At 47.6% G+C, this 281,073-nt stretch overlaps 10 protein-coding genes across 13 annotated transcripts; 7 read left to right on the top strand and 3 right to left on the bottom strand.

Annotated features, from left to right (window-relative positions):
* The first annotated feature begins 9,815 nt into the window (after positions 1–9,815).
* On the top strand, positions 9,816–62,700 carry ATP2A3 (ATPase sarcoplasmic/endoplasmic reticulum Ca2+ transporting 3). 3 transcript variants are annotated; one of them, XM_062507266.1, is made up of 22 exons: positions 9,816–10,009; positions 28,943–28,960; positions 29,387–29,469; positions 30,642–30,746; positions 31,460–31,598; positions 34,316–34,396; positions 34,770–34,855; positions 35,392–35,856; positions 42,361–42,449; positions 45,013–45,115; positions 45,326–45,457; positions 46,262–46,387; positions 47,434–47,652; positions 48,113–48,448; positions 48,537–48,757; positions 49,343–49,545; positions 49,649–49,734; positions 50,367–50,500; positions 50,920–51,037; positions 51,671–51,788; positions 53,738–53,810; positions 57,935–62,700. In XM_062507266.1, exons 1-22 carry the CDS (start codon positions 9,892–9,894, stop codon positions 58,008–58,010), a joined length of 3,129 nt encoding a protein of 1,042 aa, XP_062363250.1. In that variant the 5' UTR covers positions 9,816–9,891; the 3' UTR covers positions 58,011–62,700. The 3 variants fall into 3 exon arrangements, with proteins under 3 accessions (XP_062363250.1, XP_062363251.1, XP_062363252.1); XM_062507267.1 differs by having other exon boundaries at positions 51,671–51,792; positions 53,753–53,810; XM_062507268.1 differs by lacking the exon at positions 53,738–53,810.
* A 5,147-nt stretch (positions 62,701–67,847) lies between these two features.
* On the top strand, positions 67,848–79,622 carry P2RX1 (purinergic receptor P2X 1). The gene is made up of 13 exons (XM_062506942.1): positions 67,848–68,185; positions 71,505–71,652; positions 72,051–72,122; positions 72,574–72,643; positions 73,156–73,252; positions 73,501–73,581; positions 74,812–74,953; positions 76,078–76,208; positions 76,822–76,912; positions 77,580–77,645; positions 78,252–78,344; positions 78,859–78,906; positions 79,223–79,622. Exons 1-12 carry the CDS (start codon positions 68,049–68,051, stop codon positions 78,901–78,903), a joined length of 1,173 nt encoding a protein of 390 aa, XP_062362926.1. The 5' UTR covers positions 67,848–68,048; the 3' UTR covers positions 78,904–78,906; positions 79,223–79,622.
* Positions 79,623–126,127: 46,505 nt separating this feature from the next.
* Positions 126,128–176,650, top strand: CAMKK1 (calcium/calmodulin dependent protein kinase kinase 1). Its single transcript, XM_062506944.1, has 16 exons — positions 126,128–126,568; positions 135,079–135,126; positions 136,705–136,758; positions 143,918–143,969; positions 144,542–144,675; positions 145,250–145,286; positions 147,518–147,539; positions 149,436–149,524; positions 160,938–161,137; positions 161,810–161,863; positions 162,771–162,844; positions 167,033–167,120; positions 168,359–168,487; positions 168,806–168,909; positions 173,565–173,612; positions 176,578–176,650. Exons 1-16 carry the CDS (start codon positions 126,128–126,130, stop codon positions 176,648–176,650), a joined length of 1,647 nt encoding a protein of 548 aa, XP_062362928.1.
* Positions 176,651–187,172: 10,522 nt separating this feature from the next.
* Positions 187,173–188,759, bottom strand: MIS12 (MIS12 kinetochore complex component). Its single transcript, XM_062507160.1, has one exon. It carries the CDS (start codon positions 188,757–188,759, stop codon positions 188,127–188,129), a length of 633 nt encoding a protein of 210 aa, XP_062363144.1. The 3' UTR covers positions 187,173–188,126.
* Positions 188,760–189,257: 498 nt separating this feature from the next.
* On the top strand, positions 189,258–193,510 carry DERL2 (derlin 2). Of its 2 annotated transcripts, none has more exons than XM_062506869.1 (7): positions 189,258–189,347; positions 189,721–189,786; positions 190,048–190,121; positions 190,552–190,645; positions 191,072–191,267; positions 191,810–191,900; positions 192,634–193,510. In XM_062506869.1, the coding sequence occupies exons 1-7, from the start codon at positions 189,258–189,260 to the stop codon at positions 192,737–192,739; spliced, it is 717 nt and encodes a 238-aa protein (XP_062362853.1). In that variant the 3' UTR covers positions 192,740–193,510. The 2 variants fall into 2 exon arrangements, with proteins under 2 accessions (XP_062362853.1, XP_062362852.1); XM_062506868.1 differs by having other exon boundaries at positions 189,258–189,350.
* Positions 193,511–194,176: 666 nt separating this feature from the next.
* On the top strand, positions 194,177–204,546 carry DHX33 (DEAH-box helicase 33). Its single transcript, XM_062506871.1, is given in 13 exon segments — positions 194,177–194,618; positions 194,620–194,828; positions 196,080–196,240; positions 197,404–197,631; positions 198,303–198,473; positions 198,992–199,177; positions 199,861–199,972; positions 200,354–200,513; positions 200,887–200,975; positions 201,279–201,406; positions 201,961–202,164; positions 202,916–203,002; positions 203,688–204,546. Coding segments are annotated over 13 exon segments (2,127 nt in total). The 5' UTR covers positions 194,177–194,535; the 3' UTR covers positions 203,997–204,546.
* A 407-nt stretch (positions 204,547–204,953) lies between these two features.
* On the top strand, positions 204,954–209,359 carry C1QBP (complement C1q binding protein). Its single transcript, XM_062506872.1, has 6 exons — positions 204,954–205,188; positions 205,715–205,865; positions 206,270–206,357; positions 206,948–207,043; positions 207,692–207,814; positions 208,818–209,359. Exons 1-6 carry the CDS (start codon positions 204,954–204,956, stop codon positions 208,965–208,967), a joined length of 843 nt encoding a protein of 280 aa, XP_062362856.1. The 3' UTR covers positions 208,968–209,359.
* Positions 209,360–209,562: 203 nt separating this feature from the next.
* Positions 209,563–212,769, bottom strand: RPAIN (RPA interacting protein). Its single transcript, XM_062507145.1, has 7 exons — positions 212,692–212,769; positions 212,096–212,275; positions 211,511–211,574; positions 210,931–211,045; positions 210,692–210,755; positions 210,455–210,589; positions 209,563–209,734 (listed from the first exon to the last, which is right to left on the bottom strand). Exons 1-7 carry the CDS (start codon positions 212,767–212,769, stop codon positions 209,705–209,707), a joined length of 666 nt encoding a protein of 221 aa, XP_062363129.1. The 3' UTR covers positions 209,563–209,704.
* Positions 212,770–212,884: 115 nt separating this feature from the next.
* NUP88 (nucleoporin 88) lies at positions 212,885–222,677 on the top strand. Its single transcript, XM_062507073.1, has 17 exons — positions 212,885–213,118; positions 213,537–213,706; positions 214,292–214,417; positions 214,650–214,736; positions 215,405–215,581; positions 216,533–216,716; positions 217,134–217,284; positions 217,873–217,971; positions 218,093–218,183; positions 218,519–218,620; positions 219,539–219,697; positions 220,139–220,264; positions 220,810–220,875; positions 221,115–221,195; positions 221,521–221,647; positions 222,014–222,132; positions 222,461–222,677. The coding sequence occupies exons 1-17, from the start codon at positions 212,885–212,887 to the stop codon at positions 222,522–222,524; spliced, it is 2,163 nt and encodes a 720-aa protein (XP_062363057.1). The 3' UTR covers positions 222,525–222,677.
* Positions 222,678–225,181: 2,504 nt separating this feature from the next.
* On the bottom strand, positions 225,182–269,764 carry RABEP1 (rabaptin, RAB GTPase binding effector protein 1). The gene is made up of 18 exons (XM_062506845.1): positions 269,631–269,764; positions 251,776–251,904; positions 249,716–249,919; positions 248,340–248,500; positions 242,882–242,995; positions 241,454–241,589; positions 240,503–240,681; positions 239,459–239,584; positions 236,809–237,276; positions 235,098–235,202; positions 234,255–234,371; positions 232,910–233,008; positions 231,371–231,511; positions 230,503–230,692; positions 230,160–230,215; positions 229,623–229,721; positions 228,698–228,814; positions 225,182–226,718 (listed from the first exon to the last, which is right to left on the bottom strand). The coding sequence occupies exons 1-18, from the start codon at positions 269,662–269,664 to the stop codon at positions 226,617–226,619; spliced, it is 2,577 nt and encodes an 858-aa protein (XP_062362829.1). The 5' UTR covers positions 269,665–269,764; the 3' UTR covers positions 225,182–226,616.
* Between the last annotated feature and the right edge of the window lie 11,309 nt (positions 269,765–281,073).

Raw genomic sequence — 281,073 nt, 5'->3', positions numbered from 1 at the left:
AGACACCCTCTGAAGCTGCAAATACAGCCATTACACTGACTGACAGCCCATTCTCCAAAGTTTTGATGCAAAACAACTTTGTGTTTCCTGGGGAATGGTGCAGGGATGTGGCCCATCTATTTTGGGCTATCAAAGCACCCAGAAGAATAAGGTGTCCTGGAGCTGTAGCAATGTGTTGGATAATTCATGGCAAATTTTCAGATGGTTGAGAAATTTTCTTGGTATGGGTGTCAAATAGGGGTGGTGGTGACTTGGCTTCTCCTTTCAAGATAAAAAATACAGTAAAAATTTTGGTAAAAAGAACTACAATAAATAAAACTTTTTGTTTTGGTCCCTCCAACCCAAACAGCCCTCTGATTTTTATCCCTTGGGATTCCTCCCCTTCTTATATAGAGCTAAATCTTTAGAGAGAAGAATTCCCATTATTTTCCTTAAGAAGTGATGGAACAAGATCCTGTGACTTTTGGAAATAAAAATAATACTGCCTTTTGTTTTTGTCCCTGCTTTTTCCAGCTTGATTTCTCAGTCAAACCAGTCCCTTCTACACCCAGTTGCATTTTTTTGGCTACGAATGCATCCGTACAGTCACTGCTGTGTTTTCCCAGTTCTCTGCCTGAACCATCCATCCTAACATTGCACAGGAATGTGCTGGGTTGGTTTTTTTTGTCTCTCGAGGGCTTCCCTGCCTCGAAGCTGAGGGCTTGTGGAGGTTTATCTGGTTTCCCTTTGTACAGCACTCACTGAGGAGAAAGAGGAAGGAAAGGCACTGTTGCTGCTGCTCCATTAAAAATAGCAGGGCTGGGGCTCCCAGCCTGGCTGAAAGTCACTTCCTTGAGCCCCACTGCTGCAGACATGTCACAAATGACCCTTTTTGGCACATTTCTGATGGTTCAGAGGCAGCGAAGAGCCTGGAGGAGGACAGGATGCTCATTGCCCAGCTCGGCTCCAGGCTGTGTCCAGGAGTTTATTTTCCATCCTAGTGACACATCCAGGGTTCCCTCCTGAATGTCAGGGTGTGACGGCCCTGGTGGGATCTCTGCAGCTGGGGAGATGAAGCTGGAACATCCTGACTCTCTTTCTCCCATGCTGGCTGGTCCACAGGGCCTGACCTTCCCAGTGGCATTTAATTTTGATTTTTAATATAAAAAAAAATAAAATTACTTTTTAATATATTTTAAAGTTTTGTTATTTTTAATGTCTCTTTTAAAATGTTTTAAAGTTTTCTTTTTCAATTAAATATTTTTAAATTTTACATTATTATTACTATTATTATTATTATTATTATTATTATTATTATTATTATTATTGTTGTTGTTGTTGTTGTTGTTGTTGTTGTTGTTGTTGTTGTTATTATGCTGTGCAGGTCAGGCTGAGATCAGGGCAGCCCCAGGTGACCCTGGTGACTTGCAGGGGAACAGGAGATGAGTGCAGGGTAGGGGACAAGCTCCATTCCTGTCCTCAGCATGGCTCAGTGTGGGCAGCCAATCTCCTAGGAAACAGCAGGGAGGATTCATGCAGTCAGAAACCCCCTGTTTCCCCTTTTCCCACTCTTTACGTGGTAAAACCCCAGCTCATTATCCCATGCAGTGTGTGGGGTGCTGATGTCCCTCGGGATTCCAAAGCTCCGTGCTGGGATGAGCACCCACCTGCCAGCCCCAGGGCACCCTCCCTCCATGGGCCAGGGTGAGGAGGGGTGAGGTTGGTCTGCACCCCTGTTTACATCCCCACATCCAGTGGGAATTTTTGGCTTCAAAGGCACTGTGATGTTCATCCCCTGACAATGGACAGGAGCAGACAGAGGGCACCAGTCCCCGGTGCTGTGATATCCTGCAAGGGAGGGGAAAGTGCTGAGGATAGGAAAGAGAGAGGCAAACCCTGGTGATGCTGGTCCAGGGCCAAGCAAGTCTCCAGCCCTCAGCCTCCCCTTGGTGAGCATCACATCTCCATGGAGAGCAGGAATCATTCCTTCTGCCTGCTGAAAAACAGACTTTTTTCCATTTTTGGCTTCTGCTTTTGCTGAAAAGAAACATGGAGTGAAATTTTGCCCACAGGGAGAGGGCTGAATTAACCACCTCAATCATCAACCACAGGTATGTGAGGGACCCTTGGTCGTGCCTGGGACCTTCCTGTTGTGTTATTTGTTTTCTCTGTTTCCTAAACTCCAGCAAATCCCAGAAATGACACACCACAAAGGCACACTTTTTTCCAGGAGGCATTTTGCATCAGGGAAAAACCCACTTGAGTGTCAGAGTGAGTGTTGTGGTGTTTCTCCTTTAATAATGTATTAATGTATTTTCCTACCTTTGAAAGGAATTGGAATACAGTTAAAAAAAAAAAAAAGAGGCCAATACAGGCCTGGATTCATAAACAGAGGCTCCTAAGTGTGCTGCTGGGAGAAAATGCCAGGGAGTTTGGAAACACCACAGGATCCAAGCTCAAATGTAGTTTGGGCAACCATTCCAGCATTGCACTTGGGAAAGTCCCACTTCCAGCTTAACTGTGGACAGGGCTGTGGAAGAAAACCTGAAAACATTTGCTTAAGAGCTGCTGCTGTAAAAGTCTGACACTTTAGTGAATCCTAATTTTCAGATCCCATTTGCAGTGGGATCAGAGCTGGAAAACAGGATGACTGCCCTGTGCAGCCACGGCCTCCCACGGAAAATCCTTGTCCAGACAGACCGTTCCTCTTCATTTTCCCTAGATGTAACATCCTGCTTGCCTCAAAATCCTCTGCTGGCCAGGTGCTCCCAGATGCTGTCTCTGCCATCCGTGACCCAAGGTGGGCTCTGCAGAGCTGGGACTGCTGCAAATCCACACCAAATCCATGCCCTGCATCCTGGTGGGATGCACAGCAGGCCTGGTGCTTCCCTGCCATCTTCAGCAGCTCCAAGGAGCCAAATGCTGCTGGTGACCACGTTCCCACACCACCTTAAGGTGCACGGGATGCACAGCCAAGGGAATATATTTCCAGGAGGGGTGGGAACACCAGAGCTCCAGCCCTGATCAGGCATGGTGGTGGTGAGGATTGATGTTTGAGCCCTCAGGGAGCAGGACTGACCCACAGCTGCTACAAATCCTGACCAGGGGATTAGAAATAAACCCCTAAGCCTGGCTCTGAAAGGTCGGCTGGCGTATAACATTTAGAAAAGCCTCAAACTGTTATTTCAAGGAGTATTATTATTTTTTTTTCCTCCACAAGAAAAGCAAATATCTAAGCTGCCGCGGAAAAAAAAAAAAAAAAAGGCTGTTCCCGACTGTCCCGTGTGGTGGGGATTTGCTGTCTGTGAACTGGGGTACGCAGTGAGAGGAAGCTTGGAGCAGGATGGCAAACGGCAGTGGCACTGTCACCTCCAATTAATTAATACCCCTGAGTGTGACATCCCTGGGGCCGGGGGAGGTGTTGGAGCAGGACATGGGGCAGATGCACATCACCCGGGTTGATTTAGGAGAGTTAGAGCTGTCGACAGGAGCGATTCGCACCTCTTGGTGCCGCATTAGCTGCATTGCTCGGGGCGATGAGCTCTGAATTTGCTCTCCTTGGGCTCTCAGCTCCTCTGCTGGGAGCCACCACTGCGGGATCGCGGCTGTGCTGGGCTCAGTGGGGGCAGCGAGATCCCCGGCAAGGTGAGAAATGCGCATCCAAGGGCTGGCTCCCGCATCCGCCTCCCCCGTCTAACTCCCCTTGGATTTGGGTGAACTTGACCTGAGCGAGGTGTGGCGGTGTGGACGCTAAACCACCTTGACGTAGAAACAAAGAGGATTAAATAAAGCCCGCTAGAAGCCGAGCACTTTCCCCGCAGCCTTTGGAGCCGTAATTGCCGTGGCAGTGCCTGAGCTCCGGTACCGCCTGTGCCCTGCTCCGGTACCGCCTGTGCCCTGCTCCGGTACCGCCTGAGCCCTGCTCCGGTACCGCCTGTGCCCTGCTCCGGTACCGCCTGTGCCCAGCTCCGGTACCGCCTGAGCCCTGCTCCGGTACCGCCTGTGCCCTGCTCCGGTACCGCCTGAGCTCTGCTCCGGTACCACCTGTGCTCTGATCCGGTACCGCCTGTGCCCTGCTCCGGTACCGCCTGAGCCCTGCTCCGGTACCGCCTGTGCCCTGATCCGGTACCGCCTGTGCCCTGCTCCGGTACCGCCTGAGCTCTGATCCGGTACCGCCTGTGCCCTGCTCCGGTACCGCCTGTGCCCTGATCCGGTACCGCCTGAGCCCTGCTCCGGTACCGCCTGTGCTCAGCTCCGGTACCGCCTGTGCCCAGCTCTGGTACCGCCTGTGCCCTGCTCCGGTACCGCCTGAGCCCTGCTCCGGTACCGCCTGTGCCCTGATCCGGTACCGCCTGAGCCCTGCTCCGGTACCGCCTGTGCTCAGCTCCGGTACCGCCTGTGCCCTGCTCCGGTACCGCCTGTGCCCTGCTCCGGTACCGCCTGAGCCCAGCTCCGGTACCGCCTGTGCCCTGCTCCGGTACCGCCTGTGCCCTGCTCCGGTACCGCCTGAGCCCTGCTCCGGTACCACCTGTGCTCTGATCCGGTACCGCCTGTGCCCTGCTCCGGTACCGCCTGTGCCCTGCTCCGGTACCGCCTGTGCCCAGCTCCGGTACCGCCTGAGCCCTGCTCCGGTACCGCCTGTGCCCTGATCCGGTACTGCCTGTGCCCTGCTCCGGTACCGCCTGAGCTCTGCTCCGGTACCGCCTGTGCCCTGCTCCGGTACCGCCTGTGCCCTGATCCGGTACCGCCTGAGCCCTGCTCCGGTACCGCCTGTGCTCAGCTCCGGTACCGCCTGTGCCCTGCTCCGGTACCGCCTGTGCCCTGCTCCGGTACCGCCTGTGCCCAGCTCCGGTACCGCCTGTGCCCTGATCCGGTACCGCCTGTGCCCTGCTCCGGTACCGCCTGAGCTCTGCTCCGGTACCGCCTGTGCCCTGCTCCGGTACCGCCTGAGCCCTGCTCCGGTACCGCCTGTGCTCTGATCCGGTACCGCCTGAGCCCTGCTCCGGTACCGCCTGTGCCCTGCTCCGGTACCGCCTGAGCTCTGATCCGGTACCGCCTGTGCCCTGCTCCGGTACCGCCTGAGCTCTGATCCGGTACCGCCTGTGCCCAGCTCCGGTACCGCCTGAGCCCTGCTCCGGTACCGCCTGAGCTCTGATCCGGTACCGCCTGTGCCCAGCTCCGGTACCGCCTGTGCCCTGCTCCGGTACCGCCTGAGCTCTGATCCGGTACCGCCTGAGCCCTGCTCCGGTACCGCCTGTGCCCTGCTCCGGTACCGCCTGAGCCCTGATCCGGTACCGCCTGAGCTCTGATCCGGTACCGCCTGTGCCCTGCTCCGGTACCGCCTGAGCTCTGCTCCGGTACCGCCTGTGCCCTGCTCCGGTACCGCCTGTGCCCTGCTCCGGTACCGCCTGAGCTCTGCTCCGGTACCGCCTGTGCCCTGCTCCGGTACCGCCTGTGCCCTGCTCCGGTACCGCCTGAGCTCTGCTCCGGTACCGCCTGAGCCCTGCTCCGGTACCGCCTGTGCTCAGCTCCGGTACCACCTGTGCCCTGCTCCGGTACCGCCTGTGCTCTGATCCGGTACCGCCTGAGCCCTGCTCCGGTACCGCCTGTGCTCTGCTCCGGTACCGCCTGTGCCCTGCTCCGGTACCGCCTGTGCTCTGCTCCGGTACCGCCTGAGCCCTGCTCCGGTACCGCCTGAGCTCTGATCCGGTACCGCCTGAGCCCTGCTCCGGTACCGCCTGAGCTCTGATCCGGTACCGCCTGTGCCCTGCTCCGGTACCGCCTGTGCCCTGCTCCGGTACCGCCTGAGCCCTGCTCCGGTACCACGTGCCATCCATCACTTCCTCACACGCGGATCTGAGCCGGAGCCTGGGCCTGGTTTCCAGCACACAGCCCACTCACTCTGCCTTCCCAGAAAACAACATTTTTTCCCCCCATCTCAGAGGAACAAAGTGGACACAAATGATTAATCTTCCAGGGATTGTAAAACCTTGGAGTGAGGAGCGTGGTGTTGGTTCAGTCTCACTGCTGGCTCCAACAGGCTCCGGGTTGGCTCCAGAATCCCACTGCCCTCAGCCCCAGCCAGGGAGTGGAGCAATGCAAATCCACAGCTTCTGGGACAATTACTCCCAATTGCCTTTTGTAGAAGCAAGGCTAAAATCAAAACTGCCTGTAGACTTCCATGTCATGCACCCTGGCTGGGTCCTGCTCTTTGTCCTACACCGAAGCCATGGCAAAGAAAACCCCCAAAAAAACAACAAACAAACCCAAAAAACTCTTCAGTAGCCTGGGAGGTGTTGAATCCATTCCTTTCTTCTTTTTATGGCTCTCTTAAGCGTCTCTACCTCCAAAAGATTTTACCATGGGGGAAGCCAAGATAAATAAGAGGTTAGCCCTTTGTTTCAGGGCTGGCCGGCTGCAGAAGGGAATCCCCCACACTCGGGGGCTGCCAGGGATGGAGCCCAGCTCCTTCCACAGCCCAGGATATCTGTGGACCCTTTGATGGCAATATTGAGTGTGTTTTCAGTTCATTTTCCCTCACTAACTTACAGCTTCCAGTTACTAATGGTTTTCTTAATTATAGGTGGGGGGGATGGTGCTGCCTTGTTACCAGGGCTGCCAGATGTTCCCTTTTAACTGTCACTTCAGTTGCTCCCAACCTTGTCAAACTTTAACCTTTGCAGCTGGGACAGCATCTTTGTGCTCTTTTCCAGTACAAGGAATGGCATAATGCAAGGAAACTGGGAGAAGCAGGAACAGCAGCCTGCACCTGGCCTCGTGTGTGAGGTGGGACTGTGCTGGGCTGGAGGAACTGCTGGTGTGGGGGAACGTGACAAAAGGGTCAGGAGATGCTGGGGAGAGCAATGAGGGTCTCCAGGTGGTACATGCACAGTCACACAGCTTGAGCTTTCTGTGTCTTGCCTCTGTTCTCAGTCTGCACAATGAGCATTAAACCAGACCTTCACCTTCTTGTGTGCAGGTGAGGCAGTTTGTGGTGTAGGGCCTGGTCTCAGTCATGCCCAGGAGGACACCCTCTTTCCAAAGGCCTTGCTCTAAGGGCAGTATGTTTGCCCTGAAATAGGCTAACAGGGCAGCTGCCTGTCATGAGCTTCCACACAGGCTCACAAGGCTGGGGACGAGGGGTCCTGTCCCACCCCTGCCAGAGCTGCTGCTTTCAGAGCAGCCTCCCAGTTTTGGGGACAATCTATTGCATCAGGTCCTCTGGCCAAGAGCACAGTATGCGTTAATATTTTCACATCACATCAATTCCTCCCAGGCACCTGATGGAAATCTCTCTAATGAGGACAGGCTGAGGGAGCTGGGCCCATTGAGCCTTGAGAAGGGATGAGTGAGAGGGGACCTCATCCATGTCTGTCAGTATCTGAAGGGGGAACGTCAAGAAGATGAGCCAGGCTCTTCCCAGTGGTGCCACGAAATAGAACAAGATGAAATGGGCAGAAATTGATGCCTAGGAAGTTCTACCTCAACACGAGGAAGAACTTCTTTCATTTACATTGACCCAGAGAGGGTGTGGAGTCTCCCTCACTGGAGATATTCCAGAACCCTCTGGAAACGCTCCGTGCCATGTGCTCTGGGATGACCCTGCTGGAGCAGAAAGGTTGGATCAGATGAGTTACTGTGGTCTTTTCCAGCCTGATTCACCCTGGGATTCTGTGAACCAGTCAGCCCCATGAGCCAGAGAGCTCCGGGGCAGACTCTGGCCAAGGGCAGCACCGCTACCTGGGGGGCTCAGCAGCAGAAACAGCACTTTTTCTCCCAAAACACTCATGAGAGTCAGATGAATACAGTGACAGAGCTTGAAGCAAGGCCAGCCCACAGGGCTGGGAGCTGTGCTTCTTGCACAGGAGAGCCTGTGACACATGGGCTGAGCTCTGGAGCACCCTCTGCCTCCCACGCTTCAGCTGTGGTGAACCGAAAAAAATGAATTTATCAAACTTGAAAACCAAACCTGCATTTCCTCAGGACCTCCACTCCAGTGAAAGCTGCAAAACATTTTCTATAAATGAATTTACATAGAAATAAATAATCCAGAGCTCCTCCCTGAGATGTCTGCTGTCACTTCCTCCTGCTGGCCGCTGTCTCTGGCTCTGCCTTGGGTGCATTTCTGCAGAAGCTGGGCTCCTCACCCTCTCAGCTGGAGAGCAGTACCAGTCACCATCAACTACAGCCTTCTTCCAGCAGCACTGGGAAAACTGGAAGTACCTGAAAAGTCAGAAGTTGGTGTTCACATGGGGAGAGTCCCTGGGAGCAGGTTTGAGCTGCCTGGGTGAGGGAGCCAGGTCAGGCGTGCTACGTAGAAAAGTCCCACAGATGTGGTGGTGGTGGTTACCCTTAGTTGGATTGTATAGTGGATTTTGGGGACAACTCTCCTTTTCCAGATTTGGGTAGCTGTCACAGTGCTCCTGGTGGTCTGTGCTGCATGGGGGAGCTGCTAAAACCAGTCATTTTGCTGCTGGAAGAAGTCATTTAGGTAGCCTATTGCAAAGAGCGATGTAAAGCCCTTGTGTGGTGTAACTGGAGCCCTGGCCTGCCCACGGCCACGCAGGAAGAGGACAGGGAACCTGCCTAAAACAGGGGAGTGAGACGGGTCAGAGCCAGTCCTGCTGTCTAAATAGTTGCTAAAATGTATGTTCCTCCAGGATAAGCCCATTACTCAAATATGGATGCTCTCCCTTCTGTGTGGGGACAAAGAGCACTGGGCAGTGTGAAGTGGGATGTCCCAGGATGTCTGGGACATACACAGTGAGACTGGTGCTGAGATTTTGTCACAAAGGAGGTCCCTTGGATCCTTTCTCTGTCTCTCTGCAGTGACAATTTGCATTTCACGTTTCCAAAGACAAAGGCAGCCCAGCACAACTGCCTCTCTCTGGATGCAGTGCATTGATGGGAACAGTGTCAGTGGTTTCCACAAGCGTCAGGCAGGGATTTGCAATTCCAGGGCTCCTGCTGCTATCATATACTCATAATCCTGATCCCACCAAAGTCAGAGGACATAGGACTGCTTTGTTTCCAGCAGAGTAGGAGCAGGGCTGGGGCATGCTCAGCTTCCAGCTGGAAATAGGGAGCTGGAAGGGACCCAGAGAGCATCACTCTCAGGCAGCCCCCTTAGACCCCACAGCTGAACTGCACCCATGCAGCATTCCCATCTCCTTCTACTGCTCCTGATATTTTTAATATTGTTTTTGTGATGGAAACTTTAGTTCTGCTCTTAACTGCTTAAGACACAGCTATTTCCTCTGGACTGTTTCCACTGCCCACAAACCTGCCCATTTCTCAGCCTGGAAATCTGCCAAAACATCGACAGGCTGAGAGAGCTGGGTTCTTCAGCCTGGAGAAGAGAAGGCTCCAGGGAGAGCCTAGAGCCCCATCCAGTGCCTAAAGGGGCTCTCCAAGAGAGCTGGAGAGGGACTTTGGACAAGGGCTGGAGAAACGGGACAAGGGAGAATGGCTTTAAGCTGAAGGAGGAGAGATTTAGATCAGATATGTGGAGGAAATTCTTCCCTGTGAGGGTGGCAGTCCCTGGCACAGGGTGCCCAGAGCAGCTGCGGCTGCCCCCGGATCCCTGGAAGTGTCCAAGGCCGGGCTGGAGGGGCTTGGAACAGCCTGGGACAGTGAAGGGTGTCCTTGCCCATGGCAGGGGGTGCAGCGGGACGGGCTTTCAGGTCCCTTCCAACCCTTGCCGCGGGGGCGACAGCGGGGACGGAGCCAGCCCGGGGGTCCCGGCGGTGCCGAGGGGGCGGCGCCGGGCCCCGGGGGAGGCGGGAGCGGAGCGGGGCGGTGCCGGGGGCGGTGCCGGTACCGGGGGGCGGGCGGAGAGGTGCCGAGGCATCGCCGTGAGAGCGGCGCCCCGTGTGCCTCCTGCGCCCCCGGCCAGCACCCCCGGGCCGGGGCATGGAGGCGGCGCACAGCATCCCCGTGCTCGACGTGCTCCGCCGCTTCGGGGTCAGCGAGAGCTGCGGGCTCAGCCCGGAGCAGGTCCGCCGCAACCGGGAGAAGTACGGCACCAATGGTCAGTGCGGCGCGACGGCATCGCCGCGGGATGCGGGGCGGCGGCGGGATGGGGTAGGGAGAAGGGGACGCCCGTGTCCCGCCTGGGAACCTCCATCGGGATCGGGATGTGGACCCGGGCTCTGCCCGTCGGCACCGGAAAGGTCCGGGGTGCTGCCGTGGGTCCCCCCCCCCACCGGAGCATCCTCCCGGCCCCGGCGGTGCGGGGGATCGGTGGGGACGTGCCGCGGGGGTACCTGTTGATGATTAGGGCGATATTTATTTGCTTTCGTTAAAGGCTAATTGCGGCCGGCCAGGAACGTCGGCAATTAGCGGGCTGTTAATTGCGCTGGCGGAGCGACAGAAGGCGGGGAGGGACGGCGGTACTTTGTTACCAGGAAGGAACGAGGGGAAGGGTTCATTGCCGGTGGGCGACAGAGGGAAGCCCCAAAACAGCCGTGAGAGGTGTCCCCGTGGGGCGGTCTCGCTCGCCCCTACCGCAGCTGCTGTGGGAGAGGGAGGGATGGTGGGGACACCGTCTGTGTGCCAGCCCTGCCCGGTGTCCCTGTGTCACCCCCCCCGGCCCGGGGGACCCTCTGCGAGCAGCTGGGCATCTTCAGGGGACTGAGAAGGGGAATTTTTAAACGTGTGTTTTGAAAGTGTGCTCGCGAGGGGCTGGCGGGGGTGTCTGCACCTACCCAGGTGATTTTTAGGGTGGCTTTGTTCAGTCTGTGACCGAGGTCGGTTGTTAACTCTGCATAGGAAGCAGGAGGGTTTAGGGTGGTTTGCTCACAGTGCTTTGGAGTAGTGAGTCCCTTCTCAAACTTCTGCAAGGAGCTAAGTGTGTAAACTCTCTCCTGGGTTGGAGCTTGTTGCATCTGCTTTTTGCTTTAGCCTCATGGACGAGGCTAATGAGAGCCTGAGTAGATGCTGGCGGGATTGCTGTCCACATTTCTGTTTGTTGGGAGGGCTGTGTTAGGAATCAGAGGGCTGTGACTCCTCCAGCCCTGTGAGCAGCTGTCCTGTGCTCAGGGCCCCCATCCCACCAGTGCTCCCTGTCCCAGGCAGCTTCAGCTCCATTCCCTGAGCCAGTGTGGTCACACCTGCACAAGCTGCAAGCAATGGAGCATCACATCTGCTCCTGTTAGACTTGATTTTGGAGAAGGGCATCTGGGGATCTGTCTGGTTAACTGGGAGGAGCCCCTCTGATTTGGGGGCTGAAGGCAAAATACATCCTTAATGCAAAATACATCGTTCTCAAACAGGTGGTTGGTCTGATTTCAGGGTACAGTTGCAGCCAATTCCTGCACCATGCCCTGGCCCCACAGGAACATGTGGCTGAAGGGTGGTCTGTGCTGTGCAGCAGGGTGTCACTGATGGGCATCACCTTCATGGGGCTCCTGCTGGCTTTGTCCCTCTGTTTGCCCAAGTGAATCACCATCACTGAGTCAGGCACGTTGGGGCTCTGCCTTGAAAAAGGGAGCTCAAAGGTGTGATATAGGTGCAGAGCAAAGGGTTTGTGGTGGCAATTAGTTTGCCTTTAAATTTTTTTTTCTTTCTGCTTCCTCCTCTTGCAAGCAGTGGCTCTGTACACTCCTCGCTTTGTAGTTTTGTTTCCCATGCACCCCAGCATTGGGTTTCTCACAGGCTGTTGGTTCACAAGAGCTTCTGACTTTGGTGTGTCCTGTGTCACCTTTCAAGCACAGCTCTGCAGCTCCTGTACTGCACAGCTTGCAGCAATGTGCCTGAATGTTGACAGCAGTGATGTGGGCAGTGCAACCCTCAGTGAAATGTGGTCGAAGATTTCTAAGTATTCTGAATTTCTGCAGTTTCTGAGCAGTATTTATATTTTTCTATGGTGCAAGTGAGACAGAGACAGTTTAGAACAGCTTAAAATCATGCAGATAGGGACCTGTGTGGTTGGCTTGGTTTAAAACCTTGTTTTTAAGCAAAAAGTGGGTTTTTTTTTTTCCAGCAGGGTGAGAACTTGCGGGTTGTGTTGTGGCAGCAGGCGCCAACCTCCTTGGCTGTGCTGGGATACCCTTGGCTGTCCTGTTTGGGAGAGCTGCTTGGGATGAGAGTGCCACAAGGGAGCAGCTTGGGACAACGAACCGGGCTTGGAGATGGGCTGTATTAAATTGCATTTCAATTCAGGTTTAAATTAAACTCTGGCAGCAGAAGTGTGGGGCAGTTTGGTGACTCGTTTGAGCTTGCACAGAAGGGGAAGAAAAATCTTGTGTGGCTCGAAGTGCAGAGCAGGCCTTAAGCTCCAGCTACTTTCATTTTCACACCCTCCTGTCTCACATTCATTCATTTCCTTCTGATCTTGAACTCCAAACTGCCAGTGTGGTCATGAATCACAATCTAAAATACATCATCTTTCTGAGAAAACTGCCTCCTGACATGCTTCACAGAGCTGCTGGCTGCTGCTTTTTTATTGCATTTAAAAAAATACGAGCTGCAACGAGCTCTGACGTTAAGTGAGAAGCAGCCGTCATTGGTGTGACTGATATAAAATTATTTTATTTTTTGGGGGCGGTATTCTTTCGGAGCTCAAAATTGTTTTTTCAGATCCAGTGCTCACAAACACATTTGCAGGAGGAAACGGAGAGCAATACCGATTATTTGGTATCTCCAGTTCGTGGCTGGGGAGCCAAGCAGTGTGGTACAGATTACTGGAGTGGAAGAAGATATTTCTCTGTTAGGAAGAGCTTGTGTTCTCGTTTAAGCTCTGTCATCAGTGTTGTCAGCATGGCCTTTCATTTGCCAAGGAAACTGGAGAAGCCGCAGAACATTTAGGTCTCACCATGGCAATTCTGAATCTCCCAAGTCAATTTTAATTAATAAATGCTTTGGATGTCTCACATGTGCCTGGCAGGTGCTTGCCTATACCTCATCCCATCCACCAGCTCCAAGCTCCACAGGTTGCTTTTAGACCACAAAACTTAAAAAAAATAAAACAAACAAACAAAAATAACCAAATTAGCATCTGTTATTTTATAACAGACTGAACAGGAGGATACGGGCATGCAAAAATTTTCCTTCCTAAATGTAAAACCAGGGGTACAGTTTCCCTCAAAATGATTTGAGTTTTGCTAGGGAACGATAAAAATAAACAGGAGTTGCTTCGTGGACAGGCAAATGATTTTTTTGTTTTGTTTTAAATATAGCTCTGATTTATCTCTGCTAAATGGATTTCTGAGTGTAAATGAGCATACATTTCAGGCAGGATATTGGTGGCATTAATGCATACGCATAATTTTATTTGCTCCATGGGTAACCTAAATGGGCTGTGAATGTCAGCAGAGTCAAACCCGAGGCTTCAGCATAGGGGTGTTTATCTCATCTTGTGTTTCATCTCCTCTGACTCTGAAGCAGGAGCCCTGCTGCGGTTGGAAACTCAGCTGGGCAGGACCATCCTGCCCATCCTCCCTCCTTAGGGGCCCACCCATCTTCTTCTTTACCTGCCCTGCTCCGGGGGTGACCCCACCACGATGCTCTGCAGATCCCATGCCTTGCTGAAGGTGCAATGGAGCTGTGTCTAAGTGTTCATCAAACCAGCTTCAGCACTGGCTCAGCTCAAAGCCCACCAGCAAATTTGCTTGTTTTTTCCAGCACACCTCCCTGTGTCTCTGTAAGCCTCATCCAGGATCCCCAAATCTTTGTGTTTGTTTTCCCATGTGCATGGCCTGGGCGGGTGGAAAACATCCCCAAGCCCAAATCCAGCCTGGGCTGTGCTGCTCCTCTCCTCAAACTCACCAAGGCTTATTCTCAAGGGGCTGGCTTGGGCACGTATCTGAGCCTGTTTTGCTAGAAACAGCACCCATACATGATTTATTTCTATCCTTTGCCCAGGATGTGTGTGTACATCCGTCTGTGCCCGTGTCTGTGCGTACTCCGCCTGCGGAGCGGGGCTTGACGTTGAGTTAGCTGCTGGTGGTTGCTAACGAGCCAAGGTTATGCTCCAGCTCTCTCTCAACAATAATAAAAACAACAAGAAAAAAAAAATCTATTTCACGCTGAAATATTTGAGGTGGCAGCAAGAAGAGGAAAAGCAACATTTTCTGACTCATCAAACTCTGCGCTCTGTTCCTCTGTGCATCGCCCACCTTTTCCACCCCCGAAACACACGCTTAGCAGTCTGATTCATAAACATGCTATGGGTTGTGGGGTTTTTTTCTCCTCCTCCAAATCCTTTCCCTGAGGAGACATGCTGAGGCATTCAAACCTTGTGAGTGCCTTCAAATTTGGGGAGAGACTACACAAAGTTTTCGTAATTGACAAGGAAACTTGGGATTTTCATCTCTGTGCCATCCTCTGAGGTTACCTGCATTCACACCTACCTCTAAAAAACACTGTGAATCAAGAGCAATGTTCAGAAAAACTGACATCTGCTGTCTAAATGCTGTAGGAACCAGGGAAGGAAGATATGCAGGGCAAGAAGATGCAGAAACTCAGCTGTGGGAGAAGGGACTGTGCCTGAAGGTCTTGTGTTTACCCCTGGCGTTGGTCTACCTTGTGGCACAAGTGTTATTTCATGAATATTTTTATTTCATTGCTGGTTTTAAAGCTGGGGCTGGTAGAGCTGGTGCTACAAAACACTGATTTAAGAGGAGCTGGATGCACTGTGGATGCCCAGATGCTGGCTTGGGATGTGCTGCTTCCAGTAAGGGGCTGGAACAGGTCCTCCAAAAACACCGTTAGCAGCAAACTACCCCCCTTCTCCCAGGGTAATCCTTTTCCCTACTAATTCAGGTGTCTCTTTTGAAGTCCCTACTCCAGCCAAGAGCTTATGGCCATCCTAGAGCCATACCTGCCATCACCACAAAGTCACACCTCTGCTCTTTGCTACTTCAGCACCATAGGTTCTGCATGTTTTAAGCCTTTTCTTCAGATCTGATTTGGATCTGGGTCATCTCTCCCCCAGGGTAAATCCCTGAAAAATCTTATGGGTATTTATGTTGCAAGTAAGTTTTCTTTTCTAGAGCTTTCTTCAAACCCATTTTTCTTGAGTAAAAAGCATCACTTTAAGCCTGGTCTTGCTGTTGCTTTCTTCTTCCCAAGGAGAATTTCAATTTTTGAGAAGCATCCAAGTTGCTGCCTTTTCACTCTGCGTTTGATCTGCTCCTGCAAAAGGGATGGTGTGAGAACAGGAGGCTCCTGCCTGCGGGTTGGGTCTGTCCTGGCACAGCCACAGCCCTGGTGATGCCTCTGGCATGGACCCCATGGCACATTCCTGACAAGGGCCAGGATTGCAAATGCTGGCACAAAGTAGGGCTGAGCAAGGGAGACTTCAAGTGACTTAAAGCAGATGGGGACAGCTGCCCTGTGCAGCACCCAAGACCATGGCTGATCCTCTATGCACAAAACCTCCCTGGAGAGCAGCAAAACCTCCCTGTCCTGTGATTTGCATCAGGGATGTGAACCGGCCATCAAAGGGCATCAGAAACCTCACAGGGCTGCTGGTGGCTCCAAGGTGCTTCTATTTTCATAGTCCTGAAAAATGAGATGGTTTGACACTTTTTTGTATGCTCAAACCTCTGGAGGAGCCAGCTTTGATTTTTCTCCCACACACAGCGCATGCAGAGTCAGCTGGGATGCTGATACCCCTCCAAAGTATTGTTGGGGGAGGGGGGGTTAGGGCTATTTTTTGTAAGCTATGAGCCAGATGTTGAGTGTTTGCATCCTGTGCCTTTTTTCCACTGGTGCTGCTCCACTCCTGGGGAACAGTCTCCTCCCTGTGAGGCATTGCTGAGGCTGAAGCAGCCTCAAAACCCTTCACTTGGTCCATTGAGCTCACCTGGAAGGCCAGTGGATGCTCCATCCACTGGTTTGTTTGTGGATGCCATGTTTACCAGTGGATGCTCCATCCCATGTTTCCATGTTAATGTTTCCAGGGCTGTTGAAAGAAGGACTGAGAAGTTAAGAGCAACACCTGGGCTGTATTCCATGGGGGAATAGGGAAGTAAAAACAGAATAAAAAAACAAACAAACAAACCCCTCTTTGGGCAGGGAATACTGTACAGGCAGGTGCTGATACTGCACAAGGATGCTCTAGAATTTCGAATTATTTTTGATGGGAGAAGCCCATCAGGGCACTTAGGCAGTGCTCCCTGCCCAGTCCCTTCCTACTCTCTGCTGATCATGAGCAGAAATGAGGCTGTTTTCTCCTGGGCTGGCTCTTCTGGTTTAGTGCAGTAATGGGCTGGAAGAGTGTTGCAGAGGGGAGGCACTGGGACTGGGATGTGGACCAGCAGCTGAGCAGGGTGATGTTTTCTGGCTCTGCTGGCACTCATGGTCTCAGTTACAGAATAGAAACACCAAGGTAGGTCATGATTATCAGAAGAGCGTTGTGTTTTTCTGCTTGCTCTTTTATTCTTTCCTTTCTCCCTTTTTCCCCTTCCCCTGGTTCTCATGTAGCACACATGGATGACCTCCCATGGCATCTCAGATGGGGAGAAGGCAATGCAGGCAGCTCCTCAGTTGGAGCACCTAGGGCAGGAGAAACAGCTGATGCTGAGGCCACTGGGGTGGGTGGAAGGGAAGGATGGAGGAGAAGGGACTTGTGGCTGCTCTGGGTGAGTGGGTGGCAGCAGGACAGAGCTGTCTGGGGTTTCAGTCCAACCCAGTGCAATATTAATACACAGAAAACTCAGAAAGCACCGACCCCACCGCCTGTTCATTGTTCTGTGTCTGATAATTATTTTTTTGTGCTATTATTACTCATTATCCTTTTTTATTTGTATTTCAGTGTTGGTAGCACTGGAAGTAGAAAGTATAAAAATAACCTATATTTAAAAAAAAATCCTGGCAGCTCCTTGGAGCTGCTGTTGGTGCCGGTTACCTCGCTGGAAAACAGGTAGCAGAGATCTGGGCTGGAAGTGTAGAAATGTTGAAAAAACTGGAGCCAAAAAGCAGTAGAGAAAATTGTGGTTACTCCAGTGTTTCCATGACGTGAGCACGCACCGGAGGCTCCTCCGTGGGTGGTTAACCCCTGGCAGGCAGGGCTGCAGCAGCTGCTGCTCCCCCTGCATCCCAGCACTGCCTGGGAGGACAGAGCTGCACGGGAGGCTCCCTGTTCCCATCAGGATTAATGCTGATGGCTCCTCTCCATGCTGGGGCTCACTGGGTGACTGAGCCAGTCATCTCGTGAAAGAAGGGTCACATCTGAGTCCAGAGTGCTGCTCTTTTGAAGAGACATTGAATTAATCCTTGCCAGCGATTAACCTCGTGTCTATAACAAGCATTTGCTGGTTTGCTCTGGGAACCTCCCAGTTTTTGAGGTTTGGCTGCTCATTATCACTTTATAAAAACCTTTTCTCTTTCTCACCCGCAGAGGTGGCAAGTCTGTGGTCAGGCTGTGGTTTGGTGGTGATCCCATCTGCCTGTGTCCTGCTGCCTGGTCCAAAACATCCCTGGACATTCAGGATATGTGGTGGCATCAGTTTGTGTCCTGTGGTGGCTGAAATCTGAAATGTTGTACCTCTTGTTAAAGTCTAGATCTACAGTAGTCCTAAACCTAAGTGTCACTGCTCTGATCATCAAAATCCTCCTAAAATTTAAATGCTCAGAAATCTGCTGGATGTGCTAATGCAGGTTCTGGCTTTGTACCCTGTGGTCCTAAATGAACCCACTTGAGATTTTATATACACATATATATCCCATTTGAGATTCTATGTACATGTTTTTCATTTGAGATTGTATATGCATGTCCCATTTGAGGTTATACATATGTGCTCCATTTGAGAGTAACATATGTTCAATCTGAGATTTTTATATATATACACACACATATATATATCCCATTTGAGATTTTATATGTGTCTTATTTGATAACCAACTAATGCAACATTAACACACTGATAACTTATATATATATATACATATGCACACACACATATATCTATGCACACATATATCTATATATATACATACACACACATATATATATGTATATATAAACAATTTCCCCCTCCCATGCTAACATTTGCACGTCACTGCGGGACACCTTTGAACAAAAGATCCCTTTATGGATGGAGAGCAAAGCAGAGACAACAAGAAGCTGTTTCTCCCTGTCGGGAGCGGGCAGGTCCCTGCTGGAGGTGACGGCACTCGAGGACCAGCGGCAGGGCGGTCCCCATCGGAGGCGCGATGTTTTGGGGAGGAAATCCGCTCCTTGCTCTTGCGTGTCCCCTGTGCCCCTGGGTTCCTGCCCGCGGTATTTTTTGCTTCGGGTGTTTCCTGCTGTTCGAGCTCTCCGTGTGTTTTAAAGCGGGGCGGGGGAGGGATGCGAGTCCCTCCGGCTGCGCCGGGGATGCGGAGCCGGGACAGCCCCGGCTGCGCCCGTGTGTCCCCAAAGCCACCAGCTGGGACAGCTGTCCCTTGTGCTGGGACCAGTCCCCGCAGCTGCTCCGTGCATGATGAATAGCCAAAACGACTTTTTTTTTTTTTTTTTTCCCGTTGTCTTTCTGTGGAAAGCCGCCGGAGCGCCTGCAGAGCCGTTCTCAGAGCAAATGCGTGGCTCCGGGTTTTTTGTGTTAGATATGTGCTTTATCATACAGGAGTGTGTGTTTTTTGTTTGTTTGTTTGGCTTTTGTTTGTTTTAGGGGTTTTTGAAAGTTTTCTTTTTTTTTTTTTTTTAAGGTATTTCTTCTGGTTTGGAAGCAGTTTTCCTTGCATCGGTTAGTGATAAAAATCAGGTTGTTTTTTGGTTTTTTTTGGGAAGGCTGTGTGGGTGGGGGAGATTCTCTCTTCTGCTTCCTTCACCACGGGGAGTGAAAGCTCGAAGATCCTCGAGGGGCAAAGAGCCGAGCGGTGGCCCCGGGCTCTCTGTCAGTGGCCACATCCCCAGGGATTTGCCCCATAAAACGCCAGCTCAGCTGGAGTTTGCCAGCTGGACCCGCCTGTTCCCGGGAGACCAGCCGAGGTCGGGATAACCCTCCCTTTACCTGCCTGTTTGCACTTTCCTTTTTTTTTCCATTTTGCAACCTCCCGAGTCAACAGAAGGGCTAAATTAAGGAATATGTGGGGAGTGAGTGGAAAAGTAAAACTGAAAAAGGCTGGCTCAGCAGCGCAGGGCGGGACAGGGGAAGTGATGGAGCTCTGTTCCTGCTCCAGCCCTCGCAGAGGGTTCCCCTCGGGTCATCTTTGGGGTGTCCTTTGGGATTTTGCAGTTTTTCTTGGCTTCCCATGCTTTGACAGGCAGGGATGTTGTCTGCTCCCCTCCTGAGGGGACTCCTGCAGTCACTCAGGAGAAGGGGCTGCTCTGCAGTGATGGCTCACACCCCTTCTGGGGTTCCTCTTCTGTTTGTAAAGCCTGATTCAAATTATTCTTCCCTTTTTCACACAAATATATTTAGCTATCCTTGTATATAGATATATAGATGTTATCCTTATGCACAAGTATATGTTGGTATCATGTGTGTTATATGCATATGTAATATTTCATCTTTATAGTCATGCACACAGATATTATATATATTTGGAAGGAGGTTGTGAAAAAACCCTAGAAGGGACTCCTATTTCCAGGGATCTCTGAGCATCTCATTCCAGGAAAGGAACTCCTTCAACTACACAGAAATGTGTGATCCTCAGAGAGGTCATCCATGAAAAGCTTTAATTGTCCAACTTGCCCCTTTTTCCCATCCAGAAAAACAGATCTTTTCTATCCTACAGAAATTTTTTTCTTCTGATATAATCCAAACTAAGGGCTGGGTAGACTTCATTTTCCATGAAAACCCATCCAAGAGGATTGCTGAAAATAGACTGTTCTCTGAGAACAGATACCAGAAAAAGCAAAGGGAGGGCTGGGGGCAGGTCATCTGGGGCAAGGAGTTCTGCAAAATAAATTAATGATTGATAATCTCAGTTTGAGTTCAAAGCAGCTCATTAGCACCGTGTGGGTCAGGGCATGCATCACCCTGCAGATACGCTGGATGTATTTTATCATCCTGATTTTATTTATCGTGGGAGATGGGCTGGGATGGGATGCCATGTTCAAACTTCGATATTCCCCACAGGTTTGCCATGACAGAAGCATTTCCTCCAGAAAACAAACAAATGGAAAAAATACTCCAACCCAACTCCCTCCAGACCACAGCACCCTGAGGATGGAGTTGAATCCATTTGGCCCCGAGCTTGGGGCAGGGAACATTTCCACCCCAGTGTTCACAGTCTGGGTTTCCATCATCCATAAATGCACAGTTTGTGCCCTGGGGCTTTGCTGCAGGCTGCAGCAGGATTGATTAAAACATAGCAATTAAAACAAGCAGCTCTTGGGAGAGTCAGGGTGAGCAGGTTCCTCATCTTGGCAGGGAAGGGGAAAAGATGCAGTTTGGATTTAAAAGCAATATCCTGTATTTCTTCTTGGTTTCTTTTTTCCTTTTTAAAATTGACGCTGCAGGTTTGGGGCTTTGTTTCACTAACTTTAGTTACATTTGTAATGTAATTTATTATTTCTGTCTCTTACTTACTTTTATTATTTTTTGGTTTATTTTCCAAGACGTGCAAATGTGATATCCTTAATGGTTGCTTACAGCCTCATGGAAGTTGCTTGTCTCAATGTAAAGGGATTTTGGAGCTGGTTCTTGGGGAGGCAGTTTTGCTGTTCCCCCACTGAGCACAGCAGCATTTGCTGAGTTCTGAGCAGCATCTCTCCTCCAGAATCAAATACATCCCTTTGGGAAAATGCATCCTGGTCTCATTTTCTTACCTGGAGTCTTTTCAGGTCTAATATTTTTAGGAAAAATAGGATCTTTAGGAAAAAAAGACCCAAAGCTGGTCCCACTTTGTTCTTTCCCAGTTCTTGCAGAATTCAGCTGAAAGGCTCATCCCAATTTTGGTTCCTCCCCTGGTGCGTTTGAATCTTGCTGGGGCTGGGCACTCTCTGAGCTGACCTGCTAGCAGGAGCATCACTGGGGCTCCTGGCACTGCCACCTCTGCAGCTCCCCGTGCTTGGTTTCCTAAACTGCTACCCAGCACTGCCAGGAAAATGTTTATTAAGTTTTCTCACCAGGTGTTGGAGTGGCTGCAAGTGGCCAGTTTGTCCAGTGTGCCTGGAGGGGGTACAGATCCCCCACTGCACTGTCCCCTGGCCTGGCTGGGGCTTTGTGATCACTCTGCTGGGTCTGGGGGTTGGCTCTGGGTGGCAGCTGAGCATCTCAGGGATGTGGGGAGCAGCCAAGGGCAGGAGGCTGCAGCAGAGCCCAAAACAATGAGAAAACATTACTGGCCAAAAATTACCAATTTACTTAAAACTGAGCTGAAAAATTAGGTTTAGTGTGTTAAAGGAGGAAATAAAATTGTGTTTCTAGGGTGGAAGAAGAGAATATATTGAAGTTGCAGCATGTCCTGTGGTTGGGGTTGTAATTTTGGCAGAAGGTTCCCAGATGAGGCAGAGTCACTCCCTTGCCTTTCCCTGCAGTTGTGGAAAGGGTCTGCTTGAAGCAGAGGTAGGAAGAAGCAAAAAAAACACGACCCCAAAACTAAAAAGAAAAAAAAATCCACTGAACCTTTAGCTTTATTTTCTTCAAGCTCCTGTAATGGTTGTGGGGGTTTTGGTTTGTTTTCCTCTTTTTCCAAAACGGTTACTATTTAAATGCAGATTTTGAGCTTTTCCACTCGGGAGCCGGGGCTGGAAATTCTTTCCACTGCGTTGGTGCAGGAGGGAACAAACTGCTGCTTTTAGTTTGCTCAAATAATCCTTCCCTGGCTGGAGCCACGGGTTTCCTCCTTCCCTCCCACTCCCAAAGCGATCCCGGGATCTGCTGTGGGTGCTGCTGGGAACAGGGGTGAGGGGACATCACTTGAAATCCCATTTCCCTAAGGTTTTTCCTTTCTATTTCTCCAAGACTTTATTCTTGCAAACGCCACATGGGCACTGGAGCTGCAAGCCCAAGTGGCAGCTTCACTTTTCAGAGCAAAATGGGCAAAATCTTCTGTCTTTATTTTTCTGGTGTTAAGGAGAGGAGGTGGGGTATTGGCAGGGAATCAATTTGCTTTTCACTGTGGCATGGGAGGAGGATGCTCAGGGCTGGGCAGAGTTTATGGCCCTGTGCCAGGACCCCCTGAACTGCAGTGAAGGGAAGCTTGTGCTGCCCAACACTTTGAGATGAGCCATTTCCAAGAGTAAAGGAAGGGAAGTTTAAAGTGAGATGGGTGAGGCTTTCCTTGTTTATTTTACAGGGCTTCTTGGACTTCACACTCCCTCCTCCATTCCTGTTTCCCTCCCTCTGGACAGTGGGGCATGGTGGTGGTGGGTTTTCCTTCACCACAGGGATGTCATGTCTGATTTTCTGGGGAGAAGGAGATACTGTTGGGCTGGGTTTGCTTGGTATTTTGCTGATGTTGGGGGACACATCCAGGATAACTGCATTTCCCAGTCCCTGACCTGCTGAGATCAGCTCAGCAGGCCAAAAAAGGAACAAAAGAGCCTTTCAGCTTTCCCCCTCCCATTGCAACACTGGGTGCACTGGGACCCCGTCACTGTCCTGGGGGGATTGATGGTGCTGGGCTGGGTTCAGAACCTGTGAGCTTGGAAGAGCAGTGTGAGGGTGGGACGAGCAGCTGGCCTGGAGCTCTGTCTGCCCCTGGAAGCCTTGTGACCCAAACCAGAAATTTTTGGGGCTGAATTTTTTGCCAGCCATTGACAGTGTCCAGCTGCCAGTGAGGAAAACGGTTGGATCATTCCACCCTAAAGCATTGCCTGGAAAACAGCAAGGGCTGTTCTGGCCCTTAAACCTCTGCTATCCATCCTCATGTGCTACTCACCCACCCCAGGCTGCTGCCATCCCCAGCTGCCCTGAATTTGCTTATTTTTGGGGTGGTGCGTCCCCCAGCCAGAAAGGTTCTGGGCTTTTGCAAGGTGCAGAGCACAGCTGGAGTAGGGATGAATGCTGGGGAATTACAGGAACAGCAAACCAGTGGTGTTTGCCATGGGAGGGGGATTGTATCTCGTTTATTTTATCTTTCTGATGCCTTTTGAAGCAGCCCTGAATGAGTGGCTGTTGCTGGTGTAAGCAAACCTCACCTGGCACACAGGAAAAAGCAGCTGTGAGGCGATAGGCAAATAAGATGCTGGGCCAGAGTGCCTCCCCACCCACGGCACACCCAGAGCCACCAGTGCCTTCACTCTGGAGGGGAAGGCACAGGAGGAAACCATCTCTGGCTTTGGGACCAGCTCCTAGGGGGTAGTGGAGGACAGGGAAAGGGCTGAATCCTCTGGGACCAAGCTGTGGTACTGAGCAGAGCTTGGCTGCGGCCACGTGGCACAAGGGTGGGGATGGATGCCCCATCCCTGTAAGTGTTCAAGCCAGCTGGGGCAAGGTGAGTGTCCCTGCCCGTGGCAGGGGCTTGGAACAGGATGATCTTTAAGGTCTCTTCCAACCCAAACCGTTCTGTGATTCTGTGCTGCCAGTGCTGTGCCTGCACCCATAAGGTGGTTTTTAATGCAGGGCTATTTCCTGTGACCCTTGGGTGGCAGAGGCTTGGCACAGCTGGAAATGCTGTTTGCTGCAGGTCTGTGGGCTCACACACTGTCACTGCAGCTGTGCTCACCCAGAGGTGTGGTTTCCATGTGTGGGTGGTTGGGGTCAGTGACCCCCCTGCCAAGGGGGTGCCCCGGGACAGCCCCAGCCATGCTTGGCTGGTGGGGTTGAACATATGGGGCTTTGCTGGCAGAAGGCTCAGTGAGCTTTGGGGTGTGCTTGTCCCCCATCTTGGTGCAGGAGCGTGTGGTACCCGTGGGGATGTGAGTCTGGTTCCAGCTCCCAGGGGCAGAGGCTGAAGCAGGCATGGCCCCTTTAGCTGCACCCTGAAGTGCCACTGTCCCCAGCAGAGCCACCTCCTGCCCTGGCACATGCAGGGCTGGCTCCAGGGGTGCAGGGTGCTCCTGGAGCTGTGCAAAAAGCAAAGTCGTGTGGGTGACTTGAAGTCATACGCAGCCAGGCATTTGGATCACTGTGTTTTGTCCTCTGAGAGCATCAGGGAGCATTAGCACCATTAGGCTTTGAGTGTTTTTCATCCCAGATAATGCTAGAACACTTCAAAAATGCTGGTTTTCACACCTCTCACCTCGAGGGTGAGGAGCAGCCCCACACTCCATCCTCAGGTGGGATTTATGGGCTGAGTGTGTGTTAAAAACACCCCGGCAGAGCCTGTCCTGGTCGTGCATCCAGCAGTTTTGGATTTTGGGGAGCAGTGGTGTGCAGTGCTGGCTGTCAGAAGGGATGAGGCAGAGCAGATGTCCCTCCAGGATGGGATCCTTCCCATGCAGCCGGCCCTGGGAAAGGCAGCCAGTTAAAATAACAGTTTATCCTGCCTGGTGTCCTGTGGGGTGGTGGAAGCATCCCAGAGCAGCCCTGCCTGGGCTCCTGCTTTATGTCACAGGACAGGAGCTGCTCTCCCAGCTGGGGTTGTTTTAAGGTTTTCTTACCCTTTTCACTGCTATTTTACTGCCTGTCAGCAAAGTCAAAAGGAATTGGATGCATCCCTTAATTCATGCATCCATTTCCCCTCCCCTTCATATGGGAAAAGATAATAAAGACAGGGGGAAAAAAAGTGATTACAACATAGAAATATAGTTTGAATTAAGTTATTTAGAGCAGAAATCTGGGCCTGGGTGTGATGCTCATCATTATTCTCCCAGAGGGCATCATGCTCTTCCCACATCATTTGGGGGCAGAAGTGTTTCCCATGAGGGAAATCTGATTTTATCCAAGGGAAGCTCTTGAAATTGTGAGGGAAAATGGAATTTCAGTGTTCACTGTGCAGGATGTTTGCTGTTGTGGATTGCACTCTGGACTTGAATGTATTATCCCACGTGCTGACCTGTGAGAGTGTCACCTTGTGCCTCGCTTTTCCCTAGAGCAGAGTGGGATGCAGTACCTCAGTGCAGGATGGAGAAACACCAGCTGCTGTAGGGATGTGCTCCAGGGATTTTTGCTCCTGCTGCAGCAGGAGAAACTCAAACATTTCCTTGAAGTGCCCCCAACACCACCCTGTCCCAGTTTGTGTTTGCATTGGCCAGGGAAGCGGGGCCAGGTCTCCCTGGGGACACAGCGGCTGTGACAGAGCCCCGGGGCAGCCGCCTGTGCTTGTGCTCGTGGGTGGCACCAGTGTTTATTTACCTTTTCATCACCTGATTACCGTGCCCTGCCATGTTGCAGGCGCCAGCCCGTGGGCTGCCAGCCCTGTTTGAGTTGGCAGGAGCTGGAGATCAGCCTCCTGCTAAAATAGCCCGACGCCAGCCCCACGTCTGCCCAGGGTGGCCGGGCTCCCTGCAGACCTTAGAGCATCTTGTATGGATATTTTACAACCTGGTATGGGCCAGCGTCACCATACGATGTGATGGCACGGCCTGGAGAGATGTCGTAATGTGACAGGCTCAGAGCAAGTTGCAAATGCTCAGCAGTGCATGGAGCTGTGGCTGTGTCCCTGCAAGGCAAAGCCCTCTGAGGGAGTGGGACTGGGGGTGCCCTAACCCAGAGGGGACAGTGCTCTTTTGCTGGTGGGAATGGCCCTGTGACATCCAGGCTCCCATCTTCCCTTGGTATATCTCCATTTTCTTGGCTCTGCTTTCCAAAGCTGCGATGCAGGAGAGCAGGAGCAGAGGAACCACAGATGTGTCCACAAGCTGCAGGTCCTGTGGTGGGGCTGCTCAGCTGGGGAAGCTGGATATTTATGGTGCATTCTCTGAGCCACCGCTACCACTTTCTGCTCTTGATGGTGTCACTGCATTTGTGTTCTGGCTCTATCAGGGAGCTCATGCCCAGAGTTGGAGTTCTGTGCTGAGCCACCATTCAAAGCAAGGGGCTATTCAGGTGCCAGCCAGGAGTTTCCATTTCAGCCTCCTTGCACTCACCATGCTGTCCCAAGGCAGTGACAGATTTGAGATTTTGCTGGTTCCCTGCCTGTGGTGGCTTTCCTGGCCAGATGGGACATGGCAGCACTGCTGGTGCAATGGGGCTGACTTACATAGAACTTGGGGTTTGGTGAGTAGCAAACCCTCTTATTTCTAGTGAGACTTTGGATGTGACAGGAAGAAGCTCCAGCCCCAAACCTTCCTGTTTTCCAGTGAGTTTTTATCAGTTCACACCCAAAAATGTGGGCTTATTGTGACTTTCTGCCCTTTTTCTCTGGGTGTTTGGTTGCTGAGCTGCCACATGAAGAGTGGTACAAGGAGTCACTGGTAGCAGGGAGCTGCCTGGTTATCACTGTACTCAAAACTGGGGGTTTGGGAGGTGCCTGCAGCAGCGTTGCTGCGTTTGAGGTTTGGTGACAGTGTTGGCAGTGTGTCACTGTGCCACCTCAGTGTTTCAGTGCACGTGTTTCCTGAGCTCACAGAAACCCTGCTTTAATCAAGATCTCATGCAAAGTCCTGGCTCCGTGAACGGCGTTGCTGCCAGTGTTCATGCAAACATGGTGTGGGAGAAGCACTGAGAGCACTGTGGTGTTTCAGGTGGCTGCTCAGGGTGGAAAGTCACCCTGGGGCACCACGGCTGAGCTCAGACCTGTGGGACCCCCAGCTGCCTCCCCCAGGGCACCTGCCTGCCCCTAGCCCTCTTACCTTGCACGCTTAAAAGTGGAATCTGTATGGAAATAGCAGCAGCAGATCTCTTCTGCTTTTAATTTTGGAGGCTCTTTGAGCTGGGGAGAGGAAGCTGGGGGTGGAGAGGAGTGAGCTGTGAGAGGACAGGAGCCACTTCGCTCTGACACGCTCTGTAGGGTCAGTTGAAACACTGAAGGTGCTCCAAGATTTTTATTTTTTTTTTCCCCCCTAAAAAATAATTATAGGCACGATGTATGTACTGGTCCGTGTCTCACGGTGGCAGGGGATCAGAGTAACCTGACCAAGGGGGTACATGGGTTTAAAACAACTCATAGTGGGTGTGTCTGTGAGGACTGAAGACCTGGTACAGTTTGAAGCATGAACACATTCAGGCTTCTTCTTTTCACTGGTTGCTTTAGTGAAGATAGGTTTGGTTTGGGGCTTTTTTTCATTCCTCTGAATGAAAATAGGTGATGGAAAACAGATGAGCATGCTTTGCTTCCTGCTCTCACTTAGGGCTTCATGCTGGGGGTCCCTTGATGTGTCCTCTTGGACTCATCTGGTCCCTTATGCCCTCCCCGAAACTCGAGTTGGAGAAACATCTTGTTTTATCATAGAATTGTTAAGGCTGGAGAAGACCTCTGAAGAGGTTCAGAGGTCTGAAGTTCAGATCTCTGAATAAGAAGTTCATTGAGTCTAACCCTTAAGGCAGAGCTGCCACCTGTTTCTTGTCACCCCCATGGGGTGCAGAATTACACTGAGAGATGTGGGGAGAGGAGAAGGCTCTGGGGAGACTTTAGAGTCCCTTCCAGTGCCTAAAGGGGCTACAAGAGAGCTGGAGAGGGGCTTTGGAAAAAGGTTGGAGTGACAGGACAAGGGGAATGGCTTACCACTGACACAGAGATGGGACATTGGGAAGAAATTCTTCCCTGTGAAGATGAGGAAGGCCTGGCACAAGTTACCCTGAAAAACTGTGGCTGCCCCATCTCTGGAAGTGTCCCAAGACTGGGCTGGATGGGGCTTGGAGCAATCTGGTCTAGTGGAAGGTATCCCAGCCCCTGGCAGGGGATGGAACAAGATGAGCTTAAGGTCCCTTCCAACCTAAACCACTCTGGGTCTCTAATGGGTGCAAAGGGAGACAAGCACCCTTGAGCCACCAGAATCAGGGGGGTGACTCCTGAGCCCTCCCTGGGTGCAGAACCTTATAGTCTTGTGCCCAGCCTTGCCCACATCAGAGCCAGCACACCCCTTGCTGCCCAGGAGCAGGAGGATTCCCTTGGAGGGTACCAGGCTTTGTGCACTGATGCCTTTTTGGGACTACCTAAAAACAGAGGCCAGACAAAATTAAGGGAATAAAAAGTGGTTCTATTTATTGAAGGGCCTTCAGATACATTTAGGGCAGATGAACCCACCCAGGGGCTACACCCAGAATGGATGACAGGTCACAGGTTTTCACACTTCTATAAGTTTGGTCCATTTGCATATTGGGGGTTAATCTTCCAATTGCAGCTTCATGTAATGAAGTCATTTACCCCAAGTTTGCTCCCCCCCACAACTCACTTTTGTTTCCATTTCTCAGAGCCTGAGGCAATGAGGTGTCCTTGATTAGAGGAATTGTTGTGTCTGACCAGAATGGGAAAGCAGTGGCTAGCACTGTATATGGAGTTTAAAGTAATACACTAAAGAATTGCAGGATTACAAATATATGGGAAATATAAAAGCTAAACTCTTAAGGCATCACACTGTCCAGTGGTCCTAGGACCTGTTGGTGCATGGAAAGGTAATGGTCACCTCCTGGGTATGTGGGAATCCTGGGCAAACTGTGATGGCTGCTTGGGATGGGAGCCCCTGGGTTTCTCTCAGTTTCTGCAGGTGACTGGGCTTGGCTTTGGCTGGGAGCAGTGTGGATGGTGGCTCTGCACCCGCTGGATGGGTTCAGGAGGACAGCTTGGAGCAGCTGAGCATCACTTTTGGATTTGTTTCCTAGAGCGTTGCAGGCTGTAAAGTACAACAGATTAATAGGAAATATGGTATGAAAGTTACAGTCCCCAGTGGGGCTGTACTGGGTTTCTGGCAGGGCATTTTATGGGATGGTTTGACTTCTGTGTCTTGGATTTGGAGAGGGCAGCTCCTGAGGAATATTTTTTTAGGCAGGCTGAGTGCCGGAGCCACTTGTAGCACGGAAAGGATGTTTCCAGGGCTGCTAACTTGGTGTTGGACTGAGAAGTTTGAAGACAGGCTGCCCTGTTGTGGGAATTTGTGCAGAAAAATTTGTGTTTTGGGGTACTGAGTGAACTGCTGGGCGTAAGGGAAGGGATTGCTAGTCTGGGTCCAAATCACTAATTATTTTTTCATTGTTATCATTTTTTGCTGTATTGTGCTCCTTGGGCTGTTGATGAAAACCCACAGAGCTCCCTGCAGAAGAAGGTAAGTCATGGGCTGGGGGTGGCAGTACATGCTTTGAGTCTGGGTGGAGTGTGCTGAGGACAAGGAAGAGAGAATCTTTGGGGTCTTGTAATCTTGGTATGAATCCCAGAGAAAGCTGGACTGACTATAGAGTTTCCCTGTGATGGTGAGGCTACCTCTGTGAATAGAAATACAGAGGATTTGGTTTCTGTGGTTAAAAACAGAGCCAGTAAAACCAGGGCAGTGCCAGAAATGAAAGCGTTTAATTTTAGAGAGAAGCCCCCTGTGCAATGCCAGTGTCCTCACCAGTGCCTATGGCCAGGGGGCACTGGAGCAGCCCTGAAGCAAGCAGGGATGTGGTTCTGTGGGTGTTGGGACCTCAGTGGGACCTGTCTTTTGGGGATTTTTTGAGCACTGACTGTGCTTGGCTTCATGTTTTCCCACCAGGAAAGTCCCTCTGGGAGTTGGTACTGGAGCAGTTTGAAGACCTCCTTGTCCGCATCCTTTTGATGGCAGCTTTTCTGTCCTTTGTAAGTACCCACAGCTTGGGGTGGCACCTTCTGGTGCACAAAGGGCGACATCCAAAGAGGAAAGGAGGGCAGGGTGCCTGTGGGATGAAGGAGATGCAGCAGCAGAGCAGTGGTTTCTGGGGCATAGAGGCAATGTCACTGCATCTGCTTAAAGATGGGACTGGAGGATTTTTCAGTAATGCTGATCCATCCAAAAGTGATATCAAACAGCTCCCTGGGCTGCCTTCTGTTTACATCAGGCTGTTCCAGGCTGATGATTTGAGCCTGGTTTGCAGTGCCCCAGTAGTGAACTGCCAGTTCAGTTTTGCCCACAATCTATCTTGGGAGCTCTGCGTGAGGAGATTTTTCCCATCAAGGTGCTGGAGAACAATTATTGGAGTGTAAGTTGGTGTGTTTGGCAGTAGGATGGCAAAGCTGAGACTCCTGTCCCTTCCTTTCAGGTGTAGCTTACGGGTGGATAAGGGGGAAGGCTGGTCCCTTGTGGGGTTTAATACATTCCCAAAACAACACACAGTGAAGTGAATGCAGGTAAAGCAGGTGTGAAGTCCTGTGCCAGAGGTCAGGTCCTTGTGCTTGTGCCTCTGTGACAAAGCAGGGAGGTGTTGCTGTGTTGACACAGTGCAGGTCGATGAGAAGTTAAATGGAGTGGAAATATTTGTGTGTGTGCTTCATTTGTACTATGGTATGAGGCCTTTGTGGGATGGAGAGGGGGCTCAGGGTGGCAGAAGCCACAAGGTCAGTCCCTGCTCTGCAGAGCTGCTCTTACTGCACTGATTACTCATGTTGCATCACTGACCTTCTCCCCAGGAGGGGCTGCAGTGTTGCCTGGTCTCCCCATTCATCAGCTCATGGCCATGGTCTCCCCATGGGTGCACTAAGCACAAAGAGAGAGGCTTTCCTGGTGCTAACACTCATTCAGGCATTGTATGGCTGTTTGCTCCAGCCCCATTTGTTCAATGCATCAGTTTATCCCAGCAGAGGAGACGAGGCTCCAGCAGTGGGATATGGCAATTCCAATCTTTGACCAAGCCATGTGGGTCTGGCCACATCCAGGTCATTTCCTCTCCAACAAATAACCACCTGTGGTTTGGCTCTTGCTTCCATAATTCTTCTTAAAATGTTGCTGCTCTTGTTTGAACCACACTGTGCTCCTTCTTTTCTTTTGCCATCAGATCCTGGCCTGGTTTGAAGAAGGAGAGGAGACCACGACGGCGTTCGTGGAGCCCATTGTCATTATCATGATCCTGATTGCCAACGCTGTGGTGGGTGTGTGGCAGGTAAGGCTCAGCCTGCCCTCGGGGTCCCTGCTCCACGGGACTGAGATCCTTCATCTAAAGGTCTGGTTGCTTCATGCCCTTGGAAACTCATTTTCCAAAGGTTAATTTTCATGTTGGCTGTGCTTCCCCATGCCTCTGTACATACGCTCAGTTGCTGGCTGCCTCTTGGCTCATTCTTTCAGTCTTTCTTTGGCAATTCTTGCAGGTTGGAGCTTATCTTGCAGTTATCCAGGCAAAAACTGCTTGTCTCCTGGCCAGGGCCAAATGCATTTTCCAAGGGAAGATCTTTGCTCTGTCCACCAGAAAACCACACAGCTGAGTGCCCCTCACCTCACTGTGTTCCTGCTGGGGGATGAACAAACACTTCAGCCAGTGATGCCCTCTTTTGTATGCATCCATTAAAAGGCCATTTATTTATCTGCAGCTTGATCTGAGGTGAAGTTGCTGGACGGGGAGAAATACAGTTGGTTGGGATATACTGCTTCCCAAACCAAGAATGAGATGCTCAGCCCCAAAGGTCCAGGGAATGTCCAGGATCAGGTGTGGTTTAAACCAGCAGGAATCATTTTGCAGAGGCTGAAGACATGGTGCTTGTCCCATCCATGGCGTAAATGAATTCCAAAGCCAGGACCGGGGTTTGGGTTTTCCTGTCTTTGCAGTGGGTGGGGAAAGAACCTGTTGGCACCAGCAGCTCTGCTCCTCTCTGCTTGCAGGAGAGAAATGCTGAGAGTGCCATCGAGGCCTTGAAGGAGTACGAGCCGGAGATGGGGAAGGTGATCCGCTCCGACCGCAGCGGGGTGCAGCGGATCCGCGCCCGCGACATTGTCCCTGGGGACATCGTGGAGGTGGCAGGTAGGGTGCCATCACCCTAGGGCGTGGGGTGGGGAGGTTCTGCTGGCCTGGGGAGTCCTGCAAAGCTGAGGCTCTTCAGCCTGCCAAGGCTTCTCCTGAACATCAGGAGAGAGAACAGCAGAAAAGAGAAACAAGTATTCATTTCTGACTCAGGTTTTGTGTCTCGGGAGGGTTTCTCCTTTAGCTGGAAGAACTAGGAGAACTTTCAATTTTCTGCCAAGATTCCCTCTTTCTGGAAGCAGCTCTCCCATGCACACCCCTGGACAAGGAGTGGGTGAAGGGCCAGTGCTGGGTGCTGCTGCAGCAGCCTGGGTGGGAAGGGCTTCCTTGGGAGAGGGGCTGGCTGTCCAGGAAGGGTGACAGGCAGAGGGGACGAGCTGCAGGCTGCTTTTGCCTCTGGGTGGGTTGTACCCCCAAGCCCTTCTAGTGGAGCTGTGCATTCAGCACAGCTTGCCTGGGGGTCTGCTGCCTGCCCCAGCAGAGCTGAGGAGGATGTATTCCAATTATTCCATCTTGTTTGTTCCTAAAATGATGCTGTAAAGCCCCAGAGCCACAAAAACTAATCCTCTCCTTTCCTCCTCGTGGCCCTGCTGGTGGAAACATGCTGCAATCCCTCCTGTGCCCAGCCAGCTTGCTGTTATTTATGCTCCTAGTTGGGCTTCAGCTGAAAGATGAATACAAAAATAATGGAGGGAGGATCAAGCCAGCCAGATCCTCAGCTGGGTGAGCTGGCAGCACTCCCAAACCAGCTCTGGCAACTCAGTCCGGCAGCTGACCTGGCCTTTAATTAAATTAATGAATTATTAATAAAATTCTGCCATCTTCCCTCAAATCAAGTGCATACTGCCTGCCCATCAGCAGCCCAATATTACTTTTTAATGGCACCATCAGCATTGCAACTAGAATGGAAAGAGCTGAGCTCTCTGGAGGGGTTTTGCAAATTATTAGCAAATTGTGGGTTTAGGAGGTTATGGAAAGTGGTGAGGGTGCTGTCAGGTGCCTGATAGGAAAGCACACCAGGAGGAAAAGCTTTGAACCTATGGTGAACATCCAGGTGATGCCTTGGATGTGTGACAACATAGGCAGGAGGGACTGGCTGCTGTTTGCATGTGCAAATGCAATAAATTTGGCAGCAGGGAGCAGGAAACCTGTTACACTGAGACAAGGAGGGAGGTGGTTGGAAGTTGGCAGGCTGCTTAAACCCAGCTGAGTTTTGCCCTTTTGTGACAAGGCCATGGAGGTGAGTCCCGGTGCAGGCAGCTCTTGCCCTTCCCAAAATGTGCAGGCAGAGCATCTCTTTGGGAGCTCCATCAGGTGCTGTGACCCCTGTGGTGCTCGAGCAGTGCCAGTGGCCACGGCCAGGCAGTGTCCTCCTGTTTTCAGCTCTTTCTCTTGGGAGATTCGTGGTGCTGAGGGGACCACAGCCACATGGGTGCTGGGGGCCACATGGCACACGTTCAGTACTGGCTCATGGCCAGGCCAGGTCTGTTCTGTGCTGTGGGATAATAAGGCACTGTGCACCCTGGAGCAAGTGCCACCCCTGTGGTACCAGGGCTCTCTCTGTCCCTGGATGTTGCAAGAGTCCTCCTCTGCAGGATTAGCTCTTGTTTGCAAGTCTTCCTGCCTTTCCCAGGGGAAGAGGAGCTCTTTGCTCCCTCTAAGATGCTCCAGCCCCCTTGAAGAGATGCAGAGTGTGAGTCTGTGCATGAAGTGGATGTTCTGGGGAGGTCTGTGCTGGCACCCCCCAGATAAGGAGTGACAGGGAGCAGGGCAGGTCTGGCTGGATGGCAGCTGTTGCTGCAGCATCCTGGAGCGTTGGGATCTGCAGCTGGAATAAGTGGCTGGGTGGTGGAGCAGTGCCAGCTCCTCCCGCTGTGCTGGGGAGGGGTTTACGAGCCCTGGGAGGAAGCACTCGTTAAAGTCTGGGATTTGAGAGCATCGTTAGCAGCCAAGCCCGCAGTGTTGTGTAAGGGATGTGAGGGGCTGGCAGCCAGGGCTCCCTTGGCCTCAGTATTTCCAAAGTGTTGGAGCGTGGTTGTGTCCTGCCGATAAGGGAGCAGGAGGAAGAGCCAGGAAGAAGAAACCAGCAGGAAAAGCAGCTTTAAATGTTTGGTTTTTTTTTTTTTAAGGAAGCACTAGTGCATTGGAGGGTGATGGTGGGTGGCTCGCCGTGGATGGGACAGCTTTCACCTGTGCCCACTGTGCCATGCCAGGAGAGCCAGGGAGGGTTGTTTGTCTTGGACACAGAAGATTTTCCACTGTTAACAGCTTCCAGTCGGCCCAGAGAAACCTGAAGCAGGGTTAAGACTGGCCTTAGGAAGCTCAGATTTCTTCAACATGGGGATGTTCTGGGGTTTTTTTGCAGGAAGAGGCAAGATGGGGATGCAGGGGGAGTTTGCAGGCAAGAGGAAAGACAGGGACATGGTGGGGAAGGGGATGCAGCACAGCAAGCAGGGCACTACCAGGGTCTGGTTGGGGGCAGACTTGTAAATTATAGACAGACAAAAGTAACCTTAACAAAGCTTTAAATGCAGAAATGGGGTATCCCAGTGCAGGACCCTTTGCCAGGGGCTGGGCCCCTCATTGCTCCAGGCTTGGTGCTGCTGTGCACCTGTACATGGTTGGTCTCAGTCTGGGGTTTGCTGTCCCCATTCTCATTGGGGTGTTGGGTGCTGCCAGTGCCACCTGACAGAGCTGCTCTACTCTTGTCCTTGCAGTTGGTGACAAGGTGCCAGCAGACATCCGGATCATCGAAATCCGCTCCACCACCCTGCGGGTTGACCAGTCCATCCTCACAGGTGTGTGTGGGCTTCCTGCTGCTGTTTTCCTGGAGGCAAATTTTGGAACTGTTGCTGGGATAAGTGCTTTGCTGGGGTGGGAAAGGGTGGGAGAGAAAGATTTAGATGATGCTTGGACCTTCCCAGGTCCTCAAAGTCACAGCACAGGTGAGATGTGTCTGGTGCTTGGGTATCCTTCCTGCAGAACACCAAGCCTGGGGTTTTTCTGTGTGGCATGTGGGGTTTGACATCCCCGTGGTGGATGTTTGGATAGTTTGGTGGCAAAGTGCTGCTCTAGAGCGCAGTGGGGTGTGTGGTGCAGGCTTGGAACAGGGATGAGCTGAGGCTGGAGAGGGAATGTGGATGGTCCATCTCTCCCCTCTTGTCTTGGCAGGGGAGTCCGTGTCGGTGATCAAACATGCTGACCCCATCCCTGATACCCGGGCTGTCAACCAGGACAAGAAGAACATGCTTTTCTCTGTAAGTCCCTTACACCTCACCTATCTCCACCTCTCCTGTGGTTTTCCAAAGTGCAGAAGCTGGTGGATGTGGGAGATCTCTGAGCAGAGAAAGGGAGTGCATGCGTAAGACCTGAATCCATAAAAAGAGCCCCAAATCCATAAAAATAAGAACCCTCTTCATTTGGATTTAATTTAGGCTGTGGCACATAAGGCCTTTAAATTCCTTGGGCAATCTCAGAGCACTTTTTTTTCCATCAAGTAGGATGCATTATGGATGGGGAAGAGGTTTGTGGTTGAGCCTGGAGCTACTGTAAATCTGGGTTTCCTCCTTTCTCATGTTCTTCTCAGGCAGAAGTCCAGTCCTCAAGGGGTTACAGCCCTCAAGAAGGGCTCTCCTGCTCCTTAGGGTGGGTTTATATAAAAACCCAAGATGTCCCATTTTCCCCTTGACCAAGATTTCACGTTCTCCTTTCACAATGAGCAACCCATTTTCTCTGCTCAAACCGAGAGGTTTCATGCCCACATAGCCACTCTGCTCCTTTCCTCCCCTCCCAGGGCACCAACATTGCAGCTGGGAAGGCCGTAGGGATCGTTATTGCAACAGGGGTGTACACCGAGATCGGGAAGATCCGAAACCAGATGGTGGAGACGGAGCCTGAGAAGACCCCGTTGCAGCAGAAGCTGGATGAGTTCAGCCAGCAGCTCTCCAAAGTGATCTTCCTGGTGTGCATCGCCGTCTGGGTCATCAACATCAGCCACTTCAGTGACCCCGTGCATGGCGGCTCCTGGTTTCGGGGGGCCATTTACTATTTCAAGATTTCGGTGGCGCTGGCGGTGGCCGCCATTCCCGAGGGCCTCCCGGCCGTCATCACCACCTGCCTGGCGCTGGGCACGCGCCGCATGGCCAAGAAGAATGCCATTGTCAGGAGCCTGCCCTCGGTGGAGACCCTGGGCTGCACCTCCGTCATCTGCTCCGACAAGACCGGCACCCTCACCACCAACCAGATGTCTGTGTGCCGGGTGAGAGCCGCTGGGCTTGGGGTCGGGAGGTGCAGATGGTGCCTAGAGGAGCTGGAACAGAGGCTAGACAGAGTTAAGAGGGGTAAAATGGATATTTATTGAGGGGCCTTCCAAGGCCACAGCCTGGCAGTACCAGTGCCACAGTCGTGGTCCTGCCCGGATGGCTCCAAGGTGGAATCAAAAGAAAGCTTGGTCATGAGATCTCACATTTTTATAGGTTTTAGTCCATTTACATACAGAGCTGTCCAATTCATAGCCTTGAACCATGAAGTTTCATCCTCTTTACCTGCTTGCCCGCCCTCCTCTTTTCACATTGTTTATGCTTAGGGCCTGAAGTTTGAACAGATGGTCCTTGAGCCCCCAGCTGGAATAGGACTGTTCTGTCTTCACCACCCTGTGAAAAGATCCTAGTAACCCTTAAAATAAAACTAAAAGCTGCACACCAAAGCAGAACAGAAAAACGTAAAACTTAAGGCATCACAGGGGGCATGATCAAGAGCACCCCATGCTGTGGTGGTGGGCTCTGTGTCCTCACCAGAGTTGTGTCGTGTTAGGAATGTGGGGGTGAGCAGGGAGGAGGGTTTATAGGAAGCACCGAGGTTCCCCTGGCTAGGGTCAGTATGGATCAGGGCTTCTCTTGGCTTGGGTGTGATTATAAAACTGACTTCTATCAGCACTCCATTGTGGAGGTGCTGTGTTGAAGTCCCCATTTCCAGGGAATGTTTCTTCCTGCTGGGATGTGACGCTGAGACAGAGCTCCTGAAGATGCTGATGCAATCAGCCTCTCCTCTCCTCTCCTCTCCTCTCCTCTCCTCTCCTCTCCTCTCCTCTCCTCTCCTCTCCTCTCCTCTCCTCTCCTCTCCTCTCCTCTCCTCTCCTCTCCTCTCCTCTCCTCTCCTCTCCTCTCCTCTCCTCTCCTCTCCTCTCCTCTCCTCTCCTCTCCTCTCCTCTCCTCTCCTCTCCTCTCCTCTCCTCTCCTCTCCTCTCCTCTCCTCTCCTCTCCTCTCCTCTCCTCTCCTCTCCTCTCCTCTCCTCTCCCCCTGTTTTTATCCAGTGAGAAATCCTGGACCATGCAAAATTACAAAGCCTGGACCAATGAAAAGCATTTCTGATGGGGGGAGCCCTGGGGTGGTTTGGTGAAGAGTTTGAGGTTCCTCATCTACCAGAGAGTTTTGCCCCCACATGACTGGCCATGTGGAGAAGAGACTTGTTAGGAAAGCCTGGACAATCTGAATACTTCTCAGTTTTCCCATTAATCCATGAGTGTCAGGAAAGCTTTTTACATGGCTTTGGCATGTTGTTTTTATAGGGGAACCTTGGAAAATGTGTTGCTGTGGGAAAAAAAGGACCTGGCCAACATCCCACCTCTCTGACACACAGTGTGGTGGGAAGCTGGAACAGTGCTGCAAACTGGCCACAGGCTTTGGCCACTGGTTAGCTCAGCACAAACTGCAGATGAATGGAAATGCCTGGTTTTTCTGCCTTGTGAATGATACAGAACAAGATAGGGCTGGAACAAAGATGGGACCAAACTGCCCATGTCTTGCAGGAGGAGGTTCCCACCAGCCCCATTTTCAGAGTCAGTGGTGAACTGAAGCAAAGACAGGGTGACTCAGTGCTTGGGATCTCCTGAGCTCTACCCACTGCAGGAGGAGAAGGAGGAGTGGCCATGCCTTCCCAAACCGCTTCCCACCAGAGGGTCTGCTCTTTGAACCTGGAAGGAAATGCCACCATCCCCTGCAGTGTGACACAGCCAGGAGGGTCAGCATGGTGATCCTGAGGCAGGGAGAGGGGCAGAGTGGGGCAGTGGCATACGAGGGTTTTGACACCGTCGTTTGCAGAATGAGCTCAGCAACTTTGCAAATAAAAAAAAAAAACAACAAAAAGTCAAAGTATCCTCCAGCCCTTGTTGCCATAGCCCCGTTGCAGTATCTGTTTATTCACTTGGCTGGATGCTGGCTCCCAGGGCACAGTGCTGGGAGAAGGGCTGGCCCCAGCAGGCACAGGCAGGGCTGTTAATGTTTAATGGACAGGGATTCCCGTGCTGACGTGGCCAGGACGGGGCTGCCCTGGCAGTGGCAGGTGGGTAAATATTTGTGCTGGGCAGACGTTGGGGACACGCTCTGTGCCAAACAGCCAGCTCAGCCATGGGGGTGAACAGCCAGAAAACCCTATCAATAACCTGGGAAAATGTATTAATTGAGTGTGATTTCATTAACTTGCCCATGAATTGGGTGAGTGCAGCTGCAGGGCTTGCTGCTGAGCGGGGTCTGCTCACTGTCTCACTGCTGGCATCAGGTCTGCAGAGCTGTGAAGTGACTCTTGAGAGGATTCAGGTATGGTTTCAAACCCTCAGCTGGGTTTCAAGAGCTGTGCCATGTCTCTGGCTCTCTCCCGGTGCTGGGAGCTGTCTGAGCCAGCACAGCAGGACACACGTGGGTTCCAGGTGGGCAGCAGGGCTGAATCTGTGCCCCCCAAACCCACCCAAAATGAGGTGCTTCGTGCTGGGGACTTTGTCCACCCATGATGGCCGAGACTTCGGTGATTTTGCTCTGACCTCAAGATCACCCAAGGCCACTTAGTAAATCAGAGTAAACCTGTGGTTTGTGTCACTGTATGGCCAACTGGAGGTCTCTGAGATCACCGTCTCCCCCAGGCCAGGGCATGGAGGAACCAGGATCAGCCTCCTCCCAACCATTAAATAACCATGGAGCTGGGAGCAGTGGGAACCTGGCAGGTAGAGAAGGGACGTAGGAGCATCACAGCTCTCTGCTCTCACATGTTTAAATCACTCTCCTAAAACTTGTAGCACTCTTTTAAGCATCCTACTTAATTTTCCAGGAAGGACGCATTTGAAAATCAGGACCCAAAGTGGAGCTGTGGGCTCGGGGGGTGGAGTGGGGGGGGGGAAAGATGCTGGTCCCCCATGTCTGGGAGGGGAGGTGATTAGTGATATTTGGCTGTCTCTGAGATGGCTGTTGGTCTTTTGGGGAACAAGAGCAGAAAGGGGTTTATTTTCCACAAAGCTTGTAGCAGAGGCTGGATGTGCAAACTCCCATCCCTGGTGCAGCTGCCCAGGAGCTGTGCAGGCAGTGTTTGCTTTGCAATCTCCAGGGCACTGTGCCTTGGCTCAGCACTGTTGTCTGTCTAAACTTGTCACTAATTACTGGGAGACCTGGCTGGGGGTCCCCAGGGGCTGTGCCAGTTGCCAATGGGTGCCTGTTGGCTGGGGCTGCTTCTAGTGCAGGAGGAGAATGCTGCTGATCCGTGGGCTGATTGATGGAATAGTGACTGATGATTACAGCTCTTACAGCTCCAGACAGCAATCCTGCCTCGTCTGCCTCTCCATGAGTAGTTCTTTTAAAGACACTACAGAAAATACAGTAGTGGATTTAAATGCTTCACAGCTGTGTTCCTCACAAGCCCACAGCTGCTGCCACGTGCTGCTCCAGGGATGGTGTGGAGTGTGTGGTGGTCCATGAGTGCCCTTTGCTTCCTACAAATACACACCAGCAGCATCCAGCTGTGTGATACAGCACTGTGGCCAGGCAGGATCCATGGGACAAGAGAGAAAGAGTGATGCTGGAGCCCTCTGGGAGAAGGGGGCACTCTTTCTGAGCATGCAGTAATATCTTCCTTCCAGCCTCTCTGTTGCATTAAAACCCCAAATCACTGGTGTGGCTTTAAAAGGTTCAGGGCAGGGAGAAGCCCTGGGGTGCTGCTGGATGCTGGAGCTGTTGTTCACTGTGCAATACAAGAGGCTGGGCAGCCCCTCTGTGATTCTGACTTGTCAGCAGCCCCCAGCTGAGCTTCTATTGCTCCTGATATTTTTAATATTATTTTTGTGATGGAAACTTTAGTTCTGCTCTTAACTGCTTAAGACACAGCTATTTCCTCTGGACTGTTTCCACTGCCCACAAACCTGCCCATTTCTCAGTCTGGAAATCTGCCAAAACATTGACAGGCTGAGAGAGCTGGGTTCTTCAGCCTGGAGAAGAGAAGGCTCCAGGGAGAGCCTAGAGCCCCATCCAGTGCCTAAAGGGGCTCTCCAAGAGAGCTGGAGAGGGACTTTGGACAAGGGCTGGAGAAACGGGACAAGGGAGAATGGCTTTAAGCTGAAGGAGGAGAGATTTAGATCAGATATGTGGGGGAAATTCTTCCCTGTGAGGGTGGCAGTCCCTGGCACAGGGTGCCCAGAGCAGCTGCGGCTGCCCCCGGATCCCTGGAAGTGTCCAAGGCCGGGCTGGAGGGGCTTGGAACAGCCTGGGACAGTGAAGGGTGTCCTTGCCCATGGCAGGGGGTGCAGCGGGATGGGCTTTCAGGTCCCTTCCAACCCAAATCATTCTGTGATCCTCTGATCACACCAAAACCCTGCAGACACCTCTGCAGTGCCCTGGCTGCCCCCATGCTCAGCCAGTCACGCAAGCTGAGAGCAGCAGGAAATTTGATATAACCTCTGGTTGCTGTGGGTTATGTAGCACCATTTTTTAAAAGGCATGGAAAAATAGAGAGCTTGGAATGCTTTTTTTTTTTTTTATTTCCCTTTTCCCTTTTTTAATAAGAAGGACGCTATTGTAAAAGTAATTATTGTTTTGTAGCCATGAGCATTTGAAAACAAACAGGCCCATATCAGGCAAACCCATCAGTGGCTGGGGTGGGTGCTTTCAGCTTTTGTAATAAATGAGTCTGGTTGTTGTTGCAAGAGTCCATTTTCTGAATAGGCCAGGAGATTTTGGCTCTCTGTAAGGCTGATGGCATTGGCTGTCTCAAAACAAGATGATGGGTGCTTAGCCTTTGAAGGGTCCCTTTGATGTTGTCTCAGACTGGGTGCCTCACTGCAGGTTCTGGGTCTGTCATCTCTTGGGGGGTTGTTACCAAAGGAAATAGGATGTGGTTTTGCTTTCTTTAATGAGTTTACACCCATTGCCAGAGGATCCCAGTGCCTGGGACCTGGGTACCAGGGGCACCTCTTCTGCAGCCCTTCAGCTCCTTATTTTCTTGAAAACCTTTCAGGGATGCTGATGGGCTTTCATAATGGGCCCTGGGAAAGAAGGCTGAGGGCATTAGCCCAATAAACAGGATATCTGCAAATAGCTGGGAAGCCACAGCCAGGTTGTTTTGGGCTCAGAATTACTCATACAGGAGATGTATGCTTTGAACCTGCTCCTTTGATTTGCCTAAACCTCTAAAATAGGGAGGTGAGAAAACCCCCTGGGGTATCCTGGTGCTAAATACGCTGGGAGTGTGCTCCCCTGAACATGCCCTTCATTGCTTGGCTTGGCCCTAAGCTCATACCTGGGGACACCTCCTGTGTGGAGGAGGCTCACACCTGCCAACGAGGCTGCACTGATGAGGTGTCCTTGGATTATTAACAATAATTAATAATAATAGCAAATTAACCTCTGTTAGTTGCCAGAGGAAATGTGGATGGCAGAGAAGTGGGTGGTAACCAGAGCTGTTGCATCTCTGGTGCTGAGTGATGCCTGCTGATTTCTCCAGCATCTATTGCTTCCCTCTCCTGGGGAACAACTCAAATAACCAGAGGAAAATAAATAGAGGGGAAAAAAGCAATTATTTTGAGACAGGTTGGACTGGGACAGTTTTCCCTGCACCTGCTTTGTGGGTGCACTCAGCAAGTTCATGGAGCTGAGGAGAGCAGCACTTCTCTGCAGACAAATTAAATCCTGGCTTCTCCCTGCAACCAGGGAAGTGCATCTGCCAAACCAGTTTTATTTATTTATTTATTTATTTACTTGTTTATTATGTTGCTTTTTGGCTTCAGTGTGGGTCATAAATAACAGGAGGCAGAAATGAGCATTTCTGAACTGTCTCCTTTGGCTGGGGCTAGGCCCTGCTCGTGTTCCCAAGGATGCTGCCCTCAAAGGTGGGCTGTGCTGGGAGGGGTCAAGATGGGGACTGGCAGAGTTTGGGGAGAGGAGAATTGTAATTTTATTTCAGAGTTTGAGGGATTTGTCTCATTATAGGAGCAAAAGAGAAACTGGAAGGATTTTGAAAGGCAAAAATCACTAAAGTAGAGTGTGGGGGACTTTTATGGCTCACTGGGGTTTTATTACTGAGCTGAGCTGTGATCCCAGTAAGGCACAGGGCTGGTGGCTGAGAGCTGGCTGGGAAGGGGTGGCAGGGGCAGCTGCTCAGATCCTGCCCTGCAGAGCCTTTCCAGGGCAGCCAGGGCAGGAGTGGAAACCTTGACCCAGCTCCTTCTCTGCTCCAAGAAAAACACAGGCACCTTCTGAGGAACAGGCTTGGTGTCTCTCCTCTCCTAGGGAAGGAAAGAGATGGAGGAGGCAAACATGAAAAAGGCAGAGGAGAGCTGGAAGGATTTGGGAACAGCCAGGAGCAGTGGCTGAGCAGGGATGGGCCTGAGCCTGATGCCAGCAGGGCTATGACTGGGACAGTACCAGCTGGTGGGTGTCCAGGCTGGGCACGAGGGTTGGACCAAAAATTTGGTGCCTAATTTTGTGTTTCCACCTCTCCTCCTGGCAGATGTTCATCATGGAGAAGGTGGAGGACACTCAGTGCAGCCTGCACGAGTTCAGCATCACCGGCTCCACCTATGCCCCCGAGGGACAGATGTGAGTGAGGGTCCCCTCCCCTCCACAGGGACACAGGGTGGTCCTGGGCTGGCAGCACAGCTGGGGGAAGATGGGAGGGTTGGGTTCATGGCCACGGTTAGGGGTACCCATGAGCTGGGGAGAAAGGATGGTTTTCTGTGGTGGTTTGCAGTCCTGTCCATGGGGATACCTGCTGGGCACTGTGTTTTGGCCACGCTGCACTTGCAGGTGTTGGGTGATGGACTGTGCTGTGCTGTTCATGGGGACCAGGGCAGTCATTTCACTGTCCCTCACATCCAGCTCCTGCCCCACTTGGTTTGGGTGGTGCTCACCCTGGCTCTGCCTTTCCCCTACTCAGCAAAAGGGGCTTCCACACGCTTGGCTCTCCCTTTGTTAGCAATCCCAATAAAACAAGCCCACCTGTGAACCAGAGATGACAAACGTAGGAATGGTGATGAACAAGGCTTTTTGCAGTAGGTGATGACTCTCCATATTTCTGGAGCCTGCACAGTTTGGGTATTGACTGCTGACTGTTGCCCCTGCCCTGAGCAGAATGCAGCGTGGGCAGTTTGTCTAGGAGCCACCAGCAATGGTCAAGGGGACTTGCAAAAGGCTGAGACCGACCAAGGAAAGTGCTCCCTAAGCCCTGTGTCCACAGCAGGGATGGCTCCCATGGCTGGTGTGCCCAGGGCACGATCCTGCTGATGGCAGGGTGTGTCTCAGGGCAGACATGGGCTTTGCAGAGCTGCAGCCCGGGGCAGGGAGTGGGAGCTGGGGGCTTTTCCCTGAAGTGTTATCACACGCATGTTTTGTGGTGCTGTATTTATTTATTCCTGTTCCTTTGGAAGAAGGTAGTGGCTCCTAGTGTGGCAAAGTCTGGGAAGAAGGCAGATGAGAAGCTCAGCTGGTGGTGGGAGCACTCTTTGCTCCCCTTTGCTTTGCTCAGTGATCCCAGACACATTTGTCACCATGGTCCCTTCTGCTCATCCATGGAGCAGCTGTAATTCATCTCACCCACAGACTTAATTTCATGAATATTTATAGAGCAAATTCGATCCTTGGCTAGGAATCTCCATTAAAAACGGAGCCAAGTCATAAGCTGGTGTCAATCAGTGCATTTCAATTAAAATTGAGGAGGACCAGGGGGCTGAATTTATGCCTGCCAACCTCTGAAGCTCAGTGTCCCCTGTCCTCTGGGGACTGCTTTTAGGGCCACTGTGTTGGTCTGCAGCAATCTGTGTTGCTCTTGAGTTTTGCTTAGCCCTGTGCCTGTATTGGGTATCGAGAGGGATGTGTGGGCCTTCTGAGGTGTCACAGAGAGAACCCCCCTTCCCCCAGAGCTGGTAGGACTGGAATGCTTGTTTGCTTTAACCTGGCCTTGCAGGGGGATACTTCATGCGGGACCCTGGGTTTGCTCACACAGCACCCAGCCAGCAGCACCTTTGCTGATGTTTTTCCCAGCACATGAGTCTCACCTGGGTCCATGCAGGGACTGCTGATGATGGGGCTGTATCCTACCATCCCTTCCCAGCTGTATCCAGGGGATCGCATGCTGCAAAAGCCATGTTTGGTGTGTCCACAGCTCCCTGCTCCAGCCACTGTCCCTTCCTGTGAGCCCAGGGAGCAGGGCCAGGCAGCATCTCTGGGCAGGAGCAGTGGATCTCCCTTCCCACTCACAGCCCAGTGTGGCTTCGTCTTCCTCAGCAAACAGATTTTTCAGATTTTCTTGGCTGCTCTGTGTTTTCCGCTCCTGAGCTGTAACAAGGGCTCCAAAATGTTCTTTCCATTGGGAAGCAACAGTGGAATAAGCTGATCCTAGTAAATGCCTGACAAATTATTTTTCCAGCCAGCAGATGACCGGCTGGGTTTATACAGCTCTAACCTGCAGTTACCTCTGCTGGAACCAGGATAATTTTTTATTTCCTTCAAAACCACTGCTACCATTCCTACCACCAGGCGAGGAGAAGCATCTGGCTTGCCTGGAGTGTTCAGGGCTTCTCCTTTCCATAGCAAAGAGCTGCTATTTAGGAAGCAAAGATCACAGTTCACCACTTGCTTGGAAGTAGTCACAGCAGTGCAGCTGTTAAAGCTCTCTGCTGCTCCTAAATGCTCCCTTGGGTTCCCTATGGAGTGTGAAGCAGCATCACAGGGAGGAGAAGGGACTTGCTGTTGGTTCCACAGCTCCTCTGGATTCAAAGCAAATGGAAACCCCTGAGAGGGTGGATGTTAACATGAATTTCTTTGCCCCTTTTCTGTTCCATCACCTTCATCATCAGCCTGGGAGCACCCCCTGGTTGCTCCTTTGAAGTCCTCTGCAGCCACCCCTTATTCTGGGCCACTTCCAGAATTTATTTGCCTCCTGTGATATTTTATTTGCAATTTAGTCCTGCCCCACTTAGTAAAGTACAAAATGCAAACCCAAGGATTTATTGCCAGCGCTGCTGCTTTAACTGGACTTTTGCTTCCACTTTTACAAGAGTGATACACAGGCTATGCATGGCCCTAGAAGGGATCTTTAGGGTGAGCTAACTGCATTGAAGGTGTGAGCTGGTGTAAGGCTGTTGGGGTTGTTTTCTGCCCGCAGCCTGAAGGACGAGCAGCCGGTGCAGTGCGGGTTGTACGACGGGCTGGTGGAGCTGGCCACCATCTGTGCCCTCTGCAATGACTCCTCGCTGGACTACAATGAGGTGTGGGGGCACCAGGGCCAGGGTGGGCTGGGGGGATGCTCTTGCTGTGCTTCAGGACAAAGCCAGTAGAGTTTGTCCTTTGGGATCCTCTTCCCTGACTTCAGCTCATCCCAAGGGGGTGCTCTGGGGTGGTGGGTGACAGCATCCTGGGTGGCAGCAGCACATAGAGGATGTGTTCTAAAGCTTAAGCTCTTTCCTTCTGCCCTCTAGTCCAAAAAAGTCTATGAGAAGGTGGGGGAAGCCACTGAAACAGCCCTGACATGCCTGGTAGAGAAGATGAACGTCTTCAACACAGACCTCAGCAAGCTCTCCAAGGTGGAGAGAGCCAATGCCTGCAATTCAGTGAGTGGGGAGAAGCCCCTGTGGACTATAGCACTGAGGGATGGGAGGGAGAAGAGGGATTTAGGATGTCTGATATTTGGGCAGTAAACACTTGCAGTGATCTGAGGGACTGATTTGGCACAAGGATGTGATTTCCAGGCTCTCATGGTGAGCTGGTTTTGGAACAATGGCCCTGGGGGGGCTGATGCCAGGGCCTTGAGGACCAACCTACACTGAGCTTTGGAGCAGGTGATTCCTGAGGCTCCAACTCAGTCCAGTCCCTGCCTCAGGCAGGAGAGACCCTCTGAGTGATAGCCCAAGCTCAGGCTGCAGATAAGGAAATTTGGAGTAATCTTTAGGTGCCCAGTTTGCACTGAGCAGCCACCCTCCAGCATGAACCAAACCCTATTCCCCAGAGCTTTCCCTGCCCCAGTGACACTTGCTCCTTGGAAACATCTATTTTTGACATGAAAATATCTTGTGCTGGCTGTTCCCCTACTCCAGTGTCCCCCTGTTCTCCTGGGAGAAAAGACACTTTATTTTGGGTGTGTATTTCCTCCGCTTTAGATCTTACAATGTCATGACTTGCTCAAAGGGCTCTCTGTTCCAGCATTTTTTCCCCAGACAGGTCTGTGCAGGTTGTAATAAATCTCCTGACTCCTTTCTGATATGGAAACCTTGCAAGCTTTTAGCCCTGTCCCATCCTTCCTGGCTCCTGTGGCTGCCTTTCTCCTTCCATCCTGGGGCTCAGCAGGGTTGCCATCCAAGGCAGAGAGCACCAATGTCCCTGGCACGTCCTGGCTCAGCCCAGTGCTGTTCCTGCAGGTGATCAAGCAGCTGATGAGGAAGGAGTGCACCCTCGAGTTCTCCCGGGACCGCAAGTCCATGTCTGTGTACTGCACTCCCACTGGGCCTGGCAACAACTCTGCTGGCAGCAAGATGTTTGTCAAGGTAGGGGCACAGCACCTGCAGGCTCCAAGCCCCCCTGCACACCCAGCAGTGTTTGGCCCGTGCTGCACAGGGCAGTGATGATGCTCTGCAGTTCCTCTCACACTCTACCTGCCTAGGGATCCAGGATCTAGCAGGTAGGCTGCTGGGGTCAGGGAGGAGGTGAGGCTTTGCTATGTTGATTAGAGAAAAAAGGGGGTGAGATGATTTAGAGGGAGGAAAAGGTGCTGAGTGTGCTGGTGCTGGGGCAGGGGAGAGCTGCCCTCATGCAGAATTTGGGCACTTGCCTTTATTAAAGGCTTGGACCCTCCAGATGCCAGTAATGCCCAAAGGGTGATGTCCAGTTTTCCACTGTAACCAGAAATAAAAGAGTGTTTCATAGGGCATTTTCTTCCCAAGAGAAGAGATGCGGTGGAATTTCTCCCCGCTGACTCTGAGAAGATTTGGATATTGTTGTTCCCACTGGGATATTATCTGGGTAGGTGAACTCTGCCCTCCAGGTCATGCTGGGACCTTCTGAAGCCTCTGGATCTGTGGCCCTGAACGAGCTGTTTAAGAGGTGCAATAGAAGGATTGCAGGTTTTATATTAAAAAGTAATGTCAGGGTCCTTTGTAAGGTTGGAAGGGCTGGGGTGAGAGGCTGGGATGCTAAAGGACATGTTTTCCTGAATTGCAAAGGCACCACAAGCATCCACTGAGTATCCCACATTTTTTTTCTGCACAGATTTACAGCCCTCATCCCCTGCAGGTCGGAGCAGGAATCTGCGGGAATATGTAGGTTTTGTAGGAGTCAGCTGGCTCTGCAGCAGATCCTGTTCTTGGTGACCTGGTGTGGGTTGGTGATCACACCGGGGTGTGATCCTGGTGTGCTCGGTCAGAGGCTGCCATCTAGTGCCCCGAACCACAGGACCGCGATGTGTGCTGGAATTTTGGGGAGATTTCCTCTGCCTTTGCCCAAACTTGGCACCTTCCCTCCCTCTGGCACTTCCTGCGGTGCAGCAGCATCCTCCAGCCCCACTGCAGCCCCTGATCCCTCCTCTCCTCCGCAGGGTGCCCCGGAAAGCGTCATCGAGCGCTGCACCCACGTCCGCGTGGGCACTGCCAAGGTGCCGCTGACGGCCCCGGTGCGGGACAAGATCCTGGGCAGGATCCGGGACTGGGGCATGGGCATTGACACCCTGCGCTGCCTGGCCCTGGCCACCCAGGACTCGCCTGCCCGCAGGGACACCATGCAGCTGCACGACTCGGCCGCCTTTGTCCTCTACGAGGTACGGCATCGCAGCTTTGGCAGGAGCTTTCTTCCTCCTTCCCAAAGTTCCCCCATGTCCCTCCCAGCTGTCCCAGCAGTATTTTCCTTCTCGTTTCTCTGCGGGCAGTGTAATGGCTCGTCTCCTCTGCAAACCTCGGGGTGGATCTGAGGGATAACAAGCCCCGTGTCACTGAGCATGTTTTCCTGTGGAGTGACAGCTGAGAGGGCCTTGGAGACCGTTCTGAGGGATGGGGAGGAAGGGAGCAAAGAGAAAACGTGTGAGGAGGAGCAGAGGGGATGGGAGCATCCCGCTGGATTGGGGCTGTTGAATGCATCCATGGGCCAATTGATAGGAAACCTCTTGAAAGTTTCTTCCCAGGGGAAACCCCTGTGAAGCCCAAGGTAGTTTCACAGCAGGGGGGTATGTGGATGCATCCCAAGGGGTTAATGTGGGTCTGGGGTGTGTTCTTCCTACCCAGAACAACCTGACCTTTGTGGGCTGCGTGGGGATGCTGGACCCTCCCCGCAAAGAGGTGACGTCCTCCATCGAGATGTGCCGCAAGGCCGGCATCCGCGTCATCATGATCACTGGTGACAACAAGGGCACGGCAGTGGCCATCTGCCGTCGCATCGGCATCTTCTCAGAGAGCGAGGACGTGTCCGGCAAGGCCTACACGGGCCGGGAGTTCGATGAGCTGTCCCCCGAGGAGCAGCGCCAGGCGTGCCGGGAGGCTCGGTGCTTCGCCCGCGTGGAGCCGGCGCACAAGTCCCGCATCGTCGAGTACCTGCAGTCCTTCAACGAGATCACGGCCATGGTGAGCCCTGGGGACACCCTGCCACCCTGCTCCGCCCTCCTCCCCGTCCTGCTCCATCCCTTGCACACTTAAGCACGGCTTTGTGCAGACAGGTGATGGTGTCAATGACGCTCCGGCGCTGAAGAAGGCAGAGATCGGCATCGCCATGGGGTCGGGCACGGCCGTTGCCAAGTCAGCTGCAGAGATGGTGCTCTCTGATGACAACTTCTCCACCATCGTGTCGGCCGTGGAGGAGGGCAGAGCCATTTACAGCAACATGAAGCAGTTCATCCGCTATCTCATCTCCTCCAACGTCGGGGAGGTCGTTTGGTGAGAGTCTCCTGCACCGGGCACCGTGCTGCAGGAGCAGCAGTGGGGGGACACGTCCCCTGCGACAGGTGACATGCAGTCAGCAGCATGTAGTGCCCATACTGGTAATCCCAGGCACCATGTCTCATTCCCCATGGGCAGGGAGATTTAATTTTTTTGCAGTTTTGCAATCCTGCCACCTTGCAGGGCCTGTTCTGTCAAAGTATTGCCTGATCTGGGTGCCGATATTTGTGCACAGGCTGTTGTCACTCAGTCACAGTTATCCCTGCCCATCCCTCTCAGTCTTCAGCAACATCAGCAAAGCCTTGGGATCTCTTGGGCATCCTTTGACCTTGCATTTCAGCAGCATGGGGATGTCGCAACAACTGCAAAGCAGATTTTAATAGCAGCAGAAACAAATTCCAGCTGCAAAATTCAGTGCTGGGCTTCAGGTTCCTAATCAGGGGCTGTGGGTTCATCTGCAGGACTCTGGGTGAATATTCAGTTTGGGGCTATGGATCCAGATGCTCACTCCCGCTTAAACGACACAGAACTTTGGCTGCCCAGAACTTCTCTAGTCCTATATCTCTTGTTTTTTCCCTGCAGCATCTTCCTGACAGCCATCCTGGGCTTGCCTGAGGCCCTCATCCCTGTGCAGCTGCTGTGGGTGAACCTGGTGACAGATGGGCTGCCGGCCACCGCGCTGGGCTTCAACCCCCCCGACCTGGACATCATGGACAAGCAGCCCCGCAACCCCAAGGAGCCTCTCATCAGTGGCTGGCTCTTCTTCCGCTACCTGGCTGTTGGAGGTGAGTGTTGGGGGTGGGCAGTGGGCTCTCTTAGGATGTGCCTGGGGTGTCCTGGGGCAGGACAATCTCTGGGCGCTGGGGTAAAAGTTTCTGTCTCTCACAGTGTACGTGGGCCTGGCCACGGTGGGTGCAGCGACCTGGTGGTTCCTGTACGACGCCGAGGGACCGCAGGTCTCCTTCCATCAGCTGGTGAGTCAGGAGCAGGCTGACAGCTGGAGCAGATGGGTGAGGGTGTGCATTCACGTGTTGGGGTCTTTCATCTACCTTTCTTCTGTGTTGGTTGTAGCATTCCCAAATTCCAAGTGGAGAAGGCAATAATTTAAAACAAGCAAATTCCCTCCCTCAGGCTGTTTCCAGCCTTGCTTCTGCCCAGCCACCTTCACAGTAGTGAGTTTCAGATTCAGAAAGATTCAAAGAAGCTAAAAGCAGCTTCTGTGCCTCATCCTACATTGGAAGGGATCTGTTCTCACATTACATTACTGTAGCTAACGTGAAAACTGCGGGGTAGGGGGAAAGTAGTTGCTATCATATCCCAATGACATGTGCAATGCAAGATGGATTTCTGATGGAGACACGTGTGTGCTCAAAGTCCTTCCTAACTGCACCTGAGAGTTTCAAAGCCACGGTCCAGCCATGCCCCTAAAGCCCAACCCCAACAGAAGCTGGGTCACTGTAGGCAGTTTATTGGTTGCTCTGAACTATGGGATATTTAACAGCAACCCAGTTCATCGTGTCCCCCCCAACCAGTCGACTCTTCCTCCTCTCTCCTGCCTTTCTTGCTGCTCTGCCATGTATTTACCAGCAGTTTCCTGTGCTGACAGAGGAACTTCATGAGGTGCACTGAGGACAACCCCATCTTTGAAGGAATTGACTGTGAGATCTTTGAATCGCGATACCCAACGACGATGGCTCTGTCTGTGCTGGTGACAATCGAAATGTGCAATGCTCTGAACAGGTGTGGTGGCCACAGGGCTGCTCCCTTTGCTCTGTGCATGACTGATTTTGTGCAGGGTCTCTGTGGGTGGGCTGAGGGCTTTGTTTTGGCTCAGCAGAGCCATTCAGAGCATCCTCACAGGGGACCACTAGGTTTTCCATGGAGAGACTCCTCCAAGGCAGTGTGCTGTGGCTGAGAGCAGTGAAGGAGGGACTGGATCTGCATTCGTTATTGATATGGTCATTAATGGTCGGCCCTAATCCATGCATTGCTGGTTGTATTGGGCATCCACATCCAGTTTGCAGCAAACCCTGAAGATGAACTGCCTGGAAAAGAAAGGAAATAGCATATGGCCTTGCATGTTGGAGGGAAATTAAATTCCCAACATGGGCAGATGCGGGGAGGTTTCTGGGGCTAACGTTGTGCCCTCACTTTCACAGTGTCTCTGAGAACCAGTCCCTGCTGCGGATGCCACCATGGCTCAACATCTGGCTGCTGGGGGCCATCATCATGTCCATGGCTCTGCACTTCCTCATCCTCTATGTCAAGCCCATGCCTGTGAGTGCCCTCTGTCACCTCCATGTGCCTTCTGTGGACAAGGACATCCCTGGAGCAACGTTTGGGTCTGGAAACCTCTGGGATGGTTGTTCCCAGCAGGTGCCCTCAGGACCAGGTCCCATAACCCAGCCCAGCATGGAAAATAGGAGTCATTCTTCCCCATGAGCCAGGAGTCAGAAACTCTCCCTATGGGCAATGCAGAGGCTCTAGATATCTCCAGAAGGTGCTTCTGCCCTTTAGGAGTTGTCTCCTTCCTTTACAAGGTTGGGGATGCTTTGGTTGATGCCCAGAGGTGCTTAAGATGAAGCAATGAAGCAACCAGGAGGTTACATTGTCTCTTGTCACCTGCTAAGCACCTGTGAGCATATAAACACACAGTCCTACCTTGTGCCTTGCTTTGCCCATTTGCAGGAGAGGTGAACAAGATGTTTTTTTCACTCCTCTTGGCCAAGAGCCACCTTGGATCATGACAGACCTTGAAGAAATCCTCCTGTTTTAGGCTGTCTGGATCCTCCCTCTTTACATCTGGAATGACCCTCTCTCAACCTTTGCCATACAGCAATGTGATCCTTAAAACAACAGAATATCCCACCTGCTTCCCTACTGACAGGTGCAATCCTTTCCACCCTGCAGCTCATCTTCCAGGTGACCCCCCTGAGCTGGCCACAGTGGGTGGTTGTGATGAAGATCTCCCTGCCTGTGATCCTGCTGGATGAAGGACTCAAGTACCTTTCCCGCAACCACCTGGATGGTGAGCATGGTCTGCACCACCCTGGCTTAGGGTGGCTCCTTTTTGGGGCATTTTGCTTGAGGTTCCTGGTGGCTTTGTGGACCCCTTGCTCACCTCCTCTGCTTGTGTGATGTCTGCACCTGCATGCTCACCCACCTTTGCTGTGCAAAGGGGCTTTTTCTCATACTCCCTTCCTTCCTGGTGCCACGCCTGGTAGAGCAGTTGGTCATTACATGTGCTTGAAATGCTCCCTTTGGAGCTGGAGCATTAGATAAATCTGCCACAGATTATTAATTCAGCTCCTCTCAAACCTCCAGGAACTGTGGATCCCTTTGCTTATAAAGCAAAACAAATCAAATACTGATTTGGAACAGGAGCCTTTTTTTTTTTTTTTCCTCTCGGATTTCCACCCCTGTCTGTCCATCCTTGCTTTGTGTTGGCAGCCTCTATGCTAAGATCAATTTAGAACTGAACACCTTATAAACTGGTTTTAATGAGGTTTCCCTTGGCCAGCACCTCTCAGGATGCAGCCCTTGGCACAACTGGAGGAAAAGCAGCTCCTGTGACACAGTTCCTGTGTGCTCCTGGGCTCCATGGTGTAAATCACAGCATGTCTTTGGGCAGCCCTCCAAAGAGATGATATCATCTTTTCTTTCATGTCTTGCAAAAGGAGTTGCTGTGGGGGATATCTCAGCACTGAGTTAAGCCCATGGGTTTTCCCAGCAGTGGCTGCAGGCCCAGGGCTGCTGAGCAGTGCTGTGCCTGCCACAGGGGTGGCCCCTCTCCAGAAAGCAGAATTTATTCTTTTTTGGGGGTGACCATGCCCTGACATTGATATCAGGGAGAAGAAGGGCAGGAAAGGCACTGTCCTTGCTCAGGGAAGCTCTGGGGACAGATGGACAATCTGAGTGTGAGGACTGGATGTTTTTCCACACTGTTACCTTGCTGAAATTATCTTTTCACCCCTTAGGCAATCTGTGTCATAGCAAACGCTTCTTTTTCCCTTCACCCTGCAATAACAACCTAGAAAATCTGTGCAAAGCCACTCTTGCCTTTCTGGGCTGAAACAGGTCTGGCCAACCCTGTCAAGGAGGGCTTTGGGGCATTGTAACAGCTGCATTTGGTTTCTCATGGACCAGAGCTTTGCAAGTACCTGGAAATTTGGGATGGGAAAGTATTGCAGGCAGGAAATAATCACAATCAGGTCTCCTTCCGCATCAATGTGTCCTAGTGTGCAGGTGGTGCTCATGTCAGCCTTTCCTCCTGTGTTGAGCTGATGCAGAAACTCAGCAATTGCTCAGAGAAACAGAGTGCAGGGCCCCAGTTTTTACAAACCAGGTAGAAATTGTTTCTAGCCTGTTTTTATTGAATTGTTTAATGTCTCATCAGACACCCAGGTCTGTTTTATCCCACGATTACAAGCCTGTAGCAGCAATTCTACAGCATGGCACTGGGCTGGGGTGTAGGAGAGCTGGTTAATGCTGCATCCCATGCATGCCCTCGGTCTTCACTTCACCATCTGTGGTCTGGGGCTGAGTCTGTCTTTCTCCTACACGTTGTATTTCCCTATGAAATCTCAGCACTGTTGGAGGAAGGGCTTTCCTTTGGCTCTGCCTCCACAGCTCCAAGCACAGCGAGGTTTCTGGTAAGCACACAGTCCTCTCAAGTACCATCATAGCAGCTCAGTTTTCTCCTCCCATGGCACTCCCAATGTTTCAGGTCCTCTGGGCTTCCCTCACCTGCACAGTCACGATGCTGCTGATGCTCATGGGTTGCTCTGTCTCGTGGATCCAGAGTTTCCCATGCAGCTCTTCTGTCATGGCTGTGTGGCAAAATCACCACGCTTAAATCACCAGACTTGAAAGAAGTAATCAAAACTTTCACCTTCCTGATTCCTCTGGCCTTTGAAATGCAAAGAAAAAAAACTCCAAAAGCCACTTTTATATGTGGTCTTGTGATTTTTTTACCAGGCATTCTCAGGACAGTAAGACCCAAGTGGAGTGGAGAGCACGAGTTGAATACCTGCAAGACTCCAGAGCAAGGGTTGGCCTCCTTATGTGTCTCATCCCTGAATGCTGTATCCCTGTGCTTCCTGCAGAGTCTTGCTTGTCTGTGGTGGGATCTGCTTGGAATGTGTCTGGGTGAACATGGCTTAGATACAGAACAGAGATACAGTAATAGAGCCTAGGGACTCTACCCAGACAGGATCTCCTTTCCCACAGTGGTCTCTGTGTTTTGTTTCAAAATAAAGCCCAACAAGCTTGTGAAGTAGCTGTTTGATGGCAGTTTTGGCCAGGGGCCAGGCTAGCACTTGGTCTCTGCAAGACAGTGCTTGGGGATGGTCTCCAGCATGGGACCTTCCAAGGGATGGCTGAGGAATGCAAATGTATAGCTGCGAGTTCTGCTGATTCAGGTTTTGCATGGAAAAGTTTCTCCTTTGATGAGATTTAGGTAAGTTGTGTTTCCATTACACTGGATTTTCCTTGTCCTTGAAGTGGCAGAAAGCTGAGGCTCGTCAGTCCTCACTGTGGTCTCAGTGCTTTACATTCCTCTCCCCATCACTCTGCTCACATCCAGCCTTTCATCTCACATGCTTTGCATATCTGGCTGCCTTCATTCCTCTCTGACCCCTCTGAGGTTTCTGCTGTCTCAGTTTTGGGAAGTGATGTGAATGTGAGAGTGAGAGAATGTGTGTGGCTGAGGTTGGCTTTGTGAGTTGCAGATGTTCTGGTTGGGAACATGGAGATGTTCTCAGGGGTCTCTCACATGCTGGCAGGCTCACAAAGGCTCACCACCCTCAGGGATCTCTTGCTGTAGTATCTTTAATATTTTCCCTGCTGTATGCATTCAAGTGTTTGTGCTCTCTGAATCTTGTAGCATGCAGGAGGAAGGTTTCCAGGCATCTGTGCCAAGGCCTTGCAGAAGTCTCTGTCTCTTTTCTGAGTTCTTAAGAAGTACCAGATCTAGGGAGGACACTGAGATAATCCCAGTGCTCATGTTCTGTGCACCATCAGCCCACTGCCAAGGTCACCCTGGTCCCCTACTGCATTGTCCCTGGACCTCCTCATGTTCACCATCTCAAAGCAAGCCACTCACAGGTGCTGGAGTTGCTGCTGTGGTTGTTCTCAGCATGTGCACCCTGTCTGGGTGCTGAGCATCACCATTTCTCACCTGTGCGGTGGTAAAAACAGGGGAAAAAATCACAAAGCAGGTGTTTTCTGCAGCACAACTACATGCCTGCCCTGACAGCAGCAGGGCCACTGAAAATCAGGAGTTTGGGTGCACAGGAATTGACTTGGGGTCTTCTGTGGCAGATTAGCATTTAGGCAGTTGTTTGTCCTTGTTCCCAGTGAGGACAGCAGCCCCTGGGGTCATTTTGCAGGAGGCACAAGATGATGGCCACCCCACCCTGTTCCCGTCCCCACTGGGTCCCTGTTCCCTCTCCCGTGGGCAGCACAGTGCCCTGCAGTCTCCTGCCACTGCAGCTGATGTGCAGGTGAGGTTGGGTGAACATCACCACCAAGGGAGCTTTGGCCACTTCTCTGCAAAGCTGGCATCAGCTTGAGGCTTCAGCATCCTCTCAGAGGAGAGTGCCTGGCAGAGGTGGCAGTGCAGTGACAAGTGCATGACACTCCCTGCCAGGGGCAGGTGGAGCTCTGCATGTGAGACAGCCCAAAATTTGCAGGGACCAAAACCTCCATGTCCCATCACAAAAAACCCTCCAGCATACAGCAAAAAGGGGCTGTTCACCCTCATTTTCCACCATGCACCTCCACTTGGGTATGAAGGGCCGCCCCCCCCAAACTCCCCCAGGAGCACAGGAGCTGCTGCAGCTGCCCGTGTTCCTGCAGAGGAGGCAGGCATCCCCCTCCCTGGCAGGGCAGAGCCAGGAGCGAGTGCCTGCAGCCCTGGCCTGCCCTTGTAGGGTAATCTGTGCGTGGAGCTACCTTGGCTGGGTGCTGGCAGAGGAATGTGTCCCCATGGGCCAAATATTCCCTTGGGCTGTGGGATGCTCTGCAGGAGAGCAGTGCTGCACCTTCCCGTGCTGGAATCTCCATACGGGATTTTACAGCTCTGCTGCTTTGCTTTTTGTTGTTATTTCCTCCTCCCTCCTGTTTTTTCATGCATGTCCACATGTGCTTTAAAAATGGAAGAGCAGAGGGAAGCTGCCAATGTTGCTGCCCTGGTATTGCAAAGGGATAGAGGGCAATTTCTCTTTTGGTTTTCTCCTAGGGTCCAGGGTCTCAGCTGAAGCTCAGGGTGCCCTGGTGTGATGGGGGGGATGGTCAGTTTTCTGAGCTACAAGGGCTGCAGCGTTTCCCTTGGTGAAAGAAGTGATCTGGGCTGGCAGTGGGAGCCTGCATCCCTCCAGCAGCATCTTTTACAGGAACCTGTCGAGGAAAGTCAAAAACAGGAAGGGAAATCCTCCCCAAAAGCCTCGGCTGTCCTGGGGGCAGCAGACCTTGGAGGAGCTAAGCTCACGTTGTTCAGTTGCTGGTTTGCAAGTGCTGAAGGGCTGTGACACCCCTGCTGTGAGGCAGCATCCAGAGGAACTGTGATCATCCCATCATCCCTGCAAACAGGGATTTCCCCTGTTCCTGTCACCAGTGTGAGGGAAGGACAGACAGACACTGGCATGCAGGGACCTGCATATGTGGGAGCTGGACCCTTGGCTGATTGCAAGGCTCAGGGAAACACTTGGCTCACTCCATGCCAGGATTGTGTTGCTTTAGAGACTAGAGAGCAACTTTTTGAAGAGCAACCACTGCAATTAAACAGTGCAGCCATGTCCCCTTCCTGTCCCTGCCTGCCACATGCCATGGCATCCTCCTCCCTGTTTACACAACCATGGGGTGACGTGTTTAGGGGAAGTGCCATGGCTGGCAAATTACCACTGGTGTGTCACCCAGTGGGGACTGCTCAGCTGCTGGAGGAGAGGGAAGAGATGCTGCTGCAGTGGGGAGGAGATTAATTTTGATTATTGCAGTGATATTTAATACAGTGCAGTTGCCAGCATCCCTGCTTTACACCAAAGCCCGCAGTTTCATCCAGAGGGGTGCTGCCATCAACCATTTTATCCCAGGACACAAGGGCTGGGCTCTGCAGCCAGCACAGAAAAAAAAAATTGGCAGAAGTTGCAAAAAGGCCTTTTCCCTCTCTCTTGCCTGTTATTTATTAATTCCCCTGAAAGCTTGTCAGCACCAGGGTTGGCAGCAGGCGCAGAGCCTTGCGGGTAACCCCGGGCAGGACCCTTATTTATCAAGAGCACAGGAACAGTGGTCCCCAGTGAGATGTATTTTGTGATGCGTGCAGTGGTGAAAGATAGAGAAATACAGTCAAAAGATTCATGATAAGGGATTTTTCCAACTCTCCTTAGCAAGTGCTGCTTCTGGGTGGGTTTTTTTTTAAGGAAAAACATCTGTTCTGGGCAGACCAAGCTACCCCAGGCTGGAGGGCAGCTGCTGCTTCAAGAATCAGGCACGCTTCCGTCAACTGCTTGAAAATTGGGGATCAAGTTGCTGCAAGTCAAGTTCTGGCAGGGATTTTGAGGCTGCTCACATGGAGTTCAAGCTGTATACCATCACTTCCCTACAGGCCATGTCTGTTACCTTCCATGTCCAGCCCCATCCATCTAGAGGGAGGGAGAAGGTAGGAGGGCAGCCCTGGGACAGTGGCTGTGATGAGTAGGTTGGTCCTTGCTCATTGTTTCGGAGGTATTTATGGGTGTAGGTACATGGGTAGTGTGTGTAAGTGGCGTCAGCCCATGGAGCCCATCCGTGCCTTTGGCTGCAGCAGGGCTGGGGCTCTGGGCTGGGTGGGAGGATGCAGTGAGCTCCCTCCTCTCTGCGCCACTGCTTTTCCCTGCATAACACCTCATTAGGAGCAGTAAGGAGGGATCCTGCCTACTCGCTTTCCCACATGGCTCCATCTCATCCCTTTTCCTAACTCCTGCAGAGACCTTCCTCACCCAGGGACCGGCACCCTCCTCCTCGTCACGCAGCCTGAGCTGCCACAGCTGCAGCCAGGCCAGCTCGGTACAGACAGGATCCCAGGTTCCTCTGGGGTCAGCCCAGGAGCAAACCGCTCTTGGTGACAGAAACACGGAGCTGATTTGCTTTTGAACCCTCACCAATACTTCTCCTTGTCTTTTTTGCCCTTTGTTTCAGGAGAAGAGGACAAGAAATGAATGACACGAGGGCGGCACTCCGAACTAGAGGATCCCTAACGTGTAACTCGGACTGAAGCCTTGCATGCGTGACCACCGCTAAAGCCAGCAGGACATGCATGTGTCCGACTTCCAGACAAATGCGGGTGACCCGTCGAAAAGAAAAAATTACTGATTTTGTTTTGTTCTGTAGCTTTCTTTTTCCTGTACATATGAGTGCAATTCCTGGACAGCTGGCGCAGAGCTTGGGGATGGAGCTGTGTGGATCTGAATCATTGTAAAGTGGTTCCTTGGGATTTGTTCTTGCCAAATTTGAGACCCTCTTTCCAATTTTTACCCTGACTGAGTGAGCACAGGCAAGGTGGGCTTCATGAGAGATTAAGGCAGGAAGTTGGGATTTGAGGCCGCATCCTGCAGTGGGATGGGATGCACAAGGCAGCTTCAGGGGCTGGGAAGGGTTTGGCAGCAAGTGAGGGCAGGGAGAGAGGAGAGGGGGCTGTGTGTTGGGGTTGTTGAGCCTTGATGATGTCCATAGTGTTGCTGCAGCTGTGCTCTGCTCCAGGGGCTGGGCATAGCTTCAAAGTGTGTCCAACATTGGTGTGAATCTCATGGTTGTGTGTTTATACATTGAGGTCAGGTGCATGTGGTGGAAGGTGAAGTTCTCCCTATTTATCATGCTGTCCTGTTTGATCCCTGCATTATGGAAAGCCCAGAACCTTCTCAGGCTCATCCAGCACCAAAGCACAATGAAGTCTTGTCTGTTCTCCAGCTGGCATCTTGCTAGATCCCATCTGCACTATGTAAGGCAGTCCTTCTCCTTGTAGGGCCAGCCATGTAAAGAAAAGCAAGGGGATGCCCACCTTGTATCCCTCATGTCCACCACTCCTTCCTGGTCACACTTGCTTTCCTCAGTGAATTTTTAACTATTTCCCTAGCAGAAGTAGAGCTTAAGTGTTTAGGAGCACATCCATGACTTCATGTGCTCTGCTTTGGAGAACATCACTGACTTGCACAGGGCATCCTTGCCAAGGGATCAAGATGGGAATGAATGTATGCTTGTACATAATGTGGTCTTTCTCCATGAGTGGTGTTTGTTGTGGCATCCCTTTTTGTAAGGCACCAACTTTCTTGCCCTCTGGAGATTTGTACGCAGCAGGAGTGAGACAGTCTTCAGTGAGGGTTTGTAGATCAGGAGTGGATTTTGGGATCCATTAAATTTATCTTTCTCCATTGAGCTGTGTCAGCTGAGAAGCTGATAGTGGTTGGTTTCTTCTCCAGCTCTCCAAATCCTCCCTCCAGTTTTCCTCACAGTCCTCTAGGATCCATCCTGATGATATTTAGTTAGCCAGAGCCTGTATCTTTCCTTTCTCTTACATTCCAGCAACAGCACTAGAGCCAGGGTCTGGGATAGCATTTGCTCCTTTGTTGTTGGATTTTCTCTTCTACTTTTTGCCTCTTAAAAGCTTCCAGTATTTTTCTGTGTCATCTGGGCAAGAGTATCTCTCGTTCCATGCAGTAGGTGCCAAATATCATCCTTCCTTTCTTTTCTCCATCACCAGCATTGAAGATGAGCAGAGCCCCCAGACCAATGGGAATGTACAGAATTGTTATACTACTGAGCTGATTTATTGTACAGAAAACCTTGCATGAAATGTTGTTACTGTATTTAATATATAATGTATTCAAGGAATTTTAATATGGAGCTCTTTAAAAAGATCTTTATAGATACTCTGTGGTTAGAAGATTGTTGCTGATTTTTTAAAATCTTATTATACTTGGTCTTGAAGAAGTTTTATTTTTCAAATGTGTTCTGTCTAAATGATTTAATCCGTTGATCCCATGGGACAACTAATTCCTCTTCAAAGATTTTCACCGTGGATGAGACCCACCCTGGTATAGGGGACCAGGACATGACCCAGGTACTGTACAAGCCTTCAAAATAAGGCTTCAGTAAGAGTGTAGACAAGTGATTTGCCTTTCCTCAAGAGGGTAGATTTCACCTTATTTTAGTCCAGGTCACAGAACTAAAGAATTGTTAAAGCTGGGAAAGCCATCCAAGATGACTGAGTCCATCTCCATCGCTCTGTGCAGAAAACCATCCAGTGGGAATTTAGTCCAGTTCCAGCTCAGTATCGTCAGAGGAAGCAGCTTCTCTGTTTCTCTGAGGCTAACAACCAGTTTGGGAGAAGCTGGGCTGGATTTTGAGGCTAGACTGGATTCAGAGCATCCCAGCCCTGCTCAGAGGGTCCAGCAGGGCTTCAGCTGCCCAGTGCCATCTCCCTGGGACATGGTGGCCTTGGTCCCTTGTGCTTACAGGAAGCTGCTTGGTCCATCCACCACCTGAGTTACACTGTTTTCCCTGGACTTAATGTCTGGTGGAGGATTATTAATTTCACCCAAATATGTGCAGTGTGAAGAAGTTTCTTGTGTAAAAGCCCAGGCAGTGTGAGTCTGTCCGTGCAATTATTGGGTCACACTTGTGAGTTACCAAACCCTGAGCCATCATGGGCAAGAAACCAGAGCTGTGTCCCAGCTTGTTCTTTCCAGCAGCAGCAAATAGCATTTTATTTCTGTTGTGAGCCTTCAGATCTATCTAGAAAAATAGCCCAGGTAGTCTGCAGTAGAGCTGCCTGGAGCTAGGAGGGACCATTTTGACACGTCCCCACTTCCCCTTCTGAATGGTTGACCACGTCTCTTGTCTCTCCCCCATCCTTTAATTACTTGGAGTAGAGGTTTCACTCCATACTTTTGATTACAGGGGCTTATACTTCAAGCATCTTAATGAGGTAGAAAAATATAAAAATATCCATAGATGTAAGTAATTTTTCCTTTATTCTTCAGTGAAAGGTCAGGATAAATAACAGAGTAGTTATTTATTGCATGTGTGCCAGCAGCAGCATGCTGGGAGCTTTTACAGGCTGGAACATGTTCTTAGGTAAACTTGGAGATCCCAGAGCCAAGACCATCACTTTGGGATAGGCTCTTTTGTCTTACCAAGGCATCTGACTGTGCAATACAAGGGAGATGGACACTGGGTGGCTGTTTTGCCCTAAAGCTTTTCTAAAAAGCATCTTAGGGGCAAATCTCTGGGATCCTTGCTTTTCTTGGCAACAGAGGTTAGGAATTATTTCCTTTTCAGTTTTATTTTGGTGGTGCTGCCTGGCATATTCTAAGTCTATAAATAAAACTCAGGTCTTTCCAGCAAGACCTTTAGCATTGGTGGGCTTCTGTGACAGATCCTCCACAAAATACAGGGCATAGGACATGCTGGGTGGCAGCATGGGATTATCCATGAGCACTTTATACTCCTTCCTCAGGGGCCAAGCACCATGCTGGGGTACAGCCAAGATGGGAGGGAAAGGTCCTGTGATCCTGGGGTAAACACCAGTGGGATCAGCTGTGGAAAGTCTTTTGTACTGTTTTGGGATATTGTGTCATTGTGACCAGTTGTTGGCTGAGCTCTTCCCCTGTGGTGTGTGTTCCCATGGGGAGACACATTGGAAAAGGAAAAAGAGCAAAGTGCCGCATCCTGCATTTTCTTTGTGTTGTGTGGCACAGGTCTGGATGAGGTTTGTGTTTGTGTGTTTGGGGTTTTGGCACTGTGAACATTCCGTGTGTGTGTTTCTGGTGATGCTCTGCTCAGCCAAGCTGGATGGCACCACCAGGCACTGGAGAGGGCAGTGGGAGGCTCTATGGAGGGGCTGGGGGACTTTGCTCCTGTACGAGCATCAAATCTGGGATTGAGTTGGAGTTTCTGCTCACAGTGTGGATGGCAGAAGGAGGAGCAATAGGAAAACTCAGCATTAATCTTTGGAGCTTCTTTTGTACATCAGGTTGATAATACTGCTTTCCAGTCAGGGTCCCGTTCTACCAAAACTCACTGAACAGTGATTTGAGCTGTGCAGGGGCCCTGGCTGGGAGATGTTCATGAGGTTCAGTGACCTTGGCCTTACATCACTCCTGAAACTCAAACACACCAGAGTTCCCACTACCAGCTCCTAAAACTTACTGTGATTTTTGGATCATACCTGGTATGGCCATCACTTTGTATAAATGATGCCAGAGATTCAGTCCCATCTGAGCTCTTTGTCCTCCCACTTCTGCAGTGGCATTTTCTGTCAGGGGAGACAGCCTGAGACTCATGTTTTTGGTACTGACCAAGGAGAGGGCTTTGCCCCATTCAGATCTGCGTGGCACAGTTGGGGTTAGGATTTTCAGGGCTGCAGTGAGGAGGAGACACAGGATAAACTGTGCTCCCTGGACCTGTTCTTGTGGTGCCATTCAGCTTTTGGTGTGAGTGGGGCATTAAATGAGCCAAAATCTGTGTGTGCCTGGAGTGATGGGCACTTGGGACCAAGAGGAGAGCAACCACTGAACTGCCAGTGGTACCCTCAGTACCTTCAGTCTGGGAATATGCTGATTTTTTTTTATATGAGATGACTGAACAGCCAAATGTAGAAATCTCTGAGATTGTGCTTCATAGCAAAAGGTAAATTGTTATATCTTGGGGGGTGGGATGGTGTTATATGAGGGGTAGAACTGAAAGAAATGAGGTTTCCTATTTTATTATATGAGAGATATTTTTCCACTAAATTACCACTTCCTAAACTGTGTCCTTTGTCTGACTGTAAATAGCCAGGTGTGCCGGGAAGACGTGGGAAGGCTCCTTGTGGTCACATCCATACAATCCACTCTGTTCACACAATATTGGGCTGATTTGTTTTATACTTTAAAAATTACAGAAATAAAAGCAATTTTACTGGATGGCTTTGGGGAGTTTCTTGTCTATTTTGTTGTTATTGTTTTACCTTTTTTTTTTTTCTTTTCTTGTCCCATTTGTGGCTGATTTGGAGGACATTTGGGAGCCCATGGAGCCATACGGGAGTGCCTGAAGACATTCTTCAGCCGTAAAAGGAGTTGTGCTCACCAGATCAGGATTTCTTGTGGGTTTTCAGAGGAGCCAAACTAGAAATGGAGCTGAGCTTGTGCCTGGCATGGGATGACAAAGGGAAAATGAGCAGAGTGGCATAATACGACTGTTGGGAATTTTTAAATTCACTCTTGGGGCACAAGAATACAAATAACAGTGCTAATTTTGACTGTATCCAGAATAGTCATCACCTTATCTCCCCCAGCTGGCAGGGGAGGTTTAAATAAGTCCTGCAATAACCTCCACAAGAAATAATTGTGAAATAAATAATAATTAAATAACTTGGCCTCCTCTGGGGGGTTGGCATAGGGCTTGAGGCCATGCATTTCCATCACCCAGAGCTCTGCCCATGGTGATATTTGAAGCAGAAAATCCTGATCCAGCTGCAAGTCCTGTTTTGGAGCAAATCTGTGCTCATGGCAACATCTACCCTTGGTGCTTTTTCACTGGGATGTGGCCCCATAAATTCCTTCCCAATGCTGTGAGCAGGACAAAGATGGTGCACAAGGTAAGCCAAAAGCTTTGTAACCCACAGGGGTTACAGAGAGGGACATGGGATACCCTGGCATGTGCTGGCTTTGGGAAAGGACCATTGCTTGGCCTCCTCTTTGCTGGTGCAGACTAATGTCAGAACTGGAGGAGCACCACTGTCGTGGCTGGAGGTGACCCTCAAGCCAGCCCATCATACCAAAAATGCTGTCTCGGGACACAGCTGTAAAGCCTTAAAGAAACCCAAATTCCCCACCTGATGTTGTGTCAGTCCCTGGGCCCCATGTACTATCCCCTGGGGCTATGCTTGTCTTTTGAAGGCATGATTCAGAAAACAAATGTTACCCTACCAAAAAGGGGTCCCTGTATCCCATGGCACAGGTCCAGCCCCCACATTGGATGTGCATCCACATTTCTGGAGGCCACAATGGTGACAGGGCCACTGACACCTTTTGGTACCCCAAGCACCTCAGGTTCATGTTTGCTTTGGCATCAGCTAAACTATTGCTGAAGTATTTCCAGGGAGATGTCACAGCAACTGGGGACGGAAATGCCACTTCTGAGGGGTGAGTACCACCAAAAACATCATGTGCTGGGGCGTTGCAGCACGGGACAAGTACAGAGCCAAGGCAGCCCTGCTGGGAAGGAGCGAAGAGAGGTCAAGGACAAGTTAAAATTGGAAAGAAAACTGAACATGCTGTTTTGTAGGACCTTGCTTGCTCTCATCTGCCAATTTTTTTCCACATTGCCAGTGGTGCAGGGTAAGTGCCTCCTGCAACTGGTGAGGGCAAAGGGAGCTGTGGCAGCCAAAATTACTGGGAAAAGCCAGCAGCTCTCAGGGGCTCTTCTTGGCAACTTTGACCACAGCAGGTCCCCTCTGCACCCATCATCATATTTTAAATCTTGCCTCCGTGTTACTCCTTCCCATCCACAGATCTGCAGCGTGCCGCACATTTTTGTGCTGAAATTCAGAGCTTGGTGCTAGACGCTGCCAAGCATGAGCCTGGCTTGTGTAATGAGCTTCATCTATTGTTTTTATATTTTCTTTTCTCCCTCTCAGTGTCTGAGATCCTGGAAATACCTGGTAGCATTTATGCCTTCCACAGGGGTACTTCCTTGGGTGTACTTGCAGGGTGTACTGCTATGGGTGGGCTTGAGCCCCATGCAGAGGTTTTCAGAATCTTATTTGTGCTCCAGCAGTTCCCATCCCAGCTCAAAGCAAGGATGTATTTGCATTTCCAAATGTCTCCCTTAAAAATACCACATTTTTCATTTTTCTCTCAGCCCCAAGCACAGGTTGAGTGTGTTCAATGGGCAGGGGCGAGCAGTTCCTTTCACAGCCATGGATGGACTCCTGTGCTAACCCTGCACAACACTGCCAGGGATACTCTTGGAGGGTCAGCAGCCCTCAATGCCTTTGGCATCTGGCCCAGCTGGAGCTGGAGATACTGGATGAGGCCAAAGCCTGGTGCTGGGGACCAGGCAATGCCAGCTGACCCAGGAAAGTGCCAGGGAAATCTGGCCCTAAGTCTTTGCAATCTCAGACACAAACACGGGAGCTTTAGAGCCTCATTTGCTGTTTCTGCTTCCATTTTCCCCTCCTGTGGGCAGTGGAGCTAGATAGGCTCATTTTCCTTATCTCTGCCTGGTTTGAGTCACAGAATCACAGAATGATCTGGGTTGGAAGGGGCCTCAAAGCCCTGCTCATTTAAGCCCCCTCCCATGGTCAGGGACACCTTCCACTAGACCAGGTTGGTCAACATCTCATCCAATCTGGCCTGGAACAGTTCCAGTTCCACTCTCTGTGTCCCTGTGTTGTCCCACTTGGTCCTTTGTTTCCATGCTGCTCAGGTCAAGTCCTGTTCAGCACCTTCTGTGCCCTGGGCAAGCCCATCCTCAGTGCCCAGGACCTCTGCAGATGAACTCAAGCTTCCCCTGCTCCTCCAGCAGCACCCACAGCTCATCACTCATCACTCCGGGCACCCCCAGTGCCTCCTGCCTGCTCTGCTTGGAAGTGGCCAAGAGATACAAAAGTTATTCAGAGGAGATGGCTGTGAGTGTATTGACAGCACCAGACCAGTGGGAGTCTCTGGGAACCCAAGATAAAACCATCCCCAAAGTGCCAGCTGCATGTGGGTATTGGTGCAGAGGGTCATGGGACACAACCCAGACTGCACCTTACACAGTAGGCTGATAAAAACTCTTCCTCTTAATTCTATTTTTAGTTTTCATTTGGGTATTACAATAAAGCATTTGTTATCACATCAAACAGACATCCCAACCTGGCCTCAGGGCAGCCCAGTGCCTGCACCACAGCTGGAAGCATCACAGCCCCATGATCTCAGCATCTCTGGCCAGTGACTGCCCTGTCTGGGCAGGTGAGCAGCCCAAGCTGGGCACTGTCCCTCCATAACCACCTGGCAGAGGCAGGGAGGTGTGTTGGCAGCCACCTGGCACCACCACGGCACCATTGCATGGCCACAGAGGTGAGCAATGCCTGTGCAAACTGACTACATTCCCTGTGATAAAGTAATTTAAGGAGTGGCAATCCCAGGGGTGGCCTGGGTGTGGGAGAGGTGTGGGTTTACAAGTGTTTAGGCTGTGTTTTTTTCAAACATTTGGATGCTGTGGCCAAGTGGGTGCCCATGCTGGGTGCTGGTATCAGCCCAAGAAAATATTCAGGTTCTGTTGGTGCTCCAGGCTGGGGTCTTCTGCTCTCTACATCACTCCAGACAGGGTCCAGCACCTCTCACCAGCTGAAACATGGCTCCAAGAGATTATAAAATGGCAGATACATATTATGTCCCAGTGGAAAGTATTTTAGCTAAAGCCATGCTATAACCATTTTATTAACTCCAAGTACCAGAGAGGAGGTTAGAAGTGACTCTTTTACAAGTCATTTTGCTGTTAAATTTAGCTGTCCTATTTTCATTATCCCCATGGCCTTGGCAAGGGTGAGCAGCCTTCCCTAAAAGGCCTGGTTTCATACAGTAAGTTATTTGCTTCTCTCCTGACAGATATCTAAGCTTATAAGGTTTGTCTGCTCCACTCAATAGCAGTATCAGCCTTCAATCTGTATGATTAACATCAGCATTTTGTGTTTGCTTTTGGCTCCTTGTCTGACAGCTTTCCATGTTGCTGAGGACAGGGTCATTGGGATTGCATCACATCACTTGCAACGTGGGATCATCTGATTTTGATTCCCAGGCTTCATGGTACGCCCAAAAGATTCAAATGAAAGATTCAGTTGCTTTACCCCCACTTTTCCTTATTGCCCAGGAAAGATAATTGATTTGTTCCACTTATTTCACAGTTGACAGGTCTGTAATATATTGAGTCAAGAGGTTAATATGACAATGAGCAAGTGAACTTGAGAGATGGTGATGTTAAAAGAAATATTCCTGTAAGAAAATATTGATCCCAGCAGGTAAGCATTTTCAATGCTTCCAAAACTATTTCCTCCTGCAAAGAGGGCCTTTATTCCAGGCTCGGTGGCTCAAAGTGTCTCCTTTGAGGCCAAGAGAGGCAGCAGATGAACTGAGGCTCATGGAGCCTGTCCCTGCCTGAAGTGCTGAAGCAGCTGGGAGCTGGGATTTCCGGGGAAAACATCCTGTCTTTCCCCCAGAAACACAGCCCCAGTGCTCCCTGCTCAGGGCCAGTGTTCCCCAGCACAGAGCTCACCCTGCATGGCTGTGCCCTGGAGCTGCCCCGTGGGATGCAGTGAGTGCACATGGTCCCCCATCCCCAGCCTCTGTGCTTTCCCCAGCAATGAGCCAACCCCCTTCAAACTTCCCATTGCAGCTCTTGGCCCCCACATTTCAGGCTGGCACTTTCAAACCCAGCGCTTTCTCAGTGATATTTGTTTAAAGTGGTGTCTGCACCGCTCTGCTGAGCATCGCTCGCCGTGACCCCGGCTCTCCCGGCCCTGCTCACTGCTGGGTCATTCAGGAAATGCTGGAAATGTTTCCAAATGCACCCAGCCCAGCCCAGTGCAAGTGCTGGGAAGGAGCCAAGCCCCAGCTGTCTGGCCTCGCCACGGGAAGGGGCCAAGCCGGGCGCCCTTGTGCTCCGTGGGTCAGCTCCGAATTGCTGAGCTGGGCTTTCTGGTGCCCCCCCTTCTCTATCCCGACCCTTTTTCTGGGACAGCTTTTGGGAGATAGAGTAGGACGTGGGCTCAGGCCACACAGACTGAGGTGGCTGCTCTGGTAGGAAAGATGATACCCCAATCCTAATTCCTAAAATCTCTCCTGAGACCACCACAGTCTCTTCCATCCCAGTGTTGCCCCCAGGAATGCCTCGTGCTCTCTGCTCATCCCGAGCCCTGCCTGCAGCCTCTCTGTGCCCAGGGAAGGCTCCTGCCGGGCGAGGGAGCATCGCACACGGGCAGATGGCTTCGTCCTGGTGGCATGTGGGCTTGGCAGCAGGGTGGCCCTGCATCCTCCCACACCCTGTCCCACCCCCAGACCATGTAGGGCACCCGCTGTTCCCAGCCCAGAGCTTATATGAAGAGGAAGCCTCATCCCTGCGCAGAGTAGGAAACCCGACAGCCCAGATGTGCACAGAGCCACGCCGATAGCATTCTTATTTTCTTTTTTTTTTTCTCTGCAAACAGAGGAGCTGCCGGAGCTGCGGTGGGCACGGCCCAGCCCAGGACACAGCGAAGAGCCGGAGGCTGGGGCACAGCCCTGGCGTAGCCATGGGGCAGAAGTGCATGGACAAGGTGTCCTCCTTCCTCTTTGAGTATGACACCCCCCGGATGGTGCTGGTGAGGAACAAGAAGGTGGGACTGACCTTCCGGCTGATCCAGCTCATCGTCCTGGCGTACATCATCGGGTAAGGCTCCCCAGCACCTGCCTTCCTTACAATTAATGCTTTGCCACTGGGTTAAAAAGCAACGGAGAGAGAAGGGCTTCTGTATCTCCTATATTCCAATGCAGGGGGGCTACTGCTAATGGTTTCACATCCCTCTGGTTGTGGCTGCTCCCATGCAGCCCAGTGTCCCACCATGGCTCTTTTAGATGGCTGCTTAGCCCCCATATCCTCCCCAGAAGCTACTGTATGTGTGGGCTGGAGGCTCATCCCAGCCCAGCCCTGCTCCGCACACCGGGGCCCCGTCTTTTCACTGAAGAGAATCCAAATCCTGCTCCAGCTGCTGGACGGTGGCCTGAGATTCTGTTGTTATTTTTATTTTCATTTACATTAAATAAGAGGCATCTGGGGCCAGTGCAGTGATTTGTGAGGCCCAAGCGGCTCAAGACAGGGCCATAAATCTCCCTGTTCTCTGCTCTGACGCTGTGGCTGAAATGCAGTTTGGCTCCAAAATTCCTGGTCTTATTTGCTTCTGGGAGGCAGCTCCAAAAACCAATGTGGTGCAAGGGCAACTGCTTAAAAAAGGCAGCGAGTGGAGCAGGCAGGATGAGAACAGGGTGAGGATGTTTGTCCTCAGGTGCCCTGTGCTGGCTGCTCCTGCTACAATTACTTGGTCCCTGTCCCCTCAGTGTGGGATGATGCTATGGGATGTGATGGTTGGTAAGCCTTTGCTGTGGCCCCATGGCTGCTGTGGGCTCAGCCCTAGAGGGAGACCAGCGCCCTTTCACGGGGAAGGGCCCTCAGGCAGGGTGTTTGAAAGCAAAGGAGGTTTCTGGCCATGAATTGGAAAACCTGGGAATTTTTGGGGTGCAGAGTGTCTCATGCAAAGGAAAGGCAGTGGCTTCCATGCCTCAGTGCAAACAAGTGAGGGGCAGAGGTGCCCGTCCCTCCTTTTAGCACAGACTCCCTGCAAAGGGTAAAAGCCTTCCCAGTAGATCAGTGTGGGATGCCCACCTTGGTCCCACCCTGCTCATCAGCACTTTGACCCTCAAGGGTAATCCTCATGCAAAACTGCAGCTGACATCTTCAGGATGCTCTGTTGCAAAGAGTTTTGCACTGGGAACAGCTTTGCTTTTGCTAAGGACTGGGCCTTTGAAGTCCCAAAGTTCCAGTCCCAAATGTGGCTGGGGGCAGCTGCTCCTGTGGATGGGGAACTGGCACAGATGGTTGTGCAGAGCAGCTAAGGAACCGTGGCTTTAAGCAATGTGGCTAAATCGAGACAGGCAACCAGGAGGAGCAGGAAGAGAAACAGCCAGGGGCTGACAGCCAGTGGCAGAGGGGAGGAATTTGGCATGAAGTTGCTGTAATTCCCAAGTTTTTCCTGGTTTCTTGTGATCAGGCTCCTCTAGTAAGGGGCTGTCTATGATTGCAGCTGCCCACAGCCCCAGCAGCCCCTGGCATCCCCTCACTGCTGACAGCACTGCCCTCAGTTCCCTTCCCACAGCACTACTCGCAGTTCCCTGTCCACAGCAGTGCCCCCAGTTTGCTGCCCTCACCAAGCCACAATGCCTGAGATTTTCTGTACCCTTTAAAAGCAAATTTGGCAGCCAAATGTGTGTTTATTTACCATTCTCCCAGATTTTGTTCCCCCTTCATAGCAGGAAAGGGATGCTCATGGAAATGTATGCCAATGTATGACTCTGCTAGAAGGACAAGGGTAGTGCCATCAAGTACACACAGGTGGGGTCAACCCCCCTCTGAGACCCCATGTCACACCTGGGGAGCAGTTCTTTCCTGTGATAACTGTGATAAGGTAGTATTGCTGCTGGTCAGGTGCTTTCTGGGTTTCACTTTCTGAAATCTTGCATGCAAGGAGCTGCAGGCTGAGCCACAGGATGAGCCCAGCAAGGGAAGAGGGCTCTGTCACTTCAGGCAGTGACACCAGTGGACTTTTACAACCTGGGCAGAACTTGCTGCAGCATTTACAGCCTCATGGGAAATGGTTTTCTTTGTCATGACCTTGGCTTTGTGGCAGGGGAGGTGGTGTTGCCCTACCCTGTGTGCCCATAGTCAGCTATTCCAGAGGTGGATAAGGTCATCAGCACAGTCTGTGCTGGATGCTCATCTAGGGAAATGTTCTGCCCCTGGTGCTGCCCAGTTCACAACCTCCTACAGCCCTGAGGGTGTCAGGGAAGATGCCCACTGTCACCAGTGTAACCCAGTACGGTCTTCTGCCTTGGAGGAGGATGTTGGAGCTGGGCATCCCAGCTGGGGTGGCAGCAGTGCTGAATTTCTGTTCACATGCCCAGGCACTGAAGCAGATGCCATCCCTGAGGTCCTCTTGCCCTCAGTCCTAGGATGCTGATGTTGCTGCAAGCTAAAAATCTCCCTCTCCGAGAAGTCCCCACAAGGTCTAGCACCTTGAGGAGGAAAACCTCCAGACAGCACTTGGGGTTCCCCATTTTCCCCTCTGCCCATCAGCCAGGTGTCAGAGGTGAGGCTGACACACCAGGCTGGTGTAATGGGCTGTCCCATGGGTAGCCTGCTGTCTCTGTCTCAGCCAGCAGGACTGATGCCTGCGGCAGTGGGGACAAAATCCAGATCTCTCCTTTTTTAGTGCCGAGAATGCTCCTCGACGCCGGGAGCACTACCCGAAATGGTTGCTTGCCCATGTTTATCATCTCCCTGAGTCAGAGTTAATCCAGCGGCAGCTTGTTTATGCTGTAGGTTAAATAGTGTCAGGAGCCTTCCCTAATGGCTGTGTGATGGGCTGAGAAAGGCAGGCAGAGCCCTGCTCTGGCCACAGCAGTGTCCCTAACCCTGCCCCTGCAGCCCTCTTGCACACAGGGCCATGGCTCCACACTCCCTTTGCTGGATGGGGAACGGTGGCTCTGGATGTGGTCAAGTCCAGACTCAGCTCTGTGTTGGCCTTGGAGGCATTGAGTTTTGGAGAGATCCTCTGCAGTGGATCAGGAGATCAGGAGTGTCCAGGCAGGTCATTGAGATCAGCAAGCTGCAAATCTGCCGTAGGCTTTAACCCCAAATGACCGATGGCTACTGTGCTCCACCTGCCTTCACGCACCCTCAGCCACAAAACATGTCCCAGTCCCCAAAACACACCATCCTGGCATGAAAGTTGGGTCCTGCAGCTACCACATGCCTCAGGCAAAGGGTAGGAAACTTCAGCAACATGTCCCTCATCCAGCAGGAAGAAACTTGGCAAATGATTCCCCCAGGCGAGATGTGGTAGAAAAAGCCCCAGTCCACAGGTCTGTGCTGAGAATTGGGCCTCAAGGGAGGAGTGCTGATGGCCATGTTCACCCTGCCACCTTTCCCTGTCCAGGTGGGTGTTCCTCTACGAGAAGGGCTACCAGTCTCAGGACAGCATCGTCAGCTCGGTGTCAGTGAAGTTGAAAGGGCTGACACTGACCAACGAGAGTGTCCTGGGTCCTCACATCTGGGATGTGGTGGACTATGTTTTCCCACCTCAGGTAAGGAGTTGGGGTGGGTGGGTTAGGGACTTGCTTTTCTCCCCGTGGCTGCTTTTCCCCATGTGTTGGGGTGCAGATAGTTATAGGCTTTCCATGGGGCTAACCATGACAGGGTGTCCCTGTGGTGGGAAGGAGGTTGCTCCTGTCACAAACCTGTGCCCAGGTTCTCTCTGGGGAGCATTTGATCCTTGGGACCCACTATGGCTGAGGAGGCACATCTGAGGCTGCTTCCAAAAGGATCAAGGCTCTTCCAGAGCCTCTGGAGCAGTATCTCAGGCAGCAAGCAGGGTCCTCTACTGTCCCTGGGGCTGGTGGCACTGCAGGTCCCCACCCAGGGAGAGGCTCCTCACAGAGAAGAGCCTGTGCTGGCTGTGAGCTCGTTGGCTGTGTCTCCACAGGGGGACAACTCTTTCGTGGTGATGACCAACTTCATTGTTACTCCTGGACAGAAGCAAGGAACCTGCCCAGAGGTAAACACACTGGCTTCCTTCAGTGGGCTCAGCTTCTGTAATTCAGGGGGGCTGTGGTGGTGTCACTGGGGAAGGACTTTTCTTGACATTGGGAGGTTTAGTAAAAGCCAGAACCTGGCCACATATTATTGTTCCTGACTCCTGTGTGCTATGTGAAGACTTCTATTCTGCTGAAAAACAGGTGGCATCCATTTAAGTTTATTTCCCTTTGAGATGATCAAGCAGAGCAGACTTGAGGCTTAAATGAAAGCTTCTGCCTTGAGTAAACAAATCACCCCCTTTTTCCTGCTTTATCTGGACAACCTTGGTTGGGAAGCAGTATATGGACAAGGCCCTGGCTGCATTTGAGCAGTGTATCCCTCAAGAAAAATGCTATCTGGTGAGGCAGGAGGGACAGAGGGACTGAAGCTGCAGGGTGGAATGCTAAGAGGTGTCTGCTTTCTCCAAACAGCTGCCAGATGCCGGGCTGTGCACACGGGACAGCGACTGCAGCAAAGGGAAATACAGCCGTCAGGGACAAGGTATGGCACACAGCCAGGCCTCGACCCTGCTGTTCTGGTGAGACACGCCGAGAAAAGCTGCCTGGCTGGGATGTCACCTGGCTGGGGGACCTGCTTTGGACAGGGTTTAGGAAAACCCTCTGACATGCTGGTTGGAGTTCCCACCTGGGCTGGTCCAGCTCTGCTCTTTTGAAAGATACCTGAGCTGCAAACAGCTCAGCCAATGAAAGGTTAATCAGGACTAAGCCATTTTCTCCCAGCTGTTGTCCTCTTATCAGCTCAGCATTTTCTTAGGTGTGTTTTAACAGGAAAAATCCCCACCTGCTCCACTGTACAGTATTTGTAAGAGAAACGACTGCCCTGAGCTGAAGCCACAATTAATGTCTTGTTGTAGAAAGGTGCCAAAGCCCCCTGAGCATTTTGTGTCTTGAATGCCCTTGGCAGAGCTGAAGCCCCAACCAGATCCCATCTATTCCAGCGTGAGGCTGAGATTTCACAGGATCCAGGGGTGTGAGCAGCTGTCTCCCCCACAGGGCTCATGACTGGCAAGTGTGTACACTTCAACAGCACTGTGAAGACCTGTGAGATCTTTGGCTGGTGCCCTGTTGAAGTTGATTACCATGTTCCCAGGTAAGGAATGACACTGTTGCCCTCTTTTCCACCCCAGCTGCACTTGGTGTGGGGAAGACCAAGCTGGGGCTCTATGGGATATGGCCAGGACAGCCTGCATTGTGAAAGTCCAGAAAGGGAAGGGATGAGACCATCAGTTTTCTGGGTCTGTCTCAGTTTGGGTGAATTTTCACCAAAGCCCATTTGGGGCTTTCTCTACAGCCTGGAGAGCCAAGTGATGGACAAATGTCTGCACTTATGTTTTTCAGCCCTGCCCTGCTGTCAGAAGCAGAGAAGTTCACCTTGTTTATCAAGAACAGTATCACCTTCCCCAAGTTCAAGGTGTCCAGGTAAGGAGGGGTTTGGGGGGATGGCTCCTGGTCGGTTCCTCCAGCTGTGTCCCTCAGAGGAAACCATGGGTTTAGCTGGATGGGTGTAACTGGGTGCTTGGTATAGAGGGTTGCATATCTCATCAGCGATCCCAGGACTGCTGTAACTGCTGCACTGAGCCCGGTATTAGCTCATAGGAACTAAGAAATTTCCCTCCCAAATCTGTCCCACCTCACCTGGTAGCTGTAGTTACTGGAAAGAATTCTGGAATTAACCTCTCCTGAATTACCCTCACAAGTTGCACATGAAAATATAGTTTTTCTGATTCTTTGTTTTTCTTCTCTGAAGACAAAATTAAAATACCACATGGCCAGGATAAGCTTCATGCTCCAGAGCCCCCTTAACATCTTGGATCCCACCTGTTTCAGCAAAGAATGGGGTTGGCCCCTTCCTGGCAGCAGTGGAGGAAATGCTGCTGGCTGAAGGCACTCTCGTAAGAGGATTTGTGATGGCACTGACCATGTATCTGATTTGGAACAAATTAGCAGAAGCTATTCGTGCTGAAGACAGCAGATTCTTCTCTCTAAGCTGATCTTGGCCCCATGCTGCAGCCAAGGTTAAATGTCCTGGCAGCCAGCATGCTTGGTAAAGTCCTGGGCTGACCTCACACTGCACCCCAAGAGGTGGCTGGGAGAGGGAATGCCCCCCAGCTGCAAGGAGAGATGCCCTGAGTGAGGGCAGACTGAAAAGGACACAGACAGGGAGCAGGTCCTGGTGGTGAGGGTGACCAGGCTGGCTGCTGTGGCAAGGGCTGTGCCAAACCCAGCTGGGCTGTGGGGAATCTTCCAGCCTTTAATCACTGCTGACAATTAACTGCTGAGCATCAGTGATGGGATCAGGTTGAGTAAGGCACAAGTCTTACAAAACCATAGGCTTCACAGACAGGATGTTTTCAGGCAAAAGAGCAGAGTGGGATGAAAGGCAAGAAAGTTGCCCTTTCATCTTTCATTTTAACCCTTGCTGTAGGAGATAGCAAACTCCAGCTAAATGTAAAAAGTGTGGCATACACTCACTATCTATGAGGTGTCCCAGATAAGAATTGCTGGTGCTCAGAGCATTACCTAGCAGAGCCCACGGACAAGCTGGCACGTGAATGGGAGAGCGACATGGACTGGGCAAGGGACTTACAAAGGTTCTTTCCCACCCAAATTATTGTGTTACTGAGAATCCTTCTCACTTTTCATGCACAGGCGCAACTTGGTGGAGAGTGTTACCAAGCAGTACCTGAAGAAATGCACCTATCACAAAGTCACTGATTCCTTATGTCCCGTGTTTGAACTGGGATACATAGTGAAGGAATCGGGGCAGAATTTTACCTTCCTGGCTGTTAAGGTACTTTTATTTCAAGTGATGTTCCTTGCTGTTGATGGGAGAGGGATGCTGGCAGTGCAATCAACCCCAGTTCTTGAGATGATTTTCTGTTTTCTCAAGAATTCTTGAGAAAACACAAGTGTTGGAATTATCTCATAAAGATTATGAATCTCCTTGGACATGGCCTAATATTTACATTTTTCTTGGAAACTCTTGAGAAGATTTGACCCACTGACAGTAAATCCCAGGGTTCAGCTTGTTTTCATTTGAGCAGTGAATAACTAGATCTGTGTGGCCAAATCCCATCTGACTGAGCTGGGAAATCCCAGCTGGATGGTCAAATATTGGTCATTGCACAGTGCTAACTGCAGTCTTTCCCCAGGCTCCAAAATGCAGCTTTGCCTAACACTCCTCAGGCTGGTGTGTGGGAGTATCTGCTATCTCTGCACTGCAAAACCACCTTGTGAAAACTTTGCCAGACATTCAATAAAATCTGAGGCTTGCATATATGAACATATATTGCATGGATTGGATCAGATGGCCCAGAGAAGCTATGGCTGCTTACTTCCTGGCCAGCTTGGACAGGACCTGGAGAAAACTGGTCTACTGGAAGGTGTACCTGCCTGTGGCAGGGTTTGGAACAAGATGGTCTTTATGGCCCCTTCCAATCCAAACCATTCTAAGTTTCTGTATATTAAAGGTGCAAAAATACAAGCCTCTGGGGCACAGCTATTTAAAACCAGGAGTGAGCTTAGGAGGGAGGAGGGACTCCTGTATTTCCTGAGCAATCTCTTGGGCATAATTAGGCAAGGGAATGCTGTCGCATGAGGATCAGAGAGGATCTGTGGTGAGCACTGTTGCTCAGGACAGTTCCTTGGGCACAGGATTCTGATCACAAACAAGAGGGCACGAATTTATTTGTGTATCCAGCACTCAGGGCAGAAACAAGAGCCTCTGCAAGGGTTATGAACAGGCCACAAAGCCCAGGCAGCTCAGGAAGGCTGAGGCAGCAGTGGGGTCCATGCTTCTGGAAAGCCAGGGCACCTCATGGCATAGAGACAGGACACGTATGAGGAGGGAGAGCATTTCTCTGTGTGGGCCAAGTCCAGGGAGGGGCAACCTCGTGACTCCCCTCTTGGCTGCAGGGTGGAGTGGTGGGCATCACCATCGACTGGAACTGCGACCTCGACTGGCCCCTGCGGTACTGCAAACCCATTTACCAGTTCCATGGCCTTTACAATGATGACAGTAACGTTTCACCGGGGTTCAACTTCAGGTAAGGAAATACTTGTTAATTCTCCAAGGCTAATTCAGTGGTGACAGCTTTCAAGTTCCCACTCAAGGGATGGTAGAAGGCTGGAGACTGTCCTTCAAAATACTCACTACCTTTGCAGGGCCAGACAGCAGTACCAGTGCTCTTTTAAACGGCATGAGAAAAGTGATAACAGACCCCTTGGCTTCAAAATGGCCCCATTTCCTTTCCATCTCCTCTTCCTTGAAGGCTCTCCTGCTTGGCTGAACTTTTGGGAAGCCTCTTGAAAGGCTGGAGATGGTGCAGGATCATCTCACGTGTTCTCATAGTCTCTATCCTGTGCTGTGTGTGACACTGTCACTAGTGCTTCACCAATATCTGCTGCACGCAGAACTTGGGGACATCAGATCAAACAGCATGAGCAGGAGCTGGAACTCCAACCTGCAGGCAGGAAAACTGAGGTACAGAGAGGAGAGGTGCCAACAGCCCAGTTCCTTTAGGGGGTTTAAGGAGAAGGGCGGGAGCAGGTCTGTGATAGCACCTTCCCAGATCTTTGTCCAAGATCCTGATGCTGTAAGGTTGCAGGGGCTGTTAGGCACCCTGATAGTCCATTAACAGTTGCCATCCAATTTCACAGATACGCCAAATACTACAGAGAAGATGGCATGGAAAAGAGGACACTCTATAAGGTGTTTGGGATCCGGCTTGACATTTTGGTGAATGGCAAGGTGAGGGTGGATCCTCTGGATCCCTGGGGCAGCAGTGTCATATCCTTGGGAAGGTAACAGTTCTATAATACAGATCCAGGGTCCTGTGGGATTAGGAAAACTAGTGTGAATACTTTCCTTGGGTTCTGGCCTGCTCACAGGTACCCTTGGGAAACACTGGGGAAGAGAAGAGAGGAGGAAAACATGGTTTATAGGTCATGTATTTCAGCTGCAGCTTGATCAGTGGTTTTGTCTAAAAAACATTGTGAGGGAAATGGGGGAGACCTGTGGAAGCTCAAAACCTTTTACTGATATTTCCAAAAGCTTAACATTTGCATTTTTCTATTTTGTCTTTCTCTTGCCACTGGGGAAGAAGGCTTTCCTTATTGTGTTCCCATGGAGAATATTCAAAGTGTATACTTTCGTTTGGTTGGTTGGTTTTGGTTCAGCTTTTTATATTAAAAATACAGGAAGAAAAGTAAGTTCAATTTATTTCAGCCTAGAATTAACCTACAATATTTTTCTGTTTGACCAGCTCTTTCCCAGCTCCTGTTTCTCTGTGTGCTGTGGTTGTGGTTTGGGTCACTGCGAGACACTTTTGCCGAGCCCCACCTACAGTTAGAGCACCCTTTTTTTTTTCCCCTGGGCTGACTGTAACTTATCACTTATTTTTTCTCACTTTATCCAGGCAGGCAAATTTGACATCATCCCGACCATGACCACAATTGGCTCTGGAATTGGTATTTTTGGAGTGGTAAGTTCAGATATTTCCAACCTCTATATGGAGACTCTCAAATTACTCTTGTTGCCTGTGACATCCGTGGGAAGTGTCCTTGAGCTGCGGTGAAATACTGGCTACTGCTCACAGAATCAGATGATGGGCAAAAGGGGGAGAGGAGGTGCTCTCCTGCCTTGATAGCTCAGGAAAATAGATTCCTGCTGTTCTCTGGCTTGCTGATGAAAGGAAGGCTGGCTCTCTTGGTATCCTGATAGATTCAAGCTAGAGCTGGCATTGAGGGATGGCGTGCATGTGATTGGCGGTATTTTATGAAGGACAGAAACCCAGCGTCCAATTTGGTTATGGTCGTTAAAAACTTGGGCAGGGCTTAAAGGGTGTTGTGTTCTGCACTTTCCTAAAGTGGAAACACTTCATTTCTGTTGACTTAAATCACCCACTATTGAACACAGCACATTTCACCTCTGTCATAAATGGACATTTGGAGACTTCAGCAACTGCCATGCTATGGGATGAAGGAGAAGTGACCCTAAGTTGTGGGACAAACTGGGAAAAACTAGAGGTACACAGTACTCCAGGTGATCTTGGAGGGCAACTCCAAACCTAACTGCACTTTGATTTAAGGCCTCTGTCCTCTGTGACCTGCTCCTGCTGCATTTTCTACACGGACGAGACTATTACAAGCAGAAGAAATTCAAATATGCAGAACAGGAGCCTGTAAGTAACAGTGAGTGCCTGCCCTGCAGAGGCTCTTGCGGGGGTGTTTGTGTGGATGTGTGCATGAATAATGATGCTGTAACACAAACATCCATGCTGAGGGGCAACCAGGCGCCTTCCTGAGCCCTTGGGACTCTTGGAGACTGGGATCCATGAATCTTCTCTCCAGAATTACTGAGATGTTGTGTGTGACTCATTTTTAATAACTAACTTTATTCTTTCCCTTTAACCCCAGATATTCCAGTACCTGGTAACAGTTGCATTGCTTTAAGGGAAGCAAGGGGCAGACCTGTGCTTAAGCAAACTAGAAAATGTCTCTTTTTCTGCTTTTTGAGACCATCTCCATGACGATGGAATGCTTCACGGTCTTTAAAAGGACACAAAATCAGTTCCCCTCAAATTCATCTGAAAATATGCATATACACTGGGGGTTAGGAGTTGCTGCCCAGTCACATTTTCCCTGAAAGGAGCAAGTCTGTAAAATAATCCTTGTTTTCTCCCATTTAACCCCCAGTCAAAGTCACATAAGAAGGAAAAGGAGCCAGACAACACACAGTGAGAGGTGAGTGGTGTTTCCCCAGCCCTGCTAGCATACATCTGGCAGGGATGAGGGCTATAGGTCTTGGGGCTATCCCAAGACCTGTGGGAAGGTAGGAGGGTTTCAGGGAAAGCAGCAGGGCTCCAGGGAGGCTTGGAGGAGATCTGAGCTGTGGGCTGTAGTGCCAAACATGGGGGCAGCATTTCCCAGCATAAGCAGTTGCATGGGGCAGCAGCAGATGCAGGATGTGGGATTAACATTGTATCTTCGATGACAGCATCTCTTGAAGAAGGGCACTGGGGGGCAGGACCCCAGAAATCACTGTGCACCTCTCTCTCAGCAGAGTCCACACTGACTGACAAACCTGCACCCCTCTTCCTCCTCCTCTTCTCTTAAAACTCGGTCGTCATCCCATCACCTCCCTGGGCCAGCCCCAAGAGCAGCAGAAGCAGCGTCCAGCACCAGCCCATGGGAAGGTGGTGCACTGCAGCCAGGGCAGGGGCTGGCTGGCCCAGCACACAGCCTCTCGTGGGACATGCCATGGTGCTGTGGATGGGTCAGACTGAGAGATCTTGGGGCCCTCTGCCAGCCCCTGCCAGCCCTTCAGAAGGGCTCTCACTGTACCCTGCCTGCAGTGCCAGGGCTGTGCCAGGGCTGTGCCAGATCATCTGCACATGAAGACCCTGCGGAGAGCACAGCTGCCTCTTCTGCCCCAGAAGCACCGTTGGAAATTCCAAATTGAGAAGGGGAGGGAAGGAGAGATGGCAGGAACCATGCCCAGTCCCTCTGCCTGGGAGAAAAATGGTTATTTTGTAAGGATGTATTTTATTAAAAAAAAATAAACCTTTAGTTTTTCTACTACATCCCTTTGTGGTGCCCATGCTTGCCCCAGAGCACGGTGTTTGCAGTGGTTTCTGGAGGGTTTATGATAATTCCTTCAGAAAGTGGCCTCCCATGCAGGGCCCCTGGGCCTCCTGCCACGAGCAGGGGCTGTTATCAGAGTTGTCACTTGGGTTTCCTCCTCAGACACGCTGGCTGGCAGGGAGCACTGGCACACTGCCGGCCATGGCGATCCACTGTCCTGTGCCAGCTCTGCCTCCACTGCCCACACTGGTCAGTGTCAGCTGGTCAGAAAGACTTCCTCAGCAGCAGCCTCTCAAACCTCACAAACCACCTCTGTGCACCCAGGAACCGAAATTCCCCACTGTGTAGAAGATTTGCACTACTCATCTCATGCAGCTGCACGTCATGGGCTGTGCTCAAACCCTACAGCCCTGTGAGCAGACTCTGCCCTGTGCTGCTGGCCCTGTTCCACTCTTGAGGACACATCAACGCTGACTTTCTTCATAGTCCCTCTCTGAATATCTTTTTAAACCTCCCTGGGGAAAATTTTTCTTGGGTTGATTTGAAAGTGGATCCCATTGGCCACGGAAAAGTTGGTGGAGAAGCTATAGGGTTGTAATGCTGCCAGAGCCTGCAGGAGCACTGCTCTGGGCTCTCAGGGACACAACGTGTGCCATAAACAGATGCAGGTGACATTTGGTGATAAGCTCAACAGACATTTCGAGCCATACCTTCAAAGCCATATGTTCCCCAGGGGGAGATTATTTGTTCTCAGCTTTCACAGGCAGGGTGGGTTTTTGTAAGGTCATCCTTACAAAAGTTTTCACCCTTTCCTGTGCTGCCATCCTGTGTCAGCGGTGCCGGGTGCTTATACTTAGGATGCAGACAGTGTAAGGGAAAGCTTCCTGGTCTCTGGAAGAGTTGGTGCCTGTTCAGTAGTGGCTGGGGTCTCTCCTGCAGCATCCATCGAGGCCCAGGCAGGTCCCATGTGGTGCCACGGTGCAGGTCCCCAGCATGCTGCCACCAGCAGAGGGGACTGCGAGACCATTTCACAGAGACTGGGGAAAATCCAGTTTCCAGCGACAGTGAAGCCAGTGTTCAGGTAACCTTTTGCACCCACTTACAGCGGGTCAATCTCCGGTCAGAACTTAAATAACAAACGCAAGGCTGCAGGTAGAGCTTCGTGATGTTTCTGCCTGCTTAATCTTTCAAGCTGCTTGTAATGCAAAGCCTCTGTTCTTTCCTAGGAAGAATTAAAAGGCAGAATATGAAATCAGGAAAAATGCAACTTGTAAATGATCCCCTGTAGTTGCTATTTTAAACTTCTGAGCTGGGATCCCTAAAAGTCCCAAGGCTGCTTTAAAAATCATGGAAGGATTTGTTTTAATCTCTTTAACTTGTTTTCTGTAAATGCCCAGTCTTTGGGGATCCTTTTGTTCGCTTTTCAATCATCATTTCTGCAACCAGCAGAATGAGATATTGCAATTTTAAACCTTTCCCCTAAACAGGCTCCTCCTCAAAGCCAGGGGTCTCAGGCCCTGTGGCTCCCAGGTAGGTGCCAAACAGAGTGATGGCTGTCCAGAGGAGACTGAGCAAGTGTCAGATTTTAACATATACTGATCTTTGCTGAATGAAAAGGCAGGGAAAGCCCATGGCACTTGTTTCAGGCCTTTGCCAGAGAGGCTGGAGGTGGTGCTCAGGGACTGGAGACCAAGAGGAAGGGCTGCTTGGTTCTGCCCCCTAAGGAGCCTTCTTTGGCACACATGAAGGCTCTGCTTCAGCATTGCAGCTCCTGGTCCCCTCCCAGTGCTTTCCGGTTTGTCAAAACTCACACAAAGTTACTGAATGCAGGATAGGACATGACAGGTAAAAGCTAGAGCCTCACAAATGGAAATGCTGACAGGTTAAGACACCTGGTGTTGAAAATTCCAGTGGGGAAGTGTGGGTGACCAGCAGGATCATATTCCTATCCTCTTGGTTTGGCCTGATCTTGTTCTAAGGAACAGAGGAGAATTTGCTGTTGTTAGAAGAATTTCTTTGTGTTGTGACCAGAAAATAGGTGCATTTGAAGCAGTTATGATGTGGCCAGTGTGTCCTGTTGCTCTCTGACCCCTGAGCAGCAAGATGAAGTGTTACAGAATCCCAAAGGGATTTGGTCATCCTGTTAAGATCCCTTCAATGACAGCGTGCTGTGTTACTTCCCATTCATGCTGTGGCCAGTTGAGAGTTAGGTTATTTGTGGGGGTTTTTTAACTCCTTGTTTGATTGGATTTTGTTTTTTACACAATTATTAACTAGTAGAAAAATACTAATAGAAAAGAAACTTTCAGCAATTAAACACTGTCCCAGAAAACACAAAAGAAATAATGTATATTATCCAGCTAATCCCTAATTTTTACAATCAGCAGTAACAAGCCCTTGTATGGGGTGGTGTCAGTGCTCCAAACGTCTAACAGAGGACTCTTGCCTTGATCATGGATGTTACATGACAAAAGCAAACAGTGAGTGCAGTGTGACTATTACCATTTTATAGAAATGGAAACCAAGATACAAGCAAATTATTTTTGAACATGGATTTAAATGTAGTAAGAAGTTTCTGCTTCTGACCAGCTTTTGTTATCTGTAAAGGCTACTAGGTTGGACCTTGTACAGATACACATTTTCAGTCCCTCAGGCAGGGTTATTTTGAAAAAAATCAAGTAGCACAGATATTTCAGAAGAGCAATTACAGAAAAATTTATTTGGCAATAATTATGTGGGTTAGTGATTCTGCAGAGATGAGAAATTATATTTCAATCTCTGCAGAGCTGGCAACATTTAATCATTATGTTTGTGCTCAATTCCCAGCACAATGAGGCCCTGATTTCCACCTGGTGCTTCCAGACACTGTAACAAGGCAGATTAAAATGAGTAACACTCAAGAAGTAGATAATTCCTTTCCTGTGCAACCTCTCCTATCTTTAAGCCCACTCATTCTTTCTTTGGCACAGAAGACTCCCTGTTATTTTTAATCCAGTCCTCCTCTTAGGACATTGTTGGATTTTTCCCTAAAAAAGCACCTGCCTTTCTGGTTACACTATTTCCTTTTCTCTTTTGTTGTGGGAGCATGTTTTCATTTGGATAAACCCTCTGGCTGACACACAGTGAAGGACTGGTAGGAGCAAGCATATCCTCCCAGCTCTGAAGGATGCTTCTCTTTCCTTCTGGCCCAGAGCTGGGCATTCTCAGGCCAGACTGTACTGGGTGGAAAAAGGAGCTTCTTGACCATTTGAGCACTTGATACCTGCAGCTCAGCCTGCGGCCACTCTCCTGAGGACAATGCAGTTGTTACAGCCCATTTTCAGTGCTTCCAGCCCTAAATTAATTATGCCACACTGCAATCTTTGGCTGTCTTTGGTGAAGTGCTCTCTCCTTCTGTTATTTTTTTCTAATTGCTTTATTGCCTTATTTCTGAAAGTGTAAAATTCAAAAGTGTTCAAATGGGTTATGAATATAGAAACAGCCTAGTCACCAGCAGGGGTGAATCAGGATTGCTCCAGTTCACAGGGCTCTGCCTACCAGTAACAAGCATGGATCCTGCTCAGCTTTATGGCACCACTGAGAGATTTCCAAAAAAATAATGGCTTTAAATCTTTTTTTATCTAAACATAATAGTGACATGCCTGGGGAAATGTAAGGTCTCCCCCTCATGACTGTAACTCAAGGACAGGTTAAATAAACACACTCCCAGTCCTTGCACCCAAAAAAAGCGCAAAATCAGTTACCAGCCAACCACACTCAATCATTATTGAACAGAAATATCAAAGTCTTATTTTAACATTGTTGTAGCCATCGTGGTCTAAGCATCAGAGAGACATTGTCTGTGATTCTTTTTCCACTGCCCTGCAGTGTAATCACCTGTATATGATGGAAAGAGAAGCCGAGGCATATGATTTGTTTTGGGTTTTTTTTGTTTTCTGGAAGAAACAACATGTTCTGACTGAGCTGAGCCAACCAGGTTATTTTATTAAGTCAAGTGCTTGCAGTCTTTGCCAGAGTTGATAATTTCAAACCTTGATACTGGTGCTAAACTGTGCTTCAGACATCACTGCTGATTTAAACTGCCTGGTGCTAAAGGAGGCAGGTCTTTAGGGGACAAATATCAGCACTTTCTAAACAGCCAGCATCTCATAAACATCTCAAAGCCAAATGAATTAGTCCAAATGACTTCTGAAACCCTTGCAAAACCTCGTCAGCAGTAATTAAGGCAAGAGGAGCAGGAGGCTGAATGGTTCACTGGTTTCTCAGGAGAAGCTGAGTTGGCACTGCATGAGCAAGACCCTGCTTGATTGAATTGAAAGCCTCTGTGAAACAGGTCAGTGTTTTGGTTCACATGTTATGGTCTTTCAGAGCATCTCATGCCCTGGAATCCACAGGAGCACAATCCCTCCACAGGCACAGGCACATTCCTGGGTCCTGGGCACATACTCCCAGGCAGCAAAGGAGTTTGCTGGGGCTTTCACTCAGGCCTGGGGGGAGGTTTTGCTTTTGCTCATGGGCTTGTCTTATTTTTCCTGAGAGTCCACCACAGCAAGCACACAGCCCAGGAGCTCAAGCTGCTGGCTGCCTTGAGATGATGTCTAATCAGTGTCATTAGCTAACATCCAGAGCTGCTGGAAGACAGCAGCTTTGGAAGCACACATTAGAGGACATGGGGCTCTCTGCTGTGCTGTTACAATCATAGAATCATTTTGGTTGGAAAAGACCTCTGAGATGATCAAGTCCAACCAGAAACCTAACACTGTCACTAAACCATGCCCCTAAGTGCCATGTCTACATATCTTTGGTTATCCTAAAATGCAGCAGGCTCTGCCATCCTCTCGCTGGTTATCATGCTGCTGCTCACCTGCCCCAAGAGCCCTTCAGTGCCCCAGGGCTTCCTGTTCGTGGAAGATCTCTGCTGGATTTTCTCTGTGATGAGCTGAGAACACAACCCTTTGTAGCTTTCTAACAAGGATCGTTCCCTAAAAGTAGCAACTCTTCAGTAGTCAAGATATGAACCACATAACATTTCAATTCCAAGTGCTTTTGACTGAAAATTGGCAAAGAGAATGCACAAATATTTTAGATGGAAGTGAAAGGGTATTAGCCCTGAATAAACCTGTTCATCTGTAGAGAGTTGCTCAGCTGCCTGTGACCAGCCAGAGTGACAAAGCACATTTCTGCAGGAAAAGTAAGACTTGGATGCACGTAGTGAAAATCAGCAGGCTATGGCTGACTGTAATAAACATTCCCACAGAATGAGTAAATGAAAAAATCATGGTGTTTGCTAGGCGTATAAGATGACTTTGCTATTTTAATGAATAGTGCCTCTTAATTATACTTTGATACTTCTCTTAACACAGTGACAACAGGGGAAGCTTTTTTGAGATTAAAAAGTTGGTAGTAAACCACAAGATGCATTATTAACATGTTATTTCAAATTATAAAACCCATGGTAAGGAATTAATTTGTTTCCAAAGCAGAGGATTATTTGAGACTCACTGGAAGCCAGCACAGGCATTTCTATCTGCTTGTTGTCACAGCAGGAAGGAGCAGCAATCTGCAGTGGATTGAGTCAGGATGTGGATTTAATCCATTTAGCTCTCTGGCTAAATCCAAGATTCCTGGCAGGGACTCTGACTGTGAGCGGAGTCACAGCAGAGCCCAGTGAGCCCTGCCACGAGTCACTTGTCACAAAATCAACATCTTCACAAATGCCACTGCAACCACTTCACTGCTGGGTGCAGTGGGAACCCCTCAACCCAAGGCTACAGTCCGCTACGAGTCAAAAAGGTAAAAGACAGTGGGAGAGAAAAATAAAGCCAAAAGATGAGTCAAACCAAAGAGGGCATCTGCTTGTAGGAATTCCTTGAAGAGCAGCAGTGGGATTAGTTGGCGTGTGGCATTTCTCCTCACTGCTGCAAGACTCGAGGCAGTGTGTATACACAGAGCAGTATGTTACTGCTCTAGAGACAGAGCCTGGCTGAAGGGACACCCGTGTGACAGGGTCCTGGGCTCCTCACGCCGTGTCCCTCAGCTCGGGCCTCCGCTCCCACCATGCCGGAGCCACCTTCCCTGGCCACATATATTAATGGAGTATTTAGGGAGAATTTCTTCACAGAAAGGGTGATTAGGCATTGGAACGGGGTGCCCAGGGAGATGGAGGAGTCATTTTCCTTGGACGCTGCTCTCACTGTTCAGTTCTGTTCCAGGCTGGACTCCACGATCTCGGACATCTTTCCCAACTTCACTGATTCTGGCTTTTATAAATGAGAAACAAAGTCTCGATATTTAGCAAAATTTCGATTGCATTATTTGATCTAGACGGAGCACGCAGCGCTGGGGAACGTGAGGGGTCAGTGCTCACTCCACGCTCCATCGAACCTTGGTTTGCAGCTCCTTTTTATAGGATGGTTTTCCTTGTAGTCTCTGGACAGTTTGTCAAGCGGCCATGTGGTCTTGGTAGATAAGGAACAGTAGACATGGGGGGTCTGGTCTTAACAGATAGGTTGGGATTGATTACACCAAGGCAGGAAATCTGGCATTGCAAAATCTTTCAGGCCATGGGAAACCTCCATTTTACAAACTGGTATCAAATACAATTTACTAAAAATCACAGTATTCATAACAGGGGGATTTTAAACAGAATGATTTAATCATATATGTTTTATCTAATGTCCATGCTTCATTTCAGTCCTAAGTATTCTGATCTATACAAACCCCAATACTTTTATGATTAACACGAATCTTTTATCAATTATCACACGTCGTTAGCAAAAACCCCCGCGCTTTCACCCAAAAAACCCGCACAATAGATGCGCTTCTGGCTGGACACCACACGCCAAAGGAAAAAACAAAAAACCAAAAAAACATATATTTAATTTTTTTTTTTTTTTTTGCTTTATTGCCCCCCCCCCCATACCGTACCCTCACGGCCACACGCGCGCGCGCCCCGGGAGGCGCGGCCGCCTCCAGCCAATGGGCGGCGCCGGAGCGGGAACGGGCGGGGCGGGGCGGGGCGCGAGCGGCGGCGGCGCCGCGGGGCGGGAGGGAGCGGCGGGAGCCGGCGGCAGCGCCGAGAGCGGCTGAGGGCTCCCGGGGACGGGGTGGCCTCCGCTGAACCGACCGCCCCACACGCACTGCGTCCGCGGGGCTGTGAGCCCCTCGGCAGGCAGCGACAGGTGGGGTGGGTGGGGGGCGGGGGGGGGGGGGGGACAGGCTGCGGGGATTGTCCGCGGGCAGCGGTGGAGGGGACGCGGGTGGGACCCGGGCAGACGCCGCGTCCCCCGAGCTGCGGGAGCCGCGGCGCGGCCGGGGATGCGCCCGGCAGCTGCAGCTCCGGAGGTGGTGATTTTACCGTGATCAAAAAATAAATGAGGAGCGGGGGGGGGGGGGGAGGAAATTCCTTCTGAAAGCTGGGATTTTGAGTAGTTTGACTATCGTGCCATGCACGTCTCTCGCCTTTTTCTCGGGGGGAGGCAGAGAAGAAGGTAAGAAGTGCGGTGAGCTCCGTGCAGGTTTGTCACGGCTTCCTAATCCTCCTTGCTGCCCTTGAGATCAGCCTGAGCTCCTCAAAGTTTGGGCTTTCCCGTGGGTCGGTGCCTTGGCCGGAGCTGTCCTGCCCTGGCCGTGTCTCGGAGCACGCACCTGGCAGCCAGGCTGGCGTGAGAGGGGCTTATCTTGCTCTCTGCTTACCTTGGCTCTGAGGGACAATAACCTGCAGCTACCAATGGCCCGTGTGCTGTGAGCACGGAAAACTGCTGATCCTGCAAAGATACCACTTTCTTCAGCTGCTTTGATGAAGGTAAAATTGCCATTCTGTTGTAGCTGTAACTTAATGGAAAAGGTTTTGTTTAATAAGAAACTGTTCCTTTTCTGTTTACAGTAGTCTGCAATTCCACATTAAGCTTCCCACCATGTGTTGACTTCCTCTCTGTAAGGCACCTCTGACAGATATTCAGTTTGTTCTGGAGTTTGACATGGGATGGCTTTGAAGTGTTGCTTTCAGAACTGGAAAAGGCAAGCAGAGAGCTGCTATCTCTGTTGCTTGAGAAAAGCCAAAGCCAGCGTTCTGGGGCCGTGCTCCAGCATGTCCTGTGCATGGTTTGCTGTGTGAGCCCTGTGCTTGGACTGGGGTGCCTGGTGTGAATGGGATTAAACTCCAGGCAGAGCAATAAATCTGCTTTCCTGGGCTTGCTCCCTTGGCTTTTGCCTGGAGAAGGTCAGTTCTTAGCAACTAGGGGCGTAAGCACCAGGCTTTTATCATTCCAGCAAGGAGTTCAGGCATGTCATGGTTTGGTATGTCTGAAGGCTGGGCCTTAAGTCACAGTAGGTGCCAGGCTACCAGGTCCCAGCAGATTTCTTTCCTTGAGGGAAGCTGTGTTTGCTGGCATGAAGTGCTTTCTGTCTGGAGCTGTCTCCAGCTGTTTCTTCTTGAGTTTGGGATGGCTCTTTAGGTTTGGAGTAGGGTTTGTGTGAGTGCTCCCGGGACAGCTCCTGGCTCAGAGAAGGTGGGCAGAGCTGTACATCCAGGTGCTTCTGGAGCAGAGCTGCAAGGGCATCTCCCCTATTCTGGCGTTGTCTCAGGGAGCAGAGAGTTTCACCATCACTCCACACAACCAGAAGGTGCTGTACCTCTGCCATGGCTTTCCAAGCCTGTGTTGCTGCTTTGTGTTCTCTAATTAATGTGTTCATTAAGCCCTAAATGTCTTTTCCTGATACAATTAATTGTCCTTGCACTAGCTAGGCTTTTGTCCTGGTACCAACCCCCAACAGCTTTCAAGGCCCAGCTTTTCTTTTGCTGGGAAGAGGTTGTGGGATTTCCCTTCCCCTCTTGGGCTCTTGTGAGCTGGCTGCTGTAGGAATGTCCTCAGCCTGCAGCAGAGGGAATGTGTGGAAGGATGGTGTCGCAGTGTTCTCTTCACTTGAGAAGGAAACACTGTTTAGGAAGTGGTCACAAAAAAACCACTTCCATGGTTTAGACCTTGGTTGGGTGTGATGAGGTGGCACTGTGCTGTGTCACTGTCCTTCAGCCAAGGCTCTGCTTGCCGAGTGAGCATTTCTTTTTGCTGATATTTGTTCCCTGAGGTTACTGAAGGATGTATTAACCCTGTATTTGTGCCACTTTCTGGTGAACTGTTGAAAGAACTGTTCTGTCTGAAACCCAAATCTTCTCTTCAGTGTCAATGCTGACCTCAGAAGAGCCTTTATAGGGTCATTGCTACCTAAGGACAGGGGAAGGAGAAACTTCTTTTGTAAGAGGCTTCAGGAAAAGGCTGAGGTTGCTGGATGGCTTCTAGCAGGTTGGCTTTGGTCTCCAGAGGAGGTATCTGCCTGGCTGAGGGGCAGAGAGGATAAATCCAGGCATGCCAAGCTAGTGGAGAAGGGATGTGTGTTGGTGAAGATCTCGGTGTGAGGATTTTATCGGTGGTGGAGCTGTGGAAGGCAGTTTTGGTAGGATCTGAGATTAGTGTGTGCAATTAGTCTGCCTTTGGAAGATGCCTGGAGAGGAGATATCCTTCAGTGCCCTAAAGCACAGGTGGATGATGGGCAGGTGCACTGTTGATGGGTCTGTTCAGCTGCTCAAAGCCCGGACAAATGCTGGGTGTAGAACCTTAGGGAGCCAGGTTCTGCCTATATGGGAGATCTCCCTTGGTTCCAGGGCCCTGTGGGGTTGGGAAGTTTATCAACACAAGCAGGTGAAAGGTGGGAGAGAAATGGTTTGTGTGAAGTCAGCAGCAGGGCTCAGCTTTGGGCAGCATCAGGCTATGGTAGGAGCTTTCCTGAATGGGAAGGAGGATGGGGAAGCAGGATTTTTTGGGTGGGTTTTTACCTCTAACTTGGGGTGGGGAGAGACTTTTCCTGCACAGCTTCTGGCAGATGCTTTCTGCTAGTCAGCCCTGCCACTGCTCAGGAAGCTGAGCCATCCCTTTGCTGATAAAGAGCAAGAAAGCAAGTTGCCCCTTTGTCTTTGGGATGAAAGCAAGGCCTGAGCTGTCAGGGTGAAAGCCAAGTACAAGGTTAGTATGAGGTAAAATGTTATTGGTTTGTGTCTTAAACTGTAGCAAAGCAGACTCCTCTGAGGACAACCAGGTATTCAGTGACCCTTGTGAAAATTCTTCCTCTTATGACTTTGTCTTCATGGATGCTCCTCTTATTTTTAGGATTTTTTTGGTTTTGTTTTTTGGGTTTTTTTGGCTGTTTTTTTTGGGGGGGGGGGAGTGGCAGGGGAGGCATGGGATATCACTTGCTTTAAGAAGCAAATATCCAGCATGGAGAAAAGTGACCCAGTCACCCAAAATATGTGGTTGAAAAAGGAAGATGTGTGGCTGGCTCTGGGAATGTTTGAAGTGTGCAAAGCAGTTGTTGACATAATGCAGTCATCAAGGCAGGTCTGAAGATTGGTTAGGGATATTTGTGATGGATAAAGTATCAGTACAGCTGATAAATGAATGATACCAAAAAACGCCATGTGGTTGAGCATGTTTTCTTAAATTAAGATAGTGGTTAAGCTTGGCATGGTTGGAGAAAAGAGTCTGAAACCTTCTAAAGAAAGCAGATCCTAATAACTGATAAATTGGAGAGAGATACTAATCTGAAAGGTGACATGTTGGGAAGGAGCTACAGTGATTTTCATCCACATGTAGGAGGGTGGCTGTTGATTTGTGCTGGTGGGTGAGGTGTGAGTACATGTGTTCTGGCCCTCAGAGTCAGAGATGTTTCTCAGGCCACAGGTGGTGACTTTACAGATTGAGTCCTTAATCACAGAAAAAGATTTTGTAGACTGCGTCATTGATGCTGGGGTGCAGTCAAGGACTGCAGAACTTGCAGCTCTAACTTGCTTAGGTATTTGCAGCCTGGATTTGTTGGTCACTTTTTCTACTTGCTTAAGTTTTAAGAAAGATTTCCGTGTTTCATTGCACTCTTCAGTTTTATTATTATATATTTTATATATTCATATCTATTTTATATATTAGATATTCACTTTATTTTATATTTTTGGGACAAGTGATAGAGGGAGAAGCACAAATGTAGTATTTGTCAAGTATCTGACACTGGAGAAGTTTTGATTGTTGTTTTCAGGTGCTGGTGTCCCTGGATGGGGAAGTTCTCCTGAAATCCCAAACCCTTTTGAGGACACAGCTTCTCAGTGAGGCTGGTAGCTAAAAGGGAGAGCTGTCCCATGGCAGCTGGGAGCTTCATATCCCACAAAGCTGCTGCTTTAGGGAGTGAACCTGGCTGAGTATGAACCCTTGTATTTTATTTTTTGATGGCACCCAGTGCATGAGCTGAGTCATGCTTTGTGCATAAGGTGTGGTTTGTTGAGGACTTGTTTCTTTTGGGTTGCTGCCCTGGGAAGGCATTATTTTTGGGTGAGTGCTGCTGAAATAGTTGTAGTTGTTTTTTTGCTAGAATCTGTGTGGGATTAACTTAGGCTGCTTGTGTCTGGGGTGATTTCAGTGTTTCTGCAAAGTGGGGCTGTGAAACGTTGTGAAGAATTCTTCAGTATTGTTCAGAAAATTGATGGTAAAGTTGTTAGCTAGTTAACAGGGACTGGTCTAATTATTCTGGTGTGAGTGTAAACAGCAAGGCTGCCATGTGCTGGAGCAGCACTTGAATCTGTGTCTTTCTGAGATGCAGACATGCTACTCATTTTTCTTGTTCTGTGCTGTAGTCTCTGCACAGCAGCCCTGTGTGCCTTGGACAAGCAGAAAAGCCATGGAAGTCCAGTTTTCCTTTCTGCTGGTACTGGTGCCGAGTGGCAACTGCTTCCCTGAGGGCAGTGGAGCCAAATTCAAGGCTTCACCTTTTTTTGCTGCCTTCTGCAATTCCCTGTCTCTAGTGGTTTCCACTCACTCACAGCAGTATAAGTGAGGACTGTGTCCCATTCTTTTTAGAGCTGGGATGTTGGTGGGAGTCATTGCTGCAGAGCAGAGATGGGGCAGAGGAGCCTGTATTAAGCACAGAGCTCTGTGCCAAGGTGGAAGCAGATCCCTGAAGCCTGCACTTCCTGTGTGATATCCCATGAATAATTTTGGGGTGTGCTGATTTGTTTTTCTCAGCCAAGTGACACTGTGATTTTGTGACCTTGAGGACAGAGCATTAAGTGCTAGGGAAACCCAGGCTACATAGCATTTTCTGAGGCTGTGTTAGTGTTGTATTTGTGACTGGTTGGGACTAAGGTGAGAGTGTGAATCAATAGTACCAAGGGATATGAGATCATCCTACCCTGGTGACCTGGACTGTAGTGCCTGTGTGTGGCAGCTCAGTGATGTGCTGGAGCAGTGCTCCCAGTCAGGTGCTGCTGTTCTCCTCCTGGTGTTCCTCAGCTGTGCCTCTGATGCAGAGATTTGGTCACAATTTTGTCTTGCAGTCTTGTGAGTGCAGCAGAGCTTGAACCACCCACTCCGTAGTTTGTCTTGATTTTGCTTTGCTTTTATAGAGTATATTTATTAACTCAAAGACTGTTTTGCTGTCATGAGACTTTATCGTGGGTGCCTGTCTCTTCTTCCCAGCAGTAGCTCAGATTTCCATTCTACAGAACAGAAATGAGTCCTAAACCCCTAAAAGAGCTGCTGAGGATGGATTTGCTGTACACAAATAACATGGGCATAGCCCTCTGAAACCCACAGTTTGGAGGCTGTCACATCTACAGTAGACAAAGCTGAAGGAATTTGGCAGCAGTAGCAAAAAAAAGAGCCAGCGCAGCTTTGCAGAGTAGTGTGTGCATGTGTGTACCTACCTGAGCCTGGCTCTAATTATCACAGCTCCCCTGCTGTCCTGCTGTTGTGTCCAGCTCTGTCAGAGTTACTCCCAGCTACCTCCTGCCTTTGTGCTTGCTCACCACGGTACTGGCAACACACAGGCATTTCCAGAGCTTTTCTTCTGCCCCTGGACCTCCTCGTGTGCTGGATGCTGCTGGTGGCCTTGGTCTGCTCTGCTGCTCTAACGTGGTCTCTCAGAGAGAATTTGGGGTGCTAAAAGGGACCCCTGCCTAGAAGAGGGTCTGTAGCTGTTGCTTTGTGCTAGGTGTCTGCTACCAGAGCCTCCTTCTCCCTCATTCCAGCCCAGCCTATGGAGTCTTGTCTTCTGTGGACAAGAAGCTGAAAGATGTGTGAGCTGCCTCCTCATTAGGAGCCTGGCAAGGATGTGATCTGAGGATGAACCACGGCTCCACTGGGGAAGGAGGTTTCCTTCCTGCAGGGTGTGAGAGGTGATTGATGGTAGCATGAAAGAAAAAGGATGAATGTGCCTCTCAATGAGTTGAGTGCTGCTTTGGAGAAGTGTATTCTGTTGCTTCAAATCTTCCTCCCCTGTCTTTTGTCAGTGCTTATGGGTCAGTGTGGAAAAACTGGGAGGGAAGGAGAGAGAACTGGGTTTGAATACTGGTGATGTATAGAAGGTGGTAACCCTATGCCAAAGAAATCAAGGTACTTGAAAGGCAGGAGGACCTGATGCAGTGTTCCTGTAACAAATTATTACAGTACACATGTGGAAGCCAACCACTTAAATGAGTCAAGTCTTAATTTTGACACTTCCTAACACCTGGTTTTGGAAATGCTGTCTGGGTGGTGCTGTTCTAGGATATTATTTGTGCTGGAACCAAGGGTTTGGGTCTGCTTGCTGATGGTGTTCCTGCTTCAAGTGGCAGTATGGGGACAGGAAATTCATCTGCTGACCTCACTGATGAGGTGCTTTGATGCTGAAATCTGGATTGACCTTTCTGTAGCTGTCAGGCAGCTTGACTGACAAAGGTTAATGATATCTGAGGCTAGCAGGCAGAGTGTAAAACAGACCTGAGTCTTTTAGCCCTTCTCTGTCAGCACCTCATCCCCAGGCTGCAAGATGGGGCTGGAAAAGTGAAAGATGTCCAAGTGCAGGTTGTTAGACCAATCCTTGCTGGGTGTAGGGGGAACAGAAACAATTCCCCTCAGGGCTGCGGTGTGGGGTTACTGCATGAGCAGGGTATGATTTGTTGTACCAGTGAGAACAAGGTCCTCTGGCTCAGCTTGTCCTGTGGTAGTAGTGGGGATGAATTTCAGTGTTCTCAGCTGTGTTATTAATGTGCACTTCCAGGTTAGAGAGATCAGGCATCTCTTCCAGGGTGCTTCCACACTGATCAGGCTTCTGCTTTGTCCTTTCTCATGCAGTTTGATGTGAGCAGTGCATGTAATTTGCCTTGAACAATGGTGAAAAGGCATGCTTTATTCATTGCAATTGATGGGAATCCATTCCTTGATGCCAGATAGATTGATTTAAGTCTGAATGCAGAATGGAACTGGTATTTTTGGTTAATTTTCAGAGTTAGCTGTTTCCAAGGAGCTGAAAAGTGTCTGTGCTCCACCTGAATGCCACTGGATGTGTCTTCCATGCAGAATGATTATCACAGATGCAAGAGGACAATATGAGATTGTCCCACCTGTGGGAACTGATTCTTCTGTGGCACATCCTCCCAGCCACTAAAGAAATGAAAGAGCAAAACCAATGCAGCTTCCCTTGTGCTCATCCAAACATCTGTCTTCTTGGCTCATTGTTTGTGTTAAGAGCACAAACTTCACAGCAGGGACCGGCATTTTCTTTGTGCACCATCAATCCCAGGTGATAACAGTGTCTGAAGTGACACAGTAATGGAAAATAAGCTTCCAGATCTGAGTCAAAAAATGGCAGGTGCTCTGGGGATGCACAGAGCATTCTGTTATCTAAAGAAATATCTTCTGTTTGACTCCAAAAGCAGCATGTTCCCCAGTATCCCAGGGGAAGCCCCCTGCCCTCATCCCCAGGGAGGTCCCTGGCTCTCCCTGCTCTCCCTTGCTTGCTCCATGCAGTGGGTGCACCAGCCTCCTGCTAATGCCATGGCTGCAATGCCAAGGTATTTTTGAGGTTTTGCTGTGAGCTGGATGAAACCACCTGGATTCATTGAGGATGTGTTGTGGTTACTGCAAAGTGCTGAGAGTCTCATTCCACTAAGGCCTTGTGGAGGAAATGATACCCAGAGTCTTTAATATTCCGTGCTCTTTAGGTAGGAATAAATTTTTCCTTGCCCTGAAACCTTCTCCTGCTGTGAAATCCATTTCAGTCTCTTTGTCTAAGACAATCAGTCTCCTTCCTTTCCTCTCTCCTCCCATGCCCCAGCTTTTATTAACCTAGAAATGTGCTGACATTTCACCATCAAACTGGTTAGGGAGCTCTGCAGAGTATTTTTGCAAGTTGTCAGTGTAGCTGCCTGCAAAAGAAGAGGAAGATGGCTCAGAGTTGCTCATCTCCTATGGAATTTGGTTTTCTGAGCTGATGGCTTTCTGCAGAAGTGTCTGACGGCCCTGTCCATATCCTTGTCTCTGTTCCCCTCAAAAGGAAGGGCATGGGGTTGGGGTGTCAACGAAGAAAGAGCATCATTGTGTTTGAATACATTTATTTTGGCAGTGCTCCCTTCTGTAGCAAATCCCACCATGTCCCACCATGCATGTGTACTGACTTGAGCCTCTCTGGAGCTGTCCCTTCCTCTGCCATGTCCTGTGGATCACTCAGTGCCTCTGCAGTAGTTTTTCTACTTTCTTGGCAAGAAGCCTGTGCCTCAGACTGAACCCCTTCTACTCCACTTGCCAGGAGCCTGAGCTGTCCAACATAGGAGCTGTTTAGTTGGTATGTGGAGTTTATGCAGTAACCTGGATCGGTGGCAGAGCCCTGAGTGAATCCCCTGGGGCAGGCAGAGGGGAGGGGTGCTGTCCTGAGGCAGGCAGAGGTGACTGCACTGTTTGGGGTGGACTGAGCTGAAGTTTGTTTGAACCTGACAGTCAATACCTCAAAGCAAAGTCATCCCAACCATTCCTTATTTGCTGACATTGAGAAACACCATTTCCAGCAGCAACTTAGCTATTCCAAAGTCCTTGACCTCCTCTGAGCCCCTCTGTGGCCTTGGCATCTCCCAAGTTGAGCATTGCTGGTAGTTGGAAAGTTTGAGCCAAATAACATCAGCTCTACTGATCTCTTCCAACCTAACAGTGGCTGGCTCTTCCTGCCCTGCACAGCCCCATCCCCTGGCTAGACAGTCCTGTGGAGATTGACCAGAGCCAAAGGATTTTGGGGGATCTGCTGAGCAACTCCTGGAGGCAGGCAGGAAGCCAAGAGCTGGAGGACAGGCTGGTGGGATGGAGGGGGTGGAAAGCTTGTCCAGAAGGGACTCTGAAGGTCCTCACTGTTAAGTCTGAACAGCCACAGCATCACACAGTTCTGAGCCTGACCTGCAAAACCTGGAGCCTTAAAGGATGTGACAGAGAAAGGAACCAAACACCTCTCTGTTGTGCCTCTGGGCTCTGTGGCCTTGGGAATCCACATCCTCTTTGCCTTGCCCCTGTGCGCTGCTGGGAATGCTGTTGGATGTCACTGGGACCAGCTGGAGCTAGTCAAGGACTAAGCATGAGCCAGCCAACTCTCAGAAGTTGGCTTTGGAAGCTGCAATGGGAACACCTCCTAGGCATTGGGGAGGGTGCTGCTGATGCTGATGAAAGCAGATTTCTAACATTAATACCAGATGGAATAATGCAGCTGCTCCTCCATGTGAGAAACTGGAAGCCTTGGGGCTCCCCACACTTCTCACAGGTGCTGGGAAGCAGCTGCTCCTTCCATGGTGCCAGGCAGGTCCTACATCCAGCTTTGCAGTGTGTTAAACCAAACATGCTCTGCTGATTGGGTTGGGCAGAGTCTTCTGTCAAATTATTTGTTCTGGCTACAGTTTTGTCTACTTTGGAAACTTGTAATTTTCTAGTCTTTTGAGACCACCTCCCAGAGAGCATGGGAATTGTAAGTATTTAGACGTACAATAATGATGTAATTAAAATCTTTAATTTTATTTTTCTTGTTTGAGTGTAATTCCTTTGATTTAAAGGGTGGTAGTAGCTAATTGGATTCTGGGCCATACTTGCACAGGCAGCCGGGGGGAAGGACTGCAAATGAGTCTAGCCAGGAAATTGCACATTTAAATATAGTTCTTGGTAGGGTCAGCAAAACACCCAAGGGACAAATTAAGAGTAAAATTTCTGCTGTAATGTGTTCATTTAGCTGCAGACATAATCTTAAGGAAAACAAGGAAGCTTGGGAGTGAGGGGAGCAAATTTCAGGGTGGATGTCCCTTCTGTTGTGCATTTGTGGGCTGCTGCAGGTCTCTCCTAGGCAAGTGCATCCTTCTGGCTCTGGGCTGTTTGGCACATTGGCTGATCCCAAGAAGAAACCACTGAAACCATTTTTGGGTTTGTGGGTGTAGTGCTTTCACTGGAGGATGGAAATCTGTAGTTTACATAATGCTGTGGTGCTACTGCTGTTACCAGCTTTGGCACAGAGCACTGGATCACACTGTTCATCAGGTGGAAGGGATATGGGACCAGCCACCACCTCACTGCATTGCTTGGGTTTAATGGGGAACAGCTTTCCTTGTGGGGCTGCTGCTTTCTTCCCAAATGGCTGGCTGGGATGGTGCATCCCTTCCCATGGGTACTGACCTGTTTCTCTGGACAGGCATTCAGGAATGTAACTGGAGTCTGTGGCACGAGATGGATTCAGCCTGAAAATAAAGAAATCAGGGAATTGGAGCACTGGGATTATCCCTTTGGAAATCTGCAGCCTTGTGTTTTTCCTGTTGGAACCTGTGACCCTTTCACAGATGGACAAGGTCATTGTCCCTGCTGGGGACATGTGTGAGGAGAACAGTGAGGAATAAGCAGCCAAAGCCCAGGATGCAGGACATGGAGCACATCTGGAGTAACCCCTGGCTGAGAGCCAGCACTGCTCTCAGGTTTGACTAATATTCCAGCCCTGCTTATTTCTTGATTTAGGCATAACTCAGACCATGTGCAGCAGAGCTCACCTACTCCTTGGTGGCACTTAGGGAACAGTCTGAGTTAATCCTTGGCAGCTGTTATTTCCCTTGAAGGCTAAGTTAAAGAAATGATGCTGGTGATGGGAGATGCAGAAGAGCAGCTTGTTTTATGTTTCCCAGGACCTCAGACCCGGCTCTTGGTGCTCCCTCTTTCATTTCGACTGTGTCCCCAGGGGAAGGCCACATGTTCAGGGGGGGAGGCAGAGCTTGTCTGGAATGAATCCTCATACCACATCCCTCCCCTCTCTGGAGGGCTGCAGAGCTGTTCACTCCAGCTGAAAAGGATTCCACAAAACCTGGGGATCATCCCACCTCACCTGCAGTGTATCAGCTGGAGGGAGAGCTGCCTGACAGGTCTGCAGGTGTCACCAATTGCATTGTGCACCGCTTGTTTTGTATATTCTAATTAAATTGCTATTAATTCTTTTCTTTTTATATCTTATTAAACTGTTTTTATCTCAACTCACAGATTTTACATTTTTTGTTTCCCCTCAGTTATCTCCCCCATTCCTGGAGAGGGATCTGTGAGCAAGCACATGTGCAGTATTTACCTGCCTGCCAAGTTAAACTACAACATTTAAGCTTTATTTTTGAAGGCTGCTTTGATTCTAAGCTCTTTGAGCCAAACCTTGCCTTTCTTGAAGCATTAAGCACAGTGGGGCAGTGAGCTCTCTATTAATTGATGCTGTTGCCAGGCTATTGAAAAGTTGTAATAATGTGGCCAAATTTTCAAGTGTGGTCAAGGCTTTCTGTGTGGATGTCAAAAAGGGAAAGCTAATTACAGTGTGAAGCAAGGAGAACAGGATGGCTGGAAGGAAATGTCATGAAGGTTCTCCTCAGGTGCTAGGTCAGCTGATGTCAAATCACAGCTGCCTCAACATCTAAATTTTTTCCTCCTTCTGTTAAATTACTACCAAGTGATTTCTTGCAAGTGTAACCACCTTTTATAACAAAAGAATGAAAACCAGCTGTTTTATTTAGATACAAACAACGGAGGCTGGCCTGGGATTGCAGAAGCAAGTAGAAAAGGTCATTTTCTTCCCTGGCCCTGTAGTACCTGCCCAGAGTGCCTGTGCTGGCTTCCTGCTGACCCTGGGTTGCAGTCATGGGGCTGTGTGGGGTTCATCCTCTCTGACACCAAGTGGAATTGGTGTTGGGATGCCTGAACTCCCCTGTGTGCCTGGCAGGTGTGGAAGCACAAATAGAGAAATACAATTAGTGCTTCCTGCACAGTGCTTGTCATGTTGCAAAGCTCAATTCCCTACAGTGCTGTGGAGACTGAAAAAAATAGTTTCAGATTGGTTGTAGACAAATTCAGAGATGTTCTGTCAGGGAGTGACTGCTTGAAGCCAGGAGGTGCTGTCTGGAGGCCAAACTCTAAACTCCTCATTATAGTAACTATTTCTAAGCTCTTGGTTTCTGCAGCAGCATTTCTCCCAACATCCATTGCTGGCCACTGTTAAGAGACAGAAATCAGGGCAGGGTGGATACATGGCTTGACTCAGTATGGCTTTTCCTATAAATGATCTTCTGGCTTGTTTTCTAGAAGCTCTTGACCTACATTTCAAACTTGGTGCTAGTTCAGGAAGGACCAGCAGTCACAGTTCCGTAATGCAGATGTGAGGAAAATTTCATCTCTTGCAGCTCCCTCTCAGCATGGAAGGTCTTGGTGTCAGCTAGGGCCGGGTAGGACTAGAACCATGTAAATCAGAGCTTTCTGTAAAAAAAATATGTTTATTTAATCTATTTTCCTTCTGAAGTGAGAACCTGTGTGAAAGACAAGCCAGATACCTGCTGTGCATCTCTGCCTGTCAGTCCTGTCTCTCACTCTGCAATCCATCAGCTTCTGGAGCCTTTGTCCTGGACTCGGGTGTCTTGCCATGGTTAGGGCTGCAAGGATTTGTTACAGGTTTTCAAGGAAATGGATGTCCAGGTAGAGGGGGAAGATGCTATGGTGAGGGGAAAAGTGAGGGGCTCCAGTCATTACTTCTGCTCATGCCAGGACAAGGTGGCTTATGCTGCTTCTGTCACCTTCAGTCTCTTTCCTGCCATCATTCTGGTGCTGTTCTTTCCCTTTTCCTGCCCCTAATGCTTGGTCCTGGAGAGTCCTTGTCCTGTGACCACTTCTGAAGATCAGCAGGGACTGCTCTGTTTGAGGGCTGGGCTGCTGGGAGAGCACTCTTGGCCAAAATTTGGGTTATTTGTAGAAGCAATGGGCAGTGATGGTGGGGTGTATGAAAACCAAACCTCAGAGCTACTGCATGTTCTCCGTGGTGGAGCAGAAAACTTGGGGGCACCTTGGAGATTCAGGATGCAGGTAGGTTCCCTGACCACAAATTCTACAGAAATTTGAACCCTAAGAAAGCTTAGAACCCTTCACTGCCAGCAAGACTCACTTGGCTCACTCACATCATGCCACATGGCCAAGCCATTGCTACACTGATATAGCTGGTGTCACTTCTCATCCTCTAGGATGGTCCACTTTGGACTGCAATCCTGAGGCTTTCTGAGACTTTCCTTTTAAAAGTTTGTGTGGGAGCTCCCACAGGACACAGAATTTGTAGGTCTCTCTTTAATACTTCATCCTTCTCCTGCAGTGTTGAGGATGTTCCTCCTTGCCCAGAGGAAGATGCTATGTTTTGAGGTCAGGGTGAGCTGAAGAGTGTCAGATCAAGACACAGATTTATCTCCATGTCTTAGATCACAAACCATTGAAGGAGTTGGTGGGATGTTTGCATGTGGGTAAGGAGTGGGCAAATACAGTCCGGCTAGAGTGCTGGCTAATAAAGAGCCTAGCACAAAAAATAAGATTCTCAGAGGAGATTTAATAACTGGGGAGAATAATTGTGAAGTACTTCAGAATATTAACCAAAGGCTGAATGCATCCAATTAGCTTAATGAAGCTGGGTGGTTGGGTTCTTTTTTAATCAAACAGATGGGCAAAACATTATGCACAAAAAATGAGATCTGAATACAATGAACACATTTCATTAACAAATAAAAGAGAAAGAGTTTGTTTTTCAACTTGAGAAGTGAAAGCTTCTACTGCACCAAATACTCAAAAAAGAGTCTTAAATGCCATAGTGTCTTGAAAGTCTCAGATACTTACAATTATTATTTGGGTGTTTAAGGTGGGGGGGTCAGCCTGGGGCTGGCTACACCTGCAAGCAGGTGAGTGGGTGCTGGGGGCAGCAATGCATCACCAACCCCACTGCCTGCTGGAGTGGGCTGTCCCCAAGGACAGGCTCAGAAGCAGTAACTTAAGCTCTGCTCCAAAATGTTTTCCCTGCATGTGAGAGATCACTTCTGTTCTGCAGAAGGAGAAGGCCAGGACTCCTGGGTTAGTCAAGGTGTGAGGTCAGTGTCCTTTGTGTTCAGGAGTCCTGTGGAGTGTTTCCCTGATGTCCTGTGCTTGTGCCATTGTGTGTGGAGCTGCTGTGATGCTCTGGCCCCAGTCAGGGACATCAATGCCCAGCACTGGTTTCACTGTCCTTGCTGCAGTGCAGGCTCCCGTTCCTGCTGCTGCCCAGTACAGGCACAGCTCCTCTGCTTTTTTCTGACCAGTTCTACTGGGCCATGGACATCTGGTACAAATCAATGCCTTCCCCCTCCAGACAGGAGACTGCTCTCCATACAAACCTTGAGTGTTTATGTAAGTGTGAAATACAGAGCTGTAATATCAGTCTTGCCAAGGCTGGGAGTGTTTGCTCTAGCCTAATAAGCTGAACAAGCCATTTTGATATTAAGTCTCTAATAATAACACCTTGTAGCTAAAGAGTGTGTTTTTCCCCATTGGTGGATTACTCAGCCCTTTTCTTTTGAGGCAGTGTTTAACAAAAGCAGAGACTTTCCCAGACTATGTTTAATTAAACACAGCTCAGAGATCTCTTAATTTCAGTGCTGTGATGATGTTGCTCTGCAATCTCATCTCCAGGGCGGTTGCAAATGGAATTTGTGCTCTGCCAGTGCACAGGCTGGTCACTGTCTCCTGCCCAGATGTACCTGTCCAGATGTGCCCAGTGGTGTAAAAATCCCAGAGGGTCTCACATTTGGGAGACCCACAGGCTCCAGCTGCTCTTGAAGCTGAGTAAGGGCTTGGTCTGAGCTGTGTAGCCCGTGTAAGTGGCAGCTCAGCCAACATGCTTTATTTACACTAAGATTTGGGGTCCTAATTTCTACCTGCTTCCATTTTTAGTTGTTAATGTAGCTATGGGAGCATTTTGAGTGCAGTGGCCTGGTTATCAACAATTACATACAAAGTGAAGGCTTTAATTTGAAGACTCCTCATTCCTGCCTTAGGAGTTACCCATGAGCAGATGGTGATATGCTCTGCTTTTGCTTATTCTTGCAGATTATTTGCCAGATAATTTTTCTGACTAATCCTTTGGCCCATAGACTGTTTATAAACCTGCAGTCAGGTTTCGGGTAAAAACACTTGTGTTTGCAAATTTTAAAATCTGTTCCTGTGCTGGCTTGCTGATATCACACTGTGAGCAGGAGACTGTTCTGTGAGTGGCAAATGCCCTCTGCACCATGGGAAAGAGAAAGCTCCTAAAGAAGAACCTCCATCCCAGTGATAGGATGGCCAGAACGATGTTCATGCCTCATTTGGGGCTTATTTTATTTTAAAGCATGATACGGCTGAAGTCCTAACCCCAGCATCAGTGCTGTCAGACATACTGACCTACCCTGAAGTCCCATTGCTGTTTCAGGTGGCATGGAAAGGAGGCGCTTCTGCTGCCACAGAGTTTGTGTCCTGTGCAGGTGATGCTGCATAACCTGTGCACAGCAGAAATTGGGGGATTTGCCTGTATAGGGCTGGGCAGGACGCTTGTATCAGTAGTGGTGGGGACACTGCAGCCACTGGCACAGCTTTCCCTGAAAAGTGCTGACAGGCTGTGGTGATATTATTATTGCTGTTGTTATTGTTATTGTTTCCCCCTCATCTCTTACCACCTCTACCTTTTAAAAAATCAGTCCCTTGGATGTCTCTGTAGCACTGGCAGTGGTAACTGCCTGATTTATTCTGGTATTTTAACATTTACTGGATTTACATAACAGCCAAACAATCTGTTTCAGGAGTTTAATATAAACCCAGCTCTAGTGAGTCACATCCATGTTAGCAGTAATGCAAGGGAGGCAGCTGGGGGAGTGAGGGGGTTTTTGCATGAGAATATATTTCAGGAATGGCTGCCTGAAATATCTCTGACACCTCATGGCTGAGTGATGCTGCCAGTTCTCTGCCATCAGGGATTTGTTCTTAAACTTTGAAAGGGCAGGGGTGCATCACATCAGTGCTTCCATTGCTGCTCCCAGCTGAGTCTGGGGGCTTTTCCAGAGTTCCCCAGGCACTGCTGTGTGTCCTTGGTGCTCCACAGCCCATGTGTGTAAAATACCTCTACATGTATGTGCATGCTTGAAGGAGGGAGTGTAGCAATGGGAGCAGCAAGATGAAGCCTGCAGAGATTTGCTGTTTGCTTTTTGAATTCAAAACCATGCAGTATTTGTTTGTGCCAGATTTTGTGGGCTCAGTCCCCGAGATGTGCAGATCAGCACAGCTGCAAATGGGGTACAGATATGTGCCAGCATTTCCACCTGGGGTCTGGTGATCCATGTGCACATTTTGGGGACAGAGCTTGAGCTCAGCTGGGTGAGAGCTGGCCCTGTGCCCCTGGACAGTCGCAGCAAAATGTTGGAGCTGTTGGGGACTCCCTGCAAAGAGTCCCCCCAGCCCCTTCAGGGCTCTGGGGCTCCTTCCTTGGGGACAGCAGGAGTGAAAGCCATCAGGACAATTAACAGCAGGGCTTTCCCAAAGCATGGTGTGTAACCTGTTGCCTCAGGTCCTTTCCAGGCAGTGTAACTTTGGGATTCCCTCAGTTGTATCCTACAGTTGTATGGATGCAGCAAATCTCTGGAGGTGTGTGCCATGGACAGCCTGTCCCCTCTGCTCCAGAGCCTCTGTCACCCCTGTACTGGTGGGGTTGTAATGTGGTCGAGGAAAGTGGGTCTCCAGCTTGAGTTTTCACTTTTGAAAACCCCCAGCAAGATCCAGCTGGGTTGGAACAGCCTGGTTTGTGCTGCTGCCTGCATTCAAGGTCGACTGTTCAGCTAAGTGAGCACTTCTCTTGCTGCGGCTTATTTGAATTCTTGTCTTCAGAATGGAAAATAAATGCTGGCTGATGAGATCTATTACAGCACTAATTTTAGAGCATGCCAAACAGTAGGAAATTGTTTTCAATCTTCACTCTCATTTCTCCTTTATTACACCCCTCCATTTGTGAAAATTGCCTTTGTCATTCTTCTAAGTGCCCAGTGATGTCCTGCTCACTGATATCTTCAAGCATTCTCCTTCCAGCCCTGTTTTCTGATATTTCTTTGTTCACCCACTCGACACTGCTGTTAGAGGAGCTGTCTCCAGGGTTCAGGCAGCAGTGTTGGCACTATGCAGGCACTGAGTGCTCAGCCAGCTGGTGTGAGGTGCCAGCAGAGACCCCTGTGAGGCAGCACCACAGTGGAATTTCTTATCCTTGTGCACCCAGGGCTTTGTAAGTCTTTCCAGCCCCACCCCAGCCTGTTTTCTCGATGAGCCAGAGGAAAAATACGAGTTCTCCTCAGTTCTGGTGAAAAGTTTAAGAAGCAGCCCCAAAGCTTTACTGTTTGTGCTTGGCACTAATGAAAACCTGAGCCATTGCTCAAGAGGTTGGAGCCGGCAGCAAGTTAGGAATCAAAATGCTTGATCAGTGCTGGAGGGAACAGTGGTGCACAAAGTCTAGATTTTTAGGACATGATTCCTCTTCATAGATGGAAGGTCTCACTGGTTTGAGAAAAGCTTGGGTGCCTAACTGGTGGTCTGCTCTGAAACCTTCTGGTGACTGCAGACACCAGTCCCTCCCTTAGCCCTGTTGCTGGTTCGCAGTGTTCAGCAGAGCCTCACTGAGCTTTAGATTAAAGCTGGTGACACAAGTCCAGTTGTTTCATCCTGTGGACTTTCCAGAGGCTCTCTGAAGCGCATTCATGGTTCTGGCAACCACGTGCCCCTGACAGCAGCTGCTGTGACCATCAGCACAGAGACTTGGTGCGTGCCCTTGAGATTTGAAAATCTTTGCTGCCCCCGGCTCCTTCACCCCTCCTGCTCCTTCAGCCTCCTGTCATCCCTTGGCTGGCAGCCGACAGTTGCTTTATCCCTCAGAAAGAGCTGTCTCTTGCCCTGGCTTCTTGCACTGGAGAGGTGTAGAAAATTCCCTACTCCTAGCAATTCCCATTCCATTCCTTTCCTGGAGCTCTCCAAGCCCTGTGGCTGCTCAAGGTGTCAGTCCCCAGGAATTCAGCTGGGAATGTCTTCATAGTCTGCCTTTGTGAACATGGCTGAGATAAACCCTTTAGTGAGCTAAATGTGGTAACAGCTAATCCCTTGGAGACAGTCACCTGGGCCCTGCACGGTGAAAAGAGGCTTTGCTGCTCTGATTAACTACACTGGCAAGAACATTTAACTCCTGGTTCTTTTTGGAAATGAAAAGCATCTCTCCAGGAGAGTTGAAGGGGTTAGGTACCAGCTGGAATATTAAGGTAGGTTTTTTTGCACCTCCTTGATAAATTTGTAGCTTGAAAGACTGGTCAGCCCTGGTGGGATGGGTGATTATGGCTGAGTGTCCCTGGGCTGTGCTGGAGAGGAGCATGGGATGCTGGAGCTTCCCTGGGAGGATGGTGGTGGTGAGCAGCTCTTGGTCCTGGCTGCCCGTGCTGGGGTGTCCTCAGACCTCTGTCCTAAACTAAACCCTGTCAAACCAGCCAGCCCTCCACAAAGGGCTGAAGCTCACTTAAACCTTGCTATTTAAACCTTGCTAAGGTTTAAATGACACTGACCTTTTCCGGCCACTTAAGGCAAATGCCAAAGACTATGGAGAGCATTCCAGCTGTTTTCACAACCCTGGTTTCCTTTTTTGGGGGGTGGGAGATCTGCACTAATTTCTTGATTATTGCTTTTTAACACAACACTTTGTTTCAAAAGACTGAACTAGAAATTCTATCTACATTAAAAGCAAAGATCCTGTACTTCAGTGAAGGTTTCTTGGGCTGTGTTTTTGAGGTCAGGATTTTATCTTGGTGCTGGTTTCTGTGAGGCTGCATGAGCCAGCTGTGCCCTGGCAGGAGTGCAGTCTGACCAGTGAGCATCACATGTGAGACTTGCTGAAGAGAGCTGTAGAACAGCAGCCCGACTGACTGAATGGATTAAAACTGGTGTATAAACTTTTTCCATAAAACAAGGTAAGACTGAGAAAAATTTAAATACTTGTATTAAGTATTCTTTGTTCAAAGCAAATTTGAATGCTCAAACTACTTCCAAAATTCTGTTACCTTTCAACCTGTCTTCTACAGAATTTTCTCTTTTAAGTAAATAGCACAGAGTTAGCTCAGAATGGAAAAGATACAAGTGCCACTGTTCAAAGTATGCTTTATTGGTTAGATATTTATGGGAGACATTCAGGAAATTAGTAAACACTTGAAAATATATGTATTATTTATTATTGTAGCTGATTAATTACCACTTGAAACCTTTTGGTTGGCGTTAGGCCTCTCTATAGTCTTCACCAAGCAGTGCTTCAGCAGAGTCTGATGTGACATTTGTCCCAGTTAAATGTTTCAGGAGATGCAAGTGCTACAGTCCATTTGTGGGCAGTGGAAGGTGACAGTGTGGCTCTTGGTGCAAGCACCAGGGGAAGTGAGTGAGATGTGGGCCTGGGAGCTGCCTGGTGATGGCTCAGTGCTCCCAGCCCCAGCAAGAGAGCGTGCTGGCCCCAGTTTGTGGAGCAGCAGCAAGGTGGGGTTAACGTGTCTGACTCTGTCTGATGGAGTGATGACAGTCAGGAGTTTAAACTTGGCTCCCAAGCATTGGGCTGCCAGCAGGGACTTCTACAGTGCTTATTCACTGCTCCCACAGCACTGGTTCCTCCTCCAGGCTGGAAGAGAGAAGTGCATGAAAAAACAAAGTGGCTCTTACCTGCCCCAGCCATGCAGTTAGCTCTGAAGCCATGGGCTCTCAGGGCACACTCCAGCAGCCTGCTGGCTCCACGTGCTCCCTGGACCCATTGTTAGATGTTACTGTGTGAGAACATCTCTATTCCTGCCCAGCTTCCTGAGTTGGGCATGGAAAACCTCTTAGATTCATGTGAAGCCTGGTTGAGAGCAAAGCACAAATCCCATCTAGCAGTGCCTCCTGAAGTAATACATGCCCTTAGGCATTTGCTTAGCTTTAACAAGACTCAAGCATATGAAGCATGTGTTGAGATACTTACTTAGTTCTAATGTGCACATCTTGAAAAACAGTATGATAAAATCACAGTGGAAGGGGTGGCAGGACTCCCTCTGCCTTCAGCAAAGTAGATGTCATGCTCAGCTGCAATGGGAGGATCCCCTCTCCCTTGCTGTCACTGTTGTAACTGGAGGCCCTTTCCTCTGGCACTGGCCATCCCTGCAGGAATATGCTCATTTAACCCTTCTATAAGCAAAGTTTGCAGAATGCTGCAATCAGAAAAATTCCTTCATCAAATGACTCCTCTGTGGGAGAGGAGTGAGTGGGCCTGGAGAGGAATGGAAGAGTCATAAGAGAGATGTATGAAAATGCTTTTTATGGAATGAGTAATTTTTGTTCTGGAGGCAGCAGCGTCATATTTAACTCTAATTTGGGGATTTTTGGGGAGCGCGTGATTGACGCCCAACAAGGGGTGCAGGATGCTGTTTCTCAGCAGGCTGTCATTCCCCTGCTCCATTCACCTGTCAGCTCTCCTGCAGAGACTTCTCGCTCCCAATGCCATTAACCCATTTCCCACAGGGAGCCAGTGGCCCACGAGGGGCCCATCCAGTCCCTGCAGCTCTGGGAACCACTCTGCAGTTGTGCTGGGGCTCGTTTCTCTTGGCTGTCCCTTTGCTGCACTGGTGAGCAGGAGTCTTCCTGCCCTAGGTCCCTCTGTGGCTGTGCCTGGCCTCCCCAGCCCTGAGCTGGATGTGCTCCATCCACTCCAGGCTCGCTCCAGAACAACACAGTGTGCTTTTCCTGACTTTGCACATGCTCGTCCCTGGCTCCCCTCTGTCCCTGACATGGTTTCCTCTCCCTGGGAAAGTTCTGCCTCTTGCTGTACCTGGGATGGGGCCCTGCCCTGCACAGCATTGTCCCCAGGATCAGGAAAAGGTGTCGCTGGCACTGGGGCTCTGTTTTCTTCCACACTGGTAGTTCTACCCTTATTAAAAGGGCCATTAAGAGTTTTCTTTTGCTGCAGTATAAACTTCAGCCAACTCCTTCCTCTTGTCCTGTCCCCTTAATTAAGAATGTGTATATTAAATGCTGTGAGCCCAAGCAGAGCCTCACTGCAAAGTAAATAGGAATGTGGGACTTAGGCAGGTCTTTTGTTACTGTTGTACAGGGCTTATGCTAATAACAGCTGCAGAGATTGAACCCAATCCCTCATGAGCTTTCCAAGAGCCAGATTAATCTGTTTAACAATGGATCTGGGTTTTTGTTTTGATCTTTTCCATAGGAGTTAAATTTTTGTCCCTTTCAGAGTAGCTGTGGATCATGTAAGCACAGCAGTATTTTTTTCCTAATTGCCTTCAGGTTTATCTCTGTCTATTATGTTTAAGGGCTTACAAGATGCACCCATCACCATAGCATCAAAATGCTTCCTATGCCAAAATCACTTGATAAAAACATACATACGTGTGCACACATTTTTTTGGTCTGTTGGAAATTACAAAAACATTCTGATGGAGGATCATGTTTTTGCATGATTGTATTCTTCAAACAGTCACCTTTGCAAGTTATGCTTTTCTGCTTATGCTGGCTCTGGTCCATGTACTGTTGGGAAAATATGTCTTTCCAATGAGCTTTGGGCCAGCCCCTGTCCAAGCAGAATTTTGCATTGATATTGTTGATGGTTCATACTGGGTGATGGCACTGGTGCTGTACACAGACAGGGTTGATGACACACCCTCACTCAAACTTACTGTCTAAAAGTCAAGATACAGCAAAGGGAGGAGAGAAAGGTGAGGAAGCAGGGGAAAGAACACAATTTTTTAGCCAGACAAGTCTCCCCTGGGCAGACCACAAATGCTCTGGCCTGCTTCGACTTGCTGAGAAATACAGCAGCAGTATGGGGAAGCAGAACATTTAAAGTGAAGATGCAGATGTTGAAGGTGACAGGATTCGAAGACTGTGTGGCACAAAATACTAGAAATGTATTTATAGCAGAAGCTTCTTCCTCTCTTGATTCTACCTCTTCTTGAATGCACTCAGTGATTGCTTTTCACATGTGAATGCTTGTAAAAATGTAGCTCCCTAAACAGACGTGAAATGTTTATATGAGTTAATGACTTCAGAGAGCTCTGGTTGTTTAAAGGAGAGTGGCAGTGAAGTTGCCTTGGCTTCAGTCAATGCCCCTGCATGGAGCAGATCCAGTGCCAGCAGTGGGACAGGATGCTGGTGGTTGCACACTGATCCATCCTTGGGGAGCTCTGTCGTTATTGACTTCACTAATGTGCTTATGGTGGGGTGGGAAGGAGCCTTCTCAGGGGGCTGAAAAAATCTGTGTAGCCTCTCTGGAACTTGTGCAGAGTGAAACCCTTAGCTTGAAATGGGGGGCTTGTCATTGATGTAAAATGATGACCCTTTTAAAAGTGTTTTACCCTGTGTGTTTACTTGCTGCTTCTTTGCTTCCCTCTGAATTGAATGGCCCGGAAAGAGCTGTGGCATTGTGTTACCTTGGGGGCAGTCCTACCTTGTCCGTGGGCTGGATGCAAACAGCTGAGGAGAAGGGTTTGCAGAGGTGAGACCATCCTTAGCCCTCTGTAGAGAACTCCCAGAGAAAAGGGATTAAGGAGAACAGTAAGCTCCTTTCTACCTGCTTCTCTCTTCCCCCAAGGTACAGCTATTTGTCTGCTCAGAGGATCTATCTGTCCTTGAATTCCCTGTTCACCAGTTCCAGAGGATTAAATTCAAAGGGCCACGGCACCATGCTGGTCTGCAATCCTCCAGCAGCCAGTGAGTGATGGCCAGGGGAGCTGGAGGAGGTCACTGAAGTCTCACTGCCCTGTCAAGTGCTTGGGAGAGTGTCTGGACAGAGGCAGACACACAGAGGGGTAATCCCAGTAGGGAGCAGACAGATCTCATGAGGTTACAAGCATAGCAGAAGAGATGGCAATTTTATTTTGAAGAATGCCTTTAGCATGAGAGAGAGGGCATGTGTTTTCCTGAGTGTGAAGTAGATTTGTGTTGGAGCTGCTGTGAACTCTTGTTGAAGGCTGTTGGGGTTTCCTCCCTCCTGGAGACTTTGTTGGTGCATCCAATCCTATTGCCACGGAGAGCAATGGATGATGGTGTGCTGGTGGGATTGCAGTTCTTCTCTTTAGCCCAGATGGCTGGGAAGGTGTGAGTGCACGTGCCATCCTGGGAACAGCTGGGCTGTGGTCACAGCTGAGCTGTCACTCTGAGGATCTCCATCCAGACCCTCTGGGGTGAGTGTCAACCCCCTACAGCTTCAGAGGTGTTTGCTGTAATGGTGCTGAAAACCAACTTATCCTGTGTTAATCTTGTACCTGCACCTGCAGGCAGCTGTAAGGAGCCTTTGTGGAGATTTTCAGCCTTTTCATCCTTCTTCATCAGTGCTGGCAGCTGCTGTTATGTGGTAGCATCAAACTTTTTCTGGGCTGTTGCTTTGTGTGTAAGTCTCTTCATCCTCAGGCAAGCCTGTTGTGTTTTCTTCCATTTGGCTTCCAGAGGTGGGTCGTCTTCCCTTTTAGTAGATTATTTTGTGGTGAACTTGTTCTTGGAGGGAAGTGGGATGTAGAAAGGTGGTCAGGAGCCATGGGCAGACATGGTCTAATGTTTTGGGCAAGATCAATGCCACACTAGCACAGCAGCTGTGAAGCCAAGACTGACTGTGTTTATGGGATTAAGTCCTGTTATTTGACTTCAGTTTGTGGGAGGTTGAGTTGTGGTCACTGGATTTAGGGCAAAGGGATGAAAAGTTTTCCTCAATGCCAAAGGGACTAATGAAGGCAGAGCAGTCTTGGCTCCATGGAGGAAGCAGGTGGGTGGTGGCAACTATTAATATATAGTCCAGCAGAGGCGAATTGCAAATTCACCCTCTGGTGAGAAATATCACTGTTCTTTTACCCTTGTTTATGTAAAGGCAGATGCTCACAGGGCTGGCCATTGAGGCGAAAACCCTGGCTGTGTTCTCCTGTGAGTCTGTTTAAGATTCAGAAAACCTAAAGCTGTGGAAATGCAATATCAAGACACTGGTCATAGTGTGATGCCAGTGGAATGGTGTGGAACAACTTAAATTAGTCCTTTGAAGTTATTCCACTTACAAGTGTACTTTTTGTGCTGTGCTGATGGAACACAGAGAAATCAGTAGTCCTGAAGAAAGGCTGTGCAGTGGGCTGTAAAACAGGCTGAACAGACTCATCATTTCAGGGAGTGCCCAGGCTGTTTGCTGGGTGCATCACTGCTGCTGTGCTTGGGGCTGAGGCATCAGGAGCCTTCCAAGGACAGACCAGATCTGTTCACTGATGTGCTCCCCAGGATTTTAGGAAGAGGGCAGGAGAGCATCAGCCACAGATTTCCTGTTGGATCTTCAGCTAGGTCATATCTCCTGTTGGATCTTCATTTCAAAGGCATCAAGGTAAGTGTTGGGGTCTGTTCAGAAGGATTCTTGGGAATCTTCTCCCCTGCACAATTCCCTGCCCCTGAACATATCCCACAGGATATTTGTTAAGATGAGCAAATTTGCTTTGTGAGGTGCTCATGTTCCTCCAGAATGGAGAGATCTGTAAGCCTCATTAGTGGTTTAACTTAATGCTTTTGCAGCTTTTTATGAGAGCTTTTGGGAGAGTAACAGGAGGAGGTTGAAAGCATTTGGCTTCAGTCCTGGCACTGCCTGCATGGAGCCCTGCTGGCATCCTGCTGCCAGGAGCAGGGCTTGTGTTTGCCTTTGTACAAGTGGCTGGTGCCAGTACAGCTTAACTCAAGTGTTGGCTGAGGCTGGAGGCATCTCCAAAGCTGAATTTCAGAGCACTGTATAATGCAGGCTCGCCATGAGGTTTTTCTCTGCTGTTTCAGCACAGGGTTTCCCTGGCAGTGCTCTGTCTATATCATAGCTGGACAAGATAGGCTGCAATTAGCCTGGTGTTGGCAACAAGAGCTTCTTCCTGGCCTTGGAGTGCTACTGCATTAATGTAGGAAATGGATAAATGATTTAGGTAATGAAATGAGTTGGTTATGATCATGGATTGAATAAAATTTCCAGAGCAAATGTGCTTACTCATCAGATGACTCATGTCTTAGTCACTTATTCTAAGTGATTCTCTTTTGGGTGCTTCCAGAATGGGATGGGTGGAGATGAGCTGAAAATTTCCACCCCTGCCCTTGATAATTAATAGCATCTAGAACATGATGGACTGTTTCATCAGACAGGAGAGGAAACAGCTCTGTCTTGTCAGTACAGTGTATCCCAGGAGATTTGCCTGAATTCCCAGCAGTGTGAGACTTATATTTTGCTGTTTGCTTCCTGGTCAGGCAGAGTGATCTCAGGCTTTGGATTAGACTTTTCAAGCTTTGTTTTCAGCCTACTCTAGTGAGTCCCTTTTGTGGGTAGGTGACAAGTCTGAGCCTATTCTCAAACTCCTGTGCCACCAGTAGTGAGTAAAAGCACCCTCAGATGGAAGCTGCCCCCTGAAACAGTCAACATTGCTGCGCAAATAAAACCTTGTTCTCAAGTTTCATTTATATGTAATTATATTCTAATACCAAAAATTGAGTTGTGATTGTTCAAAAGCATGCACTTGTGTAACCAAGTGAATAGCACATCTGAGAGCCTGGGGAAATTCCTTTGTAATCCACTGCAAGCTTTATATAGCAAGTAAACCTACTGGATATTTCTTCTCCTTTCTGATCTTTCATCTCTCTGATCTCACAGTCATCCTGCAACAAACATAATGTAGGCAACTCCTGATCTAATTCCTGATTAATGTAGGTTCCTGGTGGATCAGCTGAGCTCAGTGGCACAGTGTGATCTCTGCAATTCACTTGGCCCATGTGGCTGGGCTGCAGCCAAAGTGGGAGAGTCACTCAGGGAGTGACATGGGGCTTTTGGTGCTGTTTTAGGCATAGGCTTTGCTAAGCTGGATGTGGCTAAACTCTTATGACTGCTTCAAATGCTGAAAATGGGGATGCATTGACTGTCAGAAACAGGTCTGAAAGCATGAGCCCAGTTTTGGTTTGTGTCGGGAATGATGACATAGAGTTGTTAGAGATCTACTCTTGAAAAAGCTTGTTCATTATAGGAAGAGTACAAAGGTGCATGAAATAGGCATTGGTAGTCAGAAATTTGGGATTCTCTCACTGACCATTGAGGTGGTGTCTGGGTGAGCCTGAGAAGGAGTGTCTCTTCCTAACTCCTCTGTGTAAATGTGGTTCTGGCCCTTGGTGAAAAAAACACAGGTAGGTCATGGCAGGTGACAGGCACTATGGAAATGTATTAGGCAAGATTTTAGAAAACAGCTGAAGAAATGGATTTTTATTGCTAAACAGAACTGGTGAAAGGAAAGCTAAAAATAGTTTCCCTGTGGGTGTCTTTTGTCAGGTAATAGAGAATAATTCACAGGCTTGTAGATTTTTAGGTTTTTTATAGTTGTCTGTGCTATATCTCCTGGGTCACAGGTGTGGAGGATTTTCTCAACAGTTCCCCTCAGATAATTCAAGTCAAGAGGAATCTATCATTTCCTCAAGAAGTTTTCTAGTTTGCTTTGTCTCTTAATTGCAGAAGAACTTGTGTTCTGTTTTAAAATGTTTTTAAAATTTACCTAACGAATTTACCTATTGTTGCTGGCCTCAAAGGCAAAAGAATGGTACTAATGCATTATAATATTATGATGATGATAATAGCAGTAGTAGTAGCAATAGTAATAATGTTAGTGTTACTGAACAAAAAAGCCCTTCCAGATGAGGATAGTTCAAAAGCTGCCTCCAAGGGAGTCACCTTTCTCCTCCCTGGCCACTCAGAGCTTTCTGTGTTGCAGTGTGTGCTGGTGAAAGGAAGAAAGATGGATTGAGGAAGACCCCTTCTAAGAGGATGTATGCATTGAGAGTTTTTTCTGATACTGCCTTGACAAGAGCCCTGCTAGCCTAAGAAAATGTAAATGTGGAAGAAAATGTTGTTGGCCTCCTCTCCTCCTGGGAAAGGAGCCCTGGGATGGCTCCCACAGTAACTGGGCAGCTCTCTTTTAGACACATGTGAAGCACATTTACCCAGACACTCCTATGAGCATTTCCACATTTTTTAGGCTGAGATTTTCTGTGTTGTTCACACTTCGGCACATGGCTGATCATCCCTGCGGATGTCCTGAGAGCACAGTTAAAGTTCAAGAATGTGTTTAAGTGTTTTGCTGGAGTGGAGCCACCATCTCCATCACAGAGGTGAGCAGTGCTTGGGAAACTCAGTGGCTGCATACAGAATAATTGTTCTGGGGTGCAGCCTGCAAGGTGCTGAGCACCCCGGCTGGCAGCCAGCAAGGCTTTTAAACACATGCTTTGCTTAGTTTTTTCACATTGTTAGCAGTCTTGTTCTTTGATTTCTTTTCCCATAGCAACTGGAGAAGGATATCTGAGTAGCCAGAGCAGTGCAATTCATTTGCCAGCGACACCCTGACCTGTACCTCAGGGATGTCTTCCAGGACATGGGATACAGCTTTGGGATCAGGTACTGCTCCCAGTGCCCAAGTCAATAGGCTTCAGAGTTTTCCTTCTGTGCTCTCTTCCTGGGCAGGGAGGAGGCCAGGCTGTGTGAGCAATGCTCAAACTACATTTGTAAACTACATCCCATCTTTCCACGTGTCTTTGCTTGCTACTGAATTGCGCAGATCATATTTCCTTACCACCCTTTCCTCTTGGACTGTGTTTGCCTTTCCCCCGCCTTGAAAATTTTAGCAACAAACAGCCAAATTCAGGTTTTATTTAGAAGTGGTATCAGCTGCAGTAGAGCCCAGGGCAGGGAAGAGAGGAGCCCAAAAATCCTGTGGAGGTTGATGGTTTCTAACTCTCTTTTTTTTCAAGGTTTTGGCTTTGTCTGCTGTAAGCTGGAGGGAGGCTGTAGGCTGGAAGGAGCTTTGTGCAGAGAGATGGCCCCGTGTGTGCTGCCATTGATGCACGTTGATTGTGTCTGTTCTGTCCTGCAGCTGGGGCAGCACATCCTGCAGCTCCCTGTGTCTCACTGGGGCATGCAAGGCAGCACTGAACCCTTGTCAAAACATGTCTGGACACCTCCTTGCCCGCAGATTTACTCCCTGTTCTTCTCCTGCACCTGCTGACTTGGTGACCAGAAACTTGCCTTTTTCCACTGCTCCTGTGGCTTTGCAGAAATGATGTGGCTTTTCATCATTTCTAACATTTGAGAAAGCCCAGCTGATTGAGTACAATGCACAGCACTTGTTCTGAGCCACAAGAACAGTGGCACTGCTTTGGTGTCCCAGGACAGCCTGGAACTCCAGCCTGGGCAGCCTAGGCTCAACCTGTTCACTGGGGTGAAACTAGGGTGCCCTGGGGTGGCATTTTCATACTCATGTTTTAACTAAAGCTGCACCTGGGAACTGTTGTTCGCCCTTTGGTGCTGTAAAGCCTTTTTTACTCTGACAAATGCCGAGTTGTCATCAGCCTAAATTTCAGGGATAGCATTGCAGTGACTCAAAAGAACAGCTTTCTCCCCAGCAGCCTTTGCCTGGATAATCTCCAGTCATTGACCTGGGGGCTTTGAAAGTGCATTTAGGTTTAAAGAGCTGAAATGTAAGGCTTCAAAGGAAGTGGGAAGCCTGCTACCCTTTACATTTCCAAGTGTGGGTTGTGTGCACGACAAGGGTAATTTTGGTGGTTCTGACTCCTGTGGGATCTGTTGTTCATCCCCCAGAGCCTGTTCCCTCTGTCCAGAGCCTCTCTGCTGCTGCTGCCTTTGATATTGTGCAGGTTATCTGAGGACATGTTTTCAAGTCCTGGGGTTTCTAAAGACATGAGGATTATCAGAAGATGGAAGTTATCCATGTGGAAATAGAACAGATACTTCGAGCTCTGAATTTGAAGTCCATTTGTCTTGTCTTACAGAGTTCACTGGTTTTGCCTTGCCTTTCTGTGCAGTTCTATGCTTTGCCTTTTGCCTTGGGCTATACAGATTGGCAGAGCTGATGAAGACCTTCAGCCCATGGACATTTAGAGATGGGTGCTGGGATAATTTCCCTGGTTAAAACTCTGCAAAGATCACCTTGAACAGAAATCTCTACCTGTGTTTGAACTGCTGGGAAGAAGAAAGCCTGCAGTGTTCTGTGCTTTTTATTGTAGATTTGTAATCCTAGAACAGGTGGAAATTAATGTTTTCAAAATGCTGAAAAAACTTTTCACTGCAGCTAATTTACAGAACTAAGCAACTTGAGATATCCCCTGAAATACCTCCAGATCTCTCAAAGGCAGCTGAAAGCTTTCTCCTTATCTGGGAGGGACATAAACCTCTAAGGCCTGACATGTATAAATGCAAACTTCTTCTGCCTGGTGGCTTGTTCAGCTTGTTGTGGAAGCTTTTTAAACAATTGTTCAAACAGTGCTGATCTGTGCTGTGAGATCTGAGCCTGGCAAAGGTGTTTGATGCTGAATACTTTTGCTGCATTGATGATCTGTCTTTCCCAGATCCCACTATGCTGCTCTTAAACCGAATAACCAGCATTGTTCTGCAGTGATTGGCTTTCTGTCATTGTATTCTTATGTACTGAGCAGCAACAGGAATTCTGTGAGCACCTGGGTAGCAAAGTTAGCCATGGCAGTCAGTGCAGAAGGTGCTAGTGGGTGCAGGGGAGGCAGGCAGATCTGAGAAATATGCTGGTGAAATGAATAAACTGGGTAGGAGGGCAGAGATGTCCTGGAAGCATCTGGGTCCAATGTGCAGCTTAGGCTGAGACTGCTGCTAAAGCAGCAGCCTGTCTGTACAACTCCAGGTGGCTTTTCCTCTCCTCCTTAATTTATTTAATTACTAGTATATCTCCTGGCTCTGCTGTGGAAGAAGGATGCAGTCCCACAAGATCAGCTGTTGTGTGCACTTGGTTTCTGCTCCTCAGGGTGATAGATTGGTGTGTGTGAGAGCTGGCTTGCCTGGCTGGCAGGCTCCCTGCTGCTCCAGAGCCTTTACTGCAGGCTGGGCTTACCAGGCTTTAAACCCAGACCTTACCCTAAAAGCAGAGGGCAGGTGCCTTGTGCTATGGCTGTCCACACAGATCTGTGCATGAGCTCATTGCTGTGAATTGTGCTTTCAGTTCTGTTTCTCTTCTGTTCCCTTTTCTTTCTCTTCATGCCACAGAAGTGCTTTCCGTAGGCTGCTCGCTGTGCCCTGGTCCTGCTGTCCAGCAAAGCCACCCAAAGGCACAGGAACTGCACTGGCTTAGAGATAGGTTTGTTTTGAGAGCCCAGCTCTGCTCCCAAGAGATCAGTACGGATTTGGCCACAGTGGAATATTAGACTTAGCCCTTGCCAGACTGAGAGGCTGTTCAGGTCCTCTTGATTTCTTCATTTTCAGTTTGTTTATCACAACAGTGATACACGGATATGTATCATCGTCTGTGGCAATTTTGAAGTTCATTACAGATTGCAGCAGAAGATGGCTCACCTGAGACCAACCCCTTTCCCTTAGAACAACTGAAAACCTTTTTCTTTAACCTGCCATTTACCCTGCCATGGTACAGATGTTTGGAAAGTGAAGTGCAGTGAAGGCCCTAAATGTTAAGGCCTTTTTGCTTCTGGGGCAGCTATTTTGCTCATTAATCAATAGAGCCTGGCTACTGCCTGACTTGTTAGCATTTTGCAAATGATATTAACACTATTACATACTAAGCCTTACAACTTTCATATCGTCTGACATTCTCAGTTATTTTTTGAAGCACACCCTCACTGACTGTTTAAATCCACCTCCAGCAAACTGTGCTCCCTGCCATGGCTGCCTCCTCTCCTGGGAATCACGGTGCCTCTCAGCCCAGCAAGTGACAGCAAACCATGCCACTTCCTCCTCTTCCTCCTCCCCTGCCCTGCTCATGTTCAGCCCCAGGAGCCTGCTCCCTCCATGGCACAGTTCCTGCACTGACCCTACATGGGATCCTCCCACCTCAGGCTGTAGCACCAAGTACTCTTACAGGTGCTGGCTGGGAGGCTGTTTTCCCATTGGATTTATGGGGATCAGCTTTCCCTGTGCAGCATGCAGGATGCATTTGGGGTATTTCCTGCACTCTTGATGGTGACTGGGAAGGGGGGTTGGGGTAGGCAGGCTCTGAGGTCTCAGTTGGTGTCAGCTGAGAGCAGCTTTAGAAATGGGTTTTTGTTCTCCTCTGACACCTGAGTAGGGGTCCCCATGTTGTCCAGGCTGTGTGTGCATATTAACATGCCAGAATCCTTCCCATGGCTTTCCCTAGGGTCCCTTGGAAGTGAGGCAAAGCACCCAGTAAGGCTGGTGGTCACACAGCAGGACTGGACTTGGGCTCTGTGCCCACACCAACCTCCTCCATCCTCTCATCCCTCACTGCCACGGTGTCAGGAGCTGGGATCAGGCTGGCACAGTGGCCAGGGTCCTTCCACCACAGGGCTTTTGTGTCCTCAGTCTCAAGGGCAAATGGGATTTGTTATAATCTGACCTCAGGCCGTCACCGAAGTCAGTGTGGAGTTGGGTGCTCGGATGTGCTGGTTTTTGGTCACTTGGGGCTGTTGCAGAGATGGTGAGTCACAGCACCTGGCATCATTGAAAGCAAAAACTGTGGGATATGTGGGCTGAGTGCCTCTCATTGCCTGTTTCTCCTGCTTTCCCAGCTGTAATTTGCAAAATAAAAGCAGCTCTGATGCTCATACACTGATAAACAGCTTTAAAAGATGAAAGCAGAAGTGAATATAGTCCAGCATCAGGAGCTGATGCCCACAAGTGAACCTCTACTGTGAAACACAATAAAACACAGCAGCCAAACCTGTCTTACCAAAGTCATTTGTAGCCAATTCTTGAGTACAAAGGAGCACAACTCCTCTTTGGTTCTTTGGTGTTGTCCTCACTAAAGACATGGTGAAAATGTGCCAGCAGAGCTGCACCAAGATAATGCTCTGGCAGGGCTCCTGTTTCACCTGCATTATATGGAGTGTTTAATGTTAATATCACTCTCTCTCTTAGATAGACTTGGCATTCCTCAGTGTTTTCTTGTTAAAGAAATTTCCTTAAGTAGAAACTTTTTTCTTCAGAGTAATTTTTGGTTGATTATTGCTTATATATGCAATTAGTGTAATTGCATCTGATTATGCAAATGTATTTCACCATATAATTAGAACATGGAGGGATGAAATATAATGCAGTTGGGAAATCTTTTGTAAAACTTTACAGGCTCAGGATTGTGTGCAAGGTGATTGTTATCTCTTGAATTGTGGGTTGGTGGACTGAGGATCTTGGTTCAGCATCCTGACTAGTTTCAAAACATATTTTAAATATGAAGTTAATTGCTCTTAAAAGTGGTTACATGGCCTTTGTGGTGTGTAGCTTCTGTTTTTTACCTGATAGTATCAGGAGATCACTGCTGAGCTCAGCCTGCATCTCATATGTGCCTCTAAACTTTACATCCATGGTCGTGAAAGCATCAGTCCTTCATCAGATCAAAACCTCAGATTCTGCCTTCAGATGGGGCCTCTCAGGGAGAAGAGAGGAGAGCAAGACAAGCACAGAGTTGTGCACCTTGGGGTGCTTGTTGTCTGTAGCTCAGGGGCAGAACTGGCCCCAAAATCCTATTAGTGGTAGCACATATTAGTAGCTGGCTTATTTTTTCTTCTGCTTTTACTTAGAGTCGGGATTGAAGCATGAGAGACTGACTTTTGTCTTCAGACCCAGTTGTTTATTCATTTTTGTCTATAGTACTGTGAGTTCTACAGTGCTTCTAGCTAACAAGCTAAAGAAAATGGATCTGTATCTTGTTCATTACAAGGTCTTTTGAGGCTTAACTATCTAATTAAAAGTTAATATTTATATTATTTATACTTCTGACCCAATGACCAAACAGCTGTAACCTGCACCAGGGGATTTTCAATACAACCAAAAACTACTACTTAAAACCAAGAAGAAGAAGGAAGAAGAGCCAATACCCAAGAACCTCCATCTTGTCCCATATCTATTACTATATTCCAGAACTCCAAATTCCAAACCCTTCACCTTCTGGTATTACACGCTTCCATTCAAACTACACACCAGTGATTCTAACTCCATCACCCAACTTTGGAAGCCTTCTCCAAGGCCTCAAGTCAAAAGCAGTGTTCTTTTGAGGGTCAGTGCCAGAAAGCACAGGAAGTTTAAAACTCCCAGGCTTCAGGGTTCCACATTCCTTTGGAAGGCACCCTGCTTGAAAAGGACTGAGGAGGATGAGGAGGTAGAATGCTGCATTTTCCAGACTGTGGTCTAGAGATGTTTGTTGTAATTTAAGAAGTCTGACAGGAGTAGGGGTCTGAACTTGCTTTCCAGATTTCCCACATAGTGGTTGAATTGCAAAAGCTGCTGTTCTTTCTCCTTCCCTGGTTCCTGTTAAAGCTGTGTAAGGAGCCTCACACAAGTCATCAAAGCACCTCCCTTCAGATCTGATCTTCAGCTGTGGCACAACAGCCAGGCTCACTGCCAAGAGCTGTGGAGAGAAGAGGGACTGGATGATTACAGCAGGATTGAGTGATTTCTCAGAAATATATGCTTGTCTGTGCCCTGAAACGAGAGCCTTGTGAGCCCTAGGACAAAGCAAATATATGGGGTGGGTGAAAAAAGCACCAACAGTATGTTCTTATTTATCATTTAGGTTGTGTTGATGTCTTCTGCTTCTAGTCAGAAATTAGTACCCAAAGTGATTACTGCCCCTTCCCAGGGAGGACACAGCCCAAATGAGCAGCCTGGTGTACACCTCCCTTGATTATCTCTGCAAAGACTGCAGGGATTTGCTGCTTTTCAGCTTCACAGAACTGCAATTTTTTATTGTCCTTTGCCTCTTGGTTTGGCCTTTTGGCCAGTGATGTCTGAAGCTGTTTTTCACAGATGCCAAAAGCTCATTTACTTCTCCAAGGCCTGACTCCTGGCAGCAGCAGTGTGAGTGGAGATGGGCAGGAGGCATTCTTACCTTCAGTGCCCTGCTTGGTGTGCCAGGGGTGGGCAGAGCTGAAAGGTAGGCCAACATGCTCTGAATTTAACTACTGCAGGAAAAATAAACCCTCTAGCTCCTCTCCCACCACAGCAGTGAGACCCATAAATGGCTCTTGCATTATGTCTGAAGTTCCATGTGTTGCAAGCTGCTTTTGGGGTCTGTGGCAGCTCAGATGTTGCTCCAGTGCATGCTGTGGACTTGGGCTAGTGCCTCCCACACGTATAAAAAATTGATGGGGTCAGGGTGAGGGGTATGGAATTATCTCCCTCATATCAGGGTAGCAGTGCTTGGGGAAGTGCTACAGAACTGGGAGCACACGAGACACTCAGGATGGAAATACTCCTACTGGTGTGAGGAGACAGCTTTGGCTCTAGAAGGGGCTTGCTGACCTGATAATTCATTCAAGGAGCTGTCCAGGACTTGGCAGCCCAGCCCAGGACATGCTGCTTCTCTCCTTAAAGGGAGTTGCTGCTGCTGTTGACAGCAGTCAGGGCAGATTCTTCTTCAGATATTGTCTGAAGGAAACACACACCAGACAGGGCTGTGTGTGCTGCCAGAGCTGCCCCAGGCAGGAGGGAGTTCCTGGGGGGGTCTCACCTGAGCTGGTGGATGCTGGTGGTGGTGGTGACATCCCCTCTGCAGACAGCTGCTCCTGCTCCTTGGATCATTGAACTGCTTGGAAAACCTTGCCTGATTCCTGACCTTGCTGGTGAATAGTAAAGCACTGAGTAAAGCTGCTGTGATCTTTGGGACCTCTCTCTGTGGCAGTGCCTGTGGGTCTTGGTGGTCAAGAGGCACCTGAAGGATGTGCTGCAGGGATCCCTGTGCTCCCTGTGGGGGATGCCAGCCATGAGCATCTGAAACCTCTGACTGAGCAGCAGCAGAATCTCTGCCTGAACTCTTTCTGTGCAAATGCTCAGTTTATACAGTTATTATTCACTGGGATTCTTTTACTGCAATGACTCCTGGGAGCCTCAGCACAGAGCAGGTGTGTTCTCAGGGACACAAAGGAGAAGCAGCATCATTACATCATTCCTTTTAAACTAGAACTGCAACAAATCCATAAAGTCACTTTTCTACAGCCTGCAGCAAACTTGGAAAATGAAGCTGTGTTTGCTGTGGCTCAGGGAACATTTCTAGTTAGCCAAGAGGATGGACCAGGCAGTAAACTAGATTTACAGTTTTTTATTTTTCAAACAATGCTTTGGAACACTTTATTGAGAGCAAAACGAATTGCATCTGCTCATCTCCCACTCCCACATAAAATACAGAGAGTTTTTTTCCAGGATCATATTCCTTTCAGAAGGGTTTTTTGTACCATCCTCTGCTCAGTGCCTGTCTGGGAAACATGTGCAGCCATTTGATAAATATATTGTGAAAATCATGGTTGAAGTGGCAGTCTGCCTGCAGCAGAGGAATAGCTACAGGGTAAAATGGTAAATAAGATATCTGTAAGTAAATTAATTTTGCTCATATAAGCTTGTTTGCAGCTTTGGTTCGTGTCTGAAGCATTATCCTCTGTTCTACAGCAGGTGCTCAGTGTGGTGGGGGATCAGCAGGGACAGCAAAGCTGTGCAGGAGCTGGGAGATGGTGATGGTAGAATTTCTCTTTTGCTGGGATTTCCCATCACGGCAAGGTATGGTTGTGCCACAGCCTGAAAAACTGCAAATCCACCATTGATTTAGCCCTGCAGAAATTAATTAATAGTTGCCTTTTGTACTGAGTTTATGCACAATGAGACTGGGCTGCACGTAACTGATTTACTTATTCTGAAATCTTTGCTTTCCAATACAGTTTTGGAGGATTTATCAGTGAAAAGGAATCCTTCAAAAAAGCAGAACTTGAAACAAAGCCCAGCTCTACAGATGAACAGTTATTTTCTTTAAAGTCTGGCTGGATGTTTTAGCCTGCTTTTAGCAGCACTGTATTGTTTCAGCAATGTATGGGTCTGCTTTGATCAGATGGACTGATTTATTTGGTTTATCTTCATTTTATCTAGTTCACTTGTCAGTTAGCTGAAGATTTATTTTGCAGCCTGTGCTGTGGGTTAGAACTGAGCAAGTTTGCTTCAGCTTTTGAGGGGGAGACACCCTGGGTGCCTGGTCTGGGTGGTGAGGAGCTGCTCAGGTGACTGACATAAGCATCACTGTTTGCTGGGCTGCTCTTCTCAGTGCTCCTGGCCTTTTTTTCCTGCTGGCTGAGCAGCTTGAGACTCACAAATATTCAGTCCAGGTGGGTGGTTTGTGGGTTTTCACACCCAGCCACACAGCAACATGGGCAGATTCTTCCTTCCCCTTGCTCCTACGTATGGGGAAAACCTTGAGAGGAATGATGGATTTGTCTTTACAAACAAGCTGTGGGTCTGCTGGTAGGTAAGACTAGCACTGAGAGATAAAAGAAACAATGGGAAGGATTCCACTGATTGATGAATGGAAAAATATATTTGCCTTTAAAAACAAGCTGTAGGTTTGCTGATAAATTGGATATTGAAAGATTAAAGAAGCAATGGGGAAAAAACATGAATTCTATAATAATTGAAAATTAAAAGGGAGGGTTGTACATTAGAGGGGAATCTCAGGTATCAGGTGTTCTGGGAAGTCTGTGCCTCTCAAGTACCTCAGCGCATGGGGAAAGAGAGAGGGAAATGCAGCCGGGAAATGAGGATAAAAAGGAGGCTGCATCCTCCAAAAATTGGAGAGATCCCAGGGGAATGCCCCATGGCCTCTCCCTTTATTCGAATAAAGTTACAGGACTCCTCTGTCTCCTTTTTGGACATAAACCTCTGGTGTTTGTGGATTAATTTTCCTGACAACCTCCCGGTGGGAGGAGGAAAGGTGTAGGAGCTGCAGGCTTAAGTTGCAGATTCATTTTCTGCTTGGTGCTGCCTAGGAGTGAGATGAGCTGTGACTGTCCAGGAGGTAAAAGCTCCCTAAAGCTGCATCAAGGAAGGGCCTCGGGTTTGTTTCTCTGTAGAGAGGAGAAACAGCTTTTAGAGCAGGGTGGCCTTGGAGGTTTCCTCCTATCCCTTGGGCAAGCTGGGTTAAATGGTGGAAGCATTTTTGCTCCCTCCTTCCCTTCATTCAGAATGATTTCTGTGATGTCCCATCCTGCCAGAAGAGCTGCAGCCCAGCCCTGGCAGAGGCTGCTGGCAGCAGGGATGTGGCTGGTGCTCTCCTGGCCCTGCAGAGCAGCCCTGGGAAGCCCTGATCTGCAGGCAGGGCTGGACTGATGAGATGACCTTCCCCTAGAGCCAAGCATGCAGGCACCCCATGTGTGTCACTGGGAAATGTGCTGCTCCCCAGGCTCTGGACCGCAGGGAGAGCCTTGCAGAGGAGATGGGGTGACTGCAGGCTTGCAGTTGCCCTGACCTGGTGCTCCTTGCTTAGCTCAGAAGCTTTCCAGGCTTCACAAAAGCATTTTGCAGACAGCAAATCCTTGGTGGGCTTCCCACAAGTCAGTTTTGAAGGGTCACTGCTGGCTGGCTGGTTTGCAGCCTGGGTTTGGGGGTTTGGAGAGCAGGGGGGTCTGGCAGAGGGGAGGCTCGTGCTGCTTTGCCCCTGAGTTTGTGGGACCACGTGCAGTGTGTGCTGGGCTGAACCCCAAACCCCTTCCCTCACTGCTGAGAGCCACCCCCAGTGCCTGCACCCTGGCTCCAAAGGGGATTTGTGCTTTGGGATTGACATGTTTAAATATAGTTTTAATAGAAGCTTTTAAAGCTGATCTCACCATTTCATTACTGTTTTGAGTGAGTGACACTTCTGTCAATTTGTTTCAAGCAAGCCTGCAGAAAAGACAGGAGAGGGGAAAGGAGGTGAACAGTAGAATGTGGAGAGGAATATCTTAGATTTGGGTACTCCATTCCTGTGACACCAATTGTACAGCATGTGATTGGCACATGACCTAGAGTGAAGCCTCCAGTCAAGATCTTGATCTGGTTTTCTCATTGATATAAAAGGTTGCTTGAGCTTGGCTGCCATGGGGGACTCAGGAGGTCATCCCTGTGCAGGAGAGTTCACTGTAGTGTGTTTAACTGGGCATTGCAGGGCAACTTTGAGCCCAGTTCAACCTGTGCTCCTTGACAAGGGCTGTGTGTGTTCCCAGGCTGATGCTGGATGGGGCTCTTTGGACTCGCTCTCCCCCACCCTGTCCTCATGTAAATGAAATGCAGATTTCAAGTGGCACCTGGCTTGCAGGGGTTTTATGCACAACCTGCTTTGAATACAGAGAACCACTGGTTGCAATATTTCAGGGTTAAGCCTACTCTGGAATTCACTGGATGCAGGCCAGGATGCTGTGAGTCAAGTCAAGTACTCCCCTACTATCCCCAGAAGCTGGGCAGAGATGAAATGATGCAGTGCTGCACCTTCAGAGGTGATTAAGTGTTGACAGTCATGTGCTGCAGAGGATCATTTCCTGCTCTGCACTGTGCTAGGAAGACTGAAATCTGTTTTAAATTGAGACTGAAATTAGCATCCTGGAAACAACAATTTTATGCAGAATTTTTAGCTTTGTATTGCACTTTTGTATTCTGTAGGTCTTTTCCAAGGAAAAGATGATTCCCACCACACTTTAATCATTAAGCATTGTTGATTTGCAACTCACTGTGGCTTTTATACATGGTAGGCAGCAAGTCTAACATGTGTTTGCACACAGACTGCAGCTGTGTAGGGTCAGGGGCAACCCTGGAACCGGATTTGCTTTTAAATTCTGCTTTTGTTGACCGTGTTACAAATGGCAGTGTGGAAGTCACCAGGCTTGGCCATTCTGTGACACTGTCTAAGTCCCTTCAGGGCAGCAGAGAGACTACTGGGGAGCCCTAAATGGCTGTGGAGTTGTTATGCCTGTTGGATTTGAGTACATGCCAGAAGCTCTTGTATCCTATAAATAAGAATTCAAGAGGTTGAAAGTTCGACCCTTGGCCCTCCACTGTTGGGATGCTTCTCCAGTTTTGTAGGCTCTGGTTGGCTGTAGGTCTGGCTACAGAAGGAGAAGTTCTCTTTAGCTGTGTCACTTGTTAGGCATCAGATAAAATCTCATTTTTATCTCTTTCCTGTCTAGCTCAATGCCTGGGTTTGCCTTTTAATCTGAGTGTTTGTACCTTGTGCCTGCCAGTGTTTTGCCTTCACTTTCTGGCATGCTGGAAGAAGCCAGAAATGACTGGTTATGTTTGTCGAGTGAACATTATTATTCAGTTTACCTCTCTTTGTGATTCCTTCCAGGTATTTCATGGAGCCTTTGAGCTCTAACATCACTGCTCTCTGCGTGGCCATTTGAGACCAAACAAGCTGGACACAGACATGGGAGACTCTCCAGGAAATGTCACAGATGGGGGCATGGACACACAGACTGAACTAGTGGAGAGGGTGGCAGCCATAGATGTGTCTGTTGTCCCAGACAGAAGTGACCAAAATGGTGAAGACAACCCTGAAGAAAATGACACGGTCTTTTCTGATAACATAAAGGACGTCCAAAGGAATGGAGTCAGCAGTGATGTGGGAATCAATGAATTTCTGCCTTCCCAACAGTCAGAAGATACTCACTTGAGGCATGTTCCCAAGAGACCTCTAACTAGACCTGGTCTATCAAGTAGGAAGTTGTCCCTTCAGGAAAGATCATCAGGAGGTTATTTGACTTCTAGCAACACTCCAGGCTGTGGTCCTTATGCCACAGGGCCATCACCACGTATAATCAGGAGACCAACAATAGAGTCCCATCGGGTCTCCATATCAGACTCTGAGGTAGGCATGTTCTCTCCTACAGCTGAGGTGTTGAGGTAAGCTAAGTCTTTCTCAGGTGGTAATGGGAGCCTTCAGTCTTCTGGAGTAGTAGATCTGAAAGCACTGTTATTTCTATGGGCGTGGAAAAAATCCCTGGAACCAGGGATCATATTAGCTTGGAATTGGAGAGCTCAGCTGGGTGTAGCCCTGGCCTTGACATTTGGCTCCTTTAGCCCTCACCTACCTGGGATAGTCTTGTTAAGGGACCATGACCCCTGTGTCATGGTAGCACACAGGAAGTCTTTCAAGTTGTTCAGAGAAAGGGCTGTGGCCAAATGACTTTGTTGTTGTGTCCCTGCTGTAGGTGTCCTTTGGGAATACACCAGTCACAGAAGCTTTGCTGATGGTATTTTATGGATTTAAACTTCTGGAGATTATGCATCTGCTATTGTGTTTTGCCATAATTGAGGGCACAATTTAATTTTTTAAAGAGCTGATATGCCTGGCTCCTGTCAGGGTTTTCTTTTCTCTTTAAAGCATTTGTAACAGCAGTGTTAAGGGGAGGTTGTGACCCTGCTGTCCTTCAGAGGGGTGTCTGGGTGGCTGTGATTGTTCTGCAGCTGCTCTCCTGATCCCAGACCTGCCCTGGAAGAGCTGTGACATGCTGTCAGTGGTCCAGTGTCTTGATGGAATAGATGATGGTCAATTCCCAGTGCTGGATGTGCTGTAGTGGGGAGGGTGGGGAGCAGGGGGGCTGCTCAGATCACACTGCCCAGTGTCATGACCTAGATGCCTGCAGCAATGCAGGAGCCCACATCACTGGAGTTTAGACTTCTGCCAGTGTTGGGTCCAAGGGGCCTGGAGTTTAACATGTGTGGCTTGGTGTTTCCCTTTTGAGAACTGGGTCTTTTCCCCTTGCACATCTCAAAGGATGGTGGTGCACACCAAATCATCCACTGTCCTCTGGGGAGTTGTGCACATCACATCAGCTCTGGGATGGGTGGTGCAGCCCCTGCTGATAAGAGGATACATGCAGAAGGTGCACTGCAGAGACTGCAGCTCCTTTGACAGCAGCCATATGCTTTAATAAGGGAGGCAGGGAGGGAAAGGAGCCAGTTCTTGGAAGCAGGACGTGGCTTGAGTGCCAGCTCTCCCATCCTGCAGTGCTGTGATTGTGCCAGGAGTAAGGCTTTTCTGAAATCTTTCAACATAACTGCAGTCAAGTGTGACTGGCACATTCCCATCTGCAAGCAAATTCAAAGTACTCCATCCTCTTCCACAGCATCTGCATCCTGGGGAGCAAGGGTTACTGCCTGGGGGTGGGAAGTGCTTAGTTTGAAATGCAGATGTGGAGCCCTTGTGTCCCTGCTCCTACAGCAGCTCTTTACTCAGTGCTGCCTTTTTCATGGCCACTTTGATATCACTGAGAGAGCACTGCTGTGGTGCAGCCCAGCTGCTCAGCAGAGCTGTGATCACTGGAAACCATCATTCATATTAACGGGGAATGGCTGTGGTAGGAGAGCTTGGGTGAGCTGGGAGCATTCTGAGGTGGGTGCTTGCCCTCCCAGAGGTACTCTCAGGAGCTGTGCTGCTCCTTCCCACCTTATAGGGATAACATCTGTACTCTACAAGGAACAGAAGGATTAGGAAGATGCATGCTTGGATACAGGGTAAAATTTGAGGCTGGGCACTGAATCGTGAGCAGTGTGTGTCAGGTGTGTGACAGAAGGTGAGTGTGCAGCCTGCACTCAGCCCAGCTCCAGTGTCACCACTGCTTCTGCCAAGTGGCTGTTAAAGGGTTGTTGTGTTGCTGGCTTTGGGAGGCACTGCCAGTCCTGATCCGAGCTGTGCAGCTGAAAGAGGCAGCAGGGAACTCTGAAAGAAATGGAGAGCAGGTGCTCTGTTCTCTGTCAGGCATTCTAAAAGTTACCAGGGTCTCTGTGTTGAGGCTTTTGGTCCTACTGGGGATGAAATCAGCCCATAATGAGAAATAGAGTCACGGTGCACTTGGCAGCAGCTGCTGCTGGGTGTCTCTTGGTTGCTCTGATATGCAGACCCTCAGTGAACAGTGAGGCTGGTGGGTCACTGACGAGATCCAGCTCAGCAGGCCCAGCAGTGCCCTGACCTGCCTGCATATGGCTCTCTTGCACACCTCGTTCTAGGCAGGCTGCACATTTGTGTTCCAGTCAGTGCCTCTCAGCTGCTTAAAGCCATTTTGGAGTTGGTTCTTTCCCCTTGCTTTGGGTTTCTGGCATCCTGAGTCAGTGCCTTTCAGTAGCAGAGCATGCATTGCTCCAGCTCGTGGCCAGTGCCTGGGTCAGTTACAGCCTGTGCAAAGCTGCAGATGCAGTTCAGGAGCATTCAGGCTTTATCAGTACCCATGTGCAGGCACTGTCTGTCAGGAGCACAGCTGCATGTCACAATTTCCTGTTGTGCTGATAACCATCTCAGACTGTCTGCTTCCCTCTCCAGCAGGATGGCAGCTCAGTGCCTGCCTGCCATTGATGCTGTATCCTGGACTGATCTGGAGAAATAATGGAGGGATGTGCTATGCAGACAGTATGGGGACACGGCAGAGCTGAATGCTCTGCTTTCACTGATGAATTATGGAAGAACGTTGTGTTCTCTTAGAGGCATACTGCTGAGCTTTTTAATGCTGGTTTAATATTTGTTCACAGGCTGGGAGAGAAACTTCTGTTCAGGGATCAAGAGGTACAAGAGCTGAAGCTGAGCCTGTGAGGCTGAGGGAAGATTTATCAAGTGGCAGCAGCAGGCAGTGAATTGGGGCTGTCCTGTCACTCAGACCTATTCCACAGATACCTGCCTTCTGAGCACAGCTTTGGGGTTTGTTATTTAGGTGGGTGGTAGCTCCCGGGCTGACAGGGCTCCAGCAGGACTGGGGCTTGTTGTCTTGCATGGAGACTATTCCCAAAGACACCAATTAGCCAAGTGCCCTTGGACAAAGAGCTGGCAGCTGCTGGTGTCTTGCAGCCACTGCTGACAAATCTGGGTCTGCAGTTTTAACTCTGCCAGAGAAGTAACATGTTCTGCTCTCCCAACAGTGCTACTGTGTTCTCAATTAACCTGATCTGTCATTTCTCTATCAAAAAAATGATCTGTAATTTTAGAAATTCCCTGCTTGTTCCCTTCCTTTCTTAGATTATTCATGGCCTACGGCCTGGAAGGTTCTCTCAGTGCTTCAGGAGTGCCTGATGGGATTTCCGCTGCCTTTCTGCCCATCAGAGCTTTGCTCTGACAAGGGAATGGCTGTACCTTTAGCTGTGGCACAGAAGTGATTAAGCTGAAGCTATTAAGGGTGCATAAAGCTGCAGAGCTGAGGTCCCAGAGTTTAGGTCCACTTTGCCTCTGTTCATGTGACATTCCCAGCTCCTGCTCAGTGCTGGCAGCAAGGCAAGAGTAGAGGATTTTCCAGAGGCTGCTAAAAGCAGCTTCTGCTTTGCTGCCCAGATGATGCCCTGGTTTGTATGTGCTGGGGAAAGACTCTCTGAAGATGTTTGTACATGGGCATCTTGTCCCTATCTGACTGACAGAGTTTGTCCTATCTATAACAGCATGTCTTGGATCTGTGAAAGGAGAGAGGTGCTGCATGTTGGAATGAGGCATTTGAAAGCGCAGTGCTGGTGGGTTTGGGATTTGTTTTTGTTTGTTTGTTCATTTGTTTGTTTATAAATTCTGCTGTTTTAAAGCAACCTTTTTAGTTAGCCAAGAAAATCTTACTTGAAGAGTGGCTAGGAGAAGAATAAAAAATGTCCTTTTTTTCAGGTTTTCTCCTCAGACCTGCCAGCACAGTTAATGGCTTTATACAGTCTCTTCTCCAGTCTCTTCCAGTTGAATTTCCTTTCCCTTTCACATGTTCCCTTCCTCTCCCTGGACCCCAATTCCCCTTGCCCTGGTGTCCACACTGTCTCTTCACCCTCTGGGATCAGTAGGAGACTATTCCAGGGGTCCTTGCAGTCATGGTAATCAGCTGCAGCTATGTGTGCTTCAGCAGGAATGGAGAGGATGAGTCAGGCCAGTGCCTTCTACCTCCTTGGAGATGCTCCTGGCCTGCAGATGTAGGGAGGAAAATGAGCTGACAGAGGGAATTTTCCTATGCTCAGTGCCCATGGCTTACTCCAGAGGCATGGGAAATAAATCACTTCTTTGTCCTTTCGTTCCTTGGTTTTCCCCATCTCTATCATAGCCCCCTGCTTGTTTGGCCAGCTGCTCTGAAGCAGCTGGTGTCAGGAGCTGAGAGGCAGTACCTCGGTGCTCAGCTGATCCAGGGCTCACATTCCTCCATGGCCTGGCAGCTGCCTGGTTTTCTTCATAAAGTGATTTCCTTGCTGTGCACAAAGGTAAACTCAGGTACATGGACATGGGCTGAGAGCTTGCCCTTGCAGCCTCACAAGTCCCCCAGATGAATTTCTTCTAGAGGTCTTACTGTGCTGTTCAAACTAGAGCTCTTGAAAAGATTAAAGAGACTCAGAAAACATTTTTTCAAAGAAGACTCCCCCACGCTGCTTATTTCTTTTCCTTGGATTAATCAACCTTTATTTAAAATTCCATTTCCGACTTGTCTAAAGGGTAAAGTTTGAGAGAAGGAGAAAGCCCAAAGCTGCAGCTGGAGAGGGGCTGGGCAGGGTCTGCCTTGGTCCCACGAGTCTCAGGCTCCTGCATCTGCTCTGGGTCCAGGTGGGTGAGCCCCAGTGCTGTGCTCTCTGCCCAGCCATGGCCACTGCAGTGCAGCAGGACTAGGCTTTCTTTTAGCACTTCTTTTTGGATGTTGTTTCAAAATCTGTTTATTTTCTTACCACCTTGAGGTCTGGGCTTCCTGTCTGTCCTTCTCTGTCCCTGAACAGCTTTCTAATTTGAATTCGCTGCTGCTCTTAATACCCATTTTCTGGCTTTTATTTTCATTTTGCCTGTTTTCAGAACTGCCTTCACTTACCCTTCTAGGCAGGATGAGTTTAAAGCAGTGTTTCCTCATTTTTCTTCCATGCCTGTCTTTAAGGTGTCTCTCTGAATTGCTGAAAATTCTTTTCAGATTGGGGAATTTGGCTTTGTTTAGGGGACAAAATTCTCCATTATGTATGTATAATCTGTTATGTGTATGTAGGCAGTCTGTTTTCAGAAATGTCTGATTTTGGAAATCAGCTCTGGTTCTCTCTTCCTATCCATGCATCTCCCTGGGACAGCAAAGGCTCTATTCTCAGTTTCTCAGGGTTTCTGTCACCCAATGGTGGCCACAGTGGATTTCTGAAACTGGGTCTGGACTGCACTGTCCTTTATGATTTTTGACCAATTTTTGTTTGCTGTGGTATTGATTCCCCCCCTTCCCCCTCTGCCTCTCTTGACTAATACCTTGGACATGTGGGCACAGGAGCATCTTGTTTTTTTAAGGTGAAACAATTATTGCACACTTGGACTGGCTCAGTCTAATTTGGTGACAGCTTCTCATTTAAGGATCTCATTAAGGTTCTTGCTCTATTTGTATTTATCAGCAGTTGATAAATACATCGGCATGATGAAATCAAGAGAATTGTACAATGTTATCTTAGAGAAACACTTGGCCAGAGATAGGTGTTTTTCTCTGACAAAGGAATAGGACAATTATCCCACTTCCTGCAGGAGAACCAAATAACAGAATAATAACCCTTCCAGTCAGCAGCAACACATGGCAGGAGTCGCTGCAGTAGTGAATTATGCTCTTTTCAGCAAGGGCAAAAAAGCATAGAAAGCACTTATAATCTGGTTTGATTTTTGCTATGTTCAGCTCAAGTGCTGGAAGCACAGCAGAAGCTGAAGTGGTGGTGCTTCCTACCAGGAATTATCTGATAATAATCTGAATTATTATCGATGGGGCTGTGGGCCAGGAAGGGATGTGGTGACAGGAGTGTCACTCTGTGCTGCAGATCTTGTCATTGCCTTTCCCTTTGACCCTAGCTGGGTGTTCCCTCCCAGTGGTTATCCACCCCTTTCAAAAAACTATCCCTAAAGAGGGGGGTTCTGGTGTTACAAGCTCCACCTTCAAGCAGTGAAACATCAGGGAGATGCTTCAGGTGATCAGTCTGGTGGGGGATAAGAATGATAATTTCTGCTAAGAGGTAAGAGGGATGGTGGGAAGGTTGGAATCAAGGGAATTGGTGGCTTGGACTTAGGGGTAAGGCACAGTCCCTCCTCCTGCTTTATGTGGATGGATGGATGGATGGATGGATGGATGGATGGATGGATGGATGGATGGATGGATGGTCTGCAAAGGGCTCTGCTCCTTCTGGAGGGAGAGAAAAGATGCCACCATGGCTTTCTTGGCAGTCTGTGAGCGAGAAGAAGCAGCACTTGGTGCTCTGAAGATTGAAACAAGGTACTGAGTGTAGAGCAAAGAGTCAGTGGCTATGTGTGAAAGGCTGTGTCTGCTCCTGCAAGTGATCCCTGCTCAGGGAGGAGCCTCATAGCAAGACCTGGTCATTTCAACTTGCTGGCTTGAAGAGTAGGAGATGTGAGGTGGTTGGAGGCTTTATTGGAGGATTGGTCACTTTTCCTGCCTGTCCCAGCGGCTCCAGTGGGTGTTTCATCCTCTGCAGCACTGCAGTTTTCACAGGACCAGGTGAGGGGTACAAAGTTGAGCACAGAGAAACCAGGAAAGGAGACATCATCAGGAGAGTGTTCCTGCTGAATTTGTGAAAATCATCACGATGCAAAGCACAGCCTCACACTGGGAAGGGAATCTGCTGGCACAGGGTTTGTGGGGGAATTTGTCCTCCTCGTGTCCATAGCCTGGGTTCCTGCATGCTGCCCCCTCCTTTAGGTAGGTGCATCCTTTCAGACCCCTCATGCCTTACATCTTGGCTTTTGCCGGGTCGTGCTTTCTCCTCTCTCGGTGCTTCTAATTCTGATGGATTGGTTTTTATCTTTGGAAAGATATGTGCTTTGCTAACAGCAGAGTTAATACACTTCTGTGGCCCCATTACTCACAGCTGGCTGCTCTTCCTTGTCAGAGAGGTGGAAAAAACTTCCTTCCCTGGCAACAAGGTCAAGATTTAAACCATTCCTTGTATTCCTGACAAACCATGGCTTGTAGGCTTTGAAAGTCATCAAGTCCCCCATTTCTTTACTTTTATTGTGATGATCTCTTGAGTTAGGAGCATTAGGAATGTTTTCTGGTTGGTGATGGAGAAGAGTCCAAATTATCATCTCCCACGCCTGTGCTGGGTCCTGAGAGGCAGAGGAATGTTGCTCTTGGTGGGAATGCTGCCTGGGGCAAGGGACTCTTATGTCCCTGCTCTTACCAAGGGACTGAAGGCATCTGGCACTGCTTTTATGTTGTGGTGCTGCTTCTGTAGATTACAGGGTTATTTTGAGGTTTATGGGAAGGCTGATCTACCTGTCTGCATGTTTTATATCAGCTTTGTTCCCAAAGAAGTGCAGAGGCTGGCTGTAAGTTTCCAGCCTGCTTTAGTGCTTGGCAGTCTTGGGGAGAAGCATTCAAAAATGCTGGCTTGGGAAGTGCATCCCATCTAAGGCTCAGCCCTCACCATGTCCCGGGGTTGGAAACTCCTTCTTTTCCTCACCCACCTAGGTGGGGGCTCTTCCTTCCCCTGCAATGCAGTTCAGTGCTGTGTTCAGTGAGGACCAAGGCAAACTGCAGCCCACTCTGCCTGGTGCCAGCACTGCAGAGATCCCAGCAGAGCTCAGCTCTGCAGCGAGGTGTGTGCTGTGCTGTGCACCCTCTGCCATTGCTGGTTTTCCTTTAGGCTGTACACTTCTAAAGGGAGGGTGGGTTTAACATCAGGTGGCTGCATGGATCTTCACTTCCACTGTGTTTTTCCCCTTTGCTGCTCCTGGTCCGTGCAGGAGCTGAGCATCCCATCATCACATCCCCACCCCGTGGGCTTTCAGGGCTGGATTCCTTGCCAGCAGAGATCACACCTGCTGTGGGGCCATTTATTTTAGCAAATACCATATCAGCTGAAGGGAGACCATTGTTTGGGTTGCATGGCAGAGGAACTTGGCTCTGTGAGCTCTCCTGGAAGAGCAGCCCAAGATCCAGGTGAGGGCTCCTCTGGGTGCAGCCACAGCTGGAGTGGCCCTGTCTTTGCCAGGCTGATGCTGGGAAGGGCACAGGTTCATGCTGTCACCCTGGGCTGGATGCTGCCAGGCTGTGAAAGCCCAGGAAAGCTGGGACAGGGATTTTCCTGCCTGGTACTGAACACAGTGCAGTAGAGAGGGTTAATGTGAACAGCCCAGGGGCTTCTGTCAGGCCCCTGGGCTGAACCTAGGGCAATGCTGGGGAACTGGGGTGGTTTTGCACCAGCACAATTGAAATCAGAATTCAGCCCGTGATTGTTTTGTCTTGGGTTGTCAAAAAGAAAAAAAAAAAAAAAAAAAAGCAGTGCTTATAGTGTAACATACACCAGTTTAAGTAAGATTAAGTCTTTAATTATTTAGCACTCTGCTGCTACTTGAACTTGATTCAAACTCAGTCATTTCCTTTACCAATACTCTAATTATGTTCTCCTTTTGATTTGCAGGACTGTGTGCAATTAAACCAGTACAAGCTGCAGAGTGAAATAGGAAAGGTATGTACTGGGGCTCATGCTGGTCACACCAGCCTGTGTCACACATGTGAGTAGGGGTGGAAAGGCTGTCCCAGCCCAAGGGACCTCACTGGCCAGGACTCCTTGCAAGTTATGTTTGGTTTGGGGTTTGTTTTTTTTTTTAATTGTTTTAGAGGTTTTTTTCCATTATTAGTTTGAGCAACTTTTGTTCAAGGTCACAGTTACTTCCTTTGAAATCTAAATTTATTTTTCCTCCCTCAGAAGGTGGTTAGGCTGGCTCCCTTTCAGGCTGTTTGCTTGCCAGATGTAACACTAAGAGCCTTTGATACATTAATACAACACAACAAAGAAAAAAATAAAAACCAAAAATATGATCAGGGCAGTTGTTTGGTCCCCACCAGGACTGGTTAAAGCTTTTACATCATATGAAACGATCATTTAATTCTAGTGCATTAAAAGATGCAGAATGATTCAAAAGAGATTCCTCTGAAGTTATTAGAGGTCTGGGCTGGTGAGCAGCTCAGACACCTGCACATTGGCTATGTGCCACCGTTGTAGATGGGTCCACAAGCAGTGTTGCTGTGTGGAAGCTGTGTCTGCCTCTGCAGTTGGAGCATTGCAGTCAGAGGAGGCTGCACCCTGAGCTGCAGAGACCTTCACCTGGAGTTTAATTAGCCCAAACGCCCCCAAAACAAGAGCCCCCAGGCTGGGATGGCAGTCCCACCACCTGTGCCATGGGCTGTGCATTTGGGAGGGAGTAAGGCTGCAGGTACCACTGCTGGCACAGCAGATCCCAACCTCACACACAGCTTCAGACCCACTTATGACTTCTGTATGGTTTAATAAGAGTGTGAAACCTTCTCTCAGGTGGATTTGTCCCTGCCTCCTTCCCTGTGGGTCACAGCAAGCAGATGGGCACTGTGAGGTTGGTGGAGGCTCTGCTGTGCTTCTGGACCACCCAGATGGCTTGTTAGTCTCCTCTGAGGCCAGAACCTTATTTCAACTCTCAGTGAAGTCAAGAAAAGTATTTTGAAGGCTCTGGTGTTCATTCCACTCATTTATTCAACAGACATTTATCAGGATAATACCTGGTTATGCCTCACTTGAACAAAATGAGTATTTACTTGGAAGTTTGCAAAAACACCAGTTTGGATGGAGCTTGGCTTCAGGCTGTCCCTGCAGCTGTGGATACAGCAGCAGTCCAGGTCTGCATCTGCCTGAGCAGCATGTGCTTGGTGGAACAGCAATTCATGCAGAATTTCCAAATTTACACCAAAAAAATTCTGCTTGAAAATTTTTGTTTCTGCTTCTTACCCCTGTCTGAGTTCAGACAGAGATGGTGGCTTTGGCTTTGGGCAGGAGGTGATGGGCCAGTGCTCAGCTCCTTCAGACATTAATAATCTTCCAGTGGCTCCAACAGAGCTGCCAAAACATACAGACTTGCTGTAGGGCCACATCACCTGCAGGCTGCTCAGGGTTCAGCATGGTCTGGGGCCTTGGGAGTTGTTTTTTTTCCCAGCTGTGTTCTACCAGCCTTGAGCAGCAATGAGATGAGGGGAAGCTGCTGAACTGACTTGTGCAATTCCTGTTTATTTTTAGGGCTCCTATGGCGTTGTGAAACTGGCCTACAATGAGAACGATGACAAGTATTACGTAAGTGTGTCTCTCCTCTGCTCCTCTTTGCTGCTGCTCTTTCCCCCCTGAGAGCTGGGTCCCTCTACCTGGCTGCTTTCAGGATGTGCACTTGTGATTTGGGTGGCTTGCAGGGAGTTGAAGCTGTGCTGGGCACGGAGCTGCTGCATGCAGGAGGAGACTGGCTGGGTGCCTTATGTAACAGGCAGGCTGCAGAAGCATGTTGATGATTTGCCTTGGCATTTTCTAGCTATGAAGCAGGTCACCTGAAATTAGAGGCATGTGGGTGGTGGTATTCAGCACCTGCTGTGCATTGGAAGCCTGGCCTGGAATGTGTTTTGTAAGGAAATGGGGGCGTTACCCAGAAAAATGCTGGACAGCGTGGTGTGGCTGGGCAGTGCCAGGCTCCCTGTGTCCTACCCCCTTGGGGGATGCCTGGAGGACACTGAATGAGGCTCACTGTCAGGACATGAGGTGTAGGGTGCAAGACAGAAGGCAAGTCCTGGGGTTTAACAAAGCCAGAGTTGGAGAGTTTCATATTCCAAAAGGCCTCTTATGCTGAAGGCTCCTGCTCTGTGCCTCCCCTTTCAGAGGCAGATAAATCCCAACCATCCCAGCTGAAATTCCTGCAAAGTCTGTCTGCAGATGTGCTCATGTCCCTGGGCTTTCCCTGTGGCTTGTTTTGTTCAGGCTGAGAGCAGGAGCTGGAAGGAAGGAAAATATCCTTGCTGTGTGTGGCTGTGCCTGGAGGCTTCTGGAAAGAGCTTCCAGCAGTTTCTGATGGATCCCAGGGCAGGAATCTGCTGTGGGATCTACTGCCCAACACAGACCTGCCAGAGCTGCTGCTCCACACTGCATTTGGTGAGAGTGTCCTGCTGTTGCTCCTGCATGTGGATGAAAATGGGCCCAGCAGAACACCCAGGCAGTCTCATGTGCTGCTGCTTGTCCCTGCTGGCCTTGGGACAAAGGGGAATAAGAATGTGCTCTGGAATATAGAGCATGCTCATTCCCCAGTGCTCCCGTGATAGTTTTTCTTCCCTGACTCTTTATTACAAGTGACACACCAGGTTGAAAGGGTCAGGTGGGAGTTGTATGCCTATGGGTATTCTTTAGCCTTTCTGTGCTTCCAGTAGGCATGAAACTGCAGCAGGAATGTCTTGAAATGAAGGATGGAAGAGATGAGACAAAAGTCTGGACAAGGTGCCCTGGAGCTGGCCAAGGAAAGGAGACACAATTCTTTCCATCTCCTGTCCTTTCCAAGCTGATTCACAGCTGCACCAGAGCTTTTTCCAATGGCTCCTTTTCTCTGATGCCCTCCAAATCCACCCTGCCATGCCCTGTAGCAGGATGGCTTGTTCTGCAGAGAGATGGTGCCAGCCCTGGCTTCCCTGATCCATCTGTCCCACCAGCACAGGCATGCCTGTGGGGTGGGAATGCATCACATCCATAAATCATGTTTATTTCCAGCTGAAAATACTTTTCTTTGGAAAATCGTAATCCTTACATTTTGGCACTGCCCTTTAGTTCAGGAAATCCTATTGAGCTGCCCAGTGGTGGGCAGGGCATCTGTTACAGCTTGGCAGGGGAGGGCTGGGTTTAGGATAGCATTGCTGCATTCATGTCCCTGTTTTGGATGCAGATTAACCCCATGGATGTAGGTTTAGCTGGTCAAATCAAAACCAAAAGTGAAAGCCTGTGTGCAGGTTAGCCTGGTATGTGTTAGTTAATCCCACTTAATCTTCGTTTCTAATCCAAGCAAGTACTTCAAAGGTTCTGCAGCCTGGGAGGGGCTCCGTGCCTGGGGGCTGTTTGAGCCTCACCTGAAGGCAGGCAGGGCACAAAGCCCCCCTTAGTGCCAGCACTGCAGGGATGTGCTCCTTGCTTCCCCCCATTCTCCTTTTGGGGTTGAGCTGGGTCCCAGCTGGGCTGCTGGGGTTGTGAAGGTGATCCTGGGGGTGTTTGGAGAGATGTGCCCAGGGCAGTGCCCTGGTGCGTGTGCCAGGGCTGTGTGGCTCTGGTGGGTGTCAGTGCAGGACAGGAGGGGGCAGGCAGCTGTGCTCCTGTGAAAGGCAGTGATCTCTGATCTCTGTGTCCCACTGTGTCCTTGTTCCCCTCTTGGCTGGGGCAGGGGGAGCTGTGCTCTTGCCCAGCTGCAGTCCCATGTCTGGCACCCTCATCCTCCCAGCTACCTGTGCTTGTGTTTTCTGGGAGGGCAAGCCGTGATGGAGACACCTCTGCTTTTTCAAGACATTAAGCCAGCTCAGGAGCTGGCAGACTTTTCAAAGCTTCAGAGGAGCAGTGCCAATTGCATAACTGGCTAATGGCTGCTTAGCTCTCCACCTGCCTGGTGTGCCTGACCTTTGAGCTCTCCCAGAGCTGAGACAACTTCATCCTGCCCTGCTTATCCTTCCCATCCCAGGCTGCTCCTCAGCAGTGCACCCTGACCCCTGGGGATACCTAATGACTCTTATCATGACAAGAGAAGCAATTGTGATTCCAATAGTTGGGAAGGGCATTTTCTGTGTGTTTGTTTTCCCCCCAGATTTAGCTCTTGATGTGTTTTTTGTCTCGGTGATGAAAAGCAATAAGAAGTAATTGGAGGAAATCAGCCCTTGGCTGGCCTTTAGTGAGCAAGGCCAGGTTGGATGGGGCTTGGAGCACTCTAGTCTAGTGGACGGTGTCCTTTCCCACGGCCAGGAGTTGGAACTGATGATCCTTAAGGTCCCTTCCAACCCAAACCATTCTGTTGTATTCTGTTTCTGTAAGTGATTTGCATTTGCAGTGGTTCAGCATGAGATCAGGTTGTTGCTGCCTTCTTTATTGTATTTAAGCTAGTGTGCTGCAATAACAAGGACCAAAATGGTAAAGAAATAAGAAAAATAAAACTATTTGGGGGCATAATTCAGAGTGTGGCTCCTGATTGTTGCTGAGGTGTGGGACCCTTTGCTAGCTCCCTTCAAAAGGCAGAGTTTATAGGGAGCAAGGACTGAATATAGCTCCTGTCAAAGCCAAAGGAAAGATTGCTGCTGCTTTAATGAGTTTTGGATCTGGCCTAGAATTAGGAAAAACTCTAGAGAAAAAAATTCAATCACCACATTTGGGAAAAAATGTAGATGGGTTGTGTTTACTTTGTGGCTTTTTTACCTTCCATTAAAGATGAGGGAGTGTTTCTAAGAGCTTTGCCCTTGGTTGCTGTGAGCACCCGCAGTGCTGGGAGGGCTGTAAAGTGTCCTGGCTCACATCAGTGGATGCAGGGAATGTGTCAGACCTTGGAAACTGGAATTTTTGCACCAGGTATGTGACCCAGTGCTCCCTCCAAGGAGGACTCCCCACTGGAAAGCAGAGCTGGCTGCCAGAGCAGAGGACCCTGCTGCTCCTGGACACATGAAGCTGTTACAGCAGTTTCTGTGGGGCCCTGCCAAGAAATCCTTTACACTGGAAAGGTTTCAGTGTCTCAGTTTGAAGGAGATGCTTTGACGATGACTAGGGGAAAAATCAAAGGCCAAGTTCTGTGGAAAAGCAGCAAATAAAAATCAAAGGCAAATGTGTCCAGGCAGAGATCTAGATTGGAATCATTGTGCTGATGGAATTTGATTCTTTGTTGCCTCAGGTCATGTCTTCCCCCTATTTTCAATCTCTAAATCAGCTTGCAAAGAAAAGTGGTTATGATGGGCATTTGTTATGCTACTGCTGGAATAAGGCAGTAGCATTTAGGTTGTCAGTGGAGTTTTCTTTTTTTCATCCTCCTTTTTTAATCCTGTTTCCTAAGAAACAAGATTTGTGTGATTGTGCTCTCTCCCTCTGTTTGTACCTAACAATCTTTGCATGGAGGGCTGTTTCCTACCAAGTCTCAGTGATGGGGAGAAATTCCTTCCAAGTTCATGAAAGGAGTGTCTGAACAAAGGGCTGCTGCTGAGAAGGTGGCCAGCAGCAAGCCTTGAACTTTCCAGCCCCCGGAGAATCCGCTTTGGTTGCCATCCAGGCAGGAAGGGAAGGCACAGCTCCTGTGTTTCTCATCCTCTTGCTCACATAACAGCTGCTGAACCACTGCCAGCTGCACTCCAGAGCCGTGGGGAGCAGGGAAGTGATCTCTGGCTTACTCTAACACCTTGTGCTGTTCAGCTGAGGGCTTGTGAGGGGCTGGGTCACCCAGGGTGGCAGCAGGATCCTCGGGAAGCAGCCAGAGACAGGCGAGCTGCAGGCCAGCATCTCTGCTGGGGTGACACAGCATGGATGGGGCACAGCCTGGTGATGGAATTCTGCTGATGGGACAAAAGGTGACAAACACAGGAGCAAGATTTTAAGGCCATGGCAGCTAAGCCTGTCTGGTTTAGGATTTTGTTTATAACATAACATTCCTCTTTCCCAGCAGAGCTTCCCTTTCAGCTGTTTTGTCTGAGGGATGTCGTTGTTAGGCAGGACAGGTGAAGAAGGGCTGGAAACATTCTCTGGTCTGTTCAGCATTCCCACAGTGTGCCCTCAAGCACTAGCAGAGGATTTCAGTGGTTAGTAGGGACCTCTGAGCAGCATCCCACTCCCCTGGGAGCTGTAGGTAGGGAATGTGCACAGGCTTCTGCCCTTGCAGTACAAGTCTCATCCATAGCTAATAAAACGACATTCTAAGCACTGTGAGAGCATCACCAAGGACAGGTGGTAAGTACGTTTGGCTCAATCATTTTGTCACCCTTCCCTCCCAAAATGAATGGCCATTTTGCAGTTGTCATTACCCACAGCTTGTGGTCTCACTGTTGTGAAAGCTGCTGTATCACAGGCATTCCTTCTCTCCCTAAGCTTGGGATCTCCTTTCCCTTAGGCAGCTTCCTGTGGTTTCCAGCTGTAAGGTTGATAGGAAGAGAGCAGTAAACTTAGCTAATAAACATACAACAGAGAAAAGCATACAGTTCCTGCTGTTTCTCAAAGGGAAATGTCAAGACCCATGTTCACATGTGAATAATTGGGAGGAGGATGTGTGGAGGAAATCTCCAGGCCCCCTCTTATCCTGAGAAGACTAAAGCAAAACTTGCCTGTGCAAAGGGAAAATCCCTCAGCTTGGCTCTGAGCTGGTTCTTTATCAGAAAGGCATTATCTGGGTAATTAGCTCTGCCTGTGAGTACAAATGTCTTTGGCTCTGTCATCCATGTGAGCCCAGAAGGAGAGGTTTGCTGAAGCATCCCTGAGATGCTCCCATTACAGCAGCCACAATTCAGGAGGAAGCCTGGTCCTGCCAGCTCACTGTAATTAAAGGGAGGCTTCACAGCCACGTGCCCTCCTCTCTGCTCTTGTGGTAATTAAGTGGTTCTGGCCTGTTGCATGATGAACTTTGCTTTTTTGCCTCTTTTGAGTTTGTCAGTGCAGTGGGACAGGTCCCCTCTGATGACCTAGCTCTGCTTGTGGCAGATACTGGTGCTTCAAAGCTGATATAAGAAATCCTGGTGCTTCTTTCCTAGCAGTAGTGGTGGTTTGCAGTCAACTCACCTATGATGCAGTAACCTCCCACTGCCCCTCAAGTGTCCTTCAAGGAGTTTGGGTGACAGCAGTAGCTCCTGTTCTTCCATTTTTGTCCGTGAGAGCAAGTTTTGTCTTAGCTATTGCTCCTCTCTGTACCTTCCTGCTCTCTCCAGCTTCTCCTGGGAAGGACGATCCTGATGCAGGCATGGCTGGTGCTGATGGTTCAGTTCTTCAGGCTGAGGCCCCCAAGCTCCCAAACTTGAGAGCTTTCAGCAGCAAACTGCATCCTCTATTTTGTCCTTTTTCTAAAGCTCCATGCCAGAAGGCAGCAAGGACTCAAGATGGGATTGGAGCAAGAGGAGCATTCTCCTCCTGGGTTGGCAATGGTTGAAAGAGAAATGGATGTACCAATTCCTTTGATTTTTCTCAAAAATTTTCATTATGGAGAGATGAAAGTGGGAAGCGTAGGAAGTCCTGCAGGCTTGGTCCTGGCAATATTTGGAGGTGGTTTTGCACATCTTGGATCCTCTTCTAGCAGACCATGAGTCATTTGGCTGCCTGTATTGGACACAGAGCTGTGCTAAGTCAAAGATAAGCACTTCTGAGTCTGTCTCTCAACACCATCATTCCTAACAGTTGGTTTGGAGCTGTCAGGCAGGATTGAAACACTGCACACTGTCTCTTCTCAATTACATGGGTGCAAATCCAGAGGATTTCACTGGATCAGTACCAAAAATAACAATCCTTTCAGCAAGCCATGAACCTGGCTGCAGTAGGAGCACTGATGGGAGGTGGGGATGCTTGGGCTTGTGGTGCCATCATTGCCAGGAACAACAGCTTGGGAAGGAGCTCACTGTAATGGGTTTGGTGACCTTTTCTTGGTATATGTGTTAAAAACAGGTAGTGGGGCAGAGACCCTGCCTCTGTGGTACTAATGAAAAATTCCTGGGCATTTGACTGTGTCCTGCAGGACTCCTTGGTTAGTCAGATTCTGTAGGGACCACTCCAGTGTGAATTACATATTGGATGTTTTATTAATAGGAGTAACTGCTTAGGCTGGGGGAAGGAGCGAGTCATCCCAGCTCCTGGAAGCACAGACTGTTTTCCTGAGAAAATTGTACTATGAGCTGGTTTCTTATTAAATATTCATCTGCTGGGCCACTTGGGGGGTTTGAGTGGCCCTCCAAAAGGTTATTAATGCACAGAGCAGATGGAGGCACAAAGACTGTTTATTAAATTCAGAATGCCTTTTGCCACTATGCTAATGCCAGCTGGATGGCAGGAAGAATTACCCTGATCCCTTCCTATGCCTCAGCTGCTGGGGTTCAGTTTCCTTCTTATACCCAATGATAAGACAAAACATAAGATGAAGCAGCCTTGAAGTGGCTCTGACCTGGAGCATGGCCATAACATCATCCAAAAACAGCCAGAGAAACCCACCTCTTCCCTCAAGCTTCTGCCCCAAATTCAGAAATTTTGGGCTTTTTCTTTGTCCATTTGAAAATAAATCAAATTTTTTCATGGGGAAAAATGAATGGAACAAATGGTTAGCAGTGCTTTCAGGAAAGCCTGGGTCAGTATCTGTCTGTTGTGGCCACCACTAACCAGAACCCTTCTCTAGGTTGAGGAGCAGCCCTGAGCCAGTCCCTGATGCCCAGCATACTCCCAGGTCACAGCAATCACCTCTTTGGCTCTTGTTCAGTTTTAACACTGCTTTATCTTCCTTCTCCAGGCTATGAAAGTCCTCTCCAAAAAGAAGCTCTTGAAGCAGTATGGATTTCCACGTGGGTATCTCACATTTAGAGGTCTGCCTGTTGTCCTCAGCCAGATCTCTCTGTAGAGACATTGTCTGCAAGGACTGCAGAACGTGGCCTCCTGTGAAAGCTGCCCATGTAGTTGGGAGCTGGTTAAAATGCAGTGGGTGGTCATGGGGCAGATACAGCCACAGGGAAACTCAGCACACTCAGTAATGGGATTCCTGGCTCTGATTTTTGTGAGTCTCTTTGAAGCGGTGACTCTTCCATGTTCACCATTTATGAAGCCTAATTAAGCACTGGAAGTTAGGCAGGGTATTCCCCCTCCTCTCAGAGTCCCTTCTACCCCTGGGATAGCACCTGGGTGCAGTCTGGGCCATGGGATGCCCCAGACCCATCTGGGAAGCTGGGAGCAGCTGGTCTGAATGGGACTTGGAGATCTCATTTCCAGGTGGGAGACTGCAAAGCTTTGGGATGAGAACAAGGGGATGAGACCTTCCAGAATAGCTGGAGGTGTATGCAGAGTGGCCAGTGGCTGCTCATCCTGTGTGCAGGTGCTGCTGCCAAATGAGGAGTTCTTCACTGTGCTGTCACACTTGCAGGTCGGCCTCCTCCCAGAGGGTCAAAAGCATCCTCTGGGGAGCAGCCCAAACCCATGGCACCCCTGGACAGAGTCTATCAGGAAATAGCCATCCTAAAGAAGCTGGACCACATCAATATCGTTAAGCTGATAGAGGTGAGCTGCTTCTCCACCATAAGTTAGACTGAAACAAGTCTGATTTGTATTTCAACAAGGGGGTTTTTCTTCAGCTTCAGCCAAAATTGGTTTAAAATAGATATTCAGAAATTTAGGCTGGTGATTCCAGGCAAAGTCTTACTGACTGTGTAGGACAAACTGCACACTCACTCTGCACTCTGGGCTGGTGCCCAAGAGAAAGCAGCTCACTGTGCTGGTAGAAATAGCAGTGAGCTTTGATCACTGAAACTTGTGTGCAGACAAGCCTGGGAAGGTGCACAAGTGCAAGGCTTCAGTGCCATTTTCATCATTGATTGAGGTCAGTTTAGGACAAGCAGTGCCTTTGTTGGTCAGCTAATCCAAATAGAGGCAGAAACCTAGATTTTTCTGGAGACAGGAAAACCTGTCCTCCAAAACCCCACTCTCTGCAGGACTCTAAATATTAGCCTAAATTCTTCTCAGTGTTCTGCAGCTCAGCAAAGTGTACTGGGAATGTTACTTGCTTAAAAATATTTTTGCCTGCTGTTTTTCACTTTTTTCCTCTTTCCCCTTATTTCTCTGTGATCTCTCTCAGGTCCTTGATGATCCTGCAGAGGACAACTTGTACATGGGTATGTGAGTCTCATAAGCTAACAGAACCATCTGGGCTTAGGCCTAGTGATGCAAGTGACACCTACCAGGACTCGGGGTCAATACGGGAGGAAACTTGTGCCAACTTCAGCAGACTTATTTTTTTCTGCAAAGTTAAAACGCCTGTAAATGCAGCTGGGATGGAAAGGCCCCGTGCAGTAGGGTAAGGCAACCTTGTGTCAGTACAGCTGTGCACATCTCTTTTGCCATGGGGACACTAAAAACACCTGACAGCTGCTCTGCCCTCCCCTCTGTAGAGTTGATTCCAGCCCCAGAGCCAGGAGGGAAGCGAAGGGTGCAGGGTGGTTACCTTGTCCTCCTGCTATGAAACTTCTGTAGGCTGTGGATAGTGGTATTGACTCCAGAGTCACTCCAGTCTTGTCTGGGGGTGTTTCCTGTGACCCCTGCAGAGCTCTGTCCACCCTGGTGAGCCTCAGGACCTCCTAAGGGAGCAGCACTCCCACCTTTGGTGGGGGAAGCCATGCCTGACTGGGTGATTATGCAGAGTACGAGGGAATTCCACCCATTTTGTATTCCTCTCCTCCAAACCCTGAAAGTGCCAGCCACAGCCTAACCCACATTTGAGTAAAACACTGGGGGACAGGCGTGGGAGGCCCTGAGGTACCCTCTGAGATAGGCTGGAGGAGGGGATGATTGACCCTTTTACATCTCTGCTTCCCCAAACTGTTTCCTGATGAAGCAGGTTCAAAGACTGCTCCTCATGAAATAATTATGGGACACTTTTGAAGCTGCTGTGAAGGAGGACTCTGCCTAGCAAATGAAGCAATTTGCCTTTGAAAGGCCACTTTTCCCTTTGGGCTGAAGCCCCAGTGGCATCTGGCAGCATCTCAAAGTGATGGCACTTGTGGTGGGGAGGGTAGTTGAGGCTGTTGTTTGAAGCCCTGAACTCCTGGGGATGGAGGAAAGGGGAGAGATGAGGTGGAAAGCTGCAGAGGGGAAAAAAAACCCCAAACCTAAGCCAGGCTCTACTTGTGAAGTGAGAGAAACATCCCAGAAATAGCAGAAACAGCAGCAGGACAGGTGGGGACTCTCCTGGTCTTGTTGGATATTGTGATAAGCAATGGCCATGTCCCTGTTGTACATGTTCCATCACCCCTTTCCTCTGCCTGGGATCCTGTGAAGTTCAGGCACATCAAGCTTCTTCCTCTGCAGTTCCCTTGGCAGAAGAGTAGCACTGTTCAGGGCTGACCTTCCTGCAAGTGGGTTTGCTCCCTCCTGCTGCTGCCCCAGCTGATGATAACTGCACCTTTCTCGTTCCAACAATGCTCCCCACTGCAAAGCAGATGTAGATGAAGTGGTGTTTGCTCGTTGCCTGTGGCTGCTGGGATCAGGCACTGCTGTGAGCACTTGGCTGTGTGTCAGTGGGATGGGATGTCGACAGGCACTGAGCAACCTGCAAAGGTAAAGGGTGGTTGAATGATGAAGTGCTTCCACAAACTGCAGCTTCTTCAGCCTGGAGGGCAAGAGGAGCCAATTCAAGCTGCCCTGGTGTGTGTGTGTACCCTCAGAGGATCCCACACCCCAGTGCTTTGGGGAGGAGATCTGCTCAGATTTTTTGAGAGGTGCAAGAAATCCCCATATAATTCATGGGGAAAGAGCTCTCCTATTCTGTAGGAGATCCTTCTCCTGTTTGCAGGACAGAGCAGAGCAGGATCAGAAGAACACTTTCCCCAACCTCCTAATCAGACACACAAACTCTTGTGCTCTGCAAACCTCAACTTACACCAGCAAATCCTCTTCAGTCGCTCCTGCCAGTAAGTGCTTGGCTCTGACAGAGCTGTAGCTGTGCTGCTGATTGACACAGCAGAAATGGAGCAGCATGTTCTTACAGCATCTCCTTTGCTATCAGCAATTTAGTGGAAATATCACAGCAAACACTCTCCCTTGGAGGTACAACAGGGCTCAAACCAACGAGGGCTGACACCCAGAGCAGCACACCATGGTTGATAAATTAGCACCTGCTGTCTCCCTGTACAGAGTGGCAGGAGGTAGGATGTTTGGCTGTGCTGAAGAGATGAATATTTTAATTTTGCATCCTCTGGTGTCCTTGTCATGGGTGAGGGAAGAGAAATGAGTGGAGATAAATTGATTTTGCAGGTATGGGAATGGATGTGTTTTTGTTGGTGATGAATAACAAATAAGCCCAGGCTGCTCTTCTCATTCATTCATGGTTTATTTCCTTTTCTTGCAGTGTTTGACCTCATGAGGAAAGGGTAAGTAGCCTTCCTGGGATCCCTTCTATTGAAACTTCTGGTGTTCATCATCAGGTTCCCTTGTGAAATGGAGGTTTGATATGTCCAGTGGGGCAAACACTGTCTGCAGAGGAGGCAAAACCCAGCTGTAGTTGCCTTTGCACTGCTACAGCCTGGAATGATGTGCTGAATAGAAATGGGTTGGGAGGACATGTCCTGGTACCAGACTCTGATGTAGAAGACAAATTCTGCGACAATTCCTCATCAGGTGCCTGGAAGAAAAGGTTTGAATAGGAATACTCTGCTGGGTTCCAGCCATGTTTTGGCTTCCTCTGACACAAGGGGTGTGTGGTTGCATCAAAGTTTACTTGCCACCTGCTGCCTTATTTTGCCCTCAGCACTAACCTCTCATGAGAGACTGTTCTGTTGGCACATTTCTTTTGCACAGTAGAAGAAGGGATAAGGTAGTAAGAGGTTTCTCACTGCTCTGTGCTACACCTGCATTGATTCTGCAGCTCTGCAGTCTCAGTGAGGTCATGATTTCTGTGCCCAGGATCGAGGAGATTCCCAGAGGGGATATTTTTCTCTCTGGCCACATGAGCAAGCTGCCAGCTCCAGTGGGTTGCTGGCAGGAGGCTCCCCAGTCTCCCTGGTGATCAGGCTGATGCCTGTCCTGTAGGAGGGGGAGCTCCTGTAAACAGCTGAGGCTGGGGAACCTGTGGCTCATCCAAATGCAGCCTGGCTGCCCCTGGCAGGAGGCAATTAGACTCCATTAGTGGCTCTGCCAGCCCTGCTCTCACATTATTTCTCCCTGGTTTCAGCAACAGAAAAATGTGCATAAAAGAGGGAGAAAAGGCAGTGATGGGAAAATGCAAATGGGAGATGAAGGCCATCAGTCAAGAAGAGGGGAATGCTGCAGGAAGGATTTGCTGCTGGGTGCTGAGGGGAAGAGCCACAGAGCCTGGTTTTGGCTGTTCTCTGCCAGGGTTTGGCTTGCCAGGATGGTGTCCCAGGAGCACTCAAATCCAGCTGCAGTCAGTGGATGTATGTCCAAATGCAAAGTCAAGCTGCTGAGCAGGATTAGCCCCCAGTGCACTGAAGTCCTTAGCTCCAGCCATTCATCTATGGGGGAACAGGAGATTCTGACTAGCTCTTACAGCCTCTTTGCCCTCAGCTTTCAGCAGGCACAGGCAGAAGAGGGGCTTTTAGAGGAGACTGCATCCCTCAGCAGTGACAGCATTCAAAGGAAAGGAGAGGAGAAGCTGACCAGGTAACCTTGGCTGTTCAGGGCTGAATGGCTGAGCTTTGGTGGTGGCTGAACCCTGAGCAGCTACATAGGTTTTTAAAGCAGTTTAACACAATGCACTGGAAATACTCACATTTAACCTTTGAGCTAGTGATTCATGTTTAGATTCTGCCTCAGTAGACCAGCTGCACAATGATACTGTGTCAGGACTGAGCCCCAGCAGGCAGGACATGCAGTGCACAGCAACAGGCATTGTCCCCACTGCTGACTGGGATCTTATGGGAATGCTGGTGTTCACAGCCATGAGCAGCTTTAGCAGGAAGCCAAAGGCCAGGTCCAGCTTTGTTCTTCTCCTGTTAGGACTGTCAGTGAGTAGTGTTTGTCTTATTTTGTGCAGACATTTGCAGTTAATCCTGATGTTGATGAGGGCTCTGTGGCTCATGCTGGCTCAGGGACTATGCAAAGCCACCCATCACTAGCCAAGCTCAGTAACCAAAGCATCACCACGTCCAGAAAGAACGGACACACCTCCACCCTCTGTCACAGCACCCAGAGCTTATTGGGAGCCTGGCCCTCAGTGCTGGGACATGATGATGGGGAACAAACTCCTCCAGCAAGGGGTGTTACTGCCCTTCTGCAAAGCACTGAGTTGCTGTCCCTCTTGCCCACAGGCCTGTCATGGAGGTGCCAAGTGAGCAGCCCTTCAGCGAGGAGCAGGCTCGGCTCTACTTCCGAGACATCGTCCTGGGCATCGAGTACTGTGAGTACCCCAGCACTGGCAGTGCTTTGCAGAGGGTGTGCCTGGGCCCCCTGCTCAGCTGGAGAGGGGCATCTTGGCACTGGGGGGCTGTTGAATGAGCCAGAGAGGTCCCCTTGGCTTGGGTTGCTGTTGGAAGTGGCCCCACTCAGCTTGGGTTTACCTAGGAAGTGTCACAGAACCAGTAGGAAGGACATTAGGCTAATAGTGCCTCTCTTTTTACTTCCACTTATTTCTTTCTGGAGACTCTCTTTGAAGGCAATAGCAGAGCCAGAAAATGGGTGTTTGCAGTGTCATGGATTCAGTCAGTCAGCTTAAACTGGAACTGGAACTGTCTCTAGCTTAGCAGGGCAAGCACTGGCCCTGCAGAGCTGGTGAACAGCACAGGGAGGATGTCTGTCCTTGTCCACCCCCTTTGCAGAATCCATCTGAGTGACTCCCTGTCACTCAGGGCTGTGGGTTGACAAGATCCCAGCCCTGCTGTGCCTTCCCAGGGAGGTGGTGGATCAAGGGTGTTTCCAGGCTGTGCCCAGACTCCAGAGCAGGGTTCCTTCCTCTTTGTAGGCTGTCTGATTATTGTCACCTTTTTTGGTGACGTCTTGTGCCCCTCTGGCTGAGGGCAGATTCACTGCTGAGTGCCTGTTCTACAGAGTACAGGGAGGCCTCAATAGGTCTCTGAATGGTAGCAGGGTTTTTCCTGGCCCCATTATCACTGGCATGTCCCTGCTGGCATGAACCTGGCAGGAGTGAGCAAAGAGGGGTCCCTGAATTAAATAAAGACACAAGGTGGAATGGTCTGTGTGCTGGCATCCTGAAAGCACTTGCTGCTTTATAGCTCAGCTGCTGGTGAGCTGAGCGTAGCTCTGAGTCTGTTTGATCCTGGTGTCCTCCTTGCAAACAGCCTCTGTGAGTTCAGTGCTCTCACAACTGACTGCTTCCTCTGCACACTGATGCACTGAACAATTGCCCATGGTGGATTTAGGGGGGAAGAGGAAGTACAGCTTTTTCAGAGGACATTCCCACCTTGCAGGTCTGATTGTTTTCCAGAGGAGACAGTAAATATGTAGATAAGGTGATCCTGTCATTACCTTGTGTTTCAATTGCCAGACAGCTTTTGATAATATCCATTTACAGTAGCTCATAAAGCAGCTCCTAAATCTCTTAGGTTGGATGGGCTCTTGTGGATTAATAACTAGACAATCAGGATAGTTGGAGTACAGCTCTAACAACTGGGAAAAGTCACCAATACAGTTAAACAGGAATCCATAATGTGGGCTGGGATGTTCAGTATCTTCTTAAATGACCAGAAAAAGGGTAGAGGACAATAGGAGAGATTGATGATGGCACTGAGTTACTCAGGATAGTTGTTAGAACTGACTAGGAAGACTGGCAGGAAAATGCCATGATAGCAAGTGATGGCATGATAAAATGACAGATAAAAAAATCATGTTGTTGTCTGCAGGGTAATGCATTAGGGGGAGAAACAGCACTGAAAATACATACAGTGATGGGCTCTAAATTATCTCTTCTCACTCAGGCTTTATTCTGGATAGTTGTCTTGAAAATGCCAGCCCATTACTTAGTGACATTCAACAAGGCTAACAAGATTTGGGGAATTATTTGGAATGAAAGAAAGAAGAAACTAGATAATGTTATTATGCAGTTCTTTGGATCTCTGAGAACTCTTAGGTACACACAAGGAGTATCCTGAATATTATGTGCAGCCTGTCTTAGAAACAGCTCCCTAAAACTGATGCCCAAGAAGGAAGGTCAGGATGGTCCTGGAATATCTTATGTACAGAGATATGACAAAGCTCTTAAGACTGGAAAATTATCTTGGGAAGAGGTGCTATGACAGAGGCTTGTAAAATCCTGAGTGTCAGGGAAATGCTGGACAGGAAATAAATTTTTTCTGTCTCTAAAAAAACAATAACTAATGGATAGCAAACAAAATAATCAGGTAGCCATTTTAAACCAGAAGGAATTACTCAATTGGCTTCAACCACTGAGAGAGAGCAAGTTTCTGAGCATGATGGGCCTTGCTGAGGCAGAGGAGCATGGTTTGCAGGGTCTCAGTCCCTCTCCACATTGAAGTGAAGCACCACCTCATCTTTTGTCTAAAACCAGCAGTGAATAAAATCCCTGTTTGCAAGTCTGATGGTCCAGAAGCTTCCAGGTGCTGCCAAAATTAATCAGGTCATCCCAGAAAGTTGGTGGAAGTTAATATATGAATGGGAATCTCAAGACTGTCTTTCAGTAGAGCTTGAAGGATGAAGATGCAGCTGTTTATATTCCCATTAGCATTCAGACTGCAGCAGAGCCTGTGTGCCTCAGCTGGGAGATCCAAGCTGTGCTGTGCTGGATGTGCTGCAGGAACAGTTCCTGCTCAGAGGAAACTTTGAGTTTAGTAGATAGGAAGAAAAACAAAAAACCCAGCAAAATGTGGGTAATCTTAAGCAGAGGGAGTGAAATTCAACAATAAATTATAGGATGCCCAAGCACTCCCAGCAACAGGAACAATAGGATGCTTTATTTTGGGTCATTGAGTAACCACTTATTTTATTAGCAAATGAAAGTTAAAAATGGTGTTCTCTCTGAACTGCTGGGTAAATGCATGGCAATTTTTATATAATTAAGAGGAAAAGTGCACCATTTGTGCATGCTGAAGGAAAAGTGTTGCCAGGCAATCCAGAGATTGCAAGGTAATTTTAATGTAAGCATCCATAATTGTTGTTTAATTTGGGAGGCTCAATAACCATGCAGCTGCTTGAAGCTCACAGTTATCACAGCAGCAAATGCATCATTGTTGGTTGGATTTTATTAGATTAGAAGTTGCAAACTGGATTCCTGTTGGAGCCTGAAAGGTGTTAATGGTGAGCAGGAAGGGACTGCAGGAGCCAAGGCGCTGGGAGATGTGGACTGAACTTTTAAAATACTGGTGGTGGCATGTGGTCTGTGGCCACTGTGTTTCTGTGGGGACTGGACTCACTGGTTTTTCATGGAGTTTGCCTGGGGTAGAGCTCCTGCAAGAGAGCTGGCTGTGGGGGAAGGTTTGGAAGGAGGCAGTGGTCCAGGTGATGAGAGCTGGGTGCAAATCCAGGTTTAGGCATGGTGGGAGGCAGGGACAGAGCCCTGGAGAGAGCCAGGAGCTCCCTGATCCAGGCAATGGCACAGTGCTGTCACCTTGCTTCTGGCTGGTTTTAGTGTGTCCAATACCAGGAGTGCACTTGGATACAAGCACAGTCCCAGCCTTGTTCACTAAGCAGTGAAGAAAGCAGTTCAAGGTCTGAGAGTCAGGGGGATCTACCCATGGCTGAGCCTCCCTTCCTCTGGCCCCTGCAATGCTGGGAATATATTTTGAGTTCAGGCATGGTGATTCACGTGTTCTGTTTTAGTGGCCCTGTCTTAGACCTGGGCTCTGGTGTTGTTTAAGCACATGAAAACTGTAATTGGGTTCCTGGTGAAATGGGCCCTTCAAAGGAAAGTGATTTTGCTCCCACTTTCAAGACTTCTCCAGTACTGCTGGCCCTGCACACCCCCTCAGGACCTGGGAAGGCAGCCTGGCCTCTGTAAGTACCTCTAAGTCTGCTACCCTGTAAGTACCACCAGAGTGATAATTCCAGGGTGTGCTCAAGTGCTTTGGATGGGAACGTTTGCTGGATTATTTGTGTCATTAACTAAAGCATATGCTTAAGCATCTCTGTGAATTAGGAACATGTGCAATTGCCACCTTTCCACTTGTAGCTCCCCTCTAGGAGTGCTTGGCTGGGGTTATTGAAATGTCAGTCTCCCTTCCAGTAAGGCAAACTTTGCTTTTGTAGAGATACTCAGCAGAAATGTGTGTGCTGGATAGGAAATAGTCATCATGCTTCATCAAAAGACATGAGGGATCTGCCAGGTAAGTATCCCAGTTTGATTTTAGGACTGGGACATGAGAATCTTCATTTAGTAAGAGCCTGAGTAAGGAGTAAGAATAAGCAGACAAAAGGGCTGTCTAAGCAGGAGCCTGGCTGTGACACTGGCCAGGAGCAGACAGTGCAGCACACACAGGCATGACCCAGGGGAAAACCCTGCTGCCTTGCACAGTTCACATGAAGCACAGTGACTGTCCCTGCTGCTCTGGAGCTGCAAGCTCAGTATTCGAGTCACGAGAAGCTGAAACAGTTTTTGTCAGCCTGGATGAAGAAGAAAAAACCTTATTTCCTGCATTCTGTGTGAAAGTCTGCAGTTTTCCTCCTGTGGCTGTGACTAAGAGGGGGCAGTTTTAGCCTCCCCCCTGCAGAGGAAGGCTTGTCTCCTCTGAGCTATGGGGTTGAAGGGAGGGTAATGACATGCAGCTAAAGCCATTGGGAAATTATCTTTCCAGCAGCAGCTCTCTGCAGTGAGAGCTGCTGTGACCCAGGGCCCTGCACGCTGAGCCTGGAGCCTTAAAGGGTCTGGCTTTTCAAAGCTGGCTTTTCTGAGATAACACTTAATCTACTTGGTTATCGATACATGAGTATAATTTCCATTATCTTAAAAGGAAATTTAAGCAAATGAGCTGCTTGTGTTTTCTGAAGAATTTCTAGTGCAGGGTAAGTCCAGGGTGGGTGCACTAAAGCGTCAGTAGTGTAGATGGTTTGGTCTGGTTTGGCTCTTGACAGAGGTGAATTCCTCAGGTTGGTGTGGGTCAGCAGAGCTGGGATATGAGTCTGTGGTGGAGCTGCTGCATGCTCTACTGTGATTCCCAGAAAGCTGATTGTTCCCATGTGGGAAATGAGGATCTCTGATCCTCCTCTTGCCTGTACAAGTTTGGAGCTCCTCAAACAGAGCATGTTAAGGTGAGAGCTACAGCTGCAAGGTTCTGGGTATTATAAATGACACTGCCAGGAGAAGAGAGGCTGGCTTGTGTTTTATCACATGCAGACAAGTTTTCCTTAACTGATAAAAACCAAACAAAAAACCCTTTCATGAGCTGCAAGTGTTGCTGATACTGATCAATAAGGACTGCACAAGAGTGAGAGTAATTAGCCAGTGGAGAAGATCAGAGAGATGTGCTGGAGCCTGTTAAGATCAGGCAGTTTGATTTTTGTTGTTTGATGCAGTTAGTTCTGTGTCTGCTCAGGGTTAGAGGCAGCCCCTAGCACAGGCTGTGCAGGTTGTTTTGCAGTCCCTGCTGCCTGTTGTGCCCTGCTGCCCTGGTTCCCAGTGCTCCCTTGGAGCACTGCTGTGTGTGTGGCCATGGCAGGGAGCTCTGTGGCTTCTGACGAGGCTGTGCTCGTGTGAGCTGGAGCACAGGTGCAGAAGGACAGCCTTTGACAGGGTTACCTGTCTCTCTTCCCTGTTGCTTCCTTCTGGCAATATCCACACCACAACTTCTGCCAGGAGCACAGTGCTCAGCTGAAGATGGAGCACACAGGGAAGCTGAGCTGTTCCAAAGGGCTGGGTAGTGCTGAGGGTCCAAAACTTGGGCTTAAGCAACTTATCCAAGAGGCAGAGGCTTAATGAGTGCAGCAAAACAGTGGCGAGAGCTGACACCACCACAGCTGGGATCCTGCCCCTGCAGTGAACTGAGCATGGGATGGGATGTTCCCCTTGGACAGCCCACACACCCCTGTCCTCCAGCTCTTCCTCAGCAGAGCACTGTGGATGAATAACCATCTGTTTTGAGCTCTGGATGGTGGTGCAGCACTTTCCTTGCTAGGGTGTTAAATCATTTCTTTGCTACAGGGGCAATGTGAGAGTAATACTAAGCAGAGTCTGCAGTAGCACCATATGGATTGCTTTTGCCATTGAATAGGAATGGGATTCTGGCTTTAATCAAGCAGAATTCAGCACTGGCCTCAGTAAATAGCAGGTTGTGTCAGTGCATTGCAAAGTTTTACATGTATAATTTTTAAATGAACTTTTAGCAAATTTGTGTTAGCCTGCTGGATTTCCAAGATTTCCAGAGGGGAATGCAGTGAAAAGCACCTTTTCGAAAAGGACTAAGGAACAAGATCTCTTTCTACCATTTCTATCTGTGCTCCTTCTGGGTCTTCACTCCCTGTTAGTGGATTTGTTGGCAGACAGTTCCCAGGCATTTGCCTCTGAGTGAAAGGGAAAGCCTGCTTAGTCCTGGAACAGCCTGTGGGATCTAGAATGAGGAGTGCTTGTGAAATGGCTGTTTTGTCCCACTGAGGGCAGCTGGGGGACTGAGCAGAGAGAAATGATGTGCTCAGCAGGGCTTTGCTAAGGAGCAGGGAGGCAATGGCAGAACTGTGGAGACCCACACAGGAGAGTACAGATAGGAACCAGCTGGCCCAGCAGCAGAGAACTTCCCCAAAATCCACCTTTTCTCCAGCCCCACCTACTGGACCACATCTGGCTGCTATTACCAACTCCCTTCAATATCATTGCAGTGAAGAAACAAACAAACAAAAGCCCTAAAAATCCAGATTTTCAGGAAGACCTTTGATTTTAGGCAGGTTTTTTTTTTCATATGGGTTTGATTTTGAACACCCAAGTGCAGGTTTTTGCCAGCTGTAGTAGGTGCAGCATGCCTGCTAGAGCTCTGTGTGAAATCAAGAGGGACACAGGAAGGATGGTCCTTTCCCAAGGATGTTCACACCCTGAGAGCTCTGAATCCTCCTTTGAGGCTGTATCTCCACATCATCTGCCTTCAGCAGGCTGTTCTTAGGCAATAGTGCTCCATGCCCAAGTTCAGGAGACACACCAGACTTTTAGGCATTATTTCCTTGTTTCTGAGCACCCTGGAGCTCTAGGTCTTGACTAAGTCCAACTTCAGATATCCCTGGTCAGGCTTGCTAACACAAGTTGGAATAAAATGTAGTACACAGTCACTCACTTGCCCTGCCTGCTTTGTTCGTGGGGTGGTTGTGAAGATTAGCAAATAAATATTTCTAGCACATTTGAGATCTCTTCCTAGATGATACTCTAGGAATCCATGGGATTGTTATCCGGATGCAAATAGGCCTGAAATAGTGTTACCTTTCCACTGAAATGAAGAATGGGTCTAATAAAACCAAATTTAACAGAGCACTGCATAATCAGACTTTGTCCTAAGAGCTCTGTGCTATCTTAGGTGGTTTCATTTTCATTGTGAAGAAATACCAATCTATGCCCTGCATCAGGTCTGTCAGCACAGAAAGTGCAGGGTGTTTTGGAGCCCAGGGAAGGCATTCTGGTGAGCTGCTGAACCCTGCTTTAAGAGCAAAATCCTTTCCAGGTAAAAGCAACATGTGGAGCCAAGTTTTGTCAGTTTGCCAAAGCAGCTTCAGCAAAGTGCTCTGCTTGGGCAGGTCAGCATCGATTTTAACCTGGGGAGGGGTGCAGGCAAGTGCATTTGCATGGGAATGAGTGTTGAGTATTTTTCAGCTGTTGGTGTGGCCTTGTGCATGACCTGAAGGGCAGCACCAATGGAATGGTCCTTCCCAAGGCTTCCTGCATCCAGCAGACACATCCCTGGGGCTGTGCTGGGTCTGAGGACAGTCTCTGCCTGCTTTGTGACTTCCTGTACTGTAGCAAGCAAAAAGCTCAGAGCCTTGCTCTCTGAGCAGGACAGAGTGGCTGGAAGTTCTCTTAAAGGCATGGATTCAGCTTAGGGGTCCCAGTTGCCCATGAAGGGAACTAAGGGGAGGTCATGAGTTGGTCTAAAAGAAGAGTAATCCCCAGACCCTCATGGAGCAATTTAAGTGCAGCAATACAGAACATTATTTTGTTTTTTTTTTTTTTTTAAAAGCACATTTAGGGGTTTTATTTACATGTTGAAAGTGCTTTTCCTTCTCTGCTGAGCCTGATGCAGCCCTGTTCCTCTTTGTGTCCCAGTGTGTCCTTAATTCCAAGGACAGGACAAGTGTTTTATTTCTGGGACCTCTGGTCCTGGCTTCTAGTGAACTAATCCTAACAAGAGTGCCTTTCCTACCTGCTGCTCTTAAATCTACAGAGGATGAAGCTTTCTCCCAAATGCTTCAAGATGGTGAAATGAGAGGGTTAATTTATGCTGGTGATTGTATTAGACTGACTGTGGCTGTCCCCTGCTCCCATTGGGGTGACTTCTGTGCTCCTTGTCCCTTCCGTACAGTCATTAACAGTCTGGAAGGTGTCAGTAGTGATAGGCTCTTATTTCCAGGATGCTTATCTCTCCCTCTGGAGTTCTGCAGGGGTAACACCATCATTTCCTCTGTGTGCTGTGCTGGAAATGCAGATCATGCTGGTTTAATCAGCACCTTTCCCCCAAGACAGCTCTGTCCCTGGGCTCCTTTGGCAGCACGTGGCAGTGATGTGTGTCACTGCAGGCATGGCCTGGCAGCCTTTGGCCAGTCCTGCTGAATTAATTGGTCCCTGCCTTTCTCCCTGCAATGTGTATCTGCAAGAGATCTGGACTGGCAGCAGAAGTTGGTGGGTTGGGAAGTTTTTCCAAGCTTAGTTATATTGGTGTCCTGAAGGTGAGCAGTCCTGCTTCCTTCCTGCAGCTCCCAGACAAACCAGCTTTTGTCTATTGTCTACAAGGAGACTTGGGAATGATTTTGGGGAATATTTTACTCTGTATTGTGCTGAACTGTACCAGTGGTGAGGCACAGGACTGGAGAGGATAAGCCTGTGCATTTTGAAGCCCAAAGCCAATTTTGGAAAGCTGTGCAGGGGAGGATGCCCACAGAACTGGCAGGCTGGGACTTTGAGTTATGTTCCTTCAGAGCAGAGCAGGGATTTCAGGTTTCCTTCATCAGGTTAGCAGCTCCACACCAAATCTTTTCTCGACAGATGTGAGCACTTGCTCTTTCCGTTTTTATGAACCTGTGGTGTTCATTTACATCAGCTGGTGCTCAGTCCCCTGTCCTTCTCCCTTCTTGGGCATTGCCTCTGCACAAAGCTGGATAGGGAAGAGGATTTGCAGAGAGCAGAAATCCTTTCAGCCAGCTGGCAGGAGACTTTGATTGTGCCACAGCAGCATAGTGTGTGGGTGGGACACTGCCCCCAGCACCACTGCTCCAGACCTGCTCAGTCACCTCCCCTCTGCATCTGTCCCCTTCCCATCCCAGTTTGTTGTTATTTTAAATGGATGCCAGGTTCAAAAGCCCCTGGGATGTGGCATTCCAAAGGCCAGGCTTCACCCCTGGGCTCCTCAGCCCTGCAGGCACTTGTGGGCACCTGAGCTCAGACTGTCACTGTGCCTAGCACATGTGAATGTTCTCACCTGGAAACTCAAATATTCATTAGCCAAATGAGCCATTGTTTGATGGCTTTGATTTTTGCAAAGGATGTGTTTCTAATTTCTTTGTTCTTTGTTTCTGTGCCTAGCAGTGTCCAGACCCACTGGGGACCAGCAGAGATGGGTACAAAGGAAACATATGGCAGCTAGAAAACTGCCCACAGTGTTCCTCAACTTTCATTAGATGGTGCAGAGGCAGGGAAAGTACACAGTGAAATGACAGAGAAAATGGTTTGTGGTTTTATTTTGTTTGTGTTTTTTTTTTACTTTCCTATAAGGAAGAAATAATAAAAAGCCTGGAGTACTTTCTTGCCTTAATTTTCACAGAACAGGCTCCAGGGATGCACTTATATGGTCCATACTTGTTTTGGGGTCTTTTTAGAGGCTTTGGGAATCTTAACTCTGTGGTATCAGGCATGACAGCAGACACCTGCCTGAAAGGCAGCTTGTCATCTCTTGAAGGAAAACTTCACTCCCCCCTCACTCTTATTTGCTCTCCCTATATTACCATAATGAAATGTCAGCTTGCCACCAGCTCTGCTGCTGAGCAGATGTCTTCTCCTAATTACTGTTGTTGCAGGGTTTTGGTGTTTATCCTGACTGTCTAGACAGGCTGTTACAGCATTAACTCCCTCCCATCACACCCTGGCCATGCAGTTGGTGCACATCTGGAAGAAAATGCAAGTCCTGATGCTCTCCAGCAAGTTTTTGTCTGCTGGATCTCCAGAGCAGCTCTTTAATGTGCCAAGGACAGCATCCCCCAACAGTGCTTCAAACTGAGGAAAGGGCAGAAAAAAATATCTGCAAGTGGGACTTCCCCTCCCCAGGCGTGGCCTGCTGGAAAGTTGGCTTGAACAAAGCAGAAAGTTAAATGAAGTTTGTTCTTGGTCCTAAAGCACAAGCTGGGATGCTCCACAGGGCAGGCTGTCTTTGTGGCAGTGTGTTGGAAAGGCTTGTAAAGCAGGAAAGGGTTAGAGCACCATTTTTCTCCACCTAATGTGTATTTCCTAGGACATATGAAAAGTGCTTATGGGGAGATAGAAAAACAAACGTGTTCTGTTTGCAAGAAGGAAATGTGAAAACAGTGGTTGGAGCCAGGGGAGGACAGAGGCCAGGGGTTCCTGGTCCTCTGGGGAGGGCAGGATTAGAGGATTTCCTCCTCCTCCTTCAGTGAAGTCTCCTGGTTTTCTGTCATTCTGCTTTTGGGGTCGTTTCATGTTCTGAAAGTTGGTGGTTTTTTTATTTTTCAAGTTCTTTGAGTTCCTGAGAAATCAGCCACTTTCCTACAACTCCCTGCTTTACTCAGTGGCCTGGAAATGTCTTTCAACTGCAATATTTCACAAGAGAGGTGGTTGTTGTTTTCAGTACATCTCAGCCTCCAAGCTCTTTGCAAGGGTTTGTTTCATGTTTGGTATGCAAGCACTTCAGCTGGTGCCCATGGTTGGCCTCATGGAGCTGAGACAGAGCTGCAGTCTTTGCTGGAGCCTCTTGGAATAAAGGGCCAGGTTTGGCCACAGCTCTGGGAGCAGCAGCAGGAGTGGTGGGAATAGCTGGGAACTTGGTGCCAGGGTGGGGGTTTGGGGTGATGCAGAGCAAGTTGAGGTTGTTTCTCTATTTGTGGGCTCCATCAAGAAGCTTGGCTAAATAAAGAGTGGTTCTTTGGGGTGCTGGTGCTTGCTCCAAGCTTGAAGCCCCATTATTCCATCTTTGGAGCTGGAAATGCCCATAGATTTCTGAGCTGTTGGCTGAACTTGGCACTCAGCTGCTTGTCACCTCTTTGGTTCTGCCCCTTTTGATGAGCTTCACAGCACTGCATTTTCAAAACAAATAAACTAAAAGTGAACCTCTTTATTTGGGTCCCATAAACCTTTAATACAGCAGATGGCCCAACCCATCAGCTGGTCTGATGAGGCCAAGCACATCTTCATGATCTGAGTGTTTTCTTTCTCCAGCAGCATTGCTTGTTCCCACTGGTTGAGCTTTCCCTGAGTTCATGTCTTTTCTTTGCATAGTTCCTAGATGTATTTCTGAGAGCTGTATCCCAGCAAGGTACCAAAAAGGAATAGCTGTAGGAAATGACCTTACTTCTCTGTTATATTCCATCTCCAGCAGCAGCTGGGGTGTGGTGTCTGAGCTTGCACCTTTATTTTCACCCTCCTGGAAGGTTTCCCCTGGGTGTGTTAGCTGCCATGGCTGACCATGCTCCCTTTTTTGGGTGTTTTTCAGTGCACTACCAGAAGATCATCCACCGGGACATCAAACCTTCCAACTTGCTCCTAGGAGATGATGGCCACGTCAAAATTGCTGATTTTGGTGTCAGCAATCAGTTTGAAGGGAATGATGCCCAGCTTTCCAGCACGGCAGGGACACCAGCCTTCATGGCACCAGAGGCCATCTCACAGACTGGCAAAAGCTTCAGTGGGAAGGTGGGTGTTTGCTCACAGCTGCTGTCTCCTGGGACCCCCAGGCATGGCACAAAGGGCAGTGCCACACCTGCATCCTGACTGTGGTACAAATTAGAGCTGTCCTTTGGTAAAACTGAAGCTTTAATTCTCTCCAATCCAGGGAAAACTCACATTAGTCGTTCTGTGCGGTGGGCAGACACTTTGCTGTAGATCCCTGCCTAGACAGAAGCCATGCTAGAGTCCTTTCCTGCCCAGAGGGAAAGGAGGAAGCCTATGGTTTCCTTCCCAAATAATCAAGAGGCACAGGGGGTTGCTGAGCACCAAGGTCATAGCTTGATTCCCTGGAAGTGAGAGGCACTTCCAGGGGTGGTGATGCAGACATAGGGATAGGGTCTAATTGGGATATTTATTTTTTTTTTTGTCTGGAAAACTTTAGAGGTTCATCCCTGAATGGTGTAATTTCCTGTGAGAAGGGGCTGCTTGCTGGTCACAGCAGGGCAAGGGAGCAATGCCTGGCCCAGAACAGCCCTCATTCCTCAGTGTGCAAGAGCTGCCCTTAGGAGCCCAACTTCAAAGTGACACAGAAAATGTTAAATCCATACAAATAGAGTTTTCTGAACTGGTGGGAAAACCCAGCTTACTCAGATCATCTGTACTGCCTCTCCTTTACTCCGTGTTCATGCTCTCTTCCAGGCACTGGATGTGTGGGCGATGGGAATCACCCTGTACTGCTTTGTTTATGGGAAGGTAAGCTCCCTTTCAGCTGTTGGAGCCTTGCACTGCACTGCCTGCCTTTTGACTCATTCCTTTCCAAATAAAGGCAAATATTAGAGACAAAGACCTACCTTCTGTAAGCTTAAAAATCCCCCTGCAGTTCAGAAGGAGCTGAAGCTGTGATCTGTGGAAAGGATCATTTCCAGCATTGAATGCAGAGCCATTGTTTGTGCTACAAACCCAGAGCAGCATCAGCATCACCAGCAGCAGTTTGTGGGGGGGTTATCCACAGTTCCTGCTTTTAGAAATGAGCCAGAGCATGGATAGAGGCGTAGGATTGATCCCAAACTGCTGCAGCACTTTTGGAACCAGATTACAGAAAGCTCTGTCTGCCAAAGATAAGTTAGGATTGATGGGGGTCCAGTTTGGCAGAGGCAGCTCTTCAGTGCTGCCTTCTGCACACTCCATGTCCTGTCATGGCTGTTCCCTCTCCTGTGGCCAGAACCACCATGTCCCAGCTATGTTGTCCCAGGATGAGCAGTACAGCAGGTGTGTGCAGTCTCTGTGGGCAGGAATGTTATCTGAACCTCTGTCCAAGCACAGAGCACTGCAGATCCCACCACACAGGCAGCAGGCATCCAGCTCTGGGTAAGACCTGGCCAGAGAAGATGACAGAGGCAGTTCATGGTCACCTTGCAGGCTGGATGAAGGAGGGTATTCCAGTCCAGTTATGTATTCCCTAAATGCCTCTGCTGTTCTTATGAATTTATTTTTTTATTAGGAATGAATGGATTTATTGTGTGTGGGGAGATTGAATTTATTTCCATCTCTGTGTAAAATCTAGGGAGTACAGAGCTTGTACTTGGTGTTACATGAATGACAAATGCCTGAGTGATGCCAGGATCTTGGACAACTGGAAAATCTCTTGTTTGTTTTACAGTGCCCTTTTATAGATGAATATATTCTGGGTCTTCATAACAGGATCAAGACCAAGCCTGTGGAGTTCCCAGAAGAGTGAGTAAACTTTACTCTGCTGCTGTAAAATAAAGTTCAGTTTTCAGCATTATTCTCTGTGTGGCACAGTGGGTCACCACGGAGGGATGGACATGAGTGGGTGAGGTGCTCTGTGTTCTCCTGGGTCCTTCACATGGGTTTGTGCTGGTGATGTTCTTGAGGTGTTAAAAGTGCTTCTGCTTTCCCTCTGCCCTTGTAGTGCAGACAGGGACTAAAGGAAATGTCTCTTTGAAAGTGAAGGGATTCCAGGATCTATCTGTCCCACCTACTTGACTCTGGAGATTCTGGATGGTTTGGTTGTGATTTTCCTTCTCCCCATGCAGCAGCCACCAGAATGATTTAATGTATTCATTTTCAAAACCAATGTGGTGATCACCCTCAGTCTTGGTCCAAGGGAACACTTCCCTCTCCTGTGGACTTGCTTTGTAGCCAGAGGAGCTGTCTGATGAAAGGATGCTTGTCCTGAGATGTGCAACCACAGCTCAGCAAATCCCACTCATCCAGCTCACCCCAGGAAAATATGGGTTTGTTTATTGCAGTGGCAGAGAGGGAGCAGTTATAAAAATATGGGAATTAATTTACCTGTGTGCTGTTGAGGGTCTGCTCCCACCCTGTTTTAGTCAGTGAAGGATGCCCTGTGGGGCACAGTGGCAGTGCTGGGATGGTCAGGTGGGAAGGTCAGCTGTGGTCACAGCATGTGCTCAGCAGTGCAGGGGACAAGCCAAGGCCACTCAGGTGGCATTTGAGCAGTGGAAGTTCAGTGTTGAGGTGATGAGTGTTTGTGGTGGTGTCAGAGAGTCTGGCAGGAGGTGATGACACTCCCTGTGTGCTCAGTCATGCTGGCTCAATGGTCACCATCCCTGCAGCTTCAAGTGTTGGCCACTCCTCAGCATTTCCTCCAGCTTCAGGCCTTTGGTGACTTTCTGTTGGTGAAGAATTCATTTCACCTGGTTCCTGACAGATGAAGTAGCCAGAGCTGGACTCTTTGTTTTCCTTCCCAAATCCACACAGTTGTCAGGCAAAGAATTCTTGACCTAATTGCTCATTCTAATAAAATTTATAGACTAAATGACTTGATTTGGAGCAAGTACAAATTGAAACTAATGAGAGGCACATGTGGCATTAGAGAGGAGGGAGGGATGTTGTCAGGCAGCCTGTGGTATGTGCATGTATCCAGCATCTGTGGCAAGGCAAGACTTTTTTGTGAGATGCTGACTGAATTTTCACCTTATAGTAAAGGGCTGGGCCCCTACCTTGGCAGTCCCAGACTTCCTTCTGATTCCACAGAAAGTGATGGATACTCAGGGTGCCCTCTTTTAGACCTCCACCTGGGCTGACTGAGCCCTGGTTCATTACCTGCATTGGCATTAATTACTCCTGCACTGATGAAGAGACACTGCACTGGCCACCTCTGCCCAGCTGGAGCCCACACAGGACTCTGGAGCTGCAAGGACCTGGGGGTCAGGCCCACACAGACCCCCCTGTGGGTAAGGAGCAATTCTGGCAGGGCCAGGGGACTGGACTTGAGGCTTTAGGAGCACAAAGGCTGCTCATGCTCTGCTGCTGTGTCCCCACCTTCAGTTGGAGCAGGACTTTGTCTTGACAGCACTGCAGCCCAAGAAAACCCAAACCTGTTTATGTTCCTCTGGCAGTTTTCTCCCTTGCTCAGGGCTGGCAAAACTCCCACCCCTCCCTCAGCCACCATATATTTGGGTTAGCAGTCAGCTCACAAGTGACTGTTCCCATCTGCCTCTGCAGTAAGTTATTAACATTTAATGGACTAACTGGGTTGTGCTGAGATCCCGAGTTCCTTCATTCAGGCATTTCCTTCAGCAGTAATTGGGCTGCATGATTTATGTGGATTCCTCAGTGACCTGTTCTCGCAGTCTAAAAAAAGCTGCACCCCTGATCATGTTGTTGGAGGAGCTGAGGGTTACTAGGTGTTGACAGCTGTCCAAACCACATCTCTTTGTTAGAGGCAGCAACAGAGATATGGAATTCATTGGAGTGGATCCACCCTGACCTCCCACAGAATTAGCACCTCTCTATAGTGAGAGTATTTTGGTTTTAATTTATTTCACCATGGCTACAAAAGACACATTCCTGTTTGCAGACAGCCCATGGAAACTCATTGCCTGCTTCCTGACAACCTTTAGGACAGATGGATCTGACTGTACCAGTGTCACCATCCTGTCCCTTCCCTTAGAGACACCAGGATAAATATTTATAGCACTGGAGTTCTCATTCATGTCACTGAGTCCTTGGCATGACACCAGGCAAGTGGGCTTAGCTCACACCCTGAGAATCCTGGCATGACTAAAAAGCAAGCTGAAGTTTCTCTTCAAACATGTGTCAGTAGAGCCAGGAGCTCTGCCTTGTCCCTGCTGGTGAAACCCAGGACAATGTTCCCTGACCTGCAGGCACTCTGTAAAGTGATCTGTGGTGCTGGCAACCCTCCCAAATGGATGCTGAGCTCTGTGTTTGGCATTTTCCTGACAGCTCCTACAGGACTATGGCTGTGAGAAATCCCAGTCAGCACAGGCTTTTCCAATGAAAAATGCCATCAGCACAGTATTCACACTGCTGCAGACTGGAGAGAAGGGAAACCAGGGACAGGGTGATGTGTTCTGTTCCCTGGCCATAATCCACCTGACCCTTGTTGATCCTGTTTATGGGGCTTTTCCCAATGACTTTAATCCTGTGTTGCATAGAAATCAGTCTGGTGCCCAGAAATGTTAAGTGATTTTGTATTCTATTTATCTTATTTTAAGTAAAGCTGTTGACAACTTGGCACAGAACTGATTTGAAGTATTTTTAAAATGCCATCTCACCTGCACCAGTGTGGTGTCTAGAAGGAATCTGTTTGTTCTGACCTGCTAAATGCACTGTCACTGCCCATGGCTGTTCCTCTGGAGCTCATCTCAAGGGCAGCACTGTTCTTTCCATTCCAACTGAAATTGTCACCTGAGTCTCTGAGGACTCATCCTGTTGTTCCCCTTGTCTGGGCTCTATTGCCTGTGAACAGCAGACCCTGGATGCAACTTTCTGTGTTGAGACTTCAAACTGAGCCCTCCTTTTGCCTCTGAATGAGCAGCAATTCCTTGTGGTAGTTTGTAAAGATCTCATAGTCAAAGTCCAAATAAAATATTTGTGAATTATTAAAGAGCATCTCTGTTTTCATCAGACTGAAAAATACCTTGCTGTGATGTGGTTTTCATTTTGCTTTGTGATGGTTTATTCCCTTCTCTGCTTGAGGAGGGGGGTGCAGAGGAGGTTGGCACAGCACCTGGTGCTCACTATCATTTTCAGTTTCAAATCCAACCTTCCTGGGTAGTGACATTTTATGCTGCTAAGTTTCATCTCCACGAAGAAACACAGTCTTTAAGAGTCATTTGTGACACAGACTTTTAACTGCATAATACAATTCAGTCACATGCTGGCATTTTACTGCAGTAGCACTTTGATCATTCACATCTAGTGCATCTTGAAGACATCTCCTGCATCATTAACCACAGGAGTCATTGCAGCCTTTGGGCTGCAGGACCAAGGGCTCCACATCAATAGAGTGGCTTCTGGATTTAGGTGCTCTCACATTTAGATCTTGGAAATAGTGTTAAAAATTTAGATGTATTTCTCTTATTTGCGTTTGTTCATTCCCTCCTTTTGTTACCCCAAGGCTGAGCTTTGCAGGTAGGGAATACTGAGTTAGTCTGCCTGCAATCAGTTTTCTGGAAGCAATTTAAATAACACAACCTGGAAGCTTTGCTGGGAACTTAAATGTCAGATGTTTTATCCAGCATACAGTTGCTTGTGATGCAGATTCAGCAAATCAAGCTGTGCCCTTCTTGATTCACAGAGTTCAACTCCAGTTCTGTTCTCAGGAAGACTTTGTTGTTCCAAATTTCCCCTCAGAAATTCCCCTGTGTGCTGCTATTGTCAAGAATGTCCTTAGACCCATTCACCTGATCCCTCATCCTGCATTTTGAGCATGCACTGTCATATTAGGGGGCAGAACAGGATAACCAAGCCCTGTAGCAGTGACTGTGGTGCCTTCCTTTTCAAGCCAGTTTTGCAGAGAAAATTTCCCCTGAGCAGGGCAGATTCTCTACCAGGTAACTGCATAAGAACTGTGCATTGCTCCACTTAAAATTCCCTTGTTTACTGTGTGCTGCTGTTTTCTTCACTCAGAGCACAGATAAGTGATGAGCTCAAGGAACTGATACTGCGTATGCTCGACAAAAATCCAGAAACAAGGATAACAGTCCCTGAAATAAAGGTAAGTTGGATCTTGATATTAGACTTTTTAGTCTCAGCTGATTTTATGTCCTTTGGTACCTTCTAATGAGGCAGAGCTGTTCCTAGTGTTTGTTTTGGGAGCTGTTTCTGGCACCCTCCCTTGGAAAGGGAGAGCACTCATTTTGCAGCCACAGCTCCATCACTGCTTCTTGCTTGAGGAATAGTGACAAAAGCTTTCTTGCTTTCTTATTTAAATGAAAATTACTCAAAAGCTGGCTGATCTCAGTGAATCCCTGAGAGAATCAACATTGTCAGGGGAGCTGCCAGCCTCAGAGCCTGGGCTGGCAGTGTTGGATGTGCATTCCAGGAGCTGGATGTGTGTTCCTCCTCTGGTCCCTGTGTGGCCAGTGGCTTCAAGGCCAACATTTGTTTCTATCACCATTGTTTGGGAGATGTTTAATAATAGAAATAATGAACAGGCCTGGCAGAACACAGTGCTTCACAGGTTGTGGTTTCATTCTGGGTTTTCATGGGCTTGCTGTCCTCCTGGCACCCCTCACCAAGGCTTTAGACCTGCTGGAGGATCTCAAAATTTCCAGAGAGATCCATCAACATCCTCTACAGGGCAAGCTCTGCTTTGCTTTGTCCCAGGCCAACACCAGTATTGCCACCAAAGCTGAGAGTAGAAAGGCTGAGCTTCAGGAAAAAATCGTGACATCCCTTCCCTCCATGCCCAGGAGACCAAAGCCAGGTTTGGAGCTGTATTTATGGGATTTCACTTGACAGCTCTTGCAGGCACACTGTAAGGCCCTGTGGGTAGAAGAGCAGAGCGGGGTGCTGGCCCTTGTCCCACAGAAGATGGCTGGTTTGCCTGGGGACTTGCCTTGGATGATGACAGAGGACGTGTCAGGCTGGGCTCTGTGCTCAGCCCATGCCCTTGGACAGGGCTTTCTTCCTGTTCACAGCCAAGAAACCATCCCATGAGAGGCAGCAAGAAAAGGGGGCTTTGCTCTGCTGCATGCAAGATGAAAAATGAAAATGCTCCAGATAACTCAGGTTTTCAAAGTGTTTCAAACTTGGTTCAGAGGGTGCCATAGTACTGGTTGGAGGCAGCAAGTGTGATAGCTCTGAGCCAGCCTGCAGCCATTCCCAAGGAAGCTGGTTAAAAAACATCTCTGGCAGTGGGACATGGAGCAGTAGTGACAGCAGCAGTGCCCCTGCAGTGAGCCCTGTGCCCCCATTTGTGTCCCAGCCCAGAGCTGTGTGTGTCCCCTGCAGGTGCACCCGTGGCTGAGCAGGGGTGGCACGGAGCCACTGCCACTGGAGGAGGAGCACTGCTCCATGGTGGAGGTCACTGAGGAGGAGGTCAAGAACTCTGTGAAGACCATCCCCAGCCTGCCAGCTGTGGTATGTGTGAAACACCCCACATCCTCTGAGCAGGGGGCTGTGCTGAAGCCTTCAGCTGGTGGAGGAGGTTTGGAGAGGGGACACGTGTGCTCCCAGCATGAAATCTTTTCCTTTTGAGCCAGTGTGAAGTTCTTGTGTCTGAGCACTGCAGCAGCCTGACTCTCTCAAGCAGCTGTTCTGCAGGTTCCTTTGCTTTGTGCTCTTTGCTCTAGTGCTGTAAAATGTCAGCTGAATTATTAAAGAAGCTGTTGTTATGCCTTTGAACTAGCTTCCAGGGGTCAGTCCTGCTGTTCTCATGCTCTGTTCTCTTCCACAAAGATCCTAGTGAAGGCCATGCTGAGGAAACGCTCCTTTGGGAATCCCTTCGAGGTCCAGACGAGGAGGGAGGAGAGATCCATGTCTGCTCCAGGGAACCTGCTGATGTAGGTACCTACAGCCATGCCTGGCTCTGCATGAGCAGGGCCAAGGTGTGGGGGAAGCAGTTTGCAAATCTGCAAAAGATTTAAAGCATTTAAAGATTAAAATTTAAAAGATTTAAATTTAAAAGCATTAAAAGATTTAAAGACAGAACTCCCTTCTGCATCAAACACTGGAGATAAAATCTACCTCAAGTCCTCTCAGATTGAAATACAGTATACTACTGCAGCCTAAAAACTTTCTTATAGATGCACTTGTCTCTGTAAGATGGGTTTGGCCTAAATACATGTAAGGTGTTAAACTTGAGTCTATTTTTTCACCTGTTAGTTTATAATGCTGTGATCAGAGATCCATTAGAGATTGGTGAAGTAAAATAGGTTTTATTAGGGTCTAGTTTGGATATATATTGGAGGGTTTAATTCTTCTCTCCTTTCCGTGGGCAACAGAAACAGTACCAAATGAGCAGTTTATATTGTTTTTTTAACTCAAAATGAGATTGTGGGATTTGACCTGTGGTCTGGGACCCATGTCTGGACATGGTCATCATGACATCATGGTCAGACAAAAGAGAGCACTTTGAAATTGCTCTTTCACTTGAGAACACATACAGTGTTTTTTCACACAGTTTTTTGCCAGTGAATGAAATAGTGGAACACATTGCAAGGGGATACTTTGGAGATTGGGGTTAAATTACTATATTGTGATTAAAAAGGGAATAGAGCTCTTGATGACTAATAGATTCATCAACAGTTTTTAACCATGATGGTGTGTATAGGGATGGAGAGAGAAGTCTTCTATCCTTTACTTGGTTCTTACTCTTCCTCCCTCATTTTTGTCACTGATTCCTTTCAGAGACAGGATTCTGATCCATCAGTCCAGTAAATAACAGCTGGACCAGTAGCCTGATTTGGGACAATTATTTTTATATAAAGTTCTCATCCCATAGGATCTATAAGGCTGTGGCTGACAACAAGATGTGTTGTCCTGAAATGATTCTTTTCCACCCAGAATCCCATTCCCAGCAGACTCCCACGAGCGTGTGCTGAGTCTCACTGCACCATTGACAACACAATTAGAGGAATCTCTCTGTCTCTCAGAGGTGTGTGGGGATTTAAGGGCTCAGCTCGATTAAGGATGGTAATGTTCTAGGTCCCCAGCTGTGTATTGGAGACTTTAGTGAAGACTTTGTCTGGGTGTTCATGGCCAGACACCAGTTTGGCATTTAAACACCCTGGTCACGAGTGCTGCTGTGGAGCATGGCAGTCACAGCTCCTTTGCCATCTTAGCACAAGGGATTTGCCCTGATTTGTTTCTCTTCACTCAATGCCTTCCAAATTAGTTATTGCTAATTGGACACATGTTCCTACCCATATCTTCATTATCATTCCTGGTCACTGCATTGTATTGCTCTGGAATGGGGAAACATTTACTGAATTTGAAGAAAAATGTATTTTATTCTTCCCACTGTCCCAGATAGGTAACTTGGAGCAAGGCAATTTTTTTTTTCAAAGCCTGCTTTAATTGATATTTCAAGGTGATCACCCTAAGCCTGTGTCCAAAAGGACCTGTTCCCTTCTACCTTCATTTAAGATGCTTGAAAATTCACCCAGGTGGTGGGAAAACTCCTTGACCCTTGATGCTGGTTCCTGCCTGGAGCTGGGTGCTCAGAAAAAAACAAAGTTCATTTGATCCCAGGTAGCTGTGGAACTTCTGATCAGCCACATTATCAGTGTCTTGTCCTATATAAAACATTCTTAGGCCTTCAGGATGAGCTATATGCCTCCACTTTTGTCTCCTTTTTAAAGTTGCTAGTCGGATTTTTTCTCAGTTCATTGAAACCCAGCATCTTTCCCTGTCTTAGCTTATTCTGGTCCTGTATGTTTTCCGACTAAAGGCTTTTAGACTAAAAGGATTATTTTTTAAAGTAGTGTGTAATTTCCACTGTTGTGCTGCAGTGTCCGGTGCCCTTGGTTTACAAAACCATGGGAATGGAGCTGCAGCCGTGCTGGGCTGGCCTCTGCCCAGCTGTGTGAGCACTTAGAAATACCCAATATCAGTGTGAACCTGCCAGTTCTCCACTGCACTAATCCCTTTGCCTAATTTCTCAGTCTCATGCCATCAGTGCCAATTTTTGGCAGTAACAGTTGACTTAATCCTACATTATTTCATGCACAACTGGAACTCTGAGAACCCATCTCGGAGCTGTTGTTTAAAGAAAGATACTTGCAAAGTCTCTCCAACAAATAGTTTTGTGTATTAAACACTACAGCAGGGATGCTCCTTTTAAGGCATGTGGATTATTATTGTTATTATTTCAAACTTTGGAAAACACTTTACTGACTGAATCTAATGAAAATAACTTCAAATTTAAATAGATGTGTTGGATCTAATGACATTAATTTCAAGTGAGCCATGGCTAAATGGGAAATATTCATTGTTCAGTGAGTTATCTCTTGATCACAGTGTTATTTCCTCAGGGGCAAACAGAGTAGACACCAAGCTCATCCACTTCTTAATTCATACTGGTTGTTCCCTAGAAAAACCATCCTTGCTACACACATAAAGTGACAATGTTATGAATAGAGCTGTGTTAAAATAAGTTTCAAGTGAGTCTGGATTTCTGTAGGATTTTAGGATCTTGCAGGAGCAAATAATATTTCAGTAGTAAGGCTCTGCAGAGTTTCTGCATTGTAGCTGGACAGGGGACCCCCAAAATTGGGACATGCCAGGAAAGCAGTGCCTGCAGCCATCACTGTGCTCTGGACATGTGGCTGCCCAGGGGGAGCTGAGAGAAAAATGAGTCACAAATTCCCCAGCTCTCCTCCACAGAGCTCCCTCTCCCCTGTGGCAGTGTCTTTAGAGGGACATAAGTCAGCTTTTGTAATATTGCATCTCCTTCTAGTTGTAGGTAGGAAATAAATTGTGTTTCTACAGAAGAAAAAAGGAAAGCAATTAGCATACTCCAGTTTACATTCAATTTATTTAATTAGGCTGTATGTGATATTGCCAGAGCCTCACTCACTGCTGCTTCAAGCATCTTTCATCTGTGCCATTTCTGAGGATATACTCTGTAGGAAATCCTCTGGCAGCTGAACTGAGCTCTGGTACCAGAGCTTTCTGGTTTTTGATGCCTAATTGATGACTCCTAAAATGGAGCTGTCCTTCAAGCTCACTCTCTGGGATTTGGAGAGGAGGAAACTAAATCATGTGGCTGAATCTTTTTTTAATTTCTCCCTGCATTACCTACACAGCATGCTGGGCTCTGTTCCTGGAAATGCTCTGTGCAGATGTCTGTGGTAGCAGCAGGGCTTTGCTGTTGTAACCTTGATGCCTTTAGAGGACACCATTAAGACACCACTGATATGAAACAGTTCTTAAGTTAATACTGGGAGAAGATAAAGTTTTTTTAGCACTCTTTAGACCTGGCAGAAGTGAATCCTCTCCTGGCTGTTATTTATTGCTCTGTTTATCAGCAGTGAGCAGTTTAAAAGGCAGATGTTCAGTGCAGACACACTCAGCAGGTGGAGGGGAGCTAAAATGAAGATGCCCCATTTAGCAGTCCTTGTTTTGCACACCTAGAATGGTGTGAGTGCTGCCAGCTGTCACCTCACCCTGTCAGCTGGGCAGTGGCCAGGTGTCACTGGATCCTGCCTTTCATGCAGGATCTCCAAGGAGAGGCAGTGATTCATGGAGTCTTACAGATCCTGCAGACCAGGGCCAGGTTCAAGCCCATCATTAATGGAGGCTGCAGAAGCAACTGATCTTCTCTAGTTTTCCAGCTCCAGATTATTTTTTAAGCCCAGTTCAGCATTCATAGCTAAATTCTGGATTTCTGGTAGCAGTGTTTGCTGCATTTCTTCTGTCTGTTCCACATTTCTCCTAATTGAGTCAGCACTGGCTTCACCACATTTTATTGCTCTCATTTATTGCAGCTACTACCTATCAAATTAATTGCTGTGTTTTGACAGACCAAATTTACTTTCCCATTATGGCTGCTAATACTATTGATGAAATGTGGTTGTCAGCTCCTCTTTGGGGGATCAGTTGGTATTTTAAAGGCCTACTCTGTTTCCAGCCTTCCCAAAAAGAGACCAAAAGGGCTGTCACTGCCATATTATCCATGTAAATTAGGCACAAGGAAACCAAGGGGAAAAAGGAGGTAAAAAAAGTGGCTGGTATCCAAGCAGAAACAACTTCTCCCAAAGAGAGAACTGCATGTTTTGTGGGAAGAGCTATGCCCCACATGCAGGTAGGTGTCCTCACAGAGCCATGGCTGTGGCACAGGATTTTCCTCTGGAATGACCCACAGGTCCCTCCAGTGAGGGGCTCAGTACTCCTGGGGCTCTGCCCCATTGCACAAGGTGCTCATAGGACACAAAAGCCCAGAGGTGCCAAATGCCATGGCCAGGGCAGCACAACTGGACACCAGCAGGGTGCTGGAAGCCAGCTGGAGCTTTCAGCAGTGGTAGGGGCTGGAGTGGGTTTGTACAAGTGCCACCAGTGCCTGTCCTCATCTGTCCTTCAGGTAAATGTGGTTGATGTTCCATCCCCATTCCAGTCTGCACTCCAGGCTGGATAGGCACAGAAATGCAAGCTCCTTCACCTGCTGCCATTGTCTTCATGATCACTTTCTTCCTTTGTCTCACTCTTTTGCTCTCAGGGACAGATTCCTCTTAAACACATCTGTATATTTGCATCCATCTTTAAGGTAATTCCATGTCTGTGTTTCCCCTGGGTACTGTAGAAACCTGTGTCCCCTCCTCAGCCTGTGTGATTTGTGTGGTAGTGAGAGCATTTGGCTCCATCCTTCCTTCCTGTAGGAGCAGTTTTACTGCAGTCATTCTGTGTGTGGCACTAATGTTATATATGCTTTTTATTATTATTGCTATTTGGGATTCTCAGGCATTTGAGCTGTTTTCAGGGAGGGAGGGGTGAAAAAAGAACAGTTGGGTTTTAGCACAAACTGCTGCTCAGCCCCATGTTTGCAGAGGGAATAGCTACAGAATTTTGTAAAGGCTGAGCTTTGTAATTTGAGTTTAATATTTAGTAGTTATGCAAAAGAAAGGGCTGGAGCCATCTCTGCTCCAGATGCTCCACCACTCCCTTGTGCTTCTGCCCCTGCTACAGCACTGGAGGGCTCTGGACTGACCACAGCTGGTTGCTCCAGGTGGCCACCCCATCCCAGCCAGAACTTCATCAAAACATGGTCACTTGTCCAAGCACTTGCACAAATCCTTCTAGGAAGTGTTGGTCCAGTTAATTCTGTTAAATATCAGAATAACATTCATGCAAACCATGATGAGCTGTTTACAGACACCTCAGTGGGAAGTGCCAGGATCCAATGGTTAGACAGAACAAAGCTTCCAGCCAGGCTGGGAAATCTGGGCTGGGAGCTGGCAAACAACCACACATCTCTAAATACCTTTGGGAGCAGCTCCAGCACTTTGGAGACTCTGCCTGGCCTGGTTTATTGCTCTGAGACAAATGGATGAGCCAGAGGCAGGATGTTGTCTGCTCTGAGTCAAGAAGGAGTTGCAGAGATTCTCCAAAACCAGGCAGGAGAAGGCAGGCAGAGGTGGCTGGGGACTGACGTGGTGCCAGCAGGGACAGCTGGTGCCACTGCCTCCTGCTGCTGCATTTTCTGTAGGGAAAAAGGGACTTCAGCAGCCTGTATGAGGACAGGTGATTGCATTGAATGGGGACTCAGAGGAGGAATTAAGCACTTGCCAGGGGTGTGTGTTTTTGCTGTATGTTGTCCCACACCATCCCTGTCCCATGTTTCTGTGTTTGGGGACACTCATTCCTTGCTGGACACAAAAAACACGTGGGAATCCCCCAGCTCCTCTGGGTGGCAGCCATGTACTCTCCTGGCTAATTGCACAAACCAGGCTTTGCTCCCCTGTGGCTTAAAAATGCAGGAGAAATAGAGTCTTTTATTTCTTACCAAGAGTTATTTACTGGAGATGTCCATCCAGCCTCAGGCCTTACAGCACGAGCCTGGTTCCTGTGCAGACTCTGGTACTGAATCTCTGCTGCTTCATGGGCAGCCCCAGCTTTTTGGCAGATGTTTGCCACCGTGAGGGTCCTCTTGCCCTCACATTGAGGTGTTTGGAGAGGCAGAGGCTGCTCAGAGTGCTGGGACAGCACTGAAGACACCCCTGACAGGAGCAGGATCAGCAGGATGCACCAGACAGGGAGCCAGGCTGTGCTGAGCTGCCACAGAACAGAGCTGCTGCTGCTAAATGAGGTGATCAATCATTTGAAGAGAGGCATGACAGGCACTGAAGACAGGGCTGTTCCTCAGCCTTCCCTGCAAGGAAATGGTCCATAGGTTCAAGGTCAGGTTTATTGCAGGGCTCTACTGAAGTAGAGGGAGAAGGGAGCACGATTTTTGATCATTTCTGGTTTCTTCAAAAACTGTGTTAGCCCTGTGTGTACTTTGGGTTGTTCCTAGCCAGGAAATACCCCTGGAATCCCCACTTCACTCCCCCCAAACCCTCTGCTCCAGGCACATGCAATAACACTGACATTCCACTGCCAAGCTGCTTGTCCATGCAGATTCTACAAAATGCCCTGGCACAGAGTGCCCAGAACAGCTGTGGCTGTCCCATCCCTGGCAGTGTCCAAGGCCAGGTTGGACAGGGCTTGGGAGCAGTCTGGGACAGTGGAAGGTGTCCCTGCCCATGGCAGGGGGTGGAACGAGATGAATTTCAAGTTCTCCTTCCAACCCAAACCATTCAATGGTTCTGTGATACAGCAGAGTGGTGTGAGCGAAGCTGGACACCTGGGAGACACAATTGCTTGGAGATCATCGCCTCCTTTGTGTTGTGGATATCTTTGTGATGGACAAATGGGTGTTTTAGGTGAAGTCATCTTCCTGCAATGGGTTCCTGCTGTGGGTGGCACCTGGAGGTGTCCTCCTGTCTCCATGCAGGCACGGTGACAGTCACAAGCTGTGGTGGCTGGGCTGGGTGGAGGTGCTGCTCCTTGGGGATGCCCTGGAGTGCAGTACAGCTCAAGCCTTCTACATGAGAAAACATCAGAAGTTTGGAGCAGGAGGAAAAGGCTGAGGTTACCGTGGTGTATGTGCAATGCAAGTAAGTGACCTTGTCTGAGATTCTAGGGCTGTTGCTCTCAGGTTTTGGGGACTGCTGTTCTGGGGACCGGGCAAACTCACAGAAACTGAAATCACACAGTTTTTGTGTAGGACAAACTGGGTTCTGGTAGAAACCATTTTCCGAAGTGCTGCTGCCATTTACAGCAGCACTTTGGAGAAGCAGTTGTGGGATCAACTGATCCCATCGCTCTGATCCTTATAAAAGAAATCAGATTAAAGGAGAGCAAGCCAGAACTCTGCAAATGCAAGCTAGATAGTTTGCAAACCATGATGCTGATCTGCAAGACTTTCCCTAGAACCAGATACCTCCTCGTGGACAAGTGCATTCAGGGAAGTGGAGAGCTCAGTTTTTGGGAGCAGAGGACAAGCAGGTGTCCAGGCACAAGCTGCACAGCACTGCAGGGCATCGTGCTGGGATATTGCTGAGGTGTTTACGTGGTACCAGCACAACAGGCAGGTTCATTGCTGTTCCCTGTTGATATTGCTGACCCGGCTTGAATAACTGCTCTGCCTTGCTCTGTGCCTACAACGTGTTTATTTTCTTGTCCCCCTGTAGAACGCAGGGGAGCAGAGAAGCAGCCAGGGACCCCGAGCTGCCCGACGTGTGCGAAGACGAGGCCACGTCCTGAGGCCACGGCTGCCACGGGCTGGTCGTGCACATCACCCTCATCCCCCAGCCCGGGGCCTGCACAGCAGCAGCAGAACCAGAGTGAAGCCAGCAGACACGGACCGAGCCCAGGCAGGCAGGCAGGAGGAGCAGAGCGAGCCGTGGGGCCGCGTTCGTTCCTTGGGCGCGGTGCCCGTGGCTCCTCCGCGTGTGCCTTGCTCTCCACTTGTGCTTCACCTCGGGGCTCTCAGCTGAGGAATGGGGGTTTGTTTGTCTCAAGGGTCATTTTCCCCCAGAGACTTCTTCCTTGTGTTTTTTTGCATTCTCTACTTCAAGCATCAGGAAAAAAAAAATGGCTTTAGAGACAGGTTTTGTATCGGAGGGCAATTGTTTTATTTAATGCACTCGGAGGGCAACTGTTTTATTTAATGCACTTGTGTACGTCAGGAGTCCTCCTCCTGGTGTGGAGTTGATGGCAAAATGGATGTCAGATAATGAGGGTGAGATCTTGCTGTTGGAGTGAACACTGTCCCTCCCTATGCCTTTCTTTCTCTTTCTTCCCTTTTCCTCTAAGCCCTTGGTTTTGCACAGTGTCAGCCCTGGCTTTAGTCAGGGCAGTGCTGGAAAGCAGAGGAGTTCCAGAGATTCCCTGTATGTGCAATGAGCCTTGGAATGTCACAGGGCTCTGGAGCATGGGGATATGCTGCTACACAGAACAGCTTAGTGCTCCAGGGACATCTGCCAGGGCTGCTCCTCCCAAAGAGCTGGGAATGCACCCCATCAGCTGCACAGTCCTGCACCCATGGACCATGTTCTCCAGCTGAAAAGAGGGGCAGGCTTGGGATTTGTTTTATTTCATTTCCCTCTCTTCACTCATCTCTTGTATACCTGATGCTTTTAAACTTTAGTTTCCTGAAAATGTCCCAAATTGGGACAGGTTCCTAGGATGGAAAATGTTGGTGGAGAATTTTTAGAAAGCTACAGAAAGCAAGTTCACAACTTGATCTTTTGACTTTTTTTTCAAGGCTTTGATTTTGTTTTAAGACTGATGCTGCTATTTTATCCATAGATTGCTTCTAAACCTGGGGTTAGAAGCTTCATCTCAACAGTTTGACAACTGGTAAGATTGCACTTAAAAAGGCAAATAGAAAAAGGCAAATGCACCATTTCTGTGGCTGTTGACTGTACAGACTGTGGATAATCAAAAATTTCACTCTTCCATTCAGAGAGTAAAAACCAGTGACATCCATCTTGTCAAAATATATGTCATTATTTTCCCTTGAGCCTTATGGAGTCTGAACATGCCTCTGAGAAACCAGTGGGATTGGAATTTTATTTTATAGTACTTAAAGAAAGGACATGTTTAAATTTGGTTCCTACATAATCATCTTAGTGTCTGTTTTTAGGTTAATCCTGAGGACTTGGGACTTTGTTCCCTCATTTTTTGTGCAGAGGGACACATGTACAAGGGTTGTTGGTAGTGACTGGTATATCCTGATGTTCCTGTTCTTTTTGCTGCAATCTAATTTGATGGTTCCCAACATTTTATAGCTGGGCTTTGCTGCTGGTGCTTTTTGTCTGTCCCCAGCCTGTCACCTCCCCTCACTCGTCCTCAGCCACCTCAGTGGGATGCCCAGCAGTCTTTGCATCTCACCTGCAAATATTGTCAAAATTGGAAAGAACATTGCTGCTTCTCTATTTAATGGAGACCTTGAATGTTGAAAGCTGGCAATGCTGTTGCATCCTGTAAAGGATACTGCTGTGGGCCTGAGTTCTGCACTGCTGCTTCCAGGTGCTAAATCCTGCCTCTTGGTGTCTGCACCAGCTGTGAACTCAGCATCCTCTGAGGAGCCTGGTCCTGCAGCAGGAGGATGCCCTGATCCTTCCCCCAGCCTGGGACATACTTCTGCTTGGATTCTGCTGCCTTTTAAAGAAGATTCAAGTACCCTGAGGTAGGGAATGAAAAGTCTGAAAGCACAAGGGATTCTGCAAATGGGAAAGATTGTCCAGGTGCCTGTGGAAGGGGCAGTCTCTGGATTCAAACTGATCTGTGCTGTGGTGCCACCAGCTTCTGCTGCACACCAAGGGCCAAGCTGGGCAAACTCCAGTTTGTGGAAAAAAACTGGTCCTCCAGTTTGTGGAAAAAAATGGTGTCCCCAGGACAGGGCCAGGGAGTGACGCTGGAACAAACACACATCTCAGGAACAAGCCCTACCCCAGGCAGAAAAGGGAGTTCTGGTAATCCTCATCCTTATGGCACTTCTGAAGTCTAAGCAATACCTGGGTTGTGCTCAAAGAGTTCTAAGAATGCAAACATGGGGTTAGTTACTGTATTTTTAATCTGTGGCAAGAAAAAATTGCTAACCCAGGCAGTTGGTGTTATTTTAGGGGTGCCCAAGGGGTGGGAGCTGGTGGGGCAAGGCTGCAGGAAGGCTGATCTCAGCCTCAGTTAATGCAACTAAACAAATGGTAAGTTACAAATGAACTCCATATCGTGTTCCTTTAGTGGTACCTAAATCATCACTTCAGTTTTGGAGAAGAATGGATGTTTTTTATGATTATCTCAAAATCTACTTTGAAATATTTGCCCTTTCAGCTAAAAGAAATCCTTCTGGAGCTGTTCCCACAGGTCTAAGAACCAACCCCTTGAGCTGTAGAGCCAAGCTCTGAGCTCTTGTCTTGTTTCTTCAGCAAATCTGCCAAAGTCTTTCCTTTATAGCCCAGAAATCACCCCTATAGTGTCACATACAGCAGCCTGAAAACCTGCATGAAATGAGATGAAAAATGTGCCCTGGCAGCAGGAGAAACGCTCAGCTAGGCAAAAATAGGCTCTACTCACTCAGCTGCAATGAAATCCTTGCTTGTTTATGTGCATGTTAGAGCAGCTCAGAACAACACTGCTTCTGCTCTGGAGAAAGGAAGAGACTGAAGAGAGGGGTTTATTTGAGAATAAACACCCCTGGCAAGGCAGTGCTTTTAGCTCTTGACTAAAAGCATTCTCTTTAGCTGGATGGGTAAATATTTGTCAGCTCCTCTCTGTGATGGAGGGGACAGGGTTCAGTGTGGGCTCTGCAGAGCAGGTGTGGCACACTCGTGCTTTGGTGTGTGCTCTGTGTTTTTCCCCTGCAAATCCTCACCTCTGCTGTTCCTGGAACACTGGGATGCTCTGGCCTGTGTTAGCTGGGCTTGGAGTCACCAGGATGGCTCTTCTTTCCCTGCATCTGATCAAGTTTTCCAGACTTTCCAGGCTGAGGATGATTTTCTTGAAAGTAATTTCTCATTTGGGGGAACAGCACATCTTTCTGATCTCCAGGAGGTGGATTTCTTTGTCTTGCTCAATTAATGGCTCTAGATCTTTGATTTTGGAGGGGTAGTACTAAGTAAAAATCCTGGTCAGGTCTCTTCTGTCTGCACTGAGGAATGCACACTCCATGTCTTTTACCCTTTGGGCAGGGATGTGCTGCTGTGGATGTCACAGCTGGTGAGGTTTTCAGCATCAGGGCTGCTGTTGGGGAAGCTGACTGTGTAGGGCTACAACCAGAGGGAGCCTGACAAGGGACAGTGTAGCTACTCCATGCAAAACAAAGAGTGGCTCGATAAAACAACTTCCAGGATATGATTTCATTCCTTATTTATTGCCAGACTTGCAAGGAGGAGCTGCTGGGAGAAATTTTTGTGTTCCGCAGCACAACTCTGTCCTGAAGCCCTCAGCAGTGCTGTCATGGGGGAATTTCTCTGTCTGTGGTGGGTGGCTGGGAGCTTGTTTGCTCTTTCCACCTCAGTGCTTTCCCTCCCATCTTGCCCAAAAACCCCATGAGCTTTGTCCCACCAGCCCAGGGGCTTTGTCCCAGCCCCTGAGAGACCCAGGCTCCCCCAGGGACAGGGATCTCAGTAAATATTTCCCAAGGCAGGAGAGCTGTGCTGGGGGATGCCACTGAGAGCCTGAGCACCTCTGGTGTGCAGCAGGGAGACTGGAAAGCAGAGAGTGGAGGGTTTGTGTGGAAAGAGAACTTGGATGAGGTGCCAAACTTCTCTGCTTTATCAGGGCACGTTTGTAGTGGAGTTTGCTGAGCAAAGCAGTGCAAGGCATTCCTTTCTGGTCCAGATCCTGCTACACAAGCCCATGCTTGGCTCGAGTCCCTCCCAGGCTGAATTAACCTGGATGATGCCATGACCCTGTTGCTCTGAGTGCAGCCTTCCAAGGGATGAGGGAAGGAAAGCAGCTCGTCAGTCCCTGCCTTGCTCCTTCCCTTCCTGAAGAAAAGCCATGTATGCTCAGAGCTGCTGCTGGCAGAGCCCAGACCCTCCGTCACTATCCACAAGCCATCAATCAAAGTGCTCCCAAAAAATGGTGTAAATTAAAGAAAACATGAATTGCAATTCCTGAGGGTACAATGCAGATCCACTGTGCTGTAATTTTGCTGCTCTTTCTGATTTCTAGGCCTGTTCTGTTGGTATTTCAGTCTCTTGTTGCACTTGGAAGTTGAACCACTGCCCTGTATGTGCTCTGCTATGATTCCAGCATGATGTAAATGCACTCAGTACTGTGACAGCATGTGGCTGTTGCACTGTAAATATGTACCATGAAGAGAGAGGCTATTTTTTGCATGCTTTTGTACTGTAGAACTGATGAGAGAATGACAATAAATTCCACAGAGATGACCCTGGGTGTAAGTGCAGTTCCTAAGGCAGCACTGGCTGCTGGTTCTTGGGTGTTCTCTGCTGCTCCTCCCCTCTCTGTGCTCGTTGCTGCAGCAGAGGGGCTTGGAGGCATTCCTTTCATCACCTTTTCCATGCTGGGATTTTCCTGGATGAAGAAGCTCAGGAGTCTGTCATGCTCAGGTAACACATCCCCAGCTATTCCAGCCTCTTGCTGTAATGGGGCTGCTGAAATTGTCTTGCCTTCATTCCATTTGCTTCCAAAGAAAAGTGCAATTTCATTTGCAGAGGGAATTGGCCTGGGTTGGAGCTCACTCAGCACAGTTGTGGAAACCCCAGCAAATCCTGGGCTCACCTGGTGCCATGGAGCAGGACTGGCTGAGCCTGCCCTGCTCCAGGCATCTTCCTCCAGGAGAGGAAGCCAGAGGAACCATGCTCCTCTCATTTTTACCTTGCAGAAAAAGATTTTTTAAAAAGATGAAGGTATCTATATCAGCCCTGACAATGATGTTGCAAGGCTGAAAGAGTTGGGGGGTGTTCAGCCTGGAGAAGAGAATATTCTTTGAGATGATACTAGGGACATCCTGCAGTGAACATCTGCCTCGTGGTGCTGGGTGTGCACTTGATCCCAGACCTCACCCCGATGCTGATCTTGATCTCAGTCCATGTTGGGACACACTCACAGTCCTGGATTTAACCTCATCCCAGACCCACACCCAATCTCAAGGCCAGGCCTAAGGCAAATGGCACGTTTATCCTTAAGCTGAGTTCCAGCTCTAATCTAAAAGCCAGCCCTAACTCCAAACCCAGCAGCAATTCCAGGCACTTCCCAAATGCTCACTCCTAAACCAAACGTCATGTTCAGCCCAAAGCCAGCCCCAGTTGCAACTCTAATCCCAAGCCCAAGGGCATTGTCAAATTAAGCCCCAAAACCACCTTTGAGCCTCAGTGAGAGCTGCCAGAGTGCAGAGGGAGGCAGCCCTTTGGACAGGTGCCAGAGACACGGGGATGAGATGAACACACTGATCCCTGAGGATGCAGATGGCCAGGAAATGCCCAGAAGTAAAAAGGAGAGACCAGCCCTCTGTTAGAAGATGTTCCAGAGGCAAGTGTCCCAGTAGCAAGTGTCCTGGAGCTGCCAGCTCCCAGGCCATGGCTCCCAGGATGCTGTGGTCAATGTTAAGGACAAATACAGACCCCCACAAAAGGGGGGGATGGAGGACAAATGCAGGACCCCCTCCTGCAGATGAAGACAGAGACCACCCCGACCCCCACAGGAAGAGGATAGTGGAGACCCCCCTAACCCCCTTCAGAAGGGAGAAGTACAGAGACCCTATTTTTTTCCTTCTACATTTTTTCTTTTTTTTTTTTTTTTTCTTTTAAAAAATTTCTTTGTTTTATGTTTCTGTAGCAGTAAATCAGGATGTTGATGGAGGTCTCTGGCTCTGGTCCCAAGAGGGCAGCCCATGAACATGGCACCGAAGTCTGTGTGTCACCAAAACTGCAGGAAACAGCAGAAACTCTCCAACAACGCCTTTTCAGTGTCAGAGAAGCAAGCATCCCTTTATTCTGGCCAGGATGTGCAATAGAATTACTTAATCCACCTATACCTGACATGTGCAGTGAAAATCACTCTGACCCCCATGATTCTTTACCAGACTATTGTCATATTTCTCCATAAAAAAACCCAAAGAAATTCTCCTTCATTGCTTCTGTATTATACAATGTTTAGGATCCAATCTCTTCCCTGTGAGGGTGGGGAGTGCCCTGGCACAGGGTGCCCAGGGCAGCTGTGGCTGCTCCATCCCTGGAAGTGTCCAAGGCCAGGTTGGACAGGGCTTGGAGCAGCCTGGGATTGTGGAAGGTGTCCCTGCCCATGGCAGGGGGTGGGACTGGATGAGCTTAAAAACCCTCCCAACCCAAACCATTCTGGGACTCTGTGTTCTGCCCAAACACACAACAGGCCTTAATAGCTGCCAGTGCCAATCCTACCTGTTAATTGATGGATAAATAAATTCCTGGCAACCACCACAAAAGGAAGTAAAACAGCTCCAAAGAGGGACCAGCAGAGGCTGAGGTTGGAAATGGGGACATCGAGGGTTTCTTACTGTGCAAGCACCCTTCCTGGATTAATGCTGCTGCCCACTCCAGATGGATTCATACCCCAGCATTTTATCAGGGAGTAAATAGAGTACTGTGAGCAGATAATTGCTGGTTCCCTGGGAATACAGTGTCCTGGTGAGGTCACATTGCTGCCACCGTGGCACATCCAGCTCCGACGTGGTCAGTGACATGTTCCAAGCCAGTAAATGCTCCTGGAGCTCATGGTCATTTAGGATCTTGCTGGGGACTCAATTCAGGGTTGGATCCAGACAGGTAAATGTCTTGAAAGATGCTCCCCCTAATTTTCTTGTAAGTGGGCTACATATTAAAATGGATTTCTAGAGCAGTAAATTATAATTTAGTGCCTATTATAATATTCATTGAGAGCTGCTGTCTGCTGTAGTGTTACACCAAATACTAATTATTAGAAATTAATGTGACAGGAGGGAATAATATTCTGAATTGTGTAAGTGGGAGTAAGCAGACAAAGCAGCAGGAGAATTTCCTTTCTACAGGGAAATCAGTAGTAATGAAATCTCCAGCAGACAACACAGGGAGGCATGGCTACCCAGAAAGGGGGTGTGAGCAGGAGACAAAATTATTCAGAGCTACAAAGACACCAAGCAGAGGGGTCATAGCTGTGGGACCATTGGGTTCAAAGTGTTCAGTTTTGGGGCATCACCACCGGGCAGGATCCATCCAGTGGATTGACCTCCAAAGGCTCCATCTTGCCTCAATGTTATTTTTCTAGCTTGTTTGCTTGGTTTATTTTTTTTATTCCTCTTCAAGCTGAAATTAAATTCCTACAATGATTTTGTCGCAGCCCAGTCTAGTAAAAGTTATCTCTGCTCATGGCAGGGAATAGGCAGATGATCTTTAAGGTCCCTTCCAACCCAAACCCAACTGCAGCAGGGGTGAGGTGGATGCAGGGCAGGATGAACAGCCAGGGAAGCAGCCAAAGCCATGCAGAGATGTGTGAGTGACACAGTTTCTTCAGTCTCCAACAAAGGAGAATCATAAACTTTACCCTTTGCTGTTGGCCGTGCTGCTCCACACCAAGCACAGCTGTCTCCAAGGCCTCCCTCCAGCAGAACCTTTCTAATCAAATTCCCTCTCTCCTATGGTTTAATTAGGGGGGTGGAAATAATCTCATATGTGAAAGTAATTCCTTTGTTGCTGGACATTACCAGGTTTTCCATTTTCTTCTCCTTGAGTAGGAAAAAGTCATTTACCATGTTCTTTTCTAAAGCAATTTCCAGGGATGTCCAGCAAGCACGGCCAGGAGCCATCAACAGCCAAACCCTGGCCAAGTTTCTTTGCTTGAGTAAATCAATGTTTTGCCACTAATGGGAGCCCATTTTCCGTGCCCCATTTATTTTATTGCCAGGGCTGGGGTGCAGGGGAGGCAGCTCCAGGTCAGCTCTCTGGAAATCCCAGTGAGGACTCGGAATGTTCATTCCCATCCCATTTTATGGCGTGTGATGTGCAAACACATTAGGGAAGAGCTGCTCACTCACCAGCTGGAATAACTCACAGTACCTGGCTCTCTCTCTCTGTCCATCTCTATTATTTTTTATTTGGAGTTTCCACAGGGTTGTTTTAAGGATGGGGGATGCTCTTGCTCAGTTTGTGCCAGCAAAAATCCCTGTGGAAGAAAAAGTTTTGCCACAACAGGGTTTTTTTTTCATTATTAGAATGAAAAGGTATCTTTTTCCCTGCCCTGTGGGTCCCTTCTGCCTTGTTGTGGGATGTGGACAGGGATGGGAGTCCTGGGCCACCATGGGATGGCAAAGGTAGGAGCTGACCCAGCACCAGTTTGAGGTGAAGCAATTAAAGCTTGTGGCTGCCACAAGCATTTCCTGCCTGTAATTAATGCTTTTAATGAGGAGGCATATGGAAACCCCCTCCCCCCTCCAGGCATTTTGCCAGGTGTGGGTTTATTAATGGCTGCTAATTACACCATTATTCAGCATCTAAGTCAAGGAGGGCTGCACTGTGTGCTCCAACTGCCTGTGAATGCTGCCAGAAATTTTAGTTTAAATTTTCTGTGTTCTCCTTCTACAGGGAACTGAACCCCTGGGGGTTTGTAGGGCAAACCAACATCCCTGGGACACAGAGCCAGTGCCTTCCCTGCTTTACCTGACCCCTCTCCATGCACAGGGCCTGCAAATCCAGCTGCACGTCCTCCTCCTCACAGCCAGAACATGCTTTCATTCCCAGGGCAGAGTTTTGCTGGAAGCCTGATAGTCCCAGGGACTGCAGAGGGGCTTGAAGCCATTCTCTATCTGATGGAGTACCCAGCTGCCAGGACATCCTCAGCCCCATGGATCCTCAGGGCTCCTGCGTGTCCCAGAGCAGGAGGGCATTATCCTGCTGGGAAAACCAGTGGCTTTGTTCCCCTCAGACCTCAGCTGTGCTGTTGGGGTGTTCATTGCACCAAGTGCTTGACACCAAGGCTCTTTCTCCTGAAAAAGGCTCTTGGAAATGTTTTACCAACAGCTGGTTACAGTTTTTACAGTGGGTATTATGAAGTACCTCATTCCCAGCCTGGGGCTTTGAATATTCCCGTTCCATGCAAGTATTGGTAGAAAATGAGCTTTAAAATCATCCATCTGGAAGCTCTCCCCCTCCTTCCCAAGCCAGTCCCAGGTGCTGCTCCTGCAGCAGCCTGGTGCTACCCTGTCTGTGCCTGCCTTGTCCCCAGGGGGACCTGTGCCATGGCCACGGACACTGGATCTGCCTCTGGGAGCCATGGGAGCCTGGGGAGGGCAGGACAAGGACGGATGGAGAGGCCGCTTGGGATGGGGTCAGGCTGTGTCAAGCTGCTCATGAGGGTCTGAATCTCCAAAGAACCCACAGACGGACACATGGACACGATTTGGAGCTGGGAATGCCTCACCAATACTGTTGGATCCAGCTGCTGTGGATGTGGCCCCTGAGGACACGGTGAGTGCTGGCCATGGCAGCACTGGGGGAACTGCTGGGCTTGAGGGCTCAGAGAGCTTTTCCAGCCTAAAGAATTCCATGAGTCTGTGAGCTGCCACAGCTCGCTGCCTGAGGGCACTGCTCCTGCACTGCTCTCTGGAGCATCAGGATATAATTGATTGTAAAATATTTAATTATGGTGGCTGCAGTGCCAGGAGTGTGTGGGTGAGGACAGCATTCCTGGGAGCAAGAGGGAAGGGCCTGAGACCGGCATGTGTTAAATCCACACCTGGAGGGTGGGATGGTCAATCTCAGATTTAGTTGTGGACACATTTCCCTGGTTGGTGACACAGCAGGACATCCAAATGCCAGGGGTCAGGGAAGGGGTCAGGCACAGCCCGGTACAACCATTGTGTCCAGCATTCCCCTCACCTACCACTCCAGCTGGGAAGGAAGTGCTGGGGAGAACCCTGGCCTGGCTGAGAAAGGAGAAACACATGAAAAGGGGAATAATTCCTTGTGGAAGGAAAACACAGCGCTGGAATGTATGAACTCGGCAGGTCCAGCTTTCTGCCAATCTGTGTGTGGTCCCGCTGGGCACAGAACACCCAGGAAAAGTGTCTCCTATTTACTGAGGAAAAAACACCTGAGGAAACACTGTAATTCTTGGGGTCCAGGAAAGTTACAGAGTTGGAAAAACAGATCAACCTCCTGGGAGCCGAGCCCTGGGCCGAGCTGCTGGTGCCCTCTGCTGCCAAGCGACACTTCCCACATCTTCCTCTTCTCAATTCAGGGAAGAAAGAATTCCAAACTGTTTTATGTTTTCAACGCACATTTTTTATTGCAGTCACCTCTAAATGATTCACAGGGTTAATGACTTTTAAACTTCTATGCTAGTAAAGTAGAAATTAATATTGATATTTAATGACAGGACTAAACAGGAGATTACAAAACTGCCATGGAAAGATGCACAGACTGTCAGGGATTTTGAATTAACTAGAGAGAGAATAAGTTTAACTAAGACACAGGAGCTTATAAGTATTCATACCATTTTCACAGGAAAATCTGATAAAACATTAATAAAAGGAATTGTAATATTTAGTAGAAAAGGGACACTGGGCAAAAAAAAAAAAAAACAAACCAAAACACCCTAACAAATAAATATATAAAGCAACACAAAGTGAAGTAGGACAAAGTGATGGAATTACTCATTTCCTCCAGTGGCTTCTGCTCTGTGGAGCAGCAGCTCAGTGCTGAGAGAAACACAAGTACCGGTGGAGTGGTGAGGAACCCTGAGATTCCAGAAACTGGGCTGAAATTTGGTTTGATGCCAACAGATCTCATCAGAACCTTGTCAACAGCATCAGTGTCACCCTTCTCCCTTGCATTTACTCCTTGTTGGCTTTCCAAACACAGCAAAAGGCACCGTGGCCAGGTCCAGGCAGCTCCTTGGGAACTGTCCCCGTGGTCTCAGGGACCCCTGCTCCCGCCTCAGGCTGGAAACCACCTACACATTCCTAAAAGTCTTAAGGAGACTTCGTTTTTATAACCCTTAAAATGGGCAAGTGCTGCTGAACTGCGTTCAAACATTCAGTGTTTTCAAACACTGGTTATGCAACCAAAACTTACAAAGTTAACAATCTGAGTTACATTTTACAGGCTTTTCTCCCCTTCCTGCCTTAGGGAGGTGCAAGCTGGCACAGTTCAACGGCTTTTAGACCAAATCCTGGCAGGATGAGCGGAGTAAGGGAAAGACTTGTAGTTTTAAGCAAGCTCTCGGTATGGCATCTGTTGCCTTTTCAGAATTCCCATTACACTAACCGATCATGCTGCTTTATTTTTTTGCTCTTCTCCTCAATATCTTTCAGCACATCCTGCAGTTTCTTGGAGCTCTTTGTCAGGAGGGCAAAGCTTTCCTTGAAGTTGCCGGTCCCGTGCTCCCTGCAGATGTTCTCAAGCCCGTCAAAGCACTGCAAAATCTTCTCCAGCTCGGCCGTGACCGCTTTCTGCTCCTCCAGCTCTGCTCGCAGCGCCTGCTCCAGGGCCGCCTCTGCCCTGCACTGCTGCTGCAGCTGCTGCAGCTCGTCCTGCAGCGCCTGGAACTCCTCCTTGCTGTAGGGATACTGCTCCTGCACCCTGTCCTCGGGCAGCAGCACGTTCTTGGGGATGTTCAGCACCAGCTGCAGCATCACTTCTTCCATTGTAGCGAAGAGATTATCGAAGTGCTCCCTCATGAAGAGCAGGAATTTCTCGGTGCATTTCCGGATCTGGGGAGGTCTGATTTTGCAGCCGGGAATGCTGTCCAGCTTCTTCAGCATCACGCCCTCCACCACCAGCATCATTTCGAAGAGGTAGTCCTGGAAGGCGAAGTAGATGCGCAACATGCACGTCTGGGGCGTGAACCCGAAGAACTGCGTCTCGTAGGCCATGGGATTCACCGACATGGCGGCGGGGGTCCGGGACGCGAGGGGAAGGCGGGTCTCACAGAGCTCCCCGGCGTTGCCGAGGCGGGGGGTGCCGTGCCGCTCCTCCTGCTCGCGTCCGCGGTGAGCGCGGGGCCCGGGCCCGGTGCCCGAGAGACGATCCCCAAACCCGGCAGTGCCGCCGCCACCGCCGCTTTCCCGCCTCGCCCGAGCACCGCCTCAGGGCAGCCCCGCCCGCAGCCAATCAGCGCCCGCCAGGAGCACTCCCGCCGCCCAATCACCGAGCGCTCCGTCCCTCGGCGGGCGGGCCAAGCGCGGGAAGAACGCGGCCGCGCGCTGGCCTCTCGGCCAATGACAGCGCGGGGCGGTAGGCGAGAGCTGCAGCACCACCAATGGGAGCGCGGAGCGGCGGCCGCGAGCTGAGCGGTCGGCCAATGAGAGAGCAGAGAGGAGGGCGGACGCTACGGCTCAGCCAATGGGAGCGCGGAGCGGCGGGCGGGCCGGACCGGGGCGGCCAAGATGGCGTACCAGACGTTCCGGCAGGAGTACCTGCAGGTGCCGCCCGTGACCCGGGCCTACACCACCGCCTGCGTCCTCACCACTGCCGCCGTGGTCAGTGCGCGGCCGCGGGAGGGTGGTGGTGACGGGAATTGGGATCGGGGTGGGCGCGGGGTGGCCGCGTGAAGGGGAGCCCTCAGGCGCCGCCCCCGCTCAGAGCCGGGTCTGGAGCCCCGAGGGCCCCCTGAGCGAGGGGATTCCCGAAACACGCCCCAGGAGAGCGCCAATAAATAACAACAGCGCCAGAGGGTTGTCGTAGTGAGGCTCCCACTTGCCAGAAAACTAAAAAGTGCCGGGTGAGGACTTGCTGGGCTCTTTTTGGCACACTAGACCGGGTTGCTCTTTTGGATGTCTGGTTTTTCTTTTTATTTTTTTTGGTTTGTTTCTTGTATTGATCCCTTCAAATTGTTCCCTTCTTTTTCAGCAATTAGAACTTATCACGCCCTTCCAGCTGTATTTCAACCCTGAGTTAATATTTAAGCACTTTCAAGTAAGTGTGTTCTGAAGCACGGAGGTTTAAACTGTGCTGTAGAGTTTTTTTAAGTGTTTGTCTTCTCAAAACAGTGTATTTTGTGTTAGAAATACACTTTTAAAAGCTACTGTAGCCAGAGTGCAGGCCACTGTAACTTAAAACAGGTCTTAGTTTCATTTTCTGTGAAGGAGATTTCAGTTTCATTGTTGCTTGTTTTTCTATTTAGACAATAAAATTAAGCTGTCATGTTTAAAGTCCTTGTATTTGTCTTATTTCCAGATATGGAGGTTAATCACAAACTACTTGTTCTTTGGACCAGTTGGCTTTAATTTTTTATTTAATATGATCTTTCTGTATCCTTCACCAAGTTGTGTTTGTTCCCTTGGCAAGCAGAGCTCCAGAGTGTAGGAATGTTGCTGTACCCTCGCACAGGAAAGTTTCAGTTCCTGGGGATTCAGCAATGCCAACTCCACAGGTGTCATGAGTGGGCTTCAAGGGGGTCTCCTTCTTCAGCGAGCAAGAATTTTGCTAGTTATTTTTTTTTTGGTGTTAAGAATTTGTACAAACCTGATCCTTCAGGTTGGTGCAGACCTGGTGCAGGAGAAAATTCCAGGTAGCTTTTTTGTCTCCTGTGTCACCCTCTCTGCTGAAGTATCCAGAAAGAGCCAAGTGATGCAGTCAGTTGATAGAACACTTTTAAGCTGATGTAGAATTGAATCGTTTTCTGCTTGGATCTGTCTCTAAACTCATTTCCAATGGAATTTTCCTGACCTGTGGCCTCAGATACCGGTACTGCCGCATGCTCGAGGAAGGCTCTTTCAGGGGTCGGACGGCAGATTTTGTATTTATGTTCCTTTTTGGAGGACTTTTAATGACTGTATCCTTTCTGTTTTAATTCCTAGCTCCTTTGGTAAAGCTAAAGATGTGTGAATGAGAACTGAAACTGTGTTGTTACTGTGACCTTAAGATATTTTGTTGCAGGAAGAGTACAGGTATCTGTTGGGATGGTTTTGATTACTTTGGGATTGTTGCTAGTTTTTCAATTTTTTTTTCTGCGTCATCGTGGAAATGAGGTTTTCAGGGAACAGTTCATGCTGAGGTTGTCTGTGAAGAATTAAATTATGCTTTAATGAGATTATTCATGCTGCACGTGCCCTGAATCCTGCTGCAGATGTTGGATTTGATAGACAGCAGTTCGATGTACTCGCACCTGGGAAAGTGGAGCTGTGTGGAAAACATGGAATTACACATTAAGCTGGGAAATTCCTGACCTCACAAGTGTTTCCTTAATGAGCCATGCCAGCTTTTTGGGCTGTTTGTGAACTTGGTGTTCCTGGGCCAGGCATTCACCATCATGCTGGTGTATGTCTGGAGCCGCAGGAATCCTTATGTCCGAATGAACTTCTTTGGTCTCCTCATCTTCCAAGCCCCATTTCTACCCTGGGTGTTGATGGGCTTCTCACTGCTTTTGGGCAACTCCATCATTGTGGATCTCCTGGGTGAGCAATGGCAACAATCATGAGGATCTGTTCCTCCTCCTGTTTTGCACAAAACAGAAAATGGGGACAAATCCAAGGGCTAAATGCTCTAATGCTTGGTGTTAGTTCTTCTGATATATTTATACCAGGCTTTTCTGATTTCTAACCATTGTAGAATGTTTTGTGCTGTGGCAAGGATGGAAAGAGCTTCTGATGTTTTGGCTTTTTACTGCTTGGAATCAGCCCTGATGTATCATCTGACAACAGCATCAGTCTACTGAAATAAACCAGTTTATGTTACTATTTTATCAACTCTCATAGAGCCAAAACATTCGTATTTTTAATAATAACAAGATGTTTTCCCAATATTAATGTCTTGTGTATAAGTTAAGGTTTTTATCTGTTGTTAGCTTTCTTCATTAGGTTTTGTATTTCTGTGTCATCATATTTTCTGTGAAAGACCCAATGTGTGCTGTTTTTCTGAAAACTCAAGTGTAAAGCATTTGAGAATTGTGAAGAAGAGCTATTGGAAAATCACCTTTTGGCTTTTGTTTCTATACCAGGCATTGCTGTTGGGCATATATATTTTTTCTTAGAGGATGTCTTTCCCAATCAGCCTGGTGGTGGGAGGCTCCTAAGAACACCGTCTGTCCTGTGAGTAGTGGTGTCTGCTTTGGAAGAGATGTGGAAAAAGTGTTTGTTTGGAAAACTGTTTGCAATTCAGTCACATCAGCTTCTGGTGTATTGGGCAGGGACAGAATTGGGGGGTGTCTGTTCTTGCTTTTTATTGAACTCGTGTTGCCATTCAGATAGCTGGCAGTTGTTTAAGTGGGAACCAACGTAACTGGGAGAAGCTCTAAAGGATTTTACCTTTGGTTTTTCTAATAACACTTGTCAGGCTTTGGTGACAGCTGTTTTTGGTGGCACCAAAGCTGTGTCCCCTGCTGAGTGTGAACAGTGGCTGAGATATTACATGTAAGATACCTAATGTTTTTTTTCTTCTGTAAGTCATCCTCACGTCACAATTTTGGGAAAAAAATCCTTCAGTGTTTATAATATGGAGTAGTGGCACTCCCGCTCAGTTCCCTCTTTTGTGGATGCTCCAATCCCCTGTGATGCTCTCCCAGAACACCTCTGTTGGTTGTTTTTCACAGAATCCTGAAGAGGTCTGGCCTAGAATATTTATGTCATAGATAGCAGAAGATGAACCTCGTCAGTCTTGATTTGGGATCATCTTCATGGCAGCTCCAAATTGGAGAGCATAAATCCCACTGCCTGGGCAAGCTGTTCTTGAGGGGGGACACTGTTCCATGTGCAGCATGTGGGCTGTCTTGATGTTCCTGTGAAACCTGTGTTGTAAAGGATAACCCTGCTTTGTGTTTTCCAGGAAAGCCATATTCGACACGCCGGAGGATGACCCGAATTACAACCCCTTGCCCGAGGAGCGGCCAGGGGGGTTTGCCTGGGGAGAGGGGCAGCGCCTTGGGGGATAAATCAGGGGCTGTGCCAAAACCCAGCCACCCCTGGGAGAGACTGCCCTGGGTCCAGTCCCACGTGGGGACTCCTTCCCCAGCAGGAGGGGAGACTCTGACAGCTCTATGGTTTGGTATACAAGCACTTTATGAAATGGCTGCCGCACCCAAGGCACTCCCAGTGCCTTTCCAATCAGGGAGTTCATTGTGCTGGACCTAATCTAAACCCAGTGGAGCCAAAAATTTAAAACTGGAAACAGTTTGCTGTTAACTTCAGTTCACAAGGCCACACAAGTACTTGTTTAAAGTGATTTTTAAAGCGGTTTTTTCAAGTTGTTTGATACATGAAACACTATGGGAAACTTTACAGGGGACAAGCCCAGCTTTTGGGGTTTTAACTCATTTTTTTTTATTTGGATAAAACAACTACAAGATGATTGAAAGGCTAAGTCGCTAATGGTTAAAGGGTTTTAATCTGAGGTGCTGCTGTCTCCAGTCATCTTTGAATTGCAGAGAGCACAACATGCAGCATAATGCAGCTGTTCACTCTGCCATTTGGGTTTTTGGAATATTCTGTGGGCCGAGGCTACGTTTTGGTGTTTTTATTTTTTTCCCCCAAGGACTGTGTATGTTCAGGTGCCCAGTTTTCAGACTGGTGGTTAAATAGATGTGCCTGCAAAATCCACCCCCATGTGCCCTCTGCTGTTCCTGAATGTCCTGCAGTACTAGAGAAGGAAACTTGTCTGGAGCCTAGACTCAAATGATGATGAGTTGAATAAAATATCTTATGGATCCTTTTTGGTTAATCCTCTATAATTCTCTAGTCCTGAGGCAGCAATTGGAAAAGCAGGGCCTGGAAAAAGCAAGTCCTTGAAGAGAGAGAGATAACTGAAGCTTTTCCCACAAGTGTCTCAGAAGTGCAGGACACCAGCATTGTCTGCTCAGGATGTGAAATCCATGGTCTGTGGATGAAGTTTGTTGTGGGATGGTTGTGTCCAACACAGGCCAGTGAGACTGAATGGGATTTAGCTTAAAGCTGCATTGATTATAAGTATCTCTGAGGAGCCACATAGGAATTTGGAGCTCAAATCAGCTCATCATAGTTGTTCTTAAATTGCCATAGAAAGTATTGGGTAGGGTTTTATTGATTATATCACAGTAGATAAAAGGAGTTCAAGCTGCATTTTCATTCTGCAGTTTAGAGGATGGGCTTAGCCATGACATGTGATTATCTCATTTAGTCTCAGATTTTGTTCTTTAAAACTGGCTACGGGTTTTAATTTTTAAAATTTATAGTCCAGGAGAAATGGGGGGGTGGGGGGGGGAATCTCAGGAGGAATGTTTTGTCCACAAGCAGTGTGTTAGGATTCTGATAAAATGTGTGAAGTAACTTGTATCTGCATTTTTATCTGTTAAAGGTTATAAAAACTTAATGGCAGCTTGGGGGGGGGGGGGGACAGGGTGGGGGGTTTACAGGTTTTTTGGTCTGTTTTTTTGGGGGGGGACAGTTTTGTTTCTAGAACAGACTTTTAGCGCTCCTAGAGAGCAAGAACGAAAGTGTTTTGGACAGTGTTAGATTGAGCATAGGTTCTGAAGCAGGAATTAGATCAAAACTTTAGTTTTGTGGGGTTTTGTTTTTGATTTTTTTTTAGTTCAGTGTTTGAGAACCCCTCCCTAGCTTGTTAGCGGAACAAGTCCTGAATGGCACATGTCCCGACCCTGCCTGCAGCAGGCTCTCTGCCCTCCTTGCCTGCATTTTACTGCCGTTTGGGGTCCGTCATTTCTCCGAGGGGCTCTCGGAGCCGGGATCGCTGCAAATGGCGGTGGCGTCGGGACTACAACTCCCAGGGTGCTCCGCGCGGCGTCGCGCGATGACGTCATCGCGGCGCCAGGGAGCGGCCGACGGGACGGGAGCGGAGCGAACGGCGACTGGCGATGGCTCGGGACAGCGAGGGGCCTCCGGCCAAGCGGTTCAAGGCGGCGACCCCCGGCACGCAGCCCCAGAGCTCCGCGCCGCCCGCACACGTGCAGCGCCGCTCCCTGCCCATCTACGGAGCCCGCGGGCCGCTGCTGGCCCGGCTCCGCCGCCTCGACACCGCCGTCCTCATCGGTGAGTGCCGGGCCGTGTCCCACCGAGTGGCCTGGGCTGGGAAAAGCTGCCCAGACGCGGGTTGGGTGTAAATCTGAAGTGTGGTGAACGAGGAGTATAATGACTTTTGTGCTTTGGCAGCTGGGAACTTTGTTTTTATGGAAAAGACAAAAGCATTTCCCTCTCCGTCCGCTGTCTGCCTGGAGTTCGGTCAAAGCCAGATGGCAAAACTCTCCTCTTCTGACGACTCTCCTCACTTACATTTTCAGAGTTCTTCACTGATTTTATTATGCTTTGTGTGACTGCAAACTAAAAAGCTTTTTGTCAGACTTGCAGGAGCTGAAGATACACAACTTCCCACCTGGTGTTCTAAAGACTCAGTATTTATTGTAGTTAAATGCAAAATGCTTTGCATGTCACTCCTGTTAGTGTCACAGCACAGACACTTCACCTCCAGAGAGGCTGGAGTTTCTAAAGCAGAGTGTGGCTCTGGGTGGAGGGAGCTCTGCAGAGGAGCAGCCCAGCAGCAAGAGGGAGTTGGGTGGCATTGCTGACCTGCCACTGCTTTGTGGTGGGACTTTCTCTCCCTGTCTTCAACTTCCCCATCCTCAGATAGGGCCAAAAGCTAACGTAAAAAACCGAGTTTGACAATGCTATAAAAGTGTGTGTGGGGAAACCTTATTCCCTTGATACTCGTTATATTCTATTACATTATTGGCTTTTTGCAGATATTAAAATGAATGCTATATGTAGAACGTTGGAAAACTTTGCCGTATGAATATAGTTTCTTTTAGTTCTGCTATTAACAAAACTTAGAAATAGTAGTGAGATAAATATATATTTTTCTTGGACTCTAACACAGTGATGTAAAAAGCTTTTGTTCATGTAACTAACTCAGAGAATGGTGAAAAAGATAATCAGGAAATTCTTAACATTCTTGGATTATCGGACACCAAGAACCCCAGGGAAGGAATTTTTTGATCTTCTGTTATCGGGGAATATCGACAGGATGGAGCCACAGGGAGATGTAAAAAAAAAAATAAGGTTGATTTACAGGTTGGGGAAGGATGATTTTGAATAATGCACGAAGGTCTATGAATATACAACATGTTGATGCACTTAATGAAGTATTTTCTGAGTTAATGTGTGCTCTTGGCTGAAGGCCGAGCATCTGTCCATATAACCTTTTTCTTTATTGTCTCTTACTGTCTTTTATTAAACCTTTTAAAATTTACCAGGAAAGTCAACCTCGTTTTTCACAATATTCCTTAGGAGAAACAGGCTCAGGGAAGACCACTCAGCTCCCTCAGTACCTGTACGAAGTCGGGATTGGCCACCCTGGTGTGATTGCTGTGACCCAGCCCCGCAGGGTGGCAGCTGTCACCCTGGCTGCCAGAGTCGCTGAGGAGAGGAGGACAGAGCTGGGGAGGCTGGTAGGTTCATGTACAGATTAATTTTGGTTTAGTGCTGCAGTGGGGATGGGGCCTGTCTGGGTTCAGTGGCTTGGGTAATAACCAGCCACAGTCTTAATTTCATTATTAGTTTTGGGTGCTGCAATATAACAAGGATGTAAGAGAGTGCTCAAAGGAGCAACACGAAGATGGTGAAGGGTCAGGAGGGGCCACATAATAGGAATGGCTGAGATCACTTGGTTTGTTCAGCTGAAGAAATGGAGAATTTGGTCCAGCCTCACCAAGGTCTGCAGCTTCCTCCTGAGGGGCAGCTCCAATTTCTGCTCTCTGTAACCAGGAACAGGACCTGAGGGAACGGCTGGAGCTGTGTCAGGGGAGGTTTAGGTTGGATATCAGGAAAAGGTTCTTCCCTCAGCCAGAGGGTGCTGGGCACTTCTCAGGCTCCCCGGGGAATGGGCACGGCCCCGAGGCTGCCAGAGCTCCAGGAGCGTTTGGACGCCGCTCCAGAGATGCTCAGGGTGGGATTGTTGGGGGGGTCTGTGCAGGGCCAGGGGCTGAACTGGATGATCCCTGTGTGTTCCTTCCAGCTCAGGATATTCTATGATTCTGTGAATGGAGAAAAATGGCTCTTTACCTGCCCCATTACAGGGTAGGCACGGGTTGTCTCTGGTATTGTAGTTCTTGATTATTGTCTGAGTTGTTCCACTGGAAAAAAATACTGATTCATGAATAAGAAAAAAAAAATTGTGCTTTCTTCAATTGCTCCCTGTATTGGAAGTCACTGTCAAGGAGAGCAGAGTGCTGAATTTGTGCAGGTCTGGGGGAAAAAAAACAGAGGAGAAAGACTTTTCCTGCGTAAAATCCTTGTAAAGAGTGGAATCATTTCCAGCAGGGAGAGGAAGGAAGGGAAACTTGCGGGGCATTTGATGAACTTCTAGTTAGGAAGAAGCTGGCTAGGGATGTTGGGAGTATCATTTGGGTGGCTTGGTAGATTTGGAAGATGAACTGCTCACAGACCAGCAGATAAACTGCTCTGCTTTCCAGGGCCTTCATGCCCTGCTGGTTGGCTCTGTCCAGTGCAGTGACCAGAGGCTTTATAGTCCTTCCTTGTGGCATGATGGCAGTGAGGAATGGCAGTCTTTGTACCCTTGCTCCCTGTGATCCCCCTGTGATCCCTTCCCCAGGTTGGCTACACCGTGCGCTTCGACGATTGTTCGTGTGCCGAGACCAGGATCCGGTTCCTGACGGATGGGATGCTGCTCCGAGAGGCCATCGGGGACCCTCTGCTGCACAAGTACAGCGTGGTCATCCTGGACGAGGCCCACGAGAGGACAATCCACACGGATGTGCTCTTTGGAGTGGTCAAAGCCGCACAAAAGAGGCGAAAGGAGCGGGGCCTGCGGCCACTGAAAGTGTGTTCATCTGGGATGGCAGCGAAGGGCAGGGTGGGGCTGGGCTCTGAGGGCTCTGAGCATCTCCTGGGGCCTTCCAGAGTGTTTGGAATTTCAGCCTTGACCATTTTTTCTGTTCCTAGAAAGTCACCATAGATCTGAATAGTCAAGGGTCGGAATAGTCTGACTTACGATGTGTGGGCCTGATATGACAGCTCTGAACAAGGTGTCTGGTCACCACCATGATACCTTTTTTCCACAAAAGCCCCTTGGGTGTGAGCTCTAGACTAGACAGTGATGGGGAGGTTTTGGCACTGCTGCTGAGATCACATCAGATGCAGAGCTCTGGCTGATGGGACAGCTGTGAGATATTCTCATTCCCAGGTAGGGCACTGCACATGGGATGGGTAGACATGTCAGGAATTTGTGTGAAAGCACATTGGCTTTGCTGGAGGGGCCTTGCGTGGTCTCATTCCACACACCAGTTCATTCTATCCCACCAATGTTTTCTGCTTGTGTTGAAAAGCTGATGGCTTTCACGAGGGGAAATCACTCTCTTCTGTCCCAAAGCCTGTGAGCTGTTCTGAGCATGGTTCTCAGGATCCAGAAGCTGACTTTTGGCTGGTCCTGAATCATTGGTGTCCAGCTGGGTGGAAGCTGCAGTGCTGACCCGTGCTGTGCTCCCCCTGAAGGTGATCATCATGTCAGCCACGATGGATGTTGACCTGTTCTCCCAGTACTTCAGTGGAGCTCCTGTCATCTATCTGGAAGGCCGGCAGCATCCCATTGAGATCTTTTACACCAAGGAGAGGCAGAGTGACTACCAGCAGGCAGCACTGGTGTCCATCTTCCAAATCCACCAGGTATCTGGGTTTGTGTCCCTCTGGGGCCAGGACATTTTGTGCCAGGATGTTTGACTGCCAAACACCTGAATTGTTGTGTTGTTCCATTAAACTGCATTTAGTGCTTTGAAGTTGCTGCTGCTGTTGGGATTTGGGACCTCTATGTCCAGGCTGGAGCTGAAAAGAAACTGCTAAGCAAAGCTCTATAAAGTCAACTCATGCCTAAAGTCTGAATGTCCCCCTCACTTGAGTTCTCTGTACCTGGTTGCTTGCTGGCTCTCTCTGCCTGACCCAGGCAGTTATTTGAGGACACAGCAATTCCTCCATCCTTTTAACACTCAATCCCTCAAAATATGATTTACTCTTTGCCTCTGTTGAATCCATTGGGAATTCTGACTGTTGCATACCTTGCACCACGTGTGTCTTTTCTTTCTTCTTAGCCTGCTTCAGTGACTTGCTGCCAGAACCACATCTCATTACCATCTCGGTTTTCCTTTTCTATCCAAACCCTCCTAACTTGCTTTTTCCTTTGGCTGTAGGAAACCCCTGCGTGCCAGGACATACTGGTATTCCTGACTGGTCAGGAAGAAATTGAAGCAATGACCAAAACCTGTCGAGACATTGCCCAGCATCTTCCTGAGGGCTGCCCACGGATGACAGTGCTGCCCCTTTATGCTTCTCTGCCCCATTCCCAGCAGCTCCGTGCCTTTAAACCCAGCCCTGAGGTGAGGGGATGGGATGGGTGAGCAGCACCTGTTACTTGTTTGCTTCCATGAGTTTTTGGAAAAAACAGGTGGACTTTAAGGGGCTAAAGCAGTCTGTACTGATAGTAAGCAATAGTCTCCATTGGCTTTACACCAGTGTGATACAAGACACTGCAACTGTGATGATTTTAACAGATGCATCCAGTAATCATAAAAAGAAGGAAGGATTAGAGGGAGTGAAAAGCTCATAGGAATATAAATCTCCCCCATTTTATAGGATTTTTTTGTCCATATCACAATAAATCTACAGTAGCTAGTGGGGGAAATACTGAGAAAGCTGAAAACTTAAGAATGTTTGTCAGGAAAAGGAATTTGTGCTGCTTCAGGCACTATTGTACCTACTCAGCAGATAAATAAGAACACAAATGTTGTGCCAGAAATGAAACCAAAATTGTTGAAAGATGTATTGAGAACAGCTGTTCTGGTGCTGTATTTCCTTGCAAATGCAGGCACGTGTTTTAGAAGCCGATTAGAAACTGGAAATCACCTTAGTTTCTGAGATCTGGCACAGCAAGCACAATTTGTGCTCACAGTGTGGGGCAGGGCTTGGCCCACACTGGCCAAAAGCAGCAGAATTTCTGTGTTGAAGAAGGGTGCAGCTCTAAGATGGCCTTGGCCTGGGTTTGGTTTGTCCTTCCTCCCAGGGCTGTCGCAAAGTGATCCTCTCCACCAACATCGCAGAAACCTCCATCACCATTGCAGGGATAAAATTCGTTGTGGACACAGGCATGGTCAAAGCCAAGAAGTACAGCCCTGGTGAGGAATTCTGAGAGGCAACAGGGCCAAAATTGGATTTGGGTTTGTAAATGTTACTGGAGGCCATAAGCCCCACTGAAGGAGGATTTCAAGCACCCTCTGTGCTGTTTAAATTAACGTCCCAGTTTGGGGTCTGGGGTTTGGTGGTGTTTTTGTGGGTTCTTTTGAGTATCAGCCATGAGGGGTTAGAAATCTGTCAAATGCGAATCATCTCTTCATGGACACAGCATGGAGTAGTTCACTGTGTTTCACGGTGCTTCAAGTGAGCTCTGAGCCATATTTGAATGGCAAACCCTGGGAATTCTTACTGTTAATCCCCTGTGTTTTCCAAAGCTGTGCCTTACACAGGCACTGACTCAGGTGATGCTTTTCCATGCCCAGAAACTGGCCTGGAAGTGCTGGCAGTGCAGCAGGTGTCCAAGGCTCAGGCTTGGCAGCGCACGGGGAGAGCAGGGAGACAGGAGAGTGGGATCTGCTACCGGCTCTACACAGAGGAGGACTTTGAGAAGTTTGATGAAATGACAACACCTGAGATACAGAGGTGAGGACAGAGCCATCACACTCCTTGCCACACCTCTTTTACAACTGGAGTTGTGGGAAGAACTGAGCAGCAAAACTGGATCTAAGGGCTGATGGAGTGACTTGAAAAAAATGGATCTGTGGGGACTGAACAGAAAAACTGGGAAATGTTTGTTCAGGGTGGGCAGTTGGGCACTGAGTCTCCAAACACATAAGGCAATAGTTTTGACTGTCCTCCAGATCTTGGACTTGCCTCTTCCTGGTTTAGGAAGTAACAATTCACCAGTAGCATCAGACCAGTTTCTGTCAAGCTGCAGCACAGGTCTGAGACTCCATCTCAGCTTCTATGGAAAAAAAACAAAGGACTATCTCAGTTGTTTTTTCTGCCTATGCAGGTGTAACCTGGCCAGTGTGGTGCTTCAGCTCTTGGCCCTGAAAATTCCCAATGTGCTCACCTTTGACTTCATGTCCAAACCATCTCCTGGTAAGTGGCTACAAAGGCAGCCTTGGGAAAAAAGAGCAGGGAGCTGTCTTGGGTCATAAAGTGTCATAATAACACAGCATGAAGGTGTGCCCTGACTGCCAAGGGAAGCTGGAGGAAATGGGGAAAGGTGCTTGTTCTCCTGGACAGAGGAGGATAAACCACATTTTGGGACCCTGATTTCTCTGAATGGAAAGTACTTGTCCCTCTGGCCAGGGGAGGGAAGCAGTGATGGAACCAGGGGCTCCTTCACATCCCTCAGTGGGAGGCAGGAGGCTTCACAGCCCAATGTCTTTGTTTTGGCAGATGCTATTCAAGCAGCAGTTGATCAGCTGGACCTGCTGGGAGCTGTGACCCAAAAGGAAGGTCAGCTTGTCCTGACCCCCCTGGGAAAGAAAATGGCAGCGTTTCCACTGGACCCAAAGTTCTCCAAGGTAAAAACTGCAGAAAAATTAACTTTTTAAATCTCATGTACTCATCTTTGTACCATTGATATTTCTCTTTCAAACTCCTTAAACAAGGTGTGAAATTTGGGGTGTTTGCAGCAGTACTGGTATATTTGCTGTGCATTGATGTACATAATTGTCAGTCCTTTTGCTGGACTGCTTGTCATTTGTTGTTAAATTCAGGGAAGTTTTTTAAATGACAGTTTTGTTCCTCTGGCACCTCTGAAAGTGAACAAGGCAAATGTGCTTGCAATTTTTAGGATCTTTTAGCAGGTCCATGAAATGTCTGTTGCTGTAGTTGTTTCAATCACTGTGTTTGTACTGGTTATGCAGTAGTTAGTCTCAGGAAGGAACCTGGCAGTTGCTCTTAAAGGTACTTGGTGAGCCCATCAGAGGATTTACAGCCGTTCCTAGGCCCAGATGTTTATGAGATTGTCTTAAGCAATGTTTGGTCAGGTTCCTGGGCTGCCAGGGAGCAGAAAGATCTCCCCAGCTGTAGTGGATTTGGTTGACCAAAGATGAGTTTTGTTGTGTCTGTGCAGGCCATCCTTCTGTCCCCCAAGTTCCACTGTGCAGAGGAGATCCTGACCATCGTGTCACTGTTATCAGTGGACAGTGTCCTCCACAACCCCCCTGGCCAGCGTGATGAGGTACAAGCTGTCAGGAAGAAATTCATCTCCAGTGAGGGGGATCACCTGACCCTGCTCAACGTGTACAGGGCCTACAAGAACGTCAGTGGGCACAAGGTGGGATGATCTGAGGCTGCCAGTGCTGTCTGAGCTCATGGGGTGAGGAGTTTTTAGCAGAGAGCAGAGTGACATCTGTATCTTCCATGGCTGGTGCCACAGGTATCCTCTAAAGCAGGGAGGGAGAAGAGGGCCCATCCATTACAGCTGGGGAATTGGAGGAAGTTCAGTAACAAAGGTTCCTACAGAATGCTCTGGCAAAGCTTTGTGGGGCCAGCTCTGTAATCACAGCCAGGGCTCTTCCTTCCCTGGTTCCAGCTGGAAACAGAAGGGAGTGGAAGAATGTTGAGACTTGATGATAAATAACTGGACATGCTCTGTGACTGGATTAATGGGTAAAACAGTGAGCATATTTAAAAGCAGATCTGGATTTATTCTATCCTATGAACCCCTCATACTGATTTGTGGATCTGTGGACTCACGCACCCCATTCCTTGCAGCACCTGTCATTCTTACCTGGTTTGTTTTCACCACCTGTGGGATAGCAAGTGCTGTTCTGCAGCTCTTGGTGGCCTTGCAGAGCAGTTCTGAGTGGGAAAAGAACCACCACATGCTGTTTCTGAGCACTGTGGGAGGGAGGGAGTCTAGACACAGGGGAGTAAAGAAGGGTAGAAATATGACCAGGAAAGGGGTCAGCACCTTTTCTCTGAGGCAGATTGTAGGGGGATTCTGCTTCTCATGGTATCCAAAGGCTGTCATGCTCCTCTGGTGAAGAAATATCCCCTTCTAATTCCTGGTGTCTCTGCTGCAGGGATGGTGCAGAGAGAACTTTATCAACGGCAGGAACATGAAGCTGATGGCAGAAGTCAGAGCTCAGCTCAGGGACATTTGTGTGAAGGTAAGTTGCTTCCATATTTTATTTCTCTGTTTCACCTGATGGTATTTTCCTGTTTGCCCCAAACTGATGTTACTGTGCACCAAGTCCCAGGAGTGAGAAAATGTGGGGTTGTTTTTAGTCTCCTGTAAATAGTAGGCTTGAGCTCCTGACTGTTCAGTTGCATCCCAAAATCTTAAAGCCGCAGGGCTTAGTGGATCAAGGAGAAATGGGAACCTCTGGGAAGATTTCTCAAGGAAAGGACAAGTTGTCCTAAGGGTTTTTCCTGCTCTAATGCAGGCGGGACTGTGCCGTGTGTGCCACGGAGTGCCGTCAGCCTCGGTGCTGGCTGGCTTCTTCACTGAGGCAGGCATTCAGTGTGGCAGCAGCTTCTCCTTAGCACCGTTCCTGCTGGGCACAGCTTGGGAGCTGCCACTGAAGCCCTGGCAGTCTGTAGTGACATGGAAGTCACCCTCTGGGGTCTCATTTGTGAATGCTGGTTGGCCTTAAACTCACTTCCAGAAGGAGAGTGGTGATCCATTATGTTGGCTCTTAGTCTGGGTTAGCCTAGCATCCACCCGAGCTGAATTCCCAGTAGTCCCCCAGCGTTCTGACACAGGAAAATCCCCCAGGATTTCTGAGGAGAGCCCAGTGAAACCATTTCCCCACGAGGGCGCGGGTTGCTCTTGCTCACTCCCGCGTCTCCCAGCTGTCGATGCCGCTGGAGTCGTGCCGCGGGGACAGCGGGAGCGTGCGGCGCTGCCTGGCCCACGGCCTGTTCATGAACGCGGCCGAGCTGCGGCCCGACGGCTCCTACGGCACCGTGGACTCGCACCAGCTGGTGGCCATCCACCCCTCCTCGGTGCTGTTCCACTGCAAGCCAGCCTGCGTGGTGTACAACGGGCTGCTGCGCACCAACAAGTGCTACATGCGTGACCTGTGCGTGGTGGATGCGGAGTGGCTGCACGAGGCTGCGCCCGACTACTTCCGCAGGAAACTCCGGACGGCCAAAAACTGACCCCCAGCTTTGGGACCAGCTGCATCAGCTTCGCCTTGGAAATCTTACATTATTTTTTTTTTTTTTTAAATATATGCATAACCATGTTTTTTATAGGCAGGATAATTTAAGCGTGTTTAAGGAAGGGGAAGGGTATTTATTTAGATTGGGTTTATGTGGGTTTTTTTCCAGAATAAAGAAGTGATGGTGAAAATCTGAATCCTGCGTGTTGTTTTGTGAGGCACAGAACAAAGCATGGGACAGTCCAGCACCAGTCTGGTGTTTAGAGTTCTCAAGGGAGTGTGTTTATAGTCAGCAGTCTGGGCTTAAAGATATGAAGGTAGCACAGTGAATCTGTGATTCTTGTGCAGAATGGACTCCACCATTTACATGTGTAGTGTTCTGATGCCTGTGGGGAGTCGGGAGTTAAAATTCCGGTCCTTTGCTGGGGTAGTATCAATTTGCCGGGGTGGTAGGGATGCTGTCCTGCTCCTGCCTTGCAGTGAGCAGCAAACGGGCCTGCTGTGCTTCTCCTCAATAGAGGCACTATTGCCAGCTTTGTGACAAAGGGAAGGCCTGGTGCCAGGAAATGCTGCCTTAGTCGGACTTTCTTCTAAAATACGCTCAAGGAGCAAAAAAAAAAAAAAAAACCCAAACATTCGGTTTTTTTATTTTTCTGAGGAGACCACCCCGTGCCGTCCTGAACACTGGCACTGAGCAGGACGATGTCTGGGATAAAACCTGTGCACCTCTCTCACATTCCTAAAGCTCTCTTCGAGCCTTCACTCGGGAAGGGACCTGTACCGGTGCCGCGTCCGTTCAATAGAACCAGGGGCCAGGCAGCGCACTGGCACGCTCCATCCTGCCGGGGCCGGGACTCGAACCCGCGGCCCCGCTTCCCGCGCGGAGCCCGCCGGGGCCGGAAGCGGAGCGCGGTTCCGGGGCGGGCAGTGCGGTCCCGCCGCTCGCTGCCGCACCATGCTGCTCGCCCGCTCCCTGCGCGCCGCCGCCGCCGCCGCGCTGCGCCCTTTGCCGCGCCGCCCGCTCAGCTCCGCGGTGCCCCGGGCCCTGCTGCCCCCGCCCGCCGCCGCTCCGGGCCCGGCGCGCTCGCTGTGGCAGCTGGGCGGCGGCGCGGGGCGGACGGCGCTGCTGCGGCCGCGGCGGGGCTCGGCCGGCCGCGTGTCCTGCGGCTGCGGCGGTCTGCACACCGAGGGTGAGCGGGGCGGACGCGTGCGCTGCGCCCCCGCTCCATCCTGGGGAGCGCGTGGGATGGAGCGGGGACTTTTCCTCTCTTACCCCGTCTTTTCCTAAGGCCACTCCACTGGCTTTTCCACCTTTCCCGTATCCCCTTTTTCCCTAAACCACCTATTTCCCTAAATTCCGTCATCGCCTTAGCCCCCTTTTTCTCTACACCCCCTTCTCTACCTCCTCTTTCCCTACTCCCCCTTCCCTAACCTCCTTTTCACATCTCCCCTTTCCCTAACCCCCTTTTTTCCAAACCCGCATTTCCCCAAACCCCCTTTTCCTACCCGTCCTTCCCTTAACCCCACGCCCCTTTTCTTTACCCCTCCCTTTTCTTACCCCCTTTTTTTCTTACTCCCCTCTTTCCTTACCCTCCTTTCTCAAATACCCCCTTTCCCTAACCCCCCATTTTCCAACACCCCTTTCCCTGAACTCACCCCCCCGCCCCCCCATTTCCTTAATTCCCTTTCCCTAACCCCTTTTTCTTTCCCCACCAGGAGACAAAGCCTTTGCGAAGTTCCTGGCGGATGAGATCCAGGAGGAGAAGAAGATCCAGAAGCACAAATCCCTGCCCAAGGTGTCCGGGGGGTGGGAGCTGGAAGTCCATGGCACAGAGGCCAAGCTGGTGCGGAAGATCGCGGGGGAAAAGTAAGTGGGGTCCGGGAAGGGTCCCCAACCCCTGAGGGCAGGTGGAGCACAGTGACCAGGCTTCTCCATGTGCTCATGCCTCAAACTGCCTGGTGCAAAAGGTCTTTATTTCACCACTTCGGGCCAAAGGCACTTTTTTTCACACCAGTTTGTTACTGTGTTTTGTGTTACAAAGTTTTTTTTGTTCCAAGTTTCACGTGGTCTTCCTGTTTTAAAAATAACAGTTCAGTAAAATTTTAAAAAGTGAGAGTGCTTGGAAAAGAAGCAGGTTCTCTCAGGTGTGGCTTTTAACTACAGTACCTGGTTTTGTTCACACTGTGAATTCTGAACCAGGGCTTAAAAGACACATTCTGATGGGCATTTTTTGGGTGTGTTCAGAAGAATTGTTTCTGTTTCTTCTGCAGGATAACTGTTACATTCAACATAAATAACAGCATTCCACCCTCAGCTGAAGAAGACACCCAGGAGCAGCAGAAACCTGATGAGCAGGAGGTAACTTAGCCTTGGTGTGCATTTAATGTTAGGGACACGGGTGCAGGTTGGAATCTTGCCTTAGGGAAGTTGGTGCCTTGCCTTCAAGTGTTGAGGCTTCTTCTCCCCGTTGATATTTGGGAGCATTAAGTCACAAAATGCAGATTTTCCAGGACTGCCTGTTCCCTGACTTTCTTCTCTGCTGCAGAAAGGCAGAGCAGGGTGGGAGAGCTCTGTGAGGAGAAATTAGAGGAATTCTGAGACTTTCTAGTGCCTTCCAGTACCAAAAGGGTCTACAGGAGAGTGGGAGAGGGAAACTTTGTACGAGGGAATGGAATGATAGGTTAAGGGGGAATGGCTTTTGATTGACAGGGAGTGGGGCTAAATTGGGTATTGAGGGAGATTGTTCTCTGTGAGGGTGGGGAGGCCCTGGCACAGGGAAGCTGTGGCTGCCCCATCCCTGGAAGTGCCCAAGATTTGGTTGGATGGGGCTTGGAGCAACCTGGGATAGTGGAAGGTGTCAGGGAATACCCAGTGCTGGCTGGGCTGTACTGTGATTGCTTTGGCTGCTGTTCAGATTCCAGTGCTGATGCAACTGTTCTCTTATTTAGCCTGAGCTTACATCAACTCCAAACTTCGTTGTGGAAGTAATAAAAGATGATACAAAGCAGACCCTTGTACTTGACTGCCATTTCCCTGAAGATGAGGTGAGTATCACTGTGCCCCTGTTGGATTTAAGTGCTCTTTGTAATCTCTTGCTTTTCTGAATCTGCACAACATCCAATGTCCTCTTATTTCTTTATTTTTCTTAATCACAAAAAAAAAGGCTTTGTCTTTGCAAGAACCATGGGGGGGGGAAATGTTTATGGCATTCCTCACATCCTGCCCTGGTGTTTCTGATCAGCTGCTTATTGGACTGTTGATTGAATTACAGTAGAGAAGCAGGGATTTAAAAAACAAGGGGAGAAAATAAAACTGAGAACTTCTGCTCACACCGGTACTCATGGTTCATTTTGTAAATGTTAGGAGATGTTTAACAGCCAGTCCTGGCTGACAAAGATGAGACAAACATGGGAAGACCTATTTAGACCCACACAGAAGAGATTTTCGTATATTTGTAAAATTCAGACTGCTGATTCACGTCAGGTCCCTTCTGGCAGCACAAGCTTAGAGGATTTCCTGTGTTCTGTGCATGTCTGTGCTTGTCCTCGCAGGCACCTGTTGAGAGGGGAGAGGCACAGCTTGTCTGGCCTTGGGGCTTTTCTTGAGGTATTCCCAGCCTGGGGATGAGCTGGCTGAGCATGCCCATTAATTGGAGCTAATTGCATGTCTTGCATTTGTTTTCCTGTCTCAAGATTGGACATGAAGGAGAGGAAGAAAGTGATATTTTCACAATTCAGGAGGTCAGCTTCCAGCCCACTGGAGAGGGTGACTGGAAGGACACCAACTACACCCTCAACACGGATTCCCTTGACTGGGTAGGTGCTGCTAAAGGCTTCAGAGGGCACTCAGCTCACCTCACCTGGGTTGGGAATTAAACCTGTCTGGATGTCTGAGACAGGGGCTGCCCCTGAATGGGTGGTTCTGCTGCAGACCCAGGGTGTTTCCTGGTCCCAGGGTCATGCACTGCTGGTGGCATTACCAGGAATCAGGACAGACAGGTGGGGCTTCTTCATTTCCAGGTTTTATAGGTGGATTTCCCAGCAGGGAATAGCACTCTGGAAATGCTTTGACATTTGTTAAACATCTTTTGATCCGTGTGTTCAACAATGTGGCTTATCAGACACCATGCATCGATAAAGGCATATGTGTGTGTGTTGTCTGATAAAATACATTGTGTCCTGGTTTTCTATGTTTGTTACAGTTGTAACACTAAAAATACCCACAAGAATCTGTGCTCTTCTCTTGTGTTTTCAATGCCAGTTCAAAAGCTACAATTTTTAGTTTGAGAATGTCATACATTTAAAACTGAAAGTAGAAGTCCTAGAGTGTATCCCCTTGAGAAACATTCATGTTAAAATTACTCAGTGTGCTGCAGACCATCTCACAGTGATTATTCTTTTTCTCCCCTGTCTTAAGACATTAATTAAAAATGTGTATGAAAAGGAAAAAGCAAAGTTCACAACTGTAACATTTAAGCCTTTCAAACAAACTTGTACATCGGATACCTTTCCAAAGTATTGGTTCACCCCTGGGTAGAGGCAGAGCTTGGCCTGTGTCACCCTTGACAGACTTCCCCTGATGACTGCCACAGTCTGGGGAACATCTCCAGGGTGCAGCTTGTTTGTTGTGTTGGGTTTGGGTTTTTATTACGTGTTCCATGGCCCTTTCTGTCCAAACGCTGCACCCAAGGCCAGGCCTGCCCTCCTGTGGGAACTGGCCCTGATTTTTCTGGGAGAAATTGCCCATTTCCAGGGGACAATTTAATGCAGCCCCTACCCAGGTGTGTACCACTAAGGAAGTTTTCTGTTCTTGCTCCAGGCTCTCTATGATCACTTGATGGATTTCCTGGCTGACCGAGGAGTGGACAACACCTTTGCTGATGAGTTAATAGAGCTCAGCACTGCCCTGGAGCACCAGGAGTACATCAAATTCCTTGAAGACCTTAAAAGCTTTGTCAAATGTCAGTAGGTCAGGCTAGGAAACTTACCCTAAAGAGTGGGTATTCCACAGTGCTGCTTCATCCAGCAATATCCAAATATATCTTCACAGTGGATACAGAGAGTAAGTAACTTGGAAGGTGGAGAATGGGAGAACAAGGAATCTCACTTGGGTGTGGGGATGTGTAGTGATGGTGCAGCCCAAATCAAGTTCTCCCACTCTACAGGCCAGAATTGCCTTGCCCTGTATGGGGTTTTTTTGTACATTAAGAGTGAATGTGAAGAATAAAAACTGTTCAACATATCACTGAAAAGGGTGGTTTCTCTTGTTCCTGCTCTACCAGAGCTGCCATGAAAGTGATGGCAGAGGTTGTCTGTGCCAGAGCTGCTCAAAGAGTGGTTGTGGTAGTGATGGTTGAGCACTTCTACTTAAACTGGTGTCTCCCTCCCACTGTTGGTTGAAGGTTTTAAGTTTAAGCTAGTTAGTTTATTTATTTAAGGTTCATTTAAACTCAAAAAGCTGAAGTCTAACATGAGCTGTGAGATCACTGATGTACTACTAAAGACAACACCAAGGCCAAAATAAACTAAATATATTTATTCCAAAACATGTCCTGTGTGATTAAAAGTGCAGGTCAAGGCAATACTACTGCCTTCTGAAGTGTCTTTTTGACACAGCAGTTAGAAGTATGTACACAAGAGTCCTAGCAGCTCTGGGTGAAGTTTAGTATTGAAGTCTTCCAGAAGTAAAGCAGCAGCTGAATCACCTTAGAGGAGAATCATCCAGGAGTCACAGACCTTCATAAAAAAGTTGAACAGAGAAGCTGTGTTAATGTATAAAGTTCAAAACTATTTGAACAGGAAAAACTATTGATTGGGAAAAAAATTGCACAGAAGAGTTGTTGAGCACTGACAGAGGCGGCCCAGGGCAGTGGTGGAGTCACCATCCCTGGAGGGATTCAAAAGACATGTAGATGTGGCACTTGGGGACATGGGTTTGTTGTGGCCTCGGCAGTGCTGGGGGAATGGCTGGACTTGATCTTAGGGGTCTTTTCCAACTTAATTCCATGTCTCTATTTGAAATGCTCTGCCCCAACGCTAGTTTTACATAGCAAAGCAAGCACCAGCTCTAGCTTGAGCCAAAGGGCTGCTGTGTGTTCTCTGAGACAGCTGGATGAAGTTTTTGAGGAGGCTTAAACAAGTAATTTTTAAAACTTTTCTTCATGAACCACTTATGTGAACACATGGTGCACACAAGACTTGGAAGCTGTTGGCTAAAGTTGGAGCCCTAAATTTGACAGGTCTTCAAGAGACTCCCTAATCCAGCAGTTAAAGGTGTGCACTTTGGAACTTCTCTTTTATGGTTACTGGTGGTTAAAGGCAAAGCCATTTCCAATGAATTTTGTGAAAAAAAACAGCCACACAAACCCCGGGGATCAAGAGACTTGTTTCTGCCCATGTAAGTGAGACCTGGATCCAAGCAGGGATCCTTTCCAGGAACCTGACATTTACACTCACCGGGCAGCTCATGAGCAGACTGGCTTCCTCCTCCATGCCACTGGTGACTGTGAACTCGGGGCTGTGCAAGCACCTCTGACTGTGCTCTGTCAAGGTGCTTTCCAGAAGTGACCGAAGCTTCCCTTCTGTCATATCCTGAGAATAATTGATTGGAAGTCAGCTAAGCTCCCGTCTTGTAACTCAAAGCTGCCTCTGCAGCAGCAGAGATGCCACACAACACATCAGAGCGCAGCTTACCTGTGTGCTGATGTACAATCCACACTGGCAACAAACCAAGTGAGCCTTCACAGTCAGGTTATTCCTGGGAAGAGGAAACAATGAGTATCATGACACCCAGAACCACCCACCCCAACAGATTCAGATCATTGCTCAGGCATTTTTGTTGAAATGAACAGCAGCCTCTCGCTGCACGTTTCTAAGCCCAGACTGCTACAGGAGAATGGGGAATCTGATTCCATTGCCAAGGGCTTTCTTACTTTCTACATACTGGGCAGATGACCCTGTCAGTGGCATCCAGGCCGTCGAGCATGGCATTGAGACATTCCTCATCAAAGCGCAGGCTCCGTTCGTACTCCTCGATAACCAACTGCTCTGCAACAACACAGCACAGCAAAACACCCTCAGGGCTGGCCTGGGCACCACAGGCAAAGCTGCTGGGCAGCTTCTAAGAACTTTTATTCCTTTGAGTCAGATTTCTACAGTTGATGAAATCATTCCTGCTAATCTAGTTTTTTCTATGGCTCAGCTGGTCTCATATGGGTCTATCAGCACATTAGAAACATTCTGAATTGATTTATAAAAGTTACTAAAGCTACCAGACTTCTCTGTCTTGTTTCTCTGGCCTCTCTCACAGACCTTAAAATGTCATTTAAACTCTTAAAACTGTAAGAAGTCTCAATACCTCAAAGCTTCAACACCAAGATTTCTAAGGAGGCTCTTCCCCTGTATCACATAGTTTGCAAGAACCAAGGGGTGCAGCCTCAGCTGTTCTGCATTACTAGGAAATCAGGGATGTTACACATCAAATAGGAGTCAGAAGATGTGTAAAGATCTTACCTTGCAAAATCAATTCTTGTTGGATCTCTTCCAGTATTGCCAGCTCATCAGGGTCCTCCAGCATCTGAAAGGTGAATCATTCAATAATCCTCCCATTCCAGCCACTTTCTCACTTCCAGCACCTGACTGAGCAAAATAAGTTCACTCTTGTTGTCCTGTCTAATATATCCCTGTGTTTGCAAACCCGTGCACCGTAGGAAGCAACCTGTACTGTAAACACACACGCAGAGCCAACCAGAACAGATCCAAGTACAGTCTGTCCAAGAACTTGCTTTTTAAGACATTAGGTTTCATTTGCATTCTCAGAAGAGGGAAGTGACAGAGTAGCTATAAAAAGCACAGATGAGGAAACCAACCCTCTGCTGTGACTCACAGGCTGTTTGTGAAGGAAATAAGGAATTTCTCCACTCATGCCCAAAGGCACTTTCACAGCTCAACACCCTGCCTGAGCTGTAGAATTAGGAAACCCTGAAGCCCCTGAGTTTTTTCAGCTCCAGTAAGAAGCTGAAGTCAGACCCGCAGGGAGTTGCATTTGATACTCCTGTATCACACGGCTGGTGTTGATGCTGGGGACCCAGCACTGACCTGCTCCATGGGCTGATCTCCGCGGAAGCCAGGCAGCCTGTCCCGCAGCTCCTGCCATTCCTGCTCCATCACCTCCTGCACCAGCAGCGCGCCCGGAGCCGCCGCACACGCCCCGTCCCCGGCCTGGCGGTACCGGTCCAGCAGCTTGGCCCGGCTGCTTCTCAGCCTCTCCATGCAGCGCTGGGGACAGGAGAGAGCGCCCGGGGCCGTCAGCGCCGGCTCGGGCGGGGCACGGAGGGGGAGCCGGGGGAGCCAAGGGGGGAGACACGGCGGAGGGGCTGCGACACCGGGAGTCCCTGAGGGGGGACCCGGGGAAAGCCGGGGACCTGGAGAGCGGGATGGGGGGAGGCACCGGGGGTAAGACACGAGAGACGGCGGGGCGGAACAGGGCCGGCCACGTCCCGGAGGGGCTGCGGGGCAGATGGATGACAGCTCCCGGCGGGAGCGCTGGGTGCTCGCTGAGGGAATTCGGGATGAAATTAGGAGAGAGCTTCGGACCGGGCGCGGTTCACCCGCCCCAACGGGACCAGTGCGGCCGCGCCGAGCGAGGTCCAAAGGAAGAGAGAACCCATATGCCCCATCCCCGCCCCGCTCACCCTGCGGTACGTCTCCCTCCAGGACGGCCCGCCCGGGCTCTTGTACCGCGCTCGGTGCCCCTGCACCGGCGCCGCCATCGCGTCGCACCCGCAGCGCGCCGGGCCCGCGGGGCACGCCGGGAAATGTAGTCCGCGGGGGGCGGCGCCGATTGGCCGCGGGGGCCGTGACGTCAGGGCGGCGGCGCGCGGGGCGATGGCGGCCGATTGCGGCCCGGCGGAGCAGTGGCGCGCGGCGCTGCCGCAGCACGCGCTGTTCGGCCGCCTCCGCGAGCGCGCGCCCGCCGCCCCCCGCCCGCCGCGGCTCCGCGACCTCCTGTGCGGGCTGGGAGCCGATCTGCTGCTCTGGGACGGGCCCACGGCCGCCCTGCTCGCCGTCGGCCTGCGCCGCCTCGGCGGCACCGACCCCGCCGCGCTCGGCCGATACCAGGTGCGGCCCGCGCCGAGGGCAGGCGGGAGCGGCGTGTGGGGGGGGGGGGGGGGGGGTGAGAGGATCGTGTGAGGAGAGCGGTTTTGTGAGGGAATGGGGAGTTTGTGAGGGGATAAGGAGGATGAGGGGCGTTTGGGGTGTGAGGGGCCGGGCGGACCGTGAGGGAAGAGGGGTGTGATGAGGGGAAAAGCGGGCCGTGAGGGGAGGAGGGGCTCTGTTCCTTAAAGGCATTTGGGGCAGTTCATCATCCCTCAGCCCGCCCTGGGGTGTGTTCCCCAAGGAGCCTCCTGCTCTGTGCCCTGGAGCCGGGTTGCGCCTCACTCCGTGCCGTGTAAATCACTATCCAAAGTAAGGGTGAGCTGTACTTCCGCGAGTGCTCTGAACGGCTTGTGCTTCCCTGTACCATTTCTGTTTTCAGACCCTTCTGTGTATAAACCCGCCCCTTTTCGACGTGCACCAGACTCTGCTGAGCCCCGCCCAGCACCATGTGGCGCTCGTTGGTACCAAGGGGCTCATGGTGCTGGAGCTGCCCAAACGCTGGGGCAAGAATTCCGAGTTTGAAGGTGGGAAATCCACGGTGAATTGTAGGTGGGTGAGACCCAGGTGGTTAATGACGTTCTCTGTCCTGCTACTCTTCCTCCATAGCCTCCCTTTCTTGGGGTTAGGCAGATACAGAAGACACTGGTGGAAGGTGCAGGTTGTATTTGGGTTGTGGGGCAGTCGTGAATGAAATTATTTTGGCTCAAATACTTGCTGCTTATCAAATGACTCTTCTAAAGTTGTTGCAGTTGCTGAAGAGCAAGACGCTCCTCTGGTATTTTCAGGCCTTTCACAGAATCACAGAACGGTTTGGGTGGGAAGGGACCTTAGAGGCCAGCAAGTTCCAACTCCTGCCATGGACAGGGACTCTGAGCCCGGCCCAACCTGATCTTGGACACTTCCAGAAATGGGGCAGCTTCTTTGGGGTCCTTCAGCTGTGGCAGCTAAAAGCAGATGTTGGGGGAGAAGTAACAGAGAGCTTCAAGTTAAAGCTGCCTCTCCAGCTTTCAGAGTAGTACACGTAAAGGCTTAGAAACCTTCTCATTGTGTCTCCAGCTCTTCTTGCTCCCACTTCCCTTTAGAAGTAGCTTGTGTGTTTCTGGCCACGGTGCAAGTCTGTGCTCTGTATTCCAGCACCATTCCTATTGCGGAACGGTTCTTCACCAGCTCAACATCCCTGACTTTAAAGCACGCAGCCTGGTACCCCTGCGACACCTTGGAGCCCCACATTGTGCTCTTGACATCGGATAACACCATAAGGTAAACCCCATTTGTGGCTGATTATCTGAAGCGTGGTGTTTCGGTTTGTTTTGTTTTTGTCCAGTCTTAACTTGTAACTTTGTATTTGTTTCCTGCTATTTTTACTAGAGTTAGCAATAAATAAAACCGGGTAGGAGGAATTTCAGACCGACAGCAACTGATGTTCCTGGGTCAACAGGGAATGTGCAGCAGTGCCAGCAGAATGAACATGACTGCTGTTTCTTTCCCCCAGGTTTTACAGTCTGAAGGTGCCTCAGACACCCATCAAAGTGATTGTGCTTTCAGACACTGAGGAGGAGACCCTTACAATCAAAACAGGGTTGGTGTGGCTTCTTCTCTTTTGAAATGTTTCTGCAGAATAAGCTCAGCATTCTCAGTTGTGTTTTTAATGAATAAGTGATAAATGTGCCTGAAAATCTGATATGAATTCTGTAGTGCTAGCACTTCTTCACAGCAGAGTACCTACACTTTTCCTTCTCCTTCATTTTCTTTCTTTCTCTCTTCTTTCTCCTTTTCTCTTTTTTCTCTGTTTCTCTTTTTTTCTTTTTCTTTCTCTTTTCCTCTCCTGCTCTCCCCTATCCTTCTAAAACAAAAGTGGTGACCAACTGTATAGTCAAGTGTTTTTCAGAGTAGCAGTTTGAAAAAAACACATGGACTTTAAGATGGGGTTAAGGATGGGTTTTTGAGGAACGTAGAAAATAGATGTAGAAATCTTTTTATTTCCCTCTTGGCCTGGTTGGAAATGGAAATCTTGCAGCACTGGTGTGCCTCACAGGAGTACCAGAACACCTTTTGTGTCCTCTGAAGCTGTGGGGGCACTGCAGAGCCGGTGTGCCATGAGAAGGGTATCACTCCCACCCTTCTGTTGCTGTGGCAGGGCGCTGCTGGGTGAGGTTTGGCAGGAATTTGGCAGCACATCGCTCAGGACCACACAAAGCATTGTACCCTCAGTCCTTGCTGACCCCAGCTCGCTCTGCCCCGTGCCAGGAGAGCCTACACAGCATCCCTGGGGGAGACGGCCGTGGCCTTCGACTTCGGGCCGCAGGTGCCCGTGCCAAAACACGTCCTGGGCCAGCGTGGCAACGAGGAGGTGCTGGGCTACCCCCTGTACATCCTGTATGAGAATGGAGAGACCTTCCTCACCTACATCAGCCTGCTCCAGAGGTAGGGTCTTACCCTCAGTGCTCACGAGCTGCTTGGATGTTTGTACTGTGCTGGGGTGAGAGAGTCTCCTCCCAGCTTGGCTGGGACTCTGTGAGGGATGCTGGGCTCATTGCAACCTGTTCTGTCTCTGTGGCAGTGCTGATAGACTGGAATCCAAAACCAGTGTGTTGACCTTTCTCATCCAGACATTATGGGTACAGCTTCCACTGCTCAGAATGCACTGTGCATTATTTGCTATCAGTAATCTGATACAAAGACATAGGATTGTAAAAAGATCAGTGGGTCTAAGGCTGTTCAATGTGTTTTGTGGCCTTCAGTTCACAGCAAAGACATCCTTAGCTGTGGATGAGGCTCACTGAGCCAGAGACATCCTAGGAAAATAAATATTTGAAGAGCATAGGGGGTTGACAGGCATGTTCTGCAATGGAAAGTCAAGATGATTAATCAAGAATATAAGTAAACATTATACAAGAAGGAATTACTTTAGAAAGCTGAGGAGATGGTGCAAGACCTACAAGTTAGATGTTATGTAGCTGAATATTAAAGAGTGTGGTACTCGAGTTAGAAAGAGCACTGTGTGTCTCTGCACTGAGCAGATCTGTCTGCAGGCAGTGACATGGCCTTAGTCCATCTAAAGTTCTGCCCAAAGAAACGCCACAACACAAAATGCTGCTTGTGAAGTGCAAGAAACCGGTTGAGCTTTCCACGAGTACTTTATGTTCTCATATGAAAATGTTTCCTCATGAATTTTCGCAGTGTAGTTTTGTGGTTGCTTTCAAAGCACGAAATAAATAATATGAACTCTGATTTCCCCTCTGAGATCTCCGCCAAGGGGCTGCAGGTCAGACTTGTAATCTGCAGAAGGGATTCAGAACTCCAGGCCATTGCTTGACAGCCACGGGAAGTGCCCTTGCAGAGCTGGCGCTGAGAACAAACCCATCTTCCTTGCAGCATTGGCAGCCTCGGGAAGCTGCTGGGCCCCCTGCCTATGCACCCCGCAGCCGAGGACAACTACGGCTACGACGCCTGCGCCGTGCTGTGCCTGCCCTGTGTTCCAAACATCCTGGTCATTGCCACCGAGTCGGGGATGCTCTACCACTGCGTGGTGCTGGATGGAGAAGAGGATGATGACCAGGTACCTTGTCTTGGTTTGGGGTTTTTTCTGTTGGCGTTTTTGATTCTTTAATCCAAGTTCCTGGCTGCAAGGTGGCAGGATGCCTGGAACTGTGTGCCAAGTGCCAAAGCTGCGTTCTTTTAGAATGAGGTAGTGAGTCTTCGTCCTGTTTCAGCCAGTCCCTGTGGCTCCCTGACACTTACTTTAAATCTCAGTCCTGTGTACCCTGATAGTAGATCAGTTTTTGATCAAGTTTAGTATGATCTAATTTAAGGAGGATTTTCTAAGAAACCCTGGGTTTGGGTTAATTTTTTTTTTTTTAAGTAAACTTCAACTACATTCCTCAACAATTAAAACCTGTAACTCTTTCTTGATGCTGTTTATGTTGGTATTCCTACTTAAATGATGTCTCACAAAAGAATTCAATGCTCTTTACAGTCAGAAAAGTCCTGGGACCCAAGATCTGATCTTATTCCTTCCCTGTACGTGTTTGAATGTGTTGAGCTGGAACTTGCACTGAAACTGGCGACAGGAGAGGAAGAAGATCCTTTGGAGTCTGACTTCTCTTGCCCAATCAAGCTGCACCGAGGTAGGGCTGTTGTTCAACTTATGGCTTTTTATTCCATGCATTTAGGATCCAGTTATTTGCATGTTCTCATTGGTGTCAGACAAACAGGGGGACTAGAGTAAGGATTTGCCTGATGCCCTCAATAAAAGCTGTGGAAAGAGCACGCCTGGGATGGGCTCCAGTGTTGGCTCAAGGGCAGATTACTTACATGATCCTGTCTTCTGAGGGTTATAAAGTAGAAGTTTCTGCATCTGTGTTGACCTGTGACCTTTTTGGGGGAGTGCTGTGGGGAGGGTGATCCTGAGGGAAGGACCTGCTTATCCCATGGAACCAGGACAAAGTGTTTGAGTCTTTGGGAACAAGCAGCTTGTCAGAATGCTGGTCATGTTTTCAATGGCAGATTATTAAAACTGGCAATCTGATTGATGCAGATGTGGTGTGATAGAAGGGGTTCAAAACAACTCATCAGTGTTTTAGACATTTAGCTTTGCACTTGCATTAAGATGTTAAAGCTGACTGGACACTAACACAGGATCAGCAGTGCAAGTGTGAAGGGTGAGTTTTTCTCAGTTCAGTGCCATCTCTTAACATTTTCTGCTTCAATTTCAGATCCCAAATGTCCCTCTAGATACCACTGCACACACGAAGCTGGTGTCCACAGTGTGGGTTTGACATGGATCAATAAACTGCATAAATTCCTTGGTTCAGGTGAGTGAAGGAAGTAAGGAACAGATGAACATCTGCCAGTAGCAGGCTGGTGGGTGCAGGTACTGCTGAATCCCTTACCCTGCAAAGTGGATCTGATACATCCTGACATGTCTCCTTGTAGATGAGGAAGACAAAGACAGTTTACAAGAACTGGGAGCAGAACAGAAGTGCTTTGTTGAACATATTCTTTGTACAAAGCCACTGCCATGCAGGTAAAAAACCAAACCCTTTCTCAGTTGCTTTCAAATCAGGGACTTGGCTATGGAAAATATTTATGCTTTTTCATCTTTTGCTGCATTCTTGCCATTAAAGTACTAAAGTAAGCTCAAAAAATTTCAAACAATACAACTGTGCATCAGGATTCTTACTGCACAGTTAGGGTAGTATCTTAAATTCTTGTGTTACTATCTGAAAATCACCTGTCAGACCAGCAGAAATTTTCACTTCCATTTACCTGACCTTGGAGTATTCCCAAAAGAGTGAATGTGCACAACTTCAGGAGCAAAGAACTTTCCTGACTGGGTAACTTTTGTGTTCTTTCCTTCAGGCAGCCTGCTCCAATTAGAGGATTTTGGATCGTTTCTGATGTCTTGGGGCCCACAATGATTTGCATCACCAACACCTACGAGTGCATTACAAGGCCTCTCTTGTACGTGGTTCTCAGTTCAAGTCCATGACTGCATGGGAAGGACCAAAAAAGGATATTCCTATTTTTCAGTTACTCTTTGTTTCACCCCAGACTTCTGGACCTCTTAGGACACACAACGAAATTTTATTTTCTGAACATTCCCTGACTGAGCTCTGGAGTGTTACTGTAGTAGTTACCTACTGCTGATAAGGTGTTTGTAGGGGATATAATTAATCAGATCAGTTTTAGTGAGTATTGGGACAAAAAATGTTCTTGATGGTATTGTTGAGGCTTTACAGTGGTGTGGATATTCTTAATGGGCTACTGAGCTTATGTGTGGATGAAAGGGGAAAAAAGAAGTAGGATTTTAGCTTGTGCTTCCAGTTGCTTTCTTTGGAGGTGGTGGCAAAGATACAGAGTGGTATAAATGTGCATTTGCACAATGAAATGAACGCCTTGAGGGGATGACACTATTTTCAGCTTATTTTTTGCAGGACAGTGTTTATGGTAGGACAGTGCTGTCATCAGAGCCAGTGTTAACATCAGGTTCTCCTACAGACCTTCTATTTCTTTCTTTCTATGTATTTCACTGTTCTCACACAGGTGGGCAGTGGCTGGGCAGGGTACTTTGTGAAGAAGGTCATGCTGCTGTTCCAGTGCCTGCCTGCCTTGTTCTGGAACTTTCTGCTCCTTAAGCCAAAGGATATTTATGATTCTTGCTAGTTTGAGCCATGACCAAACACTGTGGGGATATGAGCTTTACCTGCCCTGCTGGGGCTGGATTTACCACATGACTGAAACAGCTGCTTTTAGAGCCCCCTGCAGTAACACAGGAGCTCCACAGTGGAGTTCCTCACTTCCCCTACCAGTTAAGCTCTGATCTGGTTTCAGTTTGAGTGGTCTGACTGTGTTTTTGTCCCTCGTGCTGCTGTGTGGTAGAAGCACTGTCCACCCTGCCTCCCCTCCCCTGCTGTGCACCAGAGAGGACAAGGACCTGGCCGTGTCCCCGCTGCGCATCGTGGCCGAGGCAGAGCATTCCTTTGAGAAGCACATCCAGGGCATCCTGCAGCGCAGCTCTGCCAACCCCCTGCATCTCAAGTAAGCAACGTGTGTTTTCCTGGGGCTCCTGAAGTGGGAACACTTGGGAACAGCTCCTGATGGAACAGCACATTGCCTTGGGCAGTGCTGGCAGTGCTGGGCCACAGCTCCTGCCACTGGACTGGTCCCTGTGTCCCTGTGGGGATGGCATCCAGTCCAGCGATGGTGCAGGCTGGGAGGGGATCACCTGGCTCCAGTCTTCTGCTCAAAGCAGGGCTGCCTTCAGCTGACGAGGTTCTCATTGCTTGGCCCATTGGGTTTGGAGTATCTTAAGCTACCTTGGGATTTCCTCATGTAAGAAAAAATATTTCTAGCAAAGGGATTTCACTGTAATCCCTCACTTTCGTAACAAATCCCCCTGAGCCTTTACCATAAACACTGGGAGTGGTTTAGCCTTTCAAAGTAACATGTTAGTAAGACTGCAAAGATCTCCATCTTAAGATCTGCAGATAAAGATGCTGCTCCTCCCCCTGAAGAATGCCTTCAGCTCCTCAGCAGAGCCACCCAGGTGTTCAGAGAGGAATATATACTGAAGCAGGACCTGGCAAAAGAGGAAATTCAGCAAAGGTAATGCAAAAGTCTCATAAAAATGGCTCGCCAACGTGTCTCTGACACAGCAGCACTAAGCACTGAGCACCCACCCTCCTCTGTGGGTCTAATCCTGGTGAATGAGTAAATGTACTAAATGAAAAATTAGTAATGAATACCAGAGCTTGAAACTGAGTTATCAGGAAAAGCAGGAGTGAGTTTAATAGTTGATCTCTATAGTGGCTCATAGGGGAAGAAAAAAAAGAGGTAAACATACACACACACATAAAATACTCGTCTCGTGGTGGTGTCTGCCTGCCTGGGCCTGTGGGTGGCAGGAAATCTGACCTCAGCACTAATCCTGACAAAGGTAAATTACCTTAAGTCTCTGCTGCTTCAGACCATAGTCGGTTATTTACACAATAGAGTTAGGACAAAATGGGAGGTTTTTTTTCTCACCACTGCCCCTTTTTCAGTGTCTTTAGTTCTTCCCACTCCCAGCATTTTCTGTGTGGTGTAAATCCTGATTCCCCTGGTTGCAAGTGGTTTGATTTTTGATTTCTTTTTGTATGTGTTTACTTCAGAGTGAAGCTGCTGTGGGGACAGAAAAAGAAACAACTGGAGGATCTGAATTACTGTCGAGAGGAGAGGTGAGTAGAACCTGTCTGCTTTATCAAGTCAAACCTCAGGAATGATGCACCCGTGGTGGTGGTTTGGACGAGGCCCTGTGTGAAACAGGTGACAGGTGAAGGCATTCCCAGCCACAGTGAAGCCTGTAGGTTTGCTCCCTCCTTCAGCTGGCTTCTTCAGTTTTCTTGGCTTATTCCCACACCCTGGCTTGTCCTGTGTGTGAATCTGAAGTAAGGAACTGTTCCTCCCTTGCCTTAAGGAAAAGTTTGCGTGAAATGGCCGAGCGCTTGGCTGACAAGTACGAGGAAGCCAAAGAGAAGCAAGAAGACATCATGAACAGGTGAGTGCACACGGGGCTCTATTTCACATCACACCACTGATGTTAAACCAAGTTTGCAGGCGTGGTAGAACGGAGTGGGCAGGAGCTGCTGCACTGCTTTGTTACAAGACTGGACTTCTGAAATTCCCTGTGCTGGGGCTTGGTGTGATTTGTCTCAGGCCTAGCCTGAGCCAGCCCCATGCTCAAAAATGCCACCTGAGACCAATGGAAGGGAAGGGTGAAGCCCCTGAGACTGGGGAAGCGTGGCCAAAGCACCAGGGTGCAGGTGTTTGAGCAGACCTGGGTACCAGGGAAGCTAACTCGGAGACATTTCTTGCTCTCAAAGGATGAAGAAAGTCCTTCGGAGTTTCCACTCTCAGCTTCCTGTTCTGTCTGACACTGAAAAAGATATGAAGAAGGAACTGCAGACAATCCATGACCAGCTGCAGCACCTGAGCAATGCTATCAGACAGGTGAGGGGAGGAATGACCCGGCTGGGAGGTTACTGACAGCTCCTCCCTCAGTGCTGACAGATGAGTCCTGCCAACAAAGTGATGCTGTCCTTATGTTAATCAGCATCAATTAGTACTGAAGGGGCTTTGGCCCTTATTGGTAATACAGACAAACCTTTGCACACAGTATAAGCCCTCAGAGCGGCTCCCTTTCCTCAGCCTGGCAGGGACATTTCTTCTCTTTGTGGGAAGTGCAAAAGCAGGCAGATTTGAACCCAAAAAGAACCAATTAACTGCAGTACAACACAGCAGTCTGTAATTCACAAGCTGTCACTGTGGCCGGCAGGATCAGCACTGAGTGGGGCCTTCTCTTTTCTCAACTCCCAGGTGAAAATGAAAAAGGAATACCAACAGAAACAGATGGAGAAGGGGCGAAGCCCCCGCAAACCCAGCATCAGCCTCAGTGCCTACCAGAGCAAGTGCATCCAGGCTGTCCTGAGAGAGGAGTAAGTGCAAGCTGGGCTCCTGAAGAACCTGAGCCCTGGCACTCCTGTCCAGTGCAGGTGCCTCAGGTGTCAGTGCAGCCGTGCTGCAGGAGGGGCTGGGGCAGAGGGGCTGAAGCCCAGGACGTGCAGCTCCTGAGAGCAGCACTCTGTACACCAGGTATGGAAGTGCGTTTTTGCCCCGGGATCCCAGGGCAGTCTCTAATCCAGCCTGGGATGACAGGCACTGCTCCCATTCCCCACTTCTGCCAGCTGAAGCGTTTCCCTTCCTGCTTAGTTCTGTGCAGGTGACACCTGCAGCCTTTTCACTCGGGGTATTTTTTTCTTGAAGGGGAGAACACATCCGGGAGATGGTGAAGCAGATCAACGACATCAGGAGCCACGTGAACTTCTGACATGTCCTTGGAGAGGACCCTGCACCCAGAGGCTGGATGAGCTTTACCTGCCCTTGCTGTTCCCCCTTGTATATTTACCGTTTGTATGTTGAACAATACACCTTTTACTTATTATTTTGTAAAGAACTGTGAAATAAAATACTTTTGATATGACTCCTCACATGCTGTGGATTTTTTCTCGAGGGAAGGGGATGTGCTGCACGTGTTTTATATTCAGGGTGTTAGAGGGTAATCCTTGCAGCTCCTCAGGAGTGCAGGATTGCTGCTCCCTGGGGTTATCCTGGAATAGGCTCCCACCCTCGCTCCATCAGGGGTTCCATTGGGGGGTCTGTGGCAGGAGGCAGAGGAGAAAGACCAGAGCCGTGCACACACACACACTTCAGCAGCTTTTTTTTAATTTGGAACACTTTCTCCATAAAGGACACACCTTCAGTACAGTTAACAAATGGTTACACTGGAATCCTGGAGACAGCAGAATTCTACACCCACGATTGCACAGGACACCAATGGCTTGGCGCACTGGAATGCAGTATTGACTTCCAAACACTGTTTGCCTTTCGCAAAAGATGGCTCTGGAGTCCTTCTTGCCATGACAAGGCCAATGCAGTCTCTGCTGTGGACAGACTCTAGTGGACGGTAAATAATTGTTGTCCCTCCCCCCTGCCCTTGGAAAAGGCTCCAGGTGAAGCTGAGGGGGGACAGGAGCGACTGCACTGCTGCAACAGGGGGCACTGCTGGGGAGGGACCGGGGTACCAGACATGCTGCAAGAACACTTTGTACAGGTTAAGACTATACAGGTACAGGAATGCAGACAGAACTCCATCTGGGCCCTGCTACCAACAGCTCAGCCCCTGTCACAGCTGGGCAGGTGACACTGCCTGAGACGGGAGAACCCACCCTGGCCCCAGCCAGGCTCCACAACACCCAAAACTGGAAGGAAAAGCATTTGTTTTCTCATGTTCACAAGCAGTAACACCAGAACCCATCATCCAGTGAGTACACCAAGAGCTTTTCCTACATTTACAGTGTTCTAGGTTTGCTCTGCAAATTTGGCACACACTGTTTTGTTTTGCTTTTAAAGGCCCCTTTAAGTTTGAGCTCAGCAGAAACTTGGTTGCTGCTGCTGAAGGTTTGCTGTCCTTCCCCAGGAGGGACAGCAGTTTGAAGGGAGCACATCTCCCACCACTTCAGTGAAGAGCCAGGGTTCCAATTCCAAACTGAATTGTTTGAGTCTGACACTACAGCAGTTGGTGAAAAAAGGTGACTCGTGTTCCAACACTAAAATCAGCTGGTACTGTCACGGCTGGTACGGAGACAGGAGCACAGGTGTTCAGGTGAGTGAGGGAACAGGGTGGTGAAAAGGGAAACAACCATGCAAGGACTGCCTGCCTGTCCTCTGCACACCAAAAGAAGTTACTTCAGGGACTTGTGCAGTGCCTGGTTCACAAACAAGGAAAAGCACACAGTGCACACCCCCCCAGGCCTGCAGCTTGAGAACAGCTCCACTGGCCCCGGGGCTACCAAGGAGCCCAAACCACTTGCCCCACTCACCTCCTTCCTGCCAGGCTACAGCCATGACCTCACCCTGACACCACCACACCTTGGGAAAGCTGTACCTATGAGCCATAAAAACACACCAAGGAAAAGCCACCCAGCCCTGGAGCACCTGAAACACCCTGAGCCAGCACAGCCAGGGGTGTTCAGAGCAGACAGGGCTGCTGAGAACAGGCCAGACACAGGAACCAGTAAAGGATGCTGAAAGGCCAGGAACAGCCCCTTCCCCTGCTCTCTTGCACTAGGACCATCCAGAAACACAACCCAAAAATATTTTACTGTGAAAGACCTCAAGTCTCAGTTCCTCAAGAGCTCAGCTTGCTGAGGAGGGCACAGGATGTGGTGCAGTTTTGCCATACAAGAGGCTTCCTTGCACCTCCTGCACAGGGGGAGTAGCCACCAATTACAGTAACTAAGCCCATAACCAGCTGCAGGTTAGTTTTTGGGCAAAGGAGGGTGGGAACAGAGGAAAAAAAGCTTTTCTTTCTGTTCTGCAGCTCCTACTAAAGGCCGGTAGTTTTGTCTCCAAAGTCTACCCAGCCACTGGAAAACTGAATGAAAACATCTGTTCCTGGATTTATGCATCAGGACCTGGCTGCTGTCACCCACAGTTCAGCAAATAGTGAGAAAGGGTAAAAAATCCCTATCCTGGTAATAGCCAGATAAGACTCAAGCCACGTTTCAACATCACCTTTATGTGATAGTAAGTGTCACCTCTAGACATGACAGCTCTGCCATCTGTTAGTCATCACTAAGGTGGGAAAAATTGCTTTTAGGTGTCAGGATTATGAAGGGAATTAATTGCTAGGGTGAATAAAACGTTTTAATTCTTGTAATGAGTGGCAAGGAATTAAGCTTGTATGATACTTTTTTGGCTGTTTTTAAGGCATTCCTCTTCAAAACCACTGGTTCTGACTTCATGTCAGTAGCAGGATATACACTGCTAGAAATAGGATCTAAGCACTTAAAATATATAGTCATGTGCATTGCAGTTTGGAGCATTTTCTGTCACTTTTGAAGGTGATGAAGAAAAGCAGATCTCTGGCCAAGTAAGTGAAAAAAAAAACCCAGCAGGGAATGGAGGAAAAACAAAGAGGTTTTTGTGCAGTGAGATCTGCTCCTTCAGCCTCCTTTTAACTGAGCTGTAAAGTTCAAGAATTGGGTTTGTAACACCAGGATCAACACCTGCAACAGTTCAAGAATCCCTCCAGCTGCAAGCATGGAACTCCAGCAGTGCAGGAGGAGGAGGAGGAGGAGGAGGAAGGCTCATGTTACCTCTGGACATTTACAGAACAAGAAACCCAAACCTGCCAACTGAGTGATCACAAGAATTTCCTGCCTCTGCAGCCACATGGCTCAGTGTAATTTAACAGGGAGCAGAACCAGGGGACAGCACAGGAGCCACCTCTGAGCAGTGCCAGGTCACCAAAGAGCTGCACTGCCCCCTCCAAGCTGCAGCAGCACCATCCTGCAGCTCCTGCACGAGGCTGACCCAGCAGAGGGGTCAGGAAGAGCTTCACTCATTCAGCACCTGCCTTCACACCTTGTGCCACCCAGAGCAGAGCACACCTGCACCACCTCAGGCCAATGCTCAAACATGCACATGACTTTCATCAGTTTTTTTTCTGCTTGGGTTTTTTTTTTTTGTTTGTTTGCTTGGGGTTTTTTTGGTGTTTTTCTCCACAGAGAAGGGATTCCAGACACTGCTCAGCTTTAGGAGATGAGAAACAACTGGTTGTAGCTCCATATTCTAAATTACATTTTTGAAAAGAGATTACAAAACAGTGCATTTCTTGTGCTTTTCTTTCAGTATCTGAATTCAACAGAAAAATGGAAAGGAGTTAAAGTCTTAGTATAGTATTCTTTTTCTTTTGGATTAGCATTTGTCTGTTCAGGAGATACACAGCTCACTCATATCCACATTTCAGCAGCATTCGGATTCTTCACAGAGCCAATGGTTTTAAAAAACAAGTACTGAGTTATGAAATAAGATCAATATCCAGTGTCCTGCTAATAAAGTCATATTTTAATATAAAATATTCATACAGCATACTCTACACCTCATTCTCTCTGCTAGCTGAATACTGTTACTGACTATTCAAACAGAAAAACTTCAACCACTTTGCTCTTCAATGTTTTGGAGGGACAATACAGTTTCCAGCAGCTACTTTGATCACAGTAGTGGGGGAAAGGACAGAGGGAAAGACAGGGGTATATGTTCCAAAACTCTATATTAGGTTACGAAGTCAGCTGAAAGAGGGAAGTTTTTCAGAATGTAAGGACTGATCCCACTCAGTGGAACACGAAACACTGCACTCATTAGTGTTTCCATTAGAAAGTTCTCCTTCCTACACTAGAAGTCACCCTTGTGCTCTCCTCCTGCCCAGTACAAAACCTTTTTCCCCTCTAGAAACAAAACTTAAGTCATCGCTCCCCTCTGCTGTCTTCTGCTCTCTCGGTTAGAGTTAAATAATAATTAATGTTGCTATAAAGATGAGTTAAAAACCCCAGACGCAGCCTCGGAGCCCATCAGGGTGTCATGTTTCAGGGAGCTGATTAATGTCCGTCAGTTTTGTGTCGTTCAGGATTGCACGGATCCTCTCCAGGGAATCTGCCTGCCGGATCCTCTCCAGCTGCACCTGCAGGGAACCAAACAGGCACCACCATCAGCAACGTGGGAACAGCTCAGAGCCAGCTCAGAGCAGGCCCAAAGGGAGCCCCGAGGGATCCAACATCACCAGGGGCTGAAGAAATGCAAGGTGTGAAGGAACACAAGCTAAATTTGTGCCCAAGAATGGGAGGAAAGAAGACATGAGGCAGTTGAGATTGTAAAATAAACCCCCAATTTCTGGGGGGCTCCAGGCATCACCAGCACTCTCATGTGTTGTCTCATGTTTTGTCTCACATCCAGTCACTGTCACTGTACTAGAAAACTGGAGATGTGCAAAGTAAACCTTCCCCAAAAGAATGTAAAGGAGCAGCCCAACACGTGCCTTGGAGTCTTCTCTCAAGATCACAGCCAAAATGCTCTTGGAGCAAACATCCCATTTCCAAGCTCACTCCTTGCTTTGCTGGTATCCAGTTTAAGCTATTTCTTATCTGCTGAAAAGGGCCCAGCAGAGCTATGGTGAAATCAATGCAAAGAGAGCACAACTGATTTCTTCCTCACACTCAAACTTTCACATTCTTTGCAATAAGATCTGGGTTTTCAGTCATTAAGTCCCCAACAAGCATTTAATTGCTTTTTAGCCCTTCCTCTGAATTGCTGATAACTAATTTGGCCAGTGGACTCCTCACACAAAGGGTCCTGCCCAGGCTCTCACTGACAAGGCCAGGAAAAGGAATAACCCTGGCAAGAAACCACAATCCTCCTCTCATGGTCATCTCACACTGCACAGTGCACATGGCACAAACCATTGCTTAAACTGGAGCACAAACTGATGTGCAATAACTGCTCAGGGCAGAAAGAAAACACAAAACACAGAGCTACAGTTTTCACTGAGCTCATACTGAAGGTTACTAAACTACCTGCAAGTTGTGGAAGTGTCCATGACACATCTTCAAAGTGATGGCTGATTACTCTAAGAACTGCATAAACTGGTGGCTGCAGGACTTTAAAACACAAAAAGAGAGGATGAGGACAAACAAGAAGCAACTTCCCATGGCAGGACAACTCAATAGTCTCCTTTATCCTACCAACTCCTCCAGCCACAGAGCCAGAGAGGACAGATCTCTATTGTCCATCCAGCTAAACTGTGTCTAGTAAACAAATCTCCCACAGTCTGCTGTTAATTTTCCAAGTAAACCTGAATGCCTGACTCAGGAAATGTGCAGTTTGAATTCTGCTGGATGTCACTGAGGGCCTGGCCAAGGAGTCCAAGGAGATGGGGCTGAAATTCAGCACCTCCTCCGTGAGCAAAGTCGGAACATAAAGGGGGTGCAAACTCTGGGAACACAGATCCTGAAGGTGAGCCCAGTCCAGCCTGGCCTCCCCAGGACACTGAGAGTCCCTGTGCACACACAGACTGCAGCAGGGAACAGCCTGACAAACCAGGATCAGCCTCAGGGACACCCCTGACAAAATTCCTCCCCTCAGCCACCTCTTGGCATCTCACATCAACCAGGTTCCACTTGGTAGAGGAAATACAAGGATAAGAGAGACAATAGCAGGGACAAGACTTAGCATGTATAAACAGAAAGCAGTAACTGTAACACAAAGAACCATTTCATATATTCAGACCAAGCAGTACCAGTTCCTTACTTTGTCCTCAAATATTTGTATCTGAATTATTTGCTTTGAAAATATCACACTGGAAGCATCATGAGATGGACAAGGGAAAACACAGGTCTGGAAGAGCCATCATCTTCGGTTCTGTACAGTTTCTTTAAGTACAATAACTGAAAATTGGCTGGAACCAAGTAATCAGAATAGAATCCCAAAAGCTTTAATAATAATATCATAGCAGGAATACCTGATCAGTTTATTACACTAACAAATTCTAGAATAGATCATAAATACCAACATAAGAAAATTTACAACTGCTATTTCTTATTTTACACAGGTCTGGAGAAATAATGTAACTAAAGTAGCTCTAACACATTCATTGGACTCTCTTACCTGAAGTGTCTGAGAAAGCTTTACAAAGTCTCTCTGCACTTGCTCACTGACATCTAATTCAGTCTGCAACCGCTGAGCTTTGTTCTTCTCTTCAAACACCAGCTGCTCAAGGTTGGCCTGAGGAGGAAAAGGTTCTTTATGCTTGAACCGAATAAAAATCAGCAGCTTCTATAAAATTATTAAAGCAAAATACCAGAAGAAAGCAGCACAGTATTCACAGGGCCTTGGTAACAAACTAAGCCAGTCTTTCCACACCTCAGTTTTCCAAAGTGCAAAATCAGGGGTTAATACCCATTAGCAGGTGCCAATAGATTGCTTGAAGCATGAAAAAGCCCAAAGTCCTTTAACAGCACCATGAGCAGGGATCTCAAACTACAAAGGCAGATTTCTGAGTTTCAGTGAGTAAGTTCATGGTAAGAGCAGTAATTTGCTGCTTGCAGTACAACTGTCTTGCTGTCCTGAGCTTTAGTCAGAGAAGTGTTGGGGGAAAGGGTACAAAATTCCAAAACCACAAAAAGAGAGCGCAGAGTGTGAGTGCTCAGATCACCATTAATTCACCTGAGTGCTGAAGCAGAGCCTCTTCCTACAGCAATCACAGAAAAACCATTTCTTCAAAAGCATCAAAGCATTCAACCCAAGGTTTGGTTATCAGGACACTGCACAGGCAGGAATGTCCTGAGCCTTCACCTGGCAGAGCAACCCTAGGGATGCTCAGGTCAGCAGCAATTCAGACCCACCACTTGACAAATCCCAGTGAGAACAGGGGTGAGGATTTAAACCACATCCAGAGGACATTATTGCCCTGCCAGTTTCTTACCAACATTCAAAAGCTTCTATTTTTCATTCTCAGGTATTGCCACATTCTCTGACACAGCTGCTCACCACACAAGATGCAGCTACACTTCACATCAGACATCATAGCTACCTTTGCTGCAGTCTCCTTCTTCAGCTGTTCTTCTAGAGTGTTCTTTGCCTCCTGCAGACTCTCCAGCTGCTGCAGGTTTTCCTGCGAAGAACTTTCCAACTGTGTAATAATAATAATAATTTAAAAATTAACTAAACTTCCTAACATTTCCATCTCCCACAATCCCTCCATAAGGAAGTCTTAAGTATCTTTCTGGGACTCAGAAAGATACATGCTTAAATAATCTCTTCTAGGGGCAGAGAAAACACCTGAACAACATCACTTTCTCTTCATTTATTTACTTTTGGAGCTGGAGAGTAATGTCCAAACCTGACATTTAGGTCAGTGTTAGGTAGTCTAGTATTAGTTAGGATTTAGTTAATCCAATATTTAGGTTACAGATCAATAAAACAGATCAAACACCTTTTTAAGGAACAGAACTATGAATGTGTCCAACTCCTACACTAGCATCAATACAGTAAAGAGAAAAAAATCCTTCATTAAAAAAACCCCATACCACCAAACCCAAAAATCCCACAGTGTGAAAGGGCTTCTTACCTGTTCCTTTTCCACTTTTATTCTTTCCAGTTCAGCTTTCAAACTGGAAATGGAAGCTAAAAAACAAGAATATTAAACCTTAAATGCAAGAAACACAGGAAATTGTTCATACCCTGTTTACTTCTGTTAATATTTAAAGGAGAATTAAGCTCATGTTGCATCAAAGGTACCTCAAAAGCAAACTAGTAATTGTACTTCTGTTTTCAGCTGCACAGCTTTGGTGTCTCTGCTTTCAAAAGGGGACAGTATTTAGAATTCAGGTAGGTCTACTACAAAATCAAGCCTTTGTTCATCTTATTAATTTCTTACATTACTATTTTGAGACCGTTTCACCCATGCTCACCTATTTCCTCTTTGCAATTCTCTATTTCCAGCTGTAGAGTTTCTTCTATATTTTCTTTCAAATATTGTTCAGCTTGGATCTGCTCTTTCAAGAACAGGATCTCTGCCTTCAGCTTCTCCTCGAGGTGATCTGCTGCTGTCCTCACACTGATGATGTCTTCCCGGTACTTGAGGATCAGCTCACGGAGCTCCTGGATCAAGGATTAGCAGAGATGTGCATTTTGCTGTCCCACACCCCAGCACTGGGGTGTCTGCACAAGGACAAAGCTGTGCTGCCCCAGGCTCTGTCCTGACATCCCAGACCCTGCTTCCAGCAAGAAATTCCAGTCATGGCCTGCTTGGCCACAGGAAATGAAAACATGGTAAGATTCACACCCCCACGGGTTTAGGATGCTCCCCCTGCCCTTCAGCCCCAACAAATCTCTTAGGATTAAAAAAGGGAGTGGCCATAAAAGGGATGATAAGGCTTATCATTATTCAAGGCCTTGGATTATTGCTGGTCTTAACTGGACAGAAGTGACTGACTTCACCTGAAATACTGAATCAATACAGTGGGGCTCTGCTGACAGTGAACACTGCTCAGTTGGAAAATGCAGCTTGAACTGCCTGATCTGGGCCAAACCCACACCCCACTGACCACAGAGCAGCTGTCAGGCCACAGGTAACTGGTTTTACAATCCATCCATGCCCTCAAGCAGTCATGGCACGGGGGGATCACACCTCTGGCTTCGTCCATCACAGGCTTACAGGGTTAAAAATCCCAATTACTGTTCTTTGTGCTATTTGAAACAGCTTTTTGATAAAGAATAATATTCCAACGAGATCCAGTCACAAGCACTGTTGGTGATAATAATTTAAAAATGCTTTACCTCTGCTGCTTCTGGTAGAATGAAATCTTCAGCCTGCTGTAAGGACACATGCAAGCTGTGCTTTCCTTGAAGGCTTTCATTATCTTTTTGCAGTCTTACCAACTCTTCTGAAACCTGCTCCCTTGACTGAGTCAGGACAGCCTACAAAGCAAAGAAGAACATAAATTCACACTCAGAGTCATGCTCAGATCTCTACTACCACTACTTTCAGAAATCTGGTGCATTGATGTTCTTTGTAAAGAAGGGAAACAAAATGATGCTGTGGATCAACACAGCCAGTTCCCTCTTGCCTGGCCTATGCACCAGAAAAAAAGATAAGGTCAACTTTAAGTGCCCAGGCAGAGAGGAGGAAGCAAGTGATAAATACAGCTTTGTTCAGTTTCCCACTTTCCTCCTGTGTTTATCCATTAGCTGGCTGTGCTCATGGAGGGGAAGGAGCATGGGGAATCCCAGGTGCCTTCAGGAGCTGGCAGGGATGTTTATTAACACCACGTCAGCACTCAGCTGTAAGAGCAGGTTATCCAAAAACCTGAAACATTCACCCTGAAACTTTCCACGGTGGGTGTCTGCCTCCCACTGTCCTCCCAGGAGAGCATCAGAGCATCAGCTGATCCCATGGCAAAAAAAAGGTTGAAGGATGAAGAGGACATGGCTTTGCTTGCATTACCAAAGTAAAAAATCCACTGTAGCTTCCCAAGGAGAGTGGAAACAGGGAATCAGGGTCTTGAGCAATGGCAGGAGCTGTGTTACAGGGGGGCAGCAGGAGAAGCAGACTCAGATCAACACATTTTCTGAATCTCCTGCACGTCTACCAGATGCGTTCTCATGCAGAACATCTCTGCCAACAATGTCCTATTGTGCTACACACAATCCCAAACCCCAAAAATGCAACACTGGAGTTCATGAGGATGAATTCTCTTGGCTCCCCACAAACACTGTGCCAGGGAAGAAAAAAGAAGAAACTTGATTCTGATATAGAAAGGAATGAGTCGCCCTAAGGAAGTCAAACTAAATTCTAGAACATGAGGTCCTCTTCCTATTCTCTGGTTTAATTCTAACAAAATGCTCAAAAACAGTTTTAAAAAACAAAGTTCCCATACTTACCTCTCCCTGCGTTTTAGGGCTGCTATTTTAAGCCTAACCTGTAACAACACTAATCATTTATCTCTAAAACCTAAGAAAATATTCACTAATGATGGCACTTGTGATGAATCCTAAAAAAAAGAGTCTTGAGAAAATTAACTGTCTTCAGATTTGAGGAGAAGATACCAGAGAAACATGGAATTAGATGATGAGTAAAGAGAAAAGAAGCTGGCCAGTGATCTCCATGCTGCTGGATGTGCATGAACACAGACAGCAGCACAGAATGACACAAACTGTTCCAGCTCCAGCACTTGCCATCAGAGCTCACTGGACCAGGCCCTTTGCAAATGAAGATGCTCAGCCCCCTCCAGCCAAACCTGGCTGGGCAGACAAAGCCTTTTACAGACACTGAGCTCCCAGGGTCAGACAAACAGGGCTGGAATTAACCTGTCTTACCATTTGCTCCTGGACACTTCTCTTGGCTTGCAGAAATGCCTGCTGCAGCTCACTGAGGAAATTCTCTGACTTCTGACACTTGGCCATGAGCAAGGAGATCTTAAAGAAAGAAAACACAGATAGACTTGTAAGAAATAAAGCATGGAACAGATTCTGGAAAAGAAATAAGTTCCCTTGCCTGTTATCATTACTAATAGGTACTTGGAAATTTCAAACTAAACCACTGAAGTTTATGTTAATTTTTCACTCAGTAAAGCAGGAAAGCAGCTCCAGGCATTAAGGACAGATCTTATGTTTCTGCACCCAACAATATTTTTATGTTCTACTTACCAAACTCTGAATCAACAGTTAATTCTAATAAAATTTACATGTAGGCTTACATGTAATCCACTTCAGAGACACGGAAGGGAAACTGAAGAGCTTTTATCTAAGTTTTAAGCATTTTTTGAATTTTCATGCCTTCCTCTGAAAACACTCACCTTCAAAAACTTCACAAATCTTTCCACAACAACACATGTAAGATTAATCATTATTTAATTAACAGCACCCTGGAACAGCCAGAAGAACATATAAACATATTCCTGTTGTCTAAGCTGGACTTTGTCTAATGACTGTTTCTTTAGTAAGAAAAAAAACTGGGTGGGATGGAAGAGATAAAGTCACAGCCCAAGAGAAGTAAATTCAGTGTCTTGTACACAGCATGTACCTACTATTGTAAGCTTTAATAGGCCAAAGATGATGAGTTTTTTCCTTCTTTTTATTTTTAACTATGACTACCATCGATTATATTTGGCTTCATTGTTCCAGAAGAATTAGGTACATATCTCAGACTGAAGAATCTTTCCAGTGGGCTCTTATTTTAAAGGAGTTCAGTGCCTATTTTAGCCCTGCTAATGCCTGCTCAGCTCCTCATTACTGCATTCTTCACCACAAGTCCATTAACTGGGTGTCAAACATTGCTAAGAGCAGGTGGTGGAACACAACCACTCTTCTAGCAACAAGGCTGTGCTGAGCACAGGGCTCCCTTTGCATGTTTGGGTCATTTCAGACACAGGGCACTCCAAAACTCAAATGTTACTCAAATTCCTACTGCCATTCTGTAATGAATTTCACTATTAGAGATGATATTTTAAGGTCAAAATTGGGTAATACAATGTTAGAGACACAACAGATTTATCTAAAAACTGTGGCAGACTCAGTTGGAGCATAACTAACCCTAGAAATTCTCATCTGTGTTGCCTCTGCAGCCAGTAGCCCATCCATATCTAACAAAACACAAGTTCTTGCTGCATACTTTTGAAGAACATTTCATCATTCTTGGATCTCAATTACCAAATCCTTGTACCTGATTAGAGGAGTCTTCAGCACTTTGTTTCATGTAATCCTCCAATTCCTGTTTATCTTTCATTGTCTTTTCCAGCTGGTCATTAGCCTGCCTCAGCATCACCTGCAGCTTTTTCACCTGTGTTATCACAACAAAATTAATTCATTTTCCATTCTCTTGGGGAGGATTTATTTCCTGAACCCCTTCACTCTTCAAACCACAACATAAAATCCCTCAAAAATCCTATGCAACCCAGAAGTCTCTTTGCTGTTGAAACAGCCTCCAGCACAGATTATCCCTCTAAGGAAACACAGGACATCAAACTGCACTGGACCATGGCCATGTAATGACTTCAATCACTTATTTCAAAGCAGAATGTGACTCATGCCTTCCACACCCAGCTGAAAATTGTTTTTTGGTATATGGCAGGAAACAAATATCCTCCAAGACTTGAAAGTCATTTTGTACTGCTAGGATGAGGTCCTTTTCTGTTAACAGTTCATACAGTATCAAAGATAATAGAATTTAATGCATGGCAAGCATTTTAAAATATAAATTATTAAAGATACTGACTTCAGCATGGGCATAATGCGTTTTTTATAGAACACTGCCTTTAATGCATGGTCTTACAGCATCAAATAAAGGGGTTCTTCAAGGTGAACCCCTAAGAAACACATACATGTTGGTACTCATGGCCAGACACGAATAACAAATCAAGTAATGTCAATAACATATCAAGTTATCCAGTATGTTGATATTGCTCAATTAAAATCAATGAATAAAACAGCAGATGGCTCTTTGCTGTACCCTTAGTAGTTCAAAAAGGCTGCAAAAGCCTGGCTGAAGCAATGAGAGAAATCCCACCTGGTCTCTGGTCTCAGCCTCCTGGATCTGGATACCTTGCAACTGCTTCTCATAATTGGAGCACATGTCACAGCGCCTGCCCAGCTTGTTCCCTGCATTCTGCACCTGCAGAACACAGAGTTAGCACCTGCCATGAGCCCAGGGAAGTCTCCAGGGAATGCAGCAATGCCACACACACTCAGGTGTGCTGCGTGGCCACAAAACATTGCAGACAAAAGACAGTGACAGAATCATGTAATGGCAGGATGCAGTTGCTCTAAAAGTGAAGGATAACTCATATCAGCTTTTCCTGCCATGGGTCCCACCATCAGCACAAAAAGCCATGACACAAAGAGTTCAGCAAGTCACTATTGTTTCCTTTTGACAAACAGAAACCAAACAGGAGAGAAGAAAATAACAGTGTTGGGGTGGGCAGCAGGGAAACCAAGAGTAAACCTGCTGTCATTGCAATGATTTTGGCCAAGAGGACAAAAGGAAGTTTTATCAAAGTTCCAGCTGTAGGTCAAGTTGGAGCTGGATCTGTATTTCTATTTGCTCCTCCATGTCCAACCCACAGCAAGAGGCATTCACACCCCAGTGTGTGCTCCTGCCTCCAGAACATGTGGGAAGCTGCATTTCTGTTCTGGATTCTGAGACAGGGCTGAAGTGTCAACAAAATGCCAACAGGGCAAGGAAACACTCAGAGTAGGGATTTAACTCAACTCTGAGTTCAGGATGCTGTAATTTCCCCAGATACAGCAAATCAGTAGGAAAACAACAACAATAAAGCAACTTTACAACAGGTTTGGAGAGACCTCATAAGCAATGATCTGCATTAAGTTATATGTCAACAAATCAAGAAAAGAAGGTAGTTCTTCATTTAATCTGTCCTTCATCTGGCCTTTTCTCCTTCACTACATTCATATATTTCTTCTACTCCCATCTTGTCTCCCTTTTCAACCAGTATGGATTATTATCTCCCCCACCTTTTCTTCCTCCTGAAGTGTTGCTCCTTGGCCTCTCTTCCTCTGAAAGAGAAACCACAGGAAACCCCAAATACTCCCCTTTACAGCAATAAACAAACTGCAAGCTTTGAACTGGCATCATATAAAGCTGCTGAAAAACTGACAGGCAGAACACCCAGAAGCAACAATTTCCTAGGTCATCCACAGTGCAACTGGCCCAGGACTTAGTCTAATCTGCTGCTTGTGGCTCTCAGAAATGGGCTTCTGATGATGCAAGTCCCCAGCCATTTCCTGGAGCCTCTCTGTGGTACTCTGTGTGTTGGGCACAGTTCTCATTTCCAAAGTTCCTCCGTGCACAGCCCTCAGCAAATGCCCCTGGCACACAGAGGAGCACCCCCAGCTCTGCTGTTTCTGCTCCTCTGTCCTCTCCTACTCATCCCCAGCTCCAATATAATGCCCTTTCCTCAACTTCCCATCTTCTCCTACTCTTAAGTTGTCCCAGCTTTTTCCCCCTCTCAGACAATACTGAGCTCAACAGCCACCTCTGCCAGACCCCTCTAGAAATCCAAAGCATCTCGTGTTTAGCAAAGCTGCCTGTCCCAGGAGCAGGACCTTACACTGCATGTGTTCCACCTCCAGAGCATTCCAAGAGGACAAAGTGAACAGCTGCTGCTCTGGATGTGACCTCCTCCTTTCACACTGGCTCTGGGCAGAGCAAAGGAGGCAGAGCTTTGCCCACAGCAGGGCAAGGCAGAGGACTCACTCACCTCCTTCTGCAGCAGGTTCCACTCGGTCTCGCTGACCAGGCGGTACCCACTGGGGGACACATAAGCACTTTCCACACCCTGGGTGACACTGGAGAGCAGGGAAGCAGTCTCTTCTTGCTCTGGTGTCATTGCTTTGATTGCTTTTTCCTGATCTTTGGTCAGCATGAACCCGCTCGGCATCTGCAAGGATCCAAGGGAAGCCGTATCAAAGTTCTCAGACACTGAATCTGCTCCAACAAGTGGTCCAAAATCTGACTCATCCAGGTTCCCAGCAGATTTTGCTTTGTTGTTGTATCCTAAAGCTTTGGACTGTAAGGATCCAGATGTGCCCAGACTGTCTGTTGACTGTGCTCTCCGTAGTCCATCTTTAAACACATCAGAGTCTGGTTTATTGAAGGATTCACCAGAGGAAAGAAGTAAGTCTGCATCCAGGGAATGGACTGAGCCATGGGTGCTGTTCACATGCACCTGGAAACAAAAATCAAGGAATAAAACAATTATTTACTCCATTTTAGTGGTACAGGAAGAATGCTGGACACTAATTATCAGAAACGGCAAAGGCAAGTTTAAATTTCCTTGGCAAGAACATCTGCTAAGTTTAAGGTCACAGGGGAAGGGGCAGAGAACAGAAATGAACCAGCTGGAATTCAAAACCAAATAAAACAAGTAAAGAAATTCTTCTGTTAACAGAGTGCTTCTGTAATGCCACCTTCCTGCCAGACAAGCAAGGACATAGCCACCTTCCATCTTCCAGTATTTGAGGCAAGATGCTTCCCCTGAACACATGTACTTGCAACATCTCCTCTACAGCCATAATCTACACAACAGAAGGCAGATACTCCACTCCAAAAGGAAATTCAGAAGTCTTTCATAAAACAAAACAAAAAACTGACAGAGAAAAATATACTTAAAATCTACTCTATACCAACAACTGTATGCTGTTCTTCTATTTTTCTCTTCTGCTTTGAGTGTCTGACAAAATGCCAAAATATTTTCTTCACAACATTATTTGTACACAAAATAAAAAGAAAAGGGAAAAGACTGGGCTTTGGACACAAAGGTAACCTGGGGAACACCAGCATCAAAAGCCACACAAATTGTCCTGTGATATGTGTCATGCACATGGAGCCTCTCAATCTATTTTGGGTTTTTTTGTAGCACTGTAAAGAGAGCAGTAATGCTTTATTTAAAAAGCTCATGACTGCTTTCAAAATACATTCCAAAATATTATACACTTCTGCTTTGCCATTAGACACATAAGGAAGTAAAACTGGAACCAGCCTCTTGAGAAAAATTATAATTTCTGAAATAGGTCCAGAGACCAGCAGGCTGCTGGCACTGCATGTAAGTGCTTGTAACCTATAATATATATATATATATATATATATATATATATATATATATATATATATAATGTACTACTGTTTTATGACTGCTGTAAGTGCCTTGTTTTAATCATTTTAAGGTATAATATTTACATATGGATGTGTATATATATAAAGTTCATAATAAAAAAGTCAAGACAATACAGACTTACATAAAACTGCATTTTCAGGCTACAGCTGTTCTGTGATAACCAAAACAATAGCAACAAATCATCTGTTTGTATTGCAAAGTGCCCAAGAGAGAAGATCTTAGAAGTTATAAAAAATTACAACAAGTTGTAAGAACTGATGAATGATATGACTGATTACAACATATAAAACACATTCTGAACAGCTAAAAAGGTCATAAATAATAAAACCAAACATATACAAACCCAAACCACTCTGAAAATTATGCTCCTTCTCAAAATATACATTTTCCATTATGTATAATTCTTGGAATCAAATAAATGTTGCGAATGATAGACTAAAGAATATGTTATGAACTGAGATTAAAGAAAACATGAGAAGACAAATTTTTGTTCCTCACCAATGTGCCTCATTTGCAGATCTGGACATGGAAGATACAAGCAGTATTTGAAACAGAAAGTGACTGTAGGCTAAAGGGCAGAACTAGATCTCAGCTACATTTATATCTCATGATTCTGAACATCTTTCTGCATTCTGAACTGTTATAAATCCTTGAAAAGAAGTAAAGGAATTACTTCAGAATACATATATTAAAGTATATATTTTTTCTCTTCAAAAATTATTTTAGAAAAAGGCACTGTCTCACTCTGAAAACTCTCAAGTCTCTTGAAGGTTAAATAAGCTCTTATAACACAAAACTTGGTGGGTTTTTATCAATTTTTTTCCTTCATTTGACTCACAAAACCAAAATAGGACCCTGAGAAATTTTAAGTACAGAATCCAACAATTTGGTTAGTAAAGCAACAGCACTCTTGCTGAATGTTCAGATATAATTGGCTTAATCCTGAACATTTAGGAGTGTTAGAACACGCTTAGAAGTCCCAGGAGAACCTACCAGCAGTTAACCTCCAGAATACAAAATGTAAATTACCATTTCTAATGTCACCTCTCAGGATGGTGCAGTATTGTCTTCCAATCTTAATTAGGATTTCTAGATTCAACTGCAACTCCAAGGATATTTTATTGCTTAATAAGATTAGAAGCTACAAAGAATAGAGGGCTGTAACTCTGCACTTGTATTTGCACTGAAAGCCCTGAGGAATGCCCAAGTCAAGTGAAAGATTCAATTGTTTTACCTCTTCATTAGAGAGCTGGGTAAGGGTTTCTTCAGGGGCCAGAGAACATGAAGCCTTTGTTTCATCATCTGAATCTTTTTGCTTCTCTTCCTTTCTCTTGCTAAGCCTTTGCTGATCATCTTCTTCCTAAAAATCAGTGGTCAATAGAGCATACACAGAAAATGGGATTCAATTTTGCCACAGCACTCATGACATCAGCTTTCATGATAAACTAAGCTGCAAAGATGATACTGAAAATTATTATTTTGGTTAAAACCCAGTGGTTAGCACATAAATACTCTTTTAGTTAATAAACAGAATGTTCATTTCACAAGGCACCCAAACTGACTTAAGTGAGAACTTACTTGGCAAGTTTAGTGGCCAATTCATGTTCTAGAATGATTTTATTCAAAAAGCATATTACCAAGTTTAAACTTCTAATTATAAAGATTAGCAAGTAACAAAACTAGCTGGTACACTGGCTATTATACAGAATATAAATACATAACATATCTACACCCCTGAAGGACCCATTAACAGTCATGACACAACCCATAACATTAAAAAAAAAGTGAAGCAGGAAGTGTCTTGATCACTAAATGATGGAATATAAGGAAAAATAAAAAAAACATAATAGATCACTAAGTCATAATATGTACGTGCATAAGAATTTAAAATGAAAGTCTTAATGTATGCCTAGGATGTGTACTGGAAAACTGAATAATCCTAGAAAGAAGTGAAACTTGCTGACATCCTTAACCCAGACATTCTGCATCACAGAGGACAATTTCTTCCTCCAAGATTAATTTCTGGATATTCTTACCTTTTCATTTAACTATTGGCAACATTAGAGTTCCTGTACACACCAACATTAAAATCCTTGTCCCAATAACTGCCAGCTGTCATTCAAAGGGGAGATTTCAGTTAAAACTGTCAGTTCTCATTTTTTGAGCTATTACCACACTTGCCTCCAACATGTGATTTCCACACCTGTTACACCACAGTAAATCTACAGTATTAAAAAAAAAATAAAAATAAAAATAAAAGAGGAAAGCAGCAGGTAACCTGATCCTTTTTTTTCAGCTCTTCCACCTGCCGGAGCTGCTCTGAAGTGAGCACAATTTCCATCCTCTGCATGTCCCTCATCAGCAGCCTCTGGGACTCCAGGAACTGGTCGTTGGCTTTCTGCCATGTGTGTTTCAGCTGGTTGTGCTGCTGCCTCTCTTGCTCTAGGAGATGGCAAACTATGCAAACAGAGAAAAAAATTCTTCTGAACCACAAGTGTTGAAATACCTTTTCCAAAGAGAAGCATTTTCAGGAATAAAAGTAGTTATTGGTCTAATCAAGAACAGCCAGGCTTTGTTCAACAACTATTTAGGTTAATAATGTCGTATTTCAATTACCATTTTCTTAATTTCCAAACTTGGCTCGTGATTAGGGATATATTACTGACAGTTCAAGACTTCCCAGTGAGAACACTAATGCATCAACTTGATTCATGAATTCTAAGAGTTTTGGGGGATTTTTAGTGCTGGGTTCAGAAGGCTGTCTTCTACAACCCAATTTACTTCAGCACGTTCTGGTTTTCACTCCTCTGCAGTGACCCTGGGCTGTAGTGCAGGGATATTTCCACACTCACTCCAGCACTCAGCACTGCCACACCTCAGGGAGCCAGGTCTACACATTATGGAAATAATGCTCATAATTATGCAGAAATACAATAAACACCTAAAATCACTTCAGCAAGAATGGAGCTTGCAATGCCTTAAGAACTCAGCAGATATTCAACAACAAGCCTTGAGGGAATGAATGGCTCCGGTGTTTTTCTGTCCTAAGGGAACTCCACATTCAATTCTTCTACAAACATTTTATGGCCTTTCACATTTAAAAGTGCTGCTTCCTCCTCTCAATTTATTTTAATCAAGTTCAAGTAAGAAGTGATAAAAGAATTCACAGCTCCACTGGGTTTTGCATCCTCAGTGGAAGAGAGTCAAAGCACTGTTGTTAGGTATGTACCTTCATGCAGCTCCTTCCTCAACTTCTCTGCATCTTCTTGCAGGACTGATTTTTGTGTGTTGAGAACAGCCACATACATCTCCAAGTCTGTCCTGCAGGACTTCTCAGCTTCTAAATAATGGTTCAGTTCTTTAACCTGAATAAAAAGAGAGAAATAACCAGCTCAGTGGGGGAACACTCTTAGACATTTCCTTCTTGTTAGAAGTTACAGTGCTGCCTCTTCAGGTAATGTACAGGTCCTGAAGGACCAGTTTACTTGCAGAAATCACAAATATTCTGCCAGTGTGTAAGCAGTGCTTGCATTTACTCGTGAATGAGTTATTCATTAAAATTTTGCTAAGTCAAACTTATCAATGTATCACAGTTACAGCAGCTGGATCACAGCAGCAGCAGGACTGAGCACAGAGATAGTCAAAAGGAAAATACCTCAGGAAAGCAGTGAAGTGATCACTTCACTGTGAAGTAATCAGTGCTGATAGCCAGGATCTAAAGAGCTGATAAGTACTGATAAGAACTCCTTAGTTAAAAATAGAGTAATCACAGTAGCCAGAAAAAAATTACTATGAGGCAAACTTGCAATAAGCTTAAGAAGAGAGAAAACTTGGGGATGGACAAGAAAAGAAGCTTTCTTTGTGAAAGACTGCTGCAAAAAGGAAGGAAAAAAAAAATCTATCACCAAAAAAGCAATTATATCAAGAAATACTGAAGAAATCTGATTTTTTTTTTTTTTAATAGCAAAGCTAACAAATAACTGAAATGAGTGTCCTGCAGAATCTCCAGTGGGAACCTTTTAAGACAGATGCTTGGAGACATGGATTCCATCTTGCAACAAGGAACAAACTGAAAGATTTATTTATGGCACTATTCAGTTTTATGGTTTGCTGAGTCAGAAATCACAGGAGGTTTTATCTCAGAGAAAACCAAAGCCTTCAGGCAATTCCTAACTGGCTGCACAGAGCTGCTGTTCATCTTCCTCAGCACAGCACAGGACAGCCTTGGGCTGTGACTGCCACTGATGGTGGGGACAGCTTTCCTGCCCCAGGACACCAAACCCTCCATCTGCTACTCTTTAAGCCTTTCAAATGGGCAAGTCTGACTTCTTGGTTCCAAGTGTAACAATAACCCAGAGGCCAGGTGGTTGGGAGAGGTGCAAAGCAAATATTCTTCTAGAGATTTTTCTATTACTAGCAGACCTGGAACTGTGCAATTTATTCTAAACCCAGATCCCACATACATTTTGCAATTCTCAAAACAGAAAGATGCAAAAATGTATTTAGGGCAAACATGACATTTGAGCTACAGGAGACAAGAAGGGCATGAAGAGTTTCCCAATACACCTTTTCCTCTGTTATAAAATTTAACTTGTCTGCATCAAACTAGCACGCTGCAAGACATAAATCAGGATCCAGTTAGAGCTCCACCTCTCACCTCTGATGCTGCTTTTATTTTTTCTTCAGCCTCTGCCAGTTTCTCCTTTAGGGCTGCAATCTCTTTCTCCATGGGCATCACAACCGAGCGCAGCTTCTCAGCATCTTCCTGAGCCTGAAGTTAAGACAATAAATTGTAATGCATCATCAGAATTTCACAACAGTTCCCACTACTGGAGGCATTTGGAGAAAATCTCTACATCAACAAAAGAAGCTGACTAAAATTCCACTTTCAGTGTTCATCCTACTGCTATTTATTTAGTTCAGCAGCCATCTCTGTGACAATGGGCTGATACTACTCCATTTACAGAAGGCAACTAAATTTAAAGCCTATGTACGGGTTAAGCCACAAATATCTTTTTAAAAGAGAACATTATCAAATCTGTAACTCTTGATGCCTGGGAGAAAATCTGTGGATCAAGCATTTAAAAAATGTGCACTTTTCTGTTATTAAAGGCCTAACTGTCCCACAGCCTGCTGCCACATAGCACATATGAAAAAACCCCAAAGAAGAGCACAATGAGGTACTGACCATGCAGTTACTTACTCAAAAAGTTAAAAGCAAATGGAGCTGCACATTAATGCCTAGTGTAGCTCAGTTCTCTTTTAGAAGATCATTTTTCAACTTTACATTACTACTGATGCAGCATTAGGTTTTGGTGTTACTGAATACTGCAAACTATATATAGACAATTTATCCCATGATTTCTTTCAAAAAGTAGTTCTAAGAAGATCAAAGAGCAACAGAATTAAAGGACTGTTTCAAGGAAAGGAAAAAAAGGAAAGCCAGGTAAAAATAGCAAGAATTAAAATGAGAAGTAGCACACAGCATTCAAAACCAGAACTACATGTTAACGCCTGGCCCTGACATCCCCATCTCTTAAATGCTCTGCCTTTCCTTCAGGGACGCACTACAGATTTTCTGAGTGAAAGGAGTAGCTCCCACAGACTCCCCAGGAACACTCAAATACTAGCTGCAGTAAAACTCTCCAAGGCACAGAGAATTCCAGCATTCTAATTCGGGCTGGCTTTGTGCATGAGGCTCAGAAAGCTCAGTTGTTTTCTGTCTTCTACTGGAGGAACTCAGCAAGGGAGGGAGGGCAGCAACTGTGCCCCAAAGCTGGAGTTTTAAAAGATGACACCCTTCATCTCATCAGCAAAGACAAACAGTAAATTATAACACTCACGTCTGGTTTTAATACTAGACTAGAATAAAGGTTTTAGAGGTTTGACTTTGAGTTTCTGGTGAACTTACTGACAACTCTATTCTGAGCAAAACTTTCAGGAAGAGAAACGGAAAATATTTTTAACCATTGAAGTTTTCTACCTTAACAGACAGAACAAAATGTTATTTCAGTACCTATCAATTATATAAACACTACAATTTTAAAGCTTTACAGAAAATGCTGAACACAACACAAAATTAAATGTCTTTATATTTAATTTACTTCTGCTACATTTTGTCACTGGTGGAGTACCAATAAAAGCTGTGAGGGAGCAAGGGAAGTCAGTTGGCAGTGAATTCAATACTAGAGACATGTGACAGTCACACACACCCAGACCCTAGTGCTTGCAGCCAGCAACTCAACAGTCACATTTTTCAAACAGATGGGAGCAGGAGTTCCACTTCAGGCATTGCTTTATATTTCATTTATCATATCAGTTCTATTCATTTAATGCTATCTATAGTTGGTTTATACAGACTAAATATAGCACAACATTTTCTGGAGTGTGGAAGATATTACTTTCTAATTATTCAGAATAAGTGCAGCAATATTTCACTGCCAGCCTGGTTTCACATGGCTCACTACAGAATACAGACCAACAAATGTGTCTGTGTTGGAGCTAAGCAGTTCAGAGAAACAGTCAGAAAGCTCTCTGAAAGCAAAACCAGACTATGAACAACTGGAAAGACAAAACTATCACATTCCACATACAGAAAAATTACTCCAGCTTTTACTGCTTAGTAAACAGAGCTGAAGTTTGAAACTATGGTTGCAACATATTCTAAGGATCCCTACTAAAGGTCAGTGCGATCTTGAGCTAAACACTCAGAACAACCTCCCTCTGCTAACAAAAGGAGTGCTGGGCCCTGGGTCTGCTCTTGGGCAAAAAGCAGAATTACTGAGACTCCAAAATCGAGCTTAAAGCTCCACTCAACCTTTTAATAAAAAGAAAATATCTGTTGTGTTGAAAAATGCAACTTAAAGATACTGTCACACGTGGCAAGAGGTGCCACAGCACCAAATTTCCTGTGCTAAGAGGTGTTATTCAGACTCTTCCAGAGGTGTGATCCTTAAAAACCTTTATTTCCTTCTAACTTTTTATTAAACTTAACCTGGCCATCAACAGCCACAGCTTTGCACATGATCAGCTCATCTTTACTCATTCCTTAACCAAAAACCAAGCACCCAAAGCACTTCTGCCCCAGCCAAACCTGATTCCCCCAGCACAGGGGCTGCAGAACACACTGAGGGACCTGCAGACCACAGCAGGAAAATGACTCTATGGAGAAATAATGCTAAAAATGAGTCCAAGTAATTTCCAGAGGAACAAACACCCGACTGAAGAAATCCCAAGTAACATTATACCTGAGCTTGCTCCTTTAAAATGAGACAAGCAGAAAACACACAATTTGAAGATTTCTCTTTAAAGCAGGACTAAACCATTTTAAAGTCCTCCAAATTTATCCCACTGTTCTTCACCATTACCAAAAAAAATAGCTTACTGTATATCAGATCTTACTGCCAACACTGTCATAGAAATCTGATTACTCTCCCCTTCCAATTTCCCCTCTCCTGACTAATAAGCACAATTCCTAACAGGAGCCTTGTACTCTCCTGCTCTCTCCGTACACAAAATATCTGCTCTGCAGACTTCTGCTACTCAGAGTTTGACACAACTGTGCTAAGAAGAGTATTTATATTCATCACAACTCCAAGAGCAAAACAGATCCTTTCCTGAACAGAGAATTAGGTCTGACTTGAATAAAAAAGCCCAATCAAATTTTGCCAGTGGCCAAAGCTTGGGCACAACTCATCCCCATGCAGTCATTGTCCAGAGTCAGCCCAGTCACTCCCCAGCAGAAAATGTGCAGGGAAGTACATGCTGCTGGGGTAGATTGCTTTTAGCTGCTGTGAAAACAAAAAATCCAGACCTATCTGGTACTACAGCCCAATGGGAAAACAGAGTTTTATAAATCACTGGCAAGTTTTCTGAAAAATTAATCACTAGGTAAGCATGTTAATCATTAAGTGAAGGTATCCACCTTTTCTGAGTTGGGAAGGGAGATTAAGAAGACAAAGTTACAAGGTTTTCTTCGAAAATTATTTCTTAGAAATCATTACTTTTTGATACAAAATCACAGAACAGACAAATTCTCTACAGAAATTAGCAATTTGCAACCTGAAATATATTTACATGGAAAAGCAAAACACTGCTTCCAGACAAGAACATGTGTTCCACCAGACATGCTCTTTCTGAAAAAAGAACACAAAGATGGAGTATAAGCATTGCTGGCAGCAAATGCCATTTTGCATGAGGAATTGATCACAAGTCTTCAAATAACACATCCCAAGTGATCAAGAAAGTTCCTCTTTTCACACTTCTGACACATGAATATTCATTAATTTGCTGGCCAAGCAAACTTTTTCATGGGGTTGGGAATTGCTTGTTTGTTTTTAGGTAAAATTGAATGTCCTTTTCCTAATTTTCATCTAATTCTTAGACTCCTTGAGGAAAAACCTTACAGGTTTAATGATAACAAAGAAGATTAAAACCTCATGCAAAGCAGTTTAAGCAATTATTTCAAGCTGCACTCTGAAAACCAGATTTCCCCCTCCCCCTCCTATTACATAAGGTACATGTTCCTCTGCTTTACAGGCCTAGAAAAGCTTTCCAAACTCCTATTACCAGAGATTAATAAACTGATCACCTCTTCCTTTAGGATCACCAGGCATATTTAATTCCCTTTTTAAAGGACAATAATTGAAAATGCTATTTATCTGCTATGCTACACTCCTCTACTAAAGCCACTGAGTTTAGGTGAGCTGTGCTGCCATGTCAGCAGCCTGCAATTTCAATTTATACAATCAGTAAATTCAGATTAAAAATGGGAATCAGTTGATAGAGGATGTTCTCTGGAAGTGCTTATTGGCAGTTAGTTGAGAGTGCAATGTCAGGACTTTTACACATTGAACTCTGCATCTTCTGGGTTGTTTCTACAAGACTCACCCCCCTGATCCAGTTTTGAACCTCCATTCAGATTCAACCAAAGTCCTTTTGTCCTTAATAAGACTAAATCCTTTTCTTAAAAAGCAGTACATGTTTTACAACTGCAGTTGGATTACAACAGGCTTTACCCTGACTCTTACCTTTGAAATCAGGTCTCCATAAAGAGCAGCCCCACAGCAATAATGCAACTACAACTTAGCAATAGTCAGCAATCTCTTCCTAAGTCTTGCAAAAATAATTCCGTTTTGCAACACTAATACTGATTGCTTGCTACAACATAGTAAAAATAGCTAAAATATTTCTCATGGAGAATGTTTTTGACATTCCATACTGCATTTCTTCTGCTGACAGCAAGCAGGAACAGGGACATGCAGTGATGTGACAGATCATCAGATGTTAGCCTACTTCTTTATTGAATACAGGTTCAGTCACTACTTTAAAATTGTGTTAGAACACCTTGAAGACTAAGGTAAGCCTGCTGAGATGAGAAATTCATGAAAATGCAAGATAAACAAAGATTTTTCTAAAGCACTGATCTATTATGACAGGTTCAATTTCCTTCCTGTCTGAAAGGAAGCACACCAAATCTTCAACCTCAAAAAAAAAAAATCTAAATTCAGGATGAGGCACAGATCTTTGAACAACTACAACAATATCTGTCCATACTCCAGAGCAATTATTTTTCATCATCTAGAGCCTGTTGCTTTGTGACAGCAAGGTCCTGTACTTCCTAGAGAAGCAGCAGTACTGTGATGCACAAACATGGCTTACTTTATAGAAAGAGAAAAGACATCATAGATACTCTGAGGTTTTTAATGGGCACTTTAAGTTCTTAAGACCTAGAAAAAACAAGTAAAAGTACAGAAGTGTAAAGGAAACTTTATAAAACTGCAGCCAATCCAAAAAAGATCTAAAGGTGGTTTTACTTGAGCTCATTCGACATCAGGACAAGTGACTTTACAAGGCTGCCCATTTTTACAAGCTGAAGGCAAAACTTCACCATCTTCTCAGGTGCAATTCTCTCACTGAATGCACATAATTAGGAACAAAGCCTTCAAGGCTCCAAATGGATGAGGTCGTGATGACTTCCATGAACAAAGGCTGGCAGCTGGCAGGACCAGGCTGTGTGAATTGCTGAGGAATTACAGCAGGCATAGGAATGAACCCATGCATGACCCCACGGGCCTACCCTCAAACAGAAACTGAGGAACTCCATTCCAATGTACCTTTTTCATTTCATTTTCTAGGTTTTCTTCCTCCTGGCCTTCAGACAGTCGCCTCCTTAACTCTGCAATTTCCCTCTCCATGTTTTCTCGGTACTGGCTCCACTGAGCTCGCTCTTGCTCCATCCTGTGGTGATACTGGAGCTCATAGTCACGAACAGTCTCTAGAAAACAGCATTTTCAAAACTTATTTTCAATGTAAGTTAAAGAACAGAGCTTTAGGAACCCCACCTCCAACCACACAATTATTTATTCTCATTAATCTTAACCAGAACCACAGTGAACTCTCCCTTCCCTTGGACTCCTGCCCCAAAACCCAAATAACATAAGTAAAAAATCCAAAGGAACTGAATTTCAATTAGTACCATCAACAGAACACAGAGAAACAATTCCCCAAAACTCTGTAATTCCTAATTTCAAGGTAAAGTACATGACTAATATCCCATTTAGCAGCACGTTTTTTACTTCCAAGCACATCATCCAAACAAATGACCAAAACCTTAAAAAGGTACTCCAAAATGCAAAGAAATTCAAACTTCTCACATAGCTTCCATTTCCCCAGGATTCACACTGCCCCTCTCATGCCAGGAGCTGTCTGTTTACACAGGGACAGCAGCTGGCACAGCTGAGCCTTAATCTAGGTTCATGTATCTGTGTAGAGCATAAATAAACAGACATTTATGTACTCAATATACATGAAGGTTTGCCTGCTCTGGGTGAAAAGCACAATGATGTGATGGAAACACTGCCCACAGCCAACAGGCTCTAGGCTCAGGATAGTGTGATCCTGTCTATGAACCTTTAAGAAAACAGACATTTGTGGCAACAGTCTGTTCCCAGTTCATATCCTTTTGTTCATTCACTTTGTCTCAGAAATGTCAACAGCTGTGCAACGTGCAAATATGGCAAGGAACAGATCAGAACTATCAAGAAAAAAACCACCCAGGACTGAGAGAGCAGCATGTGCAGTCACTGCCCTGGGGGAAGGCCCATGTGAGTACTGGAGGGACACCTGACTGTGTGAGAGCAGAACTGTGTTCACACAGAATGGAAAAAGAGAATCATGCTGGCAGCTTAAAGCTGTTTTCAGACTTGTCAAATTACAGGCATCACATTTATCTTCATGGAAGGATCAAGTATCACATTCATAGTCACTCAAAAATGTTTTGCATATACATGAGGTTCCCATGGCCATGAATTCTAAATTCTGTCCTCAAGTTGACAAAAAGAAACCCCCTCAAGCTCCTTTTCACAGCCTCGGGAACTACACTTCATCCAGCCCTTCCACAGCCTTCCCAAGCCATAACAATTATCCATATTCTGAGGAAGAGCCTAAAGACATCAGGGTGGCTGATCTCAGCAGCTTGCCTGGTTGTTACCTTTCATGATGGCCTGGAGGGAAGCCACTTCCTCTTGCCACTGCCTCTTGACCTCATCGATGGCCTCCTGCTTGGTGGTCTCTGACACTGTGGCTATGGCCTTGATGTTCTCCATTTCAGCGTGGGCTTCCATCAGCTGGGTGCGCAGCTGGCCCAGGTCATCCTGGGCCGCCTGCAGCACTGCATTCTGTCTTTTCAGGTCCTCTGAAAAGAGGATTGGATACATTTAGCTTGATTAATGAGTTCAATCTGAAGTGTAGCCCCAGTTGCTATGGCAAAGAATAGAAGGGAGTGAAGGAAGCACTGGTATTAAAACATCTACCTGAAACGACTGAACAAATGTTAGCAGGTATCTTCAGGGAATGCCATTTCTTGACTTTGCTTGCCCTTGCCTTTTATTAAAGGAGTATCTTATGGATGCAGACACAAAGCAGACACTAGATGTAACTAGCATCAATATACCTGACAAACATGGACAGTGCTTGTCATCAGTAGTTATTATTTAACTCATTCTGGTAATGACTCTGGAAAAAGCACGAACAGACTGAAAATTTTTCCCCCCAGTTCTGGGACCAACTTGGTTCTGCATTTGGATGGAACACTTCGTATTTCTTGAACAGAAACAATCTGTGACCACTTTGGAGAGTCCACATAAGAAAAATATGCAGCCTAATTCTCTCTTTACCAAAGACTGGTAAAAGTGAGCTTCTACTAAGAAAAGGGATACATTCAATGGAACACCCGCTACTCCTCTAATTGTTGCAACTATAAACAGAAATTGAGCTAATTTCACATTATCCTCCTGAGTTCTCAGCTAATCTGAAACAAACAGCTCTGGAAGACATATAATTAATTCCAAAAGCACTAACACAAAATGTGTTTTATGCCCACATAGCCTGCTTCAATGACAGTCACTTTTAGCAGAAACATCTGGCCAGTACACAACCAACACCAAGCTATCTCCATGTATTTCCCTCAGGACCAAAAAGCCAAATCAATCCTGATGCTCTCACCCCTGACAAAAAATACAGAACCCAGAGCTAATCAAGTACTTAAGACATTAATCCTTATGTAAAAAAAAACAAAGACTCTGCATTAATATTCTTAGTTTTCAAATGGCAGTATTAAAGATGGGTCCCAATAGCCCCAATGTACATTTATGAAAGGGTCCTGGAGACAGGGAGGGGGGAAGAAAAGTATTTGCTTGTATATTCTCCTCTGGTGTCCTTTGACTTCAATACCTGTAAAAGTTGGGGTGTTTCTTCTTCCCCTATCACAATTTATTTTATAGTTTTTGACTGTACCAAAATGGGAGAATTACTGCTGATCTCATCAGTAGTGTCTTGTATCTTAAATTTCCTTTCGTGCAGCCTTAGAAACACCACTACATAGGCTTGCTGTGTGATCTAATCTTCATTATGCCTGTTGTATTTCTGCTCTCATAAGCTTACACAGCAGCTGCAATCTTAATGCATTATGTTTTGGCTCTGCTTTCATATGGTAAAGACAGGAAAAAATCATCAGAATTAGATAAATCAATCTGGCTCTCAGAACAGCTATCTCTACTCTCCAATCCTTCATCAGATATTCGAGCTCATGTGATTTAAATTTTCCTATAAATTGTGTTATTGAAATAGATGCCCTTGGCTGGTATTAAAACTTTAATAATGTTTGCCTGCTTACAGCCTACCTCAGATGGAAATTTAAGACTAATAAATGCAAAATAAAAAAGAGGCCACAGAGTACAAAAAGCACAGCATCCAGGCTATGTCCTTCCATTTACCAGATCATCTCCTGCTCAGAAAGCACACCCTGACTTCAGGAAATTAGTATTACACTCACTGGTGGTGTTTCTGCATGGACATCAAGTTGCTCTGGCTCCTATCCATGAGGCAAATCTTTAAATTTAATTCTAAAGTTCATTCTAAGATGCTCAATAGCCACCTATTCAATCTCTTACATTCTTATTATAACTGTTTAAAAGACTATGCTTCATACAGGAATTATTTGAAGATGAAGTTCAATAAACTTCAGAATAATTCAGAGAACTGAGGACTTACCTTCCTTAGCCAGGTATAATTCCTTAAATTTAGCTCTCTTTTGATTAAATTCTTGCTCAAGTTGCTGCTTTGTGCGCAGAAATTCTGCATTGACCTTTTCCAATTCTGCTACCCGTTGTAGAAGAGCATCTAAAAATAAAGCAGAAGGTACATCACTAACAGTTACCCAGACATCCCATTCTGCAAGGCTGAGTGAGGTTTGGGGCTTACTCTTTTTTAAATACCTTTACTCATTAGCTCTGCTGTTGCCTCATGATAATGAGAAAATCTAGCCAGTCCTTTAAGGAACAAAGGAAGGTAGGTATTCTTAAGACTGTAACACTAAATTCTAATTAAACATCTCTGAGGAAGTAGAGGGAATGTGGCAGGGAGTTCTGCAGAAAACAATCTTCCAAGGAAAACCACAATTTGGTGTATATATAGCAAAAGAAATAGAAATAAATCTGGTGAAGTTTTTTCCCCCTGGGAAGTGTGAGGGCTGAGCAATAAAGCACCAAGTGCTCAAAGGCTGAGGTCAACAAAAACAAACTGTGACATCAGCTCAGCCAACAGCTATGAAAAGGCAAAGCACAGGAAGGAAACCCTGTAAGATAAAAATTAGGTGCCATTATCAATCCAGTCTTCAGTTCTACATGTTAACCAAAAGATGAACCAGATTACATCTGGAGAAGTTTGCCAGAGGTTGACCACAATCTACAGAGAATTAACTGATTGTAAGATCAAATTCTCCTCATTTCCAGCAGGTAAAAATCCTCAAGGGCACACATACATCACTCTGTTTTTCAGAATTTACCACATCAGCCCCTCATCTGGTGGTACAACAAAAGAAGGAAGAGTAGGAAGTCTACAAAGGTTGTTATAATGTGCTTATTACTGAAAAAAAAAACCATATGATACCACTGTGTGATGCTATAAAGACCCCATACAACCACCAACATATCTGCATGTGCAGTATCAACTTCTTTGCACCTCAGGTTCTGTTGTGGGTGGCAGTTTCAATTTGCACACACAAGACTGATGCACAAGGATAAAACACATCTCCCTGCTGCAACGCACTGGGGAAGATGTTCCTCTACGTAAGCCTCTGTGTTCTGCAAAAGCCTTTTGTGGGCATGTTCTGTGCAAAGAGAATCACTTCAGTTACAGCTTCTATGCAGCACAGACTAGAGACACAAAATATTGATCCATCAGAGGTGATTGTGTACCCCAGCCAACACTTCCCACCACAATCAAGTAATGAAAACACAATCCAAAGGTTACACAACTTCAGCATCAAACATTTAGACTCGCAAGCAGCTGGAATCAACTCTACAGCTCACAGTGGCAAAAGTCTGGATGGGCAATGCCATTGAGATGGGACCAGTTATTTTTGGTATCAGATGACAGAGTAAGAGCAGACACAAAAGAACTTCTAAGAGCACAGGTATGTTTTACTGATTGCTGATTATAAGAGCTTACGGTGTTACAAAACACAGCACCTAATCTCTTCAGCTCTGTACTGAATAAAAGATAAATGCAAATACAGGACTGACAAAATTTTAATGTGGCCTTTTTCACAAAAATCCTAAATCCTAATTTTTTATTTTTCTCACCTTAAATAAAAACACATAAGTTTTTCTGACCAGCAACCCCTGTGTGGATAGTTCAAAGCCAACTGCACAGGAGTGTTCTCCAGAAAATGAAAGGAACTTGCAGCAAAGACACACTGAGAGTAAAGCTTCAAGTGAGTTCAGAGAGTGTCTGGATCAAAACCAGGGATGAAACAGCACGCATAGAACCAGGTCTGGGTAAAAAAACACTTCACAAGGTTAAAGGGTTGCCTTTGATCTCTTGCTGAAGTCTTGCAAAGGGAAAGGGTTTGCTTGTGTTTCCACTCCTCCCAGTCCTGTGCAGGGCGATGCAGAGCCTGCAACCACCCTGGCACCTCCTGCTCCACATCCCATGAACAGCTGTGCTGGCCTAAGGAGCCGGTTTGAGCTCAGCTTCAGCTCCTGAAGGGGAACTCCTGGAGGCACTGGAGCCTAAGGGAGCTGTGTGCCAGGGGCAGGTGGCTGCACTGGCCAGGTCCAGCCAGGCAGCTCTGCATCCCACAGGTACCTGGAGCCTCGAGCATACATTCCAACTGAACCAGGAGGAATCTGGACATCATTCACCTTGCACGCACTCTTTTGTAGACCACACAAATAAACTGTTACATTCTACAGTTAGTAACCCTGAAAGTTAAATCAACTGTAGACTCAACTCTCCCACCCTCAAAGATGACTCGAGCACTCCTTGTTTACTTAATTCCCTTTCCATCTTCCTTCAGCAGAGAGACAGCAGCAGCTGTGCTGCTGCTCCCATCAGAAAGTGCAGAGCAACAAAGCTGGATTTTTTCTGGTGTGAGTTGCTTCTGCTGAGGATGGAAGGGCAAGAGGACACACCAAGAGCAGAATGTTCAAGCGCTTTAAGATGGCGAAACAACAGATTCATCCTTTTTAAATCCTCCCGCCCAAACAGAAAGAGGGAAGGCAGAGTCCCTGTGCTGGTTTTGCACTAATTGGCAAGAATTCCAAGAATTAAATTAAATATCCACATTTTTACAGTATTCCCCCCTCTCTACAACCTGGAAGTTATGTCTAAAAGTTAATAAATAAATAACTAAATAATCAACCTCCTCCACAACTGAGTTCTGGCAGCTGTCAGGGCCAGCTGCAAGTATTCAAAAAAACAAGCAGTTTAAGATCTCAACTGCAGGTCATCCATCACTGCAACTGTGCATTAACATTGTACTTTTGATTCCATGCTAAGTTCAAAGTGTGCTACATATACAGCTCAGCACGTCCCCACTGCAGTGAGATAAGGCACAAACTTGAGGACAACAGGCTACAGAGGTCAACATCAACCCCCCCAAATACACCTGCATAAGAAGTAAAAGTGAAATAAAGTTTATCTTCTAAAAACACCCTAACAACTACCACCTTTCTGATAAGTGATTAAGTTTACAAAGAAATTATTTTCTTCTTCAGAGGTACAATTTGTACAAACCCATACAGTCACTTCCCAAAATGCAAGTGTGATCCCAAGCCCAGACTGCCAGGCACAGGTACCCTCGGGCTACATGGCACAGATTATAAAGTCCACCTGGAAATGCACTGGAGTCAATGGCAGGAAATGGACTCATCCATAGATTTCCAATTAGGCCTTTATCATTTATCACTTCCTCTGAATTTAGGTCTAACTCACCCCAGGTCTGTAACAGAGCTGAGAAAGAAGACTTAGTTGCCATCACAGGCTATCCACTTAAAGGCAGCCCCAAAAGCAAGAGGTCCATTTTGCAGAGTCAGTATTCCCTGATGCCAGGCGCTGTTCCCATGCTCCTTCTGGCAGCTATCAATGTTTAACTTGGATGAGGGGTGCATAAACACAGGCAGGAGATGGGCAGTGCTGCCAGAGCTGTGCCCAGCTCAAAAGGGACCCGGTGTCACACACGGCACAGGCACCAGCACAGAACGCTCTCTATTTCCTCACAGCACTAGTGTCAACACCTAATTCCCTGTTTAGGGCCCTAAGGCACCAAGAAGCAAACAAAACCCCTAAAGACCCAATTTCTTAACTTTGAAAATAGCACTGAGAAAACTTCAAATTAAAACTGATACACCAAAGTAAAAAAAAAAAAAAAAAAAATCCAAACAAGTAATCCTTTCGGCCAACAATTTCAAATAGTTTATTAGGATTATTAGGCCAAATAGACTACATATGATAGAGTTGCAGATGTAAACCAAATCACTAGCATTATTTCTAGCTAGCAACACAAATTTTGCAGAGACACTCCAGGTCAGACAGGGATCCCCACCTCCTGTGGAGCACTGACATTACAGCAAAGCACAGTGAATGTCATCATGTGCCTTAACCAGGGAGAAGAACTCAAAAGAAGGGCAGCAGAATCCATTTCAGAGCAGACCCATCGATTTACAGGAGAACATGAAACTGCTGCATGAAGAGCACATGAAGAGAAACTCTAGTGAAAAAAAGATACAGCTTTCCCTTAACCCACTGCACAGCAAAATTCCAATTCTAGGAAAACACAGGAAAAACACACATTTCTTATTGACTAGTTAGTTATATGCTGATCCACAGATCAGCTCCAAAAAGGATTTTCTGTATGACAGTATCCAGTTACACAAACATGTAGTGATCATTCCAGAACTAAGACTGACAAAGCTGATTATCAATAAGACTATTTTTGAGTACCAGGTCTATTTATAAAATTAATGCCATAGAGCTTTCTGCTTGATATTTAAAGAGTCAAACATGGCATCAAGAATTCAGCCCAACACAGTTGAAATGTGGAAAGGGAGCAGAAAAAAAACCTGCATGTACAATCAACTCTTTGGAGACAAAAAAAAAAGACATAGTTTGTCATTTTCCACCTTTCTTTTGCTATCAGAATTGCTTGAGACAGAAGTATGGGAAAATACTTACTTCTATGAATATGAGTTTCTGCTATTACTACTATGGCAATTTTCTGTGAGCACTAATTTTCTTTTATCATGACATCATACTGGAGCCACAATTATGCTACTACATAAACTTAATCTAAGTCTGCCACCAAACCGTTCATATAGACTGCAAAAAGCTTTTCTTTATTTTACTCAAATAGGATTTGATGAAAAAAGAACAACCAACCCTCTCCCCTCTTACAATACACTCCAATCCAGCTGTTTGCATGAGACACTCAGAAGCAAAGGAACAGATTATGGTTCTCTGATCAAGCATGTTAAACAGAAGCAACTTATTAAACAGGGTTGCTTTATTTTTTTTCACACACAAATATCCAGCAGCAGCAGATCAAACTAGAGGGGAAAAATAAAACACCCAGGAAGAAAATAATCACTTGCTTTTCTCAAACTTGCATTTGCAAGCATCAAGCATTTTATGTACTGGGCCAAATGGCTCAGGATCACTGGTCACACACTTTCCTTGTTTTATTTGAGGACAGAGAATGACTCCTGGCTTCTCACCTGCCACCTTCTATTTCAGAGCAGCACCAAATGCCTCTGACTGTCCCAGCTCCCCTTTCAGAGCATTTCACTGCATGTGGTGAGAACTCGACCCCAGAAAGGGGAAAACCAGGGGGTTCTGCCCCACAGCTGTGCCCTGGCACGGGACCTGCTCTGCAGCACTGAGCTGCTCTGCACAGGGAGTTCAGGCAGTTCCCATTTTGGGCAGTGCAGCTTTCAGACACTGCTGCATTCACCCAGACATTTCTGGCTGAAGGTTATTAGACATCCACAGTTTCTTCTCTATTGACTACACATTTGTAGGCAAACAATTCAGTACCAATTTAAGGCCAAACCCATAAAAAACTTGGTGTTGTTCACAAATGCAGAGATCACCATGCAGATCTGAGCCTTGCTGCATCATATCTCTTACAGGAGCTTTGTATTTATTAAAGTAATTCAGCAAGGGCAGGATCAAAAATTGCATGTTACCAACACCTAACCACATAATACTCTATTAACATCAATTGGAAGTTTGCAATATATTATTAAAGTTTGAAAGTAACGTTATTTTTAATTGAACCTGAATGGCAAACATCTTTCCACTACAGCCTGTAATCTCAGTAGTGCCTATTCCTACTCTTTATTTTTCTTTTTTTATGCTAAACACTGTGTGACATCCTGCATTAAGGATCTTAGTTAGAAAATGAAAAGCCATCACTAAATTAAAGTAATTGAAATCTGAAGAAATTTAGATGTTTGAATAAATGGGAAGACTCTCTTCTATAATACAATTAAGAATCACAGAATGGTTTGGGCTGGAAGGAACCTTAAAGATCATCTCATTACAATCCTCTGGCTTGTGCAGAGACACCTTCCATTAGATGAGGTTGCTTCAAGCCCTGTCCAACCTGGCCTTGAACACTTCCAGGGATGAGGCAGCCACAAGAGAACAAGCAAAAAAGGAAGAGAAAACAAAGGTCCTTTAAATAGCTTAATTATACCTGCAGAGATAAACAGCCATATGCAGTAACAACTAAAGAACTTTCCCCAACAGCACAGCAAACATCTTTATGCACAATTACAAGGAAAAGAAGGCCAACATACAGTTTCTCCTTCCCCATTTTTTTCCACTTCCACTTTCCACTTTTTCTCCCTTTTCACAGCATTCACAATGTGTTAACTACTTCCTTGCTTTGTTATTGCCTCCTTCATCTTCTTTCCTGGACACAACAACAGGCAGCTGCTTCCTGGGGTCCAGATCTCAATCTCACGACACTCCTTTCACTCAGTAAAGGAGAATCACTCCTGATTTCCAATTTGGTAAGCCCACTTCATGTGACAAGAAATGCTCTTCTATACACTTAGTTATTCTGACCCCAGGTTAAGTCTAGTTTTAAATTTATGCTTAGTTAACCATTGTTTACATTGGATTGCAATGGAACAGTGCTAACTCACATCAAGCATCCTGGGAATGCACTTAAACATGGATGTCCATGTCGACAAAAGTGAGCTTGAATTGTTTTCTAACAGTTTTTTTTCATTTGCCAAAAGCATAATTTCTTCCCAAGGACAGTCCCCTACCTCCATCATTATAGCCTGGCTTTTTGTACAGCCCTGCTCACCATAGTAGCTGATTCTCTCCTTTTAACTAGACTGCCATCAGAACTCTCAGTTCTGTGCACAGTCTTCTCCACAGAAGTCCCAACTTAATGTCCAAGAAGTTTTACCATCATTAGTTTTCACTCTATTTCATATCTCCCACTGATTCACTGATTTCACCTCTGCCATTGTTTTGGTGAGAACAATTAATCAAGAAATTTCAGGAAAACACTATTCATTAGCATTTTTTTCCAAGAAAATCAACCACATTCTGTACTTTTTCAGTTCTTTAAATAATTTAAATAGGGCAGCAGTGGATGAATCACAGAGTTGGAAAAGCCAACCAGACAACACCATTAATGGAATCCTATGGAAAGGATTTTGGCTGTATCCTGCTGCTGCCACCAGTGAATCTCCTCAGAAACGAGGTGTTGCTAAGCTTGAATGCACATCAGAGTATTTCAAAAGTCAACAGCAAGCTACAGTCTGGTGAACTTTGACTTCATCTACAGTGACTCAAAACGGAGAGAACAGAGTTACCAATCTCATCACAATCACTAGCATTTTCCCCGCTCCCTAAATACCTGCATCTTGCTCCCCTTGCTTCAGCAATTTTTCTTTTTTATATATCTACTTACCAAATCAAACCAACAAACAAAAACCCTAACAAAACCACTGAGTGTCTCCTTGGATTTATGAAGTGAGTTATTTACTCTGCAGGCTGTGGGCATTTACTCAGGCCAGTCACTGCTTGAGCAAACAAGAGCAGGGTGATGGCAGCACAGAAGTAGGGAAGGTGAATTCACAAGAATTGGGCACATTTCTCCAAGAGGGTTCACAGCTGGATTACAGCACTGCAGGCTCTAGGCCAGCCTAGGTAGATCTCCACACCCTGCAGGCACAGCCTAACCAGAGCCCCTCGGCAGAGCTTTCTGAGCATTTCACACTTCTGAACTCCAACAATGCAGCTGTCAACCCCATCCCACAAGTCCCTGCCCCTTTCATTTCAGCGGCTGTCCCACCTCATTACCTGTGAGATAAACACCAACTGAAGGTGTTCTAAGCAGACACAGAGGCTCCTCCAGCCTGGAACCAGACCTCCAGCACAGACACCAATTCCCTTCCGCAGCATTTGAAAGCGAGTCCCCAAAAATGTCAAGTCACATAAGTCTTCCTGACCAGAACAAGACTGAAAATATGAATGAGCCTTCTTATTTACACAGGAATATTTCTGCCAAGTTTTTCCATGCTACCACATCCCATCATTTGTATGATATAACCAGAAAATCCAGAACTGGATTACACGTGGCAATTCCACTTGACAGTGAGGTTTTCAGTGTGTCTTCCCAGTAAAAGAAAATTTAATTTGAGGATATTGTCTGATTTAGTAAAACACCAGGAATCTGCTGTTCTGATCAAATAAAAATATTTCAGATAGAGAGTAATTTACGAAGAGATTCTGATATGCATTTCATTTTACAGGAGACCCCCCTACACAATTTGCACTCTGAGCACCACTAATATAACTGCTCTCTTAAAATGTAAACATTTGCTAAACCCAGACAACAGACTGATTCTCTTTCAAGATAATTTAATTGCTGACTCATTTGCAGTGGGAGGGGAAAAAAAAAATCCCTGTGGCACCTTATAATATGTTTATCACTTCGCCTACAGATTTATTAAAGGCTGTCCTCTTCAGGCAGAAAAATGGGAATAAAGTATGACTCAACTCTCAGAAAAAAACAACCAACAAAACAACACAAAACAACCCTACTGCATTGTTCTCTTTGATGAAGTAAGTTAATTTATAAAAGAAAACCATTACATTAATTCCAAAATTCCCCCAGACACCATTAGTCTGAGATCTCTTGCTGTCTTGCTGTTTGTCATGGGGCCAAGAATTGAGGTTTAGCTTTGAGAGCATTCAGGCTACAGACCACCCCAGGTACTCTGCTTCCCAATTTCTAAGCAGAAAGAACAAATTAATGATTACCTAACACACTCAAAAATTCAAAGGAAGGTAACAAAAGTGAAATATAGCTCGACCAAGAAAGTGATGTGGAAAAAACCAGAAAGAAGCCAATGTGAAATTCATATAGGCAGTGGCTTCTGTAATTTACTATTGCTACAGGTATGAGGACACTGCCATTTAAAGCAAATTGGCATCTCTGTAGACATTTTCAAAAGTTGAAATAACCACAAGGGCATGGAAACTCACTTCCACATGCACAGCTACCAGACAGCACTACAGTAATTTCACAGGTACCAGAAAAACTTCAGGAACAGCAGCAATTCATACACAACTCATGAGTTATGGATATGAACAAGCAGCACAAGAGGGATTTAACACCTGATTTCTTTCCCACTGTGGTTCCCTATCCCTTGCTACATAATCTAGCCACTCAAACTGGTATACAGAGAATAAACTGGGAAAGAGAACAGCTAAATGTTTATGTTCAAGGAATAGTAATTTTAAAATTTTAGTTGTCAGAACAGTAGGTTTTAGGGATGAAAAAATGGTGCTGTAGAGTAGCCACTTAAAGGATATAAATCTTAATAAATGGCCTGGAAAATACTGTTGCCAGATTTATTTATGGAGACATTGTGATGATAAATGTAGTATAACAAATAATAATAATAAGAAAAGACAATTAACATCTTTATTTGATAAGGAACAGGATACAGATCCTATTATTTGGAATAAGGTTTCTACAGCAATTTAACAGGCTCCCTGAGAACAACAGACTAGTACTCCCTCAAGCCTCTAGAATCTATTTCTTGACAAAAAATCACTGCTGTGATTCTGTATGTTCATATTTTTTGCTACCACTTGTCAACTACATGAATTCCTGAACAGTTAAAAAGGAAGAAAATCCTTCTCCGGCATGAAATTTTCAAAACACTTAAAATATTCCAGGAGTCTAAGCAATACAGAATGGAAAGGCTTAACTAAGCCTGCAGTTACAATAATTTTAAATCAATTTCTGTACTGATGGTCGCCTGACAAGGTAAGTCAGCACTCCCACCTCACTGTGAGCACACACGGATTTACCCCCATCATGCTAGGAGAGCTTTCCTCAGCAGTGACAGCACCAGAAGTGATACAGGAAAAAACTGCAGGGTGGGAGGGGAGTGAGTCTCAAAGGAGACCACACCCAGCACTTGGCTGAGCACCCAGCAGAGCTGACATACACGTGGCAATGAACATGCAGATCAGAGTAAACTGTGAAAAAAAAAAAAAGCCAGAACTATACCCTTGGACTCTCATATTACTACTGTGTGGTCTACACCCTTCCTTTATGCCAGCTCTAATGCTTATCAGGTCTTCCACTAAATTAATTAAACTAATTAATTCAAGAGTGAGCAGTTCTCAGCCGGGTGACTACGCTGGACTGGCTCAGTGATGGGTCCAATGTGCAGAGCTGGCACAAAGCAGATGAGGGAAACACAACTGTGGGAGCAGGAAGAAGAGAGCAGGAACACTTCTTTCAGCAGCAGCAACCTTCTAGACTGCTTAGCTGCAACACGAAACCACAGCCTTTGGGTACAGTCTGATTATCAGTTTAACCTAAGTGCTTGCTGCCTGCCAAAAGAAATAGTCTGGCCTTTATTCTGTCCCCCACTCTCCCTTGTGGCAACTGAGATTGGTGTAGTCATGCAGCAGAACTTACTTTTTTAAGACTCGATGACTGACATTTGTAAGTGATAAATGACCTTTTTCAAGCCCTGATTTCCATTCAGACTCTCCAGGGGAAGCTGATAAACTTAATTGGTATTAGAAAGCAAATTCCAAAGCTCAGGTTTCCCACCAGTGTTTGTACACACTCGGGTTTTGAACAAATGCAACTGAAAGAGCTGCACTGCACTGCAGTTTCCAGTATAGAAGTGCTTAGACTGGTACAAAACCCAGAGCTGTAGATAAAAATATATCAGAAAACATTCCTATCCCACAATAAGGTTAGGCTCACATTTACTCTTACTTGAAAGCAAACAGGCAGTTAGATCAGACATTGTAACAGGCCATTACAACCCCACCTGATGGATCCTCAGCTAAATGTAATCCTCAGTGCCTCCAATAAATTTAACTCTGTAACATCAGGAGTTAATGCACCACTTTGAGATTCAACATCTTTATCTCCAGCTTCATCTAAGACTCCAACAGAAGCTGTGAAGACCAGGCAGACAGCTCTAATATCTTCACAGCTAGAAACGTCACTCAAGCACAGAATCCAGAGTTTTCCTAATTGCTTTGCCATTAATTTCACATGAGAGAAGATATAAACAGACATTGCAAGCTGGCAATTAAGAAAACCTTACTTGAAACCGATTTTTAAAAGAAAATTTAAAAGATGCTGTATATGACATAAAGATGCCAGCCTGTCAGATGACTTGAATTAAAAGAGCCAAATTTATGCTTAGTACTTCATCAAAATAAACCAAGTAATACCACAGATAAAATGTATCAGAGGGATTTTGGCACAGGTCACTGTTAATGTAAGATTAATGTTCCAATTCTTGTGTCTGAAGTCAATAGGAGTCTAATATTAATTCCAGTAAGCCTTAAGAAAGACAATTTTCTTAAAGGATACTGGACATGAAAATTTATTGTAGATGGTTAAAATACTTATTGCTTGAGCAATAACTTCGAGCACTCTGCTGTGTTTCTTCCTGTGTAGATTAAGGCAACGACACTGAACACACAGATGTAAGGATTGTATTATACTCTGTGGTTTTATTTACATTACTGTTTGCAAGTTACTGCTTTGCTCATTTTTTAAAGCAAGCAACCATGGTGCTGCCTCCTCATTTTGCATAGCACTGATACAGCATAGATTAAAATAAATCATTTCTGTTGGGGAGCATTTTAATGGCGACCAGCCATGCAAATACAAAGTTACCCTACCAATGCATGGGTGTGGGGACAAACAGTTATACACGGAAACACTCACAAAAACAGTGAAAGAGCTATTTCTCCTTTTGTTGTGCATATTCCTCTCCTTTGTTGCCATTTAAACAGCATTGCAAATCTGCTTGCAATTATCTGTAAGCTAAAAACAGGTATTGGCAGAAGATGTAATACAAACCACACAGTCTATTCAGGTCACTGGATTAAAGGCATGGGAACACCATTACAATCGACAATGCTGGTTTGGTTTGATCCCCAGGTAATCCTTTCCCTATCACCTCCAGGCTATTCCCTCTGGAATACACAGAGTTAATGCTACCATAGCCTTCCAGTTATTGATCCCAGTTCACTCTGCCATGTATAACTTCTGTTATTGCATTTTTGCTCCACAGTTTTACCAAAAAACACTTTCAGAAACCACAAAATATAACAAGATAAATATTAATAAAATCTCACCCAAATTTAAATTTGTGTGACTCACTACAGTAAGGCTTATTAAGTAACTAAAAAAAATCAGACTGCTTTTTTTTTTTTAACTCCAGGATTCTGGTTATTTTTCAGTCCCTAACACAGCCAGACACACTAGACAAGACCCTTAACTGCACACAGAACCAAATGAGCAGATCACAGCTCTTCTGTTTCCTGCCCTGTGCTCAACTGATAGCAACTTTCAGAACTGCTCTGATAGCCAAAAGATGGAAGGTTTCTATCTTTTATTTCCAAGAAGTGTAAGTTAACTTTAAGCAATTAATTTTTTGCAAATCTGTAAGGCACTTACCTACTTCAGTTTATAAAGATACTAAGGTATTAAAGAATTAGATGTCAGCCAACCTCATGATTAGGTAACTGAAGTTCACTGCCTCAAAATTCTATAATCTGCTCTGAAAAAACACTCAGAACCTGAACATGTATAAGGCAGGGCTGGAAAGCAGATGAGTAGTTCTCTATACCAAGAGTAAAGCACAATGAGATCTTCCTTCCTGAATAACAGAACCTGGAGAGCTCTTAAATGAAGAAAAATATATTTTATAAAGATCAAATAAGCCAAGATTCAGCATAGCTAGGGAGCAATATTGCTTGGAAAAGATGTTTTTCACTGAGGAAGTTTGTACAGTCATGCCAGTTTGTCTAGAAGAGGAAGAATGGAGGGACGGGTGTGATCCCACAGAGCAGAGCAAGGCCTGGAGCAGCCAAAACAAGGGCAAGGTCCAGGGGATACCCCCAGACAAGAGGTTGCAAAAGGCAAGCAGAGCAGTATTAAAGGAGCAGAGGTGGTGGCTGGGAAGGAAGGCTGAGGAGACCAGAGCACTTGCTGAAGAGCAGCAGTTGCCCAAGACACAGTCAAATGACTGGGTATTTGACCAGGGAAGGAAGAAAAGCCTGAGACCAAAGAGCAAGCAAGGCCATGCTTCTGCTGCTTCGCTGTGTGGAGCAGGAATTGCCAGAGGAGATGGAAAAGGTGATGCAAAAGCTTTATTTTTCCCCTTTCATTGTACTGAAGGAGCCAGGCCTGGGAAGAGAAGTGTAGGATAGAGACAGGAATGAAGGAAGCACCATCACAAGTCAGCTGAATGCCAAGGGGAGTTGTGGCTGACAGGAGACATGAATGGGGAAAAAAAAATAAGTGCACACAATTCCTCATTATATCAGAGGTCATGTTGCAGATCTGCATTGTTAGGGTATTGCTTATAGAGCAAGAGGACAACTCAGAAGCTTTCTCGAGCACCAGGTACTTTCCAGGTAAAAAAACCCCTCTTCCTTCTGAAAGGCACAGAAATATTAATCAAGGGTACACTGCTCTCTTCTTCTTCCTATGCCAATTTACACAAAAATATCAAATGATTTAAATTTTTCCAGAGATAATTCATCATCATGCTTAACTGACTATACCATGACTAAAATGACACAATGCTTACCCTATTTATAGAATGACTTGTGGAGGGCAGTACCATTAACTCAGCCACCATTAAATCAGACACTAAAACCAACTCTGCAAGTAAAGGCTGAACCACTGAGAAGTACCAGATCCTTGGTGTGAAAGATGTTCTTCTGAAGTACACACACACACACTGGCTTTCATAGCAGCCTGGTTAGCAAGTGCTGCTTATTGTTACCACTTCTCACCTTGAAAGACTTCAGTCAGAGTAAAGTCATAATCTCAACCTCAGGCTTTTGGTTTTTTTTTAACTACATATTTGGTATTTTTTAAGAAGAAAAGAGTGCAATTAAAAAACCTAAATTCAGGATAGAAAACTTCACATCTGAAGCACTTTTTAATAAAATGCCTGGAGGGAAAGCACAGCAAGTCTGCCTGTCAACCATCACCCATAATGAAGCCTATGGGATTTGGTCCACTCCCACACTGACAGAAATTGTTTGGTTTAGCTTCTTCAAAGTTTGAAAACAGAATTCCTTCTTCAATCATTTTCAAGGGAGCACATACAAACTAGTTTCACAGTGGGAATCCAGTCCACCCACCAAGGGCTATGGGAAAGCAGTTAAGCATCCCAAGGCACCAGGGCAGGAAGGGAAGAAAACACATTACTAAGTCCATCTTCTCTGTGCCAATGCTGAAGTGGCCAAGAAGCAATAAAAATGGGCAAAGAATTTATATCTTACAGCATTCAAAATGCAAGAGAGAGTCAGTCCACAGGTTAAAGCATACTCATTGTGTTTTCTGGCAGATCAACAGGTAATGATAGAGAATATGGTCAGGGTATTTTGAAAAATTAGGAGATTTGCAATTTGACTTTCACAGGAAAACATACACCCCAAATGTGGATTTTCCCAGTTCAAAGTCAGAGCAAACCGACCTGCTGAGCAGATCAGAACTTCCTTAGAAACTCTAAGAGGTGGAAACATGTACATTCAAGGTGTCTGTTTTGTTTCTGAAACCAAACTCCAAATTTGTCTGCTGAAATGACAGAAAAGCACACAGCCTAAACAAAAAAGCGTGACTATTTGTGCTTTAATTATGTGTTTTTAGTATATTAGTAATAATATACTACAATATAGTAATATTAGCAATTATTGAATAATAATAAAGCAAGGACTGAGCAAAATGAAAGTGACGGAAGAAAATTTTTACCTCTTGGAAAGTACCAACAATTTTGAAGCTAGTCCCCAAGAGGTAAGAGTTTGACATTTGACAATTACATCAACAACCTAGAGATGAACATCAGCACTCATGGCCAGTCCCCTACAAACCACACCTAGCTTGGAGATGAGTAACAGCATTTTTAGATACTTTGTTTAAAAGTGATATACTTACAAGGAAAATAAGTAGAAATATAAAAGCACCCCAGGTTTTGTTAGTAAATTTTCTATGTGACATCCCTGACCTCTCCCACCAGCATCACTTGGCCCCTGGGGTGTGAGACAGCCACAGCAAGTCCCAGCTCTTGTTTGGGATCCTGGACTCCTGACACAGAGACACAATGCTGGTGTGGCACCAAAATCATTATGGCAACATGCTTCCAATCCTCCATCTACAGCTGAGCAGCTCTCTCTGCTGAGAGCTGGCACAACCTCCCACCACGGACAGACAAACATTTTTTACTGGCCTAAGTTATTCCAATACTGGATCAATTCTTCCTGCCAGCAAATTCTTATTAAAATATCTGAGAGACTGTGCCATTAACCGTTTATCACTGAACAATATCAATGATAATCAGCCTGACTGTACTAATGGTTTAAGTTTAGAGCAGTAAGAAGAGTTTAATAATTGGCCTATCATTCCAATTAACTTTCGTATTGAAAAAAATAATGTTGTAGGTTACTGCAGTTCCCTCATTGAAGAGTTGTACACTAAATCCTGAGCATTCCAACAGGGAAAAGCCATGCCAACACATTTTGTTTGGCAACCTTACATTCAGAGATGTCAAGCACTCAGATTCAAACTAAACCCAGGGGAGCCTGAGAGGTCTGAATTTTGAATACTATAAAAAAAAAATAGACATTACAACTGTGGTAATGCCATAAACAACACACATAAATGAAAATCTCCTCCCAAAAAAAAGCCCCTTGACCAGGATCAGCAGGCAGCACACCCCTACTTGCAGCACAGGTGAAGATCATGAGCTCACAGTTCCCAGCAAGGAGCACAAAGCTCTGGCAGCAGCCAAGGGCTGCCCTCGGCCTCCCATTATCTTACAGAAACTCTGTTACCCCACACCGGATTAGAGGGTTATTAACGTCTCCACTAATCCAAAGTACAAACCAGGCTAGGACACTACACCCATTCTTTTCCTATTTCTCTGCACTATTCCTTCCCCTGTTCTTGGGCCCATTTCATTCCATTTCTCTTCATTTAGAACAGAAGACAATTTCTACATTAATTCCTCTCATGCTGTTCTGTATGTTACTTCTACCACAGCAGAAAAAGTAGTTATTTTACACTCGTTTTCCACAAAACAAATCATAGCTGATGTGTCTTGCATGAGTAAAGAATGCCTTAGTTATTTACAATCAATACAAGTAATTATAAAAAGCCATAATTTTTCCTTAGGGGAACATACTAATCCAGTTCTGTTTTGTCACATGTAATCTTAAATCAGAGGTTACGCTACTCCTTTAAGAAATAAATTCAGTGCAGACAACTAAAAATATTAAATAATTAATTTCCTGAATTTTCTCCACATTAAAATAGAACAGTTTCAAGGTACACATTTGTTAAGTTACTTACACACAAAACCAACACAGATGAAGACAACAGTAGAGGAATCGAAGTGGATAAAAAGCCCAAACTGGTCCTATGGCTGCCAAAGGAGAGGAGCCATTTTAAGAGCTCCAATTGCCTAGTGTAGGACACAGCAAACACTTTCAGAATCCATCCAACTTTCCAGCCCTTTTCTACAGCATCTTCATCTCCCCACAGATAGAGAGCAGGAAAAAACCAGCAGTCCATACCTCCTGTAAGACAGACTTCACCAACCTATCAAATCACTAAATTTACTTGCACCTTTTTGCTTCCTTTTAAATAACAACAACACAAATACATCCAATGTGGATCTTCCAATACACTACAAACCTACAACCACCTTTCCTGGTCAAGGGGCAGCAAATATTTGAACACTGCACAGTTCCCCCACACACCTGCAGTGAGACAGTCTGCAAGGGCCAAGAAGAAAACTTGTTGGAAGTTGTTCTGCAACCCTCAGAAGAACAATAAACAATGGTTATTCACCACAAAGTACAGGAGAACAACCCCTACCTACGCTGACCTTACAAGCCTGACAGTAGGGAAACTCACCTTCCCTTCAGTGGTCTCAAAGGACAAGCCAGCAATGACTGACTTTAATGTAGGGAAAACCCCACAATCTAAGCACCTTCATCATTACAAGTCCCAAAAGGCAGGCTGAAATCCCTGAGGATAAGCACTTTCTCGTGCATCTCCACCAAAAAAAAAAAAAAAGCCCACGCAATTCCCTAGACATGTATAATTAAGAATACATCATTGCCCTTTTCTAACAGTTGTTTTCCCAAGGAAACTCAAATGCTCTCTAGAAGAGGAGAGCCCTGGCCTAGTGCAATGGCTGGGTAAGCACCAATCCTGCAGGATTCTGCACATCTCTCCACTTCTCCTATATCTATCCACATTATGACCAGCCTCAACTTAAATTCCTGGCTTTCTCACCACCTCCCATACATCCCATAAACCCTGTCCCTTCAACCTCACCTTCCAAGCTAAGCATTACCTACAGCTTTTTCATATGCACAGTTCTGTAACCTCTTCCACGGTAAAAAACGTTCACAATCCCTCTCAAACCATTCCAGAAATAACCTTTCCACAGCAAGAACCGTAAGGTAAAGCTTAGCTTCCTCCTGCACAGGTACATGCCACCTTGAGAGATGTGTTATTTGTCTTTTCCAGCAAAGGAACGGACTGTTCACAGTGCACATCCCGACCCGAACCTTCCGAGGTGCCTTTTCGAACACAGCCAGACATCCCCCGCCGCGGCCAAATCAATGTCGGCGTCCACCCGGAGGATCAATGTCCACTGCACACACCGCAACCCTTCCCCTCCCAGGGCGGGGAGGCCTCGTCCCATCCAGGCTGTGCTCCCCTTCCCCAGCAGCACCGCGTCCTCCCAGCGTTATCCCCGCTCCGTGCGCGCCGGGAGCCGCCCTTGCTCCACATTTACAGCCTAAAAATCCACTTGCGCCGCCGCCCGCCCCCTCCCAAGGCCTTCCCAGCCGAGCTCTCCGGGCCGCTCCCCGCTCCATCCCGGCGGGTCCCCGCTCCGTGCGGGTCCCCCGGACCCTGCCCGGCCGATCGCTCTCAGGCCGCCGCCCTCGCCCCGCGGCCGGCGCGGCTCCCAGGCGAGCCCGGGGCTGCGCAGGCCGCGCCGCCGCCCCCGCGGTACCTTCGGTCTGGGCGCTGGGGCCCGCCTGGGCCATGGCTCGGCGGGCGGCGCCGCCGCGGCCTCCTCCGGGCGGGAACCGCTACGCCACGGGCAGAGAGACGGGAGCGGCCGGGCCGGGCCGCCGCCTCCTCCGCCTCATCCTGACAGCGGCCGGCGGCGGCGGGAGGGGAGGACGGGCAGGAGGAGGAGAAGCAGCAGCAGGAGGAGGAGGAGGAGGAGGAGGAGCCCCGCGCAGGCGCCCACGGTGAGACACGGGACCGACCGGGGAACGGGATCTGGGAACGGGGAACGGGGACCGGGAACCGGGAACCGGGAACAGGGCCGGGACCGGGGACTGGGAGTAGAGACAGGGACTTAGGGTAGAGATAGGGAACAAGGACCTGCACCAGGGACTGGGACGAAGACCGGGAATGAGACAGGGCACAGGAACAAGGAACAGACACCGGAATGGGGAACAGGGACCAAATATCGGGAGCAGGGAACAGGGTCAGAGACTGGGGACCGGAGACAAGAACTTGGAGCAGGGACTGGGGACAGGGTAAGGGTGGCGATGGCTTCTCCCGAGAAATCCCCGGGCCTACAGCCCGAAGGCATAATTAATGTTGATTATTGAGGAAATCGCTTTGAACAACACCAAGAAATTCTGTCCTTTAATCACAGAATCACTGAGGTTGGAAAATACCTCCAAGGTCATCCTGAGACTGATCCCCACCTTGTCACCCCGAGCATGGCACTGAGTGCCACGTCCAGCCCTTCTCTGATGTGATGACTCACCCTGAAGGGGATGGAAGCACCCAAGTCCATAAATCCTCATGGACAAAAGGACCCTCAAAAATCAGAGGGTCCACAAACAATCAGAAACAAAGTTTCATTAGTAAATTACGCACTTGGTATGGAAATTCGTGTATTAGTCTCTGGCCTGTTTTTAGCTGTCTCACTTGTTGTCACACCAATAATGCAGCTGTGACCCAGGTGGGCAGTGGAAGGAGCATGTCCCCTTGTCCCCCTGACAAGGGGTCCCTTCCTCAGCACCCATGGGTGGGCTGTGTTAATGGAGATTTAGTCCTTTAGTGGATTTTAGTCCTTCCACCTAATTGGGAGAATGTCTGAACTCCAGGTTGTAGCAATAAAATAATAGATCTACTTCATTTGGACACATGTAAAATCACAGAAGGCAGAGTTGGAGCAGAAATTACAACACCAGGTCCTTTCAAGGGTAGGATCTGTTACAACTCACTTTTCTTATGGCTTGCAAACCCTAAAATGAGTGACTTTTAAATGAAATCTCACTTGTTGTCACAGTCTTTCAAGCCTTGCTGCCAAAATACATGGTATAGCAAGGCATGGGATTCTGCATTTCCCATTAAATTTTTGCTCATTTAAACCAAATGAAAACCTGAAATAGGGAGACTTTGAAAATTATTCAATTTAGCCCGTTTTGATCAGTTGGGTCTTTGCCATTGTGTAAAGCAGGTTTAAACTAAAGATTTAACTTTTTAGTGTTCCTAAATTGAGACATCTAGGGTTTTCTTAATGGAAATTTGGAGAACCCAAAAGTATCAGCTGCTCACAGAATTGCTGACTTAGTGGCAGGTGATCAAAGGATGAAGTATCTATCACTTGAGGTACATTTACAAATTTCTTAGCTCCTTAGGTTTTTTTTATAAGTAGCTCGATGTTGCAAGCATTCAGTGCATTCTCCCTGAAAATCTAGTCCTGAGTGCAGGAACTGAGCTCTTGAAACTCCACCCTGGTGTGTATTCATATGGGTACCTCAGAGCACCCATATTAGCAGCTAGTTTCATCCTCTTCATGTTGAGGCAAAACTCTGACACATTTTGGTCGGTCAAGGATCAAACTCAGTGCATCACTCCTGCTGCGAAAAGAAAGTAAGATAATAACAAGCCTGATATCTGCTGTACCTACAAGTGCTTATTAAGGGATGAATGTCATTTCACTTTCATCACTTCCACAGGATGATGGGATATTGACTATTGGAATTGCAACATTTCCAGGTCTCTATCTGAACTCCTGAGCTTACATTCTGAATGGGTTTTATATGTAGTTCAAAAAAATGTAAGAATTCTCAAGGGGCTTGTACTTTTATTTTGTTTTCTTGTTCTTCAATTTAGAGCTGTACTAGCTTTACAGGTGTGGTTCTTACTTAATCTTTCTTTCCTGGATAGTAATTGGACTTGACAGAGGTAAAGATTTATGTAGTATCTAACAAAATGTCTTCTAACCTGGAACAATTGAGTAACTTCCTCTGTGCCTCCCAAAATGTCCCATTTAATTCTACTCACTTGTAGTTCATATAGCCTTGATCTCAAAGGATTTCCCAGCATGACTCAGCTAAATCTTAAAAGAGGTAAAGGAGGTTTAGCAGCAGTTTTCAGTCAGAGGGAAAGGTCTTGCAGCACAGAATCAGCAGCGACCAGAAGTCCTGAATTCCAGTCCCAGTGGTGTGAATGTTAGACAAGTGTGGTGTTAAGGAATCAGTGACACAGGTGAGCAGAGACTATTTCTGGAATAAGCTTCTCCAGAAATAATGCCCCTAAAATCCCATGAATTTTTATCAAATTTATTTGGCCTAAAAGCCTAACATGGGCGTTTTCAGCATCAGCACCACAAGCAGCAGACATGTGAATGGAAGATGCATCTTCCTGGAGAGTGTGTGTTGTGTCAGTGCAGGTGGAGGAGTAGCTGTCACCTTGCACTCTGCCTGAAATTTAATCCTGCAGGCTCAATGGAAGAAAGAAGTTTGCAGGTTTTGTTTGAACAGTAACATCCAGGGGCAAGCAGTGAGTGTGAACACACAGTGGTTGCTGGAGAACAGGAGGAAAGTGAGGAAAATGGGGTTTTTTGGTTGCAAAGAGCACAGTGAAGCAATTCACATAACATACCTAGGAAAAAAGAAGAATTTTCATTTTCCTTGAAGAAAATAAATAAGTGGAGAGAGAGCTCATTAAATCTGTTTTCCTGATAGGTCTTATGGTTGCTTGACTTCTGTGCTTATGGGTGCTTGGGTGCTCAAGTTCCAAATGAAAGCTCCCCTTCTTTTTAATCATATAGAAAGATTTTTCTCTTTCTGTGTCTTTGTTTTTGCCTTTTTTTTTTTTCTCCTTTACTTGGGGCACTTTAACCTCAATGAGGCATCTATTTTCACTAGGCTTTGAAGAATGTAATTATCACTGTCCTTATCTGTGACACTAGTCCCAGATGCTGAGGCTGGTTGAGTTACCCTGGCTATATCCCAGCTCCATGTCAGAACAAGACCCAGTTACATACATTGTACTTGCCACAAAGTGCACAGCTTTGGGGGAGTCCCTGCAACTCCAGCAAGTCTCTCCTTGTGAATGATTAAAGGGGTAGGGCTGTGATCAGACTGAGGAAGAGTATGATCCCAAAAGCTTTGTAGTCACAGCAAGTTTGGCTAATAAATACAGAGCTAATTCCTTTTGTGTTGAGTGATACAAGATACTATTGTTTTAAACAACAGCTGAGCCCATTCTACAAAACCCAGAGTCTTTAAAAAGCTAAATTGAATTTCTGGACTTGCAAGGCCAAGTCTGCATCTGGTGTGAATGCAGTGGAAACAGGCTGATGTGTGGGAACTGAGAAGCTGGCCTGTAGCACAGAATCAGAATGGGGATCCAAAAGGCCCTCTGAAGTGCTGTTCCCCACGTCTGCTGCTTTGCTGGCCATGAAGAAGTTGGATTCCATTGTGCCTGGTATGGTGGGGGGTTTGCAGTGAATTACAGGCCCTGCTCCCAGTGTAGCTCATCTCTTAAGCCACCCACTGCTTAATTCAATTAATCCAAGAAAGCTCAGTAAGGAGGTGGATTTGGGAAGCGGCTTTGTGGGTTGCTAAGGCTCAACTCCAGTTCACCCACAGGGGAAGAGAATTGCAGAACTGGGGCCCTCTGCCTCAGCAAGTAGGAGATTCCATCTCCCCCACCTGCTCTACCTGGAGGTGTTGCACAGTGGAGAGTTGGGTAACAGTCTCCATTGGCCAAACCATGACATCATCTTTGGAGGAATGCAACAAGAATGTTTCAGATGATAAGAGTAAACAGGAAAAAAAAAAAAAAGTGTGTTTTAAATTCCAGGTGAAGCCTAGGGAAGCAGAAGTCACACACATCTTTAAGGAGGGACTTGATGGTGCAGTGAGCCTTGGCTTCATTCCAAAGGCAAGTAACAGCCTTGTCCTGCTTGCAAAAGAGAAGAGGTAAACCAGAATTTATTGCTTGCACTTTATATATTTCTAGTTTTGCCAGATTTTGTCCACCGTTTTTTTTCCACTTTTTTAATTGTCTAAAATAAAGTGTTCAGTTTCCTAATTTTTAATTGTTTATTTTCCTTCTTTTGAGATTGATGGGTCATTAACATTAAGTATTGGTTCTGCAGCTAGGAGTGTTTCTGGGCTTTGGCCTTTTCTTTTTAAAGCAAAGCTTTTGGAGAAAATTTATATTAATCTAAGCATTACCATAAAGAGGCTGGTTAAAAATCCCAAATCAGTCATGCTCTTTGCTTCTAAAGTTCTTCTGGAATGCAAGGAATTTAGTCTGGAACAATTACATTATTTGCAATGGTAACTTCTTAGCAAACCCTGGAACAGTTTATGTGGTTAAAAACCTTTTCAAGAGCAATTGAAAAATTGTGTTATCCCATCTATTGTTTAAAGGATTCCATGTGCTGCAGTTCTTCGAATATATGGGAAGAAAATGGAGCCAAAAATGAAAATTTGGCAGGCAAAAAATCGAAGTGCTTGCATTGGCCCTAAATCCAGATATATACACATTAATGATCTCATTTGAAAGATGTCTATATTAAGATCTGAAAGCTCTTGGTGTTTCCAAGGGACAAGCTCACTGAATGCTGTGATATACCATGAAACTAAACAATTTTTATTTCTGCAAAATAACCAAGAAATCAGAAATTCAGTCTGTGTGAGTAACAAAGGGCACATTAAGAACACAGTCTTTTGGGTAACCATGCTCAGCAGTACATCAGAATTGCCATTGCAGGGAGGCACAGCTCTGCTTTGTGCTTACACACTCCTTCCTGGGAAGATCTAAAAATAAGCCATACCCCATTCAGACTCACTAAACCTGCATTACAAAGTTACCTGCACGTGCTGCAACTACTACAGTACCAGCATCTCTACTTGCATCACTGCTGAAGACAGACTTGGACAAAGGCTCCCTCCTGGCATCTCTGTTATTGCAGCAGGATGTCACAGCAGGGGAGAGAGGCACCAGCAAAGCCTGTGTCAGTCACCACACATTTATCAGACCTCTCTGAGCAAACCCAGCATAGTCCTGCACGTGGGGACAACGAGGGCAGCGGGACCCCAGAGAGAGCTCTCTTGGTTTTCACTCCGTTTTTGAGAATATGCTTTTCTTCTAAAAAACCTACAATCACAACAGGATTGCTGCTCCTTGAGGCTGTTTTACACAAGTATTGCCTGTCGTAGCATTTCTCTAAGCAGCAGCCCCTGTGAGCAGTAGCATCTCCTGCACTCAACTTCTGAATCTTGAGACGGCCGGTTCCTTAACCTCGATGAGATGAGTCATGCCAGATCTGCAGGAGGGGGCCATTTATCCTATCTTCTTCCTCTGAGGCACAAGCAGCTCAGTTATCCCATAAATTCTAATGGTTTGCCATGCCCACTTGCCAAGAGAAAGAGGGAGTGTTGCAAGTACTGTAAAATTCATTGTCCCATGTGTGTCGTATTCAATGGTGTAGCCAAAAGATTTCCATGTCAGGGCTTCAGCAGCAGTGCTCATTTTGGAGTGTTTTATTCATCCAAGTGCTGTTAACTTTCAGTTTGTGCATTTCAGAACTGTCTTTGGAGACATTTAGAAGGAGGATACCCAAGATGATGGAGCAGTTTTTGTGTAAACAGTGGAACAGGCAGCTGAAGATTTGCCATAGGGTTTCAGGGGATCAGCAAAGCTGTGTAAGTCCTTCAGATGAACAAGCCCATCCTCTGAACTCTTTAATCCAGGTAGGACTGCTGGAAAGTGTAATTCAAGGCCTTTCTCCAGTTGGGATTCTTCAGTGGTTCCTGAGCCTTTTCTGGGGCTGTGCTGATGTCTGTATAGCCAGAGGTGGTCCAATCCAAATACTTATCAATACAAGTTTAAATCCCACATCTTAGGTCAATGGGTACATCCAGCCAGTCCTGATGTTGCTTATCAATGCCACCCCATCCTTATGAATCCTTTTATTCCCCTTTTCTCCTAAATGCTACAGTGATCTCTCTACTTGCATATTTGTTTTGCTAGAGTGCCTTTTCCAGACCTATGTTCCTTAGATACAGATACACAAAATATTTTGTACTTCTATGGCACCTTCCATTGAAAAAAGAGCCTTTTAGAAGGGCTGGAAGAGAAGGAATTATCTCCAATTTACAAGGCTGAGCAAACTCAGAGAGACAGCCTGATTTGCCTGGGGATGCACAAAAATCAGCAGAAGAAATGAAAAAAATCTGAACATTTATCTCCTATCTCCCTATGTTTTTTTTGTTTTGTTTGTTTGCTTCGTTTGTTTTTGTTTGTTTGGGTTTTTTGGCCATAGAATATATTTCCTTTGCTTATTCATGACACCTTTAAAAATAAAAAAAAAAAAAAAAATCTTCTGACCTTCTTATGAAAAATAACCGAAGACAAACATCTGGTAGCAAAAAGATCAAACAAACTCATTTTCTATAGAATCTGTCAGATTCTCTCAAAAATGTTTGCTGCTGAGATAGCTTCCCTGCCTCACTCAGGCAGCATTAAGCAGCTCCCTTCTCCTCTGAGACCACAGGAGGTTTCACATTATGTTGTTAACCTCCCTCAGATCATCCCCTCCATGCACAATCCCCGCCACATTTACATGCAGACATAATGTCACTCAGCCCACTTTATGCCACTTACATCTCCCTTGTTGCTATGGGGAACACTGATAAGGAACCAATTAGCAAACAAAATATTTGAGGCCGAGTGTGAAAGCCACTGCTTGGTGGATTTGTGTGTCATAGGCAGAGACATTTCATTTGGCATTTGTCCTTACCTAGCTGAACTTCTTCCACTGCAGCCTCAGCTACATTCTGTGTAGTCAAAACATGCTCCTCTTGGGGTTTAGAGGCTTAGACGTGCAACTGTATGTGACCCCGGGGAATTTTTACAGCTCTTGGGAGAAGTGGGAGAGCTTGGAAAGTGCTTTTGCAGCATGAAAGTGCCAAGAGCACCATCCAGTGCCTGAGCTGAGTAAACACACAAGAACTCTGTGTGGGACAGAGGCAGCTCTGCACATCCCATGGTCCAGCTGCACCTGCTGGGATGCATGAGGAGTTCATAGAAAGAGTGCCGGGAGTTATAGAAGGGATTTACAAGGGAAGGCTGGCAGAGCTGTCAGCCTTTCACGAGGGCAGGAGACAACCGAGAAGGTCACATCTTTTAAAGAAGAGCTGTGTTCTGAGTTGGAGTTACTGACTGAGGGAGCAAGAGATACAAGGAAAGAGGAAGTGGAGGTGGCAATAGATGAGGCCAGTTTAGAAAGGTAGGTGAATTAAATCCATGATGGAGAGGAGATACTGCAGAGGGAGAAAACTGGGCCAGATGCTTATCCTGTCATCCTTCCCCTTTGAAGGGGACCTGCAGAGTTGAATCAGCAGAAAGAGATTAGCAGCATGCACTGGCAGCTGAGAAAATAAGGGAGAAGCAACCTCAGCTGCCACTGCACAGTCTCAACAGCCTGGTATTGTTTGACAAATATAGGTAGTCCTGCATTTCAAGAATTAAAATAACTTGGAAAAAGGTTTTGCACAGATGTGTGCAAGAAGTAGTAATTTTTAGTACATATGGCTACAGGCTGTTAATGGGCTAGAGAGAAGGAACTGATAGGAGAACAAGGAGTCCATGGGGCTAAAAATGGGCACAGACAAAAATTAATGTTATCTGTAAATAAGTGATACCCAAATAGATGTCCAAGAAATAGATGTCCAACTTTTCTGTGGGCTAGTAGCTATGCAATAATCTGTGGAAACTTTAGGTAAGCAAGGAAATATGAATTTGGTATATTATGAACCAGATACTTATTAATCAGATATGAAGAGTACTCCAGTTTAGCATGATATTTGTGGTAACATCTCACTAATATATCATCCCTAAAACAAGACTTTAGGCATAATTTAAAAATGCTGTAACCCAAGACAGCTCCTCTCTTTTGTCCAGTGTTCCCAGGAACAGCTTAGCATGTGTTTGCTCTTACTCTTTTTATATTGAACTTGCAGAGCAAAACTCACTTCTTTGATTAATATTAAGCAGTGTTATGTTTTTGCCCTGTGGCAGAAGTGCCCAGATGGAGTGGGCTGGACACTGAAAACACGAGAAGTGTTTAATGCTCTGTGGAGGTCTGTTAAAGTTGTCTGAATAAAACATCTGGTATCAAATATTTGGATAAATCAGTTTCTGCAAGTATTTGGACCTGCTCTGGGACTGTGCTTTTTTCCAGCTTTGCATTCCCTTTCTTCCTTCCTTGTTGCTAGAGCCAATAGATGATGGTTTATTGCCTGGTGCAACCCATTAAAGTCCCCTTTGTTGGGGCTTGACAATTAGCTGAGCAGAAAGAGCATAAAAATCACTTTGACATCTGTGGGGTTGAAATGGCAACACTGACTTTAGATCTCCCTGAAAGACTTTTTATCTATCCACAAGGTGATGGAGAAAGAAGAAAGAACAATTACCCAGAGGCTTTGGGAAGATATTGTCTGACATGCCTGCAGAGCAGGATCCTGTTTGAGAGCTTTTGTCTGTATAAAATATGCCTGTCCAGCACAGGGCCCTAGTGGGGATCTATCCATGCAACACCTCCCTGCCAGGGGAGTCAGTGCTACCCCACTGCTCAGTAGTCTGGCTTTATGTGCAAGGAAAACTCCTGCCGAGCTGAGGAATGGGAAGGGAAAACAGGAGCTGTTGAGTGGCACAGGACTGATGCCATCAGCAGATGGAGGTGACCATTTTTCAGTCACACAACATGCCCAAGCTCATCCCACTGCTGGGCACCACGAGGAGGGGCAGGCTCTCACATCTCCAGATGTGACTGCAGGCGTGAGTCAAGAGCTGGTGCATATGAGCCACCCAATTTAGAAGTGTTTAGGATGAATCCTTTCACTTTAGGAAGTGTTTCAGCTAAGAAAGGCTGAGTATACAGTTACTGTTACCCTGGTTGAGACTTTGGACATTGGGCTTCACTCATGGACAGATTTTCCTATGAGTGGTGTTTTTCCCTGTAAATTTTACCAAATTTACCTGCTCAGGGTCTCTGACTCCTGGAGCTATGACCAAAACTATGGAAGAGCAACAAATGGGAATTCCTAAATTGTACTCAGAGTATTGTAAAGCAACTGTTTCATGTTTAGTAACCACGAAAAATGTCTCACAATCTAACATATTCTGCTACTAAGAAAATAAGGTATTTGGCATTATATTCCTTTTAGATGTCTTTATATGTCTTGCCGTGTTTAAAGGGCTGGATGTCTTCCTTTTTGTCTTGTTTTCAGGTTTGATACATCAAGAAAACTTCAGAGGAGTTATTATTGCCTCACACCAATGGTAAGGGGAAAGAGAAGCAGATTATTATTGTTTAATTTTTTTTGTGCCAGATGTTTTGCTGGTAGAAATCCATAGCTCCACAGGCATCAATTTCTTCAGGATCTGGAATGTTTGACACAATTTCTTTCTCCTTTCTGGATGGTCTGTAAAGGAAGCTGCTTGATTTTGCAATATTGAATATTCATGCTGAGAAGTTATAAGCAAAAACAAAATAATGAGAGACAGGGTCTCTAATAAGCTTCCTGTCACATGAGGCTGTGGTTCTGGTGAAGCAGATGTGGTTGCTGACTTGTTTCCAAAATGTTTGTTGAGTGGTGATTAGATTCTGTCATACTGATGTTACATCTCTGTGATCTCATTCAATACAAGTAGTTCTGCAAACAGTGATTTTTTTTTTCCTATGGATTTATATCTTGGATTGTGTTTAGGCATGGATTTTCTGATGTTTAATGGGGATTGAGTTAATTTTAGCTTGTTTCTTGAATGAGAAATTGATAGTCTGTCTTAACTTGGCTATCTTCACAGAACTTGCAGGAATTAAATATTGTAAGTTCTAAAAATCTGAGTGGGAATTATGAACCAGTTCCAACATTTTTTGGGATCAATTCATATAAACAAACATAAACATGAGTCTCATTTTCTTACAAAAGCAAAAGGTAAGAATGAATCTTTATTACTTTGTATTTCTACGTTACCTGCTTGGCTCTCTTCTGGTTTATTTGTGATCAACCATAGAAGATATACTTTATTTATAAAGCTGTATGAAATATGGGATTTTTTGCCACATTGAATGCATATTAACACATCATTAATTTAGGCTTGTTATGGGCCACACAAAAGGTCACGTTCCCTTTTTATTGTCCTTGCTGGAGCATGGGAAAGAGATTACATGCATTTTAACTTACGTGTTTGCACAGGCAAGTGCAGAGAAAACTAATTCTAAAGGAAAAATTATCTATTCTATTACTAGTTCTGGTGAAGGAAATGTAGAATTAAAATTATCTTTTGGATTGCTGAGTCCAGTCTTCTGCTTCTGTAGTGAGCCAAGTTTCCAGTCCTTTTCATAAACAGCTTGGTGCTATTCAAAAATATGTTCTTTCCTCTTTGTTGTCTCCCCTATTCTCCCTGTTTCACCCTTTATTTCATATTTGTTCCAGAATTTCCTTCTTTTGATGGGGAAAGAAACTTTTAATTTCCATGGTCAATTTAGACATGTTTTTCTTGTTCTGTGAAATGCCTAAAAAAATCATTACTACAGGTAGCCATGTCTATATAGGGAATAAGGGAGGAAAACCCTTGTAAGATGACAGAAAATCTACACTTGGGTAAATCCTTAAGACTCAAATGTTAGAAACTGGGCTTTTACAGCACTTAGCATAAAGTGTTTGTGTATCTGATACTACCAGGTTTTTCTGGGGCTGGCAAATGAATTATTTAGTAATGGAAACTGCATGTGCACGTGTTTGGCTTCTGTAGGTTCATGTAATAGAAAACTGTAAGAGTGTCTGTAGGGATCACAAGTACCAACCTTTGTGCCATAGACCCTGTCTCTTAGGGCTCAGAAATTCCCATTTAGCTGGGTAGAAGAGAGAGAACAGAGTGGCAAGTTTCAGCTTTTATTGCTAATGCTTTGTAAAATAACATTTATGGTCTGTAGATTTGGTTCTGTGCAGGTCTGTGTGACTTAAAATTTATTACACCACTTCATATTTGTGCATCTCTCTCCAGTTCCTGGATATGAAAGAAATTAAAGGTCAAGGTTACCTTTATATTAATAGATCCAGATATACCTAATATTTAACTTCCCTGGACAAAGAAATTGCATCAAGGGCTGGCTTGTC

Source organism: Cinclus cinclus, chromosome 22, assembly GCF_963662255.1.
Source record: "Cinclus cinclus chromosome 22, bCinCin1.1, whole genome shotgun sequence".
NCBI lineage: Eukaryota > Metazoa > Chordata > Aves > Passeriformes > Cinclidae > Cinclus > Cinclus cinclus.
This window is presented reverse-complemented; position numbering and strand designations above follow the sequence as displayed.

Bases quoted from the DNA above. Each gene is read 5' to 3' on its own strand.
- ATP2A3 (XM_062507266.1), top strand. From the start codon at position 9,892: ATGGAGGCGGCGCACAGCATCCCCGTGCTCGACGTGCTCCGCCGCTTC. The intron at 30,747-31,459 runs GTAAGGCTCAGC...CTCTGCTTGCAG, and splicing joins CTGTGGTGGGTGTGTGGCAG to GAGAGAAATGCTGAGAGTGC. The intron at 48,758-49,342 runs GTGAGAGTCTCC...TTTTCCCTGCAG, and splicing joins AACGTCGGGGAGGTCGTTTG to CATCTTCCTGACAGCCATCC.
- P2RX1 (XM_062506942.1), top strand. From the start codon at position 68,049: ATGGGGCAGAAGTGCATGGACAAGGTGTCCTCCTTCCTCTTTGAGTAT. The intron at 72,644-73,155 runs GTATGGCACACA...TCTCCCCCACAG, and splicing joins ATACAGCCGTCAGGGACAAG to GGCTCATGACTGGCAAGTGT. The intron at 73,582-74,811 runs GTAAGGAGGGGT...TTTCATGCACAG, and splicing joins CCCAAGTTCAAGGTGTCCAG to GCGCAACTTGGTGGAGAGTG.
- CAMKK1 (XM_062506944.1), top strand. From the start codon at position 126,128: ATGGGAGACTCTCCAGGAAATGTCACAGATGGGGGCATGGACACACAG. The intron at 149,525-160,937 runs GTGAGTACCCCA...GGTGTTTTTCAG, and splicing joins CGTCCTGGGCATCGAGTACT to TGCACTACCAGAAGATCATC. The intron at 168,910-173,564 runs GTAGGTACCTAC...TTTTGCTCTCAG, and splicing joins GCTCCAGGGAACCTGCTGAT to GGACAGATTCCTCTTAAACA.
- MIS12 (XM_062507160.1), bottom strand. From the start codon at position 188,759: ATGTCGGTGAATCCCATGGCCTACGAGACGCAGTTCTTCGGGTTCACG.
- DERL2 (XM_062506868.1), top strand. From the start codon at position 189,258: ATGGCGTACCAGACGTTCCGGCAGGAGTACCTGCAGGTGCCGCCCGTG. The intron at 189,351-189,720 runs GTCAGTGCGCGG...CTTCTTTTTCAG, and splicing joins TCCTCACCACTGCCGCCGTG to CAATTAGAACTTATCACGCC. The intron at 191,901-192,633 runs GTGAGTAGTGGT...TGTGTTTTCCAG, and splicing joins CTAAGAACACCGTCTGTCCT to GAAAGCCATATTCGACACGC.
- C1QBP (XM_062506872.1), top strand. From the start codon at position 204,954: ATGCTGCTCGCCCGCTCCCTGCGCGCCGCCGCCGCCGCCGCGCTGCGC. The intron at 205,189-205,714 runs GTGAGCGGGGCG...TTTCCCCACCAG, and splicing joins CGGCGGTCTGCACACCGAGG to GAGACAAAGCCTTTGCGAAG. The intron at 207,815-208,817 runs GTAGGTGCTGCT...TTCTTGCTCCAG, and splicing joins ACACGGATTCCCTTGACTGG to GCTCTCTATGATCACTTGAT.
- RPAIN (XM_062507145.1), bottom strand. From the start codon at position 212,769: ATGGCGGCGCCGGTGCAGGGGCACCGAGCGCGGTACAAGAGCCCGGGC. The intron at 210,590-210,691 runs GTAAGCTGCGCT...AATTATTCTCAG, and splicing joins GATTGTACATCAGCACACAG to GATATGACAGAAGGGAAGCT. The intron at 209,735-210,454 runs GTGAGTGTAAAT...TTTTTTATGAAG, and splicing joins GTCTGCTCATGAGCTGCCCG to GTCTGTGACTCCTGGATGAT.
- NUP88 (XM_062507073.1), top strand. From the start codon at position 212,885: ATGGCGGCCGATTGCGGCCCGGCGGAGCAGTGGCGCGCGGCGCTGCCG. The intron at 216,717-217,133 runs GTACCTTGTCTT...TGCTCTTTACAG, and splicing joins GAGAAGAGGATGATGACCAG to TCAGAAAAGTCCTGGGACCC. The intron at 218,621-219,538 runs GTACGTGGTTCT...GCTGTGTGGTAG, and splicing joins TGCATTACAAGGCCTCTCTT to AAGCACTGTCCACCCTGCCT.
- RABEP1 (XM_062506845.1), bottom strand. From the start codon at position 269,664: ATGGCCCAGGCGGGCCCCAGCGCCCAGACCGAAG. The intron at 233,009-234,254 runs GTACAAGGATTT...TCTTTCTTTAAG, and splicing joins CTGAAGACTCCTCTAATCAG to ATCTCCTTGCTCATGGCCAA. The intron at 230,216-230,502 runs GTGAGCATGGGT...CTTGTTTTTTAG, and splicing joins GAATTGCAAAGAGGAAATAG to CTTCCATTTCCAGTTTGAAA.